At 38.3% G+C, this 268824-nt stretch overlaps 11 protein-coding genes, 1 long non-coding RNA gene and 2 pseudogenes across 16 annotated transcripts; 8 read left to right on the top strand and 6 right to left on the bottom strand.

The window, feature by feature from the left end:
* Window positions 1–2546: 2546 nt before the first annotated feature.
* Window positions 2547–25743, bottom strand: LOC125252108 (NACHT, LRR and PYD domains-containing protein 1 homolog). Its single transcript, XM_048165148.1, has 11 exons — window positions 25471–25743; window positions 24671–24703; window positions 18760–18903; window positions 9249–9293; window positions 7382–9095; window positions 7078–7161; window positions 6883–6954; window positions 5232–5480; window positions 3961–4047; window positions 3523–3642; window positions 2547–3235 (listed from the first exon to the last, which is right to left on the bottom strand). The coding sequence occupies exons 2-10, from the start codon at window positions 24684–24686 to the stop codon at window positions 3525–3527; spliced, it is 2529 nt and encodes an 842-aa protein (XP_048021105.1). The 5' UTR covers window positions 24687–24703; window positions 25471–25743; the 3' UTR covers window positions 2547–3235; window positions 3523–3524.
* Window positions 25744–31453: 5710 nt separating this feature from the next.
* LOC125252112 lies at window positions 31454–33044 on the top strand. The gene is made up of 4 exons (XM_048165151.1): window positions 31454–31640; window positions 31850–32269; window positions 32380–32534; window positions 32662–33044. Exons 1-4 carry the CDS (start codon window positions 31530–31532, stop codon window positions 32912–32914), a joined length of 939 nt encoding a protein of 312 aa, XP_048021108.1. The 5' UTR covers window positions 31454–31529; the 3' UTR covers window positions 32915–33044.
* Window positions 33045–35976: 2932 nt separating this feature from the next.
* On the bottom strand, window positions 35977–55230 carry LOC125252109 (annotated as a pseudogene).
* Window positions 55231–79735: 24505 nt separating this feature from the next.
* Window positions 79736–117848, bottom strand: LOC125252111 (NACHT, LRR and PYD domains-containing protein 1 homolog). Of its 2 annotated transcripts, XR_007181156.1 has the most exons (12): window positions 117188–117848; window positions 116372–116404; window positions 115098–115217; window positions 107059–107103; window positions 105207–106899; window positions 104933–105019; window positions 104735–104809; window positions 104403–104651; window positions 103046–103132; window positions 102621–102737; window positions 102222–102343; window positions 79736–80532 (listed from the first exon to the last, which is right to left on the bottom strand). XR_007181156.1 is itself a non-coding variant. In XM_048165150.1 (11 exons), exons 2-10 carry the CDS (start codon window positions 116385–116387, stop codon window positions 102623–102625), a joined length of 2487 nt encoding a protein of 828 aa, XP_048021107.1. In that variant the 5' UTR covers window positions 116388–116404; window positions 117188–117848; the 3' UTR covers window positions 101922–102343; window positions 102621–102622. The 2 variants fall into 2 exon arrangements, 1 of the variants encoding a protein (XP_048021107.1); XM_048165150.1 differs by lacking the exon at window positions 79736–80532 and having other exon boundaries at window positions 101922–102343.
* On the bottom strand, window positions 82056–94289 carry LOC125252110 (annotated as a pseudogene).
* A 6084-nt stretch (window positions 117849–123932) lies between the features above and the next one.
* Window positions 123933–138449, top strand: LOC125253323 (5-hydroxytryptamine receptor 2A). Of its 2 annotated transcripts, none has more exons than XM_048167250.1 (4): window positions 123933–124068; window positions 131536–131972; window positions 134291–134491; window positions 136510–138449. In XM_048167250.1, the coding sequence occupies exons 2-4, from the start codon at window positions 131681–131683 to the stop codon at window positions 137145–137147; spliced, it is 1131 nt and encodes a 376-aa protein (XP_048023207.1). In that variant the 5' UTR covers window positions 123933–124068; window positions 131536–131680; the 3' UTR covers window positions 137148–138449. The 2 variants fall into 2 exon arrangements, with proteins under 2 accessions (XP_048023207.1, XP_048023206.1); XM_048167249.1 differs by lacking the exon at window positions 123933–124068 and adding an exon at window positions 125900–126009.
* Window positions 138450–143249: 4800 nt separating this feature from the next.
* Window positions 143250–166975, top strand: si:ch73-362m14.4 (wiskott-Aldrich syndrome protein family member 3). The gene is made up of 9 exons (XM_048166945.1): window positions 143250–143453; window positions 153180–153338; window positions 155731–155865; window positions 156394–156547; window positions 156817–156934; window positions 159190–159365; window positions 159981–160235; window positions 162513–162892; window positions 165799–166975. The coding sequence occupies exons 2-9, from the start codon at window positions 153206–153208 to the stop codon at window positions 165954–165956; spliced, it is 1509 nt and encodes a 502-aa protein (XP_048022902.1). The 5' UTR covers window positions 143250–143453; window positions 153180–153205; the 3' UTR covers window positions 165957–166975.
* Window positions 166976–178475: 11500 nt separating this feature from the next.
* On the bottom strand, window positions 178476–187527 carry gpr185a (G protein-coupled receptor 185 a). The gene is made up of 3 exons (XM_048167221.1): window positions 187123–187527; window positions 186901–186990; window positions 178476–180551 (listed from the first exon to the last, which is right to left on the bottom strand). Exon 3 carries the CDS (start codon window positions 180526–180528, stop codon window positions 179545–179547), a length of 984 nt encoding a protein of 327 aa, XP_048023178.1. The 5' UTR covers window positions 180529–180551; window positions 186901–186990; window positions 187123–187527; the 3' UTR covers window positions 178476–179544.
* A 12708-nt stretch (window positions 187528–200235) lies between these two features.
* si:ch73-362m14.2 (NHS-like protein 2) lies at window positions 200236–208119 on the top strand. Of its 2 annotated transcripts, none has more exons than XR_007181398.1 (4): window positions 200236–200387; window positions 203671–205565; window positions 207144–207282; window positions 207372–207512. XR_007181398.1 is itself a non-coding variant. In XM_048167181.1 (4 exons), exons 2-4 carry the CDS (start codon window positions 203757–203759, stop codon window positions 207637–207639), a joined length of 2298 nt encoding a protein of 765 aa, XP_048023138.1. In that variant the 5' UTR covers window positions 200236–200387; window positions 203671–203756; the 3' UTR covers window positions 207640–208119. The 2 variants fall into 2 exon arrangements, 1 of the variants encoding a protein (XP_048023138.1); XM_048167181.1 differs by having other exon boundaries at window positions 203671–205647; window positions 207372–208119.
* Window positions 208120–209877: 1758 nt separating this feature from the next.
* On the top strand, window positions 209878–215323 carry LOC125252737. The gene is made up of 4 exons (XR_007181275.1): window positions 209878–210237; window positions 211032–211063; window positions 212358–212583; window positions 214528–215323. It is a non-coding gene; the product is annotated as an uncharacterized LOC125252737 (long non-coding RNA).
* A 1109-nt stretch (window positions 215324–216432) lies between these two features.
* irs4a (insulin receptor substrate 4a) lies at window positions 216433–223052 on the top strand. Its single transcript, XM_048166296.1, has 2 exons — window positions 216433–219841; window positions 222137–223052. Exons 1-2 carry the CDS (start codon window positions 216694–216696, stop codon window positions 222139–222141), a joined length of 3153 nt encoding a protein of 1050 aa, XP_048022253.1. The 5' UTR covers window positions 216433–216693; the 3' UTR covers window positions 222142–223052.
* Window positions 223053–228705: 5653 nt separating this feature from the next.
* Window positions 228706–244373, bottom strand: atg4a (autophagy related 4A, cysteine peptidase). 2 transcript variants are annotated; one of them, XM_048165881.1, is made up of 13 exons: window positions 244243–244373; window positions 243612–243713; window positions 240761–240832; window positions 240556–240654; window positions 240365–240466; window positions 240046–240118; window positions 237537–237616; window positions 234154–234368; window positions 233989–234067; window positions 233668–233813; window positions 230118–230174; window positions 229926–230037; window positions 228706–229353 (listed from the first exon to the last, which is right to left on the bottom strand). In XM_048165881.1, the coding sequence occupies exons 1-13, from the start codon at window positions 244250–244252 to the stop codon at window positions 229289–229291; spliced, it is 1212 nt and encodes a 403-aa protein (XP_048021838.1). In that variant the 5' UTR covers window positions 244253–244373; the 3' UTR covers window positions 228706–229288. The 2 variants fall into 2 exon arrangements, with proteins under 2 accessions (XP_048021838.1, XP_048021839.1); XM_048165882.1 differs by lacking the exon at window positions 244243–244373 and adding an exon at window positions 244057–244210.
* ankrd46a (ankyrin repeat domain 46a) lies at window positions 244373–248534 on the top strand. The gene is made up of 4 exons (XM_048165883.1): window positions 244373–244529; window positions 246737–247054; window positions 247556–247714; window positions 247798–248534. The coding sequence occupies exons 2-4, from the start codon at window positions 246744–246746 to the stop codon at window positions 248012–248014; spliced, it is 687 nt and encodes a 228-aa protein (XP_048021840.1). The 5' UTR covers window positions 244373–244529; window positions 246737–246743; the 3' UTR covers window positions 248015–248534.
* A 5481-nt stretch (window positions 248535–254015) lies between these two features.
* tmem185 (transmembrane protein 185) lies at window positions 254016–264981 on the top strand. Its single transcript, XM_048166252.1, has 7 exons — window positions 254016–254174; window positions 254506–254682; window positions 257956–258163; window positions 259831–259914; window positions 260013–260189; window positions 261707–261830; window positions 263669–264981. Exons 1-7 carry the CDS (start codon window positions 254137–254139, stop codon window positions 263911–263913), a joined length of 1053 nt encoding a protein of 350 aa, XP_048022209.1. The 5' UTR covers window positions 254016–254136; the 3' UTR covers window positions 263914–264981.
* Window positions 264982–268824: the final 3843 nt, after the last annotated feature.

Raw genomic sequence — 268824 nt, 5'->3', positions numbered from 1 at the left:
ATAAAAATAAACATGGATTGACATGAAAATGTAATTTAACCATAAATGTATTTAATTAAACTCTACAGTTTCACAGTCAACAAATGCCATTTTGCCCAGGGTAACGCAAGGAAAACTACACCTTACTTCAACAATGGATGACACTTGTCTCTTCACAGAGGTGGAAAAACAAGTTCTTTATGACCTTCAGGGTTTCTTGAATAAAGATTTAAATGCAAAAGTAAAGGCTTGAGAGTCGGCTGTTTTTGCCAATTGTAATTTTTAATTTAAAATGTTTGTGATTTTAACATAAGTACATGTTTTGCCACTTGCTTGAGCAACTTAATATATAAATCTATATAGAATTATTGAATAATAGCTACGTTGATTAAATTTAGTGTTTAAATGTGTAGAATATGTCTATAAAGGATTGTATAATTGTACTTTGTACAAAGAGAAATGCAATGCTGACAAAATACTTTTCAGTACAACTTTTGCATTTGAAATAAAAATAATGAATAAATGTTGTGTTTGTGGTATACAGATCAGTAGAACGTAGTGTAGGCTTTTTGAACTGCTAGAGTTTTACACTTTCTTCGTAAGTTGAATACAGAAGGCGGTCTGGCGAAAGCTCGATATTTTACTTCATAAATATGGATTTTTTTTTACACAAACGCATCGCTTCTCTTCGGAAGGCCTTTATTAACATTCTGGAGCCGTGTGGAGTACGTTTATGATGGATGGATGTGGATGGATGCACTTTCTTCAGCACGGCTTTCTTCATTACACTCACTCCCATTATAAAGCTTGGATGAGTCAGGATATTTATTAATATTTCTCAGATTATGTTAATCAGAAAGAAGAAATTCATATACACCTAGGATGGCTTGAGGGTGAATAAAGCTTGGACTAATTTTCATTTGAAAGTGAACTAATGGTTTAAGAAAAATTACATATTTACCCTAACTATGCTGCTACGGCACAATATGATCTTGACCTCCATCAGATGGATGTAAAAACTATCTGCATGCTCCAGTTGACTGTGAGATTCACATGGAACAGCTGGAAGAACTGTTAAATCTGACAACGAAAGTGATGTCTCGCACTCATTGAAGTATAAGCGCTAGACATCACTGCCATTGTCAGCATTTAAGCGTACAGTTAAAAACTAGCCTAGAGCGCCATCTGCTGTTAAAAACTAAGCTCAGAATCGATCCACGAATCGAGGTGAATCAATTTATTGTCCCAGCCCCATAAATAATGCTAAACATGTGAACACTTTCATATTTTTTCCCTGTGGAGTTTGATAGCCCCAGCCCTAATTCTATTCCCAACACAGGCCTGTGCAAAATAGTGTGTTCCATTGACAGAATTTTCCACCTTTCTGTGTTTTCACTGTTATACTGTAGGGGGCACTATTATGCATCTTCTGAAAGAGTACTGAATCTCCTGATCAAAACACAGGCAAAAAGGAGCAGAAACAAGCAAAAAAAGAATTTATGCACGTTGTAGTCTTTCGGAACAAATAGGCGATTTTCTCAGTTTTTTGTTCAAAATGTTGCTTTTTCAGAGTGTCTACAGATAAAAACATATTAAATTTTAAAAACTTAAGACCAAACCTGCAATAGAAATACACGTCTATATATCAGACCTGCATGATTTTGGATAAATTAAGAATCACAATTTTTTGGTTTCAGAGATCACAATTCTCCCACAATTCTGAACAGACTACTAAACAAAACAACATGTAATTTACTAGAGCTCTGACAAAATGTTGATTGCTGCCGTCTATTTAAAATGTTTAATGAATCTGAATGAATTATTTAAAAATTCTTTGAATGAATAACTAATTATAAGTACTTCATTGTTTCATAACTGGAATCTCTTGAATGAAAGATTCAATGCAAAATACATTTTAAACAGTTTCTTGTCGCCACCTAGTGGCATAATGATGTAATTGATACAATCGTTACTTTCAAAAGGTGATTCACTCTATTTTGATTGCTAATGTAGACATCAGTGTTTATCTGAACTGGACACTTTTATCCCTGTTCTTCTATGGTAATATAAATATTTGTAACAGAGAAATAACAACTGTGTGGTTGACAATACTGTTTGTGGAGTTGTTTCATACCTAACTGCTCTCCATGGGTCAATGCAGCGCAAACACAGATTTGAATGTTCCGGTGTGATTTCATCAAAAGTTTAAAAGACAGGCGAATCATTGTCATTTAGGAATGAGATCGCATGGACTCATCGTTTGCGAGCCATTTTTCAATAAACATTCATTTACCCGTTTTAAATGAGCCAGGAGGCTGGTCAGCTAACTGTAATTCAACCTGTATTCTGCTGCCTCAATTCTCAAAGATGATGACGCAGTAACTATAGTGGGAAAAACTTATTCTTCAGTCAGGGGTGTGTTTCCCGAAAGCATTGTGTACTGTTCCTGGAAGTGATACCCCACCTTCTCCTAGTTTGTATTTTAGTCTCAATATACTGTGAATTCAAAACACATGAATTGCAGATTCTAATACGGCTCTTCTAAAAGACACCGACAGTGAAGTCTCTTGGTGTAATCTGTATTCTTCCAAGTTTTTATTCATTATCCAACAACAAATGGACTTTTTCATTCCTTCCCACAGTCGCCTTTGGCTTGCACACTAGAGGACTAGAGATATTTTGTCAAAATGCCTTTCGTTAAAGTAGGAGTGGGTGACCAAAATCTTGAAAACCAAAATTTTAAACCCTGTTATTAATACATATCATTTATCTGTGGCAGTGATAAACATCATCAAATAGTAAACAGGCTTGTCAGTACACCAAATTATTATAAATCATACAAAACCTTACAGATTGATAATTCTCCATGTCGTCACATAAAACCTCATATACTATATACAATTTGTTTTGGCATGCATACATACAATAATCTCACATGATCACACTATAAAGCAAATCTCAAATGTTTGATTGGTTATATTGTCTTCATATATAAACTACAATCATTCAGATCTAAACTGATACATGCAATTAAGCATCAATATAAAACTCTGTAAAGCTGCTCTGAAACAATATGTATTGTGACACGCAATATACAAATAAATCGACACATGATTATTACTATTACAACACACCTAAATGATTTTAGATATTCTTGGTTGATGTCTTTATTCCCATCCTCAGCTCCAGGTAAAGATGCTGCTTTGGCAGTTTTCTCCTAGTTATCAAGCTGGACCATTAGTTCCAAATCGAGGGCCTTAGAAACAGAGAAAGACAAGAGATGAAACAATAAAACATGTAGAAATAAATACACAAAGCTGAGCAGTAGGTTAGATCCACACTGCACACTCATACATGATCTGCACATGATCATATGCTGTCACGCTGAAAGCTTGTACAGTTAATATACAATATTCAAGAGGAATTGTATAAATCATAAAAAAAAAAAAAATAAATAAATAAAAAAAAATCACTGGTTGGTGTCATATTACAGTTCACACTGTTAATGGTGTATTCTTTGTGTTAATCTTCGTTCTAACTCACTTTCACAAAGTCTCCATAGAAAAGCCAGAGGAACTCAGATGAATCTTCACCATCTGGTTGCAGCTAAGAACATAGTCCTCACAGCGTGTGCATTTTCGAGACTGATTATTGCATATGAGCCTTCATCAGAAAGCACAAAGCAGAGCATCACTACAGAGTCTTATAACAATGATTTGTGTGAGAAACCGATCAAAATTTAAGTTATTGACTGCTAATGAACTATGAGATCTAGGGAGGATATAAAGAAAAATACATTTATGAAAGACAATTCTCAAACCTTTGGTTTGTTCCTCACAGAAAGGTATTATGAGACTTCAGAAGACATGGAATATGCTGCACAAGTCATACTTTTATGGTGTTTTTGTGTCCTTTTTAAAGCTTGAAATTGCATTGATAAGACATTTACTGATGCAAAATGTATGAAGAACCAATACAAACCCCTCAAATGTCACACTACATCCTGGTCTTGTGCGTGACCTCTGCAAGATCTGGATTCCTTCCTCCAGTAAAAACCAAGCATCTACCCTAGACATGGATACACATTATACAGATAAAATTATTTAGATTTTAGGGACTGATAATTCTATACTTTATACTTTGTTTTTCACACATTCATTTGAACAATTCTATATTGATTTAAAGGGACAGTTCACCCTCAAGTTATTCCAAACCTGTATGAGTGACTTTCTTCTGCAGAAAACAAAGATCATTTAATATACAGTATATTATCAGGGTTCAAGCGTTTTAAGGCCTTTAAGCACTTGTACAAAAAGATATTATGTTTTATTTAGCAAGCATGAAACCATTTAAATGAAAGAGGGCCACTTTCAGCCATTTCATGGGGTTTGCCATAGAAATACATAAATTTTACCGCTTTTTTTAACAATTATAGCCTCACCTATGAACCGATCTCCCTAAAAGTATTTACTCTTCTTTAGAATCATGTGCCTCATGTGCTCACACAATAAAGAGAAGTTCTCAGTTTTCGTTAAGGAACGACGGCTTTTGGGTAGACTTGGCCATGCCTGTTTCTCAAATGACCCTGCTAAAGGCCAAAGTTCAACATTTTTTGATACTATTGACCTAGAGAGTCACGAGAAATGTGCCGCAGTCACAGGTTGAGCCAAAAACCTTGGACTAGTTCACAAAATTTATTTTTTAAAAATAATCTAAAAATAATAATAGCTGCTCAAAATTCAGTGGCCAATGTCGGCCATGTTTTTTGAGATACGTCAATGTCCAAATACCTGAAAATTGCCAACGATATGAGACACTTTGAGCCTAGGCCTAACGGTTCAGGAGTTATGAGCCATTTCGTATTTTTGAAGTCAGGTGGATCAGACGAGCCTTGGTGACATTGTAGACAGTGTGAGCACTACCAGCCCAATTATGTTTAGGGGAGAATGATGATCCTTAGAAAATGTAACAATTACAATAGTGTTTCAGTGCTTCACGTTTGAACCCCTAATAAGGTTGGTAAGAAAACAGTTTCATTCTCATTGAATTCCATTGTATTTTCCAAAACTGTTTGGGACATCAATAGTTATTTTGTGTTCCTCAGAAGAAAGTAAGTCATAACATGAGGGTGAGTAAAATAAATTACAGATTTCTCATTTTTGGATGGACTATGAGTTTAAATATGTGCTACACAGTTCCTAACACATTCATATAGGAACAAGACAGAAGATGATTTCACATGTTTTTCTTACTCGAGTTCTGTTAGACTGGAGCAGTTCTGGATGATTTGGAGGATCCAGTGAGACCACATCTTACTTAGACAGTGTAGTTTAATTTCCATCTTTTTCAGTTCAGAGAAAGAACAGAGAACTGACATTAATGCATCAGGATCTTCTTGGTGAATTATCTGAGTAAGTTTGGCCCACTCAGTGTTGATTGGCTCTTGGCACTGAGAGGTGAGTTTGAGTGACTGTGAAGGCGATGAAGTTATTATCTTGATACTATAATAAAAATAAATAAATAAATAAACAGAATTAGCATCAGTGTTGTTGTGTCTATAAACCAACAAGTCATTGTTTTGAATAACTCTTTGTGATTTTTTAAAAAGATGATTAATTAATGGTCTTTTAGGCACCAGTCATTATCTCCATCATTAGCTGATAGTGTGGTACTTTATTGTTTGATGTTTTTTGGGTTGCCATTTTAGCTGCATTATTACTACCATAATTATAATCTGAAGGTATTAGTGTCACATGTCCGCCCACTGCTGTCTCCTTCCACTCCCCACCAGAGGTCTCTGTTCCTACATTAAGACTTTTTCAGTGCATACACGCAGTCACTTTACTCTGGACTACATTTCCCACAATCCCTCAGCTAGGAACCAATCATGCACTCACACCTGTTTCCTATCAGTGACCCTTTATAAGCTGCACTCACACACACACTCATTGGCTGTGTCTGAAAACTGGAAAATGCTGCCTTCTGAGGACACATTTCAAGGTAGGAAGGCATCAAGGCATGTCCGAATCCAATGTTAGCTTCCCTTCCTGTCTCAAGAGATACCTTCATCTGATCGATTTTTGAAGGAAGCATGGATGTATCCTTAGCTGCCTTTGATATCCCACAATCCTGTGCTTTCCATTCTGTGATCGTTGAGCTAGAAAAATAAAGATGGCATCCTAAGGTTGCGTTTGCTGCTCAGTTTGTGTATAAATGTACGATTTTGACCAACATATTTCAATTTTGATATCATTTCTATCGAGAAATTACTACTGTAATAATTAAATATTTGTTTAGTTCTCACCAAAGCTCGCGCTATATTGCTGTAGATAATTAAACTGTTACGCTGCCTCAGAAGTCTATCCGAAATCAGTTTCGTGAGGTGCCTTCATGCACAAACGTTGCCATACAAGTCATTCTCTTATAAGACAGCGAGGCAGCAAGACAGCTACCTAGGTTTTCGGACGCAGCCATTGTCTCCGTATTCCTTGTGCCCTGCCCTGCCCGTGTTTTTGACCCTGGACTGTTTCTTTGTTTGATAATCGTTTGCTGTCGGCCTTGACCATAGCCTGTGTTTTGGATTACTCTATTGCCTTGCCCTCTTGGATCTGTTTGCTGATGTTTGACCTCTGCCTGTACGACTACGCTCATTTTAATAAAGCCTGCACGTAAATGTCCCACTCCGTTGTCCCGTCCCCTCTGTTACAATAAGATTGTGCAGAACAGACTATAACAGGAAAAGGCTTATACATACACATGTACTGCTAGATTATTCTATTGTGGTTATTGAACAAGGTGATGATATAACTGGTTATCCAAAATATAATCGTCACATAACTTTGTCTGGTTATCATGAGAAACAGATATTTGATGAACAGAAAAAAAAGTTCACTTTTTCTTCACCTGATTTCTTCATCGATTGACAAATGAAGATAACAACACTCAAAGTTTGTAAATATGAAGAGGACATCAATGCTGCAAATCAAAGGACATAAAAAAGATTGATGAACTGAACATAAAACAAAAGCACACTGAAGGATGATAACTCATGTGTACATAAAATACTTTAAATGTATAAAATGTATTTTGAGACATTACCGCTGTGATCTCAGGGTCTGTCCTCTTGTGAGAGCGTTTATCAGTTCATCAAGATCAGAGTCTGATGAAACGTGTACGTTCAAGCTGTAAAATCAAATCCAGAAGATGAGTGTAAAGACTAAATAATCAAGTTAACTTGCAATAAATAATAAAAACATAATGACATTTATAAAATGTATTAAATAAGTATCACTGGTATGTAAACATTCATATCAGTGATGTATGAATAATATAAAAAAATAGAATGAATTATACAGATATTAATTAGATCCATCATGTATCTGTTTTGGAACAAAGCACTTACCTTACTTTCTTAAACTTGTGATAAACAGGCAGAATCATACGGAAATTTTCAGGTGTTAATGTGCACACAAAAAGATCCAGTTCTTCGATGCACTGACAGCACTGAGAGCAGTACAGCAGGACCTGGCAGTCTGTTCTGCTTATGAATCGATCATCTGCATGAATTCTCTTCCAGGTTTTCATAGCTTTTTTCACAAATTCCTCTTCATGAAGTTCATAGAGACAGTGAAGGTAAAAAAGTGCTTTAACTGAATATGTGTGGATATTTTGAACCATTTTCAAAATCCATTCTTTCAGACGAGTCTGTGTTTTTGAATGAACAAAGAGACCATGTTCCTCAAGTGTGCGTCTCACATCCTTATTCAGCAGACCAAATGCAAACTGCACCACAGCTGAAAAATGTGAAGGAAAAAAATTATGACGACTTGAGTATTTATTAATGGAAAATAGCTGTGTAAATTTTCTCTGGGACTCTTTTTCATCCAAAAGGACATAGTACAGAGCAGTGAAGAACTCCTGAAAGCTGAGATGCATGAAACTGAACATCGTCTCCTGGTGGATTCTTCTCTTAAACAGGAACTTGCACAGGAACGGACTGCCAGCAGGGTCTGAAACCGTTTCTTTAACAGTTTTCTCATCCAACAGGACTTGCTGTTCCAGCATACCTCTCTCTGCCAGCTGACCCAGACTCCTCAGCAGGGTCGGGATGGACTGACTCAAACCCTGGCAGTGATGCTTCAAGAGCGTGCACACAAAGTCAACGTAGATGGAGGTGGTGGTTTCCAGTCCACTTGTTACATCTGCAGCGGTTTTGAGTCGGTCCTGGATAGTTGTGCAGATGATCCAGCAGACGACAGGGATGGAACAGGCGGTGATGAGAGTTTCATTCGTCTTTACTAGTGTGTAAGCCTTCCTGAAATGTTCCTCATTTTTAAAGAACTTCTGGAAGTACTCCTCTACCCCCTTTTCTGAAAATCCCATGATCTCAGAGAAACGCTGAGGTCCTTTGAGCAGTTTACTCAGTGTATCTGTGGCTGTAGATCTGGAGGTGACCAGAAGGAAGGACTCTGGCAGGATTTGACCCCTCAGCAGGTCACAAAGAATGACCTCAGCTGGGGCTTTCTGAAGCAGATCAGTGTGTGGTGACATGTCGTTAATGTCCTGAGTGAGTCTCAGCTCATCAAATCCATCGATGATGAAGAGCATCTTCTCTGGTGAATGCTGTAGTACCTGTGAGATCTGATCTGATGTTAAACTACAACTGCAGCTTAAGATCTCCTCCAAACTCTTTATGCCACAAATGCGGTTTATTTCTTTACACTTTAAGTGGAACACAACATCAAACTGCTCTTTGTAGAGGTCACCAGATGCCCAGTCCATCATGATCTTCTGCACAGTGAAAGATTTCCCGTTCCCAGAATTCCCCTGCAGTATAACAGCACTGGGACGGATCCTGTGTCCATCTGGGTTGAACAGAGAGTTCAGATGGACAGAGTCATCACTGCTCCGGGCGCTGAGGACCTGCTGGAAGCTTTCTCCACTGGATCTGATCTCTTCTTCTCTCTCTTTTTGACCTCTATGTCTCTGAAGGATCAGAGGTTGTGTGTAGCGCTCAGACAGCAGCACATGTTCACCAGACCGTGAGTTATACTCGGTCACACACCGATACTCGCTGCAGATCCGCTCCTTATATTTTAAAATCACAGAACGTGTTGCTGCACACATAAAATAAGCAATGTTAAACAGGGTTAGTGCATTTTGAAACTAATTCTGATTCTAATAGAGTAAGACATTTTAGAGCTGACTGTAGATGCTAAATTAAAAGGCAAAAGGTAAAACATTCAAGACATATCAGATTTATCTCTTACCTGGGATTCGTGTTGTTTCAGAGGGTGGGCGAAACAAAGTAGAACCTGCAGAAAATTAGACAAAAACACTGTTTTCATGCACCAGTCAATTTTGGGATTATGCGCTTTTTGGCTTTTCATTAAGTGTTGAAAGAGGACTGATGGAAAGAAAACATCCAAAATACACTTTTGTGTATCTTTTATAGCACTTTATATATTTGCGTCTGTAGATTTCAATTACAGTACATTCACTGATCAGGCATAACATCATGAGCACTGACAGCTGAAGTGAATAACACTGATCATCTCTTCATCACGGCACCTGTTAGTGGGGGGATATATTAAGCAGAAAGTGAACATTTTGTCCTCAAAGTTGATGTGTTAGAAGCAGGAAAAATGGGCAAGTGTAAGGATTTGAGTGAGTTTGACGAGAGCCAAATTGTGATGGCTAGACGACTGGGTCAAGTCAAGTCAAGTCACCTTTATTTATATAGCGCTTTTTACAATGCAGATTGTGTCAAAGCAGCTTTACATTGATAACTGGTACATAATTTTGGCTGCACAGCAGCTCTTAAAGAATAGTGTCAATGCAGGCAGATCAAAGCACTGTTGAATAAATGTCAAGAATACTGTTGAATGTCAAATGTCAAGTGTCCCCAACTAAGCAAGCCAAAGGCGACAGCGGCAAGGAACCCAAACTCCAACAGGTGACATCAGGTGGCAAACAAGTGGCAAATAGGTGTTAAAATGGAGAAAAAAACCTTGGGAGAAACCAGGCCTAGTCGGGGGGCCGGTTCTCTTCTGGCGAACAGTGTTTTGTTATGAATCAGGTTGCTATCATAAGTCTGATAGGATCGCAACAATCAAAGTATTTATTTCAGTTCCATCCACTCGAGGATCGTATTCATAACGCCGGTATGGACGGTTTGTTGAGGAACTGTGGCACTGGCTGTCGTGTTGATGATGTCTTCACAATGGATGATCTAGTCGACTCGATCTCTGCTGATGCTTCAGGGCTGTGTTGTGGTCATGTCAAGGCGCAGGTCCTTGGTCTCAGCTGGATATGGCCCGGATCCCGTTGATTACGGTAAACCTCGGGATAAACAGAAAGACTAATATTAGCGTAGATGCCATTCTTTTTCTTATGTAACGAGTACATCTGGTGTTATAGGAAGTGTTCCTGGTTCCGGCTTACCTAATTTATGCAGCCTAATAATCCTTTAACGGATTTTAAAATATAAATTGATAATGTGTTGTGTATGCCAGGTTAAAGAGATGTGTTTTTAGTCTAGATTTAAACTGACAGAGTGTGTCTGCATCCCGAACAATGCTATGAAGATTGTTCCAGAGTTTGGGTGCCAAATAGGAGAAGGATCTACCACCTGCGGTTGATTTTGATATTATCAGCTGGCCTGAATTCTGAGATCACAATAAACGTGAAGGATTATAATGATTTAAGAGCTCGCTCAGGTACTGGGGAGCTAAACCATTTAGTGCTTTAAGTAATTAGCAAGATTTTAAAATCTATATGATGTTTAAAAGGAAGCCAATGCAGTGATGACAGAACTGGGCTAATATGGTCATACTTCCTAGTTCTAGTAAGAACTCTAGCTGCTACATTTTGTACGAGCTGTAGTTTATTTATCAAGCGGGAGGAACAACCACCCAGTAGAGCGTTAAAGTAATCTAGCCTTGAGGTCATGAACGCATGAACTAACTGTTCTGCATTTTTCTTTGAGAGCATATGTCGTAGTTTAGATATATTTTTAAGATGGAAGAATGCGGTTTTGCAGATGCTAGTAACATGGCCTTCAAATGAAAGATTAGTATCAAAGAGCACACCCAGGTTCCTAACTGACGACGAAGACTTAACAGAGCAGCCATCAAGTGTTAGACAGTATTCTAGGTTATTGCGTGAAGTAGTTTTCAGTCCAAAAATTAGAATCTGTTTTTTTTTTATTTAGTAGTAGGAAATTACTGGTCATCCAGTTTTACATTCATCAGCTATACATTCTGTTAATTTAGCGAAATGGTAAGTTTCGTCAGGGCGTGAAGAAATATAGAGCTGAGTCATCAGCGTAACAATGAAAACTAATGCCATGCTTCCTAATGATATCTCCCAAGGGTAGCATGTACAGAGTGAAAAGCAACAGTCCTAGTACTGAGCCTTGCGGTACTCCATATTTAACTTGTGATTGATGTGACATCTCATCGTTTACTACTACAAACTGATAACGGTCAGATAAGTATGATTTGAACCATGCCAATGCAATTTAGAAGAATATTGTGATCAATAGTGTCAAATGCAGCACTAAGATCCAGTAACACTAATAGAGAGATACAACCACGATCTGATAAGAGCAAATCATTAGTAACTCTAATGAGAGCAGTCTCAGTACTATGGTACAGTCTAAATCCTGACTGGAAATCCTCACAGATACTATTTCTTTCTAAAAAGGAACATAGTTGTGATGAAACTGCCTTTTCTAGTATTTTTGACAGAAAAATGAAATTTGAAATAGGCCTGTAATTGACTAATTCTCTAGGATCAAGTTGTGGTTTTTTTGAATAACAGCCAGCTTAAAAGTTTTTGGTACGTATCCTAGTGATAAAGATAAATTAACAATATTAAGAAGAGGATCTATGACCTCCGGAAGCATCTCTTTCAATAGCCTAGTCGGTATAGGGTCTAACATACATGTTGTTGATTTTGATGATTTAACAAGTTTAGACAATTCTTCCTCTCCTAAAGCAGTAAATGAATTGAATTTTTCTTCAGGGACACTACAATGCACTGTCTGACACAATACTGTAGTAGACGGTTGCATGGTTATAATTTTTTCTCTAATATTATCAATCTTGCAAGTAAAGAAGTTCATAAAGTCATTACTGCTGTACTCTTTAGAAACATCAAAGTTGAAGCTTTATTTCTTGTTAATTTAGCCACTGTATCAAATAAATACCTAGGGTTGTGTTTATTTTCTTCTAAAAGTTTTGAAAAATAGGCAGATCTAGCAGTTAAGGCCTTTCTGTACTCGTTCATTCTCTCTCTCCACGAAATGCGAAATACTTCTAGTTTTGTTTTCTTCCAGCTGCGCTCCATTTTTCTAGCTGCTGTTTTTAGGGCCTGAGTGTGCTCATTGTACCATGGCGTTGGATTAATTTCCTTAATCTTTTTTAAACGCAAAGGAGCAACTGAGTCTAATGTGCTGGAAAAGACAGAGGCAATAGTTTCTGTTGCAACATCGAGGTCTTCTAAGCTGTCTAGTATGCTAAGGCGATGAAACTGATCAGGAAGATTATTTATAAAGCGATCTTTAGTGGTAGAAGTGATGGTTCTACCATATTTATGGAAGGGAGGCAGTTTAGCCTCTTTGACTAATTGTAGTATACACGAGACTAGATAATGATCCGAGATGTCATCACTCTGCTGCAGAATTTCAACGGCACCAATATCGATTCCATGTGACAACATTAGATCTAAAGTATGATTACGACACTGAGTGGGTCCTGACACATGTTGTCTAACACCAATAGAGTTTAGAATGTCTGAAAATGCCAATCCCAATGAGTCTTTTTTATTATCTACATGGATATTAAAATCACCAACAACAGGGACTTTATCTGCAGCTAGTACTAATTCTGATAGAAAATCTGCAATTTCTTTGATAAAGTCTGTATGGTGTCCTGGTGGCCTATATACAGTAGCCAGCACAAATGTCAACTTACATAATGTTACGTAAAGCACCATCACTTCTAAGGAATTATATTTGAAAGACTTCTGGCTGATACTGTAAATATTACCATAAATTACAGCAACACCTCCCCCTTTGCCTTTCTGACGAGGATTGTGTCGATAATCATAACCTTGAGGACTAGACTCATTTAAAGTAATGTAATCGTCCGGTTTTAGCCAGGTTTCTGTCAAACACAGCACATCTAGATTATTGTCTGTGATAATATTGTTTACAATAAGTGCTTTTGAAGAAAGTGATCTAATATTTAACAACCCAAGCTTTATAATTTGTTTATCATTATTATCTCTATTTTTTATTTGCTGAACATCAATTAAATTTTTACCATTAAATGGGTTTGGAAGTTTTTTGTTTTTACTAATTCGGGGTACAGACACAGTCTCTATGTGATAATATCTAGGTGTAAGAGTTTCTATGTGTTGGGATTTATCTGACTTCTGTAACGTGATGCAGTTAGCAGACGGTCGGTTTAGCCAGTCTGTCTGCTTCCTGTCCTGGGCCCCAGTTTGTCATGTTTCAGCTCTAAGACTATGTGCCATATTACTAGAGAGAAGAGCAGCACCATCCCGGGATGGATGAATACCATCTCTTTTCAACAGGTCAGGTCTGCCCCAAAATTTTTTCCAATTGTCTATGAAACCTATATTATTCTGCGGACACCACTTAGACAGCCAGCCATTGAGTGATGATAATCTGCTAACTATCTCATCACTCCGACGAACAGGAAGAGGGCCAGAGCAAATTACTTCTCCTGACATTGTACTTGCGAGTTCACACACCTCTTTAATGTTAATTTTAGTGCTCTCCGACTGGCGAAGTCGAACATCTTTTGTGCCGACGTGAATAATAATTTTAGAGTATTTACGATTAGCATTAGCCAGCACTTTTAAATTTGCTTTGATGTCCGGTGCTCTGGCTCCCAGCAAACATGTGACTATGGTGGCTGGTGTCTCCATTTTCACGTTCTGTGTAATAGAATCGCCAATAACTAGGGCAGTTTCAACAGGATTCTCAGTGGGTGCGTCACTGAGTGGGGAGAACCTGTTTGATGTTCTTACTGGAACGGAAGAGTGGTGTTTTCCGTGGCTAGGCCGCCTCACCGTTACCCAATTGCCCTGCTGCGCGGGCTCTACAGCCGGAACCGAACAATGTACAGAGTTTACTAAGCTAGTTGCATCCAAAACAGTATCTGAAGCCCCTGCATTCTTACTATCCTCGATTAAAGTTTGGATGCGTGTCTCTAATTCTGAGATTCTCTCTGTCAGCCTGACTATTTCCCTACATTTATGACATGTAAATCCCTCATCGCTGACAGAGAGAGCTATGCTGAACATGTGACAAACTGAACATAAAATAACACTGGGAGAGGATGACATGACTCACCGTGTTTGTAGACTGATCTGAGTTACCACAGCTGTTTGATGAACGCGTTGAAAAAGGAGCGCGCGAGACTTATGACAAGTTAACAAGCTAGCGAGATGCAAACGCGTTGTAACAACGATTTAGATTCAAAGATTACAAGCTAGCGACGTCAGATTAATGTGGTAGGCAATAATAATATAAGCAACAATGAATAAAAGTAAGAGATTCAATAAAAGTAAGAGAAAACAAAGCTATACAAAGCTATACGGAAACGCAAACCACCAGCAGCGAGCAGAGGTAGCGAGGCAGACAGGAGCAATCGAGCAGGAACAGTGTTTTCAGAGCATCTCCAAAACTGCAGCTCTTGTAGGGTGTTCCCGGTCTGCAGTCGTCAGTATCTATCAAAAGAGGTCCAAGGAAGGAACAGTGGTGAACTGGCGAGAGGGTCATGGGCGGCCAAGACTCATTGATGCACATGGGGAGCGAAGGCTGGTCCGTGTGGTCCGATCCAACAGATGAGCTCCTGTAGCTCAAATTGCTCAAGAAGTTAATGCTGGTTCTGATAGAAAGGTGTCAGAATACACAGTGATCGCAGTTTGTAGCATATGGAGCTGCATAGCTGCAGAACAGTCAGGGTGCCCATGCTGACCCCTGTCCACCGCCGAAAGAGCCAACAGTGGACACGTGAGCATCAGAACTGGACCACGGAGCAATGGAAGATGGTGGCCTGGGGCCTCATTTATAAAACTTTGCATAGATTTCATCTTAAAAGTGTACGTACGCACAAAAAAATCTGATTTATAAAACCATGCGTACGCCAGAACCTGCGCACAAATCCCTTTATAAATCTCAGTCAACGGAAGATTGTGCGTACGTGCATCTCCACCCTGTCTCCTCCCCGAAATCACCATATATGGAGCTTATGACGCCTAGTTTTACTATGCATAACCTCATCTGCATATTTCCATACACGTTCCCATCCACGCATGGGCGTCGGAACCATTGTATGTGGGTGGGACAAGACCCACCCACTTTTTAAGACCAATGATATTGGACCCACTCACTTTTACCGTCTCTAATTCAGCATTTGTCTAATCCCCCTCAGGTGATGCTACTCCACAAACCACCAACAGAGCATAAAAAAATACCAAAAATAAAAATATTTTTTAAAACATCGCCAAGTAAAACGCTGAGTTTATATAGAACTGTCTCTTTACGACCACAACAAACGGGACACTTTTCAGACGCGCATTCCAACTTCGCCTCAGCGCCAGGCGCAAGTCAAACGAGCGCGGAAAAGGTAGCTTCAGTTGAACAACAGTGAACTGCGGTCAGATGAGATGTTGTCAGGCTATATCAGTAAAGCTCCAATCAGCCGTTAGGCTATAGCCTACCGTGCTCGAAGCGTGAACTCAAGAATTGCTCGCGCAAATGCGCCGGCGCGCTGCATATTCATTTCTTATTAACTAAAGCACTAAAGAAACTACGGGCATGCGCCATCATTATTCTGAGGTAAATTAAGTCATGGAATTACCAAACATGCGATTAAAGCTGCCTCAAAACTGCGTGCATGTATGTATTTGTTGACATGGTTTTAAAGCTATTGTTATCCAATTTGTTGGCCTTAAAACGTCTTAAAATGCATATATGTATACCAAGGAAATCAAAATTTTCTCGGAGGAGCATGCCCCCGAACCCCCCTAGCATAATACATTTTGTGACCTCGGTAAATATAAAACCCTGTGTACGGCCCTGCTTCTTTTCTATCTAACGAAATCAAAGGTAATTGTGTATTTCTCCGGTTGTGCGCACTTGGGGACTAAACTTTGTATGCACTAATGTGTGAAAATAAATGGGAGCAAAAACGCGATTGAATGTAAAGGTTTGTGCCTCGTTCTATTAAAAAAAAAAAAAAAAAAAAAAATCAATAACTACCGATTGATTGGCATTTTATCTATCTATCTATCTATCTATCTAATGTATCTCTTTATATATAAAATTGCATAAAAAAAAAATTGAGGGAGGACCCACCCACATTTTTTTTTGCTTCCGACGCCCATGCATCCACGTGACACCATGGTTAACACCGTCAAAGGTACAAGACATTTGAAAATATTAGATATGGACTATAAATCATCCAATACCCTCTTTATGTTTTAGAATGAATATATCAAAAAATACATAAAAACAAAATTGTATAAAATACTTGAGATAAAGGTTTTAGAATATAGTTGATTCATACATTTCCACTGGCCAAATAGTATTTTAATTGTTTTAAACAATTCGAATCAAATTTATGCAGTTTTGAACATGCAAATCTTACCGTTTTCCTCAAATTATATCCTTCAAATACAGTGGTAACTGTTTGAAGATCCTTAACACGACATCAACACCTCCTGCAGCTGTGGTTGTACAGTAAGATATTATCATTGGACCTCTTCAAACTGGACAACAGACCGTTTGACCACCGAATCCAGCAGTGTCTTCCATAATATCCAAGTGTGCATCACTGATCATCGTTCTCGCTAAAATATTGTCATAACATCTTCAGTTTAGTTTAAAGATTGTGCACCTTTCACTGCTCGCTGTCATTAAAGCAGCCTGTCACAGGAAAAGTGATCGAGAGTAGCACATCTACTATCTAAATTCATATTATTTTTGTTTAACTTCTGCGTAATGACTGTGTGTAATTTCAGTGATTATCACCATTAGTGAAAGTGTAATATTAATGTAAATGTGTATATCAAAATGAAAACGTGTTTCCACGCGAGTTTAAATCTTTTTATTATTAGTAGTAGTACTAGTATTTAAACTGTTATTGTGATCATGCATTGTATTTATAATTATGACTCATAATGAGAATTTAAAGTGGTTTTCCTTCATCTGCCGTCAGTCCCTCAGCTCACCATCGGTGTCGCCAAACTGCTCTGTCTACAAAATGTTCATACACATGGGTCAGAGTTTGCGTGGAGGTGCGCAAATTTTCCCATCAAGTTTGTCTTTATAAATCACAACTTATGCGTCAGAAGTGGCGTACACACGTTTCCAGCCCCGTTTTGTGCATACGCATGCTTTATAAATGAGACCCCTGGTCTGATGAATCACGTTTTCTTTTACATTACGTGGATGGACGGGTGCGTGTGCATCTCTTACCTGGGGAACACATGGCACCAGGATGCACTATGGGAAGAAGCCAAGCCGGCGGAGGCAGTGTGATGCTTTGGGCAATGTTCTGCTGGGAAACCTTGGGTCCTGCCATCCATGTGGATGTTACTTTGACACGTACCACCTACCTAAGCATTGTTAAGACCATGTACACCCTTTCATGGAAACGGTATTCCCTGGTGGCTGTGGCCTCTTTCAGCAGGATAATGCTCCTGACACAAAGCAAAAATGGTTCAGGAATGGTTTGAGGAGCACAACAACGAGTTTGAGGTGTTGACTTGGCCTCCAAATTCCCCAGATCTCAATCCAATCGAGCATCTGTGGGATGTGCTGAACAAACAAGTCCGATCCATGGATCCACCTCTCAACTTACAGGACTCAAAGGATCTGCTGCTAACATCTTGGTGTCAGATCCCACAGCACACCTTCAGGGGTCTAGAGGAGTCCATGACGGGTCAGGGCTGTTTTTGCAGCAAAAGGGGATCAACACAATATTAGGAAGGTGCTCATAATGTTATGCCTGATCGGTGTATCTTTAAAGGCCGTTTTCTCAAAATTGTTTTTTTCTCTTGCTCTGATTTCCACTTCAGCAGCACTTACTTTACAGTTTTATTCCTATCTATATTCTGAAGATTTTTATAGAGTGGTTTGTTGATATATACTTTGCCTGACTTTATACAACATTTTTTCTAAACAAATGGTGAAATTTTATTTTTTCTGGCTGTTGACAGTATTTTCTGATGTATGAAGTGATAAAAAGAGATCCGAAATCCCCTCTGTAAAAACCTTTAACTCTAATGGTCAAAAAAACAAAAACAAATGTAAAACAAATGTTCAGATTTGTGTTCTATTAATGCATGCAAATTAGTGCATATTTAATTAGATAATGCCTCATTTGCAAATTTAAACATAACATTTAAGAAAACTTACTAAAAATGTTTGCAATTCTTAATGTAATCAATCAACTGGGGAAGTATGGTGATATCTATTAGTTAATTTTTTTACCCTACCTGGGGTGTCTCAAATGTCAATAAATTATGAGATTTCAACAGCTAAATCTAAAACATATTCAGCATTAATATAATTTTATTTGCAAGTATCCAGTAGATCCTTTTACTAATAATACAATGAATACATTTTAGCATATGACCTGTGATTACACATGACAATACTCAATATATTATCAGAAAAAAAAAAGATCATAGTCAAAATGATCAGCATCTATGAAATGTACAACACATTTTACTTACTAGGTGCATTATGTATGATGTTGACATCGCCTGTTATTGTATTGTTAGTGAGCACAGGTGCTGTAATCTGACTTCCACTCTGAGCTGCAGCGCTGACATTTGTCCCAGCATCAGATCTGACATTGTCCTCGTTACTGACAAACACTAAATGACAAGGTAAAAATGTATTTTAGGCACCCAATAACTCTATTATTAATGTTTATTAATGTTAATTTTAGCCTTTAATATCATGAATATTCAAGCTTTGTGTAATGATTTGACATAAGCTGAATTAAGGGTGATTGGGACATGAGGTCAAATGGGACAGTATAACAACAGAATTTATTTTCTCACTTAAAGCAGAACTAAGTATGTTTTTTTACCTTCATAAATAGTTTTCTAAGTCCTTACGATGGTTAATTGACTTGTAGTGGTGTGTTTGAGGCGTGCACTAACTCCCTCTGGCACGTCTACGCCAGAAAACAGCACTTGCAAGTTGAGCTGTATCGACCAGACACAATCTTGCCTCATGTTCACGTTCACGCGAGTGTGACAAAATGCTTTACGGTAATTCAAAAACAATGTATATATTATGACTTTATAAGACAATTTCGAAAATTACCCACCTCCATCGAGTGTACTGTATTTGCAAATTACCCACCTCCTCTTTCTTGTACTGTATTTGCAAAACTACTGTGCTGGTGAGCGTTGTAGTCGTTGTAGTCCAGAGCTGCGCTTGGAGTATTTACGACACTGTGATTCACTGAAGGAACCTGTAGGGGGAGCTTCGCAAATCTTACTGAGTTCCGCTCTAATGAGTGAAAATAAAAACTTTTTTGCTGAGCCCTAGCTGTGAGACCACATCATTACAATGTGATGACCTCATTGGCATGACATCATGCAGGTGGGCGGGGCAGGCATCAAACAGGAAGTTGACTGTGAAATGCATGAACTGAGGAAATTACATAAGCTCTTGATAGTTTTAATAATAAGGTCCTAAAATTGTCATATACTACATTGTACAAACTTTTTGGGTGGATGGGACAGCATCATTTTAGCTAATTGGGAAAGTGCTGAAAGGCTTTGCTAATTAAGAAAATGATTAACCTTGCAATAGATAGTAATTGGTTCCCAACCTCGTTATTTGTGCAAGCTCTAATCAACCACAAAAATATTCATGAACTTGCTAGATTTTGATAAAATAAAATGACCAAATTCTGAAAATAGAAACATTATAGTTAAACTTTTTTAACCGATTTGTATTTTTATTTTTTTGCAATAATAAACCATATTCATGTTTCTGTTAATGGTTTGTGCAGATTAAATGTGTTTACAGACACTTCAGGATTTTTATCAGTTTACATAATTTTGTTGTATGAATTTTGGAACTGAAGTGTTTTTATTATTTTTTATTATTATTTTTTTTTTTTACTAATTTTCTTGATTTTAAAATGTTTTCAGTTACTTTTAGACTTCAAGCCTTTGGTGATGGTTTTATAAACTGAGAAATAAAGTTAAACAAAATAAACATGGACTCAGACAGAAAATGAAATATTGCATATGAAGTTATATCAAAGTATGAACTAACTTGCAATACAGTTAATATGCTTACACTGCCCTAAATCAGTGACAGATGTGCTGTCCCAATCACCCAAATGTTACCAAAAAAAAAAAGTTTGGTCTCAGTTTACAGAAAAGTGTATATACAGTGGGTACGGAAAGTATTCAGACCCCCTTAAATTGTCCCCTCTTTGTTATATTGCAGCCATTTGCTAAAATCATTTAAGTTCATTTTTTTCCTCATTAATGTACACACAGCACCCCATATTGACAGAAAAACACAGAATTGTTGACATTTTTGCAGATTTATTAAAAAAGAAAAACTGAAATATCACATGGTCCTAAGTATTCAGACCCTTTGCTCAGTATTTAGTAGAAGCACCCTTTTGATCTAATACAGCCATGAGTCTTTTTGGGAAAGATGCAACAAGTTTTTCACACCTGGATTTGGGGATCCTCTGCCATTCCTCCTTGAAGATCCTCTCCAGTTCTGTCAGGTTGGATGGTAAACATTGGTGGACAGCCATTTTTAGGTCTCTCCAGAGATGCTCAATTGGGTTTAAGTCAGGGCTCTGGCTGGGCCATTCAAGAACAGTCACAGAGTTGTTGTGAAGCCACTCCTTCATTATTTTAGCTGTGTGCTTAGGGTCATTGTCTTGTTGGAAGGTAAACCTTTGGGCCAGTCTGAGGTCCTGAGCACTCTGGAGAAGGTTTTCGTCCAGGATATCCCTGTACTTGGCCGCATTCATCTTTCCCTCGATTGCAACCAGGCGTCCTGTCCCTGCAGCTGAAAAACACCCCCACAGCATGATGCTGCCACCACTATGCTTCACTGTTGGGACTGTATTGGACAGGTGATGAGCAGTGCCTGGTTTTCTCCACACATACCGCTTAGAATTAAGGCCAAAAAGTTCTATCTTATTTCTCACCATCTTGGCAAACTCCATGCAGGCTTTCATGTGTCTTGCGCTGAGAAAAGGCTTCCGTCGGGCCACTCTGCCATAAAGCCCCGACTGGTGGAGGGCTGCAGTGATGGTTGACTTTCTACAACTTTCTCCCATCTCCTGACTGCATCTCTGGAGCTCAGCCACAGTGATCTTTGGGTTCTTCTTTACCTCTCTCACCAAGGCTCTTCTCCCCCGAAAGCTCAGTTTGGCCGGACGGCCAGCTCTAGGAAGGGTTCTGGTCATCCCAAACGTCTTCCATTTAAGGATTATGGAGGCCACTGTGCTCTTAGGAACCTTAAGTGCAGCAGAATTTTTTTTTGTAACCTTGGCCAGATCTGTGCCTTGCCACAATTCTGTCTCTGAGCTCTTCAGGCAGTTCCTTTTGACCTCATGATTCTCATTTGCTCTGACATGCACTGTGAGCTGTAAGGTCTTATATAGACAGGTGTGTGGCTTTCCTAATCAAGTCCAATCAGTATAATCAAACACAGCTGGACTCAAATGAAGGTGTAGAACCATCTCAAGGATGATCAGAAGAAATGGACAGCACCTGAGTTAAATATATGAGTGTCACAGCAAAGGGTCTGAATACTTAGGACCATGTGATATTTCAGTTTTTCTTTTTTAATTAATCTTCAAAAATGTCAACAATTCTGTGTTTTTCTGTCAATATGGGGTGCTGTGTGTACATTAATGAGGAAAAAAAATGAACTTAAATGAGTTTAGCAAATGGCTGCAATATAACAAAGAGTAAAAAATTTAAGGGGGTCTGAATACTTTCCATACCCACTGTATAATATATAATAATATAATATAACATTGATTCCTCCTCAAATGGATAGTTAAAGGATTAGTTCATTTTCAAATAAACTTTTCCTGATAATTTACTCACCCCCATGTCATCCAAGATGTCCATGTCTTTCTTTCTTCAGTCGAAAAGAAATGAAGGTTTTTTATGAAAACATTCCAGGATTTTTCTCCATATAGTGGACTTTAATGGCCTCCAAACGGTTGAAGGTCAAAATTACAGTTTCAGTGCAGCTTCAAAGCCTTCTACATGATCCCAGACGAGAAATAAGGGTCTTATCTAGAGAAACCATCACTCATTTTCAAAAAAAAAAAAAAAAAATTATTTGTTTTAACCATAAACTGTAAAAATATATGGACGTAGTGTCCGTGACGTCACCCATAGAGTTCTGAAGAGCAGTTTTGAAGCGAAAATGAGGCCGCTGCCATCTTAGCAGCGCGTCACCGCTCATCACTCCCGGATAACTGAAATAACTGTGACTGGTTGCTGAAACCACGCCCGCCTAGCTCGACGTGACCATGTTAGCAGGCAAAGGAGCTATCTATCTATCGATCTATCATTAGAAAGTTCTAAAGGTTTACTGTCATTATACTGTGTTTCTTTTAGATATAGATGCTCCAACACCAGTAATTAATTTGTGTCGGGTGTGCAAATAACAACACGAAAAATCAAACGGGACTTCATACCTTTATAATGAAATAGCGATCGCGAGATGAATCCAATCTGTGGCAGTTGGGTAAAATATGAGTGTCCATTGCAAAACAAAATACAGTACTTTTTGTCCACAAAAGTGTTAAATCCATGAAATATTGACATTATCCATTGTTTGCATCACATTTCTTCTGAATGATCTGCTCTCCATCATCGTTCTTCAAGAAATAATGCAATCTGAGCAGCGTATGATCGTATCTAACAAACAAATGAGCCCGTGGTCCAAAGTATTATTTTTCAAAATAGTGCAGCAGTTTTAGTTATAATATCCAAGCAGTGCTGACGGAGTTTTATACACTCCTGGTATTGTCATTGTAGTAAATCTCAGGAAAAAAAAATTTAGCCAATGCCACGATCCAACAACGTGTGTTCCGTTTATCTTCCGCATGCAAGCACATGTACACAGACACACATCAGTCTCAACTATTAATGCAAGCCATATTTTATAATTGTATAAAATAATCGAGAAAAAAACACAAATACGGCTGAGATGCCAAATTCAGCGGCTCGAATTAGCTGAGGTAACATAACAGCTCACAGACAGCAGCGGCAATCTACCTGTCACTTAAGTAACCACGCCCTTAATTATGCAGAACTTTAAGGCTTAATATAATTTAAATGGATGTTATAAAAAAAATTCACTCCCCTCAGAGTTGCCATGAAGGGCAAAATTAGCAGTATAGACGAACCTGTAAACATGTTTTTTTTTTTTCTGCTGTAAACTTTCTGCTGTAAAATTCTGCTCTCTTTTGGAGCCTGTCCCTAGCGGCCAGTCGATGAATTGCAGTTTAAGTCACTTCCGTATTGGCTTCACGAGAGACTGGGGGAGGTTGCCGCTTGGTTTTAACCATAAATGCTCATCTTAAACTAGCACTCTTCTTCTTCTCTATTTGAATTCCAGCAGTGTAGACACTGCTAAGTGTATTACTGCCCTCCACGGGTCAAAGTTTGAATTAATTGATATATACTTGCACTAGCATATTGTATATGACAATTTAGTTCAAACTTTGACCTGTGGAGGGCAGTAATACACTTAGCAGCGTCTACACTGGCGGAATTCTAATAGAGAAGAAGAAGAAGAGAGCTAGTTAAAAATTTATGGTTAAAACGTAAACATTGAACACTGAAGTCCACTATATGGAGAAAAATCCTGGAATGTTGTCATCAAAAACCTTCATTTCTTTTCGACTGAACAGAGAAAGACATGGACATCTTGGACATGGGGGTGCGTAAATTATCAGGAAATTTTAATTTGAAAGTGAACTAATCCTTTAACATCTACAGTATTAGAGAAATGTATCATGTGCTGCTGATGTTTTTAATTTATGGCAAAAAAACTTGCAAAAGATGGAAATCCAAAAACTGTCCCAATCACCCTTAATTCACCCTAACTTTTTTTTTTTTTAAACAGGGATGCAAACAGGTAAGGGGGAAAAAAAGGTGAGAACATCACATGGGGCGGGGCATGCTTCACAATAAATTTTGCTTTACATGTTAATTTGTCGTTTCTTTAAGGGATTTTTTTTATTTATTTTTAATACGGTATATATCCAAAACTGTAATGCAGGATATTTAAGACAATATTGGCTGATTAGCTGACAATACTGAGCTAAACTCTCTCTTCACCGTTCCCTACATCTCAGACCTCAAAAATATAAAATATTATTCTTTAAAGACATTAGTTTTTAAAGTAAGTGTAAAAACACTTTCTCATTGGATCGATGCAAATCCCATAAGTGACCTATTTTGATCTCAAAAAGGGGAGTTTGCATCTATGTTTAAAGCACTTTACAGACTGAAAATAAAGCTTGAAAGATTAAGTTCTTTCGCTGTGTCTGATGAAATCATGTTACACCCAAAACCATGAGACAAAAAATAATTAAAAAATACATAGATGACAGCCTACTGTTAAAACCGTCCATCTCAGTCAGTTCATTCTCTGCAAGAATAGAAACACATACAATAATAAACAATAATATAAAAGTGAATGTGAATTTTAAGAACTTTAAGGATATTTTATACATTTAAATGGAAATAAAGCATAGTGTTAACAGCTTGCGTTAGGAGTCTTACCAACAGAACAAGTTTATCTAGCGTGAGTTTTGCGACGTTATTCGATATTCGCAAATATAAAGACGGGACCATCTGTAAGGTTACATCTGACACTGGTATGCACGCTTCTAACTTCAATAACATTTGAAGAGAATAATTTACAGTCATTAAACCAACTGTACAATGTTCATCTACATGTCAACTAAGATGCACAAGTTTTATATTTTTGATATAAATTAAAATATACTGTCAAATCATATGTAAAAATTGCTGTTTTTCACTACTGATTATGGGCTCATACATAAATGTCATCATTTAAAGCTCAATAACATTTGAAGGAAATAATTTACAGTCAAAACCAACATGTCAGCTATGATGCACACCTTTCATATATTTGATATAGTAGTGAAAATAGCAATTTTTACATATGATTTGACAGTTTATTTCAGTAAATACACAAATATGAAAGGTTTGCATCACAGCTGACATTTGATGAACACTTTTCAGTTGGTTTTATGACTAAATTATTCTCTTCAAATGTTATTGAAGTTAGAAACGTGCATACCAATGTTGGGTGTAACTTTAGAGACGGTCCCGTCTTTATAATTGCGAATATTAAACGTCAAAACAACTTTATGCCAGTGGCGAAGTTACCTTATTTTCAAGGATGTAGAAAGCCAGAATGACGCTGAAGACTGGTGTTTCCGTTATCAGTCGCTTCCGGCATTTCGAGAGGATGTCAGAAAGAGAACTGAGGCGTTTCTCAATACCAAGTAGGCGAAGTTCAGACTTGTTAACCACAAACGTGGTTCACGCAACGTTCATTGATACCTGGCTGCCTCGGAGGCAGTGCCTCTTCTTCTTCTTGTGACGTTTATAGGTGGTGTGCAAGCCAACTTTTGATGCATTACCGCCACCAACTGAACTGGAGTGATAATGGGAAGGATTTATATATCTATATCTGTATCTACATCCGTATACCTATATATACATATATACATACGCACATAAATCTTAAAAAAAAAAAAAAAAACTTATATAATAGATACAGGAAATTTCAGGAGAATATATCTTATTATCATTCTTCTGAATTTTCTATTGCCTAATATCAGTTCTAATGTCATATTATTTGCCCCTTCTGTTTGTATCTTTGTTTCAAGCATTGGTCTCTCTTTACTATATGCTCTACACTGTAATAAAATATGCTTCACTGTTTCAATTTCACCACAAAATCTACAAAACCCAGAAGGGTGCTTCCTGATTTTATGCAAGTTTCCATTTAAAGATGAATGTCCTAATCTTAATCGTCAAATTATTACTTCTTCTCTTCTTTTAAAGTCACTTCCAGTCTCATTAATTTGTATTCCTACTTTCTTTTGGATTTTATATAGATGTCTACCTCCTCTCCATATCCCATTTTTGTTGCCAACATTTAATAACAGCTTCCTTTATAATTATCTTTGCTTCTGCTTTACTGATTTTTACATCAATTACTACATTATTTTTATTCAATGATCTTTTAGCATGTTTATCTGCCATTTAATTTCCATCTATTCCAACATGTGCTGGGACACATAAAAATGACATTTTTGATTGACCCGATTTAATACCTGGCTGCCTCCATAAAGGGGGCTGATCAAAGTGTTGCAAAAACACATCTCGGGATTTCAGCTAGATTTGAACTTTTAATAGGTTGTTTGCAATCACATGGTTCTGTTGACGCGCGAAGTTCGGGTGGAGGACAAGAAGTGAAAATAAGAATGAAGAGATGGAGAAAAGTCAGTAACGTGCTGGTTTAAAAAGGCTTAAACAGAAAATCACAACATATGTTGGACATAATAATGATGTTCTGAAGAGGAGCGATTTTTCTACTGATTTGAAAGATTTGACTGCGATCGAGGTGGAAGATATAGTGAATCTAAACCTTGTTTGAGTAATGGACCCACATCATATTTGGAACCATCCTCAAGGACCCCAGAAGATTACTGAGTGAGAGGTACTGCACAAAAAGCAAAGGCAAGATAAGGGATTAAGATGGGATTTTCCAGTTATCCTGGCTGAATTTAGCCCTGATTCAGTTGCATGAAAGTAAATTAAGTTAACAACCAGGCTAAGATTAATCTCAGTAATTTATCTGTTAGTTCTGCTGTCAATCCTACTAGAAATTAGTGTGTTTTACAGTCACTCCATGGCCTTCTGTAAATATGTTGCATCATTTTAATTATCCTGCATTAAAATAATAGATATAGTGTCATTCATCTAAGTATGCCTACTGTTATTTTACTGTTATTATGAAGACTGCTGTCAGAGGTTATATTATTGCAGTTTTGTTTTGATTAAGCCTATCCTTTAATAAAGGATAATGTATGTCACTCTACATGTTTTTTTAGTTGGCATTGGCACCACACGTGTGTTTATCTTCCCAAATTCTAGTTCCACTTCACCGGATCAATAACTATGTAATGTACTGGAAATTCATGAAAAAGGTGGGAGGCCACAATGTTTCAATCTTTCATCACTTGTCAGGAGCTTTAGAGAGAATAAATAACAATGATTAATATATTGTGTTACAGTCATGGTTCAGTGTAAATATGAGCCTTTTTTAAATGCTAAAATCAGCACAGAATATATCAGCAGACACTATTCATCTAATTTGTACATTATTTTCACCAATCCAGTCACTTACCAGCCTGCAAAATGTTCTTGACATGGTTGTTCTTTAAGAGAGATAGATAAGAGAGATAAAATAGATAAACGATTAGATAGATAAAAAAAAAATAGATCAGATTATCAGATTGTAGATTAGATAAAATCAATTAGAAAAAAAAACTAAATAAAAATAGATGAGAGCAGATAGATGAAATTGATTAAATAGATAAAATAAACTACAACTGTTAATTTGTGGAAATGACAAGAAACGTACTCGGTTACGAACGTAACCTTGGTTCCTTGAGATCCAGTGAAAAGAACCAGTCCTTGGGACAAATCTGTGTGAGGATCTGCTTCAACGTTGTAAGGCCCGCCCAATCGGCCCAATCGCGGTTTCCCACAGGACGGGGAAGGTTTCTTGCGCGTTCCGTCTTTTCAGCGTGGCAAAGTAGTTTAATTCCAAATAATCTTTTATCTGACTCCATGTTATTATGACCTCGAATTTAGTTTAGAATGTCAATTGATTATTGGTCATTTGTATAATAATTTAGCTTTACATTTGAATATTCTATTTAACTCTTTACTCTTACTGTGCTTGTTCATTCGGTTCTCAGTGTCGCACAGGGTCCTCGCACTGGTCATTCATTAATATGCGGGCCCACGATCACAAACTCGCCAGTCTTGGTCACTAGACAGAGGTAATTGACTATACTAATAGAGTGCCGCTCTCATGCTTGCTTTCTCTAAAAGTATTTGGTTTAGTCCCCCATAGAACTGTATACACTTGAATTAGAGTAACACTAACTCTAGTCAGAGGTCATAACCACTACTACAGGTAAGCCGACCAATATTACTTCTCTTATAGTAGCTTTGGTTTGGTTATGCCATGGTTTCCCATGTACACTTAGCTAGAGTAACGTTACAATAAACAGAGGTAAGGCTCACCCTATTTAGGTTGGTCGATCAACATTTGTTGCCCTAAACGGAATTCCCTTTTTAGCCTTTACAGTCTAAGTACACTTGAACTAATGCCAAGCGTTAGTCGGAGCTCTAAAATCACAGTTAGTGTGCCCTATGCTCCACTTAACTGGACTTTAGTCCGTTACTAACCTGACGCAGATTTGCGGTAACAATGGATACATCGGAATCTACTAAAGTCAATAATTTCAGAGTAAATCAGAATAAAGTCAAATGTGACAATTTATTAGTCAGGTAAATGTATCATGCCAATTACATAATCAATTCAAAGATGATTAATACAAAACATCAAATGCTCAGAAATAGAGTAAGATGCATACCTGACATGCACATTGCTGAGTGTCCTAGACACTCAGCAATGTGGGCTCCATCTGAATACAGAGTCGCCCTGAGCCTTTTGCAACATTTCTTTAAATACTCAGACCAAGACAAAACATCCCCCAATGTGGGGCATGAACTTACAATTAGAATTTGCATTGACTAGGGTCACAGACCTTAGGGGTTCGCACCTTGCTGTGGAACAGGAGGTAATTTAGACGAAAGACCCTGGGATAGAGGCACACCCATGGTTGCAACCAAAGTATCTCTAAAACTCTTAAAACCTTTAATACCTTTGGTTTACTTTTATGTAGACGAAACCATTGTACCAGTTGCACTGAGACATTTCAAACGATACCAAACATGACTGTTAATTCATTTTCATTGACAGAACATTATAATTTGTATATAATCTTTTTAAGTGAACAGTGATGGGAAGAATGTGTAAAGGGAAGGAAGTGGGGGAAATGGGAGCAAATGCGAAGGAAGGACAGGATGGAAAGAAGCTTTCCCGCAACCTCACGCTGTGGGGTGTGGAGACAAATGGCTGTATGCGTTTGTGCTGTCCATATCTCAGGAGATATGTGACCCGTCACGAAAACCAGGGACACAAGTCGGCAGCACAACTATCGAGCAAAATGAGAAAGAAGCGTTTTTTTTTTCAAAATTGGTGATTTTCGTTTTTTTGCAGAATCTGTTAGTTGAGATCACGAAGAAGCCTCTCCGTGTTTGAGATAGCAGTATTGGTTTATTTAAAAGCATACATTTTGAGGTTGAAATCGGCTTGTTTTTCTGGGATTCTATCTCGCAGTAGGGGCGTGTCATTGTCTGTGTGTATTTCCATACTGGAATCGTATACGCCGGCTTTTGTTTCTTTTGTTTCTTCCCGCCCTCCAAGGGAAGCGTGGCTACTTATTTATGCAGCGCTCTGACCGGCTCTGATATCAAAATTCAGTGAAGATGGACGTCGCAAAGAATATCGCAGACGAGCTGAACCGTGGCCGTTACACCGAAAATGTTTTGAAGTACTTTTTCGAAAAGCCGGATGATTATGAACAAGCGCTCACTGATTCTGAAGACGATCTGAGCGACGATGCAAGCAGCATAATAAGACTGAATAATATCCCTAATCTGCAACTGAGCGAAGATGAAGAAGAGGAAGAATGTATCGGACTGGCGTCAGACGAGTTGGACCGTAAGATATCAGAGGCTATATCGATAGTAACATTTGATGGGGATAAAGACAGAGAAATGGTGAAAATCCGTAACTTTGACTGTAAATGCTGCACGAGGAGAAAAGAGAACTCTCTGCATGGGAGACAGTCATGTAGCCAGAAGCTTTCTCCAGATATTATGTACAACATACAGCTGGATTCTTTAGCTGCGGAATAAGAGTGGCAGGACATGCGAATTATTGGACATTTAGAGGCAAACAGACGCACAGTGCAAACTTCGGAGATGGTTACATCCACAAAGAAGACACCGACAAAGAGAAAGTGTGCCCGAACGACTTATTTCATTGGAGGCAACGAGATCTGCAAGAATACTTTTCTGTTTCTTATGGGGTGAGTTTCCATTAACATCAAAGTTTGTCGTTTTGTGTTCATTCTAAGAACACGTACACGTTTCCTCATGTGTCTATTGTTATTAGCTAGCTCAGGACTGTCGTTTTAATTGTAATCGTTCGCATCGTATCACTTGCCAAAAAGCCCCATTACTATAATGGGCTTTTAGATGGTAATGTTAGCATCTGCTATTAATTTGAATAATGCTTCAATTGCTTGAATTGACTGGTGTGAATGACTTAGCCCACGTAAACCTGCCAGTTAGCATTCTTGAATTGAATGTGATGCTAATCATTTTAGCTAGTGGTGGAGGAAGTGCTACATTCTTAACAAGGATTTTCTAACGTAATGGTAAATGTATCAGATTAAATTCCTACTTAAGTAAAAGTAAAAGTATCCGTAGCCGCAAAATGTGCGTTATAAGTCAAAAGTAAAAGTATTTATGAAGAGTTTAATGTACAGGATTTTTTTAAATCCTTTGACTCAATAATTTGACCTATAATTTGTACAATGCATTCTGATATAGGTGACAAGATGCCTGTTAGCATGATGTTAAACGTTTTTTCCTTGTTTTTTCTCCTTTTTTCAGCATTGGCAAAGACACCCTGGCTGATATAGTCAAACACTATGAGGAGAATGGCGCAAGACCACGTTTGAGGAAGAAGCACTCACTGCCACGTCCGCCAGCCAGGTTCATCAGGCCTGAGGATATCAACAGAGTTGTGGACTTCATAAAAAACTATGCAGAAGACAATGCCATCATGCTGCCTGGCCGACAGCCTGGGCATAAGGATTGGCATGTGAAGTTGCTGCCAACTCATGTGTCCAAGGCCTCAGTGTGGCGTCTCTACGTGAAGTCTGCTAAGGAGCTTGGTATGTGTAAACATTGATTTAGAATTGAGTGCTTATAATGTGAAATAATGCGAAGCACTATTAGCAATTACAATACAATTAACCATAAGCCATATCTGTTTTTCAGGTGAGCGTGCAGTTTGTAAAACCAGCTTCAAAGCACTGTGGGACCGACTTCTCCCACACATCAAAAGTTGCCGGCCACGCACAGATCTCTGCTGGCAGTGCCAAAGCAATAATGAGCAGCTGATACGAAGTGCAAACCTCCTAGATGACAGAAAGTCTGAAGCAGTAAAGAAGCAACAAGATCATCTTTCCCTTGTGCAGAAAGAGAGGGCTGTGTACAACGACATGACTGCTGCCTGCAAAAAGATTTGCTCTGGCTCTAACCTGTCTTTTGGACCGTCCCTACCAGCAAGCAAGAAGATTAGGATGCATTACAGTTTTGATTTTGCTCAGCAGGTAATACTTCACACACATTTACTTTACTTTATTAATGTCCCTTAAAGGGCGATTTGGTGCATGAGAATAAGCAGCCTGATAAATGCAGATAAATGATAAATGCAGAATAGCATCAATATAGTAATTTTTATCTTTATTAGACAGTTATGAATATACACAAATTTTATTTAATCTAATCCAAGTTCCCTCTCTCCCTCTGTCTCCAACAGTTACACTTTCCCTCAAACCCTCTCCAGCCAGGACCAATGTACTTCCTGACCCCACGGAAATGTGGCCTATTTGGTGTTTCCTGTGAAGGGCTGCAGAAACAGGTGAATTACCTGATTGATGAAGGCATGTCATCTACTAAGGGAAGCAATGAAGTCATCAGCTACATGCATCATTTCTTCGGCAACTTTGGAGTTGGAGAAACAGAGGTGGATCTTCATTGTGACAACTGTAGTGGGCAGAACAAGAACAACTTCATGCTCTGGTACCTTGCCTGGCGGGTTGGACACAAGCTTCACGATAAAATTGAAATCCACTTCCTTATTGCTGGCCACACCAAGTTTTCCCCTGACTGTGGCTTTGGACTCATCAAGCAAGCCTACATGAAGACAAGAGTCAACACTTTGGCAGACATCGCTGAGGTACTTTAACTTTACTTTGCTTTAATGACTTCAGTGCTGTTTTCTGTTCTGCTTCAATTAAACATTTAACTGAAGATTTTTTTTTCCTCTCTTCTCTTTTTTGTCATCAGGTTGTGGAAAACAGCTCTCCTGTGAGTCACCTCAATATCCCACAGCTTGTTGGAACGGCAGAGGGCAAAGTTTTAGTCCAGACCTTCGACTGGCAGCAGCATCTGACTCACCACTTCCGTAGACTCCCACAGATCAAGAGTTATCAGCACTTCAGGTACTTATATTGAAACTTTCACATTGTGTACATACAATATAACATAGTAACAACATACACATGACAGTATTTTATGAGAAAATACTTTGCCATGTTTAAATTGTCGTATGTGCTTATTCTGTCACAGCTTTGATGCCAAGAGACCAGGTGTGGTGCTTGCAAAAACTCACTGTGATGCACAACCTGTCGAATATCAGCTACTGCGCGACGGAGCAGATCTGCCCTCTATCGACGGTCTTTCTGTCCTGGCCCCACCTGGACTGAACATTGACAGGCAGACCTATCTGTATGAAAAAATCAGGCCATTCTGTGCTGACGAGGCAAGATACATCACATGCCCAGCGCCAAGGGTCACAACACAGAAGAGACCGCGAATGTAATATCATTGGACTGTGTCACAAAGACCTTTGTCTTATGCTGCTATTACCAAGTAAAAGTGGTACTTTTGGTACATACTTGGATTCATACTCATGCCCTGGAAAGTTTTTGAAAATAAACATACATAGATACAGATCCTTGAAAGTGCTTGAATTTATTTTGTGCAAGAAGTTTTCTGGAAGAAATTCCATATTATTCTCTCCGGTCCAATAATGTGTTATTTCACCAACACTTCGTGGACTGTGCTTGATTTACGTTAGTTACTTGCATTTACGCATTACGTTAAGTGTTTAAAACGTGAGTTACTTTGTGTTGTACGTTGCCATGATGTTCACGCGCGCACAAAACTACTACGGTACCTCAGCGTTTCACAGACACACTGTGAAATGACTGGTTACATGAGCCTAAGCTCTTTTCAATAAAATCCATGCAAAAGTTAATATCAGATCATTTTAGAATACAGTATAGGATGTACCGAATATTCTTTAGTTTTATGCAGAACAGAAATATGACAAATAGAATCAGACCTCTGTCATATGGCCAAAAATAAATGCAAAAAAAAAAAGCTTTTTGCACAGTTGTGTTTGACACATGAAAACTGTAACAATGTATTTTAAAAGGTAACACGATGTAACCTTGCTCTCACTTGAAATGTGTCCCCACATTAACAGGGGGGAGCTTTACAGGGGGTATGGCTTATCTAAATGAAATGTAAATGAGCCCTATTGTCACTCCCAGCAGGTGAGAACAGGCGAGAACTGCAACTTTAGAGGCGTTTTTCTCCCTATAGAGCTTTCTTAAGTGCCTACCTTCAAATGGCTACAACTTCTCCAAATATTATCAGATTTCCATGTGTTACACATCGTTGGAAAGCTTGGAAACTACACTTTCAGAATCTGTGAATAATTAAAAATGCCCCAGAACCGACTTGTGTCCCTACTTTCCGTGACTGGTCACATATATCTGAGGATCTGTTGTATCTGAGGATCTGTTGATCTTACAACGTTAACATTCTGAACTTCCGTCTCATGAGGGAGTGGTTCAGAAGTCTGAGGTCTAAGATGGGTCTGAGACCGCCATCTTTCTTGGGGACGAGGAAGCAACGGCTGTAGAACCCCGACTCGCTCTCTGAAAGGGGAAAGATTTCTATGGCTCCCTTCTTTAACAGAGACATCACTTCAGCACGGAGGACGTGAGCGTCGTCCGGTTTCACTGAAGTGGGAACCACACCGCTGAAACGCGGGGGTCTTCGGGCGAACTGCAGTGAGTAGCCGAGATTTATGATCACCAAGACCCACTTTGACACACCGGGGATGGCTTGCCAGGCCTCGGCCCATGTGACAAGGGGCTGGATAGCGTCTGGTGATGGACGGCTGTACAGGGGTCTTTGCACTGACGATAATGGAAGAGGAATTTTGCTCTCTTTTTGACAATGTAAAACATTTATTGTGTTCGCCATGAGAATGGCGTTTTGCGTGGGAGCAACCACTGTAGACCCAGGACGCATTACAACATTTTGGTCCCCAACACCCAGAACTGAACGGGGTGGCGGGGAACTGAGCGAGAGAGCTTTTGGGGTGGTCCGGCCACGGCGAGACTTTGCCCCATCCTCTTTCTTCCCTTTTGATCAGGAAGACTTCAGAGGCGTCGGGTCTAGCACTATCCTTGGCCGGGGGCCCTGGCGTCTCGGGAGCGTGGTGCGTTTAGCGGGATGGGCTCGCTGTCGCTGCTCCTTGGGGGGCGCTGCCTGCGAGGTAGGGGCAGGTTTGCTCTGATGCTGGGTCGACGCAGGCCTGGGTCGACTTGCAGCAGTGGAAGAGCTGAAGCGCTTTGGCAGGAAACATTGCATAGCCTGGGACGATTTCTGTGCAGCATCCAGGAAGGCCACTTTGTTGATCTCCTTAATTTCTGTTAAGTTGAGCCAGAGATGGCGCTCTAAAACAACCAGATTGGCCATGGATCTCCCAATGGCTTGAGCCGTGGCTTTCGTGGCACGCAGGGCCAGGTCCGTGGCCTGGAACACCTGGAGAATAGCCATGGCGTGGAGCGCCGATGCAGCTTGCCCAGCTGAAGAGTACACTCGGCCAGCGATGGCAGAGGTAGTCCTACAGGGCTTGGAAGAAAGGGCCCTCTTGTTCTTCCAGCCCACAGCTGCGGAAGGACAGAGGTGAGCGGCCATGGCTTCGTCCAGCGGCGGCATGTGCTCGTAGCCCTTGTCACGGGAGCCGTCCACTGAGCTGAGAGCCGCAGGTGAGGAAGTGCGTAAGCGGGCCGAGTACGAGGCGCGCCACGACGGCGAGGGGTCTGGCGGCGTCCTGGCAGATACCACTCGTCCAGCCTGTTGCGTGTCGGCTCTTCGGGTGGGGCCCATTCCAGGTCGAGCTCCTCAACGGCCTTATAATAATTCTGCGTCCATCCCGAGGCGTGGGTCGATGGGCTTCAGCGACGGCAGGTGGGCGGGGTCCTCGGAGTCACCGGCCCATTCCTCCGTCTCAGATGCCGCGAGAGTCCTCTGAACCGCCAAAAGAGACGAGGTCGCTTGCTTCCACCGAGGGACGCTGCTCTGGGTGCGAGAAGAGGACGGGGGACGGCTCTCTCATTGGAGAGGGAGAGGCATGTGGGCGCTGGGCCAGCGTGAGCTCTCCCATGTCCGGGCGCTGAACCCCTCTACCCCGCTGTCTCTTCCTAGCCGGCTTGCGGGAGGGCGCGAGGGGCGGGACCACTTTCAAAGAAGAAAGCGATCCACGAGCGCAGAGAGGTGAGACTCATGCACTCGCAGTGCGGGCATGAGGTCTCGGTGAGTGCGTCGGCTGTCTGGGTAAGCCCCACGCAGAAAAACAAGTTCTTTATGACCGGCAGGGTTTCTTGTATAAAGATTTAAATGCAAAAGAAAAGGCATGTTTTTGCCAATTTTAAGTTTTAATTTAAAATGTTTGTGATTTTATGTTTGAGAATTTTCCAGTTTTCCATGTTTTCTCTGTTATACTGTAAGGGGCGCTATTACACATCTTCTGAAAGAGTACTGAATCTCCTGATCAAAACACAGGCAAAAAGGAGCAGAAACAAGCAATAAAAGAATAGTTTATGCAAGTTGTAGTCTTTAGAGGGAAAAAACTATTTTCTCAGCTTTTTGTTCAATTTTGTGACACGCAATATACAAATAAATCGACACATGATTATTACTATTACAACACACCTAAATGATTTTAGATATTCTTGGTTGATGTCTTTATTCCCATCCACAGCTCCAGGTAAAGATGCTGCTTTGGCAGTTTTCTCCTAGTTATCAAGCTGGACCATTAGTTCCAAATCAAGGGCCTTAGAAATGGAGAGAGACAAGAGATAAAACAATAAAACATGTAGAAATAAATACACAAAGCTGAGCAGTAGGTTAGATCCACACTGCACACTATGATCATATGCTGTTGCACTGAAAGCTTGTACAGTGGAATTGTATAAATCCTAAAAAAAAAAAAAAATTGAAATCACTCACAAAGTCTCCATAGAAAAGCCAGAGGAACTCAGATGAATCTTCACCTCCTGGATGCAGCTAAGATGAAAGTCCTCATCGCGTCTGCGTTTTCGAGACTGATTATTGCAAGTGAACCTTCATCAGAAAGCACAAAGCACAGCATCACTACAGAGTCTTATAACAATGATTTGTGTGAGAAACAGACCAACATTTAAGTTGTTATTGACTGCTAATGAACTATGAGATCTAGGGAGGATATAAAGAAAAATACATTTATGAATGACAATTCTCAAACTTTTGGTTTGTTCCTCACAAAAAGGTATTATATGACTTCAGAAGGCATAGAATATGCTGCACAAGTCAAACTTTTATGGTGTTTTTGTGTCCTTTTTAAAGCTTGAAAGTTCTAGTCTCCATGAAATTGCATTGATAAGACATTTACTGATGCAAAATGTATGAATATAAACCAATACAAACCCCTCAAATGTCACACTACAGGCTGGTCTTGTGCGTGACCTCTGCAAGATCTGGATTCCTTCCTCCAGTAAATTCCTAGCATATACCCTAGACATGGATACACATTATACAGATAAAATTATTTAGATTTTAGGGACTGATGATTTTATACTTTATACTTTGTTTTTCACACATTCATTTGAACAATTCTATAATGATTTAAATGGATGAGGGTCATGTCATTCCAAACCTGTATGACTGACTTTCTTCTGCAGAACACAAAGATCATTTGAAATATACAGGTGCTGGTCATTTAATTAGAATATCATCAAAAAGTTGATTTATTTCACTAATTCCATTCAAAAAGTGAAACTTCTATATTATATTCATTCATTACACACAGACTGATATATTTCAAGTGTTTATTTCTTTTAATTTTGATGATTATAACTGACAACTAAGGAAAATCCCAAATTCAGTATCTCAGAAAATCAGAATACTGTGAAAAGGTTCAATATTGAAGACACCTGGTGCCACACTCTAATCAGCTAATTAACTCAAAACACCTGCAAAGGCCTTTAAATGGTCTCTCAGTCTAGTTCTGTAGGCTACACAATCATGGGGAAGACTGCTGACTTGACAGTTGTCCAAAAGACGACCATTGACACCTTGCACAAGGAGGGCAAGACACAAAAGGTCATTGCAAAAGAGGCTGGCTGTTCACAGAGCTCTGTGTCCAAGCACATTAACCCTCTGGGGTCTGAGGATTTTTGGGGCCCTGGAGATGTTTTGACATGCCCTGACATTTGTGCTTTTTTCAGTTGTTCATAAACATATTAAAGTCCCCGTGAACCGGAAGTTGCAAACGACTTTTCTCCAGTGTTGTGACGTATTTCCAAGTGAAACGGAATATTGAATATAGGGCAGAGTTTTACTTCAGCGCTCCTCCTTTCCGTCTCTCGCTCATAGCAGACTAACGGTCGGAGGGGAGTAGTTTAAGTGATTTCACATCACGTCAAACTGACGTTATCAGAGAAGGGGCACCGTTGCAGAGGGGAGGAGCATTTTCAGATTTTGATTAAAGATTACGAAGCCAAACAATTTTTTTGTGTGGATTGACTTGCACGGATGAATTGTTCACCACAAAACTAGCAATTTGAGCTAACAAAATAAATAAGGTCAATTTTGATTTCATGTGTACTTTAATGGAAAAGGTGTCATTACACTGTATTCAGCACAAACTAGACTACAATAATATGTGAGGAACATGTATGTACATGTTCAGGGCTGCCAACTTTTGAGTTCAGCTTAGAGTGAGATTTTGGGGGGCGGGGCGTGGGTTGCTTTTGTACTTTTTTATGATAAAGTTATGTAAAATAACTGCTCAGTGCTGCAAAACAAACAACTCTGCTAATGTTAACTTAATTCTATATAAACTATTAGGGGTGTGACGAGACTCAAGATTGAGTCCACGAGAAGAGACAAGATGGCGAAATACATGACTAGAAAAAGTAGTCTGCAGGTGTATTTGAAATGTTTTAACTAATCATCTTGTAATGAATGTCATTTCAGTTCTACTTTCTGAGTATGAATTATCATATGCAGTAAAAGACAACAATACTCAAGCACTGTAAAAGGTTTTGCCACTAACTCAACTGACTGACTTCTCTTCTGTATGATTTCAGTCTCTTCAGACCTTACTGTAAATGTTTTATGAGCTTCTACAACTTTTGACCTCCTAACTGAACTAATTTCCACAAACTTATCATAGAAATAAAGACAGTATAAATAAAAATGTTAACACTTTACAAGGTCTCATTTATTAACATTAATGTATTAACCAACATCAACTAACAATGAGCAATATATTTGCTACAGTATTAATCTTTGTTTATGTTAGTTAATAAAAATAGCCATTCATTGTTAGTTCATAGTTTACAGTGCATTAACTAATGTTAACAAATGAAACCTTATTGTTTGTGCTTAATAAGATTAAGAGAAAACTTTACAATAAGTGCAACCATAATCGCACTCTCTCAATATTCAAAGTGCAAATAAGACCAGAGCTATTTTTCTTTGATACAGAGCTAAGAAATGGTTACAACTACACTGCCCAGCCTAAGATAGCTTTCATATTGAGAGATATTTGTATTCATCAGGGAGCCGCTTTCAAAATGCGGGGTATTGAAATTGCGTTTGAATGCGCGCTCACGTTTACTTTCACTTTTGTGATCGCCCGTAACTCTGTAAATATGGAGTGGCGGCGACCGTTATCCAACTGAATTAAATATGTTTTTTTTTTAATTTAAATACAAAGCAAAACAATAGTGGAGGCGCAATGTAAACGTAGCGGTGGCATATTCTTTCTTAATCATCCTAACACACTGTCATGGCAACATCACGAGACTACTTTTCCTATAAACTATATAACAGCATATTAGGCCTATTAGTTACTAGCCTAAACTGGACGGAGACATGGAGCGCCCTAACTCACTGACCTGCCTGCGTTCACAATTCACACGGTGCAGATGGGAGGGAGAACGGCTGACTACACAGTTTATGGGAATAAATTGTGTATTTCCCTCACAATTGTCACAAAAAAAACTCACTAGTCTGTACACTGTCTGTCTGGTCTCTGCGCGTTGCTTTGCAAGATCATGCGGCGCGATTTTTTTTTTCCTCACTGCTGCACGAGTCTGCGTGAGAATATGGGGGTGTGGCGTGAGAGCGTGAGAATTGGGTCAATTGCGTGAGTCTCACGCTGAATGCGTGAGAGTTGGCAGCCTTGCATGTTTGTGTTTTTGAAGGAATAACGTTTATGTGTGGTTATTGAAAAAACAAAAAACTTAAGTCACTGAAATAAAGCCAAAAAAATATATTAAATCTGTGTTCACAAGACTTCTGGGTATTGGAGGTTGTAGACTAGAGTTTTTGCTTCAGAATGATGTAAAAATGATGCTGCCTACTCGTTCATGTAAAACAATATAGAGATTTAAATTTTGTAAGACACTTTTTGTCAAGAAACAGTATGAGGAGCCGTGAATCATCATGAATAATGGGTCATTTACACCTGAGAAAACAAAAGAATCGCATAATGAGTTGTAATGACCTGCATAAATAATGAGCTCTTTCAGTCAGGTAGGCTGTGAAAAAACCCTCTGTGATCATGTCTCAAGCTCATCATGGTGTATATCAAACATACAGAAAAACCAGCAATACTGTGAAATATTATTACAATTTAAAACAATGGTATTCTATTATATACTTTAAAATATAATGTATTTCAGTGATGCAATGTGTCTGAACAATTATGTTACCTCTATGGCATTTCATATAGGCTTTTAGCTTAAAAGCATGCACATTTTGAGAAATATTGATGGATTCTCATATTTTATGTCAATTTTCTATACAGAGGAGTAATATTTATTCAATATTTATTGTCATCACTATGAGCGCTGGATACTGTGTTTTCAATTCATACTTGCATCCGGAGGGCGGTCTGTACACCTTTAGTCCACAAATTAATCTAAAGAAGAACAACCATGTGACTCTCCAGGAACTAACAGAGGCCAGATATCGCTATAGACCCTTTTACAGCCCACGTGATCAAATAGTTGCACGTGCATTTTGGCAACGGAAGTGGTGCTGTTCCCCAGTGGTTCTAACGTGTTAGCAACTCCGAAAGTTTTATATATATCTGCAGCGTGTCAAGCTACGCAAGCGGATTAAGCAACACAGACAGAGAAAGTTATTTTAAAAAGTTGACTTTATCGAATGGTATCCGGCTACCAGATCCATGTAGTGGAGTGGATAGAAGACGTTAGCAGATGGCCAAATATACAGTGGAGTATACTTTCGGAGTTGCTAACACGTTAGAACCACTGGGAAACAGCACCACTTCCGTTGCCAAAATGCGCGCGCATACGTTGCTACGTCATCATTGTGTACAAACAGTAAAGGGTCTATAACATCCAGATAAACACTTTTCAAGACAATAAATACATGATTGAGACGATGTATGCATGTATTGCCTCAGAATTTATGTCTGAATAGCGCTCGTTCCGTGGGCGTGGCCGCATTAGCGGATAATGAGCTGAATCATGGACTTCTGACATGGCTCTATTTTCATATAGATTACATAAAGAGAGAATTTTTGTTTTCGATTTGACTTACTTGATTTAAAACCTGACATTTCAACGTTTCTTTAGACACAAGTTTAATTTTTTTGTGATTAGTATTCACTAAGTTACACTTCATTTTCTGAGAACTATCAGATTGGACTTCGTTCAGAGGGAGACGAGAGATCACGCATCATGTTAGTTTTCTTTATTTTGCAAAAAGCACAACATACACAACACACACAACACACAACATTACTCTGAGTGTACACAAATAGATATTCCACAGATTAAAATGGTGTATAGCTCTTAATTGTATGTGCAACATTGACGGAGTATTTTGGGTCTCTTTCACACTGGTAAGAAAAAAACAGAGGTGGTATCGCCGGCGGAGTTAATAGAGAGGCGAAGGGAAGGAAAAGACCCATTCAAAAATGTGGGGGAGATTCACAAAGAGTGGACTGCAGTTGGAGTCAGTGCTTCAAGAACCACTACGCACAGACATATGCAAGACATGGGTTTCAGCTGTCGCATTCCTTGTGTCAAGCCACTCTTGAACAACAGACAGCATCAGAAGCGTCTCGCCTGGGCTAAAGACAAAAAGGACTGGACTGCTTCTGAGTGGTCCAAAGTTATGTTGACCAACTTTATGGAGATGCAGATTTCATTTTCCAACAGGACTTGGCACCTGCACACAGTGCCAAAGCTACCAGTACCTGGTTTAAGGACCATGGTATCCCTGTTCTTAATTGGCCAGCAAACTCGCCTGACCTTAACCCCATAGAAAATCTATGGGGTATTGTGAAGAGGAAGATGCGATATGCCAGACCCAACAATGCAGAAGAGCTGAAGGCCACTATCAGAGCAACCTGGGCTCTCATAACACCGGAGCAGTGCCATAGACTGATCGACTCCATGCCACGCCGCATTGCTGCAGTAATTCAGGCAAAAGGAGCCCCAACTAAGTATTGAGTGCTGTACATGCTCATACCTTTCATGTTCATACTTTTCAGTTGGCCAAGATTTCTAAAAATCCTTTCTTTGTATTGGTCTTAAGTAATATTCTAATTTTCTGAGATACTGAATTTGGGATTTTCCTTAGTTATCATTTATAATCATCAAAATTAAAAGAAATAAACATTTGAAATATATCAGTCTGTGTGTAATGAATGAATATAATATACAAGTTTCACTTTTTGAATGGAATTAGTGAAATAAATCAACTTTTTGATGATATTCTAATTATATGACCAGCACCTGTATATTATCAGGGTTCAAGCGTTTAAGGATTTGCACAAAAAAATCATTATATTTTATTTAGCAAGCATGTAACCATTTAAATCATAGATGGAAATGACAATTTACAGCCAATACAGGCAATTTACCATAGGAAATATGTAATATATTTTTCAGCCATTTCATGGGGTTTGCAATAGAAATACATCATTTTTACCCCTTTTTAACAATTATAGCCTCACCTATGTGCTGATCTCCCTAAAAGTATTTACGCTTGTTTAGAATCATGTGCTCACATAATAAAGTGAAGTTCTCAGTTTTACCTGAGGATTGGACTAACGGTGAATTAGTTATAGCTGTTTTCATGTTTTTTCCCTGTTATAGCGTAAATAAGTTCACGTGACCACAAAATAAGTTCTTATAGATGTGCTGAGTTTGGTGAAAATATCTCATTCTGTTGATGAGTTATAGCCATTTTAGTAAAAGTGGCTCCACACACTTTGAATGTTTTGGTGGTCCTTAGGGACGTATTGACAATCAGACTCCGGAGAATATCACTACACTTAATTGGTTCCGGTTGGGTCAAAAACTTAGGACTATTTCACAAAAATCCAAAACACCTGAAAACTGAGGCAGGGATTCCAACGATATAAGACACTTTGAGTCTAGGCCTAACGGTTCAGGAGTTATGAGCCATTTCATACTTTTGATATCAGGCGGATCGGACGAGCCTTGATGGCATTGTAGACATTGCAATCACGTTTAGGGGAGAATGAAAAAAATGTAACAATTACAATAGTGTTTCAGTGTTTCACGTTTGAACCTCTAATAAGGTTGGTAAGAAAACAGTTTCATTCCTATTGAATTCCATTGTATTTTCCAAAACTGTTTGGGACATCAACAGTTATTTTGTGTCCCTCAGAAGAAAGTAAGTCATAACATGAGGGTGAGTAAAATGAGTAAAAACAGATTTCTCATTTTTGGACAGACTATCAGTTTAAATATGTGCTACACAGTTCCTAACAACAGACAAATTCATATAGGAACAAGACAGAAGGTGATTTCACATGTTTTTCTTACTTGAGTTCTGTAAGACTGGAGCAGCTCTGGATGATTTGGAGGATCCAATGAGTCCACATCTCACTTAGACACTGTAGTTTCATTTCCATCTTTCTCAGTTTAGAGAAAGAATCAAGAACTGACTTTAATGCATCTGAATCTTCTTGGTGAATTATCTGTATAAGTTTGGCCCACTCAATGTTGATTGGCTCTCGGCAGGTTTCCATAGAGGTGAGAGTGAGCGACTCCAAAGATGCTGAAATTTCTATGCAGACACTATAAAAAAAAATAAAAAACAGAATTAGCATCATTGTTGTGTCTATTGTTACGGAATACAGACTCACAGAGAAGTTCGATGAATAGGAGTTTATTAACAATGGTTGAGAAGACACAGAGATGATGGTGAGTATGATAATCAGAGTTGTGAAGAAGTATGGAGCGAGAATATTGACAGTCACTTTGGAGAATGGCAATCGTGGAGCAGAGCAGTAGGGCACACACTTCGGTGAGTGTAGCAGGGTGTGGTATCTAGAGGACGCTGGAGACACAAAGGAGCAGGATAGACGATGGAGCACTGGAGCATACAGGTTAGTGGAGCGGGTAATTGAGTCCTTCTCATGATCGAGACCTAACAAAGTGCAGTGGTGAAGTGTGTGCCTTTATACTGCTGTGGTGATGAGTAGATGGCTAACAGGTGCGAGTGATTACTGAGTCTGAGCAGGTGAGTGACAGGAGGGATGATGGGAAATGGAGTCCAGGGAAGGTGAGACTGTGACATCTACAAACCAACAAGTTGTTGTTTTGAATAACTCTTTGTGCCTTTTTAAAAAAGAATTATGATTAATTAATGGTCTTTTGAGCACCAGCCATTATCTCCATCATTAGCTGATAGTGTGGTACTGTATTGTTTGATCTTTTTTGGGTTACCAATTTAGCTGCATTATTACTACCATAATTATAAGACGGTAACTATATGGGATGAAGAAAATGTAGAAGCATTAAAGGGGTGTTTTTTAAGTACTGACTGGTCAGTATTCCATAACTCAGATTTGAACTCAGTTACGGAGACAACTACGGACTATATTCGCTTCTGTGTGGACTCAATACTCCCTAAAAAGGAAATAACGGTGTTCCCTAATAACAAGCCCACATAACAAAGGAAGTGAAAGCTTGCATTAATAGGAAAAAAGCAGCTTTTATGAAAAAGGACCGGGCCGAGTTAAAAGTTGTACAAAGGGAACTGAATAAACTATTATGGGAAGCTAGGAAACGTAAAAAGGATTACATTGAACAAAACGTCTCGTCCTCGAATAATAAAAACCTGTGGAACTCTTTGAGAACCATTTCTAACATGGATTCTAAAAAAACAACATCTCATTACAACTGATGATTTTAAGAAAGCAAATGAGTTAAATGATTTCTTTCTACGGTTTGATAATGTAGATCCTATCAAAGAATGTGAAGAGTTTTTACAAACTTTTGAATGTGCAGCAGAAGCTAGATTACTTGTGGACCCTCAAGAGCAGGGGTAGGCAAGTTCGGTCCTAGAGAGCCGCTGTCCTGCTGAGTTTAGCTCCAACCTTAATCAAACACACCTGAACAAGCTAATCAAGCTCTTCAGGATTACTAAGGCTATAGGCAGCTGAAGGTTTTTTTCAGGGTTAGAGCTAAACTCTGCAGGACAGCGGCTCTCTAGGATCGAACTTGCCTACCCCTGCTCAAGAGGTTACCTCACCATTTCGTAAAATCTGCACAACGAAATCGACTAGGCCAGATGGTATCTCGGCTTATCTTTTGCGGGAATGTGCAGAAGAGTTAACCCCAGTATGGTGTCCAATCTTCCAGCAATCTCTAGACCATCATATGGTCCCCTCGCTATGGAAAAAGACTCCTTTTCCTAAAAAATCTGGTGCTGTTGATAATAATGACTTCAGACCAATTGCTATAACATCTATAATTATGAAATGCCTGGAGAAATATGTGATGTCCAGACTGAAATGTAATGTAAACTCACTGTTAGATCCATTACAGTTTGCTTATAGGGAGGGGAGGGGGACTGTTGATGCTGTAAGCACTGTCACACATCTGACATCAGACTCTTCAACATTTGGAAACCTCTAATGCATATGCACGTTTACTTTTTGTAGATTTTAGCTCAGCTTTTAATACGCTTCAGCCACAGTTACTCCTAGCTAAGCTTGTAAATAGTAATGTTAACCTTTTTATTATTAAGTGGCTTTTTTCTTTTTTAACAAATCGTACTCAGTATGTAAAAGTAAATAATACACCTTCTGATGTTAAATCTATTAGCATTGGTGCCCCTCAGGGTTGTGTTTGCTCTCCCATTTTGTTTACGTTGTATACAAATGACTGCTCTAGTTGAAATAAGAATAATTATATTATTAAATACTTCGATGACACTGTAATTTTAAGTCTGTTAGGAAAAGATCAGGATATATCAGGTTATCAGTCTGAAATAGAGAATTTCGTGCAGTGGTGTAATGTAAATCATCTTATTATAAATGTCTCAAAAACTAAGGAAATTATAGTGGACCCTAAAAGATAAGGTGATTACAGTCCAGTAATCATTCATGATAATATCATCGACAGGTGGATACCTACAAGTATCTAGGCATGGTCATTAAATCTCCTCCTCTTCCTGAAAAAGGACAATAAAGTATACTTCAACTCTAACTAGAATCTGAAAGTATTAGATTGTGCAGAACAAACTATGACAGGAAAAGGCTTATACGTACACATGTAATGCTAAATTATGCTATTATGGTTATTGAACAAGGTGATGATATAACTGGTTATCCAAAATATAATCGCCACATAAGTTTGTCTGGTTATCATGAGAAACAGCTATTTGATGAACAGAAAAAAAAATAATATTCTTCACCTGATTTCTTCTTTGATCGTCAAATAAAGAGAACAATTCTTAAATTTTGTAAATATGAAGAATACATCAATGCTGCAAATCAAAGGACAGAACAAAAGATTTATGAACTGAAACAAAAGCACACTGAAGGATGATAACTCATGTGTACATAAAATATATTAAATGTATAAAATGTATTTTGAGACATTACCACTGTGATCTCAGGTTCTGTCCTCTTGTGAAAGTGTTTATCAGTTCATCAAGATCAGAGTCTGATGAAACATCTATGGACAAGCTGTAAAATCAAATCCAGAAGATGCGTGTACAGACTAAATAATCAAGTTAACTTGCAATAATAATCAAAAAAAAACGTAATGACATTTTTACAATGTATTGAATATGTATCACTGGTTAACCAACCAGTGATGTATGAATAATCTGAATCTAAAAAATAGAATGAATTATACAGATATTAATAAGATCCATCATGTATCTGTTTTGGAACAAAGCACTTACCTTACTTTCTTAATCTTGTGATAAACAGGCAGAATAATACGGAAATTTTCAGATGATAATATGCACTGAGAAAGATCCAGTTCTTCTATGCACTGACAGCACTGAGAGCAGTACAGCAGGACCTGGCAGTCTGTTCTGCTTAATTTACCATATGCATCAATTCTTTTCCAGGTTTCCATAGCTTTTTTCACAAAGTCCTCTTCATGAAGTTCATAGAGACAGTGAAGGTAAAAAAGTGCTTTACTTGGATATGCGTCATTATTTTGACCCATTTTCAAAATCCATTCCTTCAGAAGAGTCTGTGTTTTTAAATGAACAAAGAGATCATGTTACTCAAGTGTGCGTCTCACATCCTTATTCAGCAGACCAAATGCAAACTGCACCACAGCTAAAAAATGTGCAGGACAAATATCATAATGACTTGATTTTTTATCAATGGAAAATAGCTGTGTAAATTTTCTCTGGGACTCTTCTTCATCCAGAAAGACATAGTACAGAGCAGTGAAGAACTCCTGAAAGCTGAGATGCATGAAACTGAACATCGTCTCTTGGTCGATTCTTCTCTTAAACAGGAACTTGCACAGGAACGGACTGCCAGCAGGGTCTGAAACTGTTTCATAAACACTTTTCTCATCCAACAGGACTTGCTGTTCCAGCATCCCTCTCTCTGCCAGCTGACCCAGACTCATCAGCAGGGTCGGGATGGACTGACTCGAACCCTGAGAGTGATGCTTCAAGAGCGTGCACACAAAGTCAACGTAGATGGAGGTGGTGGTTTCCAGTCCACTTGTTACATCTTCAGCGGTTTTGAGTCGTTCCTTGATAGTTGTGCAGATGATCCAGCAGACGACAGGTATGGAACAGGCGGTGATGAGGGTTACATTCGTCTTCACAAGTGTGTAAGCTGTCCTGAAAAGTTCCTCATTTTGAAAAAACTTCTGGAAGTACTCCTCTACCCCCTTTTCTGAAAATCCCATAATCTCAGAGAAACGCTGAGGTCCTTTGAGCAGTTTACTCAGTGTATCTGTGGCTGTAGATCTGGAGGTGACCAGAAGGAAGGACTCTGGCAGGATTCGACCCCTCAGCAGGTCACAAAGAATAACCTCAGCTGGGGCTTTCTGAAGCAGATCAGTGTGTGGTGACATGTCATTAATGTCCTGAGTGAGTCTCAGCTCATCAAATCCATCGATGATGAAGAGCATCTTCTCTGGTGAATGCTGTAGTACCTGTGAGATCTGATCTGATGTTAAACTACAACTGCAGCTCAAGATCTCCACCAAACTCTTTATGCCACAAATGCGGTTTATTTCTTTACACTTCAAGTGGAACACAACATCAAACCGCTCTTTGTAGAGGTCACCAGATGCCCAGTCCATCATGATCTTCTGCACAGTGAAAGATTTCCCGTTCCCAGAATTCCCCTGCAGTATAACAGCACTGGGACGGATCCCGTGTCCATCTGGGTCGAACAGAGAGTTCAGATGGACAGAGTCATCACTGCTCCAGGCGCTGAGGACCTTCTGGAAGCTTTCTCCACTGGATCTGATCTCTTCTTCTCTCTCTTTTCGACCTCTATGTCTCTGAAGGATCAGAGGTTGTGTGTAGCGCTCAGACAGCAGAACTTGTTCACCAGGCAGTGAGTTATACTCGGTCACACACTGATACTCGCTGCAGATCTGCTTCTGATATTTTAAAATCACAGATCTTGTTGCTGCACACATAAAATAAGCAATATTAAACAGGGTTAGTGCATTTAAAACTAATTCTGATTCTAAAAGTGTAAGACATTTTAGAGCAGACTGTAGATGCTAAATTAAAAGGTGAAAGGTAAAACATTCAAGACATATCAGATTTATCTCTTACCCGAGTTTTCTGTTGTTTCAGAGGGTGGGCGAAACCAAGTAGAACCTGCAGAAAATTAGACAAAAACACTGTTTTCATGCACCTGTCAATTTTGGGATTTTGCGCTTTTTGGCTTTTCATTAAGTGTTGAAAGAGGACCAATGGAAAGAAAACATCCAAAATACACTTTTGTGTATCTTTTATAGCACTTTATGTATTTGCGTCTGTAGATTTCAATTACAGTACATTCACAGATCAGGCATAACATTATGACACTGACAGGTGAATTGAATAACACTGATTATCTCTTCATCACGGCACCTGTTAGTGGGTGGATATATTAGGCAGAAAGTAAACATTTTGTCCTCAAAGTTGATGTTAGAAGCAGGAAAATGGGCAAGCGTAAGGATTTGAGCGAGTTTGACAAGGGCCAAATTGTGATGGCTAGACGACTGGGTCAGAGCATCTCCAAAACTGCAGCTCTTGTGGGTGTTCCCGGTCTGCAGTGGTCAGTCTCTATCAAAAGTGCTCCAAAGAAAGGAACAGTGGTGAACCGGCGACAGGGTCATGGGCGGCCAAGACTCATTGATGCACATGGGGAGCGAAGGCTGGCCCGTGTGGTCTACTGTAGCAACTGTAGCTCAAATTGCTCAAGAAGTTAATGCTGGTTCTGATAGAAAGGTGTCAGAATACACAGTGCATCTCAGTTTGTTGTATGGAGCTGCATAGCTGCAGACCAGTCAGGGTACCCATGCTGACCCCTGTCCACCGCCGAAAGAGCCAACAGTGGACACGTGAGCATCAGAACTGGACCACGGAGCAATGGAATAACCTAGAATACTGTCTAACACTTGATGGCTGCTCTGTTAAGTCCTCGTCGTCAGTTAGGAACCTGGGTGTGCTCTTTGATACCAATCTTTCATTTGAAGGCCATGTTACTAGCATCTGCAAAACCGCATTCTTCCATCTTAAAAATATATCTAAACTACGGCATATGCTCTCAATGAAGAATGCAGAACAGTTAGTTCATGCGTTCATGACCTCAAGGCTAGATTACTTTAACGCTCTACTGGGTAGTTGTTCCTCCCGCTTGATAAATAAACTACAGCTCGTACAAAATGCAGCAGCTAGAGTTCTTACTAGAACTAGGAAGTATGACCATATTAGCCCAGTTCTGTCAACACTGCATTGGCCTCCTGTTAAACATCGTATAGATTTTAAAATCTTGCTAATTACTTACAAAGCACTAAATGGTTTAGCCCCCCAGTACCTAAGCGAGCTCTTAATGCATTATAATCCTTCACAATTCTCAGAACTCAGGCCAGCTGATAATACCTAGAATATCAAAATCAACCGCAGGTGGTAGATCCTTCTCCTATTTGGCACCTAAACTCTGGAACAATCTTCCTAGCATTGTTCGGGATGCAGACACACTCTGTCAGTTTAAATCTAGACTAAAAACACATCTCTTTAACCTGGCATACACATAACACATTATCAATTTATATTTTAAAATCCGTTAAAGGATTATTAGGCTGCATAAATTAGGTCAGCCGGAACCGGGAACACTTCCTATAGATGTACTCGTTACATCAGAAAAAGAATGGCATCTACGCTAATACTAGTCTTTCTGTTTATCCCGAGGTTTACCGTAGTCAACCGGATCCGGGCCGTATCCAGCTGAGACCAAGGACCTGCGCCTTGACATGACCACAACGCAGCCCTGAAGTATCAGCAGAGATTGAGTTGACTAGATCATCCACTGTGAAGACATCATCAACACGACAGCCAGTAGCACAGTTCCTCAACAAACCGTCCATACCGGCGTGATGAAAACGATCCTCAACTGGATGGAACTGAAATAAATACTTTGTCCTATCAGACTTATGATAGCAACCTGATTTGTAACAAAACACTGTTCACCAGAGGAGAACTGGCCCCCCCGACTAAGCCTGGTTTCTCCCATGGTTTTTTTTTCTCCATTTTAACACCTATTTGCCACTTGTTTGCCACCTGATGTCACCTGTTGGAGTTTGGGTTCCTTGCCGCTGTCGCCTTTGGCTTGCTTAGATGGGGACACTTGACATTTGACTTGACATTTGATATTCAACAGTATTCTTGACATTTATTCAACAGTGCTTTGATCTGCCTGCATTGACACTATTCTTTAAGAGCTGCTGTGCAGCAAAAAATATGTACCAGTTATCAATGTAAAGCTGCTTTGACACAATCTCCATTGTAAAAAGCGCTATATAAATAAAGGTGACTTGACTTGACTTGGAAGAAGGTGGCCTGGTCTGATGAATCATGTTTTCTTTTACATCACGTGGATGGCCGGGTGCGTGTGCGTCGCTTACCTGGGGAACACATGGCACCAGGATGCACTATGGGAAGAAGGCAAGCCGGCGGAGGCAGTGTGATGCTTTGGCCAATGTTCTGCTGGGAAACCTTGGGTCCTGCCATCCATGTGGATGTTACTTTGACACGTACCACCTACCTAAGCATTGTTGAGACCATGTACGCCCTTTCATGGAAACGGTATTCCCTGGTGGCTGTGGTCTCTTTCAGCAGGATAATGCTCCTGACACAAAGCAAAAATGGTTCAGGAATGGTTTGAGGAGCACAACAATGAGTTTGAGGTGTTGACTTGGCCTCCAAATTCCCCAGATCTCAATCCAATCGAGCATCTGTGTGATGTGCTGAACAAAACAAGTCTGATCCATTGATCCACCTCAAAACTTACAGGACTTAAAGGATCTGCTGCTAACATCTGCTAACAACAGATACCACAGCACACCTTCAGGGGTCTAGAAGAGTCCATGTCTCGATGGGTCAGGGCTGTTTTGGCAGCAAAAGGGGATCAACACATTATTAGGAAGGTGGTCATAATGTTATGCCTGATCGGTATATCTTTAAAGACCGTTTTCTCAGAAATAGTTTTTTCTCAGAAATTTCCACTTCAGCAGCACTTACTTTACAGTTTTATTTCTATCTATATTTTGAAGATTTTTATAGAGGGGTTTGTTGATACATAATTTTCCTGACTTTATACAACATTTTATTTTTTAAAAAATGATAAAATTTTATTTTTTCTGGCTGTTGACAGTATTTTCTGTGATACAAAAAGATATCCAAAATCCCCTCTGTAAAAACGTTTAACTCTAATAGTCAAAAAAATAATAAAAAATGAAACCAATGTTCAGATTTGTGTTCTAGAAATGTATGCAAATTAGTGCATATTTAATTAGATAATGCCTTATTTGCAAATTTAAACATAACATTTAAGAAAACTTACTAAAAATGTTTGCAATTCTTAATGTAATCAATCAACTGGGGAAGTATGATGATATCTATTAGTTAATGTTTTACCCTACCTGGGGTGTCTCAAATGTCAATAAATTATAAGATGTCAACAGCTAAAAGAAAATACTCAATAAATTATCAAAAAAAATGATCATAGTCAAAATTATCAACATCTATGAAATGTACAACACATTTTACTTACTAGGTGTATTATGTATGATGTTGACATGGCCTGTTATTGTATTGTTAGTGAGCACAGGTGATGTAATCTGACTTCCACTCTGAGCTGCAGCGCTGACATTTGGCCCAGCAGAGTGATGCTCTAAATGACAAGGTAAAAATTTATTTTAGGCACCCAATAACTCTATTATTAATGTTTATTAATGTTGTTCATTTTAGCCTTAAATATCATGAATGAAATGAGCACTTATTCAGCACAATTATTCAAGCTTTGTGTAATGATTTGACATCAGCTGAATTAAGGGCGATTGGGTCATGAGGTCAAATGGGACAGTATAAATACAGAATTTATTTTCTCACCTAATGAGTGAAAATAAAAACCTTTTTTGATGAGCCCTAGCTGTGAGACCACATCATTAAAATGTGATGACCCCATTAGCGTGACATCATGTAGGTGGGCGGGGCAGGCATTAAACAGGAAGTTGACTGTGAAATGCATGAACTGAGGAAATGACATAAGCTTTTGATAGTTTTAATAATAAGGTCCTAAAATTGTCATATACTATATTGTACAAACTTTTTGGGTGGATGGGACAACAAAAGTTTTTGGGAATTGATTGGGAAAGTGCTGAAAGGCTTTGCTAATTAAGAAAATGATTAACCTTGCAATAGATAATAATTGGTTCCCAACCTCGTTATTTGTGCATGCTCTAATCAACCACAAAAATATTCATGAACTAGCTAGTTTTTGATCAAATAAAATGACCAAATTCTGAAAATAGAAATATTATAGTTAAACTTTTTTTAACTGATTTTTTTTTTTTTTTTTTTTTTCACAATAATAATGGTTTGTGCAGATTAAATGTGTTTTCAAACAGTTCAGGATTTTGATCAGTTTACATAATTTTGTTGTATGAATTTTGGACCTGTTTTTTTTTTTTTTTTAATTTTTTTTTTTTTTTTAACTTATTTTCTTGATTTTAAAATGTTTTCAATGACTTTTGGGCTTCAAGCCTTCTTTTACACAAGGCTAAATAAACATGGGCTCATAATAGAGAGAAAAGGAAATATTGCAGATGAAATTATATCAAAGTATGAACTAACTTGTGCAATACAGTAAATATGCTTACACTGCCCTAAATCAGTGAAAAGATGTGCTGTCCCAATCACCCAAATGTTACCAAAAAATTTTTTGGCTCAGTTTACAGAAAAGTGTGTCACACATCATTATAATATAACATTGATTCCTCTTCAAATGAATAGTTAACATCTTCAGTATTACAGAAATGTATCATGTGCTGCTGATGTTTTTAATTTATGGCAAGAAACCTTAGAAAAGATGGAAATCCAAAAACTGTCCCAATAACCCTTAATTCACCCTAACTTTTTTGTATTATTATTTTAAACAGGGATGCAAACAGGTAAGGGGGAAAAAAGGTGAGAACATCGCGTGGGGCGGGGCACGCTTCGCACGATATGTTTTTTGTTTTTGTTTTTTTAATTTTGCTTTACATGTTTATTTGTAATTACTTTAAGGGATTTTTTTCATTTATTTTTAATACGGTATATATCCAAAACTGTAATGCAGGATATTTAAGACAATATTGTCTGATTAGATGGCAATACTGAGCTAAACTGCAAAATGTTTGCCCTCTCTCTCTTCACCATTCCCTACATCTCAGACCTCAAATACATAAAATATTCCCCTTTAAAGACATTAGTTTTTAAAGTAAGAGTAAAGGAAACATTGTACTGTACTTGATGAAACAACCAAGTACCCTTGTAAGACCCCCCCCCCCCCCCCCCCCTTCCCCCTTCTAAAAACACTTTCTAATTGGATCTATGCAAATCCCATAAGTGACCTATTTTGACCTCAAAAAGGTGAATTGCGACTGAAAGGTGAGAAGTTTGCATCTATGTTTAAAGCACTTTACAGACTGAAAATAAAGCTTGAAAGATTAATTCAAGTTTTTTTGCCTTGACTGATGAAATCGTGTTACACCCAAAACCATGAGACAAAAAATAATTAGAAAATGCCCAGATGACAGCCTACTGTTAAAATTGTCCATCTCAGTCAGTTCATTCTCTGCAAGAATAGAAACACAAACAATAATAAACAATAATATAAAAGTGAATGTGAATTTTAAGAACTTTAAGGATATTTTATATTACACTTAAATGGAAATAAATAATAGTGTTAAAAGCTTGCATTAGGAGTCTTACCACTTACCAGCAGAACAAGTTTATGAGTTTTGCGACATTACTGGCATAAAGTTGTTTTGATGTTCGACGTTTCTAACTTTAATAACATTTGAGGAGAATAATTTACAGTCATAAAACCTACTGTAAAGTGTTCATCTGGGTGTCAGCTATCATGCACATCTTTAAAATTTTTGATATTAAAATACACTGTCAAATCATATGTAAAAATTGCTATTTTTCACTACTGAATATGGGCTCATACATAAATATGTCATAATTTAAAGCTCAATAACATTTGATGGGAATAATTTACAGTCATAAAACCAACATGTCAGCTATGATGCACACCTTTCATATTTGTGATATAGTAGTGAAAATAACAATTTTTGTTAAAATTCAACTGAAGTTAGAAACGTGCATAGCCTACCAGCGTTGGGTGTAACTTTAGAGACAATCCAGTCTTTATAATTGCGAATATCGAACGTCAAAACAACTTTATGCCAGTGGCGACGTTACCTTATTTTCAAAAAAAAAACAGAAAAAAAAGAAAAAAAAGTTACCTTATTTTCAAGGATGTTGAAAGCCAGAATGACGCTGAAAACTGGTATTTCTGTCATTCGCTTCCGGCATTTCGAGAGGATGTCAGAAAGAGAAATGAGGTGTTTCTCAATACCAAGTAGGCGAAGTTCAGACTTGTTAGTTCGGACCGGACAAGTTCGGCTCAGGAGGACGGGAGGATTCAGCAAATGGTACAGCAGCGAACTTCATAACGCTCGCTCTAGCTGCTCCAGTTAAACACCACTCTGTCTCTTTTCGTTTTCATTTAAAAGGTTTAAAACATATTAATAGCCACACAAATGTGGTTCAGGCAACGTTCATTGATACCTGGCTGCCTCGATAAAGGGGGCGGATTAAGAACACATCCGGGGATTTCGGAATTTATGTGAACTTTCAATAGGTTGTTTGCTATGGGATCAGATTCCCGCCAATAGTATTGCAGTCACGTATCAAAAAATAATAAGCGTGAATCAAAAAATTTAAAGCACATTTAAGAAAATAACAAGCATGAATAAAAACTTTAAACACATTAAAAATGATATTGCACAAATCTTAAACTTGTGCGTTCTTAAAAGTTGTTTTCCTTGCTTTTAATACTCTTTTCTTTCTGCTCTCCTACATTTTCTGCTCATATTTTACTCTTTTGTGCGCTTGTGCTGTTTTTCTCTTTGCTCTTCTTTCTACGTTTTGCTCTTGCGTTTCCAAATGTTGCAGTTCCAGTTTCATGTAAATTAGGCCGGGCTTAAGCGCCACCATTGGTCCACTAGTTCTAGATTGACATCTCCTCTAGCCAATCAATCGAAGAGAGGGAGATGACATCACTTCAATGCGACTCATGGCTACTGATGCTCACACTCATTCAGGAGAAGATAACCATCACAGCTGGCAATTTCCGAGCTGGGGTAAACTCTCTCTGTGGCAGGACACCGTTATAATGTATATGTACCTGCAAATCGACCTGTCACCGGTATATACGTTTACCGAGACAATCTTTTATTATTAAATTCACCATCCTAACGACAACCTGTCACAGTTGTGCCTGTCTGATGATCCATCACTTTTATATTCATCTTTAATGCACCACTGGACTTGGCACCGTGAAACGCAGCGGCCACCATGCAGCAGCCACACAACATCACTCTTATGTGTGCCTGGCTCGTCTATACCTGTTATGTTACTGTTAGATATTTTTAGTATGCATACAATAATATTAATATTAATAATAATATGCTTGCTTGTTGTCTCTTTTATTCCTGTCTTTTGCACAAGAGAATATAACATATGAAACGTACCTTAATAATACACTCTAAAAACTCCTGAGTTATTTGTGTTGGGTTAAAATTATGGGTTATTTTTTCAGAGAGTAACCATTTTCTGGGTTATAGGGCTAATATTTTGACCCAATTCCTGTTTTTTTTTTTTTAGGTTTCTGGGTTATTTTTCAAAGAGTAAACCATGTTCTGGGTTGACGCCCCTTCCCCCCGCCCCCCGCTGTTGTTCTGGAATTTTCTCACAACATTCGTTTGAAATAACCGTCACTTGAACTTGAACACGCTCGATCCGTTTTGCCCTGGGCTTCTTCGGTGCAACTTCGTCGCATATTCAAGGTAAGCAAGTATTTTCATTGTCAATGTAACGTAAACTTTTCTGTGTCCATGTCTGTGGTTAGCATGTAGCCGCCCGCGGATATCGCGACAACATCTAACTAACGTTAGTTTAAAGTCCGTGTAAAGTCAAAATAAATATGTGTTTTGAGTTTGTCAGACTAAAGAAGAAAGTGTTATTAACCACCCAGCCAAATTTGAATGATTAAAAATAACGATAAGTTCATGAAATTAGGTGTCAAAATGGTTGAAATGCTTTTTACACATCGTTGAGAAATACATGTATGACCTGTTTAGAAGAAAATGACTGAATTCACTTTACACGGTCTTTAAATTCTATTTTTCATAAACTGTGCTGTACTTATCTCATTGTTATAATACTGGTAATAATACGATAGTACAGTGCAGCTAATGGCGACTTCATGCCGCGTTAAGGGGGTCGAACACCGGACGAGAAGCGCAGCGCTGCGTCTAGGACAACTCAAGGTATCGCTTACTTTCTCAGTTTATGGCCAGCAATATTATGTTTAAGGACATTATGGAATTAAGATAATGTCAGTACTATGTTATGATTGTACTGTATAATTAAACCAATTAAATAATTGGTTTAAATAATAATAATTAAATAATTACCTCAGAGCGTCCGTTAACTGAATGAATTGAGAATATCACCTGAAAATCCAATAACATCAGTAATTTTCATTCAAGCAGCTGATTTCTGTAAATTAATGTAGCCTAAAACTAAATTTATATTGCAGCACATGGCAAAGTCAGTATATATTAACAACGATTTGAGACAAATAAGTGTAAATTTAACATAAGATTATGTACGTGGCACTGCGGGATTTTGAACAAGGTCCTGAACCGTTGCTGGGCGCCGCGGGCGCGGACAGAGATGCCGAATGGCGCCGCCGGTGTGTGTACACTCATAGAGAATAATGTGTTTGAATTTTAAATACGCTTCTCGTCCGGTGTGCGACCCCCTTTAGCCGCGGCTAGAGTGACGAGGCAACACAATAGTTGAGTTATGTTAACCAGCTGCGCTGTGCTTATCATATTACACAGTGCTCTACTGGCTTAATTAAGTAGTGAGAGTTAAAGAAGTGTGTCAAGTCTTCAAATTGTTGCTAACCTCTATTGCTATGTTTTCTCCAGGTCATTATAAATGGACAGCTTTGTCACTGATAAGCTAACTGAGTGGCAGCTGTCTGAGCTGATAGAGAATTTTAGAGGTGAGCGTTTTACTCTTAATTGCCCTCATATCATCTCTCTATACCTAAACATTTTTCTTTAATATGGTTTAAATGTGTCAGTGCAAGATTTTGTGACAGTCACAACTTCTTCGACAGTGGGGAATGCATATCTATAATAACCCTTATAGTTAAAAGATACTTGTGCCTTGTCTTTAAGCTGTTATGCATAATAATGGGCCAGATTTTCACCTTTGCATTAATGTCATTATTACACTTGTTAATGAAAGAAAAGATGGACAGTCATTCACACAAAATGGGTAATCCTGCAAAAGAACCACATTAGTTAACTAGCAAATTGGGCCATGTTTAAAAAAAAAAAAAAAACAGCATTCCCTTAAAAATGATTATTTGTTAGCTTGATAATCAAAGAGTGTCTGGTGAGTGGTTCACAATTGTCTCTACTTATTAACAATACTCATGTTGTCTTGTTTTCTGTCTTTCAGGTGAAGACATAGATGAGGAGGCATTTCTTCTCTTAGATGAGGACACTATAAAAAATCTTGTCCCTCAAGTTCAATCCAGTTATTGAATGTTGTCAAATGTTTGAGAATGAGTTGTTTATTTTTCTATTTTTTCTAATGTCTAATGTTATTACAGCGTGACCTAAAATAAATAGGTACAAGTGTGTGTGTTTTTATATAGAGTTTAATTTAATTAAATACAATAAAAATGTAAAATTGCTTGAAGTGTGTAAGTGCCTGAAGTTTTATTTTCTGAAATAAGGCATACTGGCATAGTAACCCAAGTTAGGTTATTTTTGACCTTTGACCTTTGGTTAAAAAGGGACCTACTAATTTCTGGGTTATTTCAACCCAGATATTGGGGTTCTTTTGACCCAGAAGTTGGGTTATATTAACTACAATGTTGGGTTATTTTAACCCAACATTTGGGTCAGGTATTTAACCCAGAAGTTGGGTCAAAAAGAATAACCCATTTTTCTGGGTTGAAATAACCCAGAAATTAGTTGGTACCTTTTTAACCCAGGATTTGGGTCAAAAATAACCCATTATAACCCAGGAGTTTTTAGTGTGTATATTTGCTTGTGAATTACATTTAAAGTAAGATATGCCATGGCAATTGTTTAGATCATAGTTCCCAAACTGGGGTACGATGGGTGACAGAGGGTGTACGCGAACAAAATGCAGAATTTTACAGTTCATTTAATTCTTCCCTACATTAAAATAACATGAAAACCGATCATGTTAAGCAATAGCCTTCACACCAGCAAGAGTGTTTTCCCCAATATTAGAGTGACTGCAAATGTTTATTGAGCTGTTGTATAAATCAATATAGCTATAAGTTAATTTTGAGTGTGTTTTGATGAAAGGAGTATCAAACAAAGTCACAGCAGAACAGCTTTGCTCCTCTCTGAGCAACACAGCAGTGTTTCATTAATGAATTCCTGATTTGAACGAGAAGTTTGAATGAACTTTCCGCCACCTACTGGCCATTTAAATTAATATTTCTATAACATGGTTGGCCAATGTCGGCCCTGGAGTGCAGAGTTTAGCTTCAACCCTAATCAAACACACCGTAACCAGCTAATCAGTGTGTCTTCAGGATTATTAATACTATCGACAGGTGAGTTATTTTATTTTATTTTATTTTATCGGGGTTGGAGCTAAACTCTGCAGGACAGTGGGACTCCAGAACTGATGTTGCCTATCCCTGATCCATAATTTTGGTTTTATTTATTTTTATTTAAAACAATAATCTTATAGTATTGTGCAATTATGTAGTTATGTAAATAAACACAATAAATGTGTGAATAGATCACTGCATATCAAATCCACCTGGTTTCTGTATCTTCTCTGGTACACTATCGTAGTCAATGCAGAGATCATACATTCAGTCTTAGAATTAATTTACTGTCTTATTCTTGGATTGTTATATGTTGCACAAGGCGTGCAAAATAAGGAGATGTACAGCGAGTACCGAATAAACTTGGAGCTTAACTGGCAAACGTGTAGCACTATTCACATATCACATGCAACTGGCGCCAAGCCAATAATCCCACAGCAACTTGCTGTCGTGCCGTAAATCAGTGTCGCAAATATTCAGTGCTTACGTGAATATTACATCCCCTTTCTTTTGAAGAAAAAAAAAAAGAAAACATTATACATAAACATATGCATTATAGATATTCAAACTACCCAAACATTACTTTAGCATAAACAGAGGTTGCTGCATTTCACAAAACATCTTAACACCTCTGACACTTAACGTAGCACATTATGCAACAATATTTAGGACCAAATGTCTATAATTCTCAGACAGCCCATACCAGATCCTAGATTCCATTTCTCTCATAGGGGCAGCGATCCGCCTACACCCCAGACGAATTACAAATCACAAATCAAGAATTTCTCTTGGTTGCACTGCTCGACCTGATCTGGTATGGTATTGTATGGGCTGGATCTCTCTGTCATTTGAATGCTGTGCCGGTACTTCAGGGTGTACCCGAAGCATTGATGAGGCTTTGGTGTTTTGCTCTTCTTCTATGTTTGCAGAAACACAAGTGTTTTCCACAGGCTCCTCTTTTGTGCTGAGAAGATGACGACGGTTTCTGCGATACACCCGACCATCTGAAGTACAAACATGATAGGATCTTTGTATTTTGGCAGGGTGGACAACAACAGCCGGTTTCCACAGGCCATTCTCTTGTATGCGAACGGATTGTCCAGTGTGAAGCTGTGGCAGTGGACGAGTCGAACGATCATAATACTTCTTCTGATGCTGCTGCTGCTTTAATGTTTTGAAGCGTGCCTATGCGAAACTGACAATTTCAGGTAGGAGCTGTTTGTTGGTTGTTGGCAGTATGGACCGCAGTCTGCGACTCATGAGAAGCTGGGCAGGCGACTTGAAGTTGTCAACAGGTGTATTCCTATACTCTAACAAACTGAGATAGGGATCTTTCCTGTCCATCTTGGCTTTTGTCAAGATTGACTTTGCGATCTGCACAGTCTTCTCAGCCAAGCCATTGCTCTGGGAGTAATGGGGGCTAGTGGTGGTGTGGGTGAAACCCCATGTCCTTGCAAAATCTTCAAACTCCCTGCATCGATATTGTGGACCGTTGTCAGAGACAACTTTTTCTGGAATGCCATGTCTCGCGAAGATGACTTTGAGTTTGCTGATGACAGCGGCAGCCGTGGTGGTTTTGAGTTTGTCCAATTAAAAAAAACGGCTATAATAGTTTACTGTAACCATGTATTCTTCGTTGTCCCAGGTAAGGAGGTCTGAAGCTATTACCTGCCATGGTCTGGTTGGTATTTCATGAGGAATCATGGGCTCCTTGGTGTTTGAACAACGTCGCTCCAGGCAAGTATCACATCTCTCAACCATCCGTTCTATCTGTTTACACATTCCTGGCCAGAATAACACATCTCGAGCTCTTTGCTTTGACTTCTCTATGCCCATGTGACTGACGTGAATGCGCGTGAGCATATCCTCTCTGAGTGAGGTGGGTATGACTATTTTCTCACCTTTGAGAATGATTCCGTTTGTTAATGACAGTTCGTCTCGGAAATTCCAGAAGTCACTGATGTCTGCGGGGCATTTTCTCCTTTCTCCAGGCCATCCATCCAGAATCGCCTGTCTAAGCTGAACAAGCTGGCTGTCTGACTCAGTCTCGGCATGGATCTGTTGCAGCTTTGCATCACTTACAGGTAAGCTTTTGTAAACCATGTGAACCTGCATGTCCATTCCTTCGCTGAGATTGTCGTGCTCTGTCTCAATGAACTTTCTAGAGAGGGTGTCTGCCACAGGAATCTCCTTTCCTGGCCGGTGCGTGATGGTGATGTCATATTTCTGGAGTTGTAGGATCATTCTTTGAAGTCGCGGCGGAGCTGCGGCTAGTGGTTTTTTCATCACTGATTCAAGCGGCTTGTGATCAGACTCCACTATGACTTTTCGGCCATACACGTACTGATGAAAGCGCTTGCAGCCGAATAAGACAGCGTAGAGCTCCTTCTCTATTTGAGCGTAGCTAACTTCACATTCGGTAAGTGACCTTGACACATAGCTGAGCGGCTTCCCGTCCTGCAGCAGGACTGCACCGAGGCCATATTTCGATGCGTCCACTTGAAGGTGCAGTTCTTTTTGTGGGTCATAGTACGCAAGTACTGGTCCCGGTTCCTTAGTTATGAGGTCTTTTATTTTTTGGAATGCGGCATCATGCTGGGAATCCCATATGAACTCGCTGGACTGTTTGAGAAGCTGCCGAAGCAGTGCATTAATGTCCGATAAGCAGGGTGCAAACTTGGACAGGTAATTTACCATTCCCAGGACTGTTTTGAGCTCCGCTTTGGTCTTTGGTGGCTCCATGTGTTTGATCGCTGAGACATTCTCAGGGTCTGGCTTGACTCCTTCAGCAGATAAACAGTGACCAAAATAGCGAACTTCAGTAGCACTCACAATGCTTTTCTCAGGGTTGAGCTTCACGCCTTTCTCACGAGACCTTTGCAACATTGCATGTAAGTTGTAGTCATGTTCCTTTTTGGTCTGTCCATAAACCAGAATGTCATCAACGATCGCAACGACACCATTTAGACCTTCGTATGTCTCGTCGATTTTGCGCTGAAATTCATCCTGAGCTGAAATGATGCCAAATGGAAGACGCCGAAATCTGTATCGTCCAAATACAGTGTTGAATGTCGTCAGCTTGGAAGATTCCTCTGTTAGTTTTATTGCCCAGTACCCTGAACGGGCATCTAAAACACTGAAGTATTTCGCATCTGTTAGCTTGGGCGTGATGTCTTCTATCGTTGGCAAGGGGTAGTGTGGACGCTTGATAGCTTTATTGAGGTCGCGAGGATCCAAGCATATTCTGAGTTTGCCGGTTCTCTGTTTTTCCACGACCACAAGTGCATTTACCCAGTCGGTGGGCTCTGTTACCTTGACTATGACTCCTTGTTTTTCCATATTTTGCAGCTCTTCTTTCAGTCTGCCACGTAGAGCCAGAGGTATCCTTCTCGGTGGATAAACAACTGGAGTTGCATCGGGTTTTAGATGGATTGTGCACTCCCCTGGAAATAATCCAATGCCATCGAATACATCAGCATATTCCTCCATGACGGACTTGTCTTCTTTAAGTGCATTCACTGAGAGCACTAGCTCGATTAAGTCCAGGTCCAGACATGCTTTTAGACCTAACACAGGTGGTGCTTGCGTGTTGACTATGTAAAAGTTCATAAGTGTTTCCTTGTCACGGCAACGCACATGTCCCTTTTACTGTGAGCATTTGACCACCATATCCACTGAGGCTGTGCTTAGTCGGTGTGACCTTGCACTGAGCTTGTAGCCTATTAAATTTGTGCAATGGAATGACATTTACCTGTGCTCCAGTGTCCAATTTGAAACTAACTTCATTTTTTTCTTTTCCCAACAGTATGTCTGCAAATGCTTGTTCAGTGTCACATGACTTTTGCAAGACTGTATCCACGAAAAACTCTGCATGTGGGTCTTCCTCATCATAAGAAGCCTCTTTGCTCACTGCATGAACATTACTTTTGTAAGCAGAGCGACACACTTTGGCGAAGTGGTTGCGCTTCCCGCATTTGCCACATTGTTTACCTCTTGCAGGGCATTTATCAGAAGGACCGTGAGCCTGGTTGCCACAGTAACCGCAAGTTCTGCAGCGCTCTGCGACGTCATTGCTGCTCCGACGCAATGCTTTCACTCCAGTTTTTACTGTTCGCTTCTGCGACTCTTTCTGTGTGCTGACTGCGTGCACTGCTTGATCGCGGGGGCTGCACGCGCTGTTTGCAAACGTTTTGAGTTGGGCTTGTGCAACTTCATGTGATCTGGCTATATCCATGGCCTTGCCTAGCGTTAACTCAGAGCCGACGCTCAGCAACTTCTCCCGCACTCGCGGAGAGTGGATGCCAAACACGATGCGATCTCTAACCATTTCCTCGCTGTCTGCATAAGCACAGTCTTTCACTAATAGTCTTAGTTCAGTCACAAATTGCTCGAAAGTTTCGTTAGCTCCTTGAATTCGTTCATGAAATTTATATCTGGCCAAAATTGTGTTCGTCTTGGGCATCACATACCCTTCGTACTTGTCGTAGTATGTTTGCAGTACCTTTGCTTCATCTGTCGTCAGCGCCCAGGTGTTGAAGATATCTCTTCCTTTCTCTCCTATCCACAGGAGCAAATAACTGCACTTTTCGTCTTCACCCCGTTTCTTTAACGGACCCGCGAACATGAGCTCTGCATGCTGTCTGAACTTACGCCATGCATCTGGTAAGTTAGACGATTCCCAATTCATGTGCGGCGATGGTACTCCTGCAAAATCCATTTTACTTATTTTTCTTCTGACACCATGTCTTATTCTTGGATTGTTATATGTTGCACAAGGCGGGCAAAATAAGGAGACGTACAGCGAGTACCGAATAAACTTTACTGCTTTACTGGCAAACGTGTAGCAGTATTCACATATCACATGCAACTGGCGCCAAGCCAATAATCCCACAGCAACTTGCTGTCGTGCCGTAAATCAGTGTCGCAAATATTCAGTGCTTACGTAAATATTACATTTACCTATGATCGTTTAACAACAATTAAGAAGTATATTAGCTACAGTAGCCTTAGCATATTAGCACCATCAGCCAAGTAATATTTTAACACCAAAAACCATATATTATGAACATAAAGATTACAATCATAAGTAGACTGCACAATAAAAAGAGTATCTCAAAAAGATTTTCCATAGTTCAGATAACTTTACAGATTGAAAGTCCTTGTAAAGTTTCAGATTAAACTGTTATCTTCTACTTTATGAGTGTGAGCATCACTAGCCATGAGTCGTATTGAAGTGATGTCATCTCCCTCTCTTCGATTGATTGGCTAGAGGAGGAGCTGTCAATCTAGAACTAGTGGACCAATGGTGGCTCTTGAGGCCGGCCTAATTTACATGAAACTCGAACTGCAACATTTGGAAACGCAAGAGCAAAACATAGAAAGAAGAGCAAAGAGAAAAACAGCACAAGCACACAAAAGAGTAAAATATGAGCAGAAAATGTAAGAGAGCAGAAATGAGTAATAAAAGCAAGGAAAACAACTTTTAAGAATGCATAAACACAAGTTTAAGATTTGTGCAATATAATTTTTAATGTGTTTAAAGTTTTGATTCATGCTTGTTATTTTTTTAAATGTGCTTTTAATTTTTCGATTTACGCTTATTATTATTTTGATCTGTGACCACGTTCTTTGCCATTCCGATTATTTTGCATTATTTTATTAAGTTTGTGCTATACATTTTTACATGTGTTTTTAAATTTTTGAGTCACGCTTATTATTTTTGATACGTGACCGCAATACTATTGGCGGGAATCTGATCCCACAGGCGGGGTGTGCAAGGATTTAAAGGGGCAGCAGCCTGAATCGGCGCATTTATAATGATGCCCCAAAATAGGCAGTTAAAAAAATTATTTTAAAAAAATGTATGGGGTATTTTGAGCTGAAACTTCACAGACACATTCAGGGGACACCTTAGACTTATATTACATCTTGTGAAAAAACTTTCTAGGGCACCTTTAATTATCTTGCTGTCAACCATTAAATTTTATCAAAAAGATGAAGATGAATGAAGGTCTTACGGGTGTGGAACGACATGAGGGTGAGTAATTAATGACAGAATTTTCATTTTTGGGTGAACTAACCCTTTAACTCCAGGTTCATACATACTCTGTTTGCAGTGCGTATGCGGCGCATATTTTCTTTTGTGCGTGTCCATGTTAACGTGTTCACGTAAAAATAAACATGGATTGAATAGGGAATGCGTAGGACATACAGCGTAAGCTTTTTGAAGAATATGGAAAGCGGAAGCACGTGCAAGACAATCATCTGTTTATATAAAGCATATACAGTTGTATTTTTTTCGAAAATGACCATTCGTTTCTCTAGATAAGACCTTTATTCCTCGTCTGGTATCATTTAAAGCCCTTTAAAGCTGCACTGAAACTGTAATTTTGACCTTCAACCGTCTGGAGGCCACTGAAGTCCACTATAAGGAGAATAATCCTGGCATGTTTTCATCAAAAACCTTCATTTAACATGGATAACATGGGGGTGAGTAAATTATCTGGAAAATTTTATTTGAAAGTGGACTAATCCTTTAACTTAAATTTTAGTTTGTTTCTTGAACTATGCTATCATATGGCTTTAGAAGATATAAATAATAAGGGACAATAAATCGTTGAATCGCATATTGAGAAATTATTCTGGAGGGATTCTGAGATTTTCTGAATGCATCGCGATTCTCTCTCGAATCAATTCTGAAGTTAGTTTTTAACAGCAGATGGCACTATGTGCTTTAGAAGTAACTGTACCCTCCTTGCTTCCAATTCCTTACACATTCTTTACTGCTGTCAAAAACTAGCCTAAAGCGCCATCTGCTGTTAAAAAAGCCTAGAGTGCCATCTGCTGTTAAAAACTAGCCTAAAGCACCATCTGCTGTTAAAAACTAGCCTAAAGCGCCATCTGCTGTTAAAAAAGCCTAGAGCGCCATGTGCTGTTAAAAACTAGTCTAAAGCGCCATCTGCTGTTAAAAAAGCCTAGAGCGCCATGTGTTGTTAAAAACTATTCTAAAGCGCCATCTGCTGTTAAAAAAGCCTAGAGCACCATCTGCTGTTAAAAACTAGTCTAAAGCGCCATCTGCTGTTAAAAAAAGCCTAGAGGGCCATCTGCTATTAAAAACTAGCCTAAAGCGCCATCTGCTGTTAAAAACTAGCCTAAAGCGCCATCTGCTGTTAAAAAAGCCTAGAGCGCCATCTGCTGTTAAAAACTAGCCTAGAGCACCATCTGCTGTTAAAAACTAGTCTAAAGCGCCATCTGCTGTTAAAAAAAGCCTAGAGGGCCATCTGCTATTAAAAACTAGCCTAAAGCGCCATCTGCTGTTAAAAACTAGCCTAAAGTGCCATCTGCTGTTAAAAAAGCCTAGAGCGCCATCTGCTGTTAAAAACTAGCCTAAAGCGCCTTCTGCTGTTAAAAACTAGCCTAGAGCGCCATCTGCTGTTAAAAAAGCCTAGAGCGCCATCTGCTGTTAAAAAAGTCTAGAGCGCCATCTGCTGTTAAAAACTAGCCTAAAGCGCCATCTGCTGTTAAAAAAGCCTAGAGTGCCATCTGCTGTTGAAAACTAGCCTAGAGCGCCATCTGCTGTTAAAAACTAGCATAAAGCGCCATCTGCTTTTAAAAACTAGCATAAAGTGCCATCTGCTGTAAAAAAAAGCCTAGAGGGCCATCTGCTATTAAAAACTAGCCTAAAGCGCCATCTGCTGTTAAAAACTAGCCTAAAGTGCCATCTGCTGTTAAAAAAGCCTAGAGCGCCATCTGCTGTTAAAAACTAGCCTAAAGCGCCTTCTGCTGTTAAAAACTAGCCTAGAGCGCCATCTGCTGTTAAAAAAGCCTAGAGCGCCATCTGCTGTTAAAAAAGTCTAGAGCGCCATCTGCTGTTAAAAACTAGCCTAAAGCGCCATCTGCTGTTAAAAAAGCCTAGAGTGCCATCTGCTGTTGAAAACTAGCCTAGAGCGCCATCTGCTGTTAAAAACTAGCATAAAGCGCCATCTGCTTTTAAAAACTAGCATAAAGTGCCATCTGCTGTAAAAAACTAGCCTAAAGCGCCATCTGCTGTTAAAAAACTAGCCTAAAGCGCCATCTGCTGTTAAAAAAGCCTAGAGCGCCATCTGCTGTTGAAAACTAGCCTAAAGCACCATCTGCTGTTAAAAACTAGCCTAAAGCGCCATCTGCTGTTAAAAAAGCCTAGAGCGCCATGTGCTGTTAAAAACTAGTCTAAAGCGCCATCTGCTGTTAAAAAAGCCTAGATCGCCATGTGCTGTTAAAAACTATTCTAAAGCGCCATCTGCTGTTAAAAAAGCCTAGAGTGCCATCTGATGTTAAAAACTAGCCTAAAGTGCTATCTGCTGTTAAAAAGCGCCATCTGCTGTTGAAAACTAGTCTAAAGTGCCATCTGCTGTTAAAAAATGCTAGAGCACCATCTGCTGTTAAAAACTAGCCTAAAGCGCCATCTGCTGTTTAAAACTAGTCTAAAGTGCCATCTGCTGTTAAAAAATGCTAGAGCACCATCTGCTGTTAAAAACTAGCCTAAAGCGCCATCTGCTGTTAAAAACTAGTCTAAAGAGCCATCTGCTGTTAAAAAAAGCCTAGAGGGCCATCTGCTATCAAAAAGTAGCCTAAAGTACCATCTGCTGTTAAAAACTAGCCTAAAGCATCATCTGCTGTTAAAAAAGCCTAGAGCGCCATCTGCTGTTAAAAACTAGCCTAAAGCGCCATCTGCTGTTAAAAACTAGCCTAAAGCGCCTTCTGCTGTTAAAAACTAGCCTAGAGCACCATCTGCTGTTAAAAAAGTCTAGAGCCCCATGTGCTGTTAAAAACTAGCCTAGAGAGCCATCTGCTGTTAAAAACTAACCTAAAGCGCCATATGCTGTTACAACTAGCCTAGAGCAGTGGTTCTCAAACCTGTCCTGGGGACCCCCCACCACTGCACATTTTGCATGTCTCCCTCATCAAACACACCTGATTCAAGTCATCATCTAATTAGTAGAGACTGCAAGAGTTGAATTAGGAGTGTCTGATGAGGGAGACATACAAAACATGCAGTGGTGGGGGGTCCCCAGGACAGGTTTGAGAACCACTGGCCTAGAGTGCCATCTGCTGTTAAAGACTAGCCTAGAGCGCTATCTGCTGTTAAAAAAGCCTAGAGCGCCATCTGCTGTGAAAAACTAGCCTAAAGCACCATCTGCTGTTACAAACTAGCCTAGAATGCCATCTGCTGTTAAAAACTAGCCTAAAGCGCCATCTACTGTTAAAAACTAGCCTAGAGTGCCATCTGCTGTTAAAAACTAGCCTAGAGCACCATCTGCTGTTAATATGCGATCACCGTGATCCGATCAAGCAGATTACATCATTAGCTAATCAGGACACAGCACGTTTATATTTGATCACATTAAGTGGCCTCTGTATCTGGATAACTGATCAGATTTCTGTTTTCGTGCACAATATTTAAATTAGGTGCGTTTTAAAGGCAGACACTTCATGGCTTCATAGAGTAAATCACCTTTCACTAGCCTCTATCAATGCAGTGCAAACAGCACAGAATTTTTTGTGATTTATTCCACAAAAGTACAGTCGATCACAAATAGAGAACTTAATCTACCAATTTAAGTGTCCCAACATTAATCTTGTATGGTGAAAAAAATATTTCGATGGATTTCATGATTGAAAGGAGCACGCAAGCATTTGTATTGTTTGTGTAATATTTAACAGCAGAATCCGAACACTTTGTATAAAAAAAATTAAAGAACGCACATTACATTAACTAGAACTAAACAAGTGTAGGCTATACGACACCAGATAAGAGTAAATACGATACAAAAAAACCTATTGTCCTATTGCTTTCACTCACTATAGCTACTTTACTTTCCGATGTAATCTCCAGTCTTAGATAAAATTATTTTTTTTTAAATGAAAAAATACTTCCAGTGTTGAAAAATAACTGGGTTGATCATGTTAAATGATCACATCATCCAGGTTTAAAGTTATTAAGTTAAGCGTGCAATATTGGAAATAAACTGAAACAATCTAAACGAGGCGATCGCGTATGTTTTTATAACGTTGCACAATTAAAATGAAAAATGACACACAAGGTATCATGTAAGTCTAAATAAACTGTTTTAATGATAGACGTTTATTGTAAAGTTCAAAGTTTCATTTCTTGTCAAAACTGCGACTGTCCATTATTTTCTGACAGCCACGTGGAGAGACGGGGCGGGGATTTAAATGACGTCGCCCTCTGAATGTAGATACGACAGCTGGATTACGTTTACACTACACTGAGTTCCAACCACGATGCGTCCTCAACTACCTCCGAACCAGGACACGTTGATCGGATAACATTCCAATCACAAAAACGTTTACACTTGTCTTTTCAATGCGTATGTGGACAACATCCAGATACAGTACAGGTCGCATGTTAATGCCAAGTCTAAACGCAGCCTAAGTGAAAATGAAAATGGGTTGGCTCTGGAATTTGATATACACCTCCTAGACAATTAATCCGATCACCACCAAACTTGGTCAGCTTGAAGTCAAGACACCGAGGATGCTAAATTGCAAGCGTATTTGAGATATCTCGAATGTTTTAGCCATGGCGAGGACACGCCATGTTATAACGTTATAACGTCTGCATACATTGATTTTTATGAAACTTCACCTGTGTGTTCGTTATAGGAGTCTGATCACATGGATGTGACTATTGTGAGTCAAAGTTATAGCGCCACCAATTGGCAGCAGGAAGTGTGTCACTTTCAAAATGCTTTGAGATCACCCTCTTTTTTTTACCCATTTTGTTTCAGACTTCATCAGTGTAATGCCAATACACAGCAGATGTAGACCTGTAAAAACTATTGTGATATCTCAAACACTGTTGCCATGGCAACGCATCAAACTTTAATTTTCATTTTGGATGCTTCTGAGATGCTTAGCATGCTTCAAATTGCATGAAACTCGATACAAACATCAGAGGTGTCAACCAGTAGACACAGGCAAAGCCATAGAAACGGGTGGGGAGGAGGGCCTCTAGTTTAAACTACAGTCACCAAACTCGGTACACATATTGTTCTCATTAAGCCGGATAACTTTCTAATTTACAGTCATTAGCTCTGACCAACAGGAAGTCAGATATAAGTCAGATATTTTGGATTTTTCACACACACACACACACACACACACACACATACACACACACACACACACACACACACACACAGACTCTCCCTCTCAGTCCAACCCCCCCCTACCCTCCTTCCTCCTCCTCCTCCTCCTCACTCCTCACACCAGTCTGTGTGTGTGTGTGTGTGTGTGTGTGTTTGTGTGAGAGAGAGAGAGAGAGAGAGAGAGAGAGAGATTTTTACACCCCTGATCAGTTATTTAACCCTTTTCTTGCAGACTCACTGTACTTCAGAGTTTAGTGCCAACCCTAATCAAACACACCTGAAGCAGCTAATCAAGCCAGTGTATTTGTAGGCCACGGACAACATAGTATTACATTATTAGTTTGATAATTAGGTTAATTAAAATATAAAAACACACTGCAAATGATAACTTCACACTCATTTGAAATTGATCTATGACACTATATCACTACTGGTACAGGACTAGTTTTCTAAATGTTGTTCGAGTTAAAATTATTATTTTTACAATTAAAATTATTTTTTAAAATAAATCATTTATTGATATAATTCAGATTTATTCAAATAAAATCTTTAAGTAAATTTCACATGATTATAAAAGTGTCAAAATAAACTTGCATAAGTGAGCAGAAAAATCTAGACATGTACCTTACTATTACCTGAGACTGACATTAAAATTGTCTTTGCAGGTTCTGTGATTAGGCTCTATTAATTAATTTTTTTATTTTATTTTTCTCACCTTATACCAAACATATTGAAATTAAATGAAAGCATGCTTTTGGTGCATAAGATTGGTGCACAAACAACAGCTCAGGGAGGTCTAAAAACACATAAAGAGAAGTGTTAGGATTATACAACATCAGCAATCACAGATATTCACATTAAGGCTGGATTAGATTTCTCAGAGTACTGTGGAGTTTGCAAAAATAATAGTATGTAATTTGCTCTAGAATTTTTATAGGGGTTGTCTGAGAAAAAACAGATGTCAGATTAGGATGATATTCTGCACTCATTTGAAACTGACCTATGACATTCTATGACATGAACGTCATCTCAATTTAAATGATCTCATGGATGTGGCTGTTGTGGTTTGTGATCATAGGAGCATCAGCTGGTGCAGTAAATGTGGTGTGAAACTGACAGTCCTTTTATGCTTAACTGTTTTAATTGCCCATTGCCCGCCATGCACAGTTGCCCTGAAGCCACCGGGGTGGCGGTGCTTCCGGCCTTTGGCCCGTCATCGCTGCTTGCAGCTATATTTTGTTTTGTTTTTTAAAGTTTTGCCAAACTTTAAAATGTGAATTGTATTATTGAAATAAACACATTTAGTGTTGTCAGGCTTTTGTTTGTGCTTAATGGATAAAACAACGGAGTTGTGCACTCAAGTTTATGGATGCTGTAAATTTTACCTGCCACAAGATAGCGCTGTTTTCGACACTCTTGATGCTTTGAAACCTTTCCCGAAACATTTAGAAAAAAGCTTCAAAGATTTAAGAGGCTTCATTTCTCCATCCCTACTCAATAGTTTTAGGCCTTTTTGCAAATGTTTCAATTTAGCTGTTTTAGAGAGCATTTACTCATTTTGAGCCTGTTTTTAAACGTTAACTATCTGTAACGTCATTTTTCATGTGTGGAAAAAAACGATGAAACTAAACTAGCCAATCAGATTTCTTTTCACCCATATCCCCCACGCCCACCCATGGACGCACATCATGATGCACATACACGTTTGAATTTACAACACACAAACGCATACCTTAATTTATTCTCATTCTCTCTTGCTCTCTTAATATGAGTGTACGCAGATAGATTTTAATAATCAGTTTTAAAATTATGTAAAAAATAAAAACGGCATTAATTAGCACCCTCTCATGGTACACACAGTGCGTATAGCCGTACAGATGCAGGCGCCACTGGCTTAAAGTCCAGTGTGAAGTTTCCACAGTCAGTGATGATTTGGGTTGCCATGTCATCTGCTGGTGTTGGTCCACTGTGGGACAGGAAATTTTTAGAGCACTTCATGCTTCCTTCTGCAGACAAGCTTTATGGAGATGCTGATTTCATTTTCCTGCAGGATTTGGCACCTGCCCACACTGCCAAAGATACCAAAAGCTGGTTCAATGACCATAGTGTTACTGTGCTTGATTGGCCAGCAAACTCGCCTGACCTGAACCCCATAGAGAATCTATTGACAAGAGGAAGATGAGAGACACCAGACCCAACAATACAGATGAGCTGAAGGCTGCTATCAAAGCAACCTGGGCTTCATTACACCTGAGCAGTGCCTCCATGCCACGCCGCATTGATGCAGTAATTCATGAAAAGGAGGCCCAAGTATTGAGTGCATAGATTTGAACATACTTTTCAGAAGCCTGACATTTCTGTTTAAAATATCCTTTTTTTTTTTTTATTGATCTTATGAAGTATTCTAATTTATTGAGATAGTGAATTGGTGGGTTTTTGTTAAATGTGAGCCAAAATCATCACAATTAAAAGAACCAAAGACTTAAAGTGCTTCAGTCTGTGTGCATTGAGTTTATTTAATACACAAGTTCCACAATTTGACTTGAATTACTGAAATAAATGAACTTTTCCACAACATTCTAATTTGAGATGCAAATGTATATCATCAAAAATCTAACCAACAGGTGGCAGAATTCTGCCTCCAACACCTAGATCAGTGGTTCCCAAACCTGTCCTGGAGGACCCCCAGCCCTGCACATTTTGTATGTCTCCCTCATCTAACTTTTTCTGCAGAAGTTTGTTTCTGCTATAAAGAAACAATATCGCCATCTAAGGGCTTTGAAGGTACAATATCTTCTGCGTTTTGCCTTTACTCACCCAAACTTGTCAGCAAGGCTACTTTACGAATGTGAGTGCATTAGCAAGTCATTTCTGAATCGCAGGTGTTTGATTTAGACGAGGTCATGACTGCAGAGCACATCCAGTGCAAGTAGACTTTGACTAGTTCATTTTATGTAACATTATTTTATTTATCAGCTATACTGAAGATACTTTTCTGAAGGATATTGGTTTACTTATGGCCTGTTTGTGCACTTGAGCTCAAGTGAGACTTGAGAGTTTGTAGATGTTTAAGAGGCTGTTGTGTCGACCTTGATTTATTGCAACATTGAGGTGTTCAGTTTTATTTTGACTTTAGAAAATAAACATGATTTCTCATCTTACAAATCAACTGTTTCTTGTTTTCACTGGCATGTCTTTCAGGTGTTGAGGACTAGTGCATCTTTGAGCCTACATTCAGCATGAGTAAAATACTTCAAATCAGATACTCTAAGACTTTTACTCAAGTCATATTAGAATTGGTGACTTGTAACTTGTGTCAGGTCATTTTCACTGTAAGGTATCTGTACTTTTACTCAAGTATTGTTTTCAGGTACTCTTTACACCTCTGCAATAAGCGCTGTTAGAATTGCATGGCTTAATTCAGCCATTCTCCACCACCTGTAAGGATGCGTTAAATCTGACAAAGTATTTGAATAAAGGGTGTATTGATGTTGTCAAACCCAAATTTTTAGCACATTTACTGAACCAATATTGTTATTTACATTAAATGTGATTAATAATGGATCATTTCATCACACTGGCACGTCATTGTCAAAGTATCTGTTTTCAGATTTGTTGAAGGAAGGTGCTTCTGTTCATGTGTGCCAAGACAAAAAATCCTGACCGGTGATATTTTTCGGTCATGTCCAGAATAAAGATGGTAACCCTATATACATAGCCTGCAGTTAGGGTGATATTAAATGACTTAAACAGTGATATAAGATTTTCTCTAAGTCAATCATTCCCTGTGCGACTTGCAAAGGCACACCTCCTGCATTTTGTTTAGTCCCACCACAAGGTGTCACTGTGGCCTCAACACTTCAGCAACACCACTTTGAGCTCAATTGCTGATGTCTGAGGTAAAACACGCCTTCCTTATTAGCATACAGACAAAGAAATGTAGAAATAAATAAATGAATGTGGAAGTAAATAAATGTTTAAATAAATGTGGAAATAAATAAATGTAGGCCTAGACATAAATACATATACATAAATAAATGTGGAAATAAATAAATGCATAAATAAGGAAATAAAAGTATACTCATTCTTTTATCACATTTCCCTGTATATTTATGCATTTATTAATGTATTTTTTTTTTTACATTTCTTCATATATTTATACATTTATTGTTTTTGCATGATTGATCCTCCATAAGTTCCAGTCATCATAACACGTCACGTTCACATGTGCAGAAAGATCTCTGATCAATGGAAAGTGTGCCATCCTCACAGCTTTAATACAGACCTCTCATTAGCCAGATTTATGCAGAAGATCATGGCAGCTCAAGGTTTTCCTGCATTCCAAACATTTACAAACTTCTCCAATCCTGTGATTTCTCTCTTCTGCAAAACAGAAATATTGTGAGGATTATTTGTTTTCTGAACAGATTTAGTTACCATTGACTACCTTCATTGTATGGATAAAATAAGACATTCCTCAAAATATGTTCCACCAAAGAAAGTCCTGTTTGGAATAACAGTTTGAGACATAAGACCTCAATTTAAATTTCTCATTTTCTCATTCTTAATAAACTTGTGTCATTTTGTTTTTTTCACACACATTTGTGCAATTGCAGTCAGTGAAAGAGACCCATTTGAGTCACTTCAAGTCAGATTTGAGGCTTAATTCAGTTAATTGTCCTCCACACCAATTCACTAAGCTTGTTTAAATGGGTGTCTTGTTGCATTAATTTAATATAGTTTGTGGAAAAAATTTGAACTAGTTCAATGATATATATCAATGTTCTCAAACTCAATTCCTGAAGGACCACACCTCTGCACAGTTTTGATCCAGCACTAATCATACACGCCTGATCCAGCTAATCAAGGTCTTCAGGATTACTAGAAACTTGCAAGCAGGTGTGAGTTGGAGCTGGTTCGAGCTAAACTCTGCAGGGCCAAGTGAAAAAAGTACACTTCTATAATATACTTAAAGTGCTCTATTTTCGTGCACTAATTTTGCACTTAATATACTAAAAATTCTTCTTTAGTACTTCTTAAGATCATCTTAAGAACATCTAAGTGTGCTCAACTGTGCTATTTTGAGACACCATGAAATATAAACTAAAATATGCTTTTAATATACTAGACAGGTAGTGAACATAATCTAGCTAACATTTATAGTTAATCTACAGATGGAATGTTGCAGGTATGTGTAACAAGCAAAGTCTTTATCATAATGTACTTTAAATAACATAAAATATAACATCAGAAAGATATCAGATCTGCTGTTGTTCATAAACAGCAGTAGTGATGTTGTACAATGAGTATGTTGTCATGTTTCCATCAGTGTCCCGATGTGTAGTGAGTCAGTGTCCTTACTAGTGCCCGAATTTGTGTACATGGTATACAGATTCACAACATAGGGAGCTAGTGAGCGGATTGAGACACACCCTACTTCATCAAGAACACGTGCCACAACACCTAGAAAACTGTGTCCTCTTCAGTAACACTGGCAAAATGATGCATGCCCTCTCATTCACCTTTTGCAAGAGTTTCATAATCCCAGTCAATCCCATCTTTAAAAATGCATCATCTAATTTTTCTTCTGTTCATTTGACACAGAGAACTGGAGACGCTGGAGAGAAAAAAAATTCTTTATCTCTTTTTGATTGGTTGCATTTTTTTCTGTAAAGAGCAAAACTGGGGACCTTCTTTTGAGGCGACAGTGCTGCATGATACCTCACCTGTTTATCTGTTCATTTATTATCCAATGGTATTTAACTTTCCCGCTCACTGTTTCCTGCACTACATGTTTGCATAACACATTCTCGTTCTTTCTGACAATGTGCCACTTAAGATCCCAAAACAAATCTCACATTCTCTCCACAATCCCTTTCAATTTCTACTCAATTTCAACTTTGATTTTACTGCGCATTTATGTCCAGTATAAGGTTTGCAACTTCAGTTAAACTATATTTGAACTTCATAACCTTAGATCTATTGCTTATTTCACAGATTCTCAAACCATCATATCACAAAAGGTCATTCTGGTTTGAGTAAGCGTCGCTGAGCGAGCAGAGCGAACTTCTCTAATCAACATCCTCCATCCACACCATTACCTTCATCACCTTCTAGGCTCCTATTTTAAAAATGTCTCCCAATTCCCATGTTAAATGGCTCACCACTAATGTGATCCTTGGTTGATCCAGCATGCTCCGTTTGTGTTCGGAAGAGGTTCTTTTGTGGACTGATCAGTGCTTCACTCTGGGTATGATAATATAATGCTGTAAAAAAAAAAAGGCATCTTACCGTTTACTACGGTTTGGAATAGTGTGTAATTACACCCCCTCTGTGTGAGGAAAAAATTTGAGCTGAACCACAAGATGCTTGGAAATGAAGATCACAAATCATCACCTGTCTGTGGTTGTTGAAATGAGGAAGCTCTTCCAGATAATTGGCTCCACCGTACTCATCGCTGCCAAGTTTGAGGCACAAAATATTTTGTTTTCTATACATGCATCAGTTCTAATAAAGCAAGTGGTGAACATTTGTTTTCCAGTGAACTGTCACTGAAGAATGTTAAGAATTTAAATCATGCATCTTTGTAATTAGTGTAATGATATTGTTGATCACCTTTCATGTTCATTTGAGGTGTGTTAATCTTAAAGGAGTTCACCTAAAAAAATAAATTGTCATTATTTACTCCCTTGTCATTATTATTTTCCTTCTGAACCCCAAAAATGTTGTCTATTAATAATCTTTCTCAAACTGTGATACACGGAGCCCTTAATAAAAGTTCATTTTATGATGTAAATGTAATAATGTTCAAGTGTTTCATAATACAAGTCAAATGGTTTTGGCACTGTGATTAACTAGGAAGCCTAAAAATGGCACTTCACACAAACCCCGGACATGAAATGAACTGGAAGTACTGCTGTTTTTGTAAAGGAGCTGTTCCACCTCAAAGCTGACTTGTTTTAAAGCTTTAAAGCATTAGTTCACTTTCAAATGAAAATTAGCCCAAACTTTATTCACCCTCAAGCCATCCTAGGTGTATATGACTCTCTTCTTTCTGATGAACACAATTGGATATATTTTAATAAATATCCTGATGCATCTGGGTTTTATAATGGCAGTGAGCGGGACCAAAGAGTAAGAGCTGAAGAAAGTGTTTTTCATCCACATCCATCCATCATAAACATACTCCGCACGGCTCCAGAGGGTTAATAAAGGCCTTCTGAAGTGAAGCAATGCATTTGTGTAAAATAATTATCCATATTTAACAAATTATGAAGTAAAATATCTAACTTCCGCCAGACCGCCTTCTGTATTTAACTTGTGAAGAAAGTATAAAAATCTTGCAGTTACGCTACATCCTACGCCTTCCCTATTCAGCTTATGGAAAAAGTTTAACTGACACAACACCAGTTCTGTTTTTTTTCATAAGTTGAGTACAGAAGGCGGTCTGGCAGAAGCTAGATATTTTACTTCAGAATTTGTTAAATATGGATATATTTTTTTACACAAACGCATCGCTTCGCTTCAGAAGGCCTTTATTAACCCTCTGGAGCCGTGTGGAGTATGTTTATGATGGATGAATGAAAAACACTTTCTTCAGCTCATACTCATGACCCTGTTCACTGACATTATAAAGCTCAGATGCATCAGGATATTTATTAATATAACTCTGATTCATCAGAAAGAAGAGAGTCATATACACGTAGGATGGCTTGAGGATGAGTAAATCTTGGGTTAATTTTCATTTGAAAGTGAACTAATCCTTTAATATCCACTGCAGGAGCGTTGATGTGTTGTGCTGTATTTGGACTCTCTTAAATTATTATCATTCTCGTTGAGGACGCTAAACCAGACTAATCCTAACCCCACACCACACCTAACCCTACACCTGTTTATAAATATACTGGGGATGATGATCTGTTGAGGGTCAGATTTCAGCACAACACCTGTACTATTTTTCCCAACCTCACAAACACAAACTAGTTCCACATGAAACTAAAGAGGAATCAGAGGCCACAAAAATCTTCTTAAGAAAGAAGTTAAAATATTTAAGATAAATTCCAAGAAGTTTGTAAGAATGTTGATTGCAGTTCTTGAAAAATACTTAAGAAGTTCTCAAATGGTTTCTAATGAACATCTTATTGTCTTTCCTTAGAATGTCTTTGGTGTTTTATGACTGTTTGTCAGTTGCTGCAGAAGACTTGCTGATCAACTCAATGAAAAACACTTCAAAGCTTCTTTTTCAGCGGCCCAGCGCATGCACACACTATTTTAGTTGAGATTGAAAGTGACAGTGACATGACGTGAATGCTAAGTATTGTAACCCATACTCGTATTTGTCCTCTGCATTTAACTTATCCAATTTAGTGCACAGACATTAGGAGTAGTGAGTGGTGAACACACACACAGAGCAGTGAGTAGCCATTTTGGGGCGATTGGGGTTAAAGGGTTAGTTCATTAATTACTCACCCTCATATCGTTCCACACCCGTAAGACCTTCGTTCATCTTCAGAACACAAATTAAGATATTTTTGATAAAATCCGATGGCTCAGTGAGGCCTGCATTGACAGCAAGACAATTAAAAAATCTTAATTTGTGTTCTGAAGATGAACAAAGGTCTTACGGGTGTGGAACGACATGAGGGTGAGTAATTAATGACAGAATTTTCATTTTTGGGTGAACTAATGCTTTAACTCCAGGTTCATATATACTGTTTGCAGTGCGTATCCGGTGCGTATTTTCTAATGTGCGTGTCCATGTTAACGTGTTCACACTGCACGTGGATGCGGTGCGTCTGCAGCAGCACAGATTGTTTACGCACAGAGTCTATTTTTGCTGTGCTGTATGTGCTGAATTAAAGTGACAGAGCATTGACATAAAAACAACTTCTTTATGACCTGCAGGGTTTCTTGTATAAAGATTTAAATGCAAAAGAAAATGCATGTATTTGCCAATTGTAAGTTTTAATTTAAAATGTTTGTGATTTTATGTTTGAGAATTTTCCATGTTTTCAGTTATACTGTAGGGGGCGCTATTACACATCTTCCGAAAGAGTGCTGAATCTCCTGATCAAAACACAAGCAAAAAGGAGCAGAAACAAGCAATAAAAGAATAGTTTATGTAAGTTGTAGTCTTTGGAGGGAAAAAACTATTTTCTCAGCTTTTTATTCAAAATGTTGCTATTTTTAATGAAACTTACCCACATTAAAGTGATGATAAAAAAGAAAGCATGAAGCTGCAATAGTTTTTTGAGTAGAAACTTTCTTCTTTCTTTTGATGTATTGCATGTTCAGATATTCATACAACAAAATATTCTGGGACCCTTTCATTTTTTTTTTTTTTTTTTTTTTTTTAATTATCAATAACACTGGCAGTCGTTGGCAACTTTTTTTAAAAGAAACTTAAAGTAACTTAAAGAAATGCTGGCGAGGAAAGTTTAAAAAATTGTTTGTAAACCACAGAAGAAAGTCATACAGGTTTGAAATGAGTGTGTAAATGACATTTTTTCATTTTTTGGTGTACTGTTCCTGGAAGTGATACTCCACCTTCTCCTAGTTTGTGTTTTAGTCTCAATACTGTGAAATCAAAACACATGAATTGCAGATTCTAATACGGCTCTTCTAAAAGACACCAACAGTGAAGTCTCTTGGTGTAGCCTGTATTCTTCCAAGTTTTTATTCATTATCCAATATCAAATGGACTTTTTCATTCATTCCCACAGTCACCTTTAGCTTGCACACTAGAGGACTTTTATTTTGTAAAATGCCTTTTCGTTAAACTAGGAGTGGGTGACCAAAATCTTGAAAACTGAAATTTTAAACCCTGTTATTAACACATATCATTTATCTGTGGCAGTGATAAACATCATCAAATAGTAAACAGGCTTGTCAGTACACCAAATTATTATAAATCATACAAAACCTTACAGATTCACAATTCTCCATGTCGTCACATAAAACCTCATATACTATATACAATTTTTTTTCAACATACATACAATACTCTCACATGGTCACACTATAAAGCAAATCTAAAATGCTTGATAGGTTAATATTGTCTTCACATATAAACTACAATCATTCAGCTCTAAACCGTTACATGCAATTAAGCATCAATATAAAACTCTGTAAAGATGCTTTGAAACAATATGTATCGTGAAACGCAATATACAAATAAAGAGACACATGATTATTACTATTACAACACAGCTAAATGATTTTAGATATTCTTGGTTGATGTCTTTATTCCCATCCTCAGCTCCAGGTAAAGATGCTGCTTTGGCAGTTTTCTCCTAGTTATCAAGCTGGACCATTAGTTCCAAAACCAGGGCCTTAGAAATGGAGAGAGACAAGAGATAAAACAATAAAACATGTAGAAATAAAAACACAAAGCTGAGCAGTAGGTTAGATCCACACTGCACACTATGATCATATGCTGTCGCACTGAAAGCTTGTACATTTAATATACAATATTCAAGTGGAATTGTATAAATCATTAAATAAAAAAAAAATAATAATAATCACTTGTTGGTGTCATATTACAGTTCACACTGTTACTGGTGTATTCTTTGTGTTAATCTTAGTCCTAACTTACTTTTGCAAAGTATCCATAGAAAAGCCAGAGGAACTCAGATGAATCTTCACCTTCTGGTTGCAGCTAAGATCACAGTCCCAATAGCGTGTGCATTTTTGAGACTGATTATTGCATATGAACCTTCATCAGAAAGCACAAAGCACAGCATCACTACAGAGTCTCATAACAATGATTTGTGTGAGAAACAGACCAACATTTAAGTTGTTATTGACTGCTAATGAATTATGAGATCTAGGGAGGATGTAAAGAAAAATACATTTATGAATGACAATTCTCAAACTTTTGGTTTGTTCCTCACAAAAAGGTATTATGTGACTTCAGAAGACATGGAATATGCTGCACAAGTCATACTTTTATGGTGTTTTTGTGTCCTTTTTAAAGCTTGAAATTGCATTGATAAGACATTTACTGATGCAAAATATATGAAAATGAACCAATACGAACCCCTGAAATGTCACACTACAGGCTGGTCTTGTGTCTGACCTCTGCAAGATCTGGATTCCTTCCTCCAGTAAAAACCAAGCATCTACCCTAGACATGGAAACACATTATACAGATAAAATTACTTAGATTTCAGGGACTGATAATTTTATACTTTATACTTTGTTTTTCACACATTCATTTGAACAATTCTATAAAGATTTAAATGGATGAGGATCATGTCACTCCAAACCTGTATGACTTTCTTCTGCAGAACGCAAAGATCATTTGAAATATATTTGTGAGCAGCAGTTATCGGTTCAGGCGTTTAAGGCCTTTAAGCACTTGTGCAAAAAGATATTTTTATTTAGCAAGCATGAAACCATTTAATTCATAGATGGAAAAGACAATTTACAGCCAATGCAGGTAATTTACCATAGGAAACATGGTTTTCAGCCGTTTCATGGGATTTGCCATAGAAATACATAATTTACAAGTCATAACATGAAGGCGAGTAAAATAAATGATAGAGGTTTAATTTTTGGATGGACTGTGAGTTTAAATATGTGCTACACAGTTCCTAACAACAGACAAATTCATACAGGAACAAGACAGAAGATGATTTCACATGTTTTTCTTACTTGAGTTCTGTTGGAGCAGTTCTGGATGATTCAGAGGGTCCAATGAGTCCACATCTCACTTAGACAGTCCAGTGACATGTTTATCTTTTTCAGTTTAGAGAAAGAATCAAGAACTGACATTAATGCATCTGAATCTGCTTGGTGAATTATCTGTATAAGTTTGGTCCACTTAATGTTGATTGGCTCTGGGCACTGAAAGATGAGACCGAGGAACTTCACTGGCCACTGAGAGGTGCGAAAGAGCGACTGCAAACATATTGAAGTTCCTATTCTGACACTATAATAATAATAATAATAATAATAATAATAATAATAAAAATGAGTTGAGCAGAATTGGCATCAATGTTGTTGTGTCTATTAACCAACAAGTCATTGTTTTGAATAACTTTCAATTTATTTTTTCTTCACCTGATTTCTTCATCGATTGACAAATCAAGATAATAATCCTCAAATTTTGTAAATGTGAAGTCGACATCAACGCTGCAAATCAAAGGACAGAAAAAAGATTCATGAACTGAACATTAAACAAAAGCACACTGAAGGATGATAACTCATGTGTACATAAAATAATTTAAATGTATGAAATGTATTTTGAGACATTACCGCTGTGATCTCAGGGTCTGTTCACTTCTGAGAGCGTTTATCAGTTCATCCACATCAAGATCAGTGTCTGATGAAACTTTTACTTTCAACCTGTAAAATCAAATCCAGAAGATGCGTGTACAGACTAAATAATCAAGTTAACTTGCAAAAACAAATAATAAAAACATAATGACATTTATAATATGTATAAAATATGTATCACTGGTTAACCACTAGTTTTAGGAACACATGCTTTGGGTAGACTTGTCCATGCCTGTTTCTCAAATGAGCCTGCTAAAGGCCAAAGTTCAAAATGTGGAATGAGGAGATCTACCATGTGGTACGAATGTTGTGTGCAAAAAAATTGCTTGATTCACGGTGCTTTACGCACGTGAAAAATGCAAAGGCGCCCCCCGGTGGCCAGTCACCATGTCCTTTTTCACGTGACCACAGAATGAGCTCTTATATAGGTGTGCTGAGTTTGGTGAAAATATCTCATTCTGTTCATGAGTTATAGCCATTTTAGTTAAAGTGGCTCCGCACACTTGGAATGTTTTGGCGGCCCTTAGGGACCGTGAATCAGAATTTCAACATTTTTGGTAATTATTGACAATCAGACTCCAGAGAATTTTGCTGCACTTGTTTGGTTCCGATCAGGTCAAAAATCTAGGACTAGTTCACAAAAGTAGGTTTTTCAAAAAATCCAAAATACCCAAAATTTTGCCTACGCCTAACAGTTTAGGAGTTATAAGTGATTTCCTACTTTTCATGGCTGTAGCGCCCCCATCAGGATGATCAGGGTCGAGCCTTGCTGACGTTGTAGATGTGTGAGTACTACCAGCCCTCAAAGTTTCAAGTCTCTACGACATGCAACGTCAACTGGCGGCCCGCGGGCCAAATCCGGCCCGCCAGAGATTTCCATCCGGCCCCCAGAATAATACTGAATTCAGGAATAGCCTTGTAAGAGGAAAAAAGTTTAGGGCTGGTCCGAATACCATTTTTTGAGCTTCAAAGCTTCGGTAGTAATGAACATCGACTCTTCGGAGAGAGGGGCTGAACATATTTTTCTCTCTAATAAAGGCAGGAATCTGTGTCTGTATGTCCGTTTGCATTTTTATTATTTCGAGAACCGTTCATCCAATCGACCTCACAAGGCAGTGCAGTGTCGCATTTGGTGCAATATAGATGGACACGCGAGACGCGACACATTCAGAATTAATAAACTTTTAGTAAACTACAGTCAGAACAGCGCGAGCGGGAAGCGGCGCACCTCACGCGGGCAGGGCTTATGCTCCGAGAACGGACACTGCACTAGTGATATAAAACGCACACACACAGGTCTGTTAAATTAAGCAATACTTTTAAGGTAGTCATATTTTTCTGACTAACAAATTGGCACAGTAAGGGTAGATTTAAATAAAGAAAAACGAAATTTAAATAAAGAAAAAACGAAATTTAAATAAAGAAAAAACGAAATTTATATAAACAAAAACGAAATTTAAATAAAGAAAAAACGAAATTTAAATAAAGAAAAATGAAATTTAAATAAAGAAAAACGAAATTAAGTTAAATTAAAAACGAGATTAATTTAGATGATTGATAATAACGGGTAAAAATGCTAATACATTTTGTTTCTATTATTGTATTTTCCAGTGTCAAAGCAACAAAACACAAGCTCAGACATGCACTTCGGTCCATACAAACTCCGCTGTTCTGAACACTCCAGTTGCTGGAACACGCGTCGGTTCTATTTCTAGCATGCACGCGTTTTCCGCGTGGCTCGAGCGCGCCTGAGACGCGTGTCTCAGTGTGCAAACTCCAACCTGTTAAATATGGGAGCCGAAATAAAAACGGACACGCCACGCAGCTGAGACGCTCACACAGCCAGTGTGTCGCCGGCCTTATTCAAGGGGGAATGAGAATCGTTTCGCGGGGGATCCCAGGTGTGCAAAAAATAAAAATAAAAAAATATTCGAATGTCAAATTTTCAAATCGAATACCAACCATATTTGTTTATTTTTAAATCTAACGAAAAAAAAAAACCCTTCTGAAAAGTAGCTTGTGCCATAGCCTGCCTTCAGTCAAGAATGACGATAAATGCGTTCTCTCATTGAACATCTTTTATTGTTTCACGTGCTCATTTTTTCACAAATGTCAAAATTTTCCTTGCCTGGGATTAGCGCACAATTGCGTGACAGTGATGGACAGCTTGACAGCCTCACAAATATGAAGCCTAAAATATCGCTATCGCCCCCTGGTGGCTTGCTGCAGTAGAGGTAATATGTAAAAAATAAAATAAATTTGGAATTAGAATTAGTATATCAAATAATAACATATTAGGATACAATTCGAATTTTACTTTATATTACGAGTATCTGGCCCTTACAGTGTCTGCAGAGAAAAATTCTGGCCCTTGGACAAATATAGTTGATGACCCCTGCTCTACGACTTACGGTTTAGTCTTCCCTAATCACTGTTACAGGAAATGATGATCCTTGGAAAATGTAATAATTACAATAGAGTTTCAGTGATATGAGCTTGAACCCCTAATAAGGTTGGTAAGAAAACAGTTTGAATTTCATTGTATTTTCTGTTCACACAATGAAAGTCAATGGGATCCGAAACTGTTTGGGACATCATCATTCTTTAAAATAAGTTATTTTGTGTTCCTCAGAAGAAAGAAAGTCATACAGGTTTGACACAACATGAGGGTGAGTAAAATAAATGACAGATTTCTCATGGATTGATTATCAGTTTAAATATGTGCAGTTCCTAACAACAGACAAATTCATATAGGAACAAGACAGAAGATGATTTCACATGTTTTTCTTACATGAGTAATGTTAGACTGGAGCAGTTCTGGATGATTTGGAGGGTCCAATGAGTCCACATCTCACTTAGACACTGTAGTTTAATTTCCATCTTTTTCAGTTCAAAGAAAGAGTCAAGAACTGACATGAATGCATCTGAATCTTCTTGGTGAATTATCTGTATAATTTTGGCCCACTCAATGTTGATTAGCTCTCGGCACTGAGAGGTGAGTTTGAGCGACTGCAAAGATGTTGAAGTTCTTATCCAGATACTATAATAAAAAAACAAATAAATCAAAATTGGCATCAATGTTGTCTATAAACCAACAAGTCATTGTTTTGAATAACTTTCAATTCATTTTTTCTTCACCTGAAAAGCTCTTCATCGTCTGTCAAATGAAGTTCACAATTCTCAAATTTTGTAAATATAAAGCGGACATCAATGCTGCAAATCAAAGGACAGAAAAAAGATTTATGAACTGAACATAAAACAAAAGCACACTGAAGGATGATAACTCATGTGTACATAAAATACTTTAAATGTATGAAATGTATTTTGAGACATTACCTCTGTGATCTCTGGGTCTGTCCTCTTGTGAGAGCGTTTATCAGTTCATCAAGATCAGAGTCTGATGAAACGTGTATGGTCAACCTGTAAAATCAAATCCAGAAGATGAGTGTACAGACTAAATAATCAAGTTAACTTGCAATAACAAATAATAAAAACATAATGACTTTTTTTAAATATTATAAAATATTATAAAATATGTATTATTATATGTATCACTGGTATGTATACATTCATACCAATGATGTAGGAATAATATAAAAAACTAGAATGAATTATAAAGATATTAATAAGATCCATCATGTATCTGTTTTGGAACAAAGCACTTACCTTACTTTCTTACACTTGTGATAAACAGGCAGAATCATACGAAAATTTTCAGGTGATAATCTACAGCCAATAAGATCCAGTTCTTCGATGCACTGACAGCACTGAGAGCAGTACAGCAGGACCCGGCAGTCTGTTCTGCTTAGGACTTCACCACGTACATCAATTCTTTTCCAGGTTTCCATAACTTTTTTCACAAAGTCCTCTTCATGAAGTTCATAGAGACAGTGAAGGTACAAAAGTGCTTCACCTGAATATGTGTCAATATTTTGACCCATTTTCAGAATCCATTCTTTCATATGAGTCTGTGTGTTTGAATGAACAAAGAGACCATGTTTCTGAAGTGTGCGTCTCACATCCTTATTCAGCAGACCAAATGCAAACTGCACCACAGCTGAAAAATGTGCAGGACAAATATCACAATGACTTGAGTTTTCATCAATGGAAAATAGCTGTGTAAATTTTCTCTGGAACTCTTCTTCATCCAGAAGGACATAGTACAGAGCAGTGAAGAACTCCTGAAAGCTGAGATGCATGAAACTGAACATCGTCTCCTGGTGGATTCTTCTCTTAAACAGGAACTTGCACAGGAACGGATTGCCAGCAGGGTCTGAAACGGTTTCATAAACACTTTTCTCATCCAACAAGACTTGCTGTTCCAGCATCCCTCTCTCTGCCAGCTGACCCAGACTCCTCAGCAGGGTCGGGATGGACTGACTCAAACCCTGGCAGTGATGCTTCAAGAGCGTGCACACAAAGTCAACGTAAATGGAAGTGGTGGTTTCCAGTCCACTTGTTACATCTGCAGTGGTTTTGAGTCGTTCCTTGATAGTTGTGCAGATGATCCAGCAGACGACAGGGATGGAACAGGCGGTGATGAGAGTTTCATTCGTCTTCACAAGTGTGTAAGCCGTCCTGAAAAGTTCCTCATTTTGAAAAACTTCTGGAAGTACTCCTCTACCCCCTTTTCTGAAAATCCCATAATCTCAGAGAAACGCTGAGGTCCTTTGAGCAGTTTACTCAGTGTATCTGTGGCTGTAGATCTGGAGGTGACCAGAAGGAAGGACTCTGGCAGGATTCGACGCCTCAGCAGGTCACAAAGAATGACCTCAGCTGGGGCTTTCTGAAGCAGATCAGTGTGTGGTGACATGTCATTAATGTCCTGAGTGAGTCTCAGCTCATCAAATCCATCAATGATGAAGAGCATCTTCTCTGGTGAATGCTGTAGTACCTGTGAGATCTGATCTGATGTTAAACTACAACTGCAGCTCAAGATCTCCACCAAACTCTTTATGCCACAAATGCGGTTTATTTCTTTACACTTCAAGTGGAACACAACATCAAACCGCTCTTTGTAGAGGTCACCAGATGCCCAGTCCATCATGATCTTCTGCACAGTGAAAGATTTCCCGTTCCCAGAATTCCCCTGCAGTATAACAGCACTGGGACGGATCCCGTGTCCATTTCGGTCGAACAGAGAGTTCAGATGGACAGAGTCATCACTGCTCCAGGCGCTGAGGACCTTCTGGAAGCTTTCTCCACAGGATCTGATCTCTTCTTCTCTCTCGTTTTGACCTCTATGTCTCTGAAGGATCAGAGGTTGTGTGTAGCGCTCAGACAGCAGAACTTGTTCACCAGGCAGTGAGTTATACTCGGTCACACACTGATACTCACTGCAGATCCGCTCCTTATATTTTAAAATCACAGATCTTGTTGCTGCACACATAAAATAAGCAATGTTAAACAGGGTTAGTGCATTTAAAACTAATTCTGATTCTAATAGTGTAAGACATTTTAGAGCAGACTGTAGATGCTAAATTAAAAGGCACAAGGTAAAACATTCAAGACATCAGATTTATCTCTTACCCGAGGTTTGTGTTGTTTCAGAAGGTGGGCAAATCAAAGTAGAACCTGCAGAAAATTAGACAAAAACACTGTTTTCATGCACCAATTTTGGGATTTTGTGTTTTTTTGGTTTTCATAAAGTGTGGAAAGAGGACTGATGGAAAGAAAACATCCATAATACACTTTTGTGTATCTTTTATAGCACTTTATATATTTGCATCTGTAGATTTCAATTACAGTACATTCACCGATCAGGCATAACATTATGAGCACTGACAGCTGAAGTGAATAACATTGATCATCTCTTCATCACGGCACCTGTTAGTGGGTGGATATATTAGGGAGAAAGTAAACAATTTGTCCTCAAAGTTGATGTTAGAAGCAAGAAAAATGGGCAAGCGTAAGGATTTGAGTGAGTTTGACAAGGACCAAATTGTGATGGCTAGACGACTGGGTCAGAGCATCTCCAAAACTGCAGCTCTTGTGGGGTGTTCCCGGTCTGCAGTGGTCAGTATCTATCAAAAGTGCTCCAAGAAAGGAACAGTGGTGAACCGGTGACCGGATCATGGGTGGCCGAGGCTCATTGATGCACGTGGGGAGCGAAGGCTGGCCTGTGTGGTCCGATCCAACAGACGAGCTACTGTAGCTCAAATTGCTCAAGAAGTTAATGCTGGTTCTGATAGAAAGGTGTCAGAATACACAGTGCATCTCAGTTTGTTGCGTATGGAGCTGCATAGCTGCAGACTAGTCAGGGTGCCCATGCTGACCCCTGTCCACCGCCGAAAGAGCCAACAGTGGACACGTGAGCATCAGAACTGGACCACGGAGCAATGGAAGAAAGTGTCCAGGGGCCTCATTTATAAAGCGTGCGTACGCACAAAATGGGGCTGAAAACATGCATACGCCAGTTCCTGCGCAAAAGGTGGGATTTATAAAGAAAAACTTGACAGGAAAATGTGCGCACCTACACGCAAAATTTGACCCATGCGTACGCACATTTTGAAGACAAAGGGAATTGGCGACACCGACGGTGAGCTGAGGGACTGACGGCAGATGAAGGAAAACCACTTTAAATCCTAATTATGAGTCATAATCATAAATACGGTGCATGTTCACAATAACAGTTTAAATAAATAAAAGAATGATTTAAACTTGCATGGAAACTCACGTTTTCATTTTGATTTACATTAATATTACACTTTCACTAATGGCGATAAGCACTGAAATTACATTACGCAGTCATTACGGAGAAGTTAAACAAAAATAAAAGAATTTAGATAGTAGATGTGCTACTTTCGATCAGTTTTCTTGTGACAGGCTGCTTTAATGACAGCGAGGAGTGAAAGGTGCACAATAATTCCTCTTTAAACTAAACTGCAGATGTTATGACGAAATATTTTAGCGAGAAGAACGATCATTGATGCACACTTAACTTGGATATTATGGAAGACACTGCTGGATTCGGTGGTCGAACGGTCCGCTGTCCAGTTTGAAGAGCTCCAATGATAATATCTTACTGTACAACCACAGCTTTTTTTTAAATACTTTGTCAGTGACGCGCCGAGGCAGACAATTACACTGCAATAAATAAGTAGGCCTATACGTTTCCACTAAAAATAGCCTATAAACTTCCTAAAAGATGTTCACCTTATCAGCAAAACTGCATAAATTTAATTCAAATTGGTTTAAACTATTCAAATACTATGTATGGCACAAATTGCATTTATAGTCCATATCTAATTTTTTCTAATGTCTTGTACCTTTGACGGTTTTAACCATAGTATCACGTGGATGGGAACGTGCATGTAAATTATATGCAGATGAGGTTATGCATAGTAAAACTAGGCGTCATAAGCTCCATATATGGTGATTTCAGGGAGGAGACAGGGTGGAGATGCACGTATGCTCAATCTTCCGCTGACTGGGATTTATAAAGGGATTTGTGTGCAGGTTCAGGTTCTATCTAGAAATTAGCTTTTGCACGTACGTACACTTTTAGGATGAAATCTACGCAAAGTGTTATAAATGAGGCCCCTGGTCTGATGAATCACGTTTTCTTTTACATCACGTGGATGGCCGGGTGCTTACCTGGGGAACACATGGCACCAGGATGCACTATGGGAAGAAGGCAAGCCGGCGGAGGCAGTGTGATGCTCTGATCAATGTTCTGCTGGGAAACCTTGGGTCCTGCCATCCATGTGGATGTTACTGTGACATGTACCACCTACCTAAGCATTGTTAAGACCATGTACACTGTTTCGTGGAAATGGTATTCCCTGGTGGCTGTGGCCTCTTTCAGCAGGATAATGCTCCCGCCATGAAGCAAAAATGGTTTAGGAATGGTTTGAGGAGCACAACAACAAGTTTGAGGTGTTGATTGGCCTCCAAATTCCCCTCAATCCAATTGAGCATCTGTGGGATGTGCTGAACAAACAAGTCCGATCCATGGATCCACCTCACAACTTACAGGACTCAAAGGATCTGCTGCTAACATCTTGGTGCAGATACCACAGCACACCTTCAGGGGTCTAGAGGAGTCAGTGACGGGTCAGGGCTGTTTTTGCAGCAAAAGGGGATCAACACAATATTAGGAAGGTGCTCACAGGCCACATACACACTGAAGCTAAATTCGGTTGTCATTCACCTTTTAGTGCTTAATCGCGTCCTGTACACACAGGTAATGATAATTTAGGGGATTCACTCCCGCATTTAAATGCGGTTGTCACTCCTGAAAAGTACAGTGTGTACGTGGCTATAATGGGCATGTTAACATCATTAATAACTAGATGTTCAGTTCGGTTCCGTACACACTGCATAGAATTTCTGTAAATGCGGTTGTCGCTACCTGTATTTTACTGAACTGTGTACAGAACGCGATTAAGCACTAAAAGGTGAACTGACAACCGAATTTAGCTGCAGAGTGTACGTGGCCAATGTTATGCCTGATCGGTGTATCTTTAAAGGCCGTTTTCTCAAAATTAGTTTTTTTCTCTTGCTCTGAGTCAGAAATTTCCACTTCAGCAGCACTTACTTTACAGTTTTATTCCTATTTATATTCTGAAGATTTTTATAGAGGGGTTTGTTGATATATACTTTGCCTGACTTTATACAACATTTTATTTCTAAACAAATGGTGAAATTTTATTTTTTTCTGGCTGTTGACAGTATTTTATGATGTATGAAGTGATCAAAAGAGATCTGAAATCCCCTCTGTAAAATCTTTAAACTCTAATGGTCAAAAAAAAAAAAAAAAAAAATGAAACCAATGTTCAGATTTCTGTTCTATTAATGTATGCAAATTAGTGCATATTTAATTAGATAATGCCTTATTTGCAAATTTAAACATAACATTTAAGAAAACTTACTAAAAATGTTTGCAATTCTTTTAATCATCTGGGGAAGTATGATGATATCTATTAGTTAATGTTTTACCCTACCCGGGGTGTCTCAAATGTCATTAAATTATAAGATTTCAACAGCTAAATCTAAAACATATTCAGCATTAATATAATTTTATTAGAAATTATCTAGTACATTTTAGTATATGACCTGTGATTATACCTGAAAATACATTATCAAAAAAAAATATCATAGTCAAAATTATCAACATCTATGAAATGTACAACGCATTTTACTTACTAGGTGCATTATGTATGATGTTGACATGGCCTGTTATTGTATTGTTAGTGAGCACAGGTGCTGTAATCTGGCTTCCACTCTGAGCTGCAGCGCTGACATTTGGCCCAGCAGAGTGATGCTCTAAATGACAAGGTAAAAATTTATTTTAGGCACCCAATAACTCTATTATTAATGTTTATTGATGTTGTTCATTTTAGCTTTTAATATCATGAATATTCAAGCTTTGTGTAATGATTTAACATCAGCTGAATTAAGGGTGATTGGGACATGAGGTCAAATGGGACAGTATAACTATAGAATTTATTTTCTCATCTAATGAGTGAAAATAAAAACTTTTTTTGCTGAGCCCTAGCTGTGAGACCACATCTTTTAAATGTGATGACCTTGTTAGCGTGATATCATGTAGGTGGGCGGGGCAGGCATTAAACAGGAAGTTGACTGTGAAATGCATGAACTGAGGAAATGATATAAGCTCTTGATAGTTTTAGTAATACAGTCCAAAAGAAATTGTCATAGCTGCTATATTGTACAAACTTTTTGGGTGGAAGGGACAACCACAAAAAAAAAAATATTATAATCATGAACTAGCTACATTTTGATAAAATAAAATGACCAAATTCTGAAAATAAAAACATTATAGTTAAACTTTTTTTTTTACAGATTTGTTGCAATAATAAACCATATTCATGTTTCTGTTAATGTTTTGTGCAGATTAAATGTGTTTTCAAACAGTTCAGGATTGAATGAACAGAATTGAACAGTATGAATTTTAGACCTGAAGCATTTTTTTTTTACTTATTTTCTTGATTTTAAAATGTTTTCAATGACTTTTGGGCTTCATGCCTTTTACCTCAATTGCATGTGTATGAATTTTGGATGGATTTATAAACTGAGAAATGAAGTTAAACAAAATAAACATGGACTCTAAATGATGATGAACAGAAAAGGAAATATTGCATATGAAGTTATATCAAAGCATGAACTAACTTGTGCAATACAGTAAATATTCTTACACTGCCCTAAATCAGTGAAAGATGTGCTGTCCCAATCACCCAAATGTTACCAAAACTTTTTTTTTTTTTGGCTCAGTTTACAGAAAAGTGTGTCAAGCATCATTATAATATAACATTGATTCCTCCTCAAATGGATAGTTAACATCTTCAGTATTACAGAAATATTTCATGTGTTGCTGATGTTTTTAATTTATGGCAAAAGATGGAAATCGAAAAACTGTCCCAATCACCCTTAATTCACCCTAACTTTTTTAAAAAGCACTTTATAGACTAAAAATAAAGCTTGAAAGATCATGTCACACCCAAAACCATGAGACAAAAAATAATTAGAAAATGCCCAGATGACACAGCCTACTGTTAAAATTGTCCATCTCAGTCAGTTCATTCTCTGCAAGAATAGAAACACAAACAATAATAAACAATAATATAAAAGTGAATGTGAATTTTAATAACTTTAAAGGATATTTTATACACTTAAATGGAAATAAAGCATAGTGTTAACAGCTTGCGTTAGGAGTCTTACCAGCAGAACAAGTTTATTTAGCATGAGTTTTGCACTGATATTCGCAAATATAATGACGGAACCGTCTCTAAAGTTACACCCGACACTGGTATGCACGTTTCTAACTTCAATAACATTTGAAGAGAATAATTTACAGTCATAAAACCAACTGAAAAGTGTTCATCTACATGCCAGCTGTGATGCACCTTACATATTTTTGATATTAATTAAAATAAACTGTCAAATCATGTAAAATGTATTCATGTAATGTAAAAATACTATTTTCACTACTATATATGGACTCAAACATAAATATGTCATAATGTAAAGCTCAATAACATTTGAAGGCAATAATTTACAGTCATAAAACCAACATGTCAGCTACGATGCACACTTTTCATATTTTTTATATAATAGTGAAAATAGTAATTTTTACATATGATTTGACAGTGTATTTTAATAAATATCAAAAATTTTAAAGATGTGCATCACTGCTGACACCCAGATGAACACTTTAAAGTCGGTCTTATGACTGTAAATTATTCTCTTCAAATGTTATTGAAGTTAGAAACGTGCATACCAATGTTGGGTGTAATTTAGAGACGGTCCAGTCTTTATATTTGCGAATATCGAACATCAAAACAACTTCATGCCAGTTGCGAAGTTACCTTATTTTCAAGGATGTAGAAAGCCAGAATGACGCTGAAGACTGGTGTTTCCGTTATCAGTCGCTTCCGGGATTTCGAGAGGATGTCAGAAAGAGAACTGAGGCGTTTGTCAATACCAAGTAGGCGAAGTTCAGACTTGTTAGTTCGGACCGGACAAGTTCGGCTCAGGAGGACGGGAGGATTCAGCAAATGGTACAGCAGCGAACTTGATAACGCTCGCTCTACTCCAGTTAAACACCACTCTGCCTCTTTTCGTTTTCATTTAAAAGGTTTTAAACATATTAATAGCCACACAAATGTGGTTCAGGCAACTTTCATTGATACAAAGCTGTCTCAAGTCCGCACAATAAGATAATAGGATTTTCCAGTTATCCTGGCTGAATTTAGCCCTGATTCAGTTGCATGAAAGCAGGCTAAATTAAGCTAAATTAAGTTAACAACCAGGCTAAGATTAATCTCAGTAATTTATCTGTTAGTTCTGCTGTCAATCCTACTAGAAATTAATGTGCATTACAGTCACTCCATGACCTTCTGTAAATATGTTGCATCATTTTAATTATCATGCATTAAAATATTAGATATAGTGTCATTCATCTAAGTACGCCTACTGTTATTTTACTGTTATTATGAAGACTGCTGTTCATATTGCTGTCAGAGGTTATATTATTGCAGTTTGTTTTGATTAAGCCTATCCTTTAATACAGGATAATGTATGTCACTCTTTCATGTGTACATGCATTTTATTAGGCATTGGTAGCACACCTGTGTTTATCTTCCCAAATTCTAGTTCCACTTCACCGGATCAATAACTATGTAGTGCAATGTACTGGACATTCATGAGAAAGGTGGGAGGCCACAATGTTTCAATCTTTCATCACTTGTCAGGAGCTTTAGAGAGAAAAAATAACAATGATTGATATATTGTGTTACAGTCACGGTTCAGTGTAAATATGAGCCTTTTTTAAATGCTAAAATCAGCACAAAATATGTCAGCAGATACTATTCATCTAATTTGTACATTATTTTCACCAATCCAGTCACTTACCAGCCTGCAAAATGTTCTTGACATGTTTGTTCTTTAAGAAGGATAGATAAGAGAGATAAAATAGATAAACAATTAGATAGATACAAAATAGATCAGATTATCAGATTGTAGATTAGATAAAATCAATTAGAAAAAAAAACTAAATAAAAATAGATGAGAGCAGATAGATGAGATTGATTAAATACACAGATAAAATAAACTACAACTGTTAATTTGTGGAAATGAAAAGAAACTCCTTGAATTGTAATTATGATGGTTTCAGTGGAGCACTGGTTATTTGGAGCATGTTATTATCTTATATCTATACTTGTTGTTCAGTTAGGTACACTTTAAGACATTTTATTATTATTTTTTGAAAAACAGAAAAAGTACTGGTAATTTTCTGCTAAGACATTACCTGTTAAGTTGTAACCCTAAAACACAAAATGCAATGCTTAATTTAAAACACAGGTAAAACACCTGTGAAAAATTAACATGGATAATTCCTTCATATTGTGCCCTATTTTTACGGAATTTTGTTAGAGTGTAACACACGACTAACCAATACACTGCTTAAAACTATAATTGCTCAAAATCTCTTAATAAGAATATACATAAAATGTAGTTGTTCAAAAATGTGTAACTGTTCAATAATTCAATGTTGATTTTAAAAATACAAATATCTGATCATAAAGATGTTGTTTTGTTTCTATTACTTTTACAAATAAAATATATTTTTACATTATTTTTTAAGAACGAATCATATTTTTTATGTGTATACTACGCAAAAACGCAGTTTTACGTCATGGCTACGTGATGATGTCACCACACAATGACATCACAACGTCATTTAGCAACTTTTAGCAACACATCGACCCGCCTTTAGATTACAACAACACTGATTAAATGTTTCACCTCTTCATATGTTTCCATTAGAAGCTGTTACTCAAGGGTTTATCCATTTTTGCATCATTGATTCTGTGATCGATCCTGTGGTCTGTTTAAGAATGTCATAAATGTGCACTTATCCCAACTATCTAAACCTGGCTTGACATAGCTGCACGTACTCATCCTGGCTCAGCTAACGTGCAACAGACTAAGCCAGAATGCGGCAATTAAACTAGTCCAAGCTGCGCTTTTTCTATTATTCTGGCTTTCTTAATTAAAATCAGGTCACGTCCAGCTTGTTTACTTTGACACTCCCAATTTTGACGCAAGGCCTCATGGGGCATAGGAAACGTAAACAATAGAAAGTCTTGTCTAAAAGCTGCAATAGCTTTTTATTGGTTAAAACTGAATGGAGATTATCTCGTATTTTTCGGCGCCTATACTGAACATGGATTGTCAGCATTGCAATTCTCTTTACAGGCTACACTCTTTCATAGATATCACGTTTACTACATTTAAACAATGTTTTATTCAATTTGCACATGACTTCACAGGGAGGCGTGAAATTTAGATGGAGGGCAGGAAGTGACTTTTTACATAGGGAAGCACTATGAAATGAGTATGTTTTGCATCGTTTATTGTTGCTCAAATTGATCAGTCCGAGAAACCAGAAGGAGCTTTTATCGTGTACTAAAAGTTGTTGTTCAACAGGGGAGAAAAATGCAAGAAATTGACTGAAAAATGCAGGAAAAAGTGGCTTGTACTACTGCGTCTGTAGTCTGGAGGAGCTGAGTTGGATAATGCTTGTGTGTAGTGACCTGCTCCTGCATCGCATATGTACTGCAAACAGAGTATGTGTGAACCTGCTGTTAGGAGCCTTGCTCAAAGGCACCGCAGCCATTTCCTGACGGTATTGAGAATCAAACACACAAACTTTGGGTTACCAGTCTGACTCTAACCATTAGGCCACGACCGACATTACTGTAATAGAGGACGGCACGGTGGCTCAGTGTAATGTCTGCAGCGTTGTTTCAAATAAAGAGAGATGAGGATCTAAATGCAAACAGTTTATTTATGCAGTTTATTCCACATCTGCACAGTAATCCACAAACAGGCATGACATGAGTCCAAGCAAAGAAGCGTACCGCCAGTACCGCCCGTGTGTACAGCCACAGCCACAGCCGTTACGCTTTTTTGGCTAAAGGTTGCAGGCCTGCCTTCCAGGGGCGTTGAACATAGTAACAAACAAGGGAGTGAGAGCAAGCACAAGGTGAAGCAAGACATGAATACATTTCAACATAAAAGTCCAGATCTCAGACACCAACGCGTGCTGAGTTCATTACACTCAGTGAGTAGTGCTGTTGCCTCACAGCAAAAAGGAGTCATTTCTGTGTTCCTTTTCTTTCTGACTTAGAAGGACATCAAAGGAATAAAGAGAGAGCCTACATAGTATTAATTAACTCTTCTCTATGTAGTAATGATAGACCTACTCTAAGCTTGAGCACAGATATATTTAGATGATGATTTGTTTAATAGACAGTGTCTTGGTGCCCATATTTTGTTATTTATTTGTTCAAGCACTGAAGGTGAATAGGAAAATTCCTAATGAATTTACGATACTGAAAGATAAAGGCTGTGATATTAATGTTGTCCACTAGAGGGAGCCACAGGATAAGGAATCTCTTCAACTTAATATTTTCCTATCAGTTTCCATCAAATAAATGCAGTTATCTAGTTCATTTGTATAACTATAGTGTACTGACAGCACAGTTTTATAAAATGAGTGTACATAGAAATCTGTAAAATGCTTAAAGATCATTTAACTTTTACAGTTAAATCATGTTGTTTCAAGTTATATTGCTGTCTATTGAAAATGAATAGAATGTTTTATTTGTTTTTCAAGATAATGTACGTTATAAAATTTCTAAAGACATTTACTATTGTGGTATGAATAATAAAACAAATACTTAAACTGCAAGCTACACATATTCTAGAAATAAACTAAAAATATATCAAAACAAAGATGTAGCTTGATGACGCCGAGATTGAGCGCTGAATCTTGGGAGATGTCGTCTTCCCCTCACAGCTGGTGGAAAAGAATCGGGATGGGACTCAGGCAGAAATCATGTTCATGGATGAGATTATTAACGTTACTGTAGTATGAAGCAGAGCAGGGCTGAGATGTGGGAGCAGAAACGAGGCTGCAAGAGCAATTGTTAATGAGAGACGAGTGCGACACACGGCTCGACAGCAGAGAAACTTTTATTATGCCACAGTCACCGATTCCGCTTCTTCCGGTCAAGCGTGAGGTTAAGCAGTGCTGTTCATCATATTAGATGCATTTGAGTGTATTGCTGCCAAGCGAACGCTGTGAGACATTTGTTGCACACTGCAGTAAGCTAGATCGATTTTAGAATATCATATTAATAAACACTGGATGGCTTGTGCTGATAAATGGCATGCAATTAGATGCGTTTTGTATGATGGAGAAAATACTGTGTTATACTGTTACTAAAAATAAAGCTGCATCTGATTTGTCACATAACAGAAGGATTCAGACAGGTAAGTTGTATAAAACACAGAGTTAATTGAACAGAGGCACGGAACTGGACAGGAATGCAGACTGGTGAGTTTAGAACAATATGCAGATTGAATGTTGACTCAGCCTGAAGTAATTTTAATGTCTCTTTTGCAGATGAATGGATCAGGAGATAAAGGGCAAATGACAGAAGATGAGCAGGTAAGGAGTTCATACTTTAGTGTTCATACGGACAAGAAGTGTCTCTTTATAGTGAGTGCTGATGATGAGGTGCAGTGAATCAGGATTCCTGGGAAAGTGAACAAGTAGGTGAAGTGCTGATCTGGTGATGATGGGTTGTAATTGGTCTGTGATGGTTGTGACTCTGTAACATGATTATGCTGTGTTAGCTATTGACAAAATAGTGTTTTTTTTCTGAGGCATGGTAAAATATGGTACTCTCTCAAAATCAAGAAAACTAGATTTAAACAATAAGACTGTGTTGAGGCTATATAACAATAATTTGTTTTCTCTCTATAAATGTATCCAAACAGTTGCTCATCTGTCTAATAAAACATGTAATATATTAAAGCATTAGTCCAGTTTTAAATACACTTTTCCTGATAAATTTACTCACCCCCATGTCATCCAAGATGTTCATGTCTTTCTTTCGTCAGTCGAAAAGAAATGAAGGTTTTTGAGGAAAACATTCCAGGATTTTTCTCCATAAAGTGGATTTCAATGGCTACCAACAGGTTGAAGGTCCAAATTGCAGTTTCAGTGCAGCTTAAAGGACTTTAAACGATACCAGATGAGTAATAAGGGTCTTATCTAGCGAAACAATCAGTCATTTATAAAAAAAAAAATAAAACCGTTTATGCTTTATAAACAAAATATCACCTTGAACGTACTTTCCGTTTCCGCATTCTTCATAACGCTTACACTGAATGTTCTACGCCTTCCCTATTCTACTTACGGAACGAACGCGGCACCAGTTTCGTACATTGAATACAGAAGGCGGTCTGGCGGAAGCTAAATATTTTATTTCATAACTTGTTGAATATGGATATTTTTTATTACACAAATGCATTGCTTCGCTTCAGAAGGCCTTTATTAACCCTCTGGAGCCGTGTGGAGTACGTTTATGATGGATGGATGAAAAACACTTTCTTCAGCTCATACTTATGACCCTGTTCACTACCATTAGCTCAGATGCATCAGGATATTTATTAATATAACTCTAATTGTGTTCATCAGAAAGAAGAGAGTCATATACTGTACACGTAGGATGGCTTGAGGGTGAATAAAGCTTGGGCTAATTTTCATTTGAAAGTGAACTAATCCTTTAATATCCACTGTAGGAGCGTTGATGTGTTGTGCTGTATTTGGACTCTCTCTTAAATTATTATCATTCTCGTTGAGGACGCTAAACCAGACTAATCCTAACCCCACACCACACCTAACCCTACACCTGTTTATAAATATACTGGGGATAATGATCTGTTGAGGGTCAGATTTCAGCACAACACCTGTACTATTTTTCCCAACCTCACAAACACAAACTAGTTCCACATGAAACTAAAGAGGAATCAGAGGCCAGATTCATAATCTTCTTAAGAAAGAAGTTAAAATATTTAAGATAAATTCCAAGAAGTTTGTAAGAATGTTGATTGCAGTTCTTGAAAAATACTTAAGAAGTTCTCAAATGGTTTCTAATGAACATCTTATTGTCTTTCCTTAGAATGTCTTTGGTGTTTTATGACTGTTTGTCAGTTGCTGCAGAAGACTTGCTGATCAACTCAATGAAAAACACTTCAGAGCTTCTTTGTCAGCGGCTCAGCCAAGGGCGTAGATTTGGTTTCAACATTGGGGGGGGGGGTATGCTGCCTGTTTTTTTTTTTTTTTAATAAAAAAAAATCTGTTTTATGTGGAGCGTTATTGGATAATTTATTTCTTCTTTATCTATCTATCTATCTATCTATCTATCTATCTATCTATCTATCTATCATAACTTTACGGAATTTATCTATAACCATTCATCAAATTCTAACAAAACGGAGCGATTCTAAAAAGAAAGAAATTATGTTAAATATTGAAACCGCCAGTAGGTGGCAGCGATTCGACGTTTTAATGAGTGAGCTACTTAAATCGTTCATTCAAGCCAATTCGTTCAAAAGTCAGATTAATTAAGGAAGAAAACAAATACCGATGTGAATACTTTTGTCATTGATAATTAATTACAGACACCATTGAAAAATGAAGTAACAAAACAGACGGCTGTTTTGGTAACTGGTTACAGTTACACTGATAGTTATGGCTAAATTGCAATGGATTAGCTAGCTAAAATATATGTGGAGTGTACCTAGCTATTACATTGTTTTCATACCTCCTTCTCAGTACATGCTTTATTCTTTTTAACATCCCTCTTTGAACAGAAGTTTAATATAGTCGGCTGGGCAACGGTTCTCTTCCTTTTTTGGTGCTACCCGTGCTCTCCATTCAAACATGCCCAGCGCATGCACACATTATTTTCGTTGAGATTGAAAGTGACAGTGACATGACGTGAACGCTAAGCAGTGTAACCCATACTCGTAAATTGTCCTTTGCATTTAACTTATCCAATTTAGTGCACACACATTACAAGTAGTGAGTGGTGATCACACACACACACACACACACACACACACACACCCAGAGCAGTGAGCAGCCATTTTGCTGTGGCGCCCGGGGAGCGATTGGGGTTAAAGGTTTACTTCAACCAAAAATGAAAATTCTGTCATTAATTACTCACCCTCATATCGTTGCACACCTGTAAGACCTTCATTCATCTTCAGAACACAAATTTAGATATCCAGTGACAGCAAGATAATTAAAAATATCTTAATTTGTGTTCTGAAGATGAACGAAGGACTTACAGGTCTGGAACGACATGAGGGCGAGTAAATGATGATAGAATTTTCATTGTGAAAATGTAGTCATTTCACCATAAATGCATTTAATCAGTATGGCTTTTTGCCCAGGGTAAAGCAAGGAAAACAACAATGAATGGCACTCATCTCTTTGTGAGGTGGAAAAACAAGTTCTTTATGACCGGCAGGGTTTCGTATATAAAGATTTAAATGCAAAAGAAAAGGCACGTTTTTGCCAATTGTAAGTTTTAATTTAAAATGTTTGTGATTTTATGTTTGAGAATTTTCCAGTTTTCCATGTTTTCACTGTTATACTGTAGGGGGCGCTATTACACATCTTCTGAAAGAGTGCTGAATCTCCTGATCAAAACAGGCAAAAAGGAGCAGAAACAAGCAATAAAAGTGCATGTTTATGCAAGTTGTAGTCTTTGGAGGGGAAAAAAAAAAATTCTCAGGTTTTTGTTCAAAATGTTGCTATTTTTAATGAAATTTACCCACATTAAAGTGATGATAAAAAAGAAAGCATGAAGCTTAAATTTTTTTTTTTGTTGTTTTTTTAAAGCAGAAACCTTTTTCTTTCTTTTGATGTATTGCATGTTCAGATATTCATATAAAAAAAAAAGTTTTTTTTTAATTATAAAAAATGCTACCGGTGGTTGGCAACATTTTTAAAGAAACGCTGGCGAGGAAAGAGTTTAAAAAATTGTTTGTAAACCACAGAAGAAAGTCATACAGGTTTGAAATGAGTATGTAAATTACTTTTTTTCATTCTCACATGGTCACAATATAAAGCAAATCTCAAATGTTTGATTGGTTATATTGTCTTCATATATAAACAATCATTCAGCTCTAAACTGTTACATGCAATTAAGCATCAATATAAAACTCTGTAAAGATGCTTTGAAACAACATTACTATTGATGTTGTAAAACATTACTATTACAACACACCTAAATGATTTTAGATATTCTTGGTTGATGTCTTTATTCCCATCCTCAGCTCCAGGTAAAGATGCTGCTTTGGCAGTTTTCTCCTAGTTATCAAGCTGGACCATTAGTCTCAAATCAAGGGCCTTAGAAATGAAGAGAGACAAGAGATAAAACAATAAAACATGTAGAAATAAAAACACAAAGCTGAGCAGTAGTTTAGATCCACACTGCACACTATGATCATATGCTGTCGCACTGAAAGCTTGTACAGTTAATATACAATATTCAAGTGGAATTGTATAAATCATTAAATAATCATTTTAAAAAAAAAAAAAAAAAAAAAAAATCACTGGTTTGTGTCATATTACAGTTCACACTGTTAATGGTGCATTCTTTGTGGTAATCTTAGTTCTAACTTACTTTTACTTTGTCTTCATAGAAAAGCCAGAGGAACTCAGATGAATCTTCACCATCTTATTGCAGCCAAGATCACGGTCCCAATAGCGTGTGCATTTTTGAGACTTATTGCATGTGAACCTTCATCAGAAAGCACAAAGCACAGCATCACTACAGAGTCTTATAACAATGATTTGTGTGAGAAACAGACCAACATTTAACTTGTTATTGACTGCTAATGAACTATGAGATCTAGGGAGGATATAAAGAAAAATACATTTATGAATGACAATTCTCAAACTTTTGAGGTAATTGAGGTATTATGTGACTTCAGAAGACATGGAATATGCTGCACAAGTCAAACTTTTATGGTGTTTTTGTTTTTAAAGCTTGAAATTGCATTGATAAGAAATTTACTGATGCAAAATGTATGAAGAACCAATACAAACCCCTCAAATGTCACACTACAGGCTGGTCTCGTGTCTGAACTCTGCAAGATCTGGATTCCTTCCTCCTGTAAAAGGCCAGCATCTACCCTAGACATGGATACACATTATACAGATAAAATTATTTAGATTTTAGGGACTGATGATTTTATACTTTATACTTTGTTTTTCACACATTCATTTGAACAATTTCATAATGATTTAAATGGATGAGGATCATGTCTCTCCAAACCTGTATGACTGACTTTCTTCTGCAGAACACAAAGATCATTAGAAATATAGCTACGAGCAGCAGTTATCAGGTTCAAGCGTTTAAGGCCTTTAAGCATTTGTGAAAAAAGATTTTATATTTTATTTAGCAAGCATGTAACCATTTAAATAAACAATGTAAAATACAATTTTCAGCCAATACAGGCAATTTACCATAGGAAATACATGGTTATTCAGCCATTTCATGGGATTTGCCAAAGAAATACATAATTTTTACCCCTTTTTAACAGTTAGTCCCACCTATGGCCTGATCTCCATAAAAGTTCCCATGCTTCTGTAAAATCATGTGACGTGCACGTGTTATAGTGCCACCAAGTGGTCAGTCACCGCGTCCTTTTTCACGTGTCCACAAAATAAGTTCTTACATAGATGTGCCGAGTTTGGTGAAAATATGTTATTCTGTTCTTGAGTTATGACCTTTTTAGTAAAAGTGTCTCCGCACACTGTGAAGGTTTTGGCGGCCCTTAGGGACCGTGAATCGTAATTTCACTTTTTTTTTGATAATTATTGACAATCAGACTCCGGAGAACCTTGCTGTACTTGATTGGTTCTGAACAGGACAAACTAGAACTAGTTCACAAAAGTAGGTTTTTAAAAAAATCCAAAACACCTGAAAATTGAGGCAGGGATTCCAACGATATAAGACACTTTGAGCCTAGGCCTAACGGTTCAGCAGTTATGAGCCATTTCCTACTTTTGATGTCAGGCTGATCAGACGAACCTTGGTGACGATGTAGACGGTGTGAGCACTACCAGCCCAATCATGTTTAGGGGAGAATGATGATCCTTGGAAAATGTAACAATTACAATAGTGTTTCAGTGCTTCACGTTTGAACCTCTAATAAGGTTGGTAAGAAAACAGTTTCATTCCCATTGAATTCCATTGTATTTTCCAAAACTGTTTGGGACATCAACAGTTATTTTGAGTTCCTCAGAAGAAAGTAAGTCATAACATGAGGGTGAGTAAAATAAATGACAGATTTCTCATTTTTGGATGGACTATGAGTTTAAATATGTGATAAATCATTCCTAAAAACAGACAAATTCATATAGGAACAAGACAGAAGGTGATTTCACATGTTTTTCTTACTTGAGTTCTGTTAGACTGGAGCAGTTCTGGATGATTTGGAGGATCCAAACAGTCCACATCTCACTTAGACAGTCCAGTTTCATTTTCATCTTTTTCAGTTCAGCGAAAGAACAGAGAACTGACATTAATGCATCTGAATCTTCTTGGAGAATTATCTGTATAAGTTTGTCCCACTTAATGTTGATTAGCTCTTGGCATTGAAAGGTGAGAGTGAGCGACCACGAAGATTTTGAAGTTTCTATGCAGATACTATAAAAGTAAATAAATAAATAAAATCAGAATTGGCATCAATGTTGTTGTGTCTATAAACCAACAATTAATTTTTTCTTCACCTGAAAAGCTCTTCATTGATTGACAAATGAAGTTCACAATTCTCAAGTTTTGTAAATATAAAGCGGACATCAATGCTGCAAATCAAAGAACAGAAAAAAGATTCATGAACTGAACATAAAACAAAAGCACACTGAAGGATGATAACTCATGTGTACATTAAATACTTTAAATGTATAAAATGTATTTTGAGACATTACCGCTGTGATCTCTGGGTCTTTCCTCTGAGAGCGTTTATCAGTTCATCAAGATCATGATCAGAGTCTGATGAAACTAGTATGTTCAAGCTGTAAAATCAGTGTACAGACCAAATAATCAAGTTAACTTGCAATAACAAATAATAAAAACGTAATGACATTTATAAAATGTATGTATCACTGGTTAACCAACCAGTGATGTATGAATAATATAAAAAAATAGAATGAATTATACAGATATTAATAAAATCCATCATGTATCTGTCAAAGCACTTGCCTTACTTTCTTTTCGTGAAAAACAGGCAGAATCATGAGGAAAATTTCAGATGATAATATGCACTCAGTAAGATCCAGTTTTTCGATGTACTTGCAGCAGTACAGCAGGGCCTGGCAGTCTGTTCTGCTTATGACTACACCATATGCATCAATTATTTCACAGGTTTCCATAACTTGTTGTACAAAGTCATTCTCATTAAGTTCATAGAGACAGTGAAAGTAAAAAAGTGATTTATGTGTGTGAATATTTTGACCCATTTCCAAAATCCATTCTTTCAGATAAGTCTGTGTTTTTGAATGAACAACGAGACCATGTTCCTCAAGTGTGCATCTCACATCCTTATTCAGCAGGCCAAATACAAACTGCACCACAGCTGAAAAACGGGGAAGACAAATACCATGACTTGAGTATTTATCAATGGGTAATAGCTGTGTAAATTTTCTCTGGAACTGTTTTTTACCCAAAAGGACATAGTACAGAGCAGTAAAGAACTCCTGAAAGCTGAGATGCATGAAACTGAACATCGTCTCCTGGTGGATTCTTCTCTTAAACAGGAACTTGCACAGGAACGGATTGCCAGCAGGGTCTGAAACTGTTTCATAAACACTTTTCTCATCCAACAGGACTTGCTGTTCCAGCATCCCTCTCTCTGCCAGCTGACCCAGACTCCTCAGCAGGGTCGGGATGGACTGACTCGAACCCTGGCAGTGATGCTTCAAGAGCGTGCACACAAAGTCAACGTAGATGGAGGTGGTGGTTTCCAGTCCACTTGTTACATCTGCAGCGGTTTTGAGTCGTTCCTTGATAGTTGTGCAGATGATCCAGCAGACGACAGGGATGGAACAGGCAGTGATGAGAGTTTCATTCTCCTTCACAAGTGTGTAAGCCGTCCTGAAAAGTTCCTCATTTTGAAAAAACTTCTGGAAGTACTCCTCTACCCCCTTTTCTGAAAATCCCATGATCTCAGAGAAACGCTGAGGTCCTTTGAGCAGTTTACTCAGTGTATCTGTGGCTGTAGATCTGGAGGTGACCAGAAGGAAGGACTCTGGCAGGATTCGACCCCTCAGCAGGTCACAAAGAATGACCTCAGCTGGGGCTTTCTGAAGCAGATCAGTGTGTGGTGACATGTCATTAATGTCCTGAGTGAGTCTCAGCTCATCAAATCCATCAATGATGAAGAGCACCTTCTCTGGTGAATGCTGTAGTACCTGTGAGATCTGATCTGATGTTAAACTACAACTGCAGCTCAAGATCTCCACCAAACTCTTTATGCCACAAATGCGGTTTATTTCTTTACACTTCAAGTGGAACACAACATCAAACCGCCCTTTGTAGAAGTCACCAGATGCCCAGTCCATCATGATCTTCTGCACAGTGAAAGATTTCCCATTCCCAGAATTCCCCTGCAGTATAACAGCACTGGGACGGATCCCGTGTCCATGTGGGTCGAACAGAGAGTTCAGACGGACAGAGTCATCACTGCTCCGGGCGCTGAGGACCTTCTGGAAACTTTCTCCACTGGATCTGATCTCTTGTTCTCTCTCTTTTCGACCTCTATGTCTCTGAAGGATCAGAGGTTGTGTGTAGCGCTCAGACAGCAGCACTTGTTCACCAGGCAGTGAGTTATACTCGGTCACACACTGATACTCACTGCAGATCCGCTCCTTATATTTTAAAATCACAGAACTTGTTGCTGCACACATAAAATAAGCAATGTTAAACAGGGTTAGTGCATTTTATAACTTTAATTTTGATTCTAATAGAGTAAGACATTTTAGAGCAGACTGTAAGTAGCTGCTAAATTAAAAGGCAAAAGAAAAAACATTCAAGACATATCAGATTTATCTCTTACCTGAGGTTTCTGTTGTTTCTGAGGGTGGGCGAAACAAAGTAGAACCTGCAGAAAATTAGACAAAAACACTGTTTTCATGCACCTGTCAATTCTGGGATTTTGCACTTTTTTGGGGGATTTGCTCCTTTATCTATCTTTATCTAGCGTCTGTAGATTTCAATTACAGTACATTCACCGATCAGGCATAACATGAGCACTGACAGCTGAAGTGAATAACACTGATCATCTCATCATCACGGCACCTGTTAGTGGGAGGATATATTAGGCAGAAAGTGAACATTTTGTCCTCAAAGTTGATGTTAGAAGCAGGAAAAATGGGCAAGCGTAAGGATTTGGGTGAGTTTGAGAAGGACCAAATTGTGATGGCTAGACGACTGGGTCAGAGCATCTCCAAAACTGCAGCTCTTGTGGGGTGTTCCCGGTCTGCAGTGGTCAGTATCTATCAAAAGTGCTCCAAGGAAGGAACAGTGGTGAACCGGTGACAGGATCATGGGTGGCCAAGGCTCACTGATGCACGTGGGGAGCGAAGGCTGGCCCGTGTGGTCCGATCCAACAGACGAGCTACTGTAGCTCAAATTGCTCAAGAAGTTAATGCTGGTTCTGATAGAAAGGTGTCAGAATACACAGTGCATCTCAGTTTGTTGCGTATGGAGCTGCATAGCTGCAGACCAGTCAGGGTGCCCATGCTGACCCCTGTCCACCGCCGAAAGAGCCAACAGTTCACACGTGAGCATCAGAACTGGACCACGGAGCAATGGAAGAAAGTGTCCAGGGGCCTCATTTATAAAGCGTGCGTACGCACAAAATGGGGCTGAAAACATGCATATGCCAGTTCCTGCGCAAAAGGTGGGATTTATCAAGAAAAACTTGACAGGAAAATGTGCGCACCTACACGCAAAATTTGACCCATGCGTTTTGAAGACAAAGGGAATTGGCGACACCGACGGTGAGCTGAGGGACTGACGGCAGATGAAGGAAAACCACTTTAAATCCTAATTATGAGTCATAATCATAAATACGGTGCATGTTCACAATAACAGTTTAAATAAATAAAAGAATGATTTAAATTTGCATGGAAACTCACGTTTTCATTTTGATTTACATTAATATTAGGCTACACTTTCACTAATGGCGATAAGCACTGAAATTACATTACGCAGTCATTACAGAGAAGTTAAACAAAAATAATATGAATTTAGATAGTAGATGTGCTACTTTATGGGTAGGGGGCTCTGACCATCAGACCTCTCCTCCCCCTCCTCGTGGGGACCATCGGCCGTTTTGAGCAGTGAAACATGAAAAGTGGGAGAAATACGATAGTGATTAGGTAATGCTAGACGGAATGAAACTGGTGTTATTTGACGGGTAATTTGGAAAGGACCAACATACCTTGGGCTTAGTTTCTTGCATGGGAGGCGGAGACGTAGGTCTCGGGTTGACAGCCATACCCACTGCCCAGGTTGATAGGCAGGGCCGATGCGACAATGGCGATCAGCTTGCTCTCGTTGTCGGCGGACAGCGTGTTGTAGGTGTACATGTGCCCTGTCCCAGGTAGCCTCACTACGGTTTAACCAGTCATTGATGGCAGGCACATTTGTGGGCTCTCTGGACCAGGGAAACAGAGGGGGTTGAAAACCCATGATACACTGGAAAGGGGTTAGGCCGGTTGCAGGCTTGCGCAGAGAATTCTGAGCGTATTCCGCCCATAGGAGATAACGGGACCAGTCTTCTTGATTGGCGTTACAGTATGACCGAAGGAAGCGAGTTAGTTATTGGTTTAGTCGTTCGGTCTGCCCATTGGATTGTGGGTGGTACCCGGATGAAAGGCTGACATTAATATTCAAGGCTTGACAGAAGGCGGACCATAACCGTGAAGTGAACTGTGGGCCACGATCGGACACACTGTCTTCGGGCAGGCCGTAGATGCGAAACACCCACTGGCATAGGTGATCAGCAGTCTGCATAGCAGTGGGTAGTTTGGGTAAGGGGATCAAGCGACATGCCTTAGAGAAGCGGTCAACCACGGTGAGTATGGTTGTGTTGCTGTTAGAAGCGGATAGATCAGTAATAAAGTCTATTGCAATATGGGACCATGGACATTGAGGTATTGGTAGAGGGTGCAGTAAACCAGCTGGTAGTTGATGGGATGGTTTATTAATGTTACAGACCGGGCAGGCTTTGACAAACTGAGTGGTATCTTTAGAGATGGAGGGCCACCAGAAACGATTTTGAGCTAACTGGATGGTGGCTGTGATTCCAGGGTGACCGGAAGCTGGTGAATTGTGGACCAACTCCAGCACACGGTTGCGCAGTGCCGGGGGAACGTAGGTCCTCTCCGGAGGACATTCCTGGGGAACCTCAGTCTCCATGTTCGCTTGTTCTAACCCCGTCATAATGTCCCACTGTACAGGTGCAACAACGAGAGAAGGCAGTAATATGGTTACTGGGTCTTGGTTTTCAGGCTCACCTTCAAACTGGCGTGACAAGGCATCAGCCTTGGTATTTCTTGAACCGGGTCGGTATGTCACAGTGAAGTTGAAGCGTGAGAAGAACAGGGACCATCGGGCTTGGCGAGGGTTCAGTCTTTTGGCGGTACGGAGGTATTCGAGGTTCTTGTGATCTGTTAGAACGATGAATGGGTGAGTGGCCCCCTCTAGCCAGTGACACCACTCCTCAAAAGCCGCTTTCATGGCCAACAGCTCCCGATCACCGACATCGTAGTTTCGCTCAGCCGCATTCAGTTTTCTGGAATAGTAAGCACAAGGAAACAGTTTAGGAGGGTTACCTTGTCGTTGAGACAGGATGGTGCCGAGACCAGTATTGGATGCGTCCACCTCAACGACGAACGGAAGGGAAGGATTGGGATGATGTAGGATGGGTGCAGAAGTGAAACGTTCTTTGAGCTGTTGAAATGCATTTACGGCAGCGGGGTTCCACTTAAGGTAGTTCTGTCCCTTTTTGATCATGCTGGTGAGGGGATTTGCTATCGTACTGAAGTTGCGGATGAATCGCCTATAGAAGTTAGAGAAGCCCAGGAATCGTTGCATCTCCTTGATTGTATGAGGTTGCGGCCAGTTTAAGATAGTTTCGACCTTCCTTTCATCCATGGCGACACCCTCGGGGTTGATGATGTAGCCCAGGAAGGAGATGGAAGACTTATGAAATTCACACTTCTCGGCCTTGGCAAAGAGCTGATACTGGATGAGGCGTTTGAGAACCTGTCTGACCTGTTGGATGTGTTCCTCCATGGTGTCTGAGTATATCAGAATGTCATCTATGTAGACAACAACAAAACGGTTAAGCATGTCCCTGAACACATCATTAATGTATGACTGGAAAACAGACGGACTGTTGACTAGCCCGAAGGGCATAACAAGGTATTCGTAGTGCCCTGTAGCCGTTGAGAAGGCGGTTTTCCACTCGTCCCCCTCTCGGATGCGGATCAAGTTATATGCACTACGTAAATCAAGTTTGGTGAAGATCTTGGCAGAGCGGAGCTGTTCCAAAGCTGCGGGGACCAGGGGTAGAGGATAACGAAACTTGACAGTTATATCATTAAGACCACGGTAATCAATGCAGGGGCGTAGACCTCCGTCTTTTTTACTCACGAAGAAGAAGCCTGCTGAAGCAGGTGATGTGGAGGGACGTATGAAGTCTTTAGCTAGTTCTTCTTTGATGTATTTCTTCATCGAGTCTGACTCAGGTTGGGAAAGTGGGAAGATGCAACCTCTAGGAGGTGTTGTTCCTGGGATGAGATCGATGGCACAGTCATATGTACGATGAGGTGGTAACTGGGAGGCCCGTACTTTGCTGAATGCTAGATGGAGATCTTGATATTCTTCGGGGATTTGTGGTTCAGGAACTGATGAGGAATTACTATTCTGGATGGATCTGAGAGGAAGGGAAGTGGCAGTTAACAGACATTTGTTAAAACAGCACCAATTCCACTGCAAAATCTGACCCTCTCTCCAGCAGATGACTGGATTATGTGTGCGTAACCATAGTAAGCCGAGTATAACGGCAGAGGTGGAGGTGGGTAATACATGGAACTGTATGGGTTCTGTGTGAAATATGCCCGTCTGCATGGTGAGTTGCTGAGTGATGGTCTGAACTCGTCCAGAGCCCAGCGGTCGCCCATCTATGGCTTCCACTGCGAGGGAAGAAGAGCATTTAATTAACGGGATGTTGTGCTGTTGAGCGAAAGATAGGGAGATAAAGTTTCCCGCAGCCCCAGAATCCAGTAAAGCAGTGGTATCCAAACGTATATCCTGAACTAGCAGAGTTATGGGTACGGAGACAGACATATCAGAATTATAATATGGATTGGAATCACTCACCGAGCGTTGATTTTCTGGGTGTGTGCGTACGGGGCAAGACTTGCGAACATGACCGGGACTGCCACAGTATAAACACAGGCGACTGACCAGGCAGCGATTTCTTTTCTCCTCAGTGAGATGGTAAGCATTAATCTGCATGGGTTCTGGGGTGTCTGAATCACTAGGTTGTGTGGAGCGAACACTACGTTTCAGACCAGTCTTGCGTGCTTGGATGAGGTTGTCAACATGAATAGCAAGCTCGATGTATTGATCTAAACTCTTCCCTTCATCCCGACAGGCCAGTTCAGATTGTAATTCGTGAGATAATCCTCATCTAAAACAGACCTTCAAAGTGTCACTCACCCAAGTGGTCTGAGCTGTGAGGGTGCGAAAAGCCAGGGCGTACTCAGCTGCCGTCTTTCTGCCTTGTGTTAGTTCCATAAGACGATCCCCTGCTCCTCTTCCGTCTCTGGGGAGATCGAATACGTCTTTGAATTTCTGCATGAAATGATCGAATGTAGAAAATGTAGCCCCATTCTCTCCCCATACAGCCGTTATCCATTCCAGGGCTTTCCCCGTAAACAAAGAACAAACAAAAGCTATCTTACTGGCCTCTGTGGGGTACATAGCGGGTTGTTGGTTAATGAAGAGAGAGCATTGTAGGATGAAACCCTTGCACTTGGAGGGATCGCCGTCGAATTTCTCTGGAAGCAAGATGTGGGGATTAATCGGAGGCGGCGTTCCTGCCGCATGGTTAATGACGGTCGCTGTGACAGGTGGAGGAGACGCCGCTGGAGCAGACACCTGCAGACCTTGCAAAGCTTTTACCAGTTCCTCTGTGAGTGATGTTAGGCGGTTAAGCTGATGCTGGTGGGCGGCGAGTTGACTGGCTTGAGCAGACATTGTAGCACACAGGTGAGAAAAAGCAGCTGGATCTTGTTGGGGCGAAGTCTTCTGTAACGATTCATCACTCGAATTGGGATCCATTTGCATGCTTTAATAGTAAAGAATAGTCGTAGAGGCAAGGGTCGAACAGGAGCAGACAGGTGTAATACAGGCAGGCAGAATTGTGGTCAAGTAACAGGCAGAAAGGTCGGGACAGGCTGATATCACTCACAGAACGTAGAAACAGTCGAGGGTCAATGGACAGGCAGCTCAGGGTCAGTAACGGGATACAGCAAGGTCAGTAACAGGTAATCAAACAGTAGAAAACGCTCAGAAATGTTCACCGTGGCAAAACAAGACTTCGCGATCAGAGAGGGTATGATAGAGTCTTTTATAGTCCGTGTGATATGAATCAGCTGGAGCAGCAATCAGTCAAGAGAAAGGGCTTCTGGGAGATGTAGTGTGTTAGTGTATGTGTGTGTGTCAGTATTCTGGTGACGGCTCCCTCCGATGGCCAGAGGAGGGAATCACGGAGCTCGTCTCTGTGACATTATGACAAAATATTTTAGCGAGAAGAACGATCATGGATGCACACTTAACTTGGATATTATGGAAGACACTGCTGGATTCGGTGGTCGAACGGTCCGCTGTCCAGTTTGAAGAGCTCCAATGATAATATCTTACTGTACAACCGCAGCTGCAGGAGGTGTTGATGTCGTGTGAAGGATCTTCAAACAATTACCACTGTATATGAAGGATATAATTTGAGGAAAATGGTAAGATTTGCACATTTCCTTTTTTAAAATACTTTGTCAGTGAGGCGCAATACAATGCAGTAAATAAGTAGGCCTATACATTACAAAATAGCCTATAAACTTCCTAAAAGATGTTCACCTTAACAACAAAACTGCATAAATTTAATTCAAATTGGTTTAAACTATTAAAATACTATGTATGGCACAAATTGCATTTATAGTCCATATCTAATATTTTCCAATGTCTTGTACCTTTGACGGTTTTAACCATAGTGTCACGTGGATGGGAACGTGCATGGAAATTATATGCAGATGAGGTTATGCATAGTAAAACTAGGCGTCATAAGCTCCATATATGGTGATTTTGGGATTTGTGCGCAGGTTCTGGCGTACGCATGGTTTTATAAATCTGAATTTTTTGTGCATATGCAGAAATTAGCTTTTGCGCGTATATACACTTTTAGGATGAAATCTACGCAAAGTGTTATAAATGAGGCCCCTGGTCTGATTACATTTTCTTTTACATCACGTGGATGGCCGGGTGCTTACCTGGGGAACACATGGCACCGGGATGCACTATGGGAAGAAGGCAAGCCGGCGGAGGCAGTGTGATGCTCTGATCAATGTTCTGCTGGGAAACCTTGGGTCCTGCCATCCATGTGGATGTTACTGTGACACGTACCACCTACCTAAGCATTGTTAAGACCATGTACACTGTTTCATGGAAATGGTATTCCCTGGTGGCTGTGGCCTCTTTCAGCAGGATAATGCTCCTGCCACAAAGCAAAAATGGTTCAGGAATGGTTTGAGGAGCACAACAACGAGTTTGAGGTGTTGACTTGGCCTCCAAATTCCCCACAATCCAATTGAGCATCTGTGGGATGTGTTGAACAAACAAGTCTGATCCATGGATCGACCTCACAACTTACAGGACTTAAAGGATCTGCTGCTAACATCTTGGTGCAGATACCACAGCACACCTTCAGTGGTCTAGTGGAGTCCATGATGGTTCAGGGCTGTTTTAGCAGCAAAAGGGGATCAACACAATATTAGGAAGGTGCTCATAGGCTCATTCGGTTGTCAGTTCACCTTTTAGTGCTTAATCGCGTTCTGTACACACAGGTAATGATAATTTAGGGGATTCACTCCCGCATTTAAATGCGGTTGTCACTCCTGAAAAGTACAGTGTGTACGTGGCTATAATGGGCATGTTAACATCATTAATAACTAGATGTTCAGTTCGGTTCCGTACACACTGCATAGAATTTCTGTAAATGCGGTTGTCGCTACCTGTATTTTACTGAACTGTGTACAGAACGCGATTAAGCACTAAAAGGTGAACTGACAACTGAATTTAGCTGCAGAGTGTACGTGGCCAATGTTATGCCTGATCGGTGTATCTTTAAAGGCCGTTTTCTCAAAATTAGTTTTTTTCTCTTGCTCTGAGTCAGAAATTTCCACTTCAGCAGCACTTACTTTACAGTTTTATTCCTATTTATATTCTGAAGATTTTTATAGAGGGGTTTGTTGATATATACTTTGCCTGACTTTATACAACATTTTATTTCTAAACAAATGGTGAAATTTTATTTTTTTCTGGCTGTTGACAGTATTTTATGATGTATGAAGTGATCAAAAGAGATCTGAAATCCCATCTGTAAAATCTTTAAACTCTAATGGTCAAAAAAAAAAAAAAAAAAATGAAACCAATGTTCAGATTTCTGTTCTATTAATGTATGCAAATTAGTGCATATTTAATTAGATAATGCCTTATTTGCAAATTTAAACATAACATTTAAGAAAACTTACTAAAAATGTTTGCGATTCTTTTAATCATCTGGGGAAGTATGGTGATATCTATTAGTTAATGTTTTACCCTACCTGGGGTGTCTCAAATGTCATTAAATTATAAGATTTCAACAGCTAAATCTAAAACATATTCAGCATTAATATAATTTTATTAGAAATTATCTAGTACATTTTAGTATATGACCTGTGATTATACCTGAAAATACATTATCAAAAAAAAATATCATAGTCAAAATTATCAACATCTATGAAATGTACAACGCATTTTACTTACTAGGTGCATTATGTATGATGTTGACATGGCCTGTTATTGTATTGTTAGTGAGCACAGGTGCTGTAATCTGGCTTCCACTCTGAGCTGCAGCGCTGACATTTGGCCCAGCAGAGTGATGCTCTAAATGACAAGGTAAAAATTTATTTTAGGCACCCAATAACTCTATTATTAATGTTTATTGATGTTGTTCATTTTAGCTTTTAATATCATGAATATTCAAGCTTTGTGTAATGATTTAACATCAGCTGAATTAAGGGTGATTGGGACATGAGGTCAAATGGGACAGTATAACTATAGAATTTATTTTCTCATCTAATGAGTGAAAATAAAAACTTTTTTTGCTGAGCCCTAGCTGTGAGACCACATCTTTTAAATGTGATGACCTTGTTAGCGTGATATCATGTAGGTGGGCGGGGCAGGCATTAAACAGGAAGTTGACTGTGAAATGCATGAACTGAGGAAATGATATAAGCTCTTGATAGTTTTAGTAATACGGTCCAAAAGAAATTGTCATAGCTGCTATATTGTACAAACTTTTTGGGTGGAAGGGACAACCACAAAAAAAAAAATATTATAATCATGAACTAGCTACATTTTGATAAAATAAAATGACCAAATTCTGAAAATAAAAACATTATAGTTCAACTTTTTTTTTACAGATTTGTTGCAATAATAAACCATATTCATGTTTCTGTTAATGTTTTGTGCAGATTAAATGTGTTTTCAAACAGTTCAGGATTGAATGAACAGAATTGAACAGTATGAATTTTAGACCTGAAGCATTTTTTTTTTAACTTATTTTCTTGATTTTAAAATGTTTTCAATTACTTTTGGGCTTCATGCCTTTTACCTCAATTGCATGTGTATGAATTTTGGATGGATTTATAAACTGAGAAATGAAGTTAAACAAAATAAACATGGACTCTAAATGATGATGAACAGAAAAGGAAATATTGCATATGAAGTTATATCAAAGCATGAACTAACTTGTGCAATACAGTAAATCAAGTGTCAAGCATCATTATAATATAACATTGATTCCTCCTCAAATGGATAGTTAACATCTTCAGTATTACAGAAATATGTCATGCGTTGCTGATGTTTTTAATTTATGGCAAAAGATGGAAATCCAAAAACTGTCCCAATCACCCTTAATTCACCCTAACTTTTTTAAAAAGCACTTTATAGACTAAAAATAAAGCTTGAAAGATCATGTCACACCCAAAACCATGAGACAAAAAATAATTAGAAAATGCCCAGATGACACAGCCTACTGTTAAAATTGTCCATCTCAGTCAGTTCATTCTCTGCAAGAATAGAAACACAAACAATAATAAACAATAATATAAAAGTGAATGTGAATTTTAATAACTTTAAAGGATATTTTATACACTTAAATGGAAATAAAGCATAGTGTCAACAGCTTGCGTTAGGAGTCTTACCAGCAGAACAAGTTTATTTAGCATGAGTTTTGCACTGATATTCGCAAATATAATGACGGAACCGTCTCTAAAGTTACACCCGACACTGGTATGCACGTTTCTAACTTCAATAACATTTGAAGAGAATAATTTACAGCCATAAAACCAACTGTAAAGTGTTCATCTACATGCCAGCTGTGATGCACCTTTCATATTTTTGATATTAATTAAAATAAACTGTCAAATCATGTAAAATGTAATCATGTAATGTAAAAATACTATTTTCACTGCTATATATGGACTCAAACATAAATATGCCATAATTTAAAGCTCAATAACATTTGAAGGCAATAATTTACAGTCATAAAACCAACATGTCAGCTATGATGCACACTTTTCATATTTTTTATATAATAGTGAAAATAGTAATTTTTACATATGATTTGACAGTATATTTTAATAAATATCAAAAAATTTTAAAGATGTGCATCACAGCTGACACCCAGATGAACACTTTAAAGTTGGTCTTATGACTGTAAAATATTCTCTTCAAATGTTATTGAAGTTAGAAACGTGCATACCAATGTTGGGTGTAATTTAGAGACGGTCCAGTCTTTATATTTGCGAATATCGAACATCAAAACAACTTCATGCCAGTGGCGAAGTTACCTTATTTTCAAAGATGTAGAAAGTCGGAATGACGCTGAAGACTGGTGTTACCGTTATCATTTCGAGAGGATGTCAGAACGAGAACTAAGGCGTTTCTCAATACCAAGTAGGCGAAGTTCATATTTGAGTTAGTTCTGACGAGTTCGGCTCAGGAAGACGGGAGGATTCAGCAAATGGTACAGCAGTGAACTTGATAACGCTCGCTCTACTCCAGTTAAACACCACTCTGCCTCTTTTCGTTTTCATTTTAAGGTTTTAAACATTAATAGCCACACAAATGTGGTTCAGGCAACTTTCATTGATACAAAGCTGTCTCAAGTCCGCACAAATCTCCTCTCCATACTCGATAAAGGGAACAGATCAGGAACACATCCGGGGATTTCGGATAGATGTGAACTTTTAATAGGTTGTTTTCAATCACGTGGTTCTGTCGGGTGGCGGTCAAGAAGTGAAAATAAGAATGGAAGAGATGGAGAATAGTGATGGGATTTATGGCTCTTTGAGGGGATCCGGATCTTCGCGATCCGTTCCTTTCAAAGAGCCGTTCAAAAGAACGGCTCTTTTGGCTCTTTTTAAATATTTAGTCAGTTTTAAGAAGCCAGCTTGGGGGCATCTCAGTTTATCCTGGAAATAATCACTGGGAGGAATGATGAGGTGAGATTTGTAGCCAAATAATTAAAACTCGGATATCACACACCAATATCTGAGTTTGAATTATTCTGAAATATTGATTATTACCTCATTTGTCATGTGTGGACTATATTCCATAGGGTTGCACAAATCCCTCTGCTTAGACAGTGACATCACTATTTTGGATTTACCTTTAGTACAAAGTGTGTGTGTGTGTGTGTAAAGCTACGTTGACTTATGTTATTCATACAATACCTACTCACAAATAAACATCAAAAACAAAGCCGGCTGCAATGAATTTCTGTGCAAAACAGCTTTTACTACAAACACTTCCACAGAACATTGTTATCACACAAGAACATTTTGATAGAAAACAAAAAATATTTAAAGTAGATAAAATTAGAATAAATAAAATGGAAATGTCTACATACTACATAGTATGTAGTACAGCTTTTACTACAGTATGTATGTAGTACATACTATTACTACTGTAAACTTTGCAAATAGGACATCAGCCCCTTCAAGTCAATGAACAATAACAAAGTGGGCTGCAATGAATGTCTGTGCAAAACAGCTTTTAGTGAAAAATTTCAATACATTTTTTTTTCCTGATAATTTTTTTCCACTGGAGTACTCACGTGAAGGATGCGTGCACAACTAATAACTAATATCATCACGCTATAAAGGGTTGGCCTGCGCTGGGTGGGTGCGCCCCTCCCCTATAACTGTTCTGTCTCGCGGAGAAGCTCATTTGTGTGCATCTGTGTGAAACACGCATAGGAAAAAAGAACGACAGAAAGAACGGCTCCCCTCCAGCCGCGACTCGGCTCCCATCGTTCATGTTTATGAGCCGTTCAAAAGAATCGGTTCGTTCGCGAACGTCACAACTCTAATGGAGAAAAGTCAGTAATGTGCTGGCTTAGAAAGGTTTAAACAGAAAATCACAACATATGTTGGACATAATAATTATGTTATGAAGAGGAGCAATTTTTCTGCTGAATTGACTTGACTGCCATCGAGGCGGAATATAGAGAATATGAAGCTGCCATCACGTTCAGTTCTAGTCTGGTTTGTTTATATTGCTGCCTTTCTAAAGATTACTGAGGGCACAAAAGCAAGATAATAGGATTTTCCAGTTATCCTGGCTGAATTTAGCCCTGATTCAGTTGCATGAAAGCAGGCTAAATTAAGCTAAATTAAGTTAACAACCAGGCTAAGATTAATCTCAGTAATTTATCTGTTAGTTCTGCTGTCAATCCTACTAGAAATTAATGTGCATTACAGTCACTCCATGGCCTTCTGTAAATATGTTGCATCATTTTAATTATCATGCATTAAAATATTAGATATAGTGTCATTCATCTAAGTACGCCTACTGTTATTTTACTGTTATTATGAAGACTGCTGTTCATATTGCTGTTAGAGGTTATATTATTGCAGTTTGTTTTGATTAAGCCTATCCTTTAATACAGGATAATGTATGTCACTCTTTCATGTGTACATGCATTTTATTAGGCATTGGTAGCACACGTGTGTTTATCTTCCCAAATTCTAGTTCCACTTCACCGGATCAATAACTATGTAGTGCAATGTACTGGACATTCATGAAAAAGGTGGGAGGCCACAATGTTTCAATCTTTCATCACTTGTCAGGAGCTTTAGAGAGAAAAAATAACAATGATTGATATATTGTGTTACAGTCACGGTTCAGTGTAAATATGAGCCTTTTTTAAATGCTAAAATCAGCACAAAATATGTCAGCAGATACTATTCATCTAATTTGTACATTATTTTCACCAATCCAGTCACTTACCAGCCTGCAAAATGTTCTTGACATGTTTGTTCTTTAAGAAGGATAGATAAGAGAGATAAAATAGATAAACAATTAGATAGATAAAAAATAGATCAGATTATCAGATTGTAGATTAGATAAAATCAATTAGAAAAAAAAACTAAATAAAAATAGATGAGAGCAGATAGATGAGATTGATTAAATACACAGATAAAATAAACTACAACTGTTAATTTGTGGAAATGAAAAGAAACTCCTTGAATTGTAATTATGATGGTTTCAGTGGAGCACTGGTTATTTGGAGCATGTTATTATCTTATATCTATACTTGTTGTTCAGTTAGGTACGCTTTAAGACATTTTATTATTTTATTTTTTATTTTTTGAAAAACAGAAAAGGTACTGGTAATTTTCTGCTAAGACATTACCTGTTAAGTTGTAACCATAAAACACAAAATGCAATGCGTTATTTAAAACACAGGTAAAACACCTGTGAAAAATTAACATGGATAATTCCTTCATATTGTGCCCTATTTTTACGGAATTTTCTTAGAGTGTAACACACGACTAACCAATACACTGCTTAAAACTATAATTGCTCAAAATCTCTTAATAAGAATATACATAAAATGTAGTTGTTCAAAAATGTGTAACTGTTCAATAATTCAATGTTGATTTTAAAAATACAAATATCTGATCATAAAGATGTTGTTTTGTTTCTATTACTTTTGCAAATAAAATATATTTTTACATTATTTTTTAAGAACAAATCATATTTTTTATGTGTATACTACGCAAAAACGCAGTTTTGCTTCATGGCTATGTGATGAAGTCACCACCCAATGACATCACAACGTCATTTAGCAACTTTTAGCAACAAATCGACCCGCCTTTAGCAACTTCCTCTGAAAATTAGTTGGCAACACTGATTAATGTTTCCATTAGAAGCTGTTACTCAAGGGTTTATCCATTTTTGCATCATTCTGTGATCGATCCTGTGGTCTGTTTAAGAATTCCATAAATGTGCACTTATTCCAAATATCTAAACCTGGCTTGACATAGCTTATTATGGCATAGTTAACGGGAAGTGACTTTTTACATAGGGAAGCACTATGAAAAGCATATATTTTGCATCATTTATTGTTGCTCTAATCCGGAGGTCGGCAACCCGCGGCTCTAGAGCCAGTATATTAGCTAATATAGCTAATATACACTTACAGCACAGATTTGTTTTTTGTTTTTTTGGTCCAATATGGCTCTTTGAACATTTTGGGTTGCCGACCCCTGCTCTAATCGATCAATCCGATAAACCACAAGGAGCTTTTATCGTGTAACAAAAGTTGTTGTTCAACAGGGGAGAAAAATGCAAGAAACTGACTGAAAAATGCAGGAAAAAGTGGCTTGTACTACTGCGTCTGTAGTCATGAGGAGCTGAGATGGCTAATGCTTGTGTGTAGTGACCTGCTCCTGCATCGCATATGTACTGCAAACGGAGTATGTGTGAACCTTCCGTTAGGTGCCCTGCTCAAGAGCACCTCAGCCATTTCTTACCGGTATTGAGAATCAAACACACAAACTTTGGGTTACCAGTCTGACTCTCTAACCATTAGGCCACGACCGACATTACTGTAATAGAGGGCGGCACGGTGGCTCAGTGTAATGTCTGCAGCGTTGTTTCAAATAAAGAGAGATGAGGATCTAAATGGAAACAGGCATGACATGAGTCCAAGCAAAGAAGCGTACCGCCACAGCCGTTACGCTTTTTTGGCTAAAGGTTGCAGGCCTGCCTTCCAGGAGCTTTGAACATGGTAACAAACAAGGGAGTGAGAGCAAGCACAAGGTGAAGCAAGACATGAATACATTTCAACATACAAAGTCCAGATCTCAGACACCAGAGCGTGCTGACTTCATAACACTCAGTGAGTAGTGCTGTTGCCTCACAGCAAAAAGGAGTCATTTCTGTGTTCCTTTTCTTTCTGACTTAAAAGGTCATCAAAGGAATAAAGAGAGAGACTACATAATATTAATTAACTCTTCTCTATGTAGTAATGATAGACCTACTCTAAGCTTGAGCTCAGATATATTTAGATGATGATTTGTTTAATAGACAGTGTCTTGGTGCCCTGGATATTGATATTTTGTTATTTATTTGTTCAAGCACTGAAGGTGATTAAGGCTCCTAATGAATTTATGATACTAACTGAAAGATAAAGGCTGTGATATTAATGTTGTCCACTAGAGGGAGCCACAGGATGAGGAATCTCTTCAACCTAATGTTTTTCTATCAGTTTTAATCAAATAAATGCAGTGATCTAGTTCATTTGTTTAACTATAGTGTACTGACAGCATAGTTTTATAAAATGAGTGTACATAGAAATCTGTGAAATGCTTAAAGATTGTTAAATGTTTAACTTTTACAGACCCCAAATAAATCATGTTTTTTCAAGTTATATTTCTGTCCATTGAAAATGAAGAGAACATTTTATTTGTTTTTCAAGATAATGTACATTATAAAATTTCTAAAGACATTTACTATTGTGGTATGAATAATAAAACAAACACTTAAACTGCAAGCTACACATATTCTAGAAATAAACTAAAAAATGAAAAGGCTCTTAAAAGCACAGTGTGTAGAATTTTCACCACTAGAGTTCACCTATTCAAAACAAAGATGTAGCTTGATGACGCCGAGTTTGAGAGCTGAATCTTGGGAGATGTCGTCTTCACCTCACAGCCGGTGGAAAAGAATCAGGATGGGACTCGGGCAGAAATCATGTTCATGGATGTAATTATTAACGTTACTGTAGTATGAAGCAGAGCAGGGCCGAGATGTGGGAGCAGAAACGAGGCTGCAAGAGCAATTGCTAATGTGAGACGAGTGTAACAAGGCTCAACTGCAGAGGAACTTTTATTATGCCACAGTCACCGATTCCACTTCTTCCAGTCAAGCTTATGAGGTTAAGCAGTGCTGTTTATCATATTAGATACATTTGAGCATGGGCGTCGGAACCATTGTATGTGGGGGCTGCGTTTATAAAAAAATGTCTCTTTACGATCACAAAAAACGGGACACTTTTCAGACGCGCATTCCACCTTCGCCTCAGCGCCAGGCACAAGTCAAACGAGCGTGGAAAAAGTAGCTTCAGTTGAACAACAGTGAACTGCAGTCAGATGAGATGTTGTCAGGCTATGTCAGTAAAACTCCAATCAGCTGTTAGGCTAGCCTACTGTTCTCGAAGCGCGAACTCAAGAATTGCTCGTGCGAACTCAAGAATTGCTCGCGCAAATGCGCCGGCGCACGCTGCATATTACTTTATTATAGCTTAACTAAAGCGTTACGGGCATCATTATTCGGAGGTAAATTAAGTCATGGAATTACCAAACATGCGATTAAAGCTGCCTCAAAACTGCATGCATGTATGTATTTGTTGACATGGTTTTAAAGCTATTGTTATCCAATTTGTTGGCCTTAAAACGTCTTAAAATGCATATATGTACACCAAGGAAATCAAAATTTTCTTGGGTAGAGCATGCCCCCCAACCCCCCTAGCATAATACATTTTGTGACCTCGGTAAATATAAAACCCTGCGTACGGCCCTGCTTCTTTTCTATCTAACGAAATCAAAGGTAATTGTGTATTTCTCCAGTTTTGCGCACTTGGGGACTAAACTTTGTATGCACTGTGTGATCAATGTGTGAAAATAAATGGGAGCAAAAACGTGATTGAATGTAAAGGTTTGTGTCTCGTTGTTCTATTAAAAAAAATCAATAACTACCGATTGATTGGCATTTTATCTATCTATCTATATCTACCTATATCTATCTATATATATATAATTGCATAAAAAAAATTTGGAGGGAGGACCCACCCACATTTTTTTTGCTTCCAACGCCCATGCATTTGAGTGTATTGCTGCCAAGCGAATTCTGTGAGACATTTGTTGCACACTGCAGTAAGCTAGATCGATTTTAAAATATCATATTAATAAACACTGGATGGCTTGTGTTGATAAATGGCATGCAATTAAATACAAACATATTGTATGATGGAGAAAATACTGTGTTATACTGTTACTAAAAAATAAAGCTGCATCTGATTTGTCACACAACTGAAGGATTCAGACAGGTAAGTTTTATAAAACACAGAGTTAATTGAACAGAGGCACGGAACTGGACAGGAATGCAGACTGGTGAGTTTAGAACAATATGCAGATTGAATGTTGACTCAGCCTGAAGTAATTTTAATGTCTCTTTTGAAGATGAATGGATAAGAACCAGATGAAGGGCGGATGACAGATGACGGGTAAGGATTCCAGTGAGCAGGTAAGTATCAGGTAAGGATCAGGTGTTTAGTGTTCGTACAGATGAGACCAGGCAAGGCAGTGCAGGAGAAGTGTCTCTTTATAGTGAGTGCTGATGATGAGGTGCAGTGAATCAGGATTCCTGGGAAAGTGAACAAGTAGGTGAAGTGCTGATCTGGTGATGGTTGTGACTCTGTGACATGATTATGCTATGTTAGCTATTTGACAAAATAGTGTTTTTTCTGAGGAATGGTAAAACATGGTACTCTCGGAAATATAGGTCGTTTTTTCAAGCACCTTATTATAACCTATATTTATGTTTTAAAGTCATGCGCCCTCTAGCTGTCATAAAAATAATGACAGTATTGTGTTACGTCTGTCGTCATGAAATGACATATGACTGTCGTGCCAATCAAAATGCACGTTCATTTAAATGCAATGTGTGGACTTTTTACACCATTTGTCCTATTTCCATTTAGCAAAACTCATTTTTTTATTAACGACCACACCTACCCCAACCCTAAACCTACCCTTAGTTACCCTTTATAGAGCATATAAACTTTATGAGCACATGCGTTCCCTGGGATCGAACCCATGATCGCACAATCACATGATTGCATATTGTTGTATATTGCAATGCTCTACCAATTGATCTACGTGGGGGGAAAAAACAATAAAAGTTTCCTGTTGTCGATAGGGGTGCAACTTCAGTAAACGCTCCTATTGGTCGTATTTCAGGGAAGTGACAAACGGCCTAAATGGGCGTATTGGTTGGAGGACATGTTGCTAATAAAACATATAATATATTAAAGCATCTTTGGTGTTTCCATGGTGTTTGGTGTTTCCATGGTTTCTACAAAATAAAACCGGAAACTGAGGGTAACGCGGGTATGACGTCACTGATAGGCGATGCATGGACAGTCGGACACATCCATGTCCTGGTTAAAATTGCTTATTTCTCTGGATTTAAACATTCTTGAAAACATTTGGGATAATACTGGTAACGTACACAAGGCAACAAAATATATAACACTGTTTTAGTGGTTTTTGAAAAACCTACATATTGTGCCTTTAAATGCTTCAGGTTTTGAGCAGCACATTCATTTGAAATTGACCTGACATCCTATGACATGCGATTAATCTCAATCTAAAAATGTTTAATATGAGTCCACACCACATATATTATGATATTTCTTACATATTTTACAAGGTGGCTAATTAGTACGAATTCACACGATTTTTTCAAAAAGCATTACCAGAACGACAAATTCTTATGACAGTATAGGCTAAACATTTTTAGAGGGGTAGTTTTGACTTACCTTAAAGTTATCTAACACTAACAGTAGGCCTAAGTCTTTTTTTTTCAGTCAGTTGCCCTTTTGTTGCTGTAACCTGCTTCATCAAACCCTAACTTTCAGTAAAGACACAAGTTGGACTTTTCTGTAAAAAACGCATCACAAGATTAATTTCAGTAAATTCACAGGGTTGTAGTTAATGCTTGGACCCTGATGATTGCCACGTACAGCTATATTTTGTATTTATTGTATAGATGATATAGTATAGATTAAGTATAGATGATTGAATGCTTGTTTGCTTTGGTGTTTCCACCCCTCACAGTCCTTATACTACTGCATAAATCATTTTCTAGATCTCCTGCCTCAGATGTAGGATGTTTTCACTTGTACACACGTCTTTTTCCTTACCACAACAACTGTGCGTGCTTCCCGCTCAAAAACTCAGTTTTGTCAGTTTTTTTAAATACTCTGTCTGTAATATCTGGCTGTAAAAAATTGTTACAGATGTTGAAGCAAACACCGACCCTCCGCGCGCTCCTCTATTATGATTGTGATTTTTATTATTATGATACTTATCTGTATTAGTTAATAGCATACTAACACTCGTGTAATTGTACGTCAAGTTGAAATTGAAACAGCATGTTTGTAATATAATACCCAGTCCTCGTTCGGCAACACCTATTTCCCAGGGCTTATAAAAGAGACGTGCGGGTGCGCGCGGAGAGAAGCGCACATACGCGCGAACCTCACCGGGACTGCGCGAGAGGCAAAGACACATTATGAGCACAGGGCAGCAGTTTAAGGGTAAGATATTTGTTTGAATAAGATGAATTAGAAGTCTGGAGGGAGTCTTAAGAATGATTTATAAAATAGGAGAGACGTCTGGAGAGACACAAGCGTACGTCAGTTATTAAGGTTAAATGTCCGACATAAGATTTTCCTGAGCTCTTAAGTGCTACATGTGTAAAAGAGTAAGGTGCTCTATAGCACAAGATTAAACACAATATACTGTAAAGGGGCAAAATAGATGGTGAACATTTTGAAAATATCTGCATTGTTTATAAAATGTGGTCTGATCTTCATCTGAGTCGAAGTTACAGAAAACGCGACCTGATTACACTTTATATTAGGTGATCAAAATAATAATTGTTAGGTACAATAAACTTATTGTGTTAAGTATGAAGTATGAAGTATTGTGAAACACTTGAGGTGGATATGGGTAGGTTTGGTGGTATAAGGGTGGGTTAAGCGATAAGGTCAACAGTGTAATTATAGATTATAGAAATTAAGGTTACACTTTATTTTAAGGTGTCTTTGTTACGCTGTAATTATACATTTAAGTACTGAGTAATATTAAGTAACTACATGTAGGCCTAATTACAATAGGGTTAGTATTTATAGGATTTAAAAAAAAAAAATATAAGCACAATAAAAACATGTGAATAAATGCATTGTATTAAATGATTAATTTAAATGTTAGTAGCCTACATAAAGACACTTAATATAAAGTGGGTCAGACTAAACTAATTACACACATAAACAACTGTACTTTTCACATATTGAATCATTGATCATTCACAGTGCTTGTGAATTTAGTAACTCGTAGATCCTCCTTCAGCGGCAAAACCTCCACCGCTGCATATAAGCCTTTTGATCCATTTTGAACCATTCCCTCCACACAAACTTGCAGTTTATGCATCGTCTGATAGCACAGTCCTCTTTAGGCCACATCATCTCAATTGGCTTAAAGGTTTAAACCTCAGTTTTTATTGAAGTGATAATTTGCCACTTTATTTACAAAATATTAAAGGGTTAGTTCACCCCAAAATGAAAATTCTGTCATTAATTACTCGCCTTCATGTAGTTCCTCACCTGTAAGACCTTCATTCATCTTCAGAATATAAATTAAGATATTTTTGATAAAATCCGATGGCTCAGTGAGGACAGCAAGACTTAATTAACACTTTCAGATGCCAAGAAAGCTGAAGACGTATTTAAAACAGTTAATGTGACTACAGTTTAACGACTTTAAATAAACAACTTTATCTAGTGATGGGCGATTTCAAAACACTGCTTCATGAAGCTTTGAAGCTTTACAAATGTTTTATTTATTATATTAAATGTTATGTTTTATGTTAATGTTTTTATCAGTTCGGAGTGTGTATCAAACTGCCAAAGTCACATGATTTCAGTAAACGAGGCTTCGTTACGTCACAAGTGTTTTGAAACTTCAATAGTTCACGTGACTTTGGCAGATTGATACACGCTCCGAACCACTGATTCGAAACAAAAGATTCGTAAAGCTTCATGAAGCAGTGTTTTGAAATCACCCATCACTAGATATTGTTGAATAAAGTTATTTTGTTTTTTTGGCACACAAAAAGTATTCTCGTCACTTCAAAACATTAAGGTTGAACCACTGTAGTCACATGAACTGATTTTAATATGTCTTTAGTAGCTTTCTGGGCATTTGAAAGTGTTAATTATTCTTGCTGGCAATGGAGGCCTCACTGAGCCATCGGATTTCATCAAAAATATCGTAATTTGTGTTCTGAAAATGTCTTACGGGTGTGGAACGACATGTGAGTGAGTAATTAATGACTGAATTTTCATTTTTGGGTGAACTAACTCTTTAAGGTAAGGGTTCACAGTTGAGGTTTTGGTGTTGGTGTGCAGTGCCCTTTTCCTCTAAGCAAAGCATTGTACAAAAAACTTTTGTCTTAAATGTCCACGGAAAAAATTTCCAGAAGTGTTGTGGAACCATCAGGTGGTTTTGGGCAAACGTGAGACATTTTGTTCAGTGTTGTTTTTTTTGTTTTGTTTTTTGATAGCTTTGTAGAGTTTTGATGGAGGTCATTCTCCGATTGAGTAGCAACAGTTCAGAGTTTTCTACATTTGTAGATGGGTTCTCTTATACTGTGGATGCTTTTGTAGACTTTTCCAGCAATTTGCATCTCTCTAATGCAATTTTAAAATCCTTTGAAAGCTTTTAGGATGGAGGTATGGTTCACACCAACCAATCTTTCTTAAGAAGAACAGATTTGTTAGTAACCAGGCTTTTTGTGTCTTTATTTAAAAGCCAGTACACTTTTTCATTTCTTTTTCACTCTTCTTCATTGACTCCAATGAGACGGGACACAGAGTTTCACTTTTTCTCAACCCACCCTGTCACTGATCATGTTTTGTGTGTTATTAGTTAAGTCAGATTGTGTTTGGTTATAATTGTGACTTAGATGAAGATCAGACCACATTTCATGCGTAATCAATGCAGAAATTCATGCATTTTAAAGGAATTCACATGTACTTTTTCCTGCCAAAAAAGTGACAAACCAGTGCAGTAATCTATTCAAACAAAAAATTCCCCTATGCACGTCAGCTCAAATTTATAAAATATTCTTCCTCCTTCACATTTAGCTAGCAAATATCACGAGTTCAACTCAAAGGTATTTGTTTTCAAATATTTGTTTAATGAACTTTCCTTGAGTGATGTTCACAAGTGCTGCTTTGCATTTGTGTTTACTGAACTGACACACTGCTGAACTAGTTTCTTGCCCTAGTGGCAGAATGCTGAAATGCCGGCAGGAAAACAGTTTAGTAAAATTTGCAAAAACCGGTGTGACAATATATAATGAAATATTTACTTGCTGTCATTCATTATGAAACATTTCTTATTAACAATGTTAAAAAGTAGCTTTTTTTTTAAAAAGTACTGCTTATATTTTCGTGGAAACCATGATACACCTTTTGCAGCTTTGAAAATGAATCATTTTTCCTTTTAAATCCGATTAATTGCTGTATCTCTTCCTTATTTCTTGTAAGCATGGAATTTTGCAACCACTCTGAGTCATATTTTGCCTCAGGCAAAAAAGAAAAAAGAAAGAAAGAAAAAAAGCTCAAGAAATATATTTGACTACAAGTAAAGACATCAGTTTCTTGTTGATAAAATGCAAATTACTGTGAGCAATGCAAATCAAGTCAAGTCATGTCTGTTTACATTCCATGTCATCCAAGTGTGAAAAAACCCCAAATGAAAGTGTTGTCATTACTCGTCCTAATTTCTTTCATGGAAAAGACAAAAGGGTAAATGAGGGTACGATTTAAAAAAAAAATAATAATTTAATATATTCTTTGTATAATAGGATAGGGTAAACTTCTTATCAAGTCAATCCCTGAATATTGATTTTATTTCTAATCATTTTAAATAACCAGATAATATTTATTAAGAATATAGACAAACCTTATATTACTTGGCAATATGTTAAATCTGTGCCGTATTAAATCATTCCTTTTTTGTTTCCTATTTATTGAAAAAAATAACACCACATGAATCTATTATTCAAAGTTGCATTAAAAGCCACAAATGCCTTTACTCTAGTGCTAATAAATGTATGTCACAATCAGCTGCTTTGTCATTATTTAGTAGAACATGAAGTTTCTCTGTCTCTGGTGAAAAGGGTATATATATTTGTTCACTTGCTGCCATCTCCAAAACTGCAGCTCTTGTGGGGTGTTCCCGGTCTGCAGTGTGAACCGGCGACAGGGTCATGGGCGGCCAAGATCATTGATGCACATGGAGAGCGAAGGCTGGCCCATGTGGTCTAAACAAACAGACGAGCTACTGTAGCTCAAACTGCTCAAGAAGTTAATGCTGGTTCTGATAGAAAGGTGTCAGAATACACAGTGCATCACAGTTTGTTGTGTATGGAGCTGCATAGCTGCAGGCAAGAAGGCAAGCCGGCGGAGGCAGTGTGATGCTTTGGGCAATGTTCTGCTGGGAAACCTTGGGTCCTGCCATCCATATGGATGTTACTTTGACACGTACCACCTACCTAAGCATTGTTGAGACCATGTTCACCCTTTCATGGAAACGGTATTCCCTGGTGGCTGTGGCCTCTTTCAGCAGGATAATGCTCCTGCCACAAAGCAAAAATGGTTCAGGAATGGTTTGAGGAGCACAACAACGTGTTTGAGGTGTTGACTTGGCCTCCAAATTCCCCAGATCTCAATCCAATCGAGCATCTGTGGGATGTACTGAACACACAAGTTCGAAAGGCAAAGCCTGTTGCCGGTTTCATATGAGATATAAAGGGGACTGAGGCCATCACAAATTAATGTACAGTTTAATCGCGAGTTAATCACACATTTTTAGGGGGGCTGGGTGGAAATTTAGGTGGGCTAAATCTAAAGGAGATGACAAAAGGAGGAGCCAAGGAGTGACCCAGATCAGAGACATAGGGATGAAGTTCCCAAGGTAGAACTGATGGAGGGAGGAGCCAGGAGCCCGACAGACTGAGGTGGAGCTGAGAGGGGTGGGAGACCCAGACGGAGCTGAGGAGACAAAGACCCAGGGTGACACTGTAGGCCTGGAGGGCAGACCAGTGGGAGTGAGGACAATGGTGGAACCAGAGGGAAAGAAGAGACCCGAAAGTCCGAGGTGAAGCCAGAGTGAAGATGAATCAAGGTGGAGCCAGAGGGATGAGGGACCCCATTGCCCAAGTGGGCTGTAGAACTTCTAATGCTTGCTAGCACCTAACCATAAACATTCAAATTGATATGATGTTTATGCAACCAAACTGACTTCGTTTAATCAATATATAGCATGTTGGTGTAGAACTAAATAAAAAGTTTTACTAACTTAATCTTCAAGTTTGATGACTTTAAAAAAAAAAAAAAGTATATTAGTTCTGCCAACTTACTAGGGTTTAAGGGTTCTTTGGATTTGTGGGCAATTCAGACAGATAAATGATTCTTAACTGGTTTTGCTTCAGGGTCCATTTTTGTTTTTTCATTAAACATCAAATGGTGTCAAACCTGTCTATGTTAGCATTAGTTAAGTTTGGCTAGCCGCAACAAAGTAACAGATATTTGAGTCAACCCATCAGCTGTTCACACGTACGACTGTTTGCATGAAAAGAACTGCTTCAAAGTTTATTTAGCTTGGTCTTCCTGTATCTTTTGGATTTCACAAGTGTGACAATGTCTTCTAGATAATATCATCAAAATATCTGCTACCAGATAAATGTACAGTAGAAGGTAGCGCTGAACTATTCACCTCACAACACTCACAGAGTTTAATGTTTGATCTTTTTTACCTGCAAGAATTTAAAGACATTTCACTCTCAGTTTAAACAGACATTTGCATGTGTCAATATTTGTTAATAATGGTTTCAAAAGAATAGGATGTGCACAACCAGCCAACCTCTTCACAGGAATGACATAAATCTGTCAATCTAATGTATTTATATATAGCACCTTTCACAATACACATTGTTTATGAAAACCATGCTATCTGTCTATCTCTTCATCTAAACAGTATTACTGTCTGTTTAGGTGTAGGACGCACAACCACAAGAGTAAGCAGTTGTTACGAAGACAGCCTGAAGTCAGCTGACACCTGAGACTGATAATACATATACAGAATCAACACTGACAGTTTCTGAGAGCCCTATCAAACTTTAATTTTACTTTTCCTACAATGGCCTTATTAAACACTACTCTTCCCTGGAATGTCTCTTTGGACATCAACAACAGCTATATCAAATCCAACAACTCAGGTGACATGCAACCCACGGTGAAGAACTGGGCAGCTCTGTTTATTCTGGTGATCATATTTTTTACTGTTGCGGGGAATATACTGGTAATTATGGCAGTGTCCATCGAAAGCAAGCTGCACAATGCCACCAACTACTTCCTGTGCTCACTGGCTGTTGCAGACATGCTGGTGGGATTCCTAGTTATGCCAGCCTCACTAATTACTATTCTTTACGGTAAGTTCTAAGCTTTTTTCTTTCTTTTTTTAAACAACAACTGCACATATATTGTCTGAAAATGTTTTTAAAGCATGTACACAAAAGCAAATCACACCTGAAACTGAAAGGCTAAATGGATGAGTCTCACAAAAGCTCTCTAAAAATAATTTTTGGTTTGTTTTAATGTCATGAAAAAAAAGCAATTTTCCTTTGAATGGGCTTCATTGACTTTATGCAAAATATATATTGGTAATACTTTACAATAAGTTCCTATTCGTTAACGTTAGATTAAGAATCACTAGAACAATGTTATATTTTGTTGACTTGTGTACTTACATTATCCCAAATGTTACCAAGAATATTTAAAGCCAGAGAAAGGATCGTGTCCGTGCGTCACCTATCAATGAAATCATACCCGCGTTACCCTCGATTTCCGCTTTTATTTTGTAGAAACCATGGAAACACCAAAGACGCTTTAGTATATTATGTGTTTTATTAGACAGGTGAGCAACTGTTTGGATACATCTATCAACAGAAAACGAATCATGTTATATAGCTCAACACAGTAAGTCTTATTGTTTAAATCTTGTTTTCTTGATTTACCACGAGTACCATGTTTTACCATGACTGATATCGATAACAAGTGTCTCATAGTAGCCGCAGAGTGAACGCTTAGAGTAGCATTATAACAACTTTCAACATACAGATGTATCTAATATGATAAACTGCGTTGCATTACCCCACACAGAAGCGGAAGTGGTGACTGCATCATAATAAAAGCTACACGGCCATGTGTCGCACTCGTCTCTTGTTAGCATTTGCTCCAGCGGCTTCGCTCAGCTCCAGTATCACTCGGTCTTGCTCTGCTTTATACTACAGTAACGTTAATAATCTCATCCATGAACAGGATTTCTGCCCATACCCCTTCTTTTCCACCGGTTGTGAGGTGAAGACGACATCTCCCATTATTTCCCAAAATCAAGGCATCATCAAGCTACGCCTTTGTTTTGAATAAGCGACCTCTAGTGGCGAAAATCTACATAGTGTGCCTTAATGTGTTAGTGTTTATTAATTTGTTAACATAAGATCATAAAAGTGTTCATTGTTAGTTCATGTTAGCTCAGCTCCATTAAATAATATTAACAGATACAGCTTTTTATTTTAATTATGTATTACTAAATGTTGGAGTTATTAACTAACATTAATAAGTGATTTAGAAGTATTTTTCATTATTATTTAATGTTAACTATTGCAGTCATCAAATATTAATAAATGAAACTGTATTGCAAAGTGTTGCCAATATTTTTTTAATTTATTTATTTATTTATTTTAAATATAGCCCAGACATGTCTTTGTGAGATTCACCTGAATTTTACAATTTAAAGTAATTGTAATATCAGTATATATTGTTTGTGGAACAACATAAGTAATGTTAATGTTAAAGCGATAGTTCACCCAAAAAATGAAAATTCTATCATCATTTACTCACCCTCAAGTTGTTCCAAATCTGTATCAATTTCTTTGTTTTGTTGAACACAAAGGAAGAAATTTTGAAGAAATTTTGTAACCAGGCCACTTTGGGGCACCATTGACTTCCATAGTGGGAAAAAAACTACTATGGAAGTCAGTGGTGCCCCAAAACTTTTGAGTTTAACACATTCTTCAAAATATCTTCCTTTGTGTTCAACAGAACAAAGAAAATTATACAGATTTTGAACAACTTGAGGGTGAGTAAATGATGATAGAATTTAATTTTTTGGGCAAACTATCCCTTTAAGTTATAGGCAAAACCATTGTTTTCACAGTGGGGTTTGTTCATATATCGTTCACCTGATTGATATAACATGCTGAAAATTAATTTTTATCTGGCTATTGAAAGAAAAAGTATATATTTTCTGATTTATGGAGTGATAAAAAGAGAAATCCAAAATCTTCTCTGTAAAACTTTTAACCTTCAACTGTAATATGTGAACAAAAAAAAAAGGAAACAAGTATGAACCTCGCTTTAACAAATCTTCAGATTTCTGTTCCAGAAATGTATGCAAATCAGTGCGTATTTTATTAGATAATGCAAGATTTGCATATTTAAACATTTCAGAAAACTTGTAATACAAAAACAAGTTTCTTAAAGAACAGTGGTTAATAAACCAGGGAAAGTATGATGATACCTATTAGTAGTTTTATTTACTTGTTGTGTCTTGCCTTAAAATGTGAAAACGGTGCGAGCTGAAACATGTTAATGGTTTGTGAAAATCTTAGGATTATATACTCAGCTCTTCTCACTACCAGCCTGTGCCTGTGCCTCTGAAACTTAGTCCTCTTGTTGTCTGTTCCAGATCACACCTGGCCTCTCTCTGAACTGCTGTGTCCCATGTGGCTCTTCCTTGATGTGCTCTTCTCCACAGCCTCCATCATGCACCTGTGTGCCATTTCTCTGGACCGCTATATCGGCATCCGTAACCCAATCAAATACAGCCGCAGCAACTCACTTTGCAAGGCCATGATCAAAATAATCTCTGTTTGGAGCATTTCTATAGGTGAGAATGAAGCATCCTGTGTTCAGAGTTACAAAAAATGATGATTTATACTGTATAGGAAACATAAACACATTTCAGCACACAGGCCTTCATAAGGGTTAAAATACAACAAGAATAAGGCCTTATTCTTTAACCAGTGTCATGGGCTCATTGATGCACGTGGTGATCGAAGGCGTGTGGTCCGATCCAACAGATGAGCTACTGTAGCTCAAATTGCTCAAGAAGTTAATGCTGGTTCTGATAGAAAGTTGTCAGAATACACAGTGATCGCAGTTTGTTACGTATGGAGCTGCATAGCTGCAGACCAGTCAGGGTGTCCATGCTGACGCCTGTCCACCACCGAAAGAGCCAACAGTGGACACGTGAGCATCAGAACTGGACCATGGAGCAATGGAAGAAGATGTTTTCTTTTACATCACGTGGATGGCCAGGTGTGTGTGCATCACTTACCTGGGGAACACATGGCACCAGGATGCACTATGGGAAGAAGCCAAGCCGGCAGAGGCAATGTGATGCTTTGGGCAACTTGGGTCCTGCCATCCATGTGGATGTTACTTTAACACATACCACCTACCTAAGCATTGTTGCAGACCATGTACACCCTTTCATGGAAACGGTATTCCCTGGTGGCTGTGGCCTCTTTCAGCAGGATAATTCTCATGCCACAAAGCAAAAATGGTTCAGGAATGGTTTGAGGAGCACAACAACGAGTTTGAGGAGTTGACTTGGCCTCCAAATTCCCCAGATCTCAATCCAATCGAGCATCTGTGGGATGTGCTCAACAAACAAATCCAATACCACAGCACACCTTCAGGGGTCTAGTGGAGTCCATGCCTCAGTGGGTCTTAAGAGGCGTTCTAGCGACTGACACTAGAGACTGCAGACTTTAGCCTTCTTGTTAGAGCATCCAACACCCATGCCGGCAGACCGAGGATCGAGTCCCGCTTAGAGCAGGCGGTTTGAACAAGAGGGATTACAATGGTGCCGTGACCCGGATAGGTTTGAGGTTTAGGGGGGTGAGTGTAACGGATGTAGGCTGGTAAGAGTTGTGTGTGTAAACCTCACTCCCCTGATCTCGAGAGACGCTCTAGCGGCTGACACTAGAGACTGTGGTCATTAGCCTCCTTGTTAGAGCGCCCGACTCCCATGCCAGTGGACCAGGGTTTGAATCCCGCTTAGAGCGGGCAGTTCGAACAGGAGGGGTTACACATAAGCAATTGTATTATGTGTTCAGTCTATAGGAGCGTAGTGTTTCTTTACAAAGCGGCATCGTCAACTGCTGGTCTGGCAGTGCAATACAGTGCTTTTAGTCGTTTTCGCAGATCTGTGTGAACGGGAATCACTTTGACAACTTTGTACGTGAAAAACACAAAGGAAAAACTTTTTTATTTTTAGTACATCGGTGTTGTGTAAATGTACCCTGAGATGTTAGCAGTTGCCATTATTTTTTAGTAGCTATGTGACTCTTTAGAGGGGCTGGTTATGAATGATTTCTTATGTGCCAAAAACCACCACATAAAATATTACCAGATTGGGTTGCAGGATGTTGCAGCTATTCATTTACTAGTTTAGTATGATGAGAAATAATGTGAGCAGTCAGGCAAGCAGTCTGACCCTGTTTCCTTGCACTCCCTGGGGTAGTGTAGACTCTGTTTGACGTCTATACCTAGAGAAGAAACCGCGCTAACAGGAACTGACAGGAGGAACGATTACTGCTGCATCAGGCCCGCGTGTCTTTTTTTTGCTCTCTTGCGGTCAGCATTACAATTGTATTATGTATTTAGCATTTCTGATTCTGGTTTTGTGCCCAACATTCACCCACCCCACCAGCATTTTTTTTTTTTTTTTTATGAGCCAGAGAAATATTGTCTATAAATCAATAACAGACCTTTTACCCATTATTTGAATCAAATATGATAGTTGTACAAGTATTCTGACAGCTTTTACTTTCAGTGGGGCAACCTGGAATGAAATAAAACAAGCTTTAATCCATCACTCTTTTTTTCCTTTTCTTTCAGTGTTGTCACTGCCCATTCCAATAATAGGTTTCCAGGATAAGCAGAAGGTGTTTGTAAATGGCACCTGCGCCCTGAATGAGCCTCGCTTCGTCCTTGTTGGCTCATTCGTGGCCTTCTTCTGTCCTCTGGTCATCATGGTGGTCTGCTATTACCTCACACTCCGTGATCTCCAGAAGCACAGCTCTTCCTTCCCGCTAGAGAGCAAGAGCTCCAAACATTCTACCGCTGAGATAAGCAGCACAAGTCTGCTCAACAGTCGGTCCTCCTCCAAGAAGTTCACATTTCCAATCAACAAACGTCTGTTCGGACGTCCACAAGACCAAGGAAACAAAGGAATGATGCAAGCTATAAAAAATGAACAACGAGCCTCCAAAGTCTTGGGAATTGTCTTCTTCCTCTTCCTGGTCATGTGGTGTCCATTCTTCATCACCAACGTGCTGATCGCTATCTGTCAGAACAACTGCAACAAGCATCTCTATACACTCATTAACATCTTTGTCTGGGTGGGATATGTCTCCTCTGGAGTGAATCCCCTGATCTACACACTTTTCAACGAGACGTATCGCCAAGCCTTCGCTCGCTACCTACAATGTAAATATCATGAGGAGAAGAAGCCGAAGGCCATCAGAACACGCTGACACAGTTCCAGCGCAATGGTTACATCTGATCATTAATAGGACCATATTGACCTATCTACGTACTTCTAATATGAGGGTGCTAAACTTCCTATCCCTTTAATGACATGATAGATTGTTTATGCATTTTATAAGAACAGTTTTTCTTTCTTGTGTAATAGGACATAACAAATGTTTCCAACACAAGTATCCACCTTACTGTGCAAAGCATAAGTATGCTATTTTCTGTGAATTTCGATCCATTAGCCATTATAGGTATTTAACTAGAAAAATGCAGTAAACCGTTGTCGCGACCAAGACCAAGGCATAATTTTAAGATTAATGTTTTAAAAATAAAATTTTGAATACAGAAATATGATGGAAAAATAAAATGACAGGCCTACTTTTAAATATTCCTTTGAAACTGAAACCGCCAATAGGTGGCGACAAAACACTTAATGAGTGAGTCAATGAATCATTTATTCAAACGATTTGTTCAAATGATTCATTTAGCTGATTCATTTTGTAACAAAACAACGCAGAGTGTTGCTCCAACAGTTCTGCTATGGATTTGTTTGGAACTATTTTCATTTCTGAAACAGCAAAAAAATTGTGTATAAAATATAAGTCACTTAATATTAACTTCTTGTTCATTGAACATTTGTATAAAATCAATAGCACGTTTGCTCATATTCATAAAAACAGCTCTCTTGCTCTTGTGATATTGTTTAATTATAACCTATATTAAATTATATAAAACACAAAATCTCATACAAGTACTTTTTTGCAATCATATCTTGCATTTGTGGGCTTTTGTATTAATTTTGGGCAATTGGTTTTTTTAGACAACCCTGCATTGATTTCGAACCCAGCACAACAGTAACAAACTAAATCACATTAGAAATAAGTTATTGGTTACATTTTAAGTAGCATGTTTTACATCAGATCACATTAATGATGTTAACAAAATAAATCAGACAGTGCATTGGCTATTTAGTGATATCCCTGCAGTTAATAAAATCCCTCTTAGTCTGAGACCGAGACAAGACCAAGACTTTCTAAAAATGGTCTTGAGAACTACAACACTAGTAAACAGTAAAGCTATTTCCACTACAAACCAGTGTTTATTATTACAATAATGCATTAAAAATATAGCTGCAAGCAGCAAATATCGGGGTTCAAGTGCTTTAATGCTTTTAGGCATATGCGTAAAAAGGTATTATGTTTTATTTAGCAAGCTTGTAACCATCTCGATCATATATGGAAAAGACAATTTACAGCCATTACAGGCATTTACCATAGGAAATATATGTTTTTTAAAGCTTTTTAACAGTTATCGAGGTTGAACCAAAAATCTAGGACTAGTTCACCAAAGTTTGTTTTTTAAATTATCTCCAGTATTTAACGAATGATTTGATGGACAGCGGTGGTCCTAGAGGCAAAGTTGCTCAGAATGAGGAGTTCTACCATGTGGTATCAATGTGATACACAATCCTTTACACGTGTGAAAAATGCGAAGGCACCCCCTGGTTACCAATTTCTTTCGAATTTCTCACAGATCTCTAGGGCCGTGAGTCAAACAGGCCCAGGGAGTTTCGTTCCGATCGCCCTCCGTTAACCTTGTCTGATAGGTGCTTACACTTCATTGGCCAATATTGGCCATGTTTTTTGAGATATGCCAATCTCCTCACAGACAATCATGGCACCTTGGACAAAGACACTGCATACCAATTTTCAAGTCCAACGGATTAACAGTGAAGTAGTTAAAGCTGTTTCCATGTTTTTTCGTGTTATAGCACCACCAAGTGGACAGTTGCTGCATTCTTTTTTACACAACCACAGAATGAGCTCTTACATTTTTATAGCTTTGTAAGAGAAGATGCTTTTTTGCTAAACCTGAAAAGTATTAAAAAGTAGCATTTAGAAGTTATATTAACTAATAATATAATTTTCTACCATATACAATTGAATGCACCTAGCTAACAACAACTTGCTTTGTTCTGGTTTCACATCACTCCAGTCTAAACTAACTGATTTTATAGGTAGGCCTAATTTACTACACATTGTCATTTAAATAACCTGAAAATATTGTGAATTATTAAGGCTAATTTTACTAACCACTCTTGCTAAATGGGGTAAGCAGACTTATGTTCTCATTTCAGAGTTGTTTGAGTAAATGATTCATTATAGACCGTGTGGACAGATCAGTTGTTGTCATGATTCATTAAAATGAATCTGCTCAAATGAGTCATTAGGTCGTGAATTGGACATTAGCGGACATTGACGTGTCGCGTGCGAATCGCGACTGTTATTAGGACATCGCAAAAGATTTGTCAACACAGAAAACACTTCACCACTGGATAGGATTTTCTTTTTGTTTACTGAAAGTGTGGTTTATGTCAGCTGCACGTGCAGGGCGCCTTTCAGAGAAGATGAGGTTACGTTCTTTTGAGCACTATTCACACCCAGCGGTTATTCAGGAAAAACATTTTCCGAATGCACCTTGTGAAATATGGATTCAGTCTTTTAGCATTGTGTCAGTTGATTTAGATTATTATGTGTGAGGTAGAGAGAGTGCAAAGACGGTGCTTACTTTGAAGACAAAGAGAGCTCGCGCGAACGAGGGAGGAGCTCTCTGCTCGTTCTGTCCGTCAGCGCAGCAGTCATCTCCCTCCTTCATACAGGGAGTGCAGAATTATTAGGCAAGTTGATTTTTTGATCATATTTTTTTTCCAAGTACATTTTACCAATTCCAATCCACATCAATCATAATAACTACTATTAATATTGTTTTTAATCATTTATAAGTGATACATAATTGTTCATGAAGGCTGGAAATGAAAAATGCCTTATATTCAGGTGTGCAGAATTATTAGGCAGGTTTTCTTTTACAGGCCAAATGAGCCAAAAAAGAGATTTAACTCAGACTGAAAAGTCAAAAATGATTAAATACTCATGAGAAGGACGCAATACTAATGCAATACTAGAAATTGCAAAGTTAAAGCATGACCAATGGACAGCAAAACGCTCATTGGGTCAGCGGGGTCATACAAAAACAGGTGGAAAAGAAAAGACGCATGTTAACTGCAAAAGAATGAAGAATTAAGGTGAAGAATTAAGTGTGAAACCATCAGGAACCCTTTAGTCTCCAGCGCCACCATTTTCCAGAACTGCAACCTACCTGGAGTCTCCAGAAGTGTGAGGTGTCAGGATCTCAGAGACTTAGGCTAGCTAAAGAATCCTAAAAAATGACCCGCTCTTAATAAAAATCACAAGCTGAAGTGTTATAAAATACATTAAGACTGGGTTTTTATAGGCCTTATAGACAGACAGATTGAGAGTGACTCTTGAAGGACCAGCACCACATCCTCTTGTACCACCGTTTGAAGAATTTATCTTCCAGAATCTGGCAGTAAGGTGTGGGAGTTCACTTTTAGTCCATCTCTTATCCTGAAATGTCCGTCTTGCAGATATGGACTAAAAATGATCTTCTAAAACTTACTGTCAGATTTTGGAAGATGAATTCTTCAAACGGTGGTACAAGAGGATGTGGTGCTGGTCCTTCAAGAGTCACTCTCAATCTGTCTGTCTATAAGGCCTATAAAAACCCAGTCTTAATGTATTTTATAACACTTCAGCTTGTGATTTTTATTAAGAGCGGGTCATTTTTTAGGATTCTTTAGCTAGCCTAAGTCTCTGAGATCCTGAGACCTTGCACTTCTGGAGACTCCAGGTAGGTTGCAGTTCTGGAAAATGGTGGCGCTGGAGACTAAAGGGTTCCTGATGGTTTCACACTTAATTCTTCATTCTTTTGCAGTTAACATGCGTCTTTTCTTTTCCACCTGTTTTTGTATGACCCCGCTGACCCAATGAGCGTTTTGCTGTCCATTGGTCATGCTTTAACTTTGCAATTTCTAGTATTGCATTAGTATTGCGTCCTTCTCATGAGTATTTAATCATTTTTGACTTTTCAGTCTGAGTTAAATCTCTTTTTTGGCTCATTTGGCCTGTAAAAGAAAACCTGCCTAATAATTCTGCACACCTGAATAATAGGCGTTTTTCATTTCCAGCCTTCATGAACTATTATGTATCACTTATAAATGATTAAAAACAATATTAATGGTAGTTATTAAGATTGATGTGGATTGGAATTGGTAAAATGTACTTGGAAAAAAAATATGATCAGAAAATCAACTTGCCTAATAATTCTGCACTCCCTGTACAGTTGAATGGTGGCTAGAACGGCTCCAGGTTCAAAGGTCAATACGGAATGGATTAATCTGCATTATTTTTTTAACGCGTTATTTTTTCTCAGATTAATTAATCAAAAGTAACGCGTTATTTTGACAGCCCTAGTAAAAATATCTCATTCCATTCACGAGTTATAGGCATTTTAGTAAAAGTTGCTCCACCAACTTCAAACGCTTAGGCGGCCCTTAGGGACCGCGAGTTGAAATTTCAACTTTTTTTGATAATTATTGACAATCAGACTCCAGAGAACCTCGCTGCACTGGTTTAGTTTCCGATCCGGCCTAAAACCTAGGACTAGTACGCAAAAGTAGGTTTTTCAAAAATCCAAAATAACCGAATATTTTGCCTATGCCTAACGGTTTAGGAGTTATAAGCTATTTCGTACTTCTCTCACCGCTGTAGCGCCCCCGTCAGGCCGATCGGGGCGAGCTTTGGTGACAGTGTTGGCGGTGTGAGTACTACCAGCCTTCATAGTCTCTACAATATGGTTTGATCTGCCCAATCACTTTTAGGACAGAATGCTGATCCTTGGAAAATTGTACAATTACAATAAGGTTTCAGCACTACGCGCTTGAACCCCTAATAATTATTGCAATATATCAACAAAGTGAACACTAACTGCATTTACTAATGTTTAACGTCAACATGATGTGGAAGTTGCGATAGTATTTTCTTCTCTATTGTGATGTACAACCGAGTGAAATGGCTTCTGGAACAAGAAAAAGTGGAGCTTGATTTTGGGGAATGACTGGATTGTTGTGGTTTGCTATTGGTGGATCTCATGTGAGTGACAGGTGGCCCCGCCCCTCGTGCCATGAGAGAAGAGATGTCACCTCAAGATACAGGGGAAGGTATTTTAATTAAAGATTACGGCACATTTTTTTTTTTTTTTTTTTTGGTTCTATAATAAATACTGCAATATTTCATTAAAAAAAATAAAAGATCTGTCCTTTTTGATTTCATGGTGACTTTAAAGTAGATCACTCTTTTCCAAACACACTTGTTGCAGTGCCTCCTTTTCAAGCCTTATCACAAAACCTGTTTTAAATGCGCAGATATTCCCGTGGACTCTCTTTAATCAGTTGATATCAAGCATGTAGGCTTCAGTGAAAGACTGTGCATTAAAGAGAATTTTTAGTGGGAGAGCGCCACCAAGTGGTGACATTCACTTGTTTTCTGAATCAATGGTAATGGCTTACTACAATAATGACATTTCAAGTGACACTCCTGATCCCTGGACTGTTTTTGCCTTCTTGATTGGAGCTGTTTGCATTTGTAATAAATGATAAAGAACGAGTCTGCAATTAATGTATTTGTGCCTTTCTCATTTTGTGGAGATTTTTAAAATGTATTGATGTTTGTAGTAACCCAGTGTGACAAATGAGTGAAATAGATTAAGTATAACAGGTCACACTACATGAGACAGCTGACAGTGAATGAATATATTTGTATATAAATTTCATATAAATAAAAGAAACTCTCTCTTTCTCTCTCCTCTTTTTTATTTGCATTTCTGTTTGTTTTAGTGTCGCGTTGTAATTTATTCAGGAAACATGGGTTGAAAAACCCATTCAGTGTTACAATAGCTCTCTCTCCCTCTCAAAGTTTTTCCCACGGTGGCCACAAGAGGATCCTCGTTGTCCCAAACCATACAAACAGTTAAAGAGGAAGACTAAAATAAAATAAAGAACAATTCCTAGACATTGAGAGATAATACTAGGATTAATGAAGCTCGCGTAATACTGTATTTGTATTCTTACACTTAATGTCCGCTTTTCACCTCAGTAATATTTGATCCATTACGTGTCAGTGTTTCCCTCACATATATTACACACGTATCGGTCAGGGTGGTGGTCACGCGCGCACATGCGCAGTGGAATCGCCGCTGCAGCGTAGAGCGACTAGCGACGCTTCCCAGGCAACGCGCGCGTGCATTTCAGGCTCAGCACCACCTCCGCCGTTCGTCGCACCACAACACATCTACAACGTGATGGCACCGCTTATGAACGCCATGTAACGCGAATAGCTCATCGAAAACGACGACCGCGTAAAAGAAGACCTACCCAACTACACTTATCCGTAAGTAAATGCCAATTACGCGCAATTCAAGATTGTGTTTTCACATGTGATAATGACTTGAAGGAAGCGGTGCTGGCTCATCTCTAATATGGGCTTTAGAATATGCTGACAGAACGATAATACATACATCACCATCATAATAATGACTGTCTGCTACCATTTCATTCATTTTCCCATGGCCGAAACACACCTGTTATCATATCGCATGCCAGCACGGTGTTCTGGAGGGATGACGTCATGCGACACAGCGTTATGGACGAGTGACGTCATGGTAATCAGCCACGGAGAGTCTCGTAGCGCGTGGAGTTGTCATTTGTTCTAAACTTGGTCTAAGATGTCTCTGTGTTAAAAAAAAAGCCACAAATGAGAAGAATTTCATGAGAAATTGTCTTTTTATTGGTATCTTGAGCATTCTTTTCTAGAATATCCCTTCATTACAGAGCCAGTATATCCTGAGCTTAGCCTAAAACCCTGTTCCCACAGATCTGAAACGGGAATGCTGGGTTTGATTCACGCTCCAGGGTGAAGCGCTGGGAACAGATTACGTAAATGTGTCTTGCCACCAGCATAGTTGAGGCGTTGCTATGGTTTCCTCTCATGAAGACTATAGAGGCAGGCTGCGTATTTACACTCAGGAGTGAGAGATAATTCAGCTGTGCAGAGAAATAACGTTGTTTCTTATGGCTCGGTCTGTTTCAAGTAGCAAATCCTGTTTTATTTCACATACTAGAAGACTGATATGATATGGGATAAGATACGTAATGCAACACAAAAATCCACTATATAATCTTTTTTATATTTATTATTATGCATCTATAATTCTTTTCTGGTTTTGTTTGTTGATGCACTTTGGGATGAGGAACTAAAACAAAACATTTATCTACCTCACATTACTGTGTATGAATGTGACATTTTATATAAACCTTGAAACCTTGAATGACGTACCAGATCATTTACCTAATAGGATTTTATGATGTGCTAATTAAAACCTCATTCTTGTAAATGCCCTGGAATGATGAAACATGATCCTGAAGATTGTTATATAACTGGAGATCTGGTATCTGTCAGACTTGATTATTTTTGTAGCAAGGTTGGATAAAACAGAGGCCCTGTTTCCACCTGCGTTTTGGTCGATCGTATCACAAGTGGACGACGCTAAATACTGGTAAAAAATTTTAAGTCCTGCAAGTTGTGAGGTGGAGCCTCCATGGATCAGACTTGTTTGTTCAGCACATCCCACAGATGCTCGATTGGATTGAGATCTGGGGAATTTGGAGGCCAAGTCAACCTCACACTCGTTGTTGTGCTCCTCAAACTATTCCTGAACTATTTTTGCTTTGTGGCAGGAGCATTATCCTGCTGAAAGAGGCCACAGCCACCAGGGAATACCGTTTCCATGAAAGGGTGTACATGGTCTCAACAATGCTTAGGTAGGTGGTACGTGTCAAAGTAACATCCATATGGATGGCAGGACCCAAGGTTTCCCAGCAGAACATTGCTCAAAGCATCACACTGCCTTCCGCCGGCTCGCCTTCTTCCCAAAGTGCATCCTGGTGCCATGTGTTCCCCAGGTAAGCGACACACACGCACCCGGCCATTCACGAGATGTAAAAGAAAACGTGATTCATCAGTCCAGACCATCTTCTTCCATTGCTCCATGGTCCAGTTCTTATGCTCACATGCCCACTATTGGGCATGTGATTGGCTCCTTCGGCGGTGGACAGGGGTCAGCATGGGCACCCTGACTGGTCTGCAGCTATGTAGCTCCATACGCAATAAACTGAGATGCACTGTGTATTCTGACACCTTTCTATCAGAACCAGCATTAACTTTTTGAGCAGTTTGAGCTACAGTAGCTCGTCTGTTGGATCGGACCACACGGGCCAGCCTTCGCTCCCCACATGCATCAATGAGCCTTGGCCACCCATGACCCTGTCGCCGGTTCACCACTGTTCCTTCCTTGGAGCACTTTTGATAGATACTGACCACTGCAGACCGGGAACACCCACAAGAGCTGCAGTTTTGGAGATGCTCTGACCCAGTCGTCTAGCCATCACAATTTGGTCCTTGTCAAACTCACTCAAATCCTTACGCTTGCCCATTTTTCCTGCTTCTAAAATCAACTTTGAGGACAAAATGTTTACTTTCTGCCTAATATATCCACCCACTAACAGGTGCCATGATGAAGAGATGATCAGTGTTATTCACTTCAGCTGTCAGTGCTCATAATGTTATGCCTGATCGGTGAATAAGCAGAGAAATAGGTAGTTCTAGAGCTGCACTATTCTGGATAAAGTGTTATAGTGTTTATATGTGAACTATAAACTTTTATCTCAGTAGCCTACTTCTGTGATAATTTGAATTACTGTAAGACAGAAATAATAATACTGTGTGGTTGAAAAAACTGTTTGTGAAGCCGTTTCATCTATACATGACAGCTCCTCTCTCATCAGCTGCAGTGCCAATGTAGATTTGAATGTTCCTATGTGATTTTGTTAAAGGTTTAATAGACAGGCAAATCGCTGTCATTTAAGAAAAGGATTGTGTGGGTGTTTGAATCAAGATTGTGATGGGTGACATAATTTATGACATAATTCTAGACTGATAATTGTTCCAATACCAAATGCAAGTTCATCTTTGAGGAGAGTTCTCGGTTAGCATATAAGCAGGAGCAAACATGCCGATGTAGTGACAAATTAGGTTCAGTTGGTTTTATTATGCACTAATTTGTTTTCTTACGCATTATATAGTAAGCTATGCATATTTTAAATTAATATCATTCATATATACTTAGGATAAACATTAACTGATAGTTTGGGAAGACCCGATTTCGAGGGAGGACCCGATTTGTCATGACACTGATCATCAGGCCTAGTTGCTAGGCTACTCACACAGCTAAAATAAATACGTGTTTGTTTCGTTCGAATGTGCTTCAGTGAATGAGTTTACAGCGTCATGTGCACCACAGATTGAGGTTCCCCCTTGAGGATGTTTATGTGCATTTGTATATTTCACTATGCCAAATTAACATCATTATAACAGCTGCAAAAGGAGTTCACAGCCTCAGGGAGGATTGTGACCTATTTAAAAAAAAAATACAATTCTTTTATTTATTTTTAGGAAATAGCAAAACAGAGGAAAGCTGTGCCTGAAACAGAGTATGTGTTTAGAGTAGCATTACAAAGAGATTGTCTCTGACTAACAGACTAGAAGCTCTAGTACTCAATGGAGCATGAGAGGGGCCTTGGTTGGTTGTCATGGAAATGGCCATAGGCTTCAAGGCAAATTGTCTGACTGAGTAAACCCATAAGACATAAAGTGGCAAAATGTATTGCTAATATATAAAAAAAAAAAAAGGAATTATTTGCTAAAAAAAATATTACTTACGTACTTATTACTTATTTTTCCGGGGTCATTTTTGTTTTTGATGTATATGTAGTGTATATATGCCACCTTCATACTTTGATGTCCTTTAACACTTTGGACACTCAATTACGTAGAAAGGTGAAAAAATGACTTTCTTCTTGCCCACACACTTACATTTATATCTAAAATGATTAGGTAAATTTTAGCAAATGCGCTACTTGTTGTCTCAGCCCTTGTTGTCTCAGAAAAACATCAAAGACAGAATGAAGTTTTTGGTAGAATAAGGGAAGTTGTGTGTGTGGAGTGATGAATCACAATGAAACATGAGTTGCATGGTGATGCTACACAGCGGTGTCTTTAAAAATCTGCCGAGAAATATAGTAATAAATGCATTTCTGTCATGACAAGTCTCTGAGTGTTTGGCATGGTAATGGATTTGACAGCGTTGATTTGTTTGGTCTTGGCGGAATATATCTGCTACGCTGCTGCTGATGATGATTATTGCTGCTGCTGTTGTTATTGCTGCTGCGGATGATGATGATTGCTGCTGCTGCTGTTGGTTATTGCTGCTGCTGTTATTGCTGCTGCTGCTATTGCTACTGCTGCTCTTATTGCTGCTGCTGTTATTGCTGCTGCTATTGCTGCTACTGCTGCTGTTGTTATTGCTGCTGCTGCCGTTGGTTATTGCTGCTGCTGTTATTGCTGCTGCTGCTATTGCTACTGCTGCTCTTATTGCTGCTGCTGTTATTGCTGCTGCTATTGCTACTGCTGCTGTTGTTATTGCTGCTGCTGCTGTTGGTTATTGCTGCTGCTGTTATTGCTGCTGCTGCTGCTATTGCTACTGCTGCTCTTATTGCTGCTGCTGTTATTGCTGCTGCTATTGCTACTACTGCTGTTGTTATTGCTGCTGCTGCCGTTGGTTATTGCTGCTGCTGTTATTGCTGCTGCTGCTATTGCTACTGCTGCTGCTGTTATTGCTACTACTGCTGTTGTTATTGCTGCTGCTGCTATTGCTACTGCTGCTGTTGTTATTGCTGCTGCTGCTGCTGTAATTGCTACTGCTGCTGTTGTTATTGCTGCTGCTGTTATTATTGCTGCTGCTATTGCTACTGCTGCTGTTATTGCTGCTGCTGCTGCTGCTATTGCTGCTGCTGCTGTTATTGCTGCTGCTCCTGCTGCTGCTCTTATTGCTGCTGCTGCTATTGCTACTGCTGCTGTTATTGCTACTGCTGCTGTTGTTATTGCTGCTGCTGTTATTGCTGCTGCTGCTATTGCTGCTGCTGCTGTTATTGCTGCTGCTCTTATTGCTGCTGCTGCTGTTATTGCTGCTGCTCTTATTGCTGCTGCTGCTGCTGCTGCTGTTATTGCTGCTGCTGCTGCTGTTGGTTATTGCTGCTGCTATTGCTGCTGCTGTTGGTTATTGCTGCTGCTGTTATTGCTGCTGCTGTTATTGCTGCTGCTATTGCTACTGCTGCTGCTGTTATTGCTACTACTGCTGTTGTTATTGCTGCTGCTGCTATTGCTACTGCTGCTGTTGTTATTGCTGCTGCTGCTGTAATTGCTACTGCTGCTGTTGTTATTGCTGCTGCTGTTATTATTGCTGCTGCTATTGCTACTGCTGCTGTTATTGCTGCTGCTGCTGCTGCTATTGCTGCTGCTGCTGTTATTGCTGCTCCTGCTGCTCTTATTGCTGCTGCTGCTATTGCTACTGCTGCTGTTATTGCTACTGCTGCTGTTGTTATTGCTGCTGCTGTTATTGCTGCTGCTGCTGTTATTGCTGCTGCTCTTATTGCTGCTGCTGCTGTTATTGCTGCTGCTCTTATTGCTGCTGCTGCTGCTGCTGCTGCTGTTATTGCTGCTGCTGCTGCTGCTGCTGCTGCTGCTGCTCTTATTGCTGCTGCTGCTGCTGCTGTTGGTTATTGCTGCTGCTATTGCTGCTGCTGTTGGTTATTGCTGCTGCTGTTATTGCTGCTGCTGCTATTGCTACTGCTGCTGTCATTGCTACTGCTGTTGTTGTTATTGCTGCTGCTGTTATTGCTGCTGCTGCTATTGCTACTGCTGCTGTTATTGCTGCTGCTGTTATTGCTGCTGCTGCTATTGCTACTGCTGCTGTTGGTTATTGCTGCTGCTGTTATTGCTGCTGCTGCTATTGCTACTGCTGCTGTTATTGCTGCTGCTGCTACTGCTGCTCTTATTGCTGCTGCTGCTGTTATTGCTGCTGCTGCTATTGCTACTGCTGCTGTTGGTTATTGCTGCTGCTGTTGGTTATTGCTGCTGCTGCTGTTATTGCTGCTGCTGCTGCTATTGCTACTGCTGCTGTCATTGCTGCTATTCCTGCTGCTGTTGGTTATTGCTGCTGCTGTTATTGCTGCTGCTATTGCTACTGCTGCTGTTATTGCTGCTCCTGTTGGTTATTGCTGCTGCTGTTATTGCTGCTGCTGCTGCTTCTCTTATTGCTGCTTCTGTTATTGCTACTGCTGCTGTTATTGCTGCTGCTGCTTAGGGCTGAGCGATTAATCGAAATCGAATCAAAATCCTGATTTGGCTTAGTGTGATTATGACATCGCTAAGGCTGCAATTTTTCCCCATTTTTAATTATATAAATATTTGCACAGCGAGTGAGTGAAGAGCTGCTCTGTAATCAGTAGTAAATGACACTCCATCTGAAAGCACTGCATTTGAAAAAGCAACCCACATCAAACATACAGACTTTCCAAACATGAGAAGCGTTTATGAACTTCTTATCCAACAAAAGACAACATTTAATGACGTGTTTTTACTCCAAACTCACTTCATAACGTCAGTCGAGTGTTTGAAATAGCATTTTGATAAACATTTCATTATAAATACACTTTATTATTATGAAATACCTGAGAAGACTTGAAGAACACAGATAAACCATGTATTGTTGCAGTCATCTGTTTATTATATTGTTTAATCAATCAAAGCGTTTCTATCTTATTTTTATTCAGCAATAGTATGATGTCCATAGGCGATTTCCTGGAACGACGTGCGTTATACTGCAGTACTTCTACGAGACATATTTGGAGTATCTGCTCAAGGGCGCCCTCCAGCATCCAGTATGAAACAGACATGTATAGCGCCAAGTAAAGTAAAACTCACTCAATCCTATTCTGGGTAAAAATAGGAAAAATAATTCTTCTCTCTAAAGAACTTTGAGGGAAATGACGTATAATAATTATTATCACAGATTTTTTGTCATAATAATAAAATATTTTATAATAAATCCTTAGACCTTTCTAATTATTTATAGTCATAGTCTGCTTATGCCAGCGTTCATGCTTGAAACCAGAAATGGTGGACATGCTGGTTTTCTTAGCAAAAAAAAAAACTTAATTTAAATTTAAAGCAGCTAGTTTCTGCCACTGTTCTAATTTTAGTTATTTGAGAGACTTTAGTCTGGGTAGTTTTGTTGTTGTTGCTGTTATTGTTTTTATTGTTTTTATGGTTTGATTACCCACATTAATATTTGTTTTGCCATATGTCTGTTCTAGAGACATTTTGTTACACCTTTACTTATTGATTATTTTGCCTTATGTCTGTTCTAGAGACATGTTACAGCTTTTTGATAAAGCTCTAATTAGTTTCCTTTGGAAATATGTTTCAAATTCACAGTGAATGCATTTATGAATGTAAAGATTAAAATCAAAATCACAATATTGATCAAAGACATCGTGATAGGTTTTTTTGTCCATATCGCATAGCCCTCCTGCTGCTGTTATTGCTGCTGCTCTTGTTGCTGCTGTTGGTTATTACTGCTGCTGCTGCTGCTGTTGCTGTTGGTTATGGTGATGCTGCTGCTGTTATTGCTGCTGCTGCTAGTTATTACTACTGCTGTTGGTTATTGCTGCTTCTGCTGCTCTTGCTGCTGCTGCTGTTATTGCTGCTGTTGTTTATTTCTAATGCTGCTGTTGTTATTGCTGCTGCTGTTGGTTATTGCTGCTGCTGCTGTAGAGCAACTGCCAATTGCTACTGCCAATACTTTCACGACACGCTGCGGTGAGCAAGTAAGACATGCTGCTGCTGTACAATGTAGCATGCATGAATTACCCATAGCAGATCTATACAGGTGGAGCTGGGGAAGGTGGAGGGTTTCTAAAAAAAAATGCAACATTGCAACTGTTTCAGCAAATGCTGACCAAGTATTTGAAGGTTGAGCATGCAAGCTTATTGGCTACTGATACAGCAGGGACCAATCAGCTGTGCTCTATAGAGAATGATGTGATTGCAAGCAGATTGAGTTAAGGACCTATCAGCCTGTGCCATCTAGAGTTTCATGACAGAACTTTGCATCTCTACCACAGTGAAGCATGTTGTGTGGGGAGCAGAATGGGTTGCTTCCCACTAATGAAATGTTGTTATCTAAAGAAGAATGATCATGTTATCAGCATTTCATCATCATCCTGTGTATGGTGTACATCTGTAGACTCACCTGTGCACAAATTAACCTGCATTTGGGTTTAACTTCTGTTTGAGTCTGCTTCAATCCGGACAGTTGTGTCACAGCCCTGTCTTCACCTTTCATTTGAGGGCTTTTGTAGAAGGCTAGCGTTCAAGCAGACATTCACTGCAGTACATGTAAACGAAATAAAAGATATGATGTAAGACTAGATGTTTTACTGTTTGTATGTGAATAATTCAATACACAATTGAATACAAACCTTAATTCAATTCAGGAAAATTCCCCTCAAGACATTTTCTCTCAGGACAAAATACAGACTGATCCAGTTATGCTCAGCAGTGAAGGGGAGCATCATTTGTATTGTCAGTAAGATTGATTCAGCAGTTAAAAGGGTACTTCACCGTTGGCAAAATGGGCTTTCAATAAAACTTGGCTGCCTATAGAGTAGAAAGGTGAAAAAAAATGTTGAAATCGGTGCTACCTGACTAAAGAAAACAGACAAAAAAGGCTGTTGTCTTTCCTTTTGCCAAATAGTTAGGAAAACTTCAACACCCATAATGCACTGGGCATGTTGCCATCCAAGGACACCCACCAGTCTGTTACGGATATGCTTAGCAGAGTCAAATACTGCCTTGCTTTAGTAGGAAATACTTCTTAGCAAACTTTTAGTCATAATGGTGTTGACTTGTGTTATTTGAGTAAACATTTAACAGGAGTGAGTTTTCAGATTCCAGCGCGTTGTAGGCAGCGGTTAAAGGCTGCAAAGAATCATAAATATGGAGACTGCTTCTGTGTCTGTAGTCAACATCTCAAACAGGATGACCACGAACAATGTTTTAGGCCAAATGGAGGAGAATATCTGAAAGAAACTGCAGTTCTCCTAGTTCATCGTGAAGCGATGCACATTAGCAATGTGATAAACCTATATCTTACAATAACTGTTTTGTTAATAACCCTCTGTCAATCCGCCTGTTCTTGGACAGGGATACAAAAATGCGGAAGTATAATCATTTCACAAAAGCTTAGGAGATGTCAAAACTTTTGCTGACAAATAAACATGAATTTCTCGGTCCAGGTAACACAGATAATGAGTAAACATTGTTCATTTACATATACTACTGACATTGTAACAATACAAGCTGGTTGAAAATTGGCGAAAAATATCCAACACCTTGAACAAAATAATGAAATTAACCCAGTAAAAATGACTCAACATTTTGGGTAAAAAAAAACAAAACGTATTTCTTAGAGTGTATAGTGGAAAAATCTGGATATACTGCATGAGAAAGCCCAATTTTAAAAGTGTGATTTCTAAACCCGGTAAAAATCACATTCCGGGGGTTGAAATCCGCATTTTTGGTGGAGTTCCCCTGGTAAAATTTGCATTCCAGGGGCTAAATATCATGTTATTTGGGGTCGCTTCAACACGCAGACATGAAAAACAACCCGCAGCATCAGTGTTAAAGTAGCCCAATTCCATGGGAAAACACTGCATGCTTGCGTTCTAGTGTAACATATAGTAGCCATCCATGATTACATTAAGCAAAAGTAACTAATTTCAAAGTGAATCTATTGCTGAATCATGATTTTTGTGTGAAAACTTTTGTACATAGATTTTACCCACAAATATGTGTTTATTGGCGGTTAGTGAATGAGAGCCAGTGTTATGTGTGTTCCCATGACTGACTTCTAATATATTTAACAGGACACTGAACTTAGTCAAAGTATTTGATAGATTTAACTAATGTGTCTTTTGAAAGAACTCTGTTATGGAGAAAAAATATAGCGATCAGTTGCTGTTTTTTTTACTTTGTAAGGCTGCAAGGATTAGGATTGGAGCATCAAAAAATCGTTTAGAATTAAAATATGTTTCTGTGTTTGCTGCATCACGTTAGCTCAGACAATGTTGTCTAAAACTCCCTTCTGTCTCTTCACAGGTCAGTGTTTGTAGTTGAGGACAGCCATGCCTCTTGTAAAGAGGACCATCGAGCCCAAGCACCTGTGTCGGGGAGCTCTGCCTGACGGGGTGACCAACGAGCTGGAGTGCGTCACAAACAGCACACTGGCGGCCATTATCAAACAGCTGGGAGGACTTAGTATGTTCAATTTTTCACACTTGAATTGTTGACCCACAGTCACTTTGAACCTTGGTTTAATGCAGTTGTGGCTTTTCTTTTATCTCTTTTTTATGTCCTTTTTTGGACCTAAAAAATGCGTCTGGCTGGGATTTCTGGGACAATGTCTGGGATTCAATTATTATATAATAATTTTCGTATATCATAAATTATTTGCGCCTCAGAGCGTGCAGATCAAATGCAATAAACGCTGTCATGTTATCTTGCATTCAGATGCCTGGTATTTGTGAACGCAATCATGTGAGGTGCTTCAGGGAGGGAATTATACAGAACCACTTTGCTCAGGCATTACAGAATGACCAAAACAGCATTTCGGATGCTGTGCAATGAGATTGTCACTGTCTTTTTTATATGCATTTTCATCATAGTTTATGCACATGTTTTCGTGTCGCATAAAAATGTATCTGACTTAGTTGAGCGCATAAGTTTTTTATGTGCATTTTTAGAATTTTTGCGCAGGTGGATGGAAACAGATCAGAGGCTTCTGTGTGCACGATACAACTTTAAACACATGTTTTGCAAAGACTTTCATGCCTACTTGATTGGTAATCAAGGACTGTTGGGAAAGATTAGATCTTCAGGAAAGTATGCCAGAGAACACAAGGAGGACTGACATTATTTTTGACTGAAATAGTAGATTTTTTATGGCCACTGATTTTTGTATTTTATTTTAACCCATGGCCATAAAAAGAAACAGAAAGGTGACAAAAGCTAAATTATTTTATTATTATTTGTTTATTTGATATTTTACAAACAAGGATGTCATCCTGCTTCTCACTGAACTTAAAATGTTAATTTGAGTTAAAAATGCATTTAGCTGAGAATCAAATAACCTATTACATTTTACAAAACAATTGTACACAACAGTAGCACAGAAGTCCTCCGATTTTATTTTCAACAAGTTGATAATTGAGACACAAGATGGCAGCAGTTGCATTTGTATTAAACAAGAAAGAGCAAATCTGGGGTGAGATATGAGAGATATAAATAAGCACTGGATTCTGTTACCTGGATGAACAGGAAATATCAAACCACAGTTGACCAAAAAACAAAATGAAGTATTCCTTGTAATATGTGGGCCTGGCACTCAAAAGTGGAGGCAGATGAGCATGAGCTTGCATATGCACTAAATGATCTGAGACGTCCTGCATTCATCAACAGAGAGACGTTTTCACTGAAAGATCTAGTTATGTGACATTTTGATTAAACATTACAAGGTCAACACATTTTTCAAGAAAGAAACAGTAACTTACATAAAAGTTCTTTGGATTTAAACATTGATGGAAACATTTGGGATAATTTAAGTACACAAGTCAACAAAATACATAACACTGTTCTAGTGGTTTTTGGGTATTTTAATACAAAAATCTTACTTATTGTGCCTTTAATTAAATAAATATGTGCATTTGAAACATAAGAAATTAAGACAGCCATACATATTAGTCATTTTACTGTTATGCAAAAAAAAAAAAATAATAATGTTTTTAATAACCTTACAAGTTTGATTAAACCATCAAAATATGAGGATATTTTAAATATGAAGGAAGAACAAAATACTAAACTCGGTTGAAGTATTTATCTAACCAAATTATTTGTCAGACTACAGCTACAGGTTTTATTTTACCATGCAAAAATGCATAGAAAAACATAAAGCTGAAATGAAAAAGCATGCATCGACTACAACATAATAAGTTATTAATATTTCATTGGTTCTCTCTTGTTTTTGCAAGTGTTGATCATTTCTTTGTATGATAGCCTGGCCAAAAATTACAGTCGCACAATTTGGCATGTTTCATTGCATTATTATCACAAATAAAGCAATTGACTCCAAGCACAACTTTGTAAAATGATTACAAAATATTTAACACATTTTTAATAATATTGGAATAAAGTGTAAAGATGTTAATTTTCCATCATTTTTGGCCATTACTGTATATAGATTATATATTTTGATTTTATTTTAAGCTAAAATATTACATTAGTTTTACAAATATTACAATCTTATTTTGTTTTTATCTAGTATTTTTATAGTTTCATTTAATAATAATAATAATCATACAGTATTATTACTAATTATTATAATAATATGTTTTATATATAATTTTCCCTGTATCGTACAGCCCTATTTTTTTTTTATTGTAAGGATGAGCCCTTTAACATGTCCCACCCTAACGTATAATGTATACATGATCATTTTGATAATAATATTAAAGTCTTTTTTAAAAGGAACTACATTAGTACAAGAAAGACGAAATGCAATTATCAGTCGATTTCACTGGGTCTCTAAATAATAAATGTTGTTTGAAAAATGATCATTTTTGCCTTATTGTACAATATGTGTTTATGGATTCAGGTCGACATGCAGAAGACATCTTCGGGGAGCTGTTTAATGAGGCCAACAGCTTCTACATGCGCATGAACAGTTTACAGGAGCGAGTCGACCTGCTGGCGGTGAAGGTCACACAACTGGACTCCACGGTGGAGGAGGGTAAGAATGAATATGCATTAGCAAATACTGACCCACTGCTGACCTGATTCTTTGTGACACAGCCTGGAAGTACACCACGATGCTGTTGTCAGGACTGTGGCTGTATGTTGGCGCAGGTACTCGGCATAAAACAGAAGTCTGTTTAACTAGAGATGAGCAGATGAGGCACAAATAAGCAGCTGCAGTAATTAGCAGTGTAGACACAATCCTGCATGTTCCACTGAACAGGATGTGATGTCGAGACTCTAGTTGAGTTATTTAGGAGCACAGTGAAATAGTCAGTAAGAGGCAGTAAATACTGTATAATGTAATGTGCTTCACTTTCTGGCTCAACAGTGCATAAAATGCAAACTTACTGTGCACTTGACATTTACAAAAACAATACTCTGGACACGGATGCAGCTTATTCTGACCAAAAACTGCCCAACATCAATGGAGTTAATTTTGTTTTTATGTCACTTATAGCCCAGCAGTAGATCAGTGATGGTGTCTGACCGTGCTTTATGGGTCTGTCTGTTTGCACTTCAGTTTCCTTACAGGACATCAACATGCGAAAAGCCTTCAAGAGCTCCACTATTCAGGACCAACAGGTGGTGTCCAGAAACTCTATACCGAACCCTGTGATGGAGGTGTACCAGCGCTGTGACAAACCTCCTCCTCTCAACATCCTCACTCCATACAGGTCAATATATGCTTCAGCAAGGACATTCACAAAAACTGTACATTTGTAAAGTCGTTTTCAGATCATATTCACCTCAAAATCAAAAAAAAATGTATTAATGCAATATATTTTTTCATAAATAGTTTGCAGTTACATTTGAATATTAGTTGTTTGTCATGTGCTTTAATGCATTATACTTTCTAAAGGTGTAATACTGAATATATAAGTGTTATAATGTATTATAACTGAAAGGATTTCATTTCTAAGCGTCGTGTTGTGCTGTCTTACAGGGATGACAAAAAAGACGGGCTCAAATTCTATACAGATCCGTCCTACTTCTTTAATCTTTGGAAGGAAAAGATGCTGCAAGCTACTGAAAACAAGAGGAAGGAGAAACGACGGCAGAAGGTGCGTGTCTGTGTATGGCCAGAATCATACTTTATCTACTGTAAGTACACAAACATAGTCTTAGTTCCCCGTCCAACACATTGTGCACAGTCCTGTTGAACATACTGATGTTGTGTTGCTGTGGCAGTATGGGCCGGTATGAGATTTTGACGGTATGGTAAAAAATATCATGATTTTACGGTATCAAGGTATGGCGATTACATCTTTAAAATGATATTTTAAAATGTGTGTATAAAACATATATAACTTTTTTCCATTGAAAAATATATTATATTATTATAATATTATAATATTATTAACAATATTTATTTTTAAGCAACATATACTGTAGAATATTTGGAACAGTAGTAAACGTGTGTCAGGTTCAATATTTAAATAAAAGAAATAATTAAATTCTTCTTAATTAAATTAAAATTATATAAAATAAAATAAATGCAGTAATTTAAAGGTGCCCTAGAATTAAAAATTGAATTTATATTGGCATAGTTGAATAACAAGAGTTCAGTACATGGAAATGACATACAGTGAGTCTCAAACTCCATTGTTTCCTCCTTCTTATATAAATCTCATTTGTTTAAAAGACCTCTGAAGAACAGGCGAATCTCAACATAACACCAAATGTTACGTAACAGTCGGGATCATTAATATGTACGCCCCCAATATTTGCATATGCCAGCCCATGTTCAAGGCATTAGACAAGGGCAGCCAGTATTAACGTCTGGATCTGTGCACAGCTGAATCATCAGACTAGGTAAGCAAGCAAGAACAATAGCGAAAAATGGCAGATGGAGCAATAATAACTGACATGATCCATGATAACATGATATTTTTAGTGATATTTGTAAATTGTCTTTCTAAATGTTTCGTTAGCATGTTGCTAATGTACTGTTAAATGTGGTTAAAGTTACCATCGTTTCTTACTGTATTCACGGAGACAAGAGCCGTCGCTATTTTCATTATTAAACACTTGCAGTCTGTATAATTCATAAACACAACTTCATTCTTTATAAATCTCTCCAACAGTGTAGCATTAGCCGTTAGCCACAGATCATAGCATTCATTCAGAATCAAATGTAAACATCCAAATAATACAATATTCACATAATCCGACGCATGCATGCAGCATGCATGACGAACACTTTGTAAAGATCCATTTTGAGGCTTATATTAGCAGTGTAAACTTTGTTTATGCACTGTTCAAGGCAAGCGCGAGCTCCGTGGGCGGGGAGCGCGAGCATTTAAAGGGGCCGCAACATGAATCGGCGCATTTCTAATTATGCCCCAAAATAGGCAGTTAAAAAAATGAATTAAAAAAAATCTATGGGGTATTTTGAGCTGAAACTTCACAGACACATTCAGGGGACACCTTAGACTTATATTACATCTTGTAAAAAAACGTTCAATGACACCTTTAAGTGAGCCTAAACCTGCAGCTCAACAGTTAGTTGCAGTCACTTAAGTGAGTCAGTCATGTGATCAGCTAAAGACAAAAAAGAAGGTATTATTAGAGTTATAAGGAAAACATTAAAAAGTATTAATAGAGTTATGGAATAGGATATGATCTAAATAATTTATTATTTCTTATATTATAGAAAACAGTAAAATACTAACATTTATAGATGTCTTATTTCTTGCTTTCAAATGTTAAATCATTGAGCTTTTATTTGAGGTATTAAAAATAGTTTGTTACTGTCTACCACTGAAATGTAGCCTTGTATTCTAATCAAAATATTTTTTTTTCTGAAGCAACATAAAGTATATATCTATTATATTCTATTATAGTAGATGTTTTGGCAGTGACCAATTCATTTTGAAGGGCTCTTAAAGGGATACTTTACCCAAAAATGAAAATTCTGTCATCATTTACTCACCCTCAAGTTGTTCCAAACCTGTATGAATTTCTTTTTCTTCTGCTGAACAGAAAGGAAGATATTTGGAAGAATGTTTGTAACCGAGCAGATCTCGCCCCCCATTGACTACCATAGTATTTATTGTTCCTACTATGGTAGTCAGTGGGGGGATGGAGATCTGCTTGGTTACAAACATTCCTCCAAATTTCTTAAGCAACATTACATTACTACATTTTTAATACATGCATGTAGTGGACGAAAACGTAAAACATCTAGAGAATTGATTCATATATTTTAGTCAAACTGTCTTAATCATCAGGTCAGTATTAATTTACAGACCTGTTCCTTCTGCAAAGTTAAATATTACTCACATTTATTGAAACATTTCCCTTTTTTCTGCCTTAGCAAGAGCAAAAACACACAGAGGATCCCACTCGTGAGGTAAAGAAAGTTCGTAAAGCTCGTAACCGGCGTCAGGAGTGGAATATGATGGCATACGATAAGGAATTCCGTCCGGACACTCGCCTAACACCATCTCCTTACCATGGCATGTCCTCTGAGGGATCTCTGTCTCCAGACAGGTGGGTGCTATTGTCTGCATACTGTATGGTCATCACATTAGTGTTTTGAAGAATGAAACTTAAAGGGAAAAATTGAAAATTATCCCATGATTTACTCACACTCAAGCCATCCTAGGTGTATACAATTGGAGTTATATTTAAAATTATCCTGGCTCTATAATGGTAGTGAAGGGGGGTGAGATTTTGTAGCCCAGAAAAGTACATCCATCCATTATAAAAGTGATCCACATGACTCCAGGGGGTTAATAAATACCTTGTATCAAAATCCTCCGACATTTCTCTCTAAAAATTCTCATTTTAGACTGTTTTGTTTTGCTCTATCCTCTGCGCTTCCGCGTTCGTCAATATGTCAGGCCTTTGGTCAGAGGTCACTTATGATACTTTTATTATGATGTAATTTTTGGGGTTGAACAATTTTTTTTTACTCTGTAACGCATAACTACAAAAACTACATGAATGCATAAAGGGGATGAAAAGTATCCACACTATATTGTTCTCTTCAAAGGAAAAGCATCCTTTTTTAGCATTATTTTCAGTTAATGAAGTTAATAACAATTATGATCAGAAATTAAAATCAATATAACTTCATATTGTGTGTTCTTTGATTTAAACCAGATCTGGTATGTCAGATGAACACTCGTACCCAGCGAGTCCCAACCACCCACAGGAAGCTGGCGGAGCAGGAGCTGATGGGAAGGACGCAGGCCCCACGCAGACTCAGTCCCTTGACCGAGCGTACCGGCCCCCAGCCTCCTCCACCACTGCTGCAGCCCGACAGCACTCTCTGGGACGTGTTCAGGCCCACCACGGGCCTCCACCGCCAGACTCAGCCCTCAACGGACCACGGCCAACAGCTGCCAAAGAATACAGGCATGTCACTTCTCTCTCTAAAGATAGAGAGTATATGTTATCAACCATTGGAACGTTTTTGGAGAGTAAATACCTAGTGGTCCTACTTTTATCATTAAAGGTTCAGTGTGTAAATTTTAGCGGCATCTAGTGGTGAGGTTGAAAAATGCAACCAATGGCTCAGTCCACCGCTCACCCCTCCCTTTTGAAGCACATAGAGAAGCTACGGTGGCCGACACAGGACAAAGATGTCGTCTGAGACAGCAGAGAGTAGCCAGTCAAGCAATGAGCAGTTTGTCCATTTAGGGCTACTGTAGAAACATGCTGGAGCAAAACGGCGACTTTGTTGTAAGGGGACTCGCAGTATATGTAGATAGAAATGGCTCATTCTAAGCTAATAAAAACATAATGGTTCATTATATAAGGTTTTTATACACCACTGAAAACATAGTTATGTATATTATATTGCATTTCTGTCAAAAGATCCTCCTAAATATTACACACTGTACCTTTAATTAGTGTATCTGAAGTAATGTTGTGAAATCCGGGTGAATTTCAATCAATTCATAGTTTTTTGTAGTAAAATATTGAGGTAAATGGTTTTTTTCATCTCTGTGTGTTCAAGGTGGAAAGGAATAGTTCACCCAAAAATGAAAATTGTCAGCATTTACTCATTTAACATTTACTCGCTTTTTTCTTTCCTGGGGGGTGTTCCAGAAAGCAGAGTTAAAGGGGTCATGACATGTTATTTTTTTATTTTAATATGTTCCTTCAGGTTCACTTATAATGTTACATTTTTTTGCACAAAACAAAAATGATTATTTTCAACCTTCATTCTGGCCCTCTGTCTGAAATGATCCATTTTTAAGGTGCGGCTCCTTCAAGGCTTGTTAGTAAATGGCCACTGTTATGATTGGCTAATGTGATTGCATAGGAAACTGTACCAGCACGCACTCGCTATTGCACGTGAGTAAATGTTTTAAAAGCATCATCCATTAGGGATGAAACGGTACACAAACATGACGGTTCGGGGCGGGTTTGGTACAGCAGGGGGGAGAAAACTAAACATACAAATGCTTCTTATTTTTTCTTTTTTTATTTAAAGTGTTTTTTTGTTTTTGTTTTTGTTTTTGTTTTTGTTTTTTGTTTTTTTTACAAATGTGTCTCTGTGTAAACTACATAGGGATTACACAATTAATAATGAATATATAAGCTAATATAGTGCATATATTTAGGGAAATGCTCCCCTCTAGAGTTCATTTCTCTAGTGAACTAACATGCTGTGGACACTAAATGACTTGCCTGAGGTAAATGTAATGCTATGTGAGATATTATTCTTAAGCTGTTTTATTAATGTCTTTCCGCACTGGTTGAGAGATGTAAACAAAACGATCATCATCTCTTTTCTGTGCTTTTTACTGGTAGCAAGCAGTGTTGTATTACCGCGTGTGCCCACTCCTGGATTGGAGTGTGGCTCACCTATGACCGACTGTATTAGTCGTCTGACTGTATGAACCGAATCGTGACGTCCATACCAATACATGTACAGTTACACCCCTATTATCCACATTAAGAAATAATTTACTTATGGTTTGTGATGCAGCTGCTGTCAGATCAATACAGCTGACTGCTTCATCTGTTAACAAAAGTTTATTTCATTTACAAAACAAAATGCTCCGTACAATCATACAATCCTCCGACACAATCCGGAACGCCAATAAAATAAAGCATCCACTTGTTTCTGATGCTGGAACAGCACTTCTGAAATCTGTACAGAGACATAAACAAGCTGTTCAAACTGGATGTCAGTGTAGACAGTGTCAGTGATTATAATGACTTCAGAAACTGAACGCACATCTGTATACTGTATCAGCGTAGACAGCATCAATGATTATAATGGGTTCTGTTTGCTTTTTACGCAACACATCCAGTGTAGACAAATGTCAGCTGTTAAGCCACTGAAGGCCAGTGGGCAGGGCCTATGGTGTGATGATGTATATCTATTTGTGGATGTCTTGCTCTGGAGGCGGTCATATGCAAATATATGTGATATCACAGATCCCGCAATATCAAAACAAGCTGTTTTTGGAGCTTGATTAAGTAAATGTTTTGTTTATAATTAGGAGGACATTTTAATTTATTATCATTTAAATGCATACAGGTTTAAAATGACAGGAGGGATGAGTAAATGATTCATCTTTGTATTTGGGTGAACTGTTCTTTTGAGGCAATAATAGGAAGTGACAAATAATTTTCAAAAGTTTGTTAAACAACTTTCCTTTTGTAATCACTTGACAGCGGCCATCAAATCCTAGAGCATATCATCCCACCTGCCCCTCCTCCACCTCCTCCCCTCATCCCTTCCTCTCAGACCGCCTTTGATAGCACATCTGGACCCCAGTCACTGGCTCCGGGTACAGTGGTGTCCCTCTCACGGCCCTACAGCCCATCTCCTCCTCTGGCTCCTGCCTCTGCCTATGCTGCTTCCCCTTCGCATGCTGTAATGGGCGGCCCACCAGCAGCCCCGCCTCCTCCCCCACCAGGACCCCCCACCCACGCCCCATCACCAGCCCGAGTAACACACCCATCTGGAGAGTCTACTCTACCCAGAAAGGGCCAGGTGCCTCTGATCCCCATGAGCGATGCCCGGAGCGACCTGCTGGCCGCCATCCGCAGAGGTCAGTATGCAAAGCTGAGAATTTTGAGTTCAGAATATTGCACTGCATGGATCATGTTGTGTGTTCCATATGCTTTTTTTATCATGTTGTGTGTTCCATATGCTTTTTTTATCAATTAGGCTACAGAAGATTCAAAAGTGCCCTTAAAATAGATCCTTTACTAAAAATTATACATACACTAGCAGTCAAAAGTTTTAAGATTTTTTGAAAAGAAAATGTTTTTGAAAGAAAGTCTCCTTTGCTCACCAAGACAGCATTTATGTAATCAAAAGTGCAGTAAAAACTGAAATATTGTTAAATATTACAATGTAAATGTTTTATGGATATTTTAAAATGTAATTTTTTTCTGTGATAACAAAGCTGAATTTTCAGCAGCCATTACTTCAGTCTTAAGTGTCACATCCTTTTATTCAGCAAGAACATATTAAATCCAAACGTATTGATCCAAAGTGACTGAAGACATTTATATTATGTTACAAAATATTTCTATTTGAAATAACATGTCTTGAGAGTCCAAAAGCATTCATGATGAAGCCTATTAGAATGCAGTTAGAAGGCCCCTATAATTCAAGTCGTGAGGACAAAATATATCCCTGTATGAGTTTTTTTATATATACAAACCCGATTCCAAAAAAGTTGGGACACTGTACAAATTGTGAATAAAAACAGAATGCAATGATGTGGAAGTTTCAATATTTCAATATTTTATTCAGAATACAACATAGATGACATATCAAATGTTTTAACTGAGAAAATGTGTCATTTTAAGGGAAAAATAAGTTGATTTTAAATCTCATGGCATCAACACATCTCAAAAAAGTTGGGACAAGGCCATGTTTACCACTGTGTGGCATCCCCTCTTCTTTTTATAACAGTCTGCAAACGTCTGGGGACTGAGGAGACAAGTTGCTCAAGTTTAGGAATAGGAATGTTGTCCCATTCTTGTCTAATACAGGCTTCTAGTTGCTCAACTGTCTTAGGTCTTCTTTGTTGCATCTTCCTCTTTATGATGCGCCAAATGTTTTCTATGGGTGAAAGATCTGGACTGCAGGCTGGCCATTTCAGTACCCGGATCCTTCTTCTACGCAGCCATGATGTTGTAATTGATGCAGTATGTGGTCTGGCATTGTCATGTTGGAAAATGCAAGGTCTTCCCTGAAAGACGTCTGGATGGGAGCATATGTTGTTCTAGAACTTGGATATACCTTTCAGCATTGATGGTGCCTTTCCAGATGTGTAAGCTGCCCATGCCACATATACTCATGCAACCCCATACCATCAGAGATGCAGGCTTCTGAACTGAGTGCTGATAACAACTTGGGTTGTCCTTGTCCTCTTTAGTCTGGATGAAATGGCGTCCCAGTTTTCCAAAAAGAACTTCAAATTTTGATTCGTATGACCACAGAACAGTTTTCCACTTTGCCACAGTCCATTTTAAATTAGCCTTGGCCCAGAGAAAACACCTGCGCTTCTGGATCATGTTTAGATATGGCTTCTTTTTTGACCTATAGAGTTTTAGCCGGCAACGGCGAATGGCACGGTGGATTGTGTTCACCGACAATGTTTTCTGGAAGTATTCCTGAGCCCATGTTGTGATTTCCATTACAGTAGCATTCCTGTATGTGATGCAGTGCCGTCTAAGGGCCCGAAGATCACGGGCATCCAGTATGGTTTTCCGGCCTTGACCCTTACGCACAGAGATTGTTCCAGATTCTCTGAATCTTTGGATGATATTATGCACTGTAGATGATGATAACTTCAAACTCTTTGCAATTTTTCTCTGAGAAACTCCTTTCCTGTTAAACTCCTGTATAATTTTATGAGATTTGTAAATGATTGCATTGCTTTTTTATTCACAATTTGTACAGTGTCCCAACTTTTTTGGAATCGGGTTTGTATTTATATATATGATATAGCTAAGTAATATCACACAAGCAAGAGTGCAGTTTTGTGATATTGAATGTTAATATTGTGTGAGTCACCAATATTGTCAGTTTCACCAAAAAAAATAGTTCCAAACACTTGTATCTGAATGAATCTGTTTTTAAACATAACGTTTGAGTCAATGATTAAGTGACCCATTCATGAAGACAGTCATTTGCTTAGATTCTAAATGAATCAATCATTTGCTTAGATTCTAAATGAATCAATCATTTTGAACAAATCTACTGAATCAATAATTCAATGAATCACTCATTAAGACAGGGTTGGGCTGCCACCTACTGGGGTTTTGGACAGGCCTAAACCAGCCATGGTACTACAAGAATAAAAACACACTGAGCAAAATATTGCCTAATTATCCTTATTGAAAACAATCCCCCAAAATATTGAGATTTAAATTTGTTGTCAATATGGCACACCCCTAGGCAGTACTGACTCAGTGTTATTGATGAGGCTGCTTGGTCAACCGAAAGAGCTTTGAGCTGCACAGGCAGTAAGGTGAATGAGTATGTCATAGTTTTATGGATGCGTGAATGCTGCCATCCGAACCCTGGTGGGTACCAAACAAGCAGACCGAGACCTGGGTCTCAGTCCACTTCCTAACAATCTCTGGTGCGGTTCGACTGAAACATGAATGCAACACAGACCAAAGACATGCAAACGAACCAAAAACAGAAAATGATGTCACAAGATGTGACCCTAAAGGACAGAATGCTCAAGCACATCTGTTTTTTTCTTATCGTAGTCGCGACGTTGCCCATCACAGTTCGGTACAGGCATCAGAGCTGCGTCTCCTTGCAGTAGGTCTTCGTTTGTGTGTGTGACGGAGGGATTCCTGATGCTGTTTTGACTCATTTTACACATTTTATATGCTCTTCATGAGTTCTCAGCTGGTCAGAAAACCATCATATGTAGGCTACGCACATATAACGAGCGCATTTATTGACTGTTGACTTCTCCTCTAGGTATCCAACTTCGTAAGGTTCAAGAGCAGAGAGAGCAGGAGGCCAAGAAAGAGCCTGTGGGTAACGACGTGGCCACCATTCTGTCCCGACGCATCGCCGTGGAATACAGTGAATCAGACGAGGACTCTGAGCCAGAGGAGAACGAATGGTCCGATTGAGCCAGGGGTGGCGAGAACTGCGACCACCAACATAATGCTGCTACTTTCCATTCCTGCACATACACACTCCTCATACGGTCAGACGGTCCTTGGATGGGGCTACTGAGGAGAACATGACAGGAAATCATTTTTGTGCAATGCAAAGTGGAAGGACACAGTGCAAGTGCAGAAATAGAAAGATGACAATGACAAACGAGACAGTTTGGTGAGGTAAGCACAGGAACATTCAGAATACAGAGTGTCTCATGACTACAGTGTAAATTCAACATGCTAGTATTTGCAAGAGTTGCCAAGAAAATTGAAAAAAAATATTTGTTCTGTGATTTTTGATTATGTCTTTTGGTAGCTGTCCAGAGAATATATCTATCCATCTCTTGTGATACACGAAAACGATGGTCAACAGTGGTATTAGCACTTATATTAATGTATTTTATGTTAAAAATCATTGCCACAGTATTGTTACACAAACAAATTTGTTGTGGTATCTCAGGCTTGCCTGAATACAGTATGGACAATCAAATCATCGCTATAATAGGTATTTAAAGTTGTTCTAATCAAAGTATGTTTCTCCTTTAATATCACAACTCTCCATCATTCAAAATTTGTCACTTTGTTCAGTTGTGGACAGTGTTGTGATGAATATTTATACCCCAATTTAGCAGTCAATTTCTTGATGCTTTCATTATTTGCTTTTTTATTCCTTAAGGAACAGATGTGGCCAATAATAATTTGTTACTGCTTGCAGTTTACTAATAGTGTGTGTTTGTGTATTGTGTGTGTGCTTAAATGTGTAAGACGAGGTGATGGAGTGCGAGACAGTGACATCCACTATTTTAGAATATTATAATTTGTAACAATACAACTACTGTACCATTAATGTGTTTTACAATTTATTGTTGTATAGATTTTTGTAACACTGCTCAAAAGATGGAAATGGCATCTCATGTTTAAACTGTCGTGTTGTAGGAATAGAGTCTAATATGCATGTATGAATAATAAATGAACAAAAAAAAAATCGACTTAAATTTTGCTTTTACTGAAATCAAAATTTGCGTTTTAATGCAGAAATGTTGGTTCAGTTCGAACAAAACCTGGTACCTATCATCTGGAGAACATCATGACAAAAAGTTATCAAAATATTTTTCATACATCAAAGCACATAAACAAATTAAATGGTCAGGCAACACCCATTTTTAGGAATTGACCTAAATACAATGTTCAAACTTAAAACTTGACAGATGCATGGTGTGTCAAATTCCAGCCATAGGGGGCACTACAACTGAACAATCAAGTTAAAATTTATATATAATGCCCCATTTACAAGATGCAATATAAGTCTCTGGTGTCCCCAGAATTTGTCTGTGAAGTTTCAGCTCAAAATACCCCACAGATCCCTTTAAATGCAAATGAGTTGCTGCTCCTTTCCAGAAAAGGGCGGAGCTTTAACAGCTCAACAACAACAAAGCTGGAGAATCTCACGCAGCCAAAATGAGGATTGTCAGTAACGGTGTTCAGCCTTACATTGTTCAAACCGGAGTCGACACTGATGGAGAGACGAGACAAATAAATGTATAGAACCAGTTAATCTGTAGAAAGTTTATTAATAAAGGCACTAGATAAATTAAGAGACAAGAACAGGAACAAAACCACACTATACACAACAACAACAGACAAAAGATTGAACCAAACCGGGGGTATATATAATGATCCCCACCAGAGGGCACTCTATCTAACTCTTTAACTCCTCCATCATGAACTACATCTCCCATAACCCATTGCACAGACTCAATATGGTTTGATTACTTCTACCTGTGTGTTATTTGCAGTTAACCCTTTGTCTATTTAAGCTCTGTTCTTCCTCCACACTTTGCAAAGTCTTGTTAGTGTTTATACTGCATTTCTGAGCACTTGTATTTCAGATTCATATGGTTTAGACCTCCTGCCTGTTCCTGGATTGCCTTGTTTGCTTGTTTACCTGCTTTCCTGTTATTTGGAGTATTCTGTCTACCGTGTATTTGAACCTTTGCCTGCTATTTGGATTATTCCTGTGGATTACCCTGAATAAACGGCTGCACTTGGATCATTTAACTAAGTCTCAGAGCAGAAATAACAGATGTGCACAGACTGAATGAGGGAGAAAACAAGGAACAGGTGGGACTAATTAATTAACAAATGATTAGCAACTAAAGAAATGGGAGCTAAACATATGTAAAGAAATGAAAACTCCAATAATACATGATAATACATAACAGCTAGACTGTAAGAATGTAAGAAATCAATCATACAGACATTAGTTTTTTTTTTCCTCCATTTTTTATTTACACAACAATCAACATATATATTCACATATCAACACAAACAACAACACATCCTGCATACAGATTTTATGTTTTTACAACGTTTGCACAAAGAAAAAAAGAAAGAATCGCATCAGTAAATCCGCAAAACCTGACATCAGCATCAGTTCATCCACTTACAGTTATAATTGGTTTTGAAGATTGTGGCGACCAGGGCGGGCGAGAGCCGTGAGGGAACGGCGCGAGGCCGGTGGCGCGAGTGTTAATGAGCTTCACCTGGGAGGCGCACCGGCCTTGAGTCCCTCACGGAGGAGCTCCGGGAGCATAAAAGGAGGAGCGACTACAGTGAAGGACGAGAGAGGACCAGGCCTGGACTTTATGTTATGTTTTATTATGTTTGTGTGGCCGGCAGACGTCCGCGAGGGTCTGCCGGCATTACTTTCGTTTTGTTCTTTGTTTATTTCTAATTAAAGTTTTGTTGAATGTTCGCCGGTTCCCGCCTCCTTCTTCCCGTATTGACGAACTTCGTTACAAAGATAATTTATGAAAGGACACCACATGACAGTGAACTTAGTCTTGGAGCCCCTTAAATTAAGTCTTATTTTTTTCCAAACTTAAGAATTGTAACACATCTCTGGCCCACTGTTTAAAAGAAGGAGGAGGGACTGTTTCCAATTAATCAAAATCAAGCGCCTTGCCAACAGAGAAGTAAAGGCTATACAGTCCAATTCACTTTTTGACAAAGTGTTTTTTTTTTCACACACAATACCAAAGATGGTGGTTAAAGGATTTGCACATCTTTGCTAAATATTCTAGAATAGGATACAAAAATCTTTGACCAAAAAACAGACAGACTAGGACATAACCAAAACATTAAGAGCTAATGTAGCAGAGGACTGCTTACATCTTGTACAGGTGGGGTCAACAGAGGAATTCATATTTGCCAGCTTGGCCTTGGGTAGATGCAGTCTATGTACCACTTTGAACTGAATAAGGCTGTGTCTAGCACAAACAGAAGAGCCATGGATTCTATATATAGCCTCATTCCATTCCTCGTCCGTCAGGCAGATATTAAGGTCCAGTTGCCAAGAATCTCTTAGTGCATTAACAGAAGTGCGTAATGATGATATAAGTTTTATATATATAAGCTAGAGATGGTGCGTCTTTGCTCTGGGTCATCAGGAAAAAGTTGATCAATAGGATTTGGATCGGGGAGTGAAGGAAAATTCTTGCTTGTGAAAACACGTACCTGTAGATATCTGAAAAAGTGGGCTTTAGATACTTTAAAGTAAGTTTCTAATTGCGCAAAAGATAAGAAGCAACCATCAACAAAAAGATCTTTAAAGGTTAAGATACCTTTTTCTTGCCATAGCAAGAATGCCTGATCATTCAGAAACTGAGCAAATCGATGATTTCTGCCAATTGGAGTACAAACTGAACCTCTTTGCCACCCAAAAGAATTGAAATTTTTTGCCCAAATCCATAAAGAGTTTCATGCCATTGGGTTCAATGAGTGAGAGTCTAGACCCAGTGGTAAGGGTGAGGAAGGAAGGTGAGAAAGGAAGGCAAGCTGATGATTCTATCTGGACCCAGTCCGGAAAGTGATTTATATAATATGAATCTTGCCAATAAGTCAGAGCTCTTAGATTACAAGCCCAATAATATAACTGAAAGTTTGGGAGAGCCATTCCCCCTTTAGGGTTTTGCAGAAAACACAGACTTATTCTGGGGAGTTATCACTTACAAGCTGCAAATGATAACTTCACCCTTATTTGACATTGACATTTAAATGTTTCAGAGTCCACACACACACACACACAACACATATATTTTGATCACAAACAGTACCTTAAGACAGTTAAAAAATTTACAGAGGGGTTTTTGGACTTCTCTTCATCTAACAGTAAAGATTTCCTTTGGAAGACCTTCTTTGCCCTTCTTGATACCAGTGAGTATCGAAGTAACCTGTTTCATCAAACCCTAACTATCAGTGAAGATTCAAAATGGATTTTGCTGTAAAAGCCACATCATATTTGAAAATATACATTTCCATTGGATTGACAATCATTCACGTTTGCCAACCCTGGTGATTGCCACTTGTAACATTTCCCTATTTAAAAAAAAGGTCATATTGATATTTATAGTTATCACTTTTTTTCCTTTTTCTTATTTTGACCACGTTTCAAGCAGATTGCAGTTTCTTCATCAGCCGGGTAGGCTAAGAACAGTTGTAACTGGGTAACACTGAATTTCTCTTCTTATGCACATTTGAACTATCGTCATCCTTGTGCACATTCACATTAGCATTTTCTCTCTGTGTGGAAACTTTAAAGCATTTAAAGATTTCTTAGGTGTGTATGTTTTTAGTTCTCTTACTCCACTTTTATTGGGAATAGATTGTTTTTACTGTCTGAATATCAAAACAAACATTTTTGAGGGGCATGTAAGTGTTCTGTCACTGTCGGTTGCAGCAAGGACGAAAAAAGACAGAGATCTGACAACTGAAGAGAAAAACATAGGGCTATAAATACACAGGCAAACTAATCAAACAGGGAATTAATCAGACAATGAATCACCATAGAAACACTAGCAAACCTAGGAAACAGAATGGGAAAACAATGCCAAAAACAAACTAAAGTCAAACTTAGCGGCCATTTACACTACACCATTTTCAACTAGTGTTTCTTTACAAAGTGACATCCATAATACAGCGTTTTTAGTCATTTTCATGGGGACTGTTCTGACAATGTTGTCGTCTGCATGTGAAAAATGCAGAGAAAAAATTTCAGTTTTGAGTGCGTCATTGTTGTGTAAACATACCTGTAAACAGAATCGAACTCAGAACACTCTTAAAAAAAATAGTTCCAGTGGAGTGGGGCAGGTGGGGGCTTAGGAGGAGGATGATGAGCTGGTAGAAACAACAACCACAGAGGAGGCAGGAGCCAGCAAGGAGACAGCAAAGGGAGGATCCAGGGAGTAACCCCCAGCAGGAGCACCAGGATGCAGGCCCACGTCAGAGTCTAAGGAGGAAGGAGCCATGGTGGAGATGCCAGGCAGAACCAGGGAGACCAGTGACTGAGGCGGAATTGATGGATTTGGAGACCCAGGCGGAGCAGCAGTGACGAGCGGCCAAGGTGGACTGAGGCAGAGCCTGATGGAGCTGACGGGGTGGAGAGACGAGGCACAGCAGAAGACCTGGAAGTTTGCAGCGTAACAGAGCGACAACTGACCAAGGCGGAGTTGGAGGGACGAGGAAGCCAAGGTGGAGCCGAATGGTTAACGTCCCGAGGTGAAATGACGGGCTTGGAGGTTCGAGGTATAGCTAGGGGGTCAACACACCAGGGCGGAGCTGGCGAACAGAAAGCCCAAGGTGGATCCAAGCTGCTTGGTGAAGCCAGTGTAGGAGGAGCTGAATGACTCAATGGAGCCAGCAGAGACAGGGCTGAAGAACTGGGAAGCACAGGCAAAGGGTTATAAGATGGCCTCCTTGGCCAATACAGGACTAGCAGAGAGTTCAAAAACAGCCTTCTTTGCCGATACGGGACAGGCAGAGTTAAAAAATGGCCTCCTTGGCCAATAAGGTATAGGCAGAGAGTTCAAAAATGGTCTCCTTGGTCAATACGGGACAGGCAGAGAGTTCAAAAACAGCCTTCTTTGCCGATACGGGACAGGCAGAGAGTTCAAAAATGGCCTCCTTGGCCAATAAGGTACAGGCAGAGAGTTCAAAAATGGTCTCCTTGGCCAATACGGCACAGGCAGAGAGTTAAAAAATGGTGGAAAAAAATGTAGGTGGGAGTGGAAGGCACGGTGGGAGCATCACAAACACAGGCTTTGTACAGGGTGAAAAACAGGCATGGGGCTGGACAATGAAACAGACTTGGAACTGATCTTTTTACATGCAGTGACTCTCTCATTAGGGTTCATGTTATGCACACTCCCTTCAGTCTTGGGAGTATGAGCTCCACCTCGTCCCTTCATACTCAATTAATATCCCCACAGGAACGGACACAGGAATTGGCTCACATACCTGGTCAGACTTATTAACAGGCTCGGGTTCTGGGATGACTGTTGCCTTATGGGTTATCTCCATTAACGAAATGGGGGCCAACTCACGCACCAGTTCAGACTTAGTTCTCCTGGCCGCTGGGTCTGCGGTGGGCTCTGGCGAGTAATCCTTGTTGGGCGCTGGCTCTGTTGTCATGGCAGGCTCCGGCACTGGTCTGCGGTGGGCTCAATATTGTCCTCCGCTGGGGACGTGGCTGTGGGTCCAGCATGCGCTGCATGGACTGTGTGCTCTGGCGCTAAATAATACTCCTCACTCTCACTGATGGTGAAGGGGGATCCGCACTGAAGTACCCAGTCCACATACTCAATGAATGTCTGTTGAGGTCCGTCTCTGCTCCATCAGGAGTGCTTTCGTCTTCAAGTTGAGTCCTGCCTGGAAAAAAACACAGGTTTCTGACGTCGTAATCAATGAGATGGTGCAGGTCTAGGAAGTCCTGTGTGTGTTCCTCGAGGGAACGATCCCCCTGTGAGAGGAGGATTTGAACTGTCACTAGATCCAGTTTGTTTGGTCAGATCTTCTATTACCATTGGTTGCAGCAAGGTTCATAAAAGGGAGCTGGATTTTTGCGCAGCAGTATTTATTGATAACAAAATCAAAACACAAATACTTAGGGTTATTAGCAATATCAAGAAAATGTGAACAGAACAAACACTACATAAAGATGAGATCTGACAACTGAAGAGAGAAACACAGGGCTATAAATACACAGGAAAACTGATCAAATGAAACAAGATGGTGCAGGGAATTAATAAGACAATGCATCACCATAGAAACACTAGCAAACCAAAGAAACAGAACAGGAAAACAGTCCAAAAACCAAATCAAAGTCAAACTCAGAACAACCATAACACATTCTATGTCACTAAGAAGATCAGGTAAACATCCAAGGAGGTCAGCAGGGAACACTTTTATAATAGGGGCACGCTAACAAGGTCGCCAAAGACTGCAGCCAGAGGAGTGAGGGTATATTACCTCACACTGTTACATGTAAAGTCACAATAACCTCTCATTTACATGGAAATGGGCTTTCATCCAGTTTTTGGAAACAATATGTCCACAATCTGGATTACAGTGGAACATAAAATGATGTTCCTAGACTAGTGTACATGCTGATGAGCACATTGTAAACCCTAATGTTCAAGATAATTCATTGGTTTGGGTAGGGTAAACTTAAATTAGACAAATTAGTTCAATTAACTTTCTTTTTCTTTTGAGTTCACAAAACTGACACATTTTAAGTAATCTGAATTGTTTCTTTGTAATTTTTTTTTACAGTGTATCAATATATATTGCATCTCAAAGCACTGTTTAAGAATAGGATCCTTAATGCCAAGAAAACACGAACGCAAACACCCTTCAATCTCTGCTGAAAATGCATGCTTCTTTAAACATGGAGAGCACAATTCTCTAGATTCTGTTTTTCTAAAAATAATATTTTGCTCCCACGGTAGTCAAGATACCACAGCTATGCAGTCATCTGGTGCCTCACAGCATGTCAGCTGCGCTTTAACAAAGCAAATTTTCATGTGATAAATCATTACATCTTAACCATTACAGGCTGCTCATGATACAAATACTTGGGCACATTTATAGATTCTAAAACTACTATAATTTGGTCTGACAGCTCTTAGACATAATGAAATCTTGCACTTATCTCATGCCACAGAACACCCCAGATACTGATAACTTTGGTTTAATAAGTCAGGGCAGACCATATAGAATTGTCTTTGTCTTTGAAGTGACCCCAGTGTATTTTTATCAACAGCATGCTAAGCAGTCAGATGAGAGAGAGCGGGTGGGACAGGCAGGATTTTGTTTATATATCTCCAGCTTCCCTCCTAGGCCGTGACATCACTGTCCCCCTCCATCAGCGAGGCTCCATCTGTCCCTTATATCTCCGCCAGATCTCCAGTGACTCATTGTGGAGCAGAGTGGATGGTGAGAGGAGACCCCTGACAAACAACAGATGCACTCTACCTGTTTACCCGACATCAATGAGTCACGTAGGGCCATTCACAAGGCACTCTCTAGTGCATTTATATATGCCTATTTTAAAGCACTGTTGTTTTCTTTTAAGTGTGTGTGTGTGTGTGTGTGCGTTTGCGTGATATCCAATTTTTAACATCTCATTCTTGATTCATTACTTGATTGGACAAACATGCAATGTAATAAGGTAGAATTATAGCATATAAGTGTCAGTAGCATGCTATTTAAGGATTCAATACGTGATCTTAAGATATTGCACATTACACAAGGAGTGAAACTTTATAAGGACGTACAAAAATATACTTCTTTATAAACTTTACATAGAAAATAATTGTATGCGACGTTATCGTGTAGGGCTGGACGATAAACCATATCATATTGAGATTGCGATAAAATTTATGTCGATGACGATGATAAGCTCTGGGCATTTTTACTCAATATGGATTAATCTAACTGCATATCACACAGCAGAAATAAACGTGACAACAGCTAGTCAGTGCATGTCACTAGTAAATGATTTCTGAACGGTGCGGTTTCGTCTGCTGTCTCAGTATATGAGGACATGAACACATGAACTTCATCTCCAGAGCTGCTTTTAGAGTCTCTTCACAAGATTTTCACCATTTCATTTGAGAAAAACTACATTCAAATACACACTTAAACTTAAACTGAATGATCTTCAGGACAAACCATCAAAATAAAAGTTTGGTTTAACTTCAAGAAATTATGACTAAAATGCTAAAATGTACTTCTCAAAGTAATATTAATAATATTATTACTATTTCTAAGTAATATCATACAACCAAGATGTGTTTTCATCCATGTTTTAAATGTATAGAGTTCTTTTGTGCAGAATCTTATTTGACAAAAAATAAAAATGTAATGTTTTGTTGTAAATTAATTGTTATATTTTCACTTGATTATAATTTAAAAGCTTGTTTAAATTGTTAAAGGTTATATAAATATGTATTAAATCATAAAACACAAAATCCCATAAAAATAAAAAGGAAAACACAGAATTTAGGAAAAAATAAAATGGATTTCATGGGGCCCTAAATTATAATGTCTGTGGGGTTTAATTGTTTACATGTTTACATTCATTCTCAATGTCTGACAAACGTGTGGATATGATTTCCTTCACCATTAATGGTAGGTAAATGAATATTGTGATAAATGCCGTGATAATATTTCTGTCCATATTGCCCAGCTCTATTATCATGTATAAAGACCAACATTTTATGGGTTATTGTTATAGAAAGTTGAAGTTTGAGACAATCACAGCTACTCAAATAAAACTCTTGGCAACAGACGGTACATTCAGAAAAGTAGACATCTTATATATTATTTAGAATAACACAGTAGTTTCATTCAAGTTCAGTAAATCCAACATGTCAAACATGGTTCTTTGGCTGCCTCAACCAGCAATTAATTTAGTCTCAGGCGAAATGATATTGCACAGCCATCTCAAACCCAAGACTACAGATATGATACCCTTTTAGCAGATGATACCTCCAAAGACACACAATAGTAGTCTAGTTGTCTACTCAGAACAACTGTGAAGAAAAACTTACAACTGTTCTCTATTACTGTTGCATTTACAAATATAAAATGATTGCAAAACATATTGAAGCTTGTAATACATCAAAGCGAGTGCAAATAAGGCATAACGCACCACACATTCACACAACATCGTGTAGGTCATTCAACTGATGTCAGAATCAATGAAATCTGAAAGCAATAGCATACAACAGAAAAGGATTATCTCTGTCTGTTTGTACAGTAAGTGACTAGTGTTGTGACGATACACCTGGAAGATCACCATCAATATATATCAGTATATTAGAAATAATGTACACAACTTCAACTGAAACATGATGCATAAATAATTTAATAATTGTCTAATTTAACATGTCAGAGACACATGTTCTGGTATCCTAAATGAATATGAACAACCAGGAACAGAATAGCACAATATTCACTTTAGTGCGCCATTGGAATAGTGGTTAGTTTGATGGCAAAAATTAGTATTGACAAGCTGTGGATATATGTTTCTTGACTAATTGACAGAATGCAGGCCACAGTGCTTACAGGCAACAATGCAACTTGTATGCTACATGTGAATCATTATACCCTTTTGATGATGATGATGATGATTTGTATTTGGACACCACTTTACTATTTGATTATCTGTTTTGAAATCTAATACTGAAATACTGTGTAAATGCATATAGAACATCAACTGCCACCAAACATTACTACAGAAATCAACCTTTACATTACAGCGTTCATTTAACTGTATTCACATTCTGTGTATAATGGACAACATGTGCTTAATGTGTAATTATTTGGTGGAGCTGCTGTGATTCACCCTTCACCGGGAGTTTGATTGACGGGTGAGCAATCTGACCAATCATAACTCCGAATCCGACATTTTGTCCGACAAACAAACCAGATAGGAGAGTTAGTAGATTAATGTCGATGGACTTGACCTTGAAAAACTGTGTGTATTATTGACGTCTTTCCATGGTTTAAACAACATTCCTTCTAATGTTCATTCACGTTTATTTCGCGCTATAACTAGTCATAATAAAGAGGAAGAGATGATTAGTTCACGTATTCTACCGGTTAAACTAAGGCATTACAGCGATCCGTCACCACACAAGAGTCACAAGACGGTATTTATTGTTTGAATTTCTTTAAAAAATGACAAAATTTGAAAGCTGAGGCTTTCTTTCATGTCAAAAGTAACCTGCTCTGTCTCATCTGTCGACGCGCTGTCAGCGTCCTCTTTTCTCGCGATGTATTTTGATGTGTTGTTGACTTAATTGCCCTCAGAATTTTTGAAAATGTGTTATTCATGATGTATTTCTGTAGTTTTACTGGATATTACTGTTTTTGAAGTCACTGCATGTACTGGATATTATTAATTTGCTATAACTATTGTATTTTTTGCCTCAGCATTTCATCATTATTTTGTATTTATTATCAGATTTGATTAATTATCAGAGATTGTAGTTATACTGTAACTAAACTGAGTGCTTAGTTGTACAATTCTGTAGGCATCCTGTATATCAGGCACACAAACAACAACTATAATTAATTGTATATCTATCCTTCCATCTTCTTTACCTGATTTATGAAGGGCCTCTGGGGAGTGCTGGAACATGTCCCTGCATGTCTCAGAAACACCATAGACAGCTATAATTAATTGTGCAGTACAGTTAAATTAATCATAATTAATTTTAAAGTACAATAGTACTGTGGTATGAAGCAGCTTGGGGGTTATTTGTTGCCATAAGTACGGAGCCCCTACATGACAATGGGGGGAAAAAAATGAGATAGGAAAAAAATATATATTTGTAAAATTAATATTACACTAAACTTTTGATTTCCCCGAGAAACTTATTCCCAGAGAAAACTATTGCATTCCCCTGAGATTGTTCACTCACAAAAGCACTGAAATATAGTTTTTCCTCCCACCTCATATTATTTCCACAACTAAAGTTTTGCTACACCGTAAAAATCTGTAAATATAGCGCACAATGTACTGTTCAGATTTGAAGGAATTTTTCGGGGTTTTTTTTTTACAGGTGTTTTATTTTGAATTTTACACTGTATTGCGTTGTGTTTTATGGCCCTATTTTCAGCACATGGTCTGAAGCACATGGCACAGATGCATTTAGGGCGTGTCTGAATCCACTTTTGCTAGTTCAACGATGGAAAAAATGGACAGCGCCCCAGGCGCATGTTCCAAAAGGGTTCTACCTAGTCTCTTAATGAGTCATGGGTGTGTTTTGGGCGTAACGTGCAATAAACCAATCAGAGTGTCATCTCCAGTTCCCTTTAAAAGCCAGTTGCGCATGCACCATGGCGGATTAGCTATTTAAACTGAACGCTTCTCCAGAGAGGAATCCTTTTATATTTAAACATTTGGCATGTTTGTGTGCTGCTGCGTGTCCCTGTTTGTGTAATAAGCAGAGTGTACGTGTGTTGTGCACCTGCCTATAGGCACATATTACTATCGCGCCCTTTAAATAACAAAAAAAATCCTGTGCCATTGACTTTAGACCAGGTTTCAGTTGGTCAATGGCACAGTTGTTTTCAGTTGCCTCAAAATAGCAACACGCCAACAATGCACCTGAACACACCTCGTTTTCAGACCAGCACGCCCATGGGCGAACAGATGGGCGTGAGTGCATTTGCTATTTAAACGTGGCGCAGGACGTGAAAATGATTACTGAAACTAGCAAAAAACACTTTGCGACGCATTGCACCGGGTGTATGATAGGGCCCTTAAGAGTTAACAGAAATGCCCGTAAAATTAATGAATAATATCCCCATAATGAGCTGCCTAACGAGCTTCTGGTATTTAACGGATTTATTTTTTACAGTGTAGCAAAACCAAAACGGAAAAGTTTCTCCAGGAACGCAAAAACGTTTGCAAGTGAACGCAAAGTTTTTTGGGGAAATGCTAACATTTTGCAAGCAAACGTAAAGTTTCGCAGAGGATCATAAACGTTTTTTGAGTAAACGCAAAGTTTCACAGGGAGCGAATGATAACTTTCTTGTGGCATTGAAATCAAAGTTTTCCTCCCATCTCATTTTGTTTTTGCCATCGTCATGTCCCTTTAGAGGCTCCATAAGTAAGTTACTGTTGATGTTATATAAAATTATTCTAGTTACTGAAGTGATCAATTATAGTAACATGTCATTAGGCCTTGTGTCCACCAAAGCATTTTTAGCCAGCTGAAAACGTTAGGTGCTCTGCTGAAATATTTCTCATCCAGTTTGTTCCGTTCTCTGCTTGTTGATGTCGTTGTACAGCAAGAATGTTGTGACAGTTGGTCGGTGTTGTATTTGTCCCGTCCCTCCTCCACTCTGATTGGACGGCTGGCTAAAGAGTGACAGTGACGAGTGCAGTGTTTTACTCAAAGATGAACATTTTTCAACTTGAGGTGACCAGTAAAAAACGTTGAACATAGCTTGAAAAAGAACTCGTTACGCTCCTGACGTTTAAAAAGCGTGGCACTCCCATTGAAAACAATTGGAAGAGTATACTAGCCACTGGTAAAAACGCTTTGGTGGACACACGGCCTTACCGTAACGTGTAACACGGACACTGATATGAAGTGCTACTAAATTGCCCACAATAAACATTTCCTCACTCCACTGGATTACAAAATGTGGATTCTATGCAACATGTGCTTTACAAACAGGCTTGTGCTTTAAACTGAAGACTCTACACATCGCTGGGTGTCCTTGGTCGCATGGTGAATCTGTAAGGCATGCACCCACAACACGCAATCCTCAATGATCTGAGAATTTCAGGGTTCCTGAACGCATATATCATGGGGTTAATGATGGAGTGGCAGATGGCTGGAAGAGCCGTGGCATAGGTGTAGATCACAGGGAACCGTGTGTCCGCCACCAGCGAGTACATGGCGAGGGGGACCCAACAGAATGCGAACGTGCCCAGGATGGTAGTCAGGGTGGAGACCCCTTTCGTGGTGGAAGACGAGTGCGAGGCAGTCATAAATTGACGCTGAACTGCGATCTGCTGAGCGTGTCGGAAAGCGATCTTGCAGATCTGAAGGTACAGCTGCAGAATGAGTGCGAATATCAGGAGGAAGGACACGGCGAGCGCCGCGGCGTTGCTTTTGTTCACTGGTCGACAGATGCTACAGGTGCTCTCGTCCTCCAAGCAGTTCCAGCCCAGGACCGGGAGCGAGCCGAGCGTGGCACTGGTGGCCCACAGCAGCACAAGCGTGATGTAGGTGAACGTCACCGTGCGCTCAGTGTGGTACGTCAACGCGTTGTACAGCGACAGGTAACGATCCACGGTGATTGCCAGGATGTTCAGCACAGAGGCCGAGAAGGCTGTGATGAGGAGCCCCGCCGACAGCAGCGTGACGAATCCTGAATCGATTATATAAGTTACGATGAAATTGAGGATAAGGCCCAGGCCGGCCAGGAGGTCAGCGAACGCCAGACTCCCGATGAGGACGAACATGGGCGCTCTCAGAGTGGGCGTGTAGGCGATCAGAGCAATCACCACTGCGTTCTCGCAGGACATGAGCGTGCCCGTCACGCACAGCAGCACGTCCCATGGGTTGATGATTATTACGGGCACCGGCTCAAGCTCCCAGGATGGGGCGTGCGACGTGTTTCTTCCCTCCAGTACATCCCAGTTCCAAAGAGAAGTGTTCTGGAGCAGGTTACTCATTGCCACAGCAGGAGGGTGAGTCACTGAAAATGAGACATCACACATAAGAGAGCATGAGATGATAGATAGATAGATAGATAGATAGATAGATAGATAGATAGATAGATAGATAGATAGATAGATAGATAGATAGATAGATAGATAGATAGATAGTCAAATGAAAACACAAATACACAGATATACCTCATACTCAATGTACACTAATCACTAAGTTGGTAATATTAATTCAGTGATATTGTTAATTTAACAGCACTGACAATATCGAATGTGAACAAAATTATTAAAGGGTTAATAAGTGGTTATTAAAGGGTTAGTTCACCCAAAAATAAAATTTATCCCAAAATTTACGCAGCCTCAAGTGTATATGACTTTCTTCTTTCAGCCAAACACAAAGATATTTTTCTTATAAAAACCCATCGTTTCTCTTCAGAAGGCCTTTATTAACCCCCTGGAGTCGTATGGATTACTTTTATGATGGATGCGCTTTTTTGGGCTTCAAAATCTCAGGTACCATTCACTCCCATTATAAAGCTTGGAAGAGCCGGGATATTTTTTAATATAACTCCGAATGTGGCTGAAAGAAGAAAGTCATATACACCTAGGATGGCTAGAGGGTGAGTAAATAATTTTCTTTTTTGGGTGAACTGTCTGTTGGGTGAAAGTAACTTTTAAAAGCAATGGATTACAATACTGCATTACTCCCTTAAAAAAGCTATTGCATTTCTTGCTGGGTCATTCCGTGTCAAAGAGACTGTCCTCCAAAAAATGACCCTATAGGTCGTTTTTTCAAGCACCTTATTACGACTTATATTTACATTTTAAAGTCATGCACCCTCTAGCTGGTGTAAAAATAATGACAGTGTCGTGTTACATCTGTCGTCATGAAATGACGTATGACTGTCGTTGCCAATCAAAATGCATGTTCATTTAAATGCGTGGACTTTTTACATGGTCCATTACCCGCAATTTGTCCTATTTCCATTTAGCAAAACTCATCTTTTTTATTAACGACTACACCTACCCCAACCCTAAACCTAACCTTGGTAATTTATAGTGCATATACACTTTATGAACACATGCGTTCCCTGGGATCGAACCCACAATCACATGATTGCATATTGTTGTATATTGCAATGCTCTACCAATTGAGCTACGCAAAACCTGAAATATGATGCAGATAAAAGAGTACAATGCATTAAAATGAAAGTGTCCTGTTGTCGATAGGGGTGCAACTTTAGTAAACGCTCCTATGGGTCGTATTTCAGGGAAGTGACAAACGACCTATATGGGCGTATTGGTTGGAGAACATGTTGGTGTCAAATCAACCAAACTTCCCAAATTTACCAATGTACTCATGGAGCCACATTAACATGTCTACATCTCTGGGATTGAACCATCGAGGGCCTTTAAAATGCAGATACCAAAAGGAAAGTTTGTTAAGAACCAGAATCTAAAAGGATATCTTTAATACTTCTTGAGTTGCAGGCATGCAAACTTGAGGCAAAAAACATCAGTTTTTCTGTTCACACAGAATGACCCTGTTTACTTTTTATGAAAAGAAATGCATTACATCACTTTTACATTACTTTTCTCAGCTGGGCGTGGTTTGCTTGTTTGTTTTTTAATGAAAAATATATATTTTTGGCAAACATAAAGGCCCTTTCACACCAGTATTTGTACGGTTAAATTAAAACATCAAAAGTCAGCAGCAAAGACATTTGTTCATAAAGTGAGATTAAAATGCTTAACGTATATTTGTGTTATTTAACATATTTAATTATTGCAGGTTTATATTCTGAGTTTGCTGTTTTTATTCATTATGAGCAATACTGGATCTGTTTTTGTGCAAGTGAGATGAGTAAATGCATTATAGTAAATGCAATTTTACTACAAAAAAGTTTCACACAACACCTCTGCACTTACTCCCAGTTTCTCTCAACATGGTGACAGGAGAGCTGTCAGTCAATAAAAATGGGAAATCAAAGTAACCCGCGTTACTCAGAAAAAAGTAAAGCAACTCAGATATTTTGTTGCAAATTTAAAAGTAATGTACTGCTAGTTACTTGAAAAAAATTGAATCTGATTACATAACTCGTGTTACTGGTAACTTGAGCTGAAAAATAACAATTCCCGTAGAGCTGCTTATAGCTGAATGGAGCGGAGCAGGGATGATGTCAAAATCCGGAAGACTAATTCACCACTGGTTCCCTCAAGATTTTCCTAATGGGGTTTTATAATGGGGTTTTTACATTTATGAGTAATATAAGCTCTGTGGTAATCATAACTTAATAATACTTGAATGTTTTGCTACAATCTAAATTACACATACCCATATTGAAAACACACATTTTGAAGCTGCAATTTTTTTTTTTTTAAAGTCCCCCTTTGGTGAAAATCAAGTTGTCCATATGTCTATGTGATGTTTTTAATATGCTTTAAGACAAACCATGTGCAAATTCATGTCAACACCATTGCTGAGTATTTTTTCCTTAAAGGGGGGGTATCACACACAGTTTCTGCCAATCTCATGTTAATCTTGAGTACATATAGAGTAACAATGCATCCTTCATATCTCCGAAAAGTCTTTAGTTTTAGTTATTTTTGTCTTCAGTTTTGTCATATTTATAAAAGATAGATGCACTAAACCGAGTCTTTCCGGAAAAAGCCGAGCTCCTGGAGGCGTGTCTGTCGTCAGTGCCGTGGGCGGAGTTAAAGAGTCAGGAGCGCGTGCATCTTCTGCGTAGAGATCGTCTGCTAGCTGCGACATCATTACGAATACAAAGGGAACAAAAACCTTTGTGTTGTTTACATTATATGCACTTGCGCGCCGATTGCCAACAAAACACAGACATCTGATGCAGCTTTACTCACCACCGCGATCTGCAAATCCAGTGCCGAACTGGAACTTGTTTACAAAGTATTTATCACCAAAATCCCAGGAACAAACAAACACGTGCACAACTCCGTTGCTGCTCCGGAAAAACAAAACTTCATCCACTGTTCCCTTAACGCTGGGTTCTTTGTGAAGCTGAAAAAGGTAATCTTTCCCTCACAACCAAAAACACACTCCTTTAGTGACAGGAGCTGCGTCTCATTTCAGAGGCTGCATCCTTCGGAGGTCGCATTTGAAGGCTGATACTTCATCAAGGATGTCATATTTAAAGGGGCTCTATGTAAGATATTTACTTTAATAAAGCATAAAAATACCCCGATATGTTTGCAGATATTTAGGAAACATGCTAAGTTCACCTACTTGTTTCTCAGAAAAACAATGCTACAGCCAGATATTCTACTTTGAAATGTGCGTTCCGTGTCGGAATGTCTTTGTTTTTGGTCTGTGCGAAACCATGTGCTGCCAGTTTATCCAATAGTATTTCGACATCACAAGTTGTCAGTTGGCGGAAAGCAGCGCGTAATGCAACCATGGAAATCAGCAAACAAACTGGGTCAGAGAATCGCAGATTCTACCTGACCTAAAAAGCCTCTGAATCCATCTAAATATCTCTATGAACGACAGCATATTAAAACAGATAAATCAACTCATCAACTTACAGTGTGTAAGTCTCCTCAACTTTCATTGTGAATTGCGTTGTGTTAGTGTAGACCTATAGTAGGCTGTGTTATGTATCCTGATTGACTTTATGATTAGTTAAATCTGTTTTGCACACTGATTTCAGACAGTACAGGACAGCCTCTGTCTCGTTCACTTCACGTCTGTGGGCGTTACGCACAGCTCAGTGTGGCCCAGCGCCAGGATTCCAGTTTTGGATGGGCCAGACCAATTGTGGGTGGGCCTTAAATTAAAAATGTTAAATTAAAAAAAAAAAAAAAAAACGTTATCCAATCACTGCTTAACCTAATAAAAAACCTAATAAAAAATATTGACTAATATAGCCTACTGTTATATTATCTGTGCGTACATACATAATATAGATTTTAATAGCTTGATGTTCTTCAAATATTTTGTTGCATTGTTAAAAGTTTCGGTTCATAAGACAGACCTATCCGCGATCGCTCTCCATGGTTCTGACCAAAGAAGAGCGCTTTGGAATCTCCATTACGCATGAAACGCATCAGACCTGGGCTGCGTTTCCCGATAACATTGTCTCTTAGCGCGCTACGAAGACTCTTAAGGTATAACTTAACTAAAGGTATACTTCCACTAAAGGTATATCATTGCTAGGCGTCTTCAGGGCTATCATCCACTCGCGAGGCATAGGCGCTGAAAGGCAGAGGCGCTGGCGCCCTCCTAGCAACCGCGCTGTTTTTGGTAAAACATGATTTTGACGACTTCATTAAGTTTTGTTTTATAGAAAACTCTTTTTAAAAGATATTCGTTTTGTATAAATTGTATCTTAATTTTGATCAATGTTTTATCAATCAATTGCCCGTATTTAATAAATAAGAAGCAAATATATAGCAGACAATGTAATAACCTTAGTGTAATTGACAGAATTACTAAAAAATATTTTGCTACCTAAAAGTTAAAGATTTTTTGTGTCACGCATGCATGCATGTCTATTTCCCTCATATTAAATATAAAACGCATGTGGACTGATATTTTTCCAATGTCTGGACTCCTTTATTAATGGAGTATATAAACAGACGTTTCAATATATTGGTATTAAATGCATTTTCTGAGAATTTATATTTCAAGTTTTTACTGCAAATGTCGAAATGCGCGCTCTTTGGTCCATCAGTGCTTTGGGTCACTGATCACATTAGAATAAAATATCTCATAATAAAATACAAAATTGACTGATTTATGAATGTATATGTGTTAGCTATGGCATGAAATATCTGATATTCCGATTGTCAAATACATGGAAGTGGAAGTGTATTGTTGTTAAAACACCTTTATAACGATCGCGTTAGTTGAGCTGTATGCGCGATATAATTTTATGACACAAAATTTTGAAATGTAGGCTTAAATCAAACACATTTTAATTCAGATTCTGTATTGGAAGAATGTTGGGAGAATGTTGGAACAGGGGGGCCGGCCGCTCCCTCTGCCCCCCCTGTTCCAACGTCTATGGCAGTACCTATTTTGAACACTGGGTGTCATTCCTACATAGAGCCCCTTTAAGAACAGTAACCATAATAAAATTGACTGATATTCATTTTGAGGTGTAAAATACTGTAATTTCTTTCTTACGTTGCAATCTAACAGTTATTTTTCTTAAATGAGACCGATGATGTATGCAGCCTTCAAAGGGTGCAGCCCCTGCCATTGTTGAAAAATTTCTCGGCTTCCGTATCCCGAACGAAACGCGTTGATGGGCGTGCTCTTTCTCTTGCTCTTGGTGATGTGTGTGAATGCTTATCAGGGAGAAGTGCCCATACAAGGAATTCCACTCTCTTTTGATGTCATACAGGACACACTCGAAAAAAACTCTCCGAAACCTGTACTGAAACCGGAAGTAGTCATTTGGCACAGAAATACTCCATCACAGGTCCAACTCGTGTTTTGAAACTTTGGCCATGTTTAGCATGAGAATGCAACTCTTCAACAGTGTAAATAAGTCAGTCACCCCCCCTTTAAAACTGTGAACCAAAAACGCGACTTGAAATCGCTGGTGTTTCTGACGTCACAAACTACGTTGTATCCAATCACGTGTGATCGTCAATGAGTGGATCTCTGAGTTGCGTGAGCGAGTGGAGGCGGGGCTAATTTGCATATTCATAGAACCGCGTATACTAAATGAGGCAAGGGTGTAGAGTTACATTCAAGCTATTTTAAGAGATGAAGAATTTCGTTTCAAGAAAAAAAAAAAAACGTTCGTATGTCATTTTGGTGATCAAAGATGAGTTTTAAGGGATAAAATTAAACGTATGATCTAATAAAGTACATAAGTTTGGGGTGTGAGTGTGTGTAGTTTACATTGTAGAACAAAACGTTCAAGAATCATCATTATGTTTACCACACACCTTATTTTACTCATAAATTGAACACTGTTACTGAACTGGAGTGAATCAACATTGACCTGATTTGAGCTGAATAATGATATAATGTCTTCTGTAGAGCTGCTTTACAGCTGAAATTGAATTTGATTCACAGCCTAATTGATTAATGTTACAGCATTAACACTGTTATTAATCTGTTTATTAATGTGAAGCGCTAAATAAATGTGACTTGACTTGCCTTGACTTCACAGATCTGTTAATATTCAAAAGAGGGTTGGGTGAATGAGTTATTTTTAGACAAATTCCATCTTTAGCCCTCTGCTGCGCATGTAAAATAAGCGGCTATACTTAATTGAGATTTTTCTGCCACTTCTGAGCTGATAATCAAACTGAAGTAGAAAAATCTCATGCAGACATTGCAACATTATTGTAAAACATAACATTTCTCAAACAAAGACTGGTACCAACCACTGAACGGGCTCGTGTCTCCATCCCTCTTCCATCAAGTGAAGATGAAGAATAGATGAGGCTCAGGAAAGCATCCCGTGCCAAGCGCATCTTTTTGGGATGAAAATGAAGGCGTGGGTGAGAGAGAATCTGTCGTCTTGCTTCTGTTGTTGTTGTTGTTGTTTTTATTTATTTATGATTTTAATGTTTGTTCGCCCGTTTATTGGCATCAAGGTTTCTTACCTGGGCAGCGCTCAGCCTTGGCTTGTCATTCTGATCAGAACGCGTTGGCAGTTCACAGACAGCGGCGCCTGCTTGTTAGCATCTGATTGGTCGCTGAGATGACTCGCTCAGCTGACGTCAAGGGCTTGGTCTGCGCTATGATTCAGTCACAACGCTCTGCGAACGCGACGCGAAGAAACACAGCGTCGCGTATGGAATCCTGACGTCAGCGCGTTGGCGAAACTTGCGCGCTCCGGTTACAGCAGAGTTGTGCGCCATTCAGAACTGAATTCTTTTTAAATTCCAGTCCAAAACTTCAATGTAAGAAAGTAGAATTGAAGTGGAATCAAATTCACTGTTGTGGTTTAATATAAGCGAAAATTTCATTTTTCAGTAGTACGAGTACGTATTCAGAAACATCTACAGGATATACACCAGCAGAGTTGCTCTAAAAAGTAGGCTAATCAGTTACTAGCTAGACTACTAATTACATTTTCAACGGTGTAATTAGATTACTTTACTAATTACTCTCTCTCTAAAAGAATTGGATTACTTACTCATTACTTTCTAAATCCCATATCAAACTCGACCAGTTGAACAACAAGGATAAACACGAAACTGATTCTTTCAAATAAACAATATACAATTGCGTTCTTGAACTGAACAAAGTGTGTAAAAATATACATTTTAACATCAAGTTTTGATGTTAAATCCACTATTGTTTAATATAGAATTGTTCTATACAGTATTAATGCAATTACATCAGAAGTAACTGTAATTAAATTAAGAGTAATCCCTGACGTTACTTTTTCAAGAGAAAAATATAGTGATTAGACTACTTAGTAATTAATTACAACCAACATTTGATAACCAGAAGCATCAGATGATATGAATAATCAATGTTTGATACGCCATTCTGTATTTCATGTAGGCTATGAATTCTGTTCATGGTATATTTCAATGGAAATCAACCAAATTAATATATGTGTATGGCTAAATTTATATATAGCCCTTGAATGTCTTAGACCTCCTGGAGCTTTTCTTTATAGTGATTGTAACAACTAAAATCAGCAGTATATAGCTACATATATATAGATATAGATCATTGACTAATAAGGTTTTTAAAATTGTAAAAAAAACAAAAACAAAAACAAAAAAAAAACATAATGGAGATATAATTAATTTTGAAGTTTTATTAAGTGTTAACAATGAGATTATGTGGTTTTTATAATCAATTAACACTGCTTTTGTCATTTTTATAAGATGGACAAAATTTGTCACCAAAAAAGTCATTCGGATTAACCAAAATTTCGGTTTTACCAAATGACAATATTTTCAAACAATGTTGAGGCTTATATATTTCTAGCTTGCAAGCAAATCATTTTATATTTAATGCAAGTTTTTAAAACATTTTCCATGTTTTATAGCGACTGTACCGAATGACCTGATGTTTCAGGACATGCGTATGAACAAGTGAAATCATGAATTTTTCAAATAGATAAAAGAGAGTTAGTTACTTTGCTTCACGACCATGTGGTCATTTGCAAGTGTCTGAATGATGTCACATCCTGTCACATGATATTGACCGCATGACTTGATCTAAAATGGTCCCTTTATATTGGTTACTCCGAATGACATCAATGAAATTCATTTTTCCAGACATTCTTTCTCATAACAAAGCAACGACTTCTACACATAATTTTAATGCCATTTTGCACTATGTTGATATATGATGTGATAAAATCATGCCAGAATAAAAAAAAATATATACATTTATTACATTTTAAGATATTTTAATTGGAAATTAAATGCCTGTATTGGCCTTTGGACGGTTAAACCGAATGACCTTTTGACCCTTCAAAATCTTTAAAATACCTTTATATGTAGGAAAATATAATTAAAACCTTTTGGATTTAATAAAAGATATATAGTTGCACTACCTTATGTACTTTGGATGTCATATCTTTGTTTTTATTATTATTATTAAAGCCTTTGGACAAAAAAAATAACCCGTCACATTATGGATACACCATCCATAAAAGTAATTTTAAAAGTAGTTTTTATTTTTTCTATTGGTCTTACAAGGACAAAGTCTGTATCTTCACTAAAACTCAGTGGACAAAGGATGACTGGGCTATTCGCTCTTGTCACATGCACTTTCATCATTTTAGTAAGATCAAACCCCTCACTATCTTGCTACACGTTTTGACGACATTACCCAAATTTACTCTTATTCCTTAAATTAATATTACCATTCACAGAGAAATCAGGTAAAATCCAATAAACATGTATAACACATTTTCAGAAGAGACATTCATACTACAACTACGAGGTTTCCCCCAGTAATGCGTGCATTGAAGAGATTTTCCTTGAATAACATCAGCAGTTGCCACATCAGATGCAACTCATAAATACTTCTGTTGCTTGACAACCTCTACAGATCTAAAAACCCCAGCAATAAATAATAGATGTTTGTTCAGAAACGCCCATGTGCTGGTGCTGACCATGGTGCTGATGTAGTTCATGAAGTTGACGCTAGATGGCAGCACATCCACATTCAACTGCAACAAGGGGTCTCTGGTGATGGAGAATCGGCAAATGTGACCCTAGTTGCTTCTTCTTTTCTTTTCTTTCATGGACAAGGCATTCGCTTTGGATAAGTGTGTCAGCCAAATGCATAAATGTAACACACTTTATATGGAAATGAAATATTGAAATTTCAGTTTAGCTATTTCCAGCATTCGTTTGACGTATCAAAGGAATATTTTTAGTATTCATTTTATAGATATTAATAGATTTCACACATCCCAAATAGAAAATTGGGAGCAGAATTAATCCAGCTGAGTATATCCCACAATTCATGTAAAGATAAATGTTATTTTTGGCTTCAAATTTGAGCTTCCTTCTTGTGTTTCACCAGCTGTGTCTGTCAGTGAGGTTCTTTTACACTCTGATGTCTCTGAAAATAAAGAGCTACTTAAACTTTATTTGTATAATGGGTAAATAAATACCTTCAAACCTAACTGCAAATTATTTGCTTATGATTGACAGTTACTATTGTCATCACTTCAAAACTCCTCCAGTAAAAAAGCTTTGAAAACATCCTGTATTATAGAACAATTGTATTTTTATTCTCTTTTTTTCTCTGTATCCCCATCAGGTTCATAATTATGCAAAAAAGATAAATGTTTTCAATCATGACAACTTTTACATGTCATTTAATATGGCAATGTTAATGTATTTACATGGCTGCTGCTGTTGATTATTATTGCTTGCTACTGCTAATAAATACACAGAATACACAGGGGAATAACAATATGGCGTCTTTTATGACGTCATGAGTAATCTAGTACTTTATATAGATCGGTGGACCAGACTATTTAAATGTTGATCAGGATCAGCAGAGGCCAGTCAGCTCATGCCGTGCGGTAATGATCATTAAAGGGTTAGTTCATCCAAAAATGAAAATAATGACATTAATTACTCTCCCTCATGTCGTTCCACACCCGTAAGACCTTCGTTCATCTTCAGAACACAAATTAAGATATTTTTGATGAAATCTGATGGCTCAGTGAGGCCTGCATTGCCAGCAATGCCACTGAACTTTTCAAGATCCAGAAAGCTACTAAAGACATATTTAAATCAGTTCATGTGACTGCAGTGGTTCAACCTTAATGTTATGAAGCGATGAGAATACTTCTTGTGCGGCAAAAAAAACAAAATAACTACTTTTCAACAATATCTAGTGATGGGTGATTTCAAAACACTGCTTTGAATCTTTATGAATCTTTTGATTCGAATTAGTGATTTGGAACTGCTGAAATCATGTGACGTTTTTAACTGATTTGAATCAAATGATTCGTAAAGCTTCATGAAACAGTGTTTTGAAATCGTCCATCACTAGATATTGTTGAAAAGTCATTCATTTGTTTTTGTGGTGCACAAAAAGTATTCTCATCGCTTCATAACATTAAGGTTGAACCACTGCAGTCACATGATCTGTTTTAAATATGTTTTTAGTAGCTTTCTGGGCACTGAAAGTGTTAATTGTCTTGCTGGCAATGCAGGCCTCACTGAGCCATCTGATTTCATCAAAAATATCTTAATTTGTGTTCCGAAGATGAACAAAGGTCTTACGGGTGTGGAACGACATGAGGGAGAGTAATTAATGAATTTTCATTTTTGGGTGAACTATTCCTTTAATGCTCACAGCCTGCACCCTTATGACTGAACTAGATATATCGAAATAGATATAGCCATGCTCAAAAGTTTGCAGAATCTGCAAAATATTAATTATTTTAACAAAATTTTGAGATCCATCTTTTCACACTGAGGACAACTGAGGGACTCAAACACAACTATTAAAAAAGGTTCAAACATTCACTGATGCTCCAGAAGAAAACACGATGCATTGAGAGTCAGGGCGTGAAAACTTTTGAACAGGATGAAGATGTCACAATTTTTCTTATTTTGTTTAAATATCATATATTTTTTTAATTTAGTACTGCCCCTCAGGAGCAACAGAAGATACTTACACATTTCCCAGAAGACAAATTAAGTACAACTTACAAAAAACAAGGAAAGTGCTGTGTGGGTGTAAAATCCGTATCCCGGTGCTCTTTGGGTGTAGGGATAATTCAACTCATAAAAAACATATCAATCCAAGGCACTCAAGAAATTTTAGGAAAAAATCTTTATTTTTTATATATTTTTCCTAAAATTTCTTAAGTGCTTTAGATTGGTATGTATTTTTTTTAAGTACAGTTAAATTCCAAAAGTTCTCTTAATGCATCGTGTTTCCTTCTGGAGCATCAGTGAATGTTTGAACCTTTTTGTAATACATGTGTCTCTCAGTGTGAAAAAAATGGATCTCAAAATCATTCAGCCACTGCCGGAAAGGGTTCAAATATGCAAAAGATGTTGGGAAACCACAACTGCAACTTACTGTCTCTGATATTTCAGTCTGAATCCTCCCAATTCCAGTCATTTTGTTTTTAAATTTGTTACATAAATAATGTGTTCCCATTAGTGGTATACACCTACAGCAGTCATTTTAATGCTTATGTACTGAATATTAAACCCGTTTCTTTGATATGCTTTGGCACTTTTGTCTGTACAGTGTTTATAAAAAACTACAACTACAAAACTCATTCAATCGAGACCATCATTATTCAAGTGTGTCCCACTGTAGGTGAACAGTTCACAGAGACTTGTGGGCTGGCTTTTGACTTTGAACACTAAGCATAAGAAACCACCCAAGCCACCAAAACCACCTACAGTATAACACCCTAACAACCACAAAATAACACCTCGACATCATGAGAGAAAAATATATAGGCAAGCATCACACTATAAGCCTCTTATTTTGTTTTGGATATAGACCTATCATACCTTATTCATTACAGTAAAGCATATTATAATCTCACATAAATAGTTTGTGTACCCTTGTTTCAGTTGTTTGTAATTGCTTTGATGTACTTCACCGTTGGCAACATGGGCTTTTAATAAAACTTGGTATTAATGTTTTTACTTTTACTATGGTAACTTTTTAATGGCGTGTCAGCTGATGCCTTCATCTTGTTGTATTGTTTAGTTTAGCGAAATCATCTGCTGAAGTCTATTTCATATAGATATTCATACATGCGTCTAACTACGGATACGGAGGCTGTCAACTGACTGTTGAATGATTACTGATTGCTCCAATATGGCGGACATTTCACATATAGTGACCCATTGAAACGGACGCTAATGAGGAATCTATAGTCCAAGGCCACTCCCACCAATCTGCTATAGATACACTTACCAGAATCAAATACCGCCTCGCTTTAGTAGGAAATACTTCTTAGCAAACTTTTAGTCAAATAACAAGAAATGTTAAAGTCCCCTGAGCTTGTGACAGCAAGTGGAGGTGAGGCTAATTTGCATATTCATAGATCCCCATTCAAGCTATCCCCATTAAAGGATTAGTCCACTTTTAAATAAACTTTTCCTGATAATTTACTCACCCCCATGTCATCCAAGATGTCCATGTCTTTCTTTCTTCAGTTGAAAAGAAATTAAAGTTTTTGAATAAAACATTCCAGGATTTTTTTCCATATAGGAAAATTTCTCATCTGGGATCGTGTAGAACAATTTGAAGCTGCAGTGAAACTAATTTTGACCTTCAACTGTTTGGTGCCCATTGAAGTCCACTATAAGGAGAAAAATCCTGGAATGTTTTCATCAAAAACTTTAATTTCTTTTCGACTGAAGAAAGAAGGACATGGACGACATGGAGGTGAGTAAATTATCAGGAAAAGTTTATTTAAAAGTGAACTAATCCTTTAAGGCATGAAGCAATTTTTTTTTAAATATGTCATTTTGGTGATTAAAGATGAGTTTTAAGGGATAAAATTATTGACTACAGGGGGAATTTATCTATATTAAATTTATTTCTACAAAAATGCTTCAGAAAAATAAGATTGAGGTTGATTTAAATTAAGGAAAGATTTTATTTTGCTCATGTCCGCAAAAGTTTAAAACTAAAAATGGTCCATCACAACACCATGCGACCAGCATCATATGTTATTTTGTTCTGCAATGGACATTTTAAACACATTATCATAAGTGTCCTTTCGTTTTTTTTTATATATTTTATTACAATAACCTATTGTCAAGTGCGTTTTATTTTATTGAAGTTGTAGGTCTGTATTCAGATCTGAGGTTACAGAAAATAACGTGGTTGGCCAGAAATTGCTGTTGAAATTACGAGTCAAAATGCTGAAATTGTCAACTATATGTAACCAGTTAACCAAGTTATCCTATAGATGCATAACATTGTTGTCATGACATAATGAATTATTGAATTACTTACCATAATTTAACCTTCTATGTGTCAACGAGTGCGTGTTTATTGCTAATAAACACAAATTAGTTAACTGCAGTATTTTTGAACTCTTATTATTATAATATAATATAATGCTGCTTCTCATAACCTTTCAGGTTTGCATAACATCTCTTAAAATTAACTAAATTGCCTTTAAATTTACCAGTCAGAATAGTCTATTCTTATTTGTTACTGCGTGTTGCAGTGTTTATTATAAATGATTTATCTGTGGACGCATGTAATTATTCTCTTAATTCAAACAACAACATCTCTACTCTTCTCTGATGAAGTGTTTTGCCATTTATAGAATGAGCCAGCAGTATAATGTAGATCATTTGTTTCCCCCAGAGCAACTTTTGTTATGTTGACATAATGAGGAAATTTCACTGAAAGTTGCAATCATCATGAAAACAATAAAGAACAACATGAAATCCTCAGGGCTTCCGTATGTTTTCTTCCAGATGAATGTAATTTTAAATGTTTGTTTCAATGTTTTTTATTCTTCAAAATGTCTCTGTTTCATTTTGTACTCCTTATAAAACTTAATTTTTTCAATGAGCAAAAATCATTCAGGCTTTATTCTTATAGTCAAAACTCAAACTAATTTCAAATAAAAAGGAGAAGTTGTTGTTCTTGGGTGTTGTCCTTATTTCATACTGTGTGGTTTCAAATCCTCCTGCAGGTGCTTTCTTGACTATGGCCATCACCTCAACCCAGTGTTTAAGCAATCTAGAAACCCTGTTTCCTGTCACTGTCCGCTTGAGCAAACGTGCTTCCTCTATTTGAAGGGAGTGCCGCATGCTCTGTGGGTTTGGTGTCAGTTTTAAGAAAAATGATGAGGGTGCAGTGTGTGATGCACTGAACTGCTGAAAGAAAACATGCACAACATTGGAGGAATTTAGGTTACACGTCTTTATTTTGATAGTCCACATTCTACTAACTTTGCAAGTACATGTCCACAAACTCTCAGACTATTAGTAGACTGTTAGGTTTTGAGGTTTGGGTTAGTAGAATAATTTGACATTTAGTTGCAGTGTGTCTTACAGTCAGTAGAATGTGTGTTGGGAGCATCAAAATAAAGTGTTAGCAGCTATTAAGCAGAAAGTCTACTAATACTCTAATGAGAGTTAGCTGACATGTAGGTGCAGTTACTTATAGTTAGTAAAATGTCTAAAGTGGACCATCGAAATAAAGTAATACTGGAATTTATTTACTGTGAATTCATGCATTATCATCTACACTGAAAAAATGGTAACATCTAAATTAACTGGTTTTAACCTATACATAAATTTCCAACAACACGGTTAGAAATAGATATTTAAAGGTGACCTATAATGCCCCTTTTACAAGATGTAATATAAGTCTGTGGTGTCCACAGAATGTGTCTTTGAAGTTTCAGCTCAAAATCCCCCACAGATCATTTATTATAGCTTGTCAAATTTGCCTCTATTTGGGTGTGAGCAAAAACACACAGTTTTTGTGTTTGTCCCTTTAAATGCAAATGAGCTGCTGCTCCCGGCCCCCTTTCCAGAAGTGGGCGGGGCTTTAACAGCTCAACAACAACAAAGCTGGAGAATCTCACGCAGCCAAAATGAGGATTTTGTTCAGCCTTACATTGTTCAAACCGGAGTCGACACTGATGGAGAGACTCAGGAAGAAGTTACAACTTTTAGAATGAAACTGGACGTTTCTGAATGGTTAGTGGATAAATGTATGTAGTTGCTGTGGAGTTGATTCAACTCATCGACTAGCATGTGCCGTCATGTTCATCTTTTGTGCAAATCCAGCGCTGAATTGACCCTCGTTTGTGAAGCAGTTCAGCGTAAAATGACGGCATGACAACAACACTCTACTAAAACAACTCTTCCTCTTCTCTAAAGCAGCACAACATGGCCTCACCCCCTTTGTTGTGTGTTCTCGGGGGCGGGGTTTATGTAAATTTTAGGGTTTGTTATGCCACCAAGAAGCTCATTGTAGTCCCTACCAGCCATTGTAGTCCTTAAACAGAGAATTCTGTCAAAGAAAATATCTCCCTTTGCATTGAACTTTGAGCGTCGTAACTTTGCACTAACTAAAGTTAAAAAAGTGAAATAATAATCAACCTCCCCTTTAAACTATTTGCTAATAATTTTTTTTTTTAATTTAAAAGTATGCCCACATTCACTCATTCATAATAGGGCTGCAACAACTAATCAATAAAATCGATTATTATTGACAATAAAAATAATCAACAACAAATTTGATTAACGATTAGTCGCGTCTGCACGCTTGGACGGAAACCACCAGCCAATCACATCGCTTTACAGTAGGAAATAACCCATTTCTATGGACAAAATGCATTTGGAAAATAGGGGAGGAGCTGCAGCGGGAAAGGTACATGATCCAAGTCCTACGAAACATACTTTCTGCGCTTCAAACAAAATCAAACGTTTACCTCTCCTGCTTTGACAGATGCGTGTGCTGTCTAATGCCTTTAACACGTGTTTTCCTCAGCGCATAACTTACATTTTATGGATATCCTTATCTGTAGATTTAGTATTTAGTATAATCTGCCAACTTAAATTTCACAGAGTTCAATGAACGAGCGCCGGTGTGGTGCCGAATTCCTACCCCTGCCAAATTATTACCCCCCTAGTATTGGGTGGTTTAGGATTAGGTGTGGGGGTGGGGTTAGGATTAGGCAATCAGATAGCTACTTCAACGAGGGGGATAATAATTTGGCAGGGAGTCGAAATTCGGCACAACACCGGTGCGCACGTGTGCGTCAAACAGATCAATTCTGATTAAATACACATTTTGCCAAAATATCTTTTGTTAGAAATTGAGTGTAGCCCTAATGTCTAATATGTCAAAAACGCAAAACATTTCTTGCCTTGTAACATTCAGTACGAATCATGTGAACCATAGCATATTCTCAATTCAAAACGGTGAAATTTCATGGGTAGTTTGAATCACTGGATATTCCTTCGATAGTCGTTGAACATTTCTGTCGTAAATCAGTGGTCAGATATTAAATGTTTAATTATGTACATCTTACTACACACTATTTTACTGCTAAAACTAAAGCGTTGAGTTGGAATTCACACTTGTGAACAGTAAGCCCCGCCTACTTTTTATGCCACGCCCACTTTGGTCTGATTGGCTATCTCGATCATTTTGACATTTGTGAGTGCTGTTAGACCACTTTGGCAGACGCAGACCAGCCCAAAAATTTAACTTTTAAAACTTTTTGTCAACCTAACAACAAACAGCGGTGTGTAATGGAGTGCAGCAGAGCAGCATTAACAATATCATATATTTGGGGGGGCAATTTGGCCATTTCTAATTACTGGGTGGGACTTGTCCCCCTCAATGTCCAAGGTGGTTATGGCTTTAAGGTAACAATTGCAGGTTACCTCTGTTTACAGTGTACTCTTTTGGTGCACAGCATAATTTCAGTTTATGTTCACAATGCAGCAGCTAGAATGCTTATCTTCTCCCGAGAGTACCAGAACCTGCCGGATCCAGCTCTGTCCAGTCTGATGTCCACCCACCACCTGCAGCCTGTGTCGAGCGTCCAGTGTGGGGCTTCAATGATCAATGTCTGCTGGATGAACTGCTGCCACTTCCAGCCAGACAGCTGGAGAGACGCCTACACCTCGCCCTTATGATGGACTTCTCCATCATGAAGAACACACTGACCAATGCTGGTATCGTCCTCGTGAAAAATATACTTTGGACTAACTTAAATAAATAAATAAATAAATAAATAAAAACACTAATTGGTTACAGCCAAATGTATCATTTTCTTCTCAAATTATTTTTCAGTTATATTTATGGTTTGGTTCAAAGCTTAAATATTGATTTAATATTAAATCAAAAATATTTGTTTTCCCAAAGACAAAAGCATTCATACCATGTAGCATTTCTGTAGGTGCTAGCAATGCCAAGGTCATGGATTCGATTTAACTTTTTGGATTTTTTGGATTTTATGTTATTAAATTATATTTATGGGATCCATTTATTACCTGTTAATCACTTTTTGATCATAGACCCGAAAATGAAATTTCCAACTTAAACTGTTGTAAATCTTAAATGCTTTTGAGCACATTAAGTTTGGCATCTTTTTACAGAAGGCACTTGGCAGATTATTGCTGAAATGAAAGTTTAAAAAATGAAATTAAAAAAAGTTATAGAAAAATGCTATTTTTAAATTTTCCAAAACACAATTTACTCTAAAACTGTGAGAAAACCCAGGCCATAAAGTTGTGTTCCAAATTTGAGGTTGATATCTCAAATTCTTTTTGGGTGCAGTACCAAACGTTACCACTAGATGAAATTCGTTTTACATTCATTTCCAATGAGGCCATTTTTGACCACGAACAGTACAAGTGTAATTTTTTTCAGAACCATTTAACCTTTTGGGATCAAGTCCATGATTTTTTGTGTTCACAAGGCAAGTGTCAAAAACTTTACCAGGTTTCGTACCATTCCGATGAAGTAAAAAATTATAAAAAACACATTTTTTGGCATCAAGGTAATGAGTTTCTGGAGTTTTGGTGTTGGAATTTGGTCCCATTCTTGCCTGATATAGGTTTCCAGCTGCTGAAGAGTCTGTTGTTGTCTTTGATGTATTTTTCTCTATAGGTGAAAGATCTGGACTGCAGGTAGGCCAATTCAGCACCCAGACTCTTCTACGACGAAGCCATGCTGTTGTAATAGCTGCAGTATGAGGTTTTGCATTGTCCTGCTGAAATACACAATACAAATTTGGACTCGTCTGACCATAGAACACATTTACACTTTGAAACAGTCCATTTTAAATGAGCCTTGGCCCACATGTTGCCACACATGGCTTCCTTTTTGCATGATAGATCTTTAGTTGGCATCTGCAGATGGCACGGCGGATCGTGTTTACCGACAGTGGTTTCTGGATGTATTCCTGAGCCCATTTAGCAAAGTCATTTACACATCATGACAATTAGTGATGCAGTGTCGTATAAGGGCCCAAAGACCCCGTGCGCAACTTTTTTGAGACCTGTAGCAGGCATCAAATTTGAAATTAGCTCATTTAGTGGATAAAAGTGTAAAATTTCTCAGTTTAAACATTTGTTATGTTATCCATGTTCTATTGTGAATAAAATATTGGCTCATGTGATTTGAAAGTCTTTTAGTTTTCATTTTATTCAAATTTAAAAAACGTCCCAACATTTCCGGAATTCGGGTTGTAACATTCCAGGAGAAGATAATGAGGAAATTACGTTGTCTTTCCTTTCTCCATGTGAGATGTCACACTTCCAATTGGAATTTGCCCATAGATAAGCTGTATGGAGAATAAACTCTTATTGACCACATTAAAAACAAATGACACTGCATGATCAACCTCAGGACCTCAAAGACATAAGAACTAACCTTGCATTTCAATCAAATAACTTACATTAGCATTGACCATGCTGTAAGATTATACATCCATGTTCATATCCAGGTTGCTTTCCATATCCAGTATTCCTTTCTTGGATCTCTTTGAATGACTATATAAATCAAATTGAATGAGCTATCTCTGATTACAGCAACCATTACCATACATCAACCTGTCTGACCCTCCATACTAAGTAAACACCCCGGTCCAAGCTCTAAATCATGTAACACTACACTGAACACCACCATGAAGTTTTACGATCAAATTGACTTGTTATGCAACAGAGTTGTGTAATACGGAGTGATTATATATTTCACACCTCTTCAAACATGCACTCACACCACCTCTGTTGTTGAAATGTGGAAAATGCAGAACAATGGCTGTTTCGCAGCGTTCCTGAAAATGGGTGGCACAAACTTCAAATCTCAGTTGTGCAGTGATATGCATGAGAAACGCACTCTCTTTCTGAGTTGTTTTCATACCTTTACTGCAATGCTGCACATCTGTTTTATCCAAACATTTGGTGCATTGGTCCCGTTTGTTTGGTTCTGTCAGGTTTTGGTGCCACAGTCTTAATGTTACATAAGATTATTCTTAATATCAATTATGAACGCACCGTATCTGATTATTAAAGTAATTACTAATCCATAGGCATATAATCGAACATGCAATCTTCTGGAGTCATAATATAGGCTACAATGGATTTTAGTGTCAATTTCACTGTGTAACTTCTTTAGCTGAGGATTTGTGCTGGCATTGTGGATTCTGGTATGTAGCTGTTTTTGACAAGCAGCACAGTGAATTTTCCAGTGTCTCTGAGGATTTGGTGTTTATATAATATGTCTCTCTCTCCCTCTCTCTCTCCTCACGCAGCATTCAGCGAACTTGAACTCGGAGAGGAAGCAAGCAGCCCACTTCCTATCGTCATGGTAACAGCATGTGAATGCGTTGAGCCAGAGAGAGACGGCGATCGAGAGGGAACGGCATCAGAAGGCACGGCTCGGTCTCCAGAGCGAATGAAAGGTAAGACGAAGGGGAGAATATGGGATGTTTTTGAGACGGTGGGGTTTGGTCATCCTCAGATCTCTGGGAAATGTCCTAATGCTACTGCATTTAGAGGTTGGTCGATTGGTCTTTGTGTACGACGTATGTCCTCTGCGGCAATACTGTGCATTTTGACAAAGTGACCTCTGACTTTGGCCGTGCAATGATAGTCACAGTTTTTCAATAGGTTAATTTTTGTGGTTTTTCATTAGTGTTTTATTTTGCATATTTATTCCAACGTGGCAAATGGTGTCATGCACATCCATATGGTTACAAACATACATTTTTCTGGTTGTAAGCAGCAACGTCACAATGCACATGCAAGAGCATGTGAGTAGCAAGATGTGTGCTTCTTCAATGTTTTGTTGATCTGAAAGATCCATTTGGTAATGGCACTCATGGCAACTTTCATGTTGACCATGCTTATTATCAATACAGAGCGACAGGTTGTCTGAGATCCCTGCGATAGAAAGGCAGGCGTAAACATTTGGTATCATTTTCAGAGCGAGCATTTAGTCAGCCTGATGAATTAAGACACTCTACAGGTCTCATTTTGTTGCAAAACCATCACAAGCGCTGGGTGGAATCGAAATAGGCTTCGTTTTTAGATTCAGTCCATCATGTTTTTCCTCTTATGGCATTTGAATGTCCTCTTACACACTGTGTCAGAGATTTTAATAATGTTTACTATAATTATATACTAATTATGTTTTTAAATAATGGCCTGACTATGTTATATAATGGATGCATTCAGTATTTACATGATGGTGTATGGTGGGTTTGGCTATCCGAGACACTTCGAGGACTTTTTTCTACATTAATAAATTATTTTTTGATAAATCATGAGTCATTCCAGTGAAAGGTATGAGCGGAGTGCAGATACTCTGTGCGTTCACTCTGTTTTTGTTATTTTTTCAGAAATGATGCGTAAAATGACATCACTTAAAGGGATAGTTCACCCTAAAATGAAAATGAAGTCAACATTTACTCACCCTTGTGTTGTTCTAATGCCGTATGCCATTCTTTCTTTTATTGACCACAAAAGGAGATTTTTTTTTAAATGTTGCACTCGTGCTCATCCATATAATGGTGGTGAATAGCGACCAGCATCAAGCTTTTAAAAAAAGACGCAAAAGTATCGCAGAATAATTCCATGCAACGTGTTGTATATTCCAAGTGTTCTGGGGGCAGTGTTGGGGAAAGTTACTTTTAAAAATATTGCATTAAAATATTGCATTACTCCCTAAAAAAAGTAAATCAATTGAGTTACTTAGTTACTTTTTATGAAAAGTAATGCGTTACATTACTTTTGCATTACTTTTTCTCATCTGGGCTGGGCTGTTTGGTTGTTTGTTTTTATAACAAAAAAAAAAAAAAATTCTATTTTTGTCAAATGTTAAGGCCCTTTCACACCAAAAGTGAAATGAATAAGCCTCAGGCTGAAGGAAATGCAAATTCACACCTGTACAGTAGAGGGCGCCTCTCAAACAAACAAGACTTTCAGCTTTGCTGCCATTCTGGAATACAGAAGAATAGGATGCAGGAGAAGTAAATGAGTAAATGTATGTGCACATTTAGTCTAGAACTAGTCTGGAATAACGATAATGTTCACACAACGCTTCTGAACTGAATTTCTCTCTCAACATGGCGACAGGAGAGATGTCAGTCAATAAATGTGAAAATGAAGGAACTTGTGTTACTTATTTGAAAAAGTAACTCAGATATTTTGTTGTAAATTTAAAAGTAATGTGTTACTTTACTAGTTACTTGGAAAAGTAATCTGATTACATAGGTCACGTTGCTTGTAATATATGATATGAAATTTAATGTATTATCTAACTAAAATCCTGACCTTGGCCATTGGTCTTCTGTGCTCGACTGCTCGTTTTTGAGACTCTATTAGCGCTGCTGTTCACTCTGACTCACCCAGAAAAACACAAGTTGCGAGAAATCAAGATTAATAAAAATGTCATGCGTGACATGAGATACAATCCATGTACCTTCTTCTCTGAGGTGAATATATCCGTTGTGTTCGAAACAAGAAGTTATTCTGACTGTCACCAGACAAATGGAATTCCGGTCTGGAGATATTTGACTTGCGCAGATTTCTAAGTATTGATTTCATGTTGAATTCTTGTTAATATTGATTTCTCACAACTTTTGTGAGCAAGTCGGCGTGAACTACGGCACAAATAGAGTCTCACGAACGTGCAGTCGTGCACAGAAGACCCAACGGCCAAGGGCAGGATTTTCGTTAAATAATACATTAAATTTCAGCTTGTTTTTCACCAAACCCTTTCATATACCCTCAGAACACTTTGCTCAACACGTCACATGGGATCACTGTGTGATACTTTTGCGTCTTTTTTAAAAAGCTTGATGCTGGTCGCTATTCACTGCCATGATATGGATGAGTGCAAACAGGAGATTTTTTTTTGTGGTCGATAAAAGAAAGAAAAGCTTACGGCATTAGAACAACACCAGGGTGAACAAATGATAACTTAATTTTCATTTCAAGGTGAACTATCTCTTTAATTAATATTATATTAATAATAAAGATGTGCATTTTGTCAAAAGTCCTTGGATGAAAAAAGATCGGGGTAGATTAAGGGGGAAGCTATAAGGAAAAGAAATCAAATCACTTTGATAGCTGTAAAGGCCTGTTTTATTGCCAAGACTGGCAAAAGCACAGATAATCTATTTATTAACAACTTTCAGAAAAGAAAATCCCACAAAGGCCAGACTGTTTCTGATCAGTATTGTAAAGATGATACAGATGAGGGCCTTTTAACCATCACCTGAGAAGTAACTGTAATTACTGGGAATGCTACATATTTAAAATGTTCAATAAAGTGACATGGTTAAATCATACAGTCTGAGAACGTACTATCTTTGGTGTGCAGTAACCAATAAAAGCAATCATCCTTGCCATTTTAAATAACATTCTGTTGTCCTTCGCCGCTCGTGATTGCTTCTGAGAGCAATAACCGCATGTGTAAATACAGTTGAGATTTCTCTCGAGTCTGCTTTCTGTCTCTGTATGGATGAACAGGTAACTGTTGCCATGGCAAACACCCACTCATGTGCCAAACAAAGACCGAGATGGGCAGATTTTCCCTTCCACACTTTTTAGTCCGCTCTGTTTAAAGCATTTGGACAGTGATGTCACCCAGTGATATTTTTAGTGGGAAAGAGACTCAGTATTTGCCTTCATTTCATAACATCACAGCCCTGCAATGAATTCTTCTTTCTGTTCCCCCAGGTTGTGTGTTTTCAAGAAGAGCTTGAAGGAGCCAATGGAATATCTCTGCAACAAATTCATGAGAAAGTGCTAAACTAAAATCGAAGATGGAAAACACAACCTTGGTTTGTTCTGGTCAGGGCTGGTGCGGCCCAAACGTTTCCACCTTTTCATCCGAGTGGGATGATAATGTAAACTCCTTTCTGATGGCACCTGACGTGATCAAACCCCCTCCACAGTTCCAGGATCCAGAGGAGCCGAGCCAGGCTTCACCCACTGACTCTGCTGCCGTGACAAGACGAGATAAAGATGGCTTGAGCTCCCTGAAGAAAGAGCGTAGGAGTAGACCGACCAGTAACATTGAGCTCCACAGACGCTCCTTGTCACTTTCCACCACTGTCAATTCCAACCCAGGTGTGGCCCGACGCCGGTGCGAAAGCTACGCGCTTTCATATCCCAGCAGCAGCTCGGAGGACAGCGGCAGCGACAGCACCTCTGCAAGGAGGGGTGATCGACTTCCAGATGCAGTGCCGCGGTCTAGATCCCGGAGCATCGTCCTCAAGAAGGCCAAAAGGAAACCAGCTCCACCTGTACGAACAGTGTCACTGCAAAGGCTCAAGTATTCAGAACACAAAATACAGGGACTTCACCTCAGAAAAGATGCCCAAAGTGTCATGATACTGCCAGATCTTATCCCAACCTCGAAGCAAGACGTTGGTAAGTGCAAAAAATCATCTCCCACCACTGAAGCACCTGGCAAGGTGGCACCGAAGACGTCTGTCTCTAGTCACAGAGCACTAAATGAGCTTCGATCCAGCGAACCGTGCAAGCCGGGCCTAGGCACCTCCGTGGCAACTCCAGTACATGAGGGTACATCTGGTAATTCTGAAATTAACACATCTCCCTCCTCTTCCCACTCTTCCGCCTCCCAGCCCTCCATCTCTTCACCGTCCAAACGCATTGGGCCAAACTCTCCGTCGAGTGGCTACGCAAGCCAGTGTGAAACTCCAACTCAGTCAGTCCTGTCCTCGATTGCCATGGGACCTTCTCAACTGGGCTGCAGAATGCGGCATAAGCCTTCCGGTGTTATTCCTCCATGCCAAAGGGCAAGAAACCGCAATGCAAGGCTATCTCTTCAGCTTCCTGAGATTCAACGTCCCACTCCTGATCTAGAACCTTCCGCAGTTCAGCCAAAAGTGAATCGGCGCTACTCGGATAGCACTGAAGCCACCAGACCCAAGCAAAGGATGAGTAACAGCCTGTTGATAATGCCAGTGGTTACTCAGGAGGACCTCAACAATGTGCGTTTACGTTCAGTCAGCAGCACTGATCTGGAGAATGCACAGGAAACTACAAATGACATAATTGAGGAGGAGACTGAAAGGGGTGGAATCACTTTAAGCCCTACAAACAACCAAAAAGCCAAACCACCAGTGGCTCCAAAGCCGCAGAGAAACAAATGGCCACCCAATGCTGTGGTACAGCCACGTTGTGGAGCGGCTTCTGATCCAGAACCGCCAGCAGTCACAGTCAGTGAGAGATCAGAAGACATCTACGCAATGATCAACAAAGCAAAACCTAAAGTGACTGTACCATCAGAAAGTATCACCAGTATTGAACAAGCACATCATCAGAGGCAGCAGATTTTTTTGGAAGGACATTCTCCGCAGACGACGAGAGAATCCCGTCAGCCACAACCCCCATGCTCTTTTGAGCCACAGAATCCAAATGTGGTCCCCTTCAATGCAACCACCTGTTGTAACCAACTTCATAAGAAGAGAAGAGCCCCACCACCACCTCTGACAAAGACTCCAGCTGTGGACAATTCGTTTTATCATGACTCAGCCTCTCTGAAGAGCCCAGATGAAGCCCAGTCTCCATCTAAACACTGCAAGTCTCCAAAGTCTCCAACCTCGGCAAGTCAATATCATGTTACCTTATATGGCGTCATTCCAACTTACCCTATGGTCACTGAGCAACAGCACTCAAGTGAAGGAGGTAAGAGAACTGTAATGGGCAAGAATAGGGCTGTCACGATTCCTCGATTAAATTCCAGTACTCGATTTTTAAAAATCCTTGATAGCAATTTACCAGTGTTGAGTAACCAAAATACCAGAAGTGACGCACTTTGGGTTGCTTATAACGTTCATCTGGGAATGTAAATGCAATGTGCGTCATTTCATCAGATTATAAGGTAAATAATTTATAAACCTACACCAAGTGAGAATACATCAATATGTTTCTATAGAGGGTATTCACGTGACGTCACCATCGGCCGGAGTGACTGCGGTTACGCCCACTGAGTGGCAAAAAGACTGAGTGGCAGCATTGGTTTTCAGCATGAATGCTGAGAAAAACACACAAAACACATTCAAAATGGGAAAGAGCTTTGCAGTTGACTGTACAAATAGATTTGACAAGAAATCTGAGGTTTGTTTTTACAGACTGTCAAAAGGTAAAGAAAAGAGAAGCAAATGGATCATGCAATCCACAGAAACAGGACTCCAGGCAGTGAAACGTGGATTTGCAGTTATCATTTTGTCAATATGTTGAATTTATGTAAAATAATACCCTATATGTTGTATTAACAACTCATCAATTAAATATTAACCCTCTTATATTCTGCATAATTGGGTGTTTTTAAATAAACTATACAATTTTAGGACTGGATGATAAATATAAAATTGATACAAGTAATCACCCGGATTTAGACCTACTTATATTGTATTTATAATATAAAGCATTCACATTCAAATTTGCTTTATGTATTTCCCCTGCGTCGAAATCAGGCACATATAAATGTCTGGAAACACGATTCCTGGCTGCATGTCAATATTCATGAATCACTGGATCTTTGGTAAGTTGTAACAGGAACACTATCGAGTCCAACCTTTAGTTTAATTGTTTAATGTTAAATGTTTAATGTTTTACTCACGTTTTCGCAGTTTCCTCAATTAAATCCATTCATTCAGCAGGCTCTTTTACCACTCAGACCGGCTGAGGGGCTTGTTTCGGCGGGAAATGCAAGCCCTCTATATATGCGAACCCATTTTTTACAGTCTATGATGCGAATCTTTCATCGCGATTTCAAAATAAAAGTTTAAACCCTCGCTCTGAGTTTGCATGTCCACATATTCTTGTTCAAGAAATTACAGTGGCATTAGTATTTCTATCATAAAGAAGTTGCCAAATATTAAAGATTAATCAAATGTCGTTTGGCCAATATTAAACAAGGATTTAGTAAGTGTAACAACACCAGGCCATTGGCGCCCTCTGCAGGCATTAATGTACATAATTTGATTGCTTATATTATATATTATATATATTGTGTGTATTATTATCACAAAAAAATATCCAATTAATCATCAGAATAATCGACCGATTACTCATTTACCAAAATAATTGTTAGTGACAGCCCTAGGCAAGAATAGACTGAATTTTTCAGTTTGCGAAACTGCTATAATCTCATCAAATTCAATTCTTCATGCCAACAGATCATCCAACATACGATGCAGAGCAGAGGGACCGAATGCCCGACCTTGGACCTCTACAATTAGTAGGAGAGGAAGACGATGTATTTCTTTACAAGTCCAAATCTCAAACCACGGAGGATCTATTCACCATAATTCACAGGTTAATTAGTGCTGCTACAAAATACTCTAGTTCCCAGTACAGCTCCAGTCTTGTTTTTTCATTGTTCTCATCATTTTTCCATTTTGCAGGTCTAAAAGAAAGCTCCTGGGTCGTAAAGACTCCTTTGAAAATAAGCAAGGTGACCCTGGCACTCAGACACTCGGCAGCGGAGCTTCCAAGATCAGTTCTCAAAATGACAACTTCATGGCTTTTCTGAGAAGGACGAGAAGTGCCAAGGCCGGTTGCGGTGAACGAATCTCCGCCGCAGAGCTCCTCAGAAGCTCCAAGCCCACAGTTACCATTGCAGCAAACATCACCCACTGCAAAAATAGCTATGTACAGTCACACGGTCCATAAAGTATAGCTATTTTCACAATCGTGTTTTACGTCTAAACTAGTTTATCATCACAATGCCATGTCAAAGTTTTTGAAACAATATCAAAGTATCATAAATAAAACTGGCTTGTAAATATTTGCTTTTGTTTTGAAGAGGATCTAAAGCAGAACATTAAGAAGTTGTTCAAACCATATATCTTCCTGAAACACGTATTGTTTTTTTCATTGTAATGAATGATATGAACAGAATAATCCACATTTGTAAATTCAAATATATCTTTATGTGTTAATGTAGATATAAATGTTTTAAGAGTTGAGATGCTATCTTGAGAAAATATTGCAGTTCTTGTCATAAAGTTACTGAATATTAAAACATAAATGATTTGTTGTGTTTGGGCTTCCTGCCTTCCATAACGAAGCAGACTATATCAATGACTGTTTTAAGATGTTCTGCTGTAGATTTGCACATGTTCAGTATATTAAATTGCTTTTCAGAAGTAACTCGTGCTTGTTTTGTGATTCTTAGAACATTCTATATTCACGGTTTGGATGCATCATGTTTATAGAGATAGAATAAAGAAATTGTTGTATATCTTATTTATGCATAAAATTTAAGCTTCTATCATGCAACTTTTTTTTTTTTATCAAAATACCATTGGATATGTGGGATGTGAGAGCTGTCATAATAAGGAATTTATATAATCTTCAGGTTGCATAGACATAAATCTGCAATGCCATCATCACACACCTGCTACAGTCTGACTTTGAAGGGATTATTACATGTGTCGACCTGTTGAGTGATGACGTCTTGTTTTAGCACTTCCTTCTTTTCCTTCATTTGCAAACAACAAGAACCTGCTCTCGTAGTAGAGGTTTTTTTTTTATTATTATAAATAAAATACTGCAAGAAAATATGTCTTTTTCTGCATTATGGGGAGGCGATGCAGTTTATACATTTCTCAACATTCACATTTGACATGGTGAGTTTGCCAAAATAACGATAATATATAGCATCCATGCATTGCATTAAGAAGCAATCAATTTAAGTTTAACTCATAATGATGTTGTGATGATATTATATCACAAACCCCATGTTGAACAAAAGATGGTGTTTGCATGAAGATATTGCAAAATGCTGTGCTTAACCTCAATATAAATAAAAACAGACAGAGATGTGATATACAGTTGAATGTGAATTTAATGGACCCGAGCTAATATGAACTAACAATGCTATAGACATCCCTGTCTCCCACAATGTTTCTCAGTTTATCCAGAATTGTGCAGCTCTAGACTAGAATGTATTTAAAACTGCATTTTTAAAGATGTGTATCATTTGTTTTCCAGATGAAGCACTCTTTAAGAGACATCTTGAAGGAGGCGTTTGTGTGCTATCTAATAATTCTGACATGGTGTGAATGCACCTTAATCACACTGTTTTGGTGACTATTGACATTTCTTAAAGCTGCAGTCCGTAACTTTTTTTGGTAAAAAATGATCCAAAATCAATTTTTGAGCATTTGCATAACCAGCCAGTGTTCAAAACTATCTTCATACTGTAGTCTGATTCACAACGGTAAGCTTGTAATAATGTTTTCTAATAAGAGAATGACACCGTTTGTGTTTGTGTTATTACATCACGTCTGTTTACATGAAGAACGAATCCCAGCTAGGCTATATCATGTAAGGATGCTGCAGGTGACAGATCATTTAGCCTTTTCTCACAGCAGCTGCAATAATTAAACTTATTTTGATGGCGATTGTATGACAAATTAACATTAGAGAGACTGTACAGAAATTTAAATCTGCAGGTAACACTAATACACGCTAAATACACAGTCACACAATGCTGATGTTGTTAACAATTACAGTTTGAGAACATAGTATAATAATAATTTGCACGGTTTGATGTGATATGAGATAAGCCATCGTTAGATTTAATCAACAGGGGCAGCGTGATTTATTTATTGTTTTCTTTTGTTACTTACTTGTTCAGATGACATTTTCCGGTGTAAATTCTTATTTTGGTCATACTTCAAGACTACAATCTGTGATTCAGAAGTACGGTATCCACACCGGTCCGGTGACTGACAGCAAACATTAGATTCATCCACGCTGAGGATTCACGCCGATGCACAACCCACATAAAGATGATAATTCTGCAAACAACTGCAATTGCAGGTTTCAAACAGAGATGGCGACAAAGAAACAAAACGTGTTCATGTTCAGGTATGACATGGTTAGACTAAAAAAAAAAACCCTCAAAACATTGTGTTTGCAAGGGCTTGATGTACTTGCAGAGGGATGTGTGTCATGTCCGACTCAAGCCCCAGAACTGTTTCTTGGATGGACGATTTGTGCAGAAGATCACAGATAACTGGTACAGCCAGGTTTTGGATGGGCAGAAATTCCCATACATGGATACCCCAGCAGAGGGCAGAAATTCCAGTATCAGAGAAACACTGATAGATTGTATTATCCCAATACTTCTCTTCACGTGTTTTTGACTAACCTGAGCTAGCGTAGCGTTTGCACTCTTTTCTTCCGCATGCTGCACCTTTCAATATAAAGAGAGCAAAATCACGGGGACTTTAAGACTGGCCATTTTAATATCAGCGTCAGGTAAGAAACATCTAGATTTTTCTGTTCAGTTATGGTCCAGCTAACAGGGAACGCTCCCATACCTTTGACTAACGTTCTTTAAAAGCTATGTAAATGTTAGGACAAAACGTTATTAAAGTAACGTTCTTATAACGCTATTAATAGTTAATAAACGTTCTCGTAATGCTGAGAGAAAATGTACTTAGAACAATGTTCTTGGAACGTCCATGTGACGTTATTCGTGCTTGAATGTTCTCACAATAGAAAACGTTCTTAGAATAACATTCTCGGAACATCCTTATAATGCAATTATTATTTGCCAAATGTTTTCATAATCCAGTGACGTTAATAGTCAAAACGTTCAGTTTTTAATTAATGTAGCCTATTAAGAATGTTTTTTCTTGGTTTATGTGAACGTTAGATTTCAACGTTACATTCATTTCTATCATTTTGAAAATGTTATGAAAACGTTATTTCTGAAAGTGTTCTGAATGTTCAAAACATATAGTTTTTAAAAAAAAAAAAAAAAATGTTTTAAGAACGTTTTTTTTCCTAACATTTAAATAACTTTTAAAGAACGTTAGTTTTGGGAACGATCCCTGCTGGGACTGAACCTAATGCATTACACTAATCAATCAGGACTTTGAACTTCCCAGAGACTCTAACACAGTTTAGTGTACTACTACAGTAAAATGTCAATCTTAAAGTAAAGTCTTATTTGTTCATTTTTGTAATTCAAACATTTAATGCATTTAGAGACTTTTATGCTTTGAGAAAATGTAAACACTTTTCCATGTTTCCTCCATGTACTCCAGTTTCCACCACAGGTAAAAGACATGCAGCACAGGTAAATTGTCTGTGTGTGAGCCATGTGTCTGTTCAATAATGAAAATTCTGTCATTAATTACTCACCCTCATGTCGTTCCACACCCGTAAGACCTTCGTTCATCTTCGGGACACAAATGAAGATACTGTTGCTGAAATCGGAGAGATTTCTGTCCCTCCATTGACAGCTGCGACTACCACTCTGACGCTTCAAAAAGTTCATAAAGCGATCGTAAAACTAATCCATATGAACTGAGTGGTTTAGTCCAAATTTCTGAAGAGACTCGATCGTTTTATATGATGAACAGATTTAATTTAGGCTTTTATTCAGATCTAAACATTGATCAACGAACATAAACAGAAGCTCAACGAACCTGCTTGACCTCTTGCTGACTTCTCTTGGAACACATGAGAATGAACCTCATTGGTTCTCGCACGTGTCATGCTTGAGCTTCCGTTTACCACGAATGATGTGTGAGATGATAAATGTTTCTGGTATGGTTTACACAGATATGTGTGTATACATTTTACAAATGCTTTAATTTCACAAACGGAAATAATCCAGAAGATCCAGAAACCTCCTCTGCTGTGTAGACCAGTTGTAGCCATCCGAGGTGTTTATGATTGTTTTCTTTTAGCCAAACACAATCAGAGTTAAATTAAAATATATCCTGGCTCTTTCAAGCTTTATAATGGACATGAAGAGGGCTTGAGCTTTTTTGAAGCCCAAAAAAAGCACATCCATCCATCATAAAAGTAATCCATATGGTTCCAAGGGGTTAATAAAATTAAAAATGAATGAATAATGAAAAATATTTTTCATGGTGCAATAAGGTTCACTCTTTGTGCAATTTCTGATGTGCAATATACTCTTTATTCAAAATATAAAGTGTACATATTATTTTCATTATTTATTATATATCTTTCTTACATGTATTGTTTGTATGTGCGTACACTTGAATGAGACTAAATTTAGTTGTACAGCTGTACAGTGACAATAAAAGTTTTCTATATTCTATATTCTGAAGCGAAGCAAAGGGATTTTGTAAGAAAAATGACATAGGCAAAAAAATTACTTTTATGATGGATAGATGCACTTTTTTGGGCTTCAAAATCTTGAGCCTCCCATTCACTACCATTATAAAGCTTGGAAGAGCCAAGATATATTTTAATATAACTCTGATTGTGTTCGTCTGAAAGAAGAAGTCATACAACTAGGATGGCTTGAGGGTGAGAATCATGGGATAATTTTAATTTTTGGGTGAACTATCCCTTTAAGTCCACAAGACCATAGTGTGTCCCATTTGTCATTTTAGGTTTCAGGTGCTCGTGAGCGCCCCCTTTGCAGCCATTATGCGCCCTCAATGAGCGAGCTCCACAACAGACTTCTACCTGTCAATCAAAGCGCCATTACATCACAAAAGTGTGGATTCGGAGGAAGGTCAAGAGGGCTTAGGGTTCTATTTGGGACAGGGCCAGTGCTGAACTTTATTCTCCTGCGTCCTATTCTTCTGCAATCCAGAATGGCAGCACAACTGAAAGGTTTGTTTAAACTGCGCCCTCTACTGTACAGTCATGAATTTGCTTCTTCTTTTTTTTTCTTGAGGTTTATTCATTTCCCTTTTGTGAAAGGGCTTTACATTAACCAAAAATAGAACTTTTGTTTTTTTGTTGTTTAAAAACAAACAAGTAAGCCCAGCCCAGGTGAGAAAAAGTAACATAACACATTACTTTCCATAAAAATCAACAAAATAACACAATTAGATACTTGTTCTTTAGGGAGTAATGCCAGGTGCCGGGTGTTTTTAGGTGGGCATTAGCCCCTTTATTATCTGTCATCTAAAACTATAATCACCATGTGGTGCTTCCTCAAGAAAGTTTATTATTTTCACGTGTTTTTTAAGTCTTGTCAGATTAAAAATTCAAGTGATTTTAAGCCATTCAAGCATAAGACAGAGAACTGCAGTACTGGTGCGCTGTGATAGATCATTTCTGTGCGCGCACTCAGAAAGTCGCCTCTCAGACAGCACTCGAGTACAGAATCAAGTAATCTTTTGCATCTTCTTGAGCAAATGCACACAACATTATGTCAAAATGCCTGTTTTGATGAGTATCCACATAAACAGTTTAAAAGGTGCGGTAGAACGTCTTTTCAAAAGATGTAATATAATAATATATAATAATATAAGTCTAAGGTGTCCCCTGAATGTGTCTGTGAAGTTTCAGCTCAAAATACCCCATAGATTTTGTTTAATAAATTTTTTTAACTGCCTATTTTGGGGCATCATTAACTATGCACCGATTCAGGCTGCGCGGCCCCTTTAAATCTCTCGCTCCCTGCCCTCCCGAGCTCTCGACTATAAGTGCAGTTATATAGTGCATAAACAAAGTTCACACAGCTAATTTAACCCTCAAATGGATCTTTACAAGATGTTCGTCATTCATGCTGCATGCATGCATCGATTCCTGTGAGTATAGTATTTATTTGGATGTTTACATTTGATTCTGAATGAGTTTGAGGCTATATGCTCCGTGGCTAATGGGCTAATGCTACACTGTTGGAGAGATTTATAAAGAATGAAGTTGTGTTTATGAATTATACAGACTGCAAGCGTTTAAAAATGAAAATAGCGACGGCTGTTGTCTCCACGAATACAGTAATAAACTATGGTAACTTTAACCACATTTAACAGTACATTAGCAACATGCTAACGAAACATTTAGAAAGACAATTTACAAATATCACTAAAAATATCATGATATCATGGATCATGTCAGTTATTATTGCTCCATCTGCCATTTTTCGCTATTGTCCTTGCTTGCTTACCTAGTCAATTTTTGATTGTAGGGCACCTGTAAGTGAACAAATAACTTCTGTAGCTTTAATAGTATCTGTGTATATTTACTTCATGCAGTGATACAGTTATCACAAGTATAGGCCTACTGTAAAGTGTTTAATTTGTATCTTTGTTGTCTTATACTTATTTGTGCAATTGCTTGAAATTGGTTTATTCTTTCTTATTTTAATATTGACTGTTTACTTGTCTTTAATGTTTGAACTTTATATTAGCTAGGCTAGTATTAGTTTTTGCTGTGAACATAAATTGGAATCGAGAACTGTGAAATTTCTCTGGTATCTAAAATGTTGGTATTGTAAGGTCAAAAACAATGAAAGCAATAACTTTATTTATTTATTTATTTATTTAAGAAAGGCCAGTGAATGTTTTGGCAGGGCAAATAAATATCAAAATTAAAAAAAAAAAATCTTAATCAATATTTTTGTTTTTTAGCTAGTTAATAGTGATACTTGTTAATAATAATAATAATGTGATGGCAATTTTATGTTAGTAAAACAGTAGCCTACACGTGTGTACTGATTTGAAGTGTATTGCAGAAAGACTGGTATCATTAGTACCAATTTAAGTACTTGTAGGGTACTTTTGACTTCTGTATAGTAATATAGTGGTGCCTCTTGTTGTGTTGCAGGTCAGAGGTGTCTAAAAACTTAAAGAGGCTCCTGAAGAAAGCAGAGAGGACGTGTCCCAGCTGCCCTATTGGAATACAATGAAGGAAATGTGTACCGGAAGATCTCAAATTATAACTAAAAGATCACTGATGATCCTGAGTGTATCTTCGTAACTCTCAGACTGTGTCTTCTTACCTGAAGACCTGTCAACAGTTACTTGGCAAAAGATCCCAAAAGACTACAGTTTGACAGCAGACTCTGAAAGGATAGAGACACACTCTTCAAAATAAAGGTTCTTTATTGGCATTGATGATTCCATGAGGAACCTTAAACATCCATGGAACTTTTCCATTGGACAAAAGGTTCTTTACAGTGAGAACTCGTCACTGAACGTTTCTTTAAGGTTCGTTGCTGCTAAAACCTCCTAGCACTCTTATATTCAAGAGTGTAGTAGTGCTGGATGAGGACCAATTATTATTTTGCAAGGCACCAGTCTATTTGGAGGTCCAAATAATGAGAAATTACATAGCAGAAATGGAAATTACATTTCCAACTGCAAGATACAAAACATTTTAAGACAACAAACACTTTTTCCCCTCCAAAAGACTGAGGATCTCTGGATATATAAGGCTCTGATGTCTATAAATATCTGTTTGGAGTACATGTAAGACTGAGATTAGTCTGATGTTGGTTACTCTCATCATCTGAGTTATCAGTTCACCGACCACATTATCAATGTCTCTAAAACTAAATGATGACAAGAGAAACTGAAAAAACCTTGTAAGAATTAGTAGTATTGTCATGGGAAGAATAAAACAAGATAATTTGTTCAAGAACAAGGATGAAACTACAAAACAAAATGCTCCAGATTCAGATTTGTAAAGGCTTACTATATTAGTTTATTACTTAAAACACAAGTGTATAAATGTGTAAGGAAATACCACTGATTTAGACTGTTTATAGTATTTAAAAGCCTGATATTTGCACTGAAATTCAAATATATCCTTCTAAAACATGCAACCTCAGTGACTTGATATATCCTTTCAGTCCACACGTATTTAAACTGGTTCCTGAATTGTTCATTTAGCTTCTGATAAGGTTAACATTTGAAGGATCTAAGGATTTAATTTTTTTTTACTATGAATATTATTGTGCTGTGTTGACTACACAAGTAAACTTAGAGATAAGAGAACGTCTCCATCTCAAGGTTTATTGTGAAGCAGCAGTTCTCTATTGCATTATAATAACACTGAATTTGTGCAGATGCAATCAAGATAATTCAATAAATCCTGCCCATTTTTAACCAACACTTCATCTCCAGCACCCCAGTCTTCCCACAGTGTTCAGCACATTTGGATGAATGAGGCTGGGTCCAACACATTCATAATGAGTATTTAAGGCAGTAAATAAAGATGCAACATGCAAAATTATTATTGTTTTATTGGGATGAAAGAAAAATGTGCAATTGAAACATGCATGGAGGGTTATTGATACTATCACATAAGGTCAGTATAAAAGAGCAGACAGAATGTGATGTGATTACTTTGCTGTTATTCTAAAATTACTTATATATAATAGCTACAGATTATAATAATAAAGAATGAGCAGGAGTGTCCAAACTTTTGACTGACAGATCAGCGCGAGACACGACGCCCCTGTCAGTCATTAAAACCTTTCAATATTTCAATTTTCAATATTAAAAAGATGTAACACCATATTCTTGTGTGAAATAAACATCCTTATTTTCATTACAAAGATATTTATTCTGCACACAGAGGCAGAGCTCTCCTCCGGCTGCTGGAGCGACGGCTCTGATTGGTTTGTAGTGCTGTCAGTCATGTTTTTTTTTCGCGAGCGGACCAATCAGCAGCGTCTGCTGACCCCGTTCACCCCGCGCAGTACGCTGACGTGCGCGTCACGTGATGTTTTCGCTGGGCTGTAGTGATGTGTAGCCACCATGAGTGAAGCGGGCAAATAAAGATTTATAATGGCAGCGAGAGATGATGGAGGCTCCGCGAAGATGCAACGTTTCGTCGTGCTTGTCGTGCTGAATAATCACCAGGGCGATACATCGGAAAGCAGCACGGATTACTCGAACGTGTAATTGTATCTGAGCAACGAACCAACAAAATGGGCCGTGCATCGGCGTAAAGCAGAGGTAAAGTGACCTTTCATCGCATTGTCCCATGGAAGATCGGCCGCGTTTAGCGAATCACGGCGTCATGTTGACACTGGATGCACAACCGCGTCGCGCTGTCACGAAAACGACCGCGACCAACGGCGACATCTCTTGTGCTGCCGGGGAGCCACCATCCTCCTCCTCCTCCTCCTCCTCCACCACCTCAATCAATAACAGCAGCTCCCGTTTGCCCATGCACTTAACAGCCTCCTCTCATTCTCAGCCACAGAGGAGGTACCATCCGCCTTACCACTTTAAAGTGCATCATCTGTTCCCAGATGAGAGCCCTCAGGATGCTGTATTGAGGAAAAACTTGCCACCCCTCCAGTATAAGGTGCACGACTCTGCCTTCTGCCGCGTACTCAGCGCCGACACCACTGCTGCTGCCCTGGCCGCCGCCGCCGCCTGCTCTGGTGGCGTGGACAGGGACATATGGAAATGTGGCTATCTCCGAAAACAGAAACATGGCCACAAGAGGTTCTTTGTCCTGAGGGGCCCTAGCAACCTCGGGCCCAGTCGGTTGGAGTACTATGACAGCGAGAAAAAATTTCGAAATGCCCTCAAAGCTGCTGCCTCTGGAGTTGCGTGCCCTGCCAAAAGGGTGATTTATCTGTCCCAGTGTTTTACGGTCAACAAGAGGGCTGATGCCAAGAACAAATACCTCATTGCCCTTTATACTAAAGACGAGTACTTTGCGGTGGTGGCGGAGAGCGAACAGGAGCAAGAGGAGTGGTACTTATCCCTCACCGAACTTATGACGGAGGGAAAAAAGGGGCAGCTAGACAACGACGAACTTGACGACGGTTACGGGACGATTTCGCCGGGCACTATTTTCAAGGAGGTGTGGCAGGTGAACGTCAAACCTAAAGGCTTGGGTCAGACCAGGAATTTAATGGGCGTGTACCGTCTGTGCCTTTCCGCCAAGACTATTCACCTGGTGAAGCTGAACTCGGAGACGCCCGCCGTCAACCTGCCGCTAATGAACATTCGCCGCTGCGGGCACTCTGAGAGCTTCTTCTTTATCGAGGTGGGCCGCTCTTCTTCCATTGGCCCTGGTGAAATATGGGTGCAAGTCGAGGACTCTGTGGTAGCGCAGAACATGCACGAGACCATTCTGGACACTATGAAGGCTCTGAAGGCCTTTCCGGACTTTAGGCCGCGGAGCAAAAGCCAGTCCTCCAGCTCAAATCCTTTGCCGTTTATAACTACTCGTCGGCATCTCGGCAATCTTCCCCCAAGCCAAACTGGGCTGCAGCGCCCCTCCAGAACAGATTCGGTGACGGGCACGCCACCGACGGGGAAAAACCGAGGGCGAGGTCAGCGCTACCGGACGTCCAGCGAGGGCGAAGGCACTCAAGACCGCCCTCTGAGCTCCGGCACGGGCAGCCTGTTGCACCTAAACACCCCCATTCTCAATGTGGGCCGAGAAGAAAGTGGCAGCTGCTGCAACCACGCCTCACCCGGTTCGAGCCACCACACCCGCTCTGCTTCACTTCCTGTGTCTCACTTTCTGTCTGCCACCAGCCCCATCAGTGTGTCCAGCAGCAGTGGACACGGTTCGGCCTCCGACACGCACACTCGCCCCTCTAGCTCCTCTATTTGTGGCTCCCCTAGTGACGGAGGCTTCAACTCCTCTGACGAATTCTGCCCTAGCCCGTGCGACTTCAGGTACTTTCACGCAAGTTGTACCACACCTGAATCCCACGGCAGCACCCCGCCGATTAGGGAAGACTACCGGCTGACTGAATACATGACCATGGATTGGCATAGAGATGGAACAAGGACTTTTGAGGAGGAGAGCAGTTACATGGAGAGGACTTTCCTCAAGCTAGCACACTCATCAAAGCCAAAACTGGGTGGAAGCTTGAGTATCACGCAGCAGAAAGCTACGCAAACCTCATCTTCTTTGGATGAATCGAGCCCGGTGGAGTCAAAACGACACCAGGTTTGCTCGTGCCTGCTGAAGTCAGCCTATAAGTCTTACTCTGAATTACATCACCCAAACAAGCCTCCCTTGCTCAGCTCTGAGTGTCAAAAGAAACTGCCAAAAGACGATGGCTACATGCCCATGATTTACAGCATCGCTCCCTCTCCCAATGCAGATTACACCCCTATGCATCCCAGAGCAACCCTGGACATTCACCCCTGTTCCTCACAGCAAGCGGACCGATACGGCTACATGATGATGCTCCCGGGCGATAGCCCGTCCAGCAGAGAGCAGGCGGAGTATGACGACTACATGGACATGTCCCAACTTACCGTGGCCGAAGGCTTTTCCCAGTCCTCACCTGAAGGCCCAAAAGCCTCATACTTCTCTCTCCCACGCTCCTATAAAGCCCCGTCACGAGAGAAGCACGAAAAGATGGACTACGTTCCCATGTCCCCGCCCGAGCCCCCAAGCCCACCCAGTCCCGGAGAGTACATTCACATGGACTTTGGGTCCCGCCCCTCTCACCCCTCCGTAGACTCGCCCTCCACTCCGCCGCCGTCTCAGCCCTGCTATCAGCTGTGTTGCTCCTCACCAGATCATGACTACTTGGGCCTGAACATGGACAGCCTCCTGAAGGACCGGCCTCCTCGCCACTCGCTCGTAGCCCCATGGAACCCCCCTAACTACGCCCGTCCCCTAGGGTGCTCTTACGGGCAGGCGTCGGCTAATTTGGATCCCGAGAAGACGCACAACGGATGCGGCGACGGTCCCTTGAGAATGATGCAGCACCTTTGCATCTCCGAACAGCTGCCGTTCGTTCATACGGAGCCCAAGGTCATCAGGGCCGACCCGCAGGGAAGGAGACGACACAGTTCAGAGACTTTCATCCCCTCAACTGCTTCTTATGCTAGTGGTTGCGGAATCAGGCCCTCAGCCAATCAGAATCTCCCCGAAGCTAGCAGATGGCAAAACTCCACCTCCTTTGATAGCATGTGGTCACACTCAGACGCCTCTCCCGACTCGGCAGCCCCAGCGACGAGCGCTGCTACCAGAGGGGCGACTCAGAACACCTCATCCAGCTACCTCAACTACATCGCTCTGGACCTGAGAGAAGTGCCCCGTGACACTCCCCCTCCACACACGGCTCATAGCAACCTCCAAGAGAGTGATGCTTATGCTGGTATAGATTTCTCCGTTTCGGGAGGACGTGCCACTGCCTCAAAAGGTTGGTTGCATCTCTGTCTCCCATTATGCTACAAGTGACAGAAAGTAAAGGCTGCATGCTGCATCAACATTCATTTCTCTGTTTGTCCTGTGTGAATGCAAACCATTAAGACAAGAGTTCCAAATGTGATGTAAAGTAATCTTATTTGTTAAGAAGCAGTTGTGAATTGCACCTCTTCTCACAGTTTTTAAATCAAAAAAGTCTTCCCTACAGTCCTGAGGAGAGACGATGGAGCAGAACTGTTGTTATAGTGAAAAATATTGCTGTTGCTTTCAAAGACATTCTTTTTTTTTTATTTATTTTCTGAACTGAACATGATTTTTGGTTTTGCACTTTGAATAGCACTGGGTAAAGAGCACTTCATGACTGTACAAAATACAAATACAGAGTTGTGATGTGCAAGTATGATATTAAAGGAATCCACTTGCATGCTGCATAAAATACTCGCTTTCACAGTTTTGACAGTTAAGTAAAACTTTCACCAAGATGACTTAAAATGTTTTGATTCTTTGATTTGAATTCCTGGTTCATCAGAGATGCATTCTTGCAGCTGATGTCCTACAAAACTTTTTTTTTTTGCTTACCTACATAATTTCAACAAGAACTTTGCTGGTGACATTGATTGCACTCACATTATCATACAAGCAAGCTGAAGTTGACAATTTTTATAATATTTATAAATGCTTTGAGATTTGCACACTCACTATATTACATCTGTTCTTAATGAACAACAACAAAAAAAGAAAATTCAACTATCCACTATAAGCGGAGGATAAAGGGATAGTTCACCCCAAAATGAACATTTTGTCATCATTTACTCACCCTCAAGTTGTTCCAAACCTGTATGAGTTTCTTTCTTCTGCTGAACACAAAAGAAGATATTTTGAAGAATATGGGTAACCAAACAGTTGACGCTACCTATTGACTTCCATAATATTAAAAGAAAAAGAGAAAAAAACTATAGAAGTCAATTGGGCCCATCAACTGTTTGGTGTCCGATATTCTTCAAAATATCCTCTCGTGTTCAGCAGAAGAAAGAAACTTATAAGGTTTGGAACAACTTGAGGGTGAGTAAATGATGACAAAATGCTAATTTTGGGGTGAGCTGTCCCTTTAAATATAGTTTTTTTACTCTAAGACCCATCTTTAAGAGATGATATATCATAAGAGAAGAATTTGTTTGCTGAAATCATTTAATCAATGCATAAAAAAGGCCAAGGTTTTGCTTTGAAGCATTATTTTTGAAGCAATATTTTGTGGTCCATTCATATTGTTACTATTACATAAAGAAGGCACTTTCTTGGGGGGATCTTTTGGATCTTAAAGGGATAGTTCACCCAAAAATTTCATTAATTACTCACCCTCATGTCGCTCCAAACCTGTAAGATCTTCGTTCATCATCAGAACACAAATTAAGATATTTTTGATGAAATCTGAGAGTTTTTTTTATCCCATAGAAAGCAACATAATTTCCATCATTCAAGGTCCAGAAAGGTAGTAAAGACATTGTTAAAAAAGTTGACGTGACTACAGGGGTTCAACCTTAATGTTATGAAGTGACGAGAATACTTTTCATGTGCAAAAACAAAACAAAAATAACGACTTTATTCAGTAATTTCTTCTCTACCTTGTCAGACTCTGATGCAGTGAACGCAGTGCAGTATTTCCATGTTTACGTCCGAACGCCGACTCATTATTGGCCGACTCTGTGTCAGCATCACACGCAAGCCTCGTGCTGATCACGTGATCAGCCTCGGCCAATCCTGAGCCGGCATTCGGACGTAAACACGGAAGCTCTGAACTGTGTCAACTGCGTACAAGACTGAAAATGTTGAATAAAGTCGTTATTTTTGTTTTGTTTTTGCATACAAAAAGTATTCTCGTCGCTTCATAATATTAAGGTTAAACCACTGTAGTCACGTTGACTATTTTAATGATGTTTTTACTACTTTTTTGGAATGACGGTAATTACGTTGAGTGAGTAATTAATGACAGAAATTTCATTTTTGGGTGAACTAACCCTTTAATGATTCATAATAGAATTTGATTTTAATATTCCTGTAGTAAACATAAAAAGCTACTGATTGACGTGGTGCCAGTATATGAATGAGCTCTAATTCATAAAAAGATAACAAAGTTGCCTGATATCCAAAATGACTTCTATGAAAGCTATAATTTCATGCATTCCCTGGAAATCAAACCCATGACCTCTACTGTTTGAGCTACAGGAGTGCTTACAGAATGCTAAAACATTAAGCATTTCGTAATGTGCCATCTATCTCCTCACCCTTGCAGATTGAGTGAGTCATATGCTGGTGCCCGAAGGAGAATCAGGACATGGAGAATCCAGCGACCTCTGGAACGCCGAAGAGGAAGCCGCCTCCTCCTCCTCAGACCTCCAACAACAAAGACTGAGAAACTGCACAACCTCTAATGCTCTGTATTTCCCACATAACTGCCTCAACAACCGGTTTCATTTGTCCGTTTTTGTCCGAATGACACTGTTTGTTTTTTCTGTCTTGTTTACTAGAGCGGGTTCGCTAAATTAGAACTGTGAGCTTCAGATATCTAGCACTTCTATTTTTGTGTGTGTACGAAATGAAACGCATCATAGCTCTTTGGTTACAGGTTTATGTTTCTCCACGCAAAGTCGGATAGATCCGTGTAAATAGGAGAAGCTTGTATATTGAATCTCGTTTTGTATTATGAACCGGGTCCCCGTGACGCCCCACTCCTCGAGACGCTCGCCGTACTTAGTTCCACTGATTTTTATTTGTATAAAGTAATTGAATATTTTTTCAGGGGTCGCAGTGAACACGCTGTAAAAGGGTTCGAGTTTGTCACACAGATCACTTCTGTGAAGACCACTTTCTGTTTTGTAGTGTACAGTCATGAAAGCATCACTTCAGTGCATGAAAACGCCCCCCTGCGAGAGAAAATGAACATTAGGCGAATTTAAAAAGTACGAGCAATGCAACGCTTCGAAACGAGTACCGAGACACTTTTCCAATCGAGCACTTTTTAGACGAGACAGTGTTTCTGAGTTAACTGGATGCTACCTCCTGTTCACGCCAGTGGGAAAACTGTGGAAGCTTGTTTCCACCACGGAATAAAAAAAAGAAAAGAAATGACGGCTTTTTATCTCAATTCTGACTTTTTTTCTCAGAATTGCGAGATATAAAGTCGCAATTGCGTTATAAAGTCAGAATTGCATGATATAAAGTCGCGATATAAAGTCGCATTTGTGTGATATAGTCGCAATTGCGTGTTATAAAGTCAAAATTGCATGACATAAAGTCACATTTGCGTTATAAAGTCAGAATTGCGTAATAGAAAGTTGCATTTGTGTCATATAGTCGCAATTGCGTGTTATAAAGTCAAAATTGCATGATATAAACTCACATTTGCATTATAAAGTCAGAATTGCATAATATGAAGTTGCATTTGTGTCATATAGTCGCAATTGTGTGATATAAAGACGCAATTGCCTTACAAAGCCAGAATTGCGAGATGTAAAGTCGCAATTGCATGATATAAAGACGCAATTGCAAGATATAAACTAGTAATCCTGACTTTTTCGCAATTCTGATGACTTTTCTCAGAATTGTGATATATAAAGTCCAATTCTGAAGGGGGAAAAAAGTGACTTTTTTTCTCAGATATTTTTTTCTTGCAATTCTGACTTTATAACACAATTGCAACTTTATATCTCGCAATTCTGACTTTATAGCGCAATTCTGATTTTATATCTTGCGATTCTGACTTTATAACTCGCAATTGCGAGTTTATATCAAAATTGCAATTTATGTAAACTCGCAATTGCGAGAAAAAAAATCAGAAATCGGGTAAAAAGTCGCAATTGCATGATATAAAGTCAAAATTGTGTGATATAAAGTCGCAATTGCAAGATATAAACTAGTAATTCTGACTTTTTCGCAATTCTGATGACTTTTCTCAGAATTGTGAGATATAAAGTCCTATTCTGAGGGGGGAAAAAAATTACTTTTTTCTCAGATTTTTTTTTCTTGCAATTCTGACTTTATAACTCACAATTGTGATTTTATATCTCACAATTCTGACTTTATAGCGCAATTCTGATTTTATATCTCACAATTCTGACTTTATAACTCGCAATTGCGAATTTATATCAAAATTGCAATTTATGTAAACTCGCAATTGCGAGAAAAAAAATCAGAAATCGGGTAAAAAGTCGCAATTGCATAATATAAAGTCAAAATTTTGTGATTTAAAGTCGCAGTTGCAAGATATAAACTAGTAATTCTGACTTTTTCGCAATTCTGATGACTTTTCTCAGAATTGTGAGATATAAAGTCCTATTCTGAGGGGGGAAAAAAATTACTTTTTTCTCAGATTTTTTTTTCTTGCAATTCTGACTTTATAACTCACAATTGTGATTTTATATCTCACAATTCTGACTTTATAACGCAATTGCAACTTTATATCTCGCAATTCTGACTTTATAGCGCAATTCTGATTTTATATCTCACGATTCTGACTTTATAACTCGCAATTGCGAGTTTATATCAAAATTGCAATTTATGTAAACTCGCATTTGCGAGAAAAAAAATCAGAAATCGGGTAAAAAGTCGCAATTGCATGATATAAAGTCAAAATTTTGTGATTTAAAGTCGCAGTTGCAAGATATAAACTAGTAATTCTGACTTTTTCGCAATTCTGATGACTTTTCTCAGAATTGTGAGATATAAAGTCCAATTCTGAGGGGGGAAAAAGTGACTTTTTTCTCAGATTTTTTTTTCTTGCAATTCTGACTTTTTAACTAACAATTGTGATTTTATATCTCACAATTCTAACTGTATATATCGCAATTGCGAGTTAATATCAAAATCAAAATTTATGTAAACTCGCAATTGCGAGAAAAAGAATCAGAAATCAGGTAAAAAGTCGCAATCGTCTTTTTTTATTTGTTATTCAGTGGCGGGAACAAGCTTCCATAGAAAACGCTCACAAAATCACCTGTATTAGTGTGAAATCACGTGATGCAAAATACTGTTATTTCCACGACCGCGGCTTTTCTGTCCTCGTTTAAAATGCAACGCAGCATTGTTTACATAGATCGCGGGTGTTTTCAGGCCTCGATGTAGCCACTGGAAACCATCTTGTATTTCAACTACTAGTCTTACAAACTGCCACATTACAGCAGGATAACGTCGTGCTACTTTGCATTCCCTACATGGTACATCCGTTATGTTAATTTATTTATTATTTATTTATTATTTATTTATTGAATGCGGTGTAGTGACGATTTAATCGGTGCGTTACTGAGAGCGGGAATTCAGTGTATATACAACTTCAGACGACCTCTCATCTCTTGGGCCTTTTTTAACGAAGTCCTTTTTTCCCGCTTGTACCTGGAAGCTTTATATGAAGAGATTTTGGGTTGTGGTTGAAAGCTGTGTAGTAAGATGTGTAAGCTTTACAGTAGTAGTCCAGATTACTTTGGGACGAAATCATACGTCAGTGACTTTTTCCATTCGTTTGGGTTCGCGGCACACTTGTCGCCGCTCTTTTTTTGACTAGCTATTGTGTCATGATATCGCGTTGCTTTAATGTAAGTAAAATGTGAAATGGAAAAAAACAGTAGTATATACCGTTTCTTGGGGATTTTGCTACACAATAACTACCGTGACAGCCTGGGGAAATAATCAAACGTGTGTTTTTTATACTTGGGGCTCTACTGAGGTTATATTTTGGGGATACTGATATTGTTTGGAATTGTGTCGAGTTGTTTGCCTTTTACAATGATTGAAAGGAAGAGTTGGACAAAAAAAAAAAAAAAAAGCATTTGATATGGGCAAAGTCTGTCAACAATTTGCTGTTCATATGGTCAGTACTCACTTATGCTGAAAGCTTGTGATTGGGTTGAAACATGTTGATAATAATGACTGAAGCAGACCATTATCAGCGCCGTCTTCCTTTTGTAAATATTGTAATTTTTGATATCCCTTCTCTAGTCAACATGCTAACACGGCACCTCGTTTGGTTTCAAGGATGAGGGTGTTTGAGTTTTTTTTTTTTTTTTTTGGTTCACTTCTACATTTTTATATTTTGTTTTTGTGTATATTTATTAGATTGTTTTTTGCTTGTAATAGAGCTATTGCAATAAAAAAAAGTGCCAAGGTATCTCTGACTGAGTCATGTGCTTGTGATTTATCATGTCTAGTATGATGCAACATTGCTGTGGACATGTTAAGACCCCAGTTTCCCACTTATCCTGTACCCTTGTTGATAACTGCTGACCTCTACTGGCCAAAAAGAGAATATTTCAAAGGCAAGCAGCAATTATCCATACATCCCATGTCTCCAAAGACCATGTCCGTAAAATGAGGGGGAAATTAAGCCTTAAATATTTATGGGTCAATGATGTGACAAGTCATTTTTTTGTCCAAAGACCTTAATAATAATAATAATAAAAAAAGATATGTCATCCAAAGTATGTAAGGTAGTACAGCTAGATCTCTTATATTGAATCCAAAAGGTTTTAATTATATTTTGCTACATATAAAGATATTTTAAAGATTTTGAAGGGTCAAAAGGTCATTCGGTTTAAACATCCAAAGACCAATACAGACATTTCATTTGTGATTAAAATATCTTAAAATGTAATTAATGTATTTTTTATTCTGGCATGATTTTATATCATCATATATCAACATAGTGCAAAATGGCATTAAAATTATGTGTAGAGGTCGTTGCTTTGTTATGAGAAAGAATGTCTGGAAAAATTCATTGATGTAATTTGGAATAACCAATATAAAGGGACCATTTTGTGGTCAATATCATGTGATAGGATGTGACATCATTCAGATGCCTGCAAAGGGCCACATGGTAGTGAAGCAAAGTAACGAACTCTCTTTTACTATTTAAAAAAATGCCATGTTTTCACTTTCGCTCATATGCATGTCCCGAAACATCAGGTCATTCGGTGCAACCGCTATAAAACATGGAAAATGTTGTAATATTTTTAAAACTTGTACTAAATATAAAATGTTTGATTATCCTTTTGCTAGCTAGATATCAGCCTGTTAGAACTGTTTGAAAATATCGTCATTCGGTAAAACCGAAATTTTGGTTAAACCAAATGACTTTTTTGGTGACAAATTTTGTCCATATTGTATAAAAGACAAAAGCAGTGTTAATTGATTATGAAAACCACATAATCTCACTGATAACACTTAATTAATCTTCAAAATGAATTATATCTCCATTAGGTTCTTTTTTTTTTTACACTTTTTTTTACTTCTTTGTCAATGACCCATATATAATCCATTAGTAAATTCAAGTTACATTGCTAAAATTACAATAAAAAAAAAAAAAAAAAAGAAATACATAACTACACAAACATTAAAAGTTTGGGGTCAGTAAGATTTATTAAAACGTTTTAAAGTCTCTACTGCTTACTAAAGCTGATCAAAAACACAGTAAAATCAGTAATATTGTGAAATATTATTATAATTTTAAACTCCCATTATGTTTGAATATATATTAAAATGATGATCCTTCAGAAATCATTCTAATATGATGATTAAAAAAAACCATTTCTGATTATTAATGTTGAAAACAGCTGCATGCTTGATAAAAAAGAAAAGAAAAAAGAAGTACCCCAAACTTTGGAATGGTAGTGTGTGTGTGTGTGTGTGTGTGTGTGTGTGTGTGTGTGTGTGTGTGTGTGTGTGTGTGTGTGTGTGTGTGTGTGTGTGTGTGTGTGTATACAGTACAGTCCAAAAGTTTGGAACCACTAAGATTTTTAATGTTTTTAAAAGAAGTTTCGTCTGCTCACCAAGGCTACATTTATTTCATTAAAAATACAGTAAAAAACAGTAATATTGTGAAATATTATTACAATTTAAAATAACTGAGTACTATTTAAATATATTTGACAAAGTAATTTATTCCTGTGATGCAAAGCTGAATTTTCAGCATCATTACTCCAGTCTTCAGTGTCACATGATCCTTCAGAAATCATTCTAATATGCTGATCTGCTGCTCAAGAAACATTTAATGTGTACAATTGTACAAAATATTTGTGTACAATATTTTTTTTCAGGATTATTTGATGAATAGAAAGTTCAAAAGAACAGTGTTTATCTGAAATCTAATCTTTTGTAACATTATAAATGTCTTTACTGCCACTTTTGATTGATTTAATGCATCCTTGCTGAATAAAAGTATTCATTTCTTTAATTTCTTTAAAAAAAAAATAAAAATAAAAATTCGTACTGACCCCAAACTTTTGAACGGTAGTGTATAATGCTACAGAAGCTTTGTATTTCAGATAAATGCTGTTCTTTTGAACTTTCTATTCATCAAGGAATCCTGAAAAAAAAAAAGTACACAACTGTTTTCAACATTGAAAATAATCATAAATGTTTCTTGAGCAGCAGATCAGCATATTAGAATGATTTCTGAAGGATCATGTGACACTGAAGACTGGAGTAACGATGCTGAAAATTCAGCTTTGCATCACAGGAATAAATTACTTTGTAAAATATATTCAAATAGAAAACAGTTCTTTTAAATTGTAATAATATTTCACAATATTACTGTTTTTACTGTATTTTTAATTAAATAAATGTAGCCTTGGTGAGCAGACGAAACTTCTTTTAAAAACATTAAAAATCTTAGTGGTTCCAAACTTTTGGACTGTACTGTATATATATATATATATATATATATTAGTAATTTAGGGCAATACATTCTTTCTTTAAAGAAGTTACATATTAATATTACATCAGTAATATAATTTATACTTCAACCACTGAAGAGTCCTGTTCAGATTTGTCATCCGTTACAAAGACAAGAAAGTGACAATAAATGATAGGAACTTGTAATTATTAGGTAGTTTATTTCATCTAAAAAAGTGATAGGACCAATCCAAAACACGATAACATATTTAAATATTTCATTTGAAGCAATATTTACAGATGTGCAGGGGTGGGTAAAATAACCCATTAATAAGGAAAGGAAACATCACCTTTACCAGTCAGAAACATAAATATGTCAAAAAGAGAGGCACTTTTTTAACCAGTAAGGTTTGTTTTTGTTTCTTGATTAACACTGAATAAAAGATGCCTGCATATCATCCATCTCCTGCAGTCAGGAGGTAGAGTGTGTTGAGGTTGTAAAGATATCATCCTCATAAAAGCCTTTACCACTCCATTATACAGTACGAAAAAGTTCATGCAACTTGACAAGTTCTCCGTTTGTTTCCATAGTTAAAAACACAAGCCTCTGAGTGAGGCGAAACGTCACACAAAGTTGCTACGGGATCCTTGGCTTGTTTGTTTTTTTCTCCACAGCACGAGCTCATGTGTGATGCTGTGTTTTTTTGCGTATGGTAAGCGTGTGCTTGGTGTTGATCTGAGGCACTTGTGCAGCGTGGAGCAGAGGAAGGCTACAGACACCCCATCACACGTTTAGGATCTCAAACTCCTCTTCCGACTCAAAAAGCTTGTCTGGGGACTCGATGAACTCTGGAAGAAACGCACAGAGGGCAGGAACGATGTTTAGGTTATGAAACACAAATTCACTTTAGCACAGTTATCTGGCATGTCTGAAGTTCTTGCAAAATATCTACTAACTAACATCCTGTTTACACCTTGTATTAAGATGCTTTTTGGTCAATCGGATCACAAATGGACGAACAATTTACATATGAACGGATCCGGAGATGATGGAGAGCATCAGCTTTCGTTTCTACTCTGATAGCTGAAAGACCGGCCGAACGCTGTGAGTGTGTGTTAGAAATCAGGAATGGTGAGAGAACATTGTGATTGGTACATTTTCACCTTCAAACCAAACTTGGGTCTTCAGCCGACAAAGTTTAAATCCCGTACTATCTGGAATAGTTTTACGATCTCTTTATGAACATTTTGAAGTGTCAAAGTGTCAGTTGCTTAGCTGTCAATGGAGGGACAGAAAGCTCTCAGTTTTCATCAAAAATATCTTAATTTGCATTCCGAAGATAAACGTAAGTCTTACGGGTGTTGAACGACATGAGGGTGAGTAAGTGCTAATTTATGGAGGTGAGGATCCGACACATTACCTGCTCCTGTGGTCTGCACCTCTGGTTTGGTGGGGGGAACAAACGGAGGCCAATGAGACGGATGTTTCTCTACCAGCTCGAACATACGCAAGTTTCTTTTTTTGAGGAGCTCCTTAAAATCAGAGAGAAATAATGAGAGCAAGTTAAAACTAGCTGGTAAATCCTGACGTGAAGCAGACGTGACAGTCTTACCTGCTGAACCAGATCACACCAGCTGTCAAAGTCCTCCTCGCTCTTGCAGAAAAAACCCTAGAGACAAACATTCACGTTTACTGGCCAATGAAACGAAAGCCTACACACACTCGACCATCTGTAACTGAAAACGCTTGGCTCATTCTCTCATTTATTCGTTTGGAAGTGAAATGGTCTCAGCAAATTAACAAATGCCTTTATGAGAAGAAAAAACAGAAAGCTGAGCTTTGTTCATTATCATGCTTGACAACTTGTATTTTCAATGGATGATCATTATTATTTCTTGAGAGTGATAACAGGAAATGAGGGGGGGACAAGATAAGGAAATGGCACATGCTGGATTCAAACTTGACAGATGGGAGTTTTTTAATGTGCTAAGAAGGTTTCACAGGCTCTTTATGTTTTCACACATAAGCACAGACAGGCCTTTGATTAAAGCAATATGTAATGAACTACAATTTTTGCTTCATGTAACTTCTTCCCTTGTTGGAATTGATAAGAATCAGTATCGATAAGCAGAATTAGAATTGCTATAATTCAAACTATACCCAACCCTGGCCTTGGTGAACATAAGAGACATCTTTCAAAAACATTTAAAAATCGTAATGATTCCAAACGTTTGACCTGCGGTCTATCTTGTGTGGGAAGAAATGTTAAAGGATTAGTTCACTTCAGAATTAAAATTTCCTGATAATTTACTCACCCCCATGTCATCCAAGATGTTTATGTCTTTCTTTCTTCAGTCAAAAAGAAATGAAGGTTTTTGAGGAAAACATTCCAGGATTTTTCTCCATATAGTGGACTTCACTGGGGTTCAATGGGTTGAAGGTCCAAATGTCAGTTTCAGTGCAGCTTCAAAGAGCTCTACATGATCCCAGACGAGGAATAAGAGTCTTATCTAGAGAAACCATAGCTCATTTTCTAAAAAAAATAAAAATGTTTATACTTTTTAACCACAAATGCTCATCTGGCACTGCTCTGTGATGCACCATGCATTACGTAATCACGTTGGAAAGGTCACACGTAGGGTTGGGTATCGAGAACCGGTTCCAAATTTCAAAGAACCGGGATTCGATAAGATGCACGCATTTTGATTCTGTTTACCGATTCCTGACTTTAGTCATTCTCGCATGGTGAATGGCAGTGAGCATTTTACAGTTGTATCTATCTGCTAAGATCTGCGACAAGGACCTTATCTCATCACTCACATAAGCCGTTCGTTACAATCGGCACTTTTGTTTCAACACAGCATTAATCTGAAGGAATGCACCGTGTTTGGGGCCGTTCGCATGTCGCGTCTAAAAACGCATGGAAAGCGTTGCCGCGCCATTTCTCCTCCTTTCCAAAGCGCTTTCACTCATGTAGCATCTGTCGTTGCTATGCAACCATGGACTGCGCTCTGCAAGATGATGAGGAAGTATCAGCAAAGGATTAAAGGTGCCCTAGAATTAAAAATTGAATTTACCTCGGCATAGTTGAATAACAAGAGTTCAGTACATGGAAATGACATACAGTGAGTCTCAAACTCCATTGTTTCCTCCTTCTTATATAAATCTCATTTGTTTAAAAGACCTCCGAAGAACAGGCGAATCTCAACATAACACCGACTGTTACGTAACAGTCGGGATCATTAATATGTACGCCCCCAATATTTGCATATGCCAGCCCATGTTCAAGGCATTACACAAGGGCAGACAGTATTAACGTCTGGATCTGTGCACAGCTGAATCATCAGACTAGGTAAGCAAGCAAGAACAACAGCGAAAAATGGCAGATGGAGCAATAATAACTGACATGATCCATGATAACATGATATTTTTAGTGATATTTGTAAATTGTCTTTCTAAATGTTTCGTTAGCATGTTGCTAATGTACTGTTAAATGTGGTTAAAGTTACCATCGTTTCTTACTGTATTCACGGAGACAAGAGCCGTCGCTATTTTCATTATTAAACACTTGCAGTCTGTATAATTCATAAACACAACTTCATTCTTTATAAATCTCTCCAACAGTGTAGCATTAGCCGTTAGCCATGGAGCACTATCAAACTCATTCAGAATCAAATGTAAACATCCAAATAAATACTATACTCACATAATCCGACGCATGCATGCAGTATGCATGACGAACACTTTGTAAAGATCCATTTTGAGGGTTATATTAGCTGTGTGAACTTTGTTTATGCACTGTTTAAGGCAAGCGCGAGCTCCGTGGGCGGGGAGCGTGAGCATTTAAAGGGGCCGCAACATGAATCGGCGCATTTCGAATTATGCCCCAAAATAGCAGTTAAAAAAATGAATTTAAAAAAATCTATGGGGTATTTTGAGTTGAAAATTCACAGACACATTCAGGGGACACCTTAGACTTATATTACATCTTGTAAAAAAACGTTCGATGGCACGTTTAATTGATTTCTAGCCCTTGCTTTAGCTTTACTAGATATATTTATGGAGATGTGAAATAAAACCCGGCTGAGCTTTTGATGTTGTTACGGAAACGCCGAAGATGATTGGTTGGTTCTTATCACATGACCTGCAGTGCGTTTTAGGCTTTTAGGTTTTAGGTTCTGAAAAGCATATAGGCGCGTCTGGAAACATTTGAAATAACGAACATTTGAAATAGCATGCCTACATTTGAAATAACGAACTTGCACGTGCAAAAGACGCAATATGTGAACTCTAACCCAGCCGCAAGTCCTGAAGCACCAGATACAGCTAATATAGTAGCGTCTCCCACTTGGGTACAAAAACAGTTACAGCCTACTGGTTATGGCCTAAATGCGTCAAGAATAAAAGGTAAAAACATTATTCTTGAAGTATTTGCTCTTTTTTTCTTTCCATAAAAAAAAAATATTGGAATCAGAATCGAGAAAGGTCCTTGTCGATAAGAACCGGATTCGATAAGCAGAATCGGAATCGCTAAAATTAAAACGATACCCAACCCTAGTCACACGTGACGTAGGCGGAAGTACTGATCCAGTGTTTACAAAGTGAACGTGCAAAAACTAAATCAAATGCCCTTTACAAAAAAAAAAAAAAGGTAAAACGACGATGTTGGCGATTTTGAAGAAAATGAGAAGTTTTTCACCCTACTGCGGTACTTCCACCTACATCACGCGTGAACTTTCAAAATGATTACGTAATGCGTGGCACATCTCAGATCAGTGCAAGATGAGCATTTGTGGTTAAAAAGTATATAATTTTTTATTTTTTTTTAGAAAATGTCCGATGGTTTCTCTAGATAAGACTCTTATTCCTCGTCTGGGATCATGTAGAGCTCTTTGAAGCTGCACTGAAACTGACATTTGGACCTTCAACCCGTTGAACCCCAGTGAAGTCCACTATATGGAGAAAAATCCTGGAATATTTTCCTCAGAAACCTTCATTTCTTCTTGAATAAAGAAAGAAAGACATCAATATCTTGGATGACATGGGGGTGAGTAAATGATCAGGAAATTTTAATTCTGAAGTGAACTAATCCTTTAAAAGAGAATATAAAATATATGCTGAAGGGAAGCACAGGAAGACATTCCCATGGTTTGAGCTCTCACCAGTGCAACAGAAGGGTCCAGGCTGGTGATATTCATGCGATGAGGGGTCCTCTGACAGTGATAGCTCTGATCGTCCACAGCACTGCCTGATTCAGTGTCCACAGCCTGCTGTGTAGTGTGAGGGTCCAGATAGATCAACTCGTCATCTGAAGAAGCAAAAATGTCTCAATGACACATTTCAAGGATAAAGCATCACCTGTTTGATTAATTTTCATAAGAATCATTGGGGAGAAGAGCGGGAAATGACAAGTGTATTATTTTGAGTGTGTCATTTTATTACTCAAAACTCAATGTGAGCGCAATGAGATTGAGAAAACTCACCAATAAATCCAATAAAATAATAGGCCAGGTTGGGCTTTCCTCCCAAAACACCACATGACTGAGGCATCTTGAAACACTCCTAGTGAAAGAAGTTATGAAACATGTGCATGTGATACATGAAGGACCACAGAGACTTTTAGGCTGAACATCAGAGAAGTATCATACTTTGAAGGCCTGAATGTAGACGGGGTTGATGCTGTTAATGCCCATTCGGAGAGGAATGACCAGCAGCAAGGGCCTCCAGTCCAGGGATTGTGATTGAAGGTGAAGCGCCCTTTCCTGAGCCTCTGAACAGCTCTGGCCGGACACGGACACCTCTCCCCGGACACAGGGACCAGCCCTGGGCTTGCTCTCCCGGCCTGGCTGCTGACACTGTTTCTCTGGTCCAGAGGAAGGAGGTGAGGACGTGAAGAAGGGTGGAAGAGAGAAATTGGTTGATTATTTGTCAGCCTTTCTAATGAAGTCAGGCCAGAGGAGAACTGCCTCTATTTCTGTCATCTGATGAAGTCTGGGCTCCTTGCCACTAGCTATGTTTCCATCCAAACTTATGCGCAAAATTGAAATATCAGATAAAACATTTGCAGATAAAGCACTGTTTCCATCCCATGTGTTCAAGAGAACAAAACCGTCACTTCCTGGGAAATTGCTGCAAAATATCTGCAATAAGAATGGAAGTTGCTACAACCAATGAAGCCATGCTCTTACGTTCAGATGCTGGTGTTTTCTGAACGCAATCATATGAGATGCTTCTGGGTGCGAAATTTAACCAAATCATTCTAATGACAGACTTTGGAGTTTCAGAATGACCAAACAAACATTTGAGATGCTGTGATGCGATTGGTCCGCTGGTTAGTCCAGTCATCCAATCACATCCTCTGCTGAGGAAAAGTCACATGTGTTTTTTGTTGCACATTGATGAATTTATTCAGTAAATGTGTTTCCATTGTAATTAAAGCACATCTTCTTATTTTTGTGCAATATCCCAAAATTCGTATAAAAATAGGTAGATTGAAACAGCTAGTAGCTGCGTATCCATAACCCTTCAAATTGTGCACATTGAAATTGCGAATTGAAAATACGCCCAATGGAAACACTCAATTTTGCAATAACTTGCATATATCGCAAAGAAGTTTTGCTTACATGAGGTTGTTATTTGGGCAATTTGAAAAAGGAATATTTCGCAAAAATGCAATGAAACGTTTTTTTCCGGTTTCTATGGAGTCAATATAATGCCGCATATATACGCAAAAAATAAAGTTTTGCAAACGAAAATAAAGTTTTGCAAACGAAAATTAAAGTATTGAGGAAAATAAATGTGCTTTTTGCAAACAAAAATGAAGTTTTGCAAACAAAAATAAAGAATTGCAAAACATAAATGAAACAGCGTGAAAAGCAATGATTTTGCAATACTTATTTATTTTCCTCAATACTTTAATTTTCATTTGCAAAACTTTATTTTCTTTTGCAAAACTTTTTTTTTGCGTATATATGCGGCATTATATTGACTCCATAGAGTTTCGGTATTTGCCCCTATTTGGGTGTGAGCAAAAATGCACCGTTTTTGTGTGTGTCCCTTTAAAGGTCCCGTTCTTCGTGATCCCATGTTTCAAACTTTAGTTAGTGTGTAATGTTGTTGTTAGAGTATAAATAAAATCTGTAAAATTTTAAAGCTCAAAGTTCAATGCCAAGCGAGATATTTTATTTAACAGAAGTCGCCTACATCGAACGGCCAGTTTGGACTACATCCCTCTACTTCCTTCTTTAATGACGTCACTAAAACAGTCTTTTGACTAACCTCCGCCCACAGGAATACACAAGAGTTGCGTTTGTAGAGTGTGTTTGTCGCCATGTCGTCGAAACGCTGTTATTTTCATCCCGCAGTCCAATCACCGGGTCTGATTCCGGCTCAAATTGATAGGGTAAAATTAAAGACATGTTTACAATAACACTGAGCGCGTGCATCTCCACGTTATGGTAAGAGGCGTGACCTTTCCGGGCAAGATGTGCTAAACTGCTGTCGAATCACAACACAGGAACCGCTGGCACAATCAGAACTCGTTACGTATTTCTGAAGGAGGGACTTCATAGAACAAGGAAGTCATCAGCCCGTTTTTATGACAGTGGAAACAGCGGTATACAGATAAGTAAATTATGTGAAAAATACTGTGTTTTTTTACACGCGAAACATGAACACATGTTATATTGCACACTATAAACACAATCAAAGCTTCAAAAAAACCACGAAAAACGGGACCTTTAAATGCAAATGAGCTGCTGCTCCCGCCCACTTTCCAGAAGAGGGCGGAGCTTTAACAGCTCAACAACAACAAAGCTGGAGAATCTCACGCAGCCAAAATGAGGATTGTCAGTAACGGTGTTCAGCCTTACATTGTTCAAACCGGAGTCGACACTGATGGAGAGACTCAGGAAGAAGTTACAACTTTTAGAATGAAACTGGACGTTTCTGAATGGTTAGTGGATAAAGTAGTTGCTGTGGAGTTGATTCAACTCATCCACTAGCATGTGCCGTCACGTTAATCTTTTGTGCAAAAACAAATGGACGCCCACTATACATTGTGTACCTGTTTGCCAAATGTTTATGATTGCTATCAAACGCTCTAATATTTTTATTAAAATATCGCTCGGACAGAAATGCTCCTTTTTTAGCAATTGAGCTTGCCAGGGTCAACTTGCAGTCTATCTAAGCAAACGAGACTCTAAATAGTGTTCAGTGCTCGTCTGTGCAGCCAACGACAGAACAGTTAGCATGCATTGCTCAAACTTTTGCCATGGCGTTAGAACTGCTACAGAACTGGTAATATTATAATAAGATCCCCTTCTTACATCACAAATGGAGTGAAATCTGAGCGGCTCGTTTTTTTAACATGCTTGCAGAGAATGGCTTACTAAAACAAAGTTACCAGGTTCATTTTTTTCACGATTTCTGGGTTAGTAGATGCACCGGGGACCCGATTATAGCACTTAAACACAGAAAAAGTCAGATTTTCATGATATGTCCCCTTTCAAGGTGGCACAGTATTGTTTGGACTGGATTCTAAACAACAAATAAATGCCACTATTATCAAGACCTTGAAGCAGATATGAGGGAGAAACACCCAATACTTAAACCTTCTAACATCCGTCGCCATGATTTTTGGAATGACTTAACCCAAGAGGAAAAAATTATGTTTTAGTTGCATAACATCAGTTAATGGAAACGCCGTCATTTCGCAATAGTTCGAAAATATCGCAATTTTGCGCAAATCTGTAATGGAAACCTGGCTAGTGTCTTTTGCCTTTGGCTTGCTTAGTCTAAAAGATTAATATTCAGTATTATTATCAATTTTACTGCACTTAAACTATCTGACGAGAACAAATCTTGAAGTGAATTCAGCTGAAAAACAACACTACTGTCTTCTATAAAGCTGCTTTACAATGGGAATTCAAATCGTTTACTAACTGATGAACTTTGCTGCTCTAAAACAATCTGTATTGTATAAAACACTAAATGTGACTTTACATGAATCTAATCAGAAAAAGACACTTACTGATGTCTTCAATAACAACCGTGTTGTCCATTGACACGTACACAGCCAAAGTATTCCAATCGTCAAACAGGGCAAGTTTCCTGCAAGCAAACAGATATTGGACATTAGTTCACCCCAAATTTAGTTTGAAGACTTTCTTTTAAATGGTGCTTGACAACCCCTGGTGACTACATGCTTTCATTTTGTGGAATAAATCTGTGGCAATTCTTCAAAACATCTCCTTTTGTGCACCACAGAAGAAAGATAGTCGTACAGGTACGGAACTACATGAGGGTGAGTGAAAGATGACAGGATATCTTATTTATTGGGAACTACTATGTTTCTCAAAGTGTGGAGGGTATTGAGGTATTGTAGGGGTTTCCTCTCCTCTGCCACCTTCTCCATATATCAGGGTTCCTACACATTTTCCATTTTAAAATTCCATACTTTTCCAGACCTCCTTCAAAACGATTTCTGCCATTGGTAAGCTTCGTGTCCTTTTCTGTGTTTTCTCTGCTTCATGTTTGTAGTCCGGGTCCTACAGTCTTTTAGTGATTTTTAAATTAGTGTTTGATTGTTGAAAAGATTTTGTATTAAGTATTCAGGTCTAGGCCCTTATAGCTTATAGTGCATGTATATTTAGCAAAATGCTCCTCTCGAAGTTCATTTTTGTAGCTGAATAATGAGTATTTGGACAATGAACAGCTTTTCTGAGGTAGGCTAAATGTGACATTTTTACAAGTTGTTTTATTGATGCCTTTCTGCGGTTGAAACACTGATTGATCGATTGCATGTGACATGATACAGATTTCAATAAGTTGTACTGTATCTTTCAACATACCTTCGGATGTTCATTCATGTTTATTTTGTGCCGTAACTAGTAAAGCGGAAGAGATGGTTGACTCACGACTGTTACAGTCATCTGTCACGCCACAAAGCACCAAGAAAGATCGCGACTCACTCCAGTCTATGGGAAAGTAGCCCATTTTCGATTCTTGTGAGAATCTTGACACAATTCAAAATGGCTAATTTCGTCAAAAAGTGACTAGTTTGCAGGTATGATAAATTAGAAAACTGAATAGAGCCAATAGTCTGGAAACACAAATACTTTTCCATACTTTTACAAACTGCGTTGGAACCCTGATATATGGTGTCAAGCAGACACACAGCTTTTATACGAACAGACGTTCTTGTGTGCATGCCAGATCTCAAAGAGTAAAAACGTAAAATTCGCACACAAAGCTCTCGATTGTCTTCACAGCATCTTAAATAAAGCACACAAATCATATGGACTAGTTTTATGGTGCTTAATGGAGCTTGACAGAGAGATTTTTGAAAGGGGATCTATTATGCCCTTTTTCAAAATCTTGATGTTTTTGGGCTCTATTAGAAAAAGTTTTCATGCTTAAATGTTCAAAAACACATTATTTTCCTCATATTCTCCATTGTTGCAGCTCCTTTCTTCCCAGTCTGTCAGTAACACTCTGTTTATTTCCTGTCTCTATGAAGCCCCTCCTTCTGAAAAGCACAATGTGCTCTGATTGGTCAGCTAGACAAGTGCGTTTTAATTGGTCAAGTGCTTCAGAAATGTCCCGCCCCTTACAATAAAGGCAAAATACATAGAAAATAACTCCCTTTGGAGTGACTTTTTTAGCAACATTACACACTAAAGAAAGGCCTAAAGGTTTAGGTCATTGGATTTGGGAAGGTTGAATGTGTAAAACCACTGCTTTAAAATAAGGACAAATGATGACAACAACAACAAAATGACATGTGCTTCCCACAGGTTTGAAATATACTTGCGGTGGTAGCCGGGCGAAAAATCCTCCTATTACCCACGGCACAAAATGGTCTACTACATGTGACAAACAAATAATGTGTGATTTTTAACAGTATTTTTATTTATTGAAATTAATTTTAATGACATAACATATTACATTTAATTACATACTAATATTATGCATTGTAAATTATGCAAAATTACAGCATTTAAATGGTTATCCTTTTCCTATGTTCTCCTTGCTGTCATATAGTATCTCTCTCAGTGAATGGGACACAGATTTTACTAGTAAAATTTATAAAATGGATAATATATGTGTCAAATAATGTTTAGTCTTTTCTTCCTGTGGGGGAGACTACAATAATTTACTATGAATTAAATGGAAATCAAATTAAATACAATTTATTGTGTAACCAAAATACCAATAATGCCCAAAAGAAAAAAACTTAGCGTGTGAATTTTAATTATAAACAAGCCCGAAATACACCGGGACTCTTATTTAGAAATATCTGTACTATTGCAGGCTGATCCTTCAGATTCTTACAACCGTATAAAACATTTTATATAAAGGCCATGAAGTAGACTTTTTAATCATTCATCAACTTGAGTTCATTAGCAATCGCTTGGCATAAATCTGGGCGGCCCGCCCACGTATAATATGTGTGGGAAGCACTGTGTTCATATACTTTGTATTTACAACAAAATATTATTTTCAAGATATCAATCTTTGGCAAAGAAAATGACACTTGCTTGAGTACTTGCGCCACTGTGTTCGGTCCATACCATTCTCCAACAGACTTGCCCTCTCCAACGCCCATCTGAGCTACACAGGACACACAATACACCGACATCAGTACCACTGCAGTGTATAGTTCTCAGATACACAGTACAAAGATGTGCACTTGCTCTTAACTAACTAAGCATGTGCAAAGGACATTGAGAGAGATAATAATGGTCTTGAATGACAGTATTCTCTGCTGCCAGATGGGCTGTTGTTTGAGTTTCCCAGCCAAAGGCAGCAGCACCATTACACACACACACACACACACACACACATTATATGCCTCACCCATCTGATGGATGGAGTAGCAGCTATCTTTCTTGTCTAGAAAGCAGCTCAAGATACGATGATACTCTTTGGGCTGATGTTTCTCTGGATCCCACCTCCAATCTAGAACACACAGTGAAGTCGAGCACTTGAACAGAGCAGCAGTTAACCCGTTTCCAGCACATACACAAATCTGGGAGACATTTGCTTACCTCGGCCGAGGTGCCTGCAGACCAAAGCCTGCGCAAGGATCATCTGTCCACAGCGGAGCATGCAGCCCCAGCCCGCATCTGATGAAGGGCCTGTTCCTCCTGCAGATCACACACAAACAACGGCCATTGGACACACTTCTCTGCACACTAACACACTGATCAGTCCTGGTTTGGGTTGAGTTAGACTAGTTTCCTGGCCACTTACCTATGGGAGAAAACTTCTTCCTATATGTGAACCACAATCGCGATCGCACATCCGAGAGCAGCTCTGATTTCTCTGGAAGAGAAAAAATGAACAAACTGAATATTAGTTTTGGCTAAAAGGGAAGTCTATTTTGAGCACAGATAAAGTAACACTACTTTACGGTGTGTTTGTTGTATTGCCTGATATTAAAAACTGATATTTGGCAGTTTTTAATTATTAGCCAATTCAGTTTTCCTGTTTGCCTGATGATAAGTGTTGTGAGCGGGACTTTTATTTTGGCACTGCTGAGAATCCAGCGCTTTATTTTATTTGAGAATATATATTTTTCCAGTGCATAGTGACTTTCCAGATTAACGATTCAAAAGATTCATAACGCTCCGAACCTTCATGAAGCAGTGTTTTGAAATCGGCCATCACTATATAAATCGTTATTTTGTTTTTTTGGCGCACCAAAAATATTCTCGTTACTTTATAATATTAATATTGAACCACTGTACTCACATGAACTGATTTAAATATGTTTTTAGTACATTAATGGATCTTGAGAGAGGAAATGTCATTGCTCAGGCCTCACTGAGCCATCGGATTTCATCAAAAATATCTTAATTTGTGAAGATGAACGAAGGTCTTACGGGTGTGGAACAGCATGAGGGTGAGTAATAAATTACATTATTTTCATTTTTGGGTGAACTAACCCTTTAAACATTTTTTCCTGTGGAAAAAAAATCTTCATGCCTTAAAATAGCTTGCTTCATTTAGTATATGCAAAGCTATGAATATTCAAATTAGCCCCGCCTCCACTCAATCACAAATACTGAGAATACTCAGAATACCTGATCCACTCACTCAGCTTTACTATAGTAAACAATGCAAAATGGCAAGTGGAAATACTGGTTTAATTCAGTCATAAATGTTTGAACCAGAAACTGATTCAGAAGATGAAGAGGAAGAGTGAATTATACAGGATTTCCAATTATATCAGTAAATATGTAAAAACAAATATAAATATAATTGCAGTAAATTTTATGCCTGTGTTATTGACCATTGTTAAATATCATATACATATATATATATATATATATATATATATATATATATATATATATATATATATATATATACATATGCTTTATATCAGCCATCCTGCTCAGATAGGGTATCAGCACCGGCCATCAAAATAACCAATATCATTAAATGATGCATAATTACAAGCAAATAACCCTAAATCAAACCCTATATTAGCACATGTTGTTAATTAATATTACACAGTACTTGATTGTATAATTACATTGTAACAGGGACACATTAAAATAAAGTGTAAACAAAATTAAATATATTAAAGGTGCCGTAGAACGTTCTTTCACAAGATGTAATATAAGTCTAAGGTGTCCCCTGAATGTGTCTGTGAAGTTTCAGCTCAAAATACCCCATAGATTTTTTTTAATTAATTTTTTTTAACTGCCTATTTTGGGGCATCATTAACTATGCACCGATTCAGGCTGCGGCCCCTTTAAATCTCGCGCTCTATAGCGACGGCTCTTGTCTCCGTGAATACAGTAAGAAACGATGGTAACTTTAACCACATTTAACAGTACATTAGCAACAGCTAACGAAACATTTAGAAAGACAGTTTACAAATATCACTAAAAATATCATGTTATCATGGATCATGTCAGTTATTATTGCTCCATCTGCCATTTTTCGCTATTGTTCTTGCTTGCTTACCTAGTCTGATGATTCAGCTGTGCACAGATCCAGACGTTAATACTGGCTGCCCTTGTGTAATGCCTTGAACATGAGCTGGCATATGCAAATATTGGGGTCGTACATATTAATGATCCCGACTGTTACGTAACAGTTGGTGTTATGTTGAGATTCGCCTGTTCTTCGGATGTCTTTTAAACAAATGAGATTTATATAAGGAGGAGGAAACAATGGAGTTTGAGACTCACTGTATGTCATTTCCATGTACTGAACTCTTGTTATTCAACTATGTCGAGGTAATTTCAATTTTTGATTCTAGGGCACCTTTAATTAGTAATCAACTAATTTGGCCTTTGAGGCTGATTCTGATACATCTAGAGAGCAGACTAGCTGATATAGTGCAAATTACAATTCAATAATAGCAAATGTGTTAAAAATGGTTATGCAACTCATTTTGCATTATGAGTCATTCCATGAAACAGGTACGATTTGAGACCTTTTTCAGTGTATTTTATCCATTGGGTCACCAAAATATATTTTTAAAAGCTAATTAACACACTAATTAACTATTACTATATGTCTAAATAATAAGATTTATAAATGTATGTTTAAATAGTTTATTAATCATTTACTTACACTTCCTAAATGATCTTATGAACCACTGACAACTCCTAAATAACTGGTTTGTGAATAATGTAATTCTTAATTTAGAAATGATAAATTGATCATTAATAAAGTATGAAAATACAATTATTAAACACATTATAGATATGCTTATAAATCAAGAATAAAGCATTTATAGCTGTATTTATAAATGGCTTACTAATGTCTATTAATGCTTTATAAATGATGAATTGACTATTTACTAATGCTTAACTAATGCTTCATAGCGTGACTTATTATACATTATAACCAATGCATTTTATAATAATATTCAGAGAGCTCCCATAGTGTCCATAACTTAAAATAATGACCAATAATAATAGGGATTTGATGCCTGAGATGGGAAAATATGTTTTTCTGGAAGTTAAATATGTCATTAATGTTGTGGGGTGTTCAGAAAAGTAATGCATTTTGGTAAAAACAAATCTAAAAACGTCTAAGTCCAAATTTAAGTGGAATGACAATAACTTGTGGCTTGTCTTACTTGTTTTAACGTTGTAACATTCTCCCAAGATCCACACTGGCTCGTCTGCATCCGGCAGGTCTTCTAGGAGCTCAGAAAACTGATTCTCATACTTGGCTAGAACTGGAATAATTGGTGACACGTTAAGAGTTACGACACACTGTAAACACGCATTGTTTGCACTTTTTATCACCCTGAAATCTGAAGAAGCAGCAGCACAGTTAGGAAGGTTGACGATGATGGTGATACCATAACAATTACATGTTCATATACTTTATATTTACTGGGTATTGCTTGAATACCATGGTACATATCTAGAAAACATGGTACATATCCACAAACATGGTATAATATGTTAATGGCAACGTACAGAATATAACTACGGTCATCTGAACAACAACTACAAGGACTCGTGAAATATAGAAACTCAATTTGTCTGATTTTGTGAGAGAGAGATGTAACGTACAGGCCACTGAAGAACAATGAGAAAACTTGAAACTCAGTTACGAAATTTCCTCGGGAAGAATCCCGAGCAGATCCTGCTAGACTTTTGTCGACGCTTTCCTAACGTCAGACGTCACCTGAACGTTGTCAGCGAAATAAATCGATAAATTGCAAACCAATTTCGTATTTTTAACCATAAATACCCTACCTGCCTCCATCCTCGGCCGTCATCGGATACAAATACATCACGGTGCACTGTGGGTAACGCTGTCCAAGTCTGAGTCATTCCATTAGTGGAGGGCGACATAAAAACTACAATGACCAGATTTTGAGGCTTGGACACGGAAGTCGGATATTATAAATCATAACATATACTGGGGTTTGTAGTCTATTGGCCCTCCATCTTTTTTTTACGTCATTTCTTTTCTATTTTCCCACAACAGAGGCTGGGAAAGCAGCGGATTTTATAAGACACCTTCGAGACATCATTCTGAGGTATTGATTAATCTTCTTTAGTGTCATAAAGTAGGTTATTTGATGGTATTATTGGTTACAGTCGTGTGCTTTGTTTGTTTTTGTTGATTAACATACTAGCTTGGCAAAGCTAGTCCACTCGCTAGTAATCATTCGTCAAGTTTAGTTTGATTATTAAATTGTCATGTAATTTAAATTACATTTCGCAGCTTAATTTAATAACATTTATTTAATATACGTGTACAATTTATTAAGCTTTAACCTATTATGTGGTTGGTGCACACAACATCCATCATAAATAACGTTACTTGCTAATTGATATATTTAAGGTTCAATTGTATATTTTAGGTAATCATTTTTGAGCACCTTTAATTCATGGACATGTGGTGTGACAAATGAGTGTGTAAAAATACACATTTTGCATTAATATGAGGTCCCAACAGGGCTTCCAACTTTTGAGTTGAGCAGAGATTAGATTCTGATCTTGATTCATTTGGCTAAATATCAGGTACAGTTTGGCCTACATGTTAATTTTTCTCAAAGATACAAATCTCTCTCAACTAATGCTGTAAACATACAGGGAAACCTGTCAGCTGGTGTTGTTATTAAAGGTTAAAATGAACAATTAATTCTAATTCAATCGGTTTTTATAATAATGTTATAATATTTTTAAATGATATGAGAGTAAAAATATAATAAATATGTAATATAGTGTATATATTTAGCAAAATAGTCCTCTCTAGAATTCTTTTTTCTAGCTAACTAACATGTTATATGGTCATTGAAAGGCTTTACGTGACATGTTGTTCACATGTTGTAAGCTGTACTGTATCTTTTAACGTACCTTCTGATGTTCATTGTTTATTTGGTGCTACAACTAGTAATAAAGAGGAAGACAAATTGGTTCACAACACATTAAAAAAGCATCAAAACAGTATTAATGTTTGAATTTTGTAATAAAATTGACAGAATTTGAAAGCGGAGACTGTTTCATATCAAAAGTAACCTTCTCTGTCTTGTCTATCAGCATGTTGTCAGCGTCCTCTTTGCTCCGCTATGGGTTTTTTTTCACTGTGTGAGAAAATGGATGTGTGGCGTGAGAACTGTGTCAATTGCGAGACTCTTACGCTGATTGGTCATTGTGTTCACATGCTCAACAGATATGTCTGTGATTGGCTACAATGATTAACGCTTCAAAAACATGTTGTTGATTGAATAGACATCAATAGCCGTGTTTCCATTACAGATTTGCACAAAACCTTTGCGATATTTTCTAAATATCGGTAAAAAACTATTTTTTTATGGAAACTGTCGGCGTTTCCATTAACTGATGTTACAGCGACTAAAACTTCTTTTTTTCCTCTCACAATAAGTCATTCCAAAAGTCATGGCAATGGATGTTTGATGTTGTCGCAATTTCAATTTAAAGAATGATTGACTTTTACATACGGCAGGTGACCTGTAAATGCGAAAAAATTGTTTCCATTGCAGTTTTGCAAAATATTCCTTTTTCAAATTGGCTGAAAAACCACCTTTATGTGAGCGAAAAAACGTTTTTTTGCGATATATGGGAGTTTTTGCAAAATTGACATGTTTCCATTGGGCATATTTTTTAATTCTCAATTTCTGACGCTCTTTACAGATATATACGGGAGCATTTTTTTTAAAAGCAGGCATCTATTAGCATATGGAAGGCCAAAAAGTTCAAAAACACGTGAATTTTAACACATCAGCAACACGTAAAATACATGTATTTCACAAGTATTTAATGTGTATTTCATACATTAAATACACGTTTAATACGCGTATTTAACGCACTGATTTTTTCATGCGCAAACAACACATTTAATGCATGAAATATGTGTTAAATACATATATTTTACATGTTTTTGACATGTTAAAATTCATGTTTTTGAACCTTTTGGCCTTTGATATTAGCGGATATATTGGGGATCCGCTGATAGACGGCTGCTTTCAAACACTCCCATGTGTATCTGTGAAGTTAAAAAAGTTTTTGAATTGTTGATCATTGTAGCCAATCACAGACATATCTGTTGAGTGCATGAACACAACGGCCAATCAGAGGTGTTTAAGAATCCACTCAAAATGTTAGGGGGAAATGCTCGTCACATTTTTAAAATTTCAGTACTGACTTGGTAGCGAAGTCTATACTTTTGACAACATCTGAGTGCCAAAATTGATTTTTATTCCCAAACCTCTGACACCAGGTGCAAAATGTCCTACGTCTTCATCAACGACTCCCTGCAGACCACCGTGCCGCTGCTGCAGGCCTGTATCGACGGTGATCTCGCTCACACTAAACGGCTCCTGGAGTCCGGATTCGACCCAAACACCCGGGACTGCCGTGGACGGACCGGACTGCATCTGGCTGCCGCGCGGGGAAACGTTGAGATCTGCTGTCTGCTGCACAAGTTCGGTGCTGATCTGTTGGCCACTGACTCGCAGGGCAACACGGCACTGCACATGTGTGGGCATGTGGACACCATCCAGTTCCTGGTGTCCAACGGCCTCAAGATTGACATCTGGTCAGTGTCTTTTTGCCCTTTTAGATATGTAAAATTATCATATTCATATACCATGCTATTCTGAGATGCACTACAAGTCAAAATGTTGACACGTCTACACATTTTTATTAGTTTTCACAATGTCATCAACTAAAATAAAACAGACAGGAGGTATGTAGTTACCAAAAATGCAGGAGTTTTCCAATTTTTTGATACCGCCAAATATAATGATCCACTTGTGAAGGAAACATAAAGAGATAAATATTTGAAAAATATTGGCCCGGTTTCACAGACAGGGCTTAGATTAAGCCAGGATTAGGCCTTAGTTAAATTAGGACATAAAAGTAGCTTTTATAAAAAATATATATATATTATTTTTATATTTATTTTCCCCTACACCCCTGACTTACTGTATACATACTAGAAGGTCAGTTTCCCTTGAGATTTGGTGTCAAGGGCACAACGATGAGGATTCATGGACCACTCAAAGCGCTTCATGTCCGTGCTTTTTGATCTGAACAGCAATCACAATGGAGCCACTCCTCTGGTGCTGGCCAAGAGACGTGGCGTGAACAAGGACGCGCTCCATCTGCTGGAGGGGCTGGAGGAACAGGAAGTCAAGGGCTTCAACCGCAGCTCCCACTCCAGTCTGGAGAAGATGCACATGGCTGAGAATGAAAGGTAAGATCATAACCATTATAATCAGAACTCACTGATCCCTCAAAAGTGTCCTTACTCATTACGGCCTGTGGTTTGTCCTACAGTGCCATGGAGAGCCACTCTCTTCTCAACCCGCACTTACACAACAGCGACGGCGTGTTGTCCAGCTTCCGTACCACATGGCAGGAGTTTGTGGAGGATCTTGGTTTCTGGCGAGTGCTCTTGCTGCTCCTCGTCATCGCTCTGCTCTCGCTCGGCATCGCGTATTATGTCAGCGGAGTCCTACCCTTCGCATCTAACCAGCTGGAACTCGTGCACTGAGGCACTGACATATGAAAGCCCATTAAAAACAATGATTTTTTAAATCTTTCATTAGCTGATGATTGTTCCTACAGTTGCTAATTGTGTATAACCATGCTTTAAATTGCAACCATACTTTTTTTGTGTATAATAATGTAAATAGACCTTTCATGTGCTAAAAAAATTTTAACTTCTATTTTCATCTCTCTTGTGTTTGAAAACCCTTACGAAAATAAACCATGGTTTTAATAGAAATAAAACTAAAAAAATGTGGTTGTAGTTAAAAAACACAAATTAACCATGATTTTGCTACGTTAATCATAGTTTAACCATGGTGTTTGTAGTAAAACTGTGGTTATACAAATGATAATCAATACACCCAAAAAAAACAATAATAAAAACCATGGTTAATTTTGGTAAGGGAATATGTTTTTGTTGTGTATTCTTCACATTAATGTTATTAAGTGTGTGACAACCCACCTTGGCACCTATTTAATTTAAATTATTGGATTTGCACATTAAAGATTTGCAGCTGCAAAAAGTGTAATTGTGTTTTATAAAGAGTTTAACCATAAACATAATAAATGTTATAATGACTTAATACAACCAAAAACTACGGAAGCCCTGAACCGCATGGTGAAAAAAGAAAAAAAAACTTGGTGGGGAGGGGAAAAAAAACGAAAAGTTATCTCGTTATTTCAACATAATAAGTCGTTATAACGACATAATATCTCGTTATTTCAACATAATAAGTCGTTATAACGACATAATATCTCGTTATTTCAAGATATTAAGTCGTTATAACGACATAATGTCTCGTTATTTCAACATAATAAGTCGTTATAACGACATAATATCTCGTTATTTCAACATAAGTCGTTATAACGACATAATCTCGTTATTTCAACATAAGTCGTTATAACGACATAATATCTCGTTATTTCAAGATATTAAGTCGTTATAACGACATAATATCTCGTTATTTCAACATAATAAGTCGTTATAACGACATAATATCTCGTTATTTCAACATAAGTCGTTATAACGACATAATAACTCTTCATTATCCATCAAGTATGATAAAGGACGTATACTTATCAATGTCCTCAGTGGCGCAATGTTAAAGTATTGGACCGCCAGTTTAGCTTTTACTGCGATCGCCGCGGTTTCGAATCCGCCTTTTGCAGAGTTCGTTCTTCTCTAGTTTCACATCACATATCAAAAAAGGCATTTATTTTCAATAAAAATTAAAACTATGTTATAAAAGTGCAAATAACCTGTATAACGAGTGTTTAATAACATTTAAAGTATTTATTGGGCAGGGTTAGCAGCATGTTCGATATTACCCACTAGAGGGCAGAATAAGACAGGGAATCAATTAAAGAATGCATTAGTTATGTTGAACTACTGTTACAATTTGGTGCTCCAAAATCCCAGAAATTTATTAGACCATAGTAAATAAAACAATTTACAGTGCAAATGTCAGGGGTGTCAAACTTACAGCCCGGTGTCCAATCTGATTTGAACTATAATAAAACATAGAGATGCACTAGTCCAGGGGCCAAAAACGTTTTTAAGCGGGGTTTTTTTTTTATTATTATTCTGGGTTTGCAAACTTTGTAATATTTTCCCAAAATTTCATCTGTGTATTTACGAAGTATGTAAGCAGGACTTTAACACGCTGAATACGGACACAAAGAGAACAGACCCGCCAGCAGAGGAACTACTGTACCATGCACAAGCTCACTGTTTGCGAAAAATAGGGAGAATAATATAAATATTACAGTGGGATTGATATGAATATATCTCCGAAGGCAACTGTTTTTAAGAAAAGTTTTGATGGCTTTTCCTCTTATCTCCATATAAAGTAGTAATATTCATTTAGTCCGTCTGCTGATTTTGTTTTGTTATGTAGCATAATTTCACAAAGCTAAAGTCAGACCAGACCTAGTTTTTGCTGTTAATCTTGAAATTATTCAGTAATTTAGATTAAAAACAACTGCTCATGCTCATGTGCATAACATCTTTGACTATGATAAAAATGCCTCTAATATCCAAATGCCAGTGTTTGCCTCTACTATCAAAGAGATATCTGTTTAAGGCCAGTTTGGCCTGTGAAAAAATAAACAACAAATAAATTTGCTTTAAAAAAAAATCTGCAACCAGTATCAGAATCAGACGTTTTGCTTCTTATAAAAATTGAAATTGGCCATGATAAATCAAAATAGATGCTAATAAAAAATATTAAATAAAAAATAATTTTAAAAATCGAATAGTCTTTTCACTGTAAACAAAACAAAACAAAAATGCAGTTTTCTTGCAAATTAATTTGTTGTTGTTCATATGTTTAATATTAATGTAACTATCAGCGCACTAAAGTTATTATAAGACGAAGGTAATTCGGCCCGCATATGGTTCATTTCTTTCCAGTCCGTCCCTCAAACTAAAATGAGTTTGACACCCCTACTGTAGATGCTATTTACACTAAGTGAAAATACCGATACATCCTATTTATACTAAATGACAATAGCAGCATTTTCACGATATGCTATTTATACTAGGTGAAAATAGCGATATATTCTATTGACACCATGTAAAAGTAGCTTATCAGTTCTTTGCAAGAAGTGTAAATAGTATTTAGATGCTGTAGGCTGGTATTGGCAGATACTATTTGTACCTCAGTATTTTTGTACAGGATGCAATAATATCATATAGAGTGATTATATTTATTAAAATTATTAAATGGATGCTGCATTATTGGGAGAAAAAAAACCCTCCACTTTCCACCAACCCTACTCAATGAACACTTTTAATATTATTAAACACTTGTTTACATTTTATTTCCACTTTTTGAACATTATTTTCATTTTATTGAAAATGTATATGATGAGAAAATAGGAGTGAGCTCTATTATTGGGTGAGCTCTGCAAAATGCTGATTCGACCCTGCAGCGATCGCTGTAAAAGCCAAAATCTGAAACCCTTCATGCTATTGTTATGCCACTGAATACATCGAATTACAACTGTCCCTTTTTAAACTTCAGTGGCCCAACCAGACATTGGAGCTATACTGTAAAGAGTGTTTGTCAACAAGGGACGCTATTTGCACTTACTGTAGACACTCCGTGTCCTATTATTTCAATATATTAGCACCTATTTAGATTTTTATATCTTTAGAAAATATTACAAAGCAGTTTGTTTGCAAGCCCAGAATAATAATTAAAAAAAAAACGTAAAAAACGTTTTTGGCCCCTGGACTAGTGCATCTCTATGTTTTATTATAGTTCAAATCAGATTGGACACCGGGCTGTAAGTTTGACACCCCTGACATTTGCACTGTAAATTGTTTTATTTACTATGGTCTAATAAATTTAACCTCAATAAAGGTTAGCCTGGGATGAACGCAAATTCCCATGATAAACCTCTGGGATTTTGGAGCACCAAATTGTAACAGTAGTTCAACATAACTATTGCGTTCTTTAATTGATTCCCTGTCTTATTCTGCCCTCTAGTGGGTAATATCGAACATGCTGCTAACCCTGCCCAATAAATACTTTTAATGTTATTAAACACTCGTTAGGCAGGTTATTTGCACTTTTATAACATTGCTTTAATTTCTATTGAAAATAAATGCCTTTTTTGATATGTGAAGTGAAACTAGTGAAGAACGAACTCGGCAAAAGGCGGATTCGAACCGCGGCGATCGCAGTAAAAGCTAGACTGGCGGTCCAATATTTTAGCATTGCACTACTGGGGCCGTTATCACGGGAACGTCCTTTATCATACTTGATAGATAATAAAGAGTTATTATGTTGAAATAACGACTTATTATGTCGTTATAACGACTTATTATGTTGAAATAACGAGATATTATGTCGTTATAACGAGATATTATGTCGTTATAACGACTTAATATCTTGAAATAACGCGATATTATGTCGTTATAACGACTTATTATGTTGAAATAACGAGATATTATGTCGTTATAACGACTTATTATGTTGAAATAACGAGATATTATGTCGTTATAACGACTTAATATCTTGAAATAACGAGATATTATGTCGTTATAACGACTTATTATGTTGAAATAACGAGATATTATGTCGTTATAACGACTTATTATGTGGAAATAACGAGATAACTTTTCGATTTTTTTTTTTTCCTCCCTACCAAGTTTTTTTTTTTTTTTTTTCACCATGCGGTTCAGGGCTTCCGTAAAAAACAACTGTTCAGAGATGGTTCTAGATCCAACTCCTCCCACTTCACATATCCCTAAACCTACCCGACTCCACCCCCTGGTTCTAGATCCAACTTCTCCCACTTTACATATACCTTAACCTACCCGACTCCACCCCCTGGTTCTAGATCCAACTCCTCCCACTTAACATATACCTTAACCTACCCGACTCCACCCCCTGGTTCTAGATCCAACTCCTTCCACTTCACATATCCCTAAACCTACCCGACTCCACCCCCTGGTTCTAGATCCAACTTCTCCCACTTTACATATATGTTAACCTACCCGACTCCACCCCCTGGTTCTAGATCCAACTTCTCCCACTTTACATATACCTTAACCTACCCGACTCCACCCCCTGGTTCTAGATCCAACTTCTCCCACTTTACATATATGTTAACCTACCCGACTCCACCCCCTGGTTCTAGATCCAAATCCTCCCACTTCACATACAACGTGATCGTTGTCATGCGGTGAATCCGGCCAATCATGAAACTGTGTCGTCATCAGCGCTCGTGCAGCTCCTCTTGAGAAACTGCGCTGGCTGCCTCAGGCGCCTGATCTCGGATCACTCTCGCGGTACTTTAAAGCCTCTCGTCGATCGGTTAACCTACCCGACTCCACCCCCTGGTTCTAGATCCAACTCCTCCCACTTTACATATACCTTAACCTACCCGACTCCACCCCCTGGATCTGGAGTGTTCTGCAGTGAGGGGCTACTGGGAAATTCAGCACAACAACGACAAGTTGCCTGGACCAATATGGCGGCCAATGGGGCGTCTATGTATTTTAAGGTGCGTTCAAGCAAAGTCCTCCTGATGAGTTCGTATTTACGAGTTGGGAAGTCGTGTTTACGATGTCAGGTGCGTTCAAGTCACTTTCGTCGGAGCAAGATGGCAGTGTACATGTTCTTAATTAACTACACAAAAATACAGCAAGGTTTTTTAAATCTACCTATAGAAAATGAAGAGATAATGTGCTTCAGGTGTGTTGATTTATGAAGCCACTGTAAACTTTTTCGTTTCATCCCAGGTGAAAAAATACTATAGTAATTTATAGTAAATACTATAGTGTTTTTGAACCATAAAGTACTTGAATTAATTTTTTTGTGGTAATTCTATAGCTACTGTGATAATATAACAACTATAGTAATATAAACAAATTACTTAACTCAATACTATGCTAAGTTTTCTTCAACTATAGGGTATATTATACTACAATATAGGTAGACTACAGTTTACATGTAGTAAAAATTTAAGTATTACAGTTTATCAGTTCACAATAGTTAATACTACAATATGCTGTAGCATTCATTAACAAAGTGTTGTAAATACTATCATATACAGTATACTACAATTAACTATAGTATGGTTCAAAAACACTACAATATTTTTTCACCTGGGATTACATTTATCGTTACATCGTTACATTACGTTACATTATTACTATTATATTTTGCGCAGAGGATTAGCTTATTTTGTTGTAAATAAAAACGCTTGACAATGTCACAGCTAAATATAAATATTGTAATCTGTCACGTTTCAACTCGTAAATACGATGTTTTGGTTGTTTTGAACGCTTATGTCTATGAGTTTAACAGCTGCACCATGTGGTTCATTACGCAACCAAATGATCCATTAACTTTTAGATTACATAAAAATAAACAGATAAAATGTACAAAATTAACATTTTGCTACACAACTATTGTAATCTACAGAAACAGGGTTGTTTTCAAAATAATAGCAACGTTACACGTAAACAGTGCCGTCCGGTGGGCGGGGCGATGGCGTGTGACGTCACTGTGTTTGGTCGCGTTTGCCAACTGTCTGCTCTGTGTGTGAGTGCCAGTCAGTAAGCCAGTCTTTCCTTTTCACTTAATTGAACTATGGTCTGAAGAGGAAACCATGAATCTACGAGGCGTTTTTCAAGATTTCAATCCTAGGTAAGACGCGTGTGCGTGCGTTAGGTGAACAATGAAACGCAGTGCTTTGTTTTTAAAACGCTACCATTCACTTTGTTAGCTTAGCTGCTAATGTTTACCGTGCAGGCCTTGTGGATTTGTCTTAGCATAGTTTAGCAGACTCACCAGACATTAACTGCTTTAACATTGAAACCGGCTAGTGTTGAACGCTTGACAAAATACTGACACGTCGGTTTGTTCAAAGCTGCTCTCATTCTTGTCTTCTTCTGCCTCAGTCAGGCCTGTCTCGTGATCTTGACTGAAGTCATGTAAGTTTGACAGATCTGACTTCATATGTGTTGTTGTCCTGCAGTAAGTTCCTGATCTACGCGTGTCTTCTGCTCTTCTCTGTGCTGCTGTCGCTGAGGTTGGATGGCATCATCCAGTGGAGCTACTGGGCTGTGTTTGCGCCCATCTGGCTCTGGAAACTCATGGTCATCATAGGGGCTTCCGTGGGCACTGGAGTCTGGGCTCACAACCCACAGTACAGGTCAGACACAACCTTTCCCTGCTTATGATCACGAACAAGCGGGTGTTGTCCAGTTCTGTGGGGTAATTAACCCTATAAAGCCTGCAGATACCCTTTCAGCTCATGGTACATGTGTCTTCCTGATAATTTACTCTTCCCCATGTCATCCAAGATGTTCATATATTTATTTCTTCAGTTGAAAACAAATTAAGGTTTTTGAGGAAAACATTCCAGGATTTTTCTCCATATAGTGGACTTCAATGGTTACCAACGGGTAAGTGCAGTTTCAAAGAGCTCTACACAATCCCAGACGAGGAATAAGAGTCTTATCTAGAGAAACCATCGGCCATTTTCTAAAAAAAAATAAAAATGTATATACTTTTTAACCACAAAGCGTCACGCATTACGTAATCACGTTGGAAAGGTCACGCGTGACGTAGGCGGAAGTACCGATCCAGTGTCTACAAAGCGAACACACAAAGACTAAGTCATACGGCCTTTACAAAAAAAAGGTAAACAACGATGTTGGACAGTTTTGAAGTTGGAGGAGAAAATGAGATGAGTTTTTTGCGGTACTTCCGCCTACGTCATGCATGACCTTTCCAACGTGATTATGTAATGCGTGGAGCATCTCAGAGCAGTGCAAGATGAGCATTTGTGGTTATAAAGTATATAATTTTTATTTTTTAGAAAATGAGCGATGGTTTCTCTAGATAAGACTCTTATTCCTCGTCTGGGATCATGTAGAGCTCTTTGAAGCTGCACTGAAACTGACATTTGGACCTTCAACCCGTTGAACCCCAGTGAAGTCCACTATATGGAGAAAAATCCTGGAATAATTTCTTAATTTCTTTTCGACTGAAGAAAGAAAGACATAAACATCTTGGATGACATGGGGGTGAGTAAATTATCAGGAAATTTTAATTCTGAAGTGAACTAATCCTTTAAAGCTGCAGTACGTAAGTTTTGCCTCTTTGTCGCCATCTCTGTTTGAAACCTGCAATTGCAGTTATATGTGGAATTATCATCTTTACGTGCATTGTGCATTGGCACGGCTCCTCAGCACGGATGAATCTAATGTTTTCTACCAGTCACCGCACAGGTGTGGATACTGTTTTTCGGAATAAAAGATTGTAGTCTTGACCAAATTAAGAATTTTCACCGGAAAATGTCATCTGAACAAGTCATCTGAAAAAGCATTACAATAAATCGCGCTGCCAATGGTGATTAAATCTAATGATAGCTTAGCTCTGATCACGTCAAACGGTGCAAATTATTATTATTGTTATACTTTGTTCTCAAATTGTTAATGTTAACAACATCAGCATTGCCTGTTTATGTATTTAATGTGTATTAGTGTTACCTGTAGATTTCAATTTCTGTAGCCACTCCACAGTCCGAAGTCTTTTGCTTTTTGACTACAGGTGAATCTCCAGTTGTCACTGATGACTGTCATTTAGATCTTTCTGGACTATAATCCGCCATCAAAATGATGTTTAATTATTGCAGCTGCTGTGAGAAAAGGCTATAAATGATCCACTACCAGCAGCATCCTAATATGCACAGTCTAGCCTGGACTCGTTCTTTCTGTTTACAGACGTGACGTAATGACGCAAAGACGAACGGCTGCATGCTTGAATTTCCTGATGAAACCCACCAGTAACACTCTTATTATAAAACATGATTAAAAGCTTACTGTTGTGAATCGGGCTAAGGTAAGGATATAGTTTTGAACACTGGCTGGTTATCTACTTGCTCAAATTGATTTTGGCTAATTTTTAACCAAAAAAAGTTACGGACTGCAGCTTTAAGTATGATCCATCAGGCTTTCGAGGAACGTTTATTATCTCTCAATTATCACTTGCATTACATTATATGTTTTGCCCAGCAATGATAAAAACACATTATTGGGAGATATAGTGATTTATGTGCATTTTATGTAAGTAGTCTGTTATAAAGTTGTCATTGATTTACATTGCACGCTATAAAAAACAGCTTATTTCATTTTACCTATATAAATACTTTTTTGCTCTGAATAAAATTGAGGCGTTTTTTTCTCAGAGTGTGAGCTCCATATTTTCACTATGTCATACTATAATATCTAAACCATAAATGCCTGATGTATAAAATATGATACAAAACATATGCAAACTTGTTTTGCATGATTCATTTGTACACATCAAAAGGTGAATGGATTTGTTATTTCAGGTAAAAATGCACTGATTTAATTTTTTGTAAAAGGTGCTGCTGCAGCCTTTCTGAAGTCTTGCCAATAGTGTTTCATTTTGAAATGTCATATTATGTAAAATGGATTTCGAATGCAATATCATGTTGACTTTGGCTATGTTCAGACCAAACAAATTTTTCTTCCAACTTCGATATGATACCTTGAAAAAACATCAATATTTGATACCATTTTCGATACCACGGGGTATATATACCCCCATAGAGATGATTTATTATCTCATAATTCTTTTGATAATTTGGGTAATTTTGTTGCAATAGCTTAAACACAGCACAAGGAGGCTTTATTAGAAACTTTGAACTAAAGTTAACAGTCAGTTATAAAATAAGAACAAATTAACAAATTGCAAATGATTTAAGTTTTTCAGGCGGGTCTAACAGTAGTTTTCAGGTAAGAAATACTACAGAAATGAAAGTTATCAAATGTAAAATAACACTGGACAGTTTTCATTGTAAAAATTAAATATAGATTAATGCTTACAATTAAAGTTACAAAAGTTATTCAGTCAAGAGCAGTGAGTGATTTTCTCAGCAGGTTTATTAGGCTGCTGTCACTTTAAGAGCTTATGCACTGATCCAATATACTGTTACACAACATGTGTTTTCTCTCAACTACGTTACAAAACTGACTGTATCTTCCCGAATACTCAGCAAGATGGCCATTTTGACATAATTTTGTACGTATTTGATTGTTTATGCGCAATAAACCAGGAAAAAGAAGTTAATTTGGTACTCATGAGCTGTTTGAGAGTTGGCTTTATGTGCGCGTCACTTGTGGGACGGGAGATATGTGGGAATGAGTAAAATTATGTGCAACACAAGCACTATTCAGACAGAGTGAATGAGACGAGTGGAATCGCATTTCAAACCACCTCCAAATTTTTATTTTTTTGTTTTTTTTTGCTGTTCAGACTTTCAAAAAACCCATCTGGAAAAAATCTAGATATGTAAAAAATCAAATTTTTGCTGGCAGTCTGAACATATCCTTTAAGACTTGAGGAAAGCCGTGAGTTTGTTCATGTATATCATGCAGTCAGTTGTCATCCTCAGGGCCGAGGGGGAGACCTGCGTGGAGTTTAAGGCCATGCTGATTGCTGTGGGGATCCACCTGCTCCTGCTCACCTTCGAGGTGCTGGTGTGTAACGGCGTGGAACACAGTGTACGCTACTGGCTCTTGGTCTTCATGCCGCTCTTCTTCGTCTCGCCCATCTCAGTGGCGGCGTGTGTGTGGGGATTCAGGCACGACCGCTCGCTTGAGGTATCAGCCGGGAATGATTTGTCAAACATATCTTTTTCAGGATGGTTGAATCTGACTAATTTATGTTCAGGTCATATTTAATGCCAAAATATAAAGAAAATTAAAATAATAATAATAATAATCTTTAACATGCACAAAATGTTGCATTGACATTATTTTCATGACAATTTAGTACTCCCCATTATTCAGTTATTTTATTTACTATAGTGTTACATTCATTTTTAATGTATTACTATGACTGAATTCTGTATAGTTTTGACTTTTTTGTAATATAGTTTCTGACTGTGTATGGTTTATTTAAAACTAAACTAAATTATAAATAACATTATTATTATTATTTAGCATTATGGTAAAGATTTAAAAAAAAAAAAAACTTGGTCCTAGAACATATGGAAGCTTGTTTCCGCCATGGAATAAAAAATAAAAGGTAAATGCGACTTTTTATCTTACAATTCTTTAACTTTTTTTTTTTTTCAATTGCGTGATATAAAGTTGCAATTGTGTGGTATAAAGTCGGAATTGAGGGATATAAAGTCGGAATTGATAGTTGTAAAGTCGGAATTGCTAGTTGTAAAGTCGCAATTGAGGGATATAAAGTCAGAATTGCGAGTTGTAAAGTCAGAATTGAGGGATATAAATTCAGAATTGAGGGATATAAATTCAGAATTGAGGGATATAAAGTCAGAATTGAGGGATATAAAGTCGGAATTGTGAGTTGTAAAGTCGGAATTGCGAGTTATAAATTCAGAATTGAGGAATATAAAGTCGGAATTGCGAGTTGTAAAGTCGGAATTGCGAGTTGTAAAGTCGGAATTGCGAGTTGTAAAGTCGGAATTGCGAGTTGTAAATTCGGAATTGAGGAATATAAAGTCGGAATTGTGAGTTGTAAAGTCGGAATTGCGAGTTGTAAAGTCGGAATTGCGAGTTGTAAAGTCGGAATTGCGAGTTGTAAAGTCGGAATTGAGGAATATAAAGTCGGAATTGTGAGTTGTGAATTGTGAATTGTGAGTTGTAAAGTCGGAATTGTGAGTTGTAAAGTCGGAATTGTGAGTTGTAAAGTCGGAATTGTGAGTTGTAAAGTCGTAATTGAGGGATATAAAGTCGGAATTGCGAGTTGTAAATTCAGAATTGAGGAATATAAAGTCGGAATTGCGTGCTGTAAAGTCGGAATTGCGGGCTGTAAAGTCGGAATTGCGAGTTGTAAAGTCGGAATTGCGAGTTGTAAAGTCGGAATTGCGAGTTGTAAAGTCGGAATTGCGAGTTGTAAAGTCGGAATTGCGAGTTGTAAAGTCGGAATTGCGAGTTATAAATTCAGAATTGAGGAATATAAAGTCGGAATTGTGAGTTGTAAAGTCGGAATTGTGAGTTGTAAAGTCGGAATTGTGAGTTGTAAAGTCGGAATTGAGGGATATAAAGTCGGAATTGCGAGTTGTAAATTCAGAATTGAGGAATATAAAGTCGGAATTGCGTGCTGTAAAGTCGGAATTGCGAGATGTAAAGTTGGAATTGTGAGTTATAAAGTCAGAATTGACCCTCACATTCTTGTCAGATTCACCTCATGAAATCAAGCATGTTTCCCTAAGCATGTAGATCTTTGTGTTTATAGAAACGCATCTTTCCTGATTGTACTCTCTCCCTCACTCATACTTTGTGTTTTTTTCCATCAGCTGGAGATTCTGTGCTCTGTAAATATTCTTCAGTTCATCTTCATAGCTTTGAGACTGGATGAGATCATCAAATGGCCGTGGTTGGTAAGGACGCCAACACCAGTAGTTTACTTCAGAGTCACCTGCAGCTTTGTAATCCGAGATCTGGCATGTTATGAGAGTCTAAACCGGGTCTTTTCCAGGTGGTGTGCGTTCCGCTGTGGATTCTCATGTCCTTCCTGTGTCTGGTGGTGCTCTATTACATCGTCTGGTCTGTGCTCTTCCTGCGCTCCATGGATGTCATTGCCGAGCAGCGCCGTACACACATCACCATGGCAATCAGCTGGATGACCATAGTTGTGCCCCTGCTTACCTTTGAGGTTTGAATCATTTACTTGATTGTGTTTATGCAATAAGTAAGCTAAAAACACTCCATAAACACCAATAAACAATGCAACAATGCTTTCTGTCCACGTGTAAATTAAATGACACGTCAATGTCTGAAATGACCACCATCAGCATTTACGTTGCTTTATTCTACCCTTTTTAGACCATACAACAATCTCCATCTTGTGTGCAGTAGTAGCTCTACTTCACTAAATGCCTTTGCATTATTTGAATATGGCAACAAACAGTCAACACACCCGACACAGACTGAGAATGCTTAGTCTGCGCTGAAGTCACCAGTGTGGCAGCATTTTGGCTTCCCTGTGATGTACGAAAATAACATTCGGGCAGTTGACAAGACTTGGTTCACACCGAGGATTATAACTATAACGATAACAGTAATGATCATTCTAAATATAAAAGAACAGCAGAGTCCACAACACAACTATAATGATATCAGCACAGAGAAATAATCTCTGGAATCATTTAAAGCAACAGACGACATGTACTGCATTGCGTGCTTCGAATACACAGAACGATATCGTGCACAGGTGTGGACGCTATTATAGTTATCTTTCTTGGTGTGAACAGGCCTTTAGACTTATGTAAGTTATGTAAAACCATACAACCATCCCAGCAATGTCAGTCCAAAGCAAATGCATCTTTTTTTGAGAGAGATTGTCGCTTCTCAAGAGGGCTTGACATTAACACCCGCCAACCCTCCAAATGCGGGTGTATTTCAGCAGTGGTGTGTAACGCAGTAACTCCTACTAGCCACTTTGGCAGGTTGAATTTTATATATAATACATACATTTTTCAGTTGTAGTCTTTAAAAAAGGCATTTGAAATAATAAACTAAGTGCAATGTAGTGTTCTCAAAAATTTGGTTTTTTCCATACATATTGAAACTGAAATATCTGAAACTCTTCCAATACTCATTTTCTGCAGGATAGATAGACGATACCAGCTGCTCTTTACATTATGCACGTATTGCCCATAATTTCTCATTCCTGCAGATTTTGTTCTCACACCCAAAGTGCGCCACATACTGTAAAGCTGCCTCTCAGTACTAAATTGAGTTCTTTTTCGCTGCTTATTGCACTTAAACAGTCAAATAAACACAAAATAATGTCAAAATGCCGGTCTTGGTGAGTATTCATGTAAACACAGTCAGTTATGTTTTATGTGAACATTGCTATTTCTGTCACTGTAAGGTGAATCATTGACTTGTTCACTCAACTGATTCATTCAGGAACACATCTGCTGTGGCTTTGTTTGGAACAAGACAAAAGATAGACAAAGTTACTAAGTGGAATAATTGATTCATATATGATAATCGATTATAAAAATGATTACCTATGACCAAATCACAGCAGTGAATCATAGTTTTAAATGACAATGTTAATTTTGGGTGAACTATTCTTTTAAGAATGCCGTCATTAATTTGTGCAGAGCTCAGTGTTTACAGCAGTACAGAGCTGACACTCATCAATGTTTGTTTTGTTTTCAGATTCTTCTCGTTCACAAGCTGGATGGCCATTATAACTCCAACTACGTCCCGGTGTTTGTTCCTCTCTGGGTTTCTTTGCTGACTCTAATGGTGACCACGTTTGGCCAAAAAGGGGGAAATCACTGTACGTGACATGCATCCGTCTTCTTAGTTCCTATTGCTACTCATTCTTTATAATGGCATGATTCAGAGTAGAGCTGCACGATTAATCTTAAAAAGATTGCAATCTTGATTCAACACCCATGCAATCTTATTTATTAACAAAATATGACACATTTATTGACAAAATCATACAGGGACATTCAAATCTGTGTTCGTTATACCACTGAACCAGAGTGTATGGCTTTTTCAGATCTTTCGATCTAATGGACGAAATAAGCTGGCGCAATTTACATTTGAACACGAACGGAGACGACAGAAAAACATACGGAGAGCATTAGCTTTCGTTTCTGCTCTGATAGACGTGAGAGTGTGCGTTAGAAATCAGGAATGGTGAGAGAACATTGCGCTTGGTACGTTTTTAATCTTCAAACCAAAGTTGGGTCTTCAGCCGACAAAGTTTAAATCCTGTCTGGTTAGAGCGCTTCCGCTAATGACGAGACCGTTAGCTCACAAGACGAAACACAAAATTTAGCTCACAAGACAAGATTTTTACACAGTATTTTTAAAGGTGTCCTAGAACCAGTTTTTACAAGATGTAATATAAGTCTAAGGTGTCCCCTGAATGTGTCTGTGAAGTTTCAGCTCAAAATACCCCATAGATTTTTTTTAATACATTTTTTTTAACTGCCTATTTTGGGGCATCATTAACTATGCACCGATTCAGGCTGCGGCCCCTTTAAATCTCGCGCTCCCTGCCCCCCGAGCTCTCGACTATAATACAGTGCATTTACAAAGTTCACACAGCTAATATAACCCTCAAATGGATCTTTACAAGATGTTCGTCATGCATGCATGCGTGGGATCATGTGAGTATAGTATTTATTTGGATGTTTACATTTGATTCTGAATGAGTTTGATAGTGCTCCGTGGCTAAAGCTAACATTACACACTGTTGGAGAGATTTATAAAGAATGAAGATGTTTATGCATTATAGAGACTGCAAGTGTGTTTAAAAATGAAAATAGCAACGGCTCTCTTGTATCCGTGAATACAGTAAGAAACGATGGTAACTTTAACCACATTTAACAGTACATTAGCAACATGCTAACGAAACATTTAGAAAGACAATTTACAAATATCACAAAAAATATCATGTAATCATGAATCATGTCAGTTATTATCGCTATTATCGAGGAAACAACGGTGTTTGAGACTCACTGTATGTCATTTCCATGTACTGAACTCTTGTTATTCAACTATGCCAAGGTAAATTCAATTTGTGATTCTAGGGCACCTTTAAGAAATCCTCAATGATGAAATACATGACTAGAAAAATAGTCATATGTCAGACGCTTAAAGGCTCTGTTTTGCAACGAATCCTCTGCCATGGTCTTGTCAGTCATCTCGCCACTTACTCTCGTCACATGATCAGTGAACTCTGATTCCTGCTGCACTTCGTACAGTGCTGCAGCTTGTGTTGGATGAGCTGGATGGGATTGAAGCGACCGTCATCCAACTGAATTAAATGTTTTTTATAATATCGCAAGATCTCGTCACACGCCTACCGTTTATACTATGAAATGTGTTGTCAACTACCTCTCGAAGTGGTTTAAAAGTGGACAAGCTCAAAACACTTTAGACCCTGTTTACATATGTATTTAGTGTCATCCACTTGTGATCCGATCGACCAAAACGCATCTTAATACCAGGTGGAAACGGGGCCTTTGTCATCCAGTACATTGTAAAACATATCAAAAACAAAGTGTGTTCCATATTTGCGTTTTTTGTTTTAAATGAAATGCTTGTCTGTTTTCCTAGCTTTGTTTCAGTGTTGACTTGTCTCTGATTTCCCTGTGTCAGGGTGGTTTGGCATTCGCAAAGACTTCTGCCAGTTTCTCCTTGAACTCTTCCCCTTCCTGAGGGAATATGGCAACATATCCTACGACTTGCACCATGAGGACTCCGAGGTGTCCGAGGAATTGCCCATCCACGAGGTGCCTAAGATCCCTCCCATGTTTCGTAAGAAGACGGGCGTAGTGATTACCCAAAGTCCTGGCAAGTACTTTGTGCCTCCACCCAAACTTTGCATCGACATGCCAGACTAATCTTCAAAACTCTGTCCCGGTTTGGCTGTTCATGAACATTATAGCACTATGCACTGGGGTCCGCTTCAGGACTCGCCATTAAAGAAGACAAATACAATCCCACTACAAAGATGCTTCTTCTGAGGCTCTCCAGGAGAGACCCTTGTGTTTGAGCCAAGCTCAGATACCGGCTCCTAAACCATTTTGTATAATCTGTAAAATCCAACTGCATAGATGGGACCTGTTGCCTTCAGGAAAGATTCATTTGAAACTTTCCTGACAACTCAGTCAAAAGACTCGCCAAGAGATTGTCTAATCTGTAAATAAGCCAAGTGTTTTGTTTTTTTACCTTCTTTTCTGTGTTTTAAATCCACACATATGATGTAGGCTTTCAGTTATTCATCCGTCTGTCTTTGCTAACATCTGCAAGATTTTTCTCTGCACAATCCTGGGAATTCATACATGACAGTTCCTCATTTTTGTGGTGGTGGAAGAAAGGCATTGGTGTAAAAAAAGCTTCATTCACATGAATCTGAAATGGATGTCTTCATCTGATATGTGACAGAGGCTAGCCAATGAAAATGTTTTCAATGCAGCTGTTGCTTCTCAAGCTTCTGGACTATCACAATTACACTCAAATGTGATCGCAAGAGTGTAAAATTTAAAGTAGATAATCTTTATTGAAAATATAGTCAGTACCTAACAGAACCTGTTCTTATTGTATGTTCCCTGTCATTTCAGTTCATTGAGTTGTACAGTAACCTTTCAATCCCTCTTTTAATTGCTATTTAAGTGTTGACCAGTTGCAGTATGTTTCCAATCTGTCATGCAAGACTATATGAATTCTCCTCGTGTTCATTGGCTAGCAGACAAGTACTTAAGTCACTTTCTCAGCTGGTCTGAGTGAAATGCCATAGAAATGTTTAGTTTTTTTTGTAGACGTGGACCAATTTCACGGTTTTAACGCTGTTCCCCACTGTACACTTCTACCGCTCTTGACGTTCATTGTGTCCATTCCTTTGTAAAGGCTAGACATACCGTAGCTCTCGACAGTGCCTCACATTAAAATCATACTGTTTATCTTGCAAATGCTGTGTGAATCTCTCCCTTTCTTTTTGTTGTTTATTCCGAATGATCCATTATCATATATTTATCACATTTGTGACAGGTGTGATACACTTGAAGACTCAAATATTTAGTGTAATGCATTATATAGCATACACCTTTGGAAGCTAAGCTTGTAAAACTTGTCATAACTTAATATTTTTTGACTAAAACCATATTGTATCTAACCAGTCGCTTCTTGTTAATGAGTGAATGCACAAAAGTTACCATGTTTTTACTATTTACCCCCTTTTTATTAATTAAAAAAAAATTGAGAAATTCTTTTTCAAGATACACTATATTGCCAAACGTTTTGGGACGCCTGCCTTTATGTGCACAAGAACATCCCATTCTTCATCCATAGGGTTTAATATGGAGTTTGCAACTATAACAGCTTCAACTCTTCTGGGAAGGCTTTCCACAAGGTTTAGGAGTGTGTTTATGGGAATTTTTGACCATTCTTCTAGAAGCGCGTTTGTGAGGTCAGGCAGTGATGTTGGTCAGAAGGCCTGGCTCACAGTCTCCGCTCTAATTCATCCCAAAGGTGTTCGGTCGGGTTGAAGTCAGGAGGCCAGTCAAGTTCCTCCACACCAAACTCACTCATCCATGTCTTTATGGACCTTGCTTTGTGCACTGGTGCGCAGTCATGTTGGAACAGGAAGGGGTCTTCAAAGTTGGGAGCATGAAATTGTCCATAATGTCTTGGTATGCTGAAGCATTAAGAGTTCCTTTCACTGGAACTAAGGGTTCAAGCCCAACCCCTGAAAAACAACCCCACATCATAATCCCCCTCCACCAAACTTTACACTTGGCACAATGCAGTCAGGCAAGTACCGTTCTCCTGTCAACCGCCAAACCCAGACTCGTCCATCAGATTGCCAGACAGAGAAGCGTAATTGGTCACTCCAGAGAACGCGTCTCCACTGCTCTAGAGTCCAGTGATGGCGTGCTTTACACCACTGCATCCGACGCTTTGCATTGCACTTGGTGATGTAAGTCTTGGATGCAGCTGCTCGGCCATGGAAACCCATTCCATGAAGCTCTCTACTCACTGTTCTTGAGCTAAACTGAAGGCCACACGAAGTTTGGAGGTCTGTAGCTTGGTGACTTTGCACACTGTGCACCTCAGCATGCACTGACCCCGCTCTGTGATGTTACATGGCCTACCACTTCATGGCTGAGTATCTGTTGTTCCCAATTGCTTCCACTTTGTTATGATACCACTAACAGTTGACCGTAGAATATTTAGTAGTGTGGAAATTTCACGAATGGACTTATTGCACAGGTGGCAACCTATCACGGTACCACACTTGAATTCACTGAGCTCCTGAGAGCGACCCATTCATTCACAAATGTTTGTAGAAGCAGTCTGCATGCCTAGGTGCTTGATTTTATACACCTGTGGCCATGGAGGTGATTGAAACACCTGAATTCAATGATTTGTAGGGGTTTCCCAATACTTTTGGCAATATAGTGTATACTGCAAAAACTAGTGTGATGCAAGAAATTATTTATATTTTTTATCAGTATTTATGATGATTTATTTGAATATATCATTAGATTAAATGTATAATTTATGAACTGCTTTGACTTCAATGTATTTACTTAAGTTTCTTTTGAAACTTATAACTCATTACTGCTCAAAATGGTCTAAATTAGTGAAACCTACATATTCTTTTATACACCAAAATAACATCAATATTACTCTGAAATGTTTTACTTGCATACATTTTTTACTAAATTTTTGAATAAACTTATTTTTTTGTTTTTGTGCACAAAAACATTCATAACTTTAGGATTCAACCACTGTAGTCACATGGTCTATTTTAACAATGTCTTTAGTACCTTTCTGGAACTTGAAAGTGGTAATTTTGTTACTTTCTATGGGAGATAAAAAAACTTCTCAGATTTCATCAAAAATATCTTAATTTGTGTTCTGAAGATGAATGAAGGTCTTATGAGTTTGGAACAACATGAGGGTGAATAATAAATGACAGAAATGTAATTTTTGGGTGAACTAACTCTTTAATATAAAAAAAAAAAAAATTATGATAAACAGCTTGAATCTCATTTTCACGCTGCAATGGTTCATCAATAGGTGGCAGCAAAGTGAAATGTGGGCTTTTCTTTTCCAAAACCTCTTTTGTTTTTCAAATTTAGACTATTTGGTCTGTGAACTTTTGCTCTACAAACACATTAACACATGGATTTGTTTGTCATTTTATTAATTTCAGAATTGTGTATGTGTGTTGCATGTTTATAAACAAAATGCAGTTGCAGTGAGAAGGAAGAATGTGTGAAAGTGTAGGAAAGAGGCTAAATGTATTTTACAGAAGTAATTTGAGACCAGTCTAACTAATAGATTAAAAAAAAAAACAGCATCATTTCATGTTTTAATCCACAGTTCACTTTCAGGTCAAAGCAGACCCAAACACAAAAGGTGTAAAATTTACTTTAAAGGGTTATATTTTTTTGTTTAAAAAATCTGACAAAAATAAATGATGTGTATTTTGACTGTCCTAAAACACTTACAACATTTCATCTTTGTATTAAAACTTTTAAAAAAAAGTACCTCTTCCGGGTCAGAATGGACCCGACTGCAATAGGAGGGTTAAAACTCGTTCTGCTTCAGTCATGTGACATGAACAGTTACTCTTCTAAGCTATCTGACTTAAGATTTTCACATGCACTATAAAACCTGAACTACAAGAATATCAGTGTCAACATGAGGTTTGCATGAGCTCTTTTGTCTTTAGCCAGTTTCTTCACACATAGTCCTGAACCACGGCCCATTATTGGATTTCTAGCAGAAGCGGTCAGGATTTGATTGTTATCTGTTGGTATTTGATAGAATCCATGATACCATGTATCTGAACAAAATGTCCAGGACCTCCAGCAGAAAAATAGTTTTTAGTTTCAGCCTTTTTTCCCGTTTCATCTGACCATAGAAGCCGGTCCCATTTGAAGTTTCAGTGTCGGACAACAGAATATGTGTGTGTTTTTGGATAAGCGAGGAGGATTTTTCTTGAAACACTCTCAAACAACTGTTGGTAATGTAGGTGGTTGTTGATGTTTTTCTCTTTTTTTTTTCTTTCTGACCCCAAAACTCAACTAATCTCTGCAATTCTCCAGCTGTGATCCTCAGAGTCTTTGTCCACTCAAACGTTCCTGCTCACCATAGATTAGGACGATATAGACACATGTCCTCTTCCAGGCAGATCCTTTAGTTGATTGAAACTTCTTGAAGTCCCTCTGTAGTCAATAATTTTATCCCTTAAAACTCATCTTTGATCACCAAAATGACATATTTATAAGTTTTTTCCTGTGACAAAATTTCTTCATGCCTTTAAATAGCTTGAACGTAACTCTACACCCTTACCTCATTTAATATACATGGTTCTATGAATATGCAAATTAGCCCCGCCTAATTTGCATATTACGTTGCACAATAGAGTACCTCAGGGATGACGTGTTTTTGTAGGCCAACCCGGAAGTTAGTGGCGCACGGGTTCCCTCGATCGAAAGCCTATTCATTTTTCCCATAGACTTTTGGAAAATTGCAAAAAATAAGCTCTGTGTTTAACAAATGGTTATGACACTTACATGTTTTGTCTATCAAGATAATCTTTACAAGTTAACACAACATTTATACATTTTGAAGCCTAAATAAAGTGGTCAGATATAAAAAGCTAACAGTAGGCTATAAACGATCTACAGCACACCATGGTCGCAGATCAACGTCACCACCAGCAAACTTCCTCTAACTTTATTTAGAAAACAACTTTATTTAAAAATATGCTCACTGATTATGATCTGCGCTGTGTCATG

Source organism: Megalobrama amblycephala, linkage group LG18, assembly GCF_018812025.1.
Source record: "Megalobrama amblycephala isolate DHTTF-2021 linkage group LG18, ASM1881202v1, whole genome shotgun sequence".
Lineage (NCBI taxonomy): Eukaryota > Metazoa > Chordata > Actinopteri > Cypriniformes > Xenocyprididae > Megalobrama > Megalobrama amblycephala.
The sequence above is the reverse complement of the archived record's forward strand: the minus strand, read 5'-3'. Positions and strand labels throughout refer to the sequence as shown.

Coding starts and splice junctions, on each gene's coding strand:
- gpr185a (XM_048167221.1), bottom strand. CDS start 180,528: ATGAGTAACCTGCTCCAGAACACTTCTCTTTGGAACTGGGATGTACTG.
- LOC125252111 (XM_048165150.1), bottom strand. Junction 104,810..104,932: donor AAGACCCAGAGATCACAGCG/GTAATGTCTCAA, acceptor TTTGATTTGCAG/CATTGATGTCCGCTTTATAT. Junction 103,133..104,402: donor TCCAGTCTAACAGAACTCAA/GTAAGAAAAACA, acceptor ATCCATGTCTAG/GGTAGATGCTGGCCTTTTAC.
- LOC125252112 (XM_048165151.1), top strand. CDS start 31,530: ATGACTGCTGCCTGCAAAAAGATTTGCTCTGGCTCTAACCTGTCTTTT. Junction 31,641..31,849: donor GTTTTGATTTTGCTCAGCAG/GTAATACTTCAC, acceptor TGTCTCCAACAG/TTACACTTTCCCTCAAACCC. Junction 32,270..32,379: donor CTTTGGCAGACATCGCTGAG/GTACTTTAACTT, acceptor TTTTGTCATCAG/GTTGTGGAAAACAGCTCTCC.
- irs4a (XM_048166296.1), top strand. CDS start 216,694: ATGGAAGATCGGCCGCGTTTAGCGAATCACGGCGTCATGTTGACACTG.
- si:ch73-362m14.2 (XM_048167181.1), top strand. CDS start 203,757: ATGGAAAACACAACCTTGGTTTGTTCTGGTCAGGGCTGGTGCGGCCCA. Junction 205,648..207,143: donor ACAGCACTCAAGTGAAGGAG/GTAAGAGAACTG, acceptor TCATGCCAACAG/ATCATCCAACATACGATGCA. Junction 207,283..207,371: donor CTATTCACCATAATTCACAG/GTTAATTAGTGC, acceptor TCCATTTTGCAG/GTCTAAAAGAAAGCTCCTGG.
- ankrd46a (XM_048165883.1), top strand. CDS start 246,744: ATGTCCTACGTCTTCATCAACGACTCCCTGCAGACCACCGTGCCGCTG. Junction 247,055..247,555: donor GGCCTCAAGATTGACATCTG/GTCAGTGTCTTT, acceptor TGATCTGAACAG/CAATCACAATGGAGCCACTC. Junction 247,715..247,797: donor CACATGGCTGAGAATGAAAG/GTAAGATCATAA, acceptor TTTGTCCTACAG/TGCCATGGAGAGCCACTCTC.
- LOC125252108 (XM_048165148.1), bottom strand. Junction 7,162..7,381: donor CACAAGTTTAAGAAAGTAAG/GTAAGTGCTTTG, acceptor TTGATTTTACAG/CTTGAACGTACACGTTTCAT. Junction 4,048..5,231: donor TCCAGTCTAACAGAACTCGA/GTAAGAAAAACA, acceptor ATCCATGTCTAG/GGTAGATGCTTGGTTTTTAC.
- atg4a (XM_048165881.1), bottom strand. Junction 240,833..243,611: donor ATGTTACAACGTTAAAACAA/GTAAGACAAGCC, acceptor TTTCTCTTCCAG/AGAAATCAGAGCTGCTCTCG. Junction 229,354..229,925: donor GGTGCAGACCACAGGAGCAG/GTAATGTGTCGG, acceptor CGTTTCTTCCAG/AGTTCATCGAGTCCCCAGAC.
- si:ch73-362m14.4 (XM_048166945.1), top strand. CDS start 153,206: ATGCCTCTTGTAAAGAGGACCATCGAGCCCAAGCACCTGTGTCGGGGA. Junction 159,366..159,980: donor GGATCTCTGTCTCCAGACAG/GTGGGTGCTATT, acceptor GATTTAAACCAG/ATCTGGTATGTCAGATGAAC. Junction 162,893..165,798: donor GCTGGCCGCCATCCGCAGAG/GTCAGTATGCAA, acceptor CTTCTCCTCTAG/GTATCCAACTTCGTAAGGTT.
- tmem185 (XM_048166252.1), top strand. CDS start 254,137: ATGAATCTACGAGGCGTTTTTCAAGATTTCAATCCTAG. Junction 254,683..257,955: donor GCTCACAACCCACAGTACAG/GTCAGACACAAC, acceptor TGTCATCCTCAG/GGCCGAGGGGGAGACCTGCG. Junction 259,915..260,012: donor TCATCAAATGGCCGTGGTTG/GTAAGGACGCCA, acceptor GGTCTTTTCCAG/GTGGTGTGCGTTCCGCTGTG.
- LOC125253323 (XM_048167250.1), top strand. CDS start 131,681: ATGGCCTTATTAAACACTACTCTTCCCTGGAATGTCTCTTTGGACATC. Junction 131,973..134,290: donor ACTAATTACTATTCTTTACG/GTAAGTTCTAAG, acceptor TGTCTGTTCCAG/ATCACACCTGGCCTCTCTCT. Junction 134,492..136,509: donor TGTTTGGAGCATTTCTATAG/GTGAGAATGAAG, acceptor CTTTTCTTTCAG/TGTTGTCACTGCCCATTCCA.